The 288,358-nt window shown below is 38.5% G+C and overlaps 1 protein-coding gene across 2 annotated transcripts; it reads right to left on the reverse strand.

Annotated features, from left to right (window-relative positions):
- Positions 1-15,373: 15,373 nt before the first annotated feature.
- On the reverse strand, positions 15,374-156,530 carry LPAR1 (lysophosphatidic acid receptor 1). 2 transcript variants are annotated; one of them, XM_058523759.1, is made up of 4 exons: positions 156,490-156,530; positions 99,208-99,367; positions 71,938-72,685; positions 15,374-20,270 (listed from the first exon to the last, which is right to left on the reverse strand). In XM_058523759.1, the coding sequence occupies exons 2-4, from the start codon at positions 99,250-99,252 to the stop codon at positions 19,969-19,971; spliced, it is 1,095 nt and encodes a 364-aa protein (XP_058379742.1). In that variant the 5' UTR covers positions 99,253-99,367; positions 156,490-156,530; the 3' UTR covers positions 15,374-19,968. The 2 variants fall into 2 exon arrangements, with proteins under 2 accessions (XP_058379742.1, XP_058379740.1); XM_058523757.1 differs by lacking the exon at positions 156,490-156,530 and adding an exon at positions 156,165-156,281.
- Positions 156,531-288,358: the final 131,828 nt, after the last annotated feature.

Raw genomic sequence — 288,358 nt, forward strand, 5'->3', positions numbered from 1 at the left:
TCTCTTCCCCTGAGCCCTTCTCCCCTCTTCATGTTCCCATCCCCAGTTAGGGCTTTCTATACCTTTCACTGTTTCCAGGAGCTGGTGAGGCAGAGAGAAATGCTCCTCAGAGAGCAGTGGAGGAGGAGCAGCCAAGGTGGAAATAGAGCTTTCTCTTGGGGAAGATGGGATGCTGCAACGATTTACATAGATTAACAATTTTTGACTATGTCCTCCTGTCCCTCTGGTCAAAAATTACCCCCCCACATACACACACATATACACACACACAAGAAAATTCTTATGCTAAGTGGAGATTCCAGAAGTTCTTTTTATTTACAGTCTAGCTTTCCTACTCTCTTCTACTGGGGACATCTGAAATCCCCTTTATAATGTCTTCTGTATGTCTTCCAGGTGGGCAACCACAGCCCTCCACCTTACTAAACTTGATGCTGACAGACGGGCAAATTCCTGAGAAGCAAACACAGTCAACTCAATATTTAATAGGATGTCATTCCAGGAGCTGTGTCCCAGATTTTTGGCACCGAAGTTATATCTCTGGTAGCAATCCTCCTGGTTGCAGATGACCATTAGATGTCCCTCCTCCCCTCAACCTAAACAAACAAATTGCATCCACCTCACTTTGGGGTCTGTGCCCAGAGTGGGAAAGAGTATCTGTGTGGGCAGAGCCTCTCAGTGAACAATTAGAAACACAATTCAGAGTCAGAACTTGGCTGCCTTGGAGAGTCCCAGTGGCGTTTCTCTTTCAGGTCTTCTGTCTTTGAAGAGTGGAGGTGTGTCTGCACACTCTAACTCAGCATTAAGTTCTCAACTTCATTAAGAAATCCTGTGGCCTCAAAGCTTTAAATGTTGACTTCTTTTCCTCCTTAACTCTATTCTTCTTCATCAATAGCCAGACTTCAAGGGTCTTCAGAGTAGCAATGAAGTTCAATATTGTTTAATAATCTCTGATTGTAAATCGACACCGCATCAATTCTAGAACCTCCGTTCATTAACCATACCCAGAGAGAAGCTTGTTCTCAGCCTCCTCCAGTCAGCAGTCGGTCAGGTTGAGCCACAATGGGGTCACCAAAAAGTGACATGTGCAATGGTTGAAAGGGCTCAGATCAGCTCCAGTACTGATCAAGCTTACCCTTCATGGATAAAAAAGATATGCATCAAAAGTAGCTTGCAATAGAGAGGATCACTAGCTCAGTGCCAAAACCCCTCCTCTTGGAGAAATAGAGTTAGCAAAAACAGGAAAAACTTTAAAAAAAAATCACAACATGTATTTTCAGTGCACTTTAATAGATATACTGCAGGGATGCATAAAACTAATGTAGGGTGTTATGGGAAAAGGAGCAATCAGAGAACAAGAATCAGTTCTTATGGGAAAAAAGATGATTTATAAAATTTAAAAATAAATAATAGAGGCCAGAAATAGTAGAATTAACACTGGACTGCTGAAAACAAATTAGAACAAGCACTCCAAAGGTTCCCTCACCTATTCAATAAATATTATGTAAGTACCTTCTCTGTTCTCTGTTCTGGCTCACATCCAGACACTGGGGATACAGGAAGAAGCTAACAAACCCCTACTCCCATGGAGCTTTCACCCTAGTGGGAATTATTACAGAATTTAGGGCAAAAAGAGACATTGATATAAATAATAAGAGGAATGGTAAGTAATATGAATGATAGATGAAGATGATCCAACATCTACATAATTAGGTCTTCCAGAAGGAAATAAGAGAGCACACGAAAGAAAGAAAAGAAGAAAATTTCTTTGAGCTGATTGAGGTTTGCATCAAAAAGACGCACTGTGTCCTGAGGAGAAAAGGTAAAGAAGCATTCAATTATATTCAACAATATAATTAATAAATTAATTTAATTAATTAATAAATAAATATAAAAACACTTAAGAAACATTATTAGAGATACCAAGGACAGAAGATTTAATTCACTAGGAAGATCATTTTAAATATGAATACGCCTAATAAAATAGCCTCAAAATACATAAAGTAGAAATGCATAGACTGCCCCAAGGAAAAAATGACAAATGCGCCATCAAAGCAGATCTCAATATGCCTCTCTCAATTGTTAATAGGAAAAGCAGAAAACAGCATAATAACAAATATTTTAAAACATAGTCAACATGCTTGATGTAATGAAAACATATCGGATTTTGCTCCAACCATTAGAGAATATTTGTTCTTCACAAGCACGCAGGAGACATTTAGGAGAAAGATAGACACCAAGATAGAGACTCCTGATTTTTGAATTCCAAAATAAAGATTAAATCCTACTCTATGATAACATACCAGACTGCCATCGTTTTATCACTCCTACAACACTTAATGCAAGAGACAATTGAGCAATGTTAAAAATTTCTTAAGAAAAAGATTATAACCCAAGAACTATAAACTTGGCAAAAAAATGTTCATATAAGAGAAAAAAATGAAACGTTTTCACACATACAAGCTGTCATAAAGTACGCTTTCTGGAAGAAAAAATCAGTTGTGGAAGCCAAAAGAAAAGTGATTCAGCAAAATGAGGTAAAGAAGAAGACATGATATTAAAAAAAAACTAATGAGCGATATAACCAGCAAAGTAGAGTTATCTAAGGACTTATTGGCATGTTAGCAAAAATCCTTCAAAGAGAAACTGCATTATGACAAAAAGGATCTGAAAATAAATATACAAATATTTTTAAATAGATGAGAATTTTGGAGAAAAGGGTAGGAAGGACGTCAAACTAGTAATTTCTGAACTTGAAAAAGGCAAATACACACACACGTATTCTTTTTATTGATAGAGGTTAAAATGTTTTTGAAAAACATTTTTAAATGCGGAACTTCAAAGAAACTAAAAGAGTTATTTCAATCTGGCAAATTAGAACAAAGAAAAATAAGGATACACAAAAGCATAATAAAGAGAATCAACTTCATAACCCTATTATACAAAGCCTCATGAAATAAATAATAAAGTGAAACTAAGCTTTTTGCAGTTTATAAGCTACATGCCCCAAACAAAATAATGTAACGTTGGAAAATAAACAATGAAGACAACAGCAGGCTTGGAAATACTTACATTTGGAGAAGTCTGAATTCAAACAAACAAACAATTCTATTCCATCAAGTGAAATAAAAAAATGTTCAACAACGCCACTCTAAGCCATAAGCATTTAATTTGGCCAAAATCACAGTCATAACAGGAGACTATAGCAAAACTATCTTAAATTGATACCAAAAGTAGAAGACAGTAAATTATGATGTATTAAATTAAATACACCAATCACAAATTTTATTAGAAAGAAAATACAAAACTGTGTATCTAGCAAAGAACTTGTATACTTTTTGAGTTTTATGGGGATTTGACACGTTAATTCTAAACTAAATAGAACAAACATGTAAGAATACCTACAAAAATATTGACACAAAGGAATAGTATGGGTAAGTTTCCGTGTCATATATTAAAACATTTAACATTGTATTAATTAAAATAAATATTAAATTATAATATATAAATTGTTAAACTAAGAGTTGAGATCAACAGGCTACTTTTTCTCTTTCTAGTTCTTTCTCTTCCCCCATATGCACATACATTTATAAGACATATATGTACATATATGAACAATTCCGTAATTGCTGTTAGAAAAATTGGCTGTCTTCTTAGGAAAAATAAAGGTACATCTCCACTTCTGACCATACACTTAAATAAATTGCAGTGAGATAGAATATGTAACCACTAAAAATAATAGAAGTAGAAAATAAATGACATAAAAGATAGTCAAATACATTTATAAAATGGGGGAGGACAAAGCATTTCTAATTTTGTCATAAAATTCAAAAACTATAAATAAAAATAATATAGAATTGATTAAGGGACGATGAAAATCTTTTATGCAGCCAAAGACATTATATCCAAAGCTAGGAAAAACATTAACCATATGTAGAAAGACAAAGGGTTAATATAACAAATAATTTCCAAACTAAAATGACCAATAACTCATAAAAAATAGAAAAAGGATATGCAAAGAAAAATAATAAACTTACGAAAAACCCCTCAGTTTCACCAATAACAAAGAAATCAAAATTAAAATAAAAGTGAGAAGTAGTTAAATGCATACCAATTTGGCTCAGAATCAAAAGATTGCTCAAGACCAATATTGATAAAGGCATGGGGAAATGAGCTCTCTAACTGGAAATCTTCAAGCACGTCCAGTAAGTAGCATCAAAAATTGAATACAAATATTCAATTGTTGCATTAGCCATTTCACTTCCAGAAATTTATCTTAGGGAAGTAATTAGACAACTGCACAAAGACACAAGATTCCTATTCCAGCGTTTTTTATGAAGGAAAAATTATAAAAACCTAAATGTTCACGAAGCATTATTTTAATTACAGTACATGCTCACAATAGAATATCATGTGGCAATTTAAAAGTTGAGATACATGTGTATGCAAAACCATGAAAGTTGTCCAAAATAAGGGAAAAAAAACCAGATTAGGATGCAATATGTATGCTGTGATCCAATTTTTGTATGATTGGTTACAATTTATAGTTACATCTTTGAGGTGCAAAAATGTAACTTTATAATTGAATTCAATCCTCTGAGGTCCTATTTCCATTTAGTGGTAGAAAAAAACAATCATGCAGGGTAACTTCAAAAATTATCTTAAAACTTAGTTTATTGAAGCTTAACTCAGTTTCCTCCGGGAAACCTTTCTCCTCACTCCATTTTCTCCTTTATTTTGTCTTGGAAACTTCTCGCTTGAGTCACCTAGGTACAGGAGGAAGCTCATGGATAACGCGCCTTTGGAAAGAGGAGATGCGGTCTATCGCTGAGACTCGCGAGAATTCCAGGCTTGTCCACCTGGTGTCTGAGGACTGGACACTGGCTTCTGCCCAGGGGTAACAGCTTCTGCCTTGCTTTTGTGTGTCTGCAACGTGCTCTGCTGCTGTCTGTGGTTCTGACACGTCCTTAGGTCATGAGTTCCTGCACATTCTACCGTCTCCATCCCAGACCCTCAGCCTCTTCCCACTCACCAGGCCTCTCAGCATTTGTGCAATAACAGCATGGTTTTCGTGGGGATGATAGTGCAAAGTGGTTATGTTTTTTTTAAGAGATAAAATCATGACTCTCCTACAAAAATGAAATGAATGCATGGCAAATATTTTATTCAGTTCACTAATTAATGAGGGAACCAGTAAGATGTTACATCTAGTTCAAAGCAGAATTGAAAGTACAGGATCTGGAATTCTTCCCATCAGCACTGAGCTGGAGCAGGACAACCGCCACCAGGAGGCTCCAGACTACAGTAGGGAGGAGCCCACCAACTCCAGGAAATCTCAGAGGGCTCATTGCCCGCAATTTGCCTTAATCATTTCATTGACCTTTAAATAGTGTGACACTGCATCTAATGTGATTCAATTTGTTGGACTTCACTGATTGTATTCCTGATGGGATTTACTATATTTGGTTGAATAATGTCTTATTTCTCTTAAATCTAAACTTATTCAACATAAGCAGTGCAAAATCGGACTACCCCATTATTTCCTCTGCTGTAGTGGTTTTCTGAGCATTTACATATTGAAACACCTTTTATATGTTTCCCGCTATACTCCAGTTAGAGAATTTTTAAATTGAATGAATTTTTTAAAATAATGAATTAGGTAGATTACGTTATCTAAGAATCTCATTTCAGGATAATAATAATTTTTTAGACAAAAACTTGTTAATAAAGGTAGGCATTGGCTCTGATAGAATTGAGAGCTACTGCATTGCACCATTCTGCTTCTTCTGAGGACCTGAGCTCTGGTCATTAAGGAGAGAAAATATCTCCAGTAGCAACAGTGACATTGGCTATAGTTAGGTTCACCTTCACCATAATGGTGAGATGGTGCGCCCTGGAACTTTTTCTATTAAATAACCTGGGGTAGTGGGTCAATGCCTCATTAATATAGATGATTCTTGAAGTTAACTATTATACCATTTCTGATCCAATATACTTGCATAAATTAATGCAGTGAACAGTTAGGGTACTTCTTGATTATTATTTTCCATAGCACTTCCAAAACTAAAATATGCTTACTTAACTGATACAATAAATCTAGGTTGCATATATATATAATTATTCTGAATATATCATTCCTTTCTCTATTATTCTGTGTGAAATGGTAATTTAAGTTTTACACAATAAATTTTAAATTAAACAAAATCTAATAGATTCTTCCACATCTGAATTCAGGATTCCAGGTAAATACAAATGTTTAAAATGTTTTATACATGAATGGAGCATTCAACTCACAAGTCACAAAATAAGGCAAGGATATCAGAAGAAAAGAATTAACAGAAATAGAATTGAGAATTAATGAATTCAAATATAAGAAGATAGCGCAGGAATAACAAAACCCAAAAGCTGTTGCTTGGAAAATACTGACACATTTGACAACCTCTACCAAAGCTAGTCAAGAAATAGAGGCAAGGGCCGGCCCTGTGGCTTAGTGGTTAAGTGCGCGCACTCCGGTGCTGGCGGCCCGGGTTCGGATCCCGGGTGCGCACCAACGCACCGCTTCTCCGGCCATGCTGAGGCCGCGTCCCACATACAGCAACTAGAAGGATGTGCAGCTATGACATACAACTATCTACTGGGGCTTTGGGGGGGGAAAAAAAAGGAGGAGGATTGGCAATAGATGTTAGCTCAGAGCCAGTCTTCCTCAGCAGAAAGAGGAGGATTGGCATGGATGTTAGCTCAGGGCCGATCTTCCTCACAAAAAAAAAAAAGAAAGAAAGAAAGAAATAGAGGCACTATTAATACATTAACAGTGAGAAGGGAATGTAACCAATACAAAAGTGGTATTTTTTAATGTGAGAAACTTATTAACACGCTCTTAGTCCTGTGCGTCAGAGGTTAACAGACCTCCTCGTAGATACCCCAGAGGCAGCTACCAACAAACACATCTATAAATGAACTCATACTCTTCTCCCTCCCCTCACCCCAAGTCTGCTCCTTCTCGAAGTTTTCCTATCTTAGTAAATGGCACCACTGCCATGCAGCTGCTGAAGCCAGAGGCAAGAGAACTTTCTTATTTCATTTTCCCTTATACCATATAGCTCATAAAAATTAGTAAATCCTGCTTGGTTTTATCTCTTACATATATTTAAAATATTCCCACTTCTTTCCGTCGATACCACCAACACCCTAGACTGAGCTAATGTCATTTTTCACTTCAAATACATTAGTAGCATGCTACTGGTGTCCTTTCATCCACTCATGCTCCATCTAACTATTATCCAATAAGCAAGCTATCGACGCTGCATATCTCATCATTTCCCTCCCAGACTTGAAACCCTTGAGTGCTCATTGCCCTTAGAACAAAGGAAAAATTCCTTAGAATGAATTATAGGGTTCCGCCTAGTATAGTTCCTAATAATTAGCCCACCTCTAGCCCCCCTTTTTTCATGCTCCCTGTATATAATCTTTCAGGTACTTAAGTGCATGCTTTAAAACTTTTACACATGACATTCCATTAACCTTCCCATGCCCTCCTTAATGGAACCTTAATGTAGGGAGTCCAGAGACTGTGCAGCAGTCACAGACAAAAATTTAAGAGTTGTCAGCTTATAGATGTTTTTAAAATCATAGAACCAGATGAGAGCACCTAGTAAGAAAAGATAGGAAAAGAACAGGCACAGGACTGAACTTCGGGGGACCCCAGCAGAAGAAATTATTCAATACAGTCATGCATTGCTTAATGATGGGAATACGTGCTGAGAAATGTGTCAGGCGATTTTTCATTGTGCGAACATCATAGGGTGTGCATACACAAACCTGGATGGTATAGCCTACTACACACTTAGGCTGTATGGTACTAATGTGATGGGACTACCATCATATATGTGGTCCATCACTGACAGAAACGTCATTATGCAGCACATGACTGTAATATACTATAATACCAAAGAAGTGACAATGGGGCCAGCCCAGTGGCCTGGTGGTTAAGTTCGCATGCTCTGCTTTGGCAGCCCAGGGTTCACAGGTTCAGTGTACGGAACTACGCACCGCTCATCAAGCCATGCTGTGGCAGCATCCCACATACAAAATAGAGGAAGATGGGCGCAGATGTTAGCTCAGGGCCAATCTTCCTCAGCAAAAAGAGAAGGATTGGCAACAGATGTTAGCTCAGGGCGAGTCTTTCTCACACACACACAAAACAAGAAGAAGTGACAAGGGGGAATTTCCAAAGCTAGAGTCATAAATGTGGCCTTCAAGGCTGCTACTGGTGAAGACTTCAAAGAAAGTGAGAAAAATGGTATTGGAAGCTGGAGGAAAGGAGATCCTTTTAAAATAGTGGCAGAAAGTTTAGTAACCCTGACACCTACAGTAACACGGAAAGTAGAAAATGTACCTATGAACTGGGTGGTTTAACTAAGGAGATTTCCAGGTATAGTGTTGGAGGTTTTGCCTGTCTTCTTTTTTGCCATTTATAGTAAAATGCAACAGGAGAGAGATGAGCTAAAGAAAGGACTGTTAAATATAAAGGATCCAGAAATTGTTTGGTTTGAAAACTGTCAATTTCTGAAAACGGCAAATGACGCTAAGTAAAAAATGGCTTCAGGCAAAAAACAAATTGAGGGCACTGTCAGGAAAACATGGTCTAAAGATGAAGCTAAGTTTGTGACTGTAAAATACTTTCTTCAGATTTCAGAAAGATCTAAGTTGGTGCCTCCAAGAGCCATCCAAACAGCAGAGCTTCTAAAAATCTAAAAAGTATTGTCCCTTCTATAAGCATATGTGTGCAAGTTTTTGTGTGGACATGTTTTTGATTCCTTTGGGTAAATACGAAGGAGTGAGATTGCTGAATCATATAGTAGGAATATGTTGAGTTTTGTAAGAAACCACCAAACTGTCTTCCAAAGGGCTGTACCGTTTTGTATTCCCACCAACAATGAATGAGAGTTCCTGTTGCTCCACATCCTCACCAGCGTCTGATGTTGTCAGTGCTTTGGATTTTCGCCATTTTAATAGATGTCTAGTGGTATCTCATTGTTCTTTTAATCTGTAATTCCTTAATGACATATGATGTTGAGCATCTTTTCATATGTTTATTTGCCACTTAAATGTCTTCTTTGGTGAGACCATTTCTGGTCTTTTGCCCATTTTTTAAATTGCATTATTTGTTTATTGTTGAGTTTTAAGAGTTCTTTGTATATCTTGGATAACAGTCCTTTATCACATATGTCTTTTGCAAATACTTTCTCCCAGACTGTGGCTTGTCTTCTCCTTCTCTTGACAGTGTCTTTCACAGAGCAGACGTTTTTAATTTTAATGAAGTCTAGTTTATCAACTATTTCTTTCATGGATCATGCCTCTGGTATTGTATCTAAAAAGCTATTGCCAAAACCAAGGTCATCTAGATTTTCTGTCTTAACTTCTAGGAGTTTTATAGTTTTACGTTTTTACATTTAGGTCTTTGATCCATTGTGAGTTAGTTCTTGTGAAGGGTGTCAAGTCTGTTTCTAGATTCATTTTTGCATGTGGATGTCCAGCTGTTCCAGCACCATTTGTTGAAAAGATTATCTTTTTTCCATTGTATTGCCTTTGTTTCTTTGTCAAAGATCCATTGACTGTCTATCTCTAGGCTCTCTATTCTGTCCCATTGATCTAGTCCCCTAGTCTTTTATTACGAATACGAGACTGTCTTGATGACCGTAGCTTTATAGTGAATCTTGAATTCGGGTAGTGTCAGTTCTCCATTTTTGCTCTTCTCCTTCAATCTTGTGTTGGCTAATCTGGGTCTTTTGCCTCTCCACAAACTTTAGAATCAGCTTGTCAATATCTATAAAATATCTTGCAGGGATTTTGTTTGGGATTGCATTGAATCTATAGATCAATTTGGGAAAAACTGATGTCTTGACAATATTGAGTTACTATACACAAACACAGAATAGCTCTCCATTTATTTAGTTTTTGGATTTTTTTCATCAGAGTTTTGTAGTTTTCCTCATATAGATCTTGCACATGTTTTGTTAGGTTTATACACAAGTATTTAATTTTCTTTGGTGCTAATGTAAATGGTATTGTTTTTAATTTCAAATTCCACTTGTTCATTGCTGATATATAGGAAAGTAATTGACTTTTGCATATTAACCTTGTATCTTACAACCTTGCTATAAGCGCTTATTAATTTGTTTTTTTGTTGATTTGTTCAGATTTTCTACATAGACGATTATGTGATCTGCAAAGATAGTTTTCCTTCCTTCCTAATCTGTATACCTTTTATTTCGTTTTCTTGTCTTGTTACATTAGATAGAACTTCCAGTATCACATTGAAAAGGAGTAGTGAGAGGGGACATCCTTGCCTTGTACCTGATCTTAGTGGGAAAGCTTTGAGTTTCTCACCTTTAAGTACAATGTTGGCTATAGCTTTTTTGTAGATGTTCTTTATCAAGTTGAGGAACGTCCTCTGTATTCCTAGTTCACTGAGAGTTATGTATCATGAATGCACGCTGGCTTTTGTCAAATGCCTTTTCTACATCTATCAATAGGATCATGTGATTTTTATTTTTTTCCTTTTGGTGTGATGGATTACATTATTTTTTGAATGTTTAACAAGCCATATTTGGGATAAATTCTACTTGATCATGGTGTATAATTCTTTTTAAACATTGTTAGATTCAATTTGCTAATATTTTATGGAGAATTTTTGCATCTATGTTCATGAGAGATATTGGTCTGTAGTTTTTACTTGTAACGTCTTTGGCTGGTTTTGGCATTAGGGTAATGCTGGCCTCATAGAATTACTTAGGAAGTATTCCCTCTGTTTCTATATTCTGAAAGAGATTGTAGAGAACTGGTATAATTTCTCAGTTAAGTAGAATTCACCATTGAACCAACCTGGGCCTGAAGCTCTGTTTTGGAAGGTTATTGATTTTTTTATTCAATTTCTTTGATACCGTCCTATTCAGATGGTTTATTTCTTCTTGTGTGAGTTTTGGCAGATTGTCCTTCAAGGAATTGATCCATCTCATCTAGGTTATCAAATTTGAGAGCATAGAGTTGCTCATAGAATTCCTTTATTATCCTTTAAATGTCCATGGGATCTATACTGATGTCCCCTCTTTCATTTCTGATATTAGTAATTTGTGTCTTTTTTTAGCCTGGTTAGAGGTTTATTGATTTATTGATCTTTTCAAAGAAACAGCTTTTGGTTTTGATTTTCTCAATTGATTTGTTTTCAATTTCATTGATTTCTGCTCTTATTTTATTATTTTTCTTCCACTTACTTTGGTTTTAATTTGCTCTTCTTTTTCTAGTTTACTAAGGTGGAAGCTTAGATGATTGATTTTAGATCTTTCTTTTTTTCTAAAAATGCATTCACTGCTATAAAATTCCCTGTAAGCACTGCTTTCACTGCATCCCACAAATTTTGATAAGCTGTGTATTCCTTTTTTGTTTGTTTGTAAGAAAGATTAGCCCTGCGCTAACATCTGTTGCCAATCCTCCTGTTTTTGCTGAGGAAGATTGGCTCTGGGCTAACATCCGTGCGCATCTTCCTCCACTTCATATGTGGGACACCTGCCACAGCATGGCTTGATAGTGGTGTGTAGGTCCATGCCTGGGATCTGAACTTGCAAACCCTGGGCTGTGGAGGTGGAGCACGTGAACTTAACCACTATGCCATCAGGCTGGCCCCTATATTCACTTTTATTTGGTTCAAAATATTTTTAAATTTCTATTGAGATTTCTTCTTTTACCCATATGTTATTTAGAAGTGCTTTATCTCCAAGTATTTTGGGATTTTTCATCCAAACTCTTTTTTGACTAAAGATACCTCAAAGATTGGTAGCATCCAGTATTGGTGAAGATATGGATAAAAAATGTTCTCATACACCGTGGAACTATAAACTGGCACAATTTTTTTGGAATTTATTTTGGCATTCTCTACCAAAGTTAAAAATTTAAAGGTACATTCCCTACGATCCAGAAAAGCAAAAAATTAGAAAGAACCCTAATATTCACCAAAATTTAATACTATTTATTAGTCGATATAAACCAGGTCATGTTGCAGTAACAAATGAACCACAAAATCTCACCATAAACACAGCAAATGTTTATTTCTTCATCATGCTATGCATTCAGTATGAGTTGGCAGGGATTTTGCTTTACATGGTCACTCAGGGTCCCAGGCTGATGGGGACTTCACTCTCTTAATGTTCACATCTCTGTGCTTGGCTTTCATGGAAAAAAGATCTGGAGAGTAGTACAGGGACTTTTTACTTCCTCAGCCTAGAAACGACACTTGTCACATCCACTCACAGTCCACTGGCCATAACTAGTCACATGGACTCACCTAACAGAATTGTAATTTTTCAAGAGGCCAGGAAGGAGGGGAAAATAAGATATGGATGAGCTCTAAACATCTCTACCTCAATCACACACATACAGATTTATCAACCTTGGATATATCTCTGTAATGTATTATCAAGTAAAAAACCAACAATGTTATATACAGCTGACTTTATTTTGTTAAAAAGGAACAGCTCTGCATATTTCTGGATAATATTTTCAGACATTAAGTTCTGCTCTTTTATTTCTGTTTCCTTCCTTTTCGTTCTTCCTATTCAGAGATCAAAGGTTCTGTGCTTTCTATCTTGAGGAGAAATGTGGCAGGATTGCAGCAGAAGAAATCAGACTCCAAAATCTAGATCTTCAGTCCAGAGATGTATCTTGAGCTTTATGTATCACATAGCTACTTCCCTACTTCATTGTTCTCCTTGGATGGCTCATAGATATTTCAAACTTTACTCATTACCTTTTTCCTGTAAACTTGCTACTCATCCTATGTCCCTTCTCTCACCATATCACACCTGCATCTGTCCAGTGGCCAAGGTCATAACCAAGGTTATGACCTTATCCACACAATCACCAGGTTCCAAAAACCTCTTGAATGCATTCATATCTCCTTCTCTGCACCTCTATTACCACCTTCATCTTTCATCTCAGTTCATGTGACAGCCTCTGATCTTATTTTTTGCCTCCAGTCTTCCTTCTCTTGAATTTATACTGAAATGTAAACCAGACTGTGCCACTCCTTTACTTAAATCCTTTAATCTATCCCCCATAATTCTCGGGATAAAATTACTGTCAAAACTACTGAAGGCATCATGCCTGCCTGCCTGCCTGCCTTTCAACCCTCAATCTCACAGTCTATACTTGCCCTTCTTTCCAAAATGACATGCATTCTCTCACCAAGCATTTACACATCTTGCAGGAATTCCTATCTACCTATGCCCACTTTTCTAATGGGTTGTTTTGATGTGTACTAGTTACCAGAGTGGGTGCAAGTTAAAGAGCTTGACAGAGCCACACCTCTGTGCAATTCAGGCCCAAGGGGAGGGCTTTGAGAAGACAGTTCCTGTCCTAAGATGGAAACTTCCTAGATTATACTTTCAAAGGTGGTTCCACTCCTCATCTTCCTTATCCCTTATATTTTCCTTTAATTTCTGTCATGCCCTAGTTTCCTTATAACTCAATATAATTTGTAATTTTATTTTCAACTTATTCCTCCCTTTTTTCTCTCTCACTCCTACTAAATTCTAAGCTCCATTAAAGATCTTGCAGATCTCATTCAGAGCAGTAGCACATGGGCCTAAGGATATAGAGGGCTCTCAAAAAGTACTTGTGAATGAATAAAGAATGATAGTGATAAAAACTACAACACCAATTATGGTCTTATAGTTCAATCAAGAACCATTTAGTAAACTAAAATATTTTTAGTTTTGTTCCAGTTATTTGGATCATAAAAAGGAGGCAGAAAGTATAAGATTACTCATTCTCAAAGAATTTATAATCTAGCTTGGGGTATAGGCATGCCTGAGCACCACACAGAACAATTCATGCACCTGTTCATGACCTCATGTTATCTTCTATTACTTTTATTTTCCTAAGTTCTTTAAAGGATTAAAATAATATAATACAGCATACCTCTCAAGGAACTCAGAATGTTTGGAGATCCAAGATAGATAGATACATATGAGGAATTACAGATTGCAATATAAAGAATACGTAATTAGGTTCAAAACATTCTATAGACAACAAATATTAGGCCCCCAATTTTTCCTCTGAGACAGTTTCCTCATGTGTAACAGCATCATTGCAAAGATCAAAATACAAATTATATGAATGTCTTCTGTCAGCTACAGATCATATTTCAAACTCAACATATAGTAATATTAAAAATCCTTCCAAAGTATACCAAAATAAGTTAAACAAGACACACTCAGAAAGCACAAACTAATATTGATAAAACATTATATCAAGAGCCTTGATCTTGGTTTTCAATTGTTCCTACTTAACCTTAATATTCTTAAACATGAAGGAAAACCTTTATCAGGGTTGTGGAACTAAGGAGAATTTCTTGGTCAAGAGTGCGTTTATTTGTGGCTCACACATTTTATTTCATTTAAACAAGCAAAGATTAAGCACTACTTGGCACTATGTTATGTGAGGTGGACAATACAAAGTAAAATAAGATTCTTTTCATGAAAGAAGATGCAAGTCGAGTGATAAGATGCAAACCAATTATAAACAATGTCATACAAAGCAAAACGAAGCCCGGCTCCCCTGACGCCAGTGGGAAGACATTGCAAGTTCCACAAAACATGAACATCACTTTGTGAATGTCTGGGTTTATCAGTAACGTGTGCAACAAATATCTGTGCTCTAGCTTCCATCCTACAGGAGAGATTTTTACTTTCTACTTATTTATGTATTCCTTGAAATATTTATTAAGTTTATGTAGCTTTTGCAATCACAAAACTCGTTATATCTGGACTAAAATAATGTAAAATACATTATTTTACATTTACATTACATTTATGTTTTACAAAAACACATATTATTTTAATGTAGGAAAGTGTTCCTACATTAAAGGGAATGTAGTGAAACTCCTCTAGGGTGTATCAGCCCCACACCCCAAAATTGTTGTTATAAAGAAGTTTTTGAAGTTTCAGTATGAAAAAATTATTAAAATGTAATTGAAGAAATGGAGAACACATTAGTGGTTGCTAGGGGTCAGGATGGGGGTAAGGGAGACGAGTGTGGCTATAAAATGTAACAGGAGGGATCTTTGTGGTGATAGAACTGTTCTATACCTTGACTGTCAATATCCTGGTTGTGATGTTACACTATGGTTTTGCAAGATATCACCAATGGGGGAAACTGGGTAAAGGGAACAGGAATCTCTCTGCATTATTTCTTACAATTGCATATGAATCTAAAATTATCTTAAAAGGAAAGTTTAACTTTAAAATGATAGCATTATAACTAAGTGAATAAAACTGGAATCCATGAGCCCATACTGGTATAAATAAATGGGAGAGGACAAAGTTTTTTCTCACAGTAGAGAACTAATAAATTTTGAAGAGAAAAGAGAATTAGAAATTCATCATTAGGCAACCATCAGAGTAATGATTAATTCATCCAAGAAATACTAATGGATGCTAAGACTAGATGTTAAAATTTGATGAGGAACAGAATGTTTCCAACAAAATGCTTACTACAAAGGAAAAAAAAAAAGTAGGTTTTTTTTTCACAGTGGAGAAACTTGGCAGACATCACCTCAATCAAGAAATCAAAGTCAACATCACCAGTGATAGAACAAAACAGCGTCATGTGCTCCTTGATAGGACACAGTGAGAAGGACCACAGCAGCACTTCTGCGTTATTTTGTCAAAGTTACATAACGGGAATCTAATTATGAAGAAATATCAGACAAACCCAAACTGAGGGACATTCTATAAAATGACTGACCTGTGATCTTTAAATGATAAGGTCCTGAAGGTCAACAAAAGATTGAGAGACCGTTCAAGATGGAAGACGACTCGAGAGAGACGACAACTAAAGACAACCAGTGATCCTAGACTGGATTCTTTCACTATGAGAAATGTTATTGGAAAAATTGGTTAAACTTGAATTGGGTCTGTGAATTAAATAGTAGTTTATGTATCAGCATTAATTTCCTGACTTTAATGGTTGTATTGAGGTTATAAAAGGGAATGTCCTGGTCATTACATAGTATTCAAGGATGATGGGGCATCCTTTGGCAACTTACAAATCGTTCCGGTAAAATGTTCTGTAAATTTGCAAACTTTTCTCTAAGTTTGAAATGGTTTCAAAATAAAAGTTTATTATAAAAATGCAATTGATAATTTTCTCTGCACTCTAGAGCTCAAGAGATCATGCTGTGCCCAATTTCTCCTTCCGTTTCCAGTGAACAAATAGTCAAATGAGGATAGCAAGATTGAAAATGGAATTTTCTCTAAATCAGGGGTTGGCACACTTTTTCTGTAAAGGGTCTGATAGTAAATATTTTAGACTTGAGGGACAGGCTATTGCCACTATTCAATTCTGTTGTCGTACAAAAACAGCCATAAACAATACATAACCTAGTGAGTGTGACTATGTTCCAAGAAAACTTTACTTATGGACACTGAAATTTAAATTTCATATAATTTTCATGTGTCACAAAATATTTCTTTTTTTCCCAATCATTTAAAAATGTAAAACCCATCCTTAGGTCATAGGTCATACACAAACAGGTGGATTTGGCCAATGAGTCTTAGTCTGCCAACCTCTGCTTTAGATTTTAAAATGGCCTTCACGTGCCACATCATTAAACAAATTATTAGTAAATAATTGGTGAATGTAAGCATTATAAATTTAAGAATTAGAGAATTTTTTATGTAGACTATACAAGGTACAGGTGAATGTTACAGAATGAATGGTCCCTGCTTTGGAAGACTGATGACCCATTCTAGTCTCTAATTACACACATTTCTTCTGTTAGATGGTACCTAAATCCTAGCCCACCGCAACACAAACAAACCCCAATTCTTCCAAGGGTTTGGAATCAGGTGAAGCTCACTTGGTGTTAAAAAATAAGCAATTTGTTTCAAAAGGTCTTGACATAAAAATGTTCTGCTGACCTTGGTACAATGAAGGGACCTGATAAATTAGTATTTCTACAGCTTTTATCTAGCAAGAGCCACACTCTGGGTTTAAGGAGGGCTAGAAACAATATCACAAAACTACATTTCAGAAGTTGAGAGACTAATGGAATAAATTAGAAAGATGAACAGTGGAACCTAAAGCAATAGTTAATTGGGAAAGAGAATGGGAAAACCGATAAGTCTCACTAATTATATAATGTTAGCTGAGGTTTTCGGTCTAGGAAATTATGGTTTCACTAATGAAAAAGGATAATAGGTGAGAGGTGGCTAATTTGTGAAGAAGGGTTCTAAGACATCTGATTTCTAACCATCTCCCATCCACCTAAATGTAAAAGTTCAGAATTCTCTTCCGAATACTCATTGAGACATTCATTTGAATAAACCTTTTATCTTTTTCCAATATCTTAGCAATATATTGAAAAGAATATAATTAGCATATAACTGGAAGATACCTATCATTCTTATCTTGTTAGTTATTAAGTCTATAAGCAGAAAGACCACTATGACTTTATAAACTCCTAGTGAGAGTTTTTCATAGTCATCATAAAGTTTTTATAAAATCAAAATTTTTCCAAAAGATACTCACTCTAACGGTTACACTGCTGAAGTAAAGTATTGCCCTAAGATGTTATCTCTCCTTTCATACAACAATAACTACCATCTCTTGGACACTGGAAAGACTTATTACTTAGGTTCGAGAAAGTAGTTCTGAGCTGGGGAAGCATATGGTGGCTTCAACCCAGCTCACTAGCCCTTGTGGCAGTGAAATAAAGGAGGTCACAGCAGACAGACATCACGCAATGCAAGCCGGAAGACTCTCCAACAAGAGAAACAGCACTGACCAGAACCACACATTATCAAAACACGAATTGAGAATGATTTATTAAGATCCAATTAGTATGTTTTTAATTTCAAATAGTCCATATCTCCTTCAGAATATATGCACATGAGTAAAAGTCCAAGTTCATCGCTTTCACTTCCAACATAAAATGCTCTGTATTTTGTATAAAGTATGTGCGAACACCTTTCTGCTAACTGGTTCTCCACCTTCTTTACACTTTGGGCACTTGATAAGTCTGCCCTCTGCTCCAATGGTGACCATGCACTGAATTCCTCCTTCCTACACAACCATTTTTCTCCCAGACATCTTTCTCTTAACCATACTCCTGACTTTCCCATACTTGCTTCATGACTGTGACTTGACTGGTTTCTTATTATAACAAACTGGTGCAAATACTAGCTTACGTAGATAATGCATGGTATCCAGTCACATACCAACACACTCTACCCATTTGCTACAGAAGGGTCCAAGCTGTTTAACATGAAGATCCTTTATTCACTCGGCATGTTTGATTTCTTTGCATTTTCTCCAATTCTACACGACAGTCATGGCTACCAAGAGCTGGATAATCAGTCTCTCAAACAAAATTTGGAATTTCCAGACATATTAACTAGGGTGTCCTTGTTATTTATGACAGTTGACTGTTTCTAGGCCATCTTGTTATATTAAAAAAGTCACTCTAAAGAAACCACTGCATTTCCTTTGTAAAACGGTAATTTAACTGGCTTTCCTCACAAGTGTCACCCATGCGGTGCAAAGCAGGAAATCCCTTTTTATAAAAGGTAAGAGCATAAAAAGACATTTCACATTTTTAAAAAAATCCTTCATGGGAATATGTCCTAAGTAAATAATTATATGGACAAAGTTTTATGTACACAAAATTTTCGCATTATTATTTATAATAGTGAAAATTAGAAATAATGTAAGTAGTCAATGATACAGGAATGGTTAAATAAACCAAGTTGCGTCCATTAAATGGAATATGATATAGCCATTAAAATTATGTTTTTGTAAAATTTTTAATGCCACAGGAAAATGTGGCAATTCTGCAGTGGAAAAAAGAACTGGTTATAAAATTGCTTACAGTATGATCCCAATTATATAAAAAGGTATATAATATACACATATAGGCATACACGGGGGAAAAGCTGTTAACGGTGGTTACTTCCGAGTTGTGATACTATCAGTAATTATTTTCTGTTTTATACATTTCTGCATTTTTAAAGTTTTCTACAATGTCTATGTATTATTTTATAATACAGAAAAACACAGGCTATTAAAAAATTCCTCTGATGTACTGACAATTAGAAAGTACCGGGTATCATAAATATGTGGGAGCAATATTACTGTACTTCATCTTCTATGACTTTTTTAGAGTACATATACTTTTGGTAATAAACTTACATGCCCTCTTTGTTTTATATGTGTTACAACACTTTATAAAAAGGTAATATTGTGATTAGAGCATTGTTTGTTTCATAACCTAAACAAATACTGGCTTCGACATCTAGGTTCTTCTATTTCCTAGAAGATTTAAAATTAACACCCTTTTATCTTTTTAACTAAGGCATACTGCATACATACATTATATGCATGCTTCCTAAAAAAAGAATTCTAATTTACAGTTTTCCTACATAAGGAAAAAAATGGAGTTATGGTAGTGTAAAAACAGTCTTAGTCTTATCCATCACAAGCATGCTGATAGGCATAAACGTGTTTATTAAATGAAATGTATCCTTTAAAAATAAAAAGGGGCAGCCTGTATGTAAATGAAGTTGTGGGTTCAATTAGTCAGAATTTATACCGACTTACACCAAACCACACAAAACCTTTTGAAGTCTAGTTAGTGTAGTCCACATGGACAATCCAGAGTCTATTTATGAATTCCATTGCAAGATCTCCACTTTCTACTTTCAAAAGGAATGGGGATCAGGATGAGGGTTGTCACATAAGCTAATTTTCAATATATATCAAGTCTTGTTGGGTCTAGGAACAAATACTGCCACTGGTTAGTGTTTAAGTACGTGAGTTTATTTTTCCTCTCTCTCTCGCACTCCACCTTGTATTGGGTAGGGGGAGGCTGTTCATCCCTCAGTCGATGATGGCTCGCTTCTCATCTTAGTTTCCTTTCTAAACCACAGAGTGGTCATTGCTGTGAACTCCAGCCAAGATGGTGTGGTTGAGGGAGGAAGCTGACCGGTCTGAGCCTTCCGTGGGGCCGCTGGTGTTCTCACTGCGCTGGCAGCAGAGGATCTGTCTGAAGGTGGCACTCATCTCCTTGTCACGGTAGGAGTAGATGATGGGGTTCATGGCAGAGTTGAACTCGGCAAGCAGAAGGAAAAATTTCTCATAGGCCAAAACATCACACTGTGGACAGCACACATCGAGAAGTAACAAGACCAATCCAGGAGTCCAGCAGATAATAAAGGCACCTACAAGGAGAGGGATTGGGAGGATTTAAAAAAGAAAGAAAAAAATATATAATTATGAAAGAACCATAAAGTGAAATGATTTCAGTTCAATATGAAAATACTGAGATTCGAAGCCACCAGACCATCATGTGATACGAAATGTTCATTTTCTGAAATAACCAGAAAATTTTAATGACAAAATAATCAGTTTAATAAAATCTCATTAATTCAGATCCTACTAAAATTGAGTACTTATGAGACATTGACGATGATTACCTTGAGCAAAACACCGAGTTTGCTAAGCAATTAAGACATGAAAAACTACCTTCAGGATACATACTTCAATGCTTATAAAGATATGGTTTTTCGCAGCATGATATTGTTTTCAGGCAAAAGATAAGCACAGTGAGTGACAAATGTCCTTTAATGTTCAGCTAAGTTGCAGTTTCTGGATTCGGGTTGACTGGGCTCAAATCCTTGCTTTGCCATTTAATAAACTGGGTGAACTTAAGCAATTACTTTCTTACCTCAGTTTTCTCACGTGAAAAATAGAAATGACTATATTTATTTCATTAGGTTTGCTGTAAGGAGTAAGTGAGAGCTAAGAAAATAACCACTCAGTATATCTTAGCAGTAACAATAATAACAATAACAATAATATTGTTATTATCCGCCCAGTAGCATGGGCCTCTTGGGAAACAGCAATTTTCAACAATAAGCTATATGTTTACTTTCATTTTTATTCAACAATCATTTCAATGGTGCTTTTCTATATGCTTTGCAAATAGTAACTCATTTAATCTGCACAATAGCTATATGAGATAGAAACTATTACCACATCATACAGATAAAAGAAACTGAGACCCAGAAAAGTTAAATAACTTGCTGAAGTCCATGGTACTGGAAAGTGACAGACAGGAGACAAACCCCAGAGTTTCTGCTCTTAGAGGCTGGCTCCAGAGGCCACACTCCAGAAAATACTATGTTACACTCCCCATTCCTTGAAATTAATAAAATTAAGTATTTTAAACCAAATTTTATGCTTTAGATGTTTTACAAATTTAGATAACTTTATTCTCTTTCTTCCCCAACTGTTCTGAATCATTAAGATTTTACTATAACTGTAAAAAGAATGGAAATATAGGTTATATTCTTAATTCCAGTTTATTTAGCTCCAGAAATCACTCATTTGGCTCCGAGGGAAAAAGGAAGTTGTGAAATAGCATTAAAATCTACCACCGTGTTACTCTAGGATCTCCTGGGGATTCTTGGCTAAGAGAACATGAGCCAACAGAACTGGTGGGCACGCTCATGTCCCATTACATCTCACCCCATATGTATAATCAGGCTGCACAATGGGCAGACAGGGAATAAGGGTGATCACAGAAGAGCATGTGAATCTTTAGATGTAAATGGCACTGGCCTAGGTGGATGCAGGCTTGGACTGGGGTCATAGATTTGGACTAGCCTCAAGGAATGAGTTTCATAAAATATAAATAAATGAGATTTAGTCTCCAAACAGCCGAGTTTTGAATGTGAGCTTTCTTTTTTGAACATTTTCAGCAGGGAAATGAAAATAAAGAAAGGAGAAAAGTACCCCCATAAAGCTCTTTGTTCTAAAACACAAATGTGTATTGGTTTTAAACTGCTGTTCACTTTGAAGACTGTCCAAGGTGCTTCATTTTCTAATAAATACAATACCTTAGACTTGCCTCAGAGAGAAGAAAAAATATTTCAAGTATCAGGAGATAATAGCCAAGGAGCTATTTGAACTTTAAGTAAAAATGTTAATAAAGCATTCATTCCGACTCCTTGAATTTCCTTGCTTGAAAATCACTCAGAAAGCTAAACATAAAGGAAAATCAAAGGAATGCCTCTTGGGTTTCAGAAATAATGCATTATTCATCGAGAAGCCAGAAAGGGAATTATTCTCAGGGTGGAAAATGCTTGGATGGAAAATGCACGGTCCCATTATTCCATTTACTTGGAAACTAAAAACTCGCAGGCCCTTCATGAATGGGAGAGCATTCTTTCAAGTTTCCTTTCCCCTTTCTTTTATCAAAGCTCTAATTGAACTCAAATTCAGAGCTTGATTAGATAGCAGCAACATGCATCTCAACAGATTTATTTTAAATAAAATGATCTTTTTCTCCTTCCAGGCAGCAGAAGGAAACATCCTTATTCTCACGGACTTTCACAAGCTGCATGACTTTGTTCGAGAGGGACAGAATTCAAATACAGTCATTTGTTGTTTATATCTCCTTCTAATTTTTAAATTCTAAAACAGCAAGATCTTTTCAATAAAAGCCATGGTTTCAGCAACCAGCCCATGGGTCTTACTTTTAGACCAAAAAACGCAAGGAGCCTTGCTGGATCCGAGACAGAAACTGGGAAACATGATGGCCTGACACAGGAGGAATACATGCGGACACTTCATTGAGGAACTCGGAGTCCTGTCCCTTCTTCACTGAAAGGAACTGTTTTTAGTACTATGATTAAGCCGAACCACACAGTCCCAACACTGCGTTTGGATCTTGAAGGCTCAATTGAGTAATTCAAGGGACTCACAGTACAGGCCTCAAAAATCAACATCTAAAACCAATCAGACAGTTTTCCCTTCCTCTCCTCCCTTCCCTTCTCTTTCACAGAGGTGCCAAGGATCAAAAGAACCAAAAGATGAAGATGGACTACAGAAGCGGAAAATGGGGTCTGGAAAATTCCAAAGTGATTAGGCTTCTAAACAACAGTAAGTATTATGCAATCAACTTTGCTCAAATTATGGATTTACTTCCAAGCTTCTAAAAAACAAAAACAAACTACACCCAAGCCGCTTTGGTAATAAGTAGCCAACCGTAATTCAATCCGATTATAGGACTTGAGATGTGCATTGTGGACTCTATCAACACATAATCTGTAGAGGCTCAAGTGCACACCTATAAATCAGGTTGGTAAGAGTAAAAAGAACCTCCTCCATATCTGTAAAGTGGAGAAGTAATACCTCTCTGCCTACTCTGTAGGGTGTGGTGAGGATCAAACTGAGATATAACAGGTAAAAGCCCTCTATACACTGTGCATCTACCTGACTACACCACCTATCACCGTTGAGGGAGGCATAATGTGCAAAGGCTGGTGTAGCACAGCACCAGGGCAGATTTCCTCCAGGGCAGAATGTGAAAGCATGTTTTGGACCATCAAGACCTGGCATTTCAAAAAGCTCTGAGATGCTACCATCCTGATTTAAGAGATTACAAGGACTTGCAGTTGGATGTAAAGAGGATAAGAAAAGGGAAAAGAGAGGAAACACAGAGAAGCACAGAAGCTCCAAATCATTTTGGAGGTTCTCCTGGGTCAGCTCAATACCTTCACCAAAATGGCGAATAAAATAATATGCTACTTAGTAGGGACAGTGCTTTAGATAGTTTGTATATTTCCAGAACATCTAATGGACGAATCCCCATAGACCAGGGCATAAAACCAAGAAATGGTACACAATAGCATGAAAGTAAGAGGCACAAGTAGTTTATGGTTACATACTGTAAAGTCAGAAGCAGCAGATAAGATGTCCAAGACGTCCCAGAAGTGGCAGAAGATAAGATGTCCAAGGGCACGAACACCTGGTATATCTGGTTAAGACATTTGAAATTTCTCCAGTCCAGCACTGATTCTCAAGCCTAATCACATACTACAATAGCCTGCAGAGCTTATAAGAAATAATGATCTTCACCTGTACCTCCCCTTTGAGATTTTAATTTCATTAGCCTCATTGGTCAGAGTCTCATTTAATACACAATACTGTAACAGAGTAGAAGAAGAAAATGATCTGGATAAAAATAGAGGCAAAAATATCAGATGTTTCCAAATTCCAGAGGAGAAATAATGAAAGCCTGAATTCAGGTAGTGGCAATGGGGAAAGAGAGGTATGGAAAGATTGGGAAAGTGTTTAGGAGACAGACTGCATGAAATGAATGAGAATGATAAAAAGAGTCTCAGATGACTTCTAGATTTTTCCATTTGGATGAAGGAAGAATGGTGCTACCTTTCAGTGAAGGAGGAAACACAAGAGAAAGTGTTGGTTGGTGTTTTCAGAGTGAAGGTGAGGAGAACAGAGATAATGACTGGTTTTATACATCTTTAGTTTGAGGTACCTGCAAGACTTCAGATGGAGATGCCTTAAAGACATCATGAGAGGCTCGTGGCAATTTGAGTCCCAGGAAATTGTCTCTTAGTGTGCTGTACAAGAATGGTTACACTCTGCATGATTTGCCAATATTACAAGGAACACAGGCAGAAGGATATTCAAAAAATATCCCTGGGCTGGAATAAATAGCAGAAATTGCTCTTCCTAGAGTGAGCTTCACTCCTTATACATCTGTCAAATCAATCTGTGAGGGTCCCAATGCCCACAAAGATGGATGGAGAGGTGCTGGAATGTAGACGTAAAAAGCAGAGAGGAAGGATGCTGTTTTGGAACAACAGGTCACAGCTGCAGAACAAGATCATATTACCACACCTTCCCTCAAATCTACACAACCCCATCAGCTGAATAATGCTTACCATCTGGTCTCACAATTAGAGCCTTTTTTCTAGAGTGACTTTTCCCTAACTAGTTGAACTTTGCTTACATATGGAACATAAGAACCAAGGTTAAAGAGAAAAAGTCTTTGACAGGGAAGACCTCTAGGGAGAGAGCCCAAGATTTCTGATGAAAAAAACAGAAAGCATTTCCAGTCTGGCTGGCAAATTTGTGTTTTTACCAAAAAAATCAGACATCCCACGGATCTAAAACGAGTCAAGGTAAATTGATTCCACACCGGTGCTATGTCCAAGTGAACCTCTCCCTTGGCCTCACTCTTGTTTCTCAAATGAGGATCTCAGAAACAGATCTCCCCATTTCAGAGGCTTTTGTAGAGATCAAGGGGGAAAATAAGTGTTCAAATACATAAACTACTTTTTCTATTGCCGCTAAATTGTGCATTCCTTCAGGACAGCATCTTGGTGTCCTAGAATCCAATCCAATTTTAGTTCATTTCTGTAGTTATATTGTGATTTCTGCTAGGAAGGTGCACATAGAAGATTTGGCTAGCTAGGAAATCCTTCTAGAATACGTATCTCAAAAGAGGCTATGTTAGATAATAGACCACAGATACAAGACTTATTCCTATGTCTAGCAGTTAGGGGGTCATTGTAATGGAGATGTATGTGATTGACTTTTTGAGATTAAAGCTTTTTCTAAAAGAATAACCTAGATTAATTATAAAATCCATTTTCCAGAACATTGAGGAGATAAAATGAATGCAACTGAGATATGTCCACAATAATTGGCATTTCTATCTTGATACCAATTCTACTTCGTTTAGCTTAATGCCCAACACGGCCACCTCTTTGTGGTCATAGTAAATGTTTCATACATTTAAAGTCTCATGATTTCATTCACTGTGTGATGCAGTCCAGTGTTTCCATCACTCACGCTTGAAAGCAGCATTTATCTTTTAGAGAAGGGCATTAACAACACACAGATCTCCAAAGCAGAGTAGAACACTCATTATGTTCTCTTTTTAACATTCCTGGGTGAAAGTTTCAGTCCCCTAATACTGTCTTGATCAACACAATACTGGCTTTCCAATATACAAGAGAATGCCAACACTGCCTTCCTTCTGGCATTTTATACTCTCTTTCACATTAAGAAGTGAGTATCATACACATACATGCTCCATATCCTACAACAGACTCTAAATCTCATCCTGCAACCGTGCATTGGGAAGTACATGCTGAAGTTGCTTGCATGCTAATACCGCCTCTTATAGAAGAACATCTGTGCTTGGCAACAGCCAGTAGAAACCACGTCTCCATGGCTACAACCCTAGCCAAACAAGCAATACCTTTTAACTGCCTATTGCAACAGGTTCCTTACCAATTCCTCTTCCTCTAAAAGTCCAGCTTGCACAGAACAGCCAGAATGATCTTTCAAAAGCATAAACGAATTCACATTACATCACTTTCTTGCTTAAAATCCTGCAAAGCCTTCCTACTTGAAATCCTTACTGTGGTCCATAAGGCCCTCTAGATGACTGGCCCCTCTGCCACACCTTCACCCTCAGCCCTTTCTACTCATCCCTCGTTCACTAGATTCTAACCAGACACACCAAGTTCATTTCTGTCTCAGGACCTTTGCGTTTATGATTCCTTCACTTAGGAATAAGCTTTCTGTAGATCTTCATGTCTATTTACTTACTATTAAGGATCACTTCCTCAAAAGTTATCCCTGGTTATCCTAGCTAAAGCACCACCGTTTCCCCACTACATTTTCCCATTTTATCATCTTCATATCCCTTATCTATTCCCAAAATTATCTTTTTTATTGGTTTACATGTTTATTTTCTATCTTCCTTCAACAAGAATGTAAGCTTCATAAAAGAAGGAATGCTATCTCTCCTCTGTATCTCTGGCATCTAGAACAGTGGCTGGCATGCAGTGGACACTCAATATATCTTCTGCTGAATGAACTGGCAAGTCACAGGTAACTGCCCAATAGACACATCCAAAACAAGGAAAATTAATTAGTAGAAAAGTCCTTAAATAAGGTTTGGAAAATAAACACTAATACCTACAGTGTGAAGGTCTTTGAATGGGAGCTACAAGGCATCCAAAGGGGCATGAGGTGGACCCTAGATACAAAAGTCTCATTACATACGCATTTGTTACCGTAGTCTAAATGAGCCTATTGTTAACAATGCTGATCAGTGTAGATTATCTATGGAATCTACGTACTGAGTTCCAGAGAACCAGGTTGGGTCAGGAATGAAAGGAGACATAGCATTAGTCAAGGTACTGCCACGGGAATGGTTCAATAGGATGATGCTGCCCCATCAGACCCTGGATTCTGCAGTAGCTGCCTGGAAAAATCACTAATTGACCCAATACACCTTTGTGTTAATCCCTCAAGATTCAAAGTTCCATGCAGGGGCTTTTGGCTGGCCATGATTAAATCTCATATCCATGCTCTAGCTATCAGAGAGTGGGGAAAGAGAATATATCTACTCCTCAGCATATAATGTCCATTTTTTTAAAATACAAAGTACAGTTCTAATCATTTATCAGCATAATCAGTGTCAATCCATAATATTAAGTTTGAATACTCACAAGACTTTTTCAACTGTCATACTTGCATTTTTTGCAGGGACTCAAATTGATGAGCTGTTTTCATATATTTATGTCCTGATAATTTGTAATACAGTTTACTTAAAAAAAAACATAATTTATGAGAGGATGATAAGGATAATTCTCCTTAATCTAATTTTTCTTCCCAGAATGGTGTATTAGCTTCTTTCCTTTCAGTGATTCATGTCTAAATGGTATTAAGGTAATTCCTTGAATTATTATGTCTTTTTTTTCCTTATAGTAAGTTTGGAAAATATAGAAAAAGATAAATAGGAAATTTAAAAAGTCATTTATAGTCCTGCAGTCTAGAGATATTTTAGAATATGACCTTGTACTTATAAAATGTTGCTTAAGTCTAAATTTGTGCCTTTTTCTAATTGCACATGAAATTAATATAGGAAGATTGTCTGTTTATTAGCAATGAGGAAGACAGAGCAGACAATCAGACCTTTTATTTTCAGGAAGATATTTTTGTTCTGATTGGTGTTTTTATACAGCCATGTGTCCTAATTTGGTCAATACAATATCCTCTTGAATCTGTGAGGATATCGATTATAATTTATTGAAGTTGTTTTGTGTTTCCTACACCACCTCTGTTTTCATGTAAGATGCCTCACTACATACAATGCATGGGGGGAGGAGGGTACCACGCTTCGGGAATGTCTGCCCATTTTGCAGGAGACTTTCCCGAATAGGAGACCCCCCAAGAAGACAGGGTAGTGAACTGCCACCAAAGGCAGCTTTTTCCTCTACCTAAAACATCCAGCGATGCCATCTAATTAGTAGGCAGAATGTTATCTTAGACAATCACACAGGGAGAGGTGTGTTCCTCTGAAAGTTCTTATCTACGAACAGAGAAAATGAAGTCACAATAAGGCTCAATGATACAGAAGTAGCATGGTCATCTCCTTAGCTCCAAATTCTAAGAAATCAAGAGACAGCTAGCAAACTAAAGATGCACTGAGTTATATATCCTTACAAACACACACCCAACAGCAGCTCATGTTCTCCTGAAGTAGCACATGACCCCTGAGGCCTCTGTAAGCATACAAAACAGGAAATGCTTGAATTTACTTTCAACAAAGACATGTTAAGATGGGTCACTGCCTCTCCCCTTCCTTCCTAAACATGTTGTCTGATTTCTACCCAACTCTGTCTTGGAATGAACTAGCTGAGGGTAAGACCAGCTCACTAGAGTATTATTACCCACTAAAACTGAAAACCAGTGCAACTCAATGCCAACCAAAGAATTTTCTTGTAAGCCCTTACCATTTTCAAATGAGATACATTTTAAACTTATAAAAAATATATAACATGTATAATTTATATATATACATACACACATTATACATGCATACACTGTATAAATGCATATGTAACATATATGTATATTTGTGTGTGGATATATATATCCACACTCACACACACATTCAGAACAGTCACTGGATACTAGTGTCTTAAAAAAAGACAATGAGATTTATTTTCTTTTACATGCAGTAGACTATGAGACTCAATCAAAAAGGATAATGCCACTTACATATTCTTCACATAGAAAATAATTCACCATTCTCCGAATAGTTAAATCTGTTTTGCCTCCTAAACCTAGTAATAGATTGCAAAGTTTTTAAAAGCTAATTTTCCCCCTTATTTTAAAAAGTGATAAATCTTAAATCTCACAGAAAATCTATGTTGTCAGCTCCAGACCAACACCATCTAACTCAGAAAGTGATACTAAACTTATTGCATGACTGTGGTCCAGCTGTTACCAAGGTGATTTGAAAAATATTTACCCCTTTAAAAGGATATACGAAATCCCCCCCAATTTTTCCCTAGCAAAAGTTCAACATAAACAGGGAATTTATAATTAGTTTTGCACCATATTTAATTTTTCAGCTACAAATTAAGATTCTTCCCAAATGGCACTAGTCTAAAAGAGTACTAAAATCTGACTGAAAATGCTCACAGAATATAGCTGATGACAGAATCCTGTGGATTTTATTCTTTGCAGTTCATGAACTACTGGCACGGATCAACAAGATATCTATTGCTCAAGAGATACTTCAAGGACAAAGAAACATAATGGAAATTTCATTTATAATTCATTTTCTTATGATCAAAATGGAGGGAAAATCAAAATTCAATCCAAAAGCAACTTCAGAAAATTTTGTGAAATATTCTTGCATCTAAAAATGTTTATTAAAAGAGTTGTATGTATGCATTTTTTTTTTAATGGCTGAAAGACATGAAAAGAAGAATGGCAGAAATTGTAGATATGATCATTCTTTTCGAGATTGGCTACGCCTCCTACAGTTGTCAAATGTCCTGGACTGACATTTATGAAGCATAGATTCTTGGCAGAGCAGGAAGGAAGTACAGTCTGTTTTGCTATAATATGATAACTGTGTGCCTAAGATATCTCCTGTTATCAAAAACTTTTATTAAAATTTTTTTAAGAGTTATAAAAACAGAGCTCCAGATTCAAATCATAAACATATTTTTCTACATGAATTTCAATTATTTTAACTATGGTTCAGAGTAAAATATTGGTTGCTCAAAACTAACAAAACTAAGACTAAATATCAGAAAGCAAATTCTACCATGAATCCTGAGCGAAAATCGAAATAAACTGCAATAATATCACTTCTGGGAATTTATCCTATAGGTATATTCACACACAATACAACTGCGCATGTGCAAGGAATTCTTTGCGGCATTATTTTTAAAAATTGGAAATAATCTAAGTAACCATAAATAGAGAAAATAAATTGTTATATTCATAAAGTGGAATCCTATTCAACCTTTTAAAGTTATTAAGATATTCTATCTTTACTGGCACCAAATGATTTCCAAGATATGCTGTCAAGTAAAAAGAGAAAAATACAGAAAAATTCATAGAATATGCCACCAATTATGTTTAGCAGGAACAAAAAAAACCATGTGCACACACAGATGCCTATAAGCCCCAACTGAGGGTAATAATCAATTAATTTAAATGTTTAGAGCATGAAATTATAAAAATGATACCTTAAATATTTTATTTCAACTTAAAACACCAATTTGTATTCATTTGCCAATCCTTTAAGATGGAGCCAAGACTTTACTCTTGAATATGGGTCTGCTAACTGGGGTTCTGCATCATCTTCCAAGCAAAGCCAAACCAATAAAGCATCACATATTACTTCCAAATTGGCTCCTTCAAAGTGGAGTCAGAACTTAAAATTCTTGTAAAGCAATCTGAGTACAAAAACCGTGCAGATTTTTTACGGTTTTCTCCAAACTTACAGTTGTTCTCACCAGCAAATTTAAAGTAATTTCTTCTTGCAATTTGCCTTCCTTGAATATTAACAAAGAATTCACCTTAGTTTTCCCAGAAACATCTTCTTGTTGTACTCATTTTTATTAGATAATGTACCATTTAACTAGTTACATCATGTCCAGTATTTTCCCAGTAAGCATCTTTGCTGTAGATATCTTCGCCGCATTTTAGCCGCATAACTAATTGGCTGGATGGCAACTTTGCCATAAAAGATAAAATAATGAAAACTAAAAGAGGAACATTAAAAATGACATAATGAAACATAAAAAATGAATAACAAAATTAAAAAGACTTTATTGTGAAATACAAAATACTTGAATACATTTAAAATGTGTGTAGATTCATAGCAAAGCTGCACAAATAACTGATTTTATTTTGTGGATTGTACCTAAGCTCTTGCCCTTGAAGTCTCTCGTTCATAGTATTACACTTTTTTTCTTTTTTTTTTTTTTTTGTGAGGAGATCAGCCCTGAGCTAACATTCGCCAATCCTCCTCTTTTTTTGCTGAGGAAGACGGCCCTGGGCTAACATCCGTGCCCATCTTCCTCCACTTTATATGGGACGCCGCCACAGCATGGCTTACCAAGCAGTGCGTCGGTGCGCGCCCGGGATCCGAACCAGCGAACCCCGGGCCGCCGCAGCGGATCGCGCGCACTTAACCGCTTGCGCCACCGGGCCGGCCCCACTTTTTTTCTTTTTTTGGCTTGTTGATTTGTCTCTTTGTTCGGCATCCATAGTACTTTTCCATTTTCGCTAAAATTTCTTCCCTCATTAAGAAAGGTATCAGTTTCCAAATACTAGGATGCATATTTGTAACTGAGCTTTGAAAAGCCTTCTACACTGTTGTTTGTTCTTGGCATACTGTCACAAGTTCACTGGTAGACGTTCCAAAGTTCTATGGGAAATATGGAGCTAAGGTTTATAAAATATAAAAATCAGAGTACAAATTGTCAAACCAAACTGTCAACCAGTTATTTTCATCTTTTATGGCAAAAATTGCCTTATGGCCAATTAGTTATACAACAAAAATGTTTGTGGCAAAGATGTCTATGGCAAAGATGCTCATGGCAAATGTATCTAGAACCAGTTACATCATTATTACAACAACCTGGCACAAACAGCTTTAGGAGCAAAAACAATGGATTCTTGGTAACTGTTAGGAGCTGAATTACTTGGCCTTCAGGTTACAGTCTACTAAACTTTTAAAAAAATTATTCATCTAAATATATGAGTGTGTACTATATGTCAGGTACTCTTCTAGGTACTGGGGATATCACAGTGAATCAAACAGAAAATAGTCTCTCCCCTCATTGAGCATAGGTTCTAGGAGGTGCGTGAAAGATAACTAACAAAATAAATAAGTAAAATATCTTCTAGAAGGGGATAGTGTTTGGAAACTATGGGAGAGCAAGTGTGAAAGCAAGGAGAGCAGTTAGAGGCTCATCCAGTAATCCAGACAAGAGAAAACGGTGGCTTTGAACCTGGGAAGGTGGTACTTGCAGATGTATGTTGATGGTAAAGCTCATATGATTTGCTATTGGCTGGACGGTGGGGAGAGAGCGAGGAGTCAAGGAAACCTGTAAGCAACTGAAATAAAGGACTTAGCGACAAGGAGGTCACTGCCGACAGCTCAGTGGGTCTTGAGAATGGAAGTCTGATTGGGGTAGATTCAAGAGCAAACAGAAGAGAAATGAGATACTCCAAGTATAGACAACCCTTTTAGGTAGTTTTGCTGTGAAGGGAGTAAGAGAAAAGTGGCTATGGGCATGAATTATTATGTCTTACAAACCTTTTGTTAGCAATCAAGTTGGTTAAGAGAAAGTTAAGAATAGGTCTATACCGTGTGTGTGTATGTGTGTGTGTTACCCATACAAATACCCCCACACACATATACGTTCATATATGTAGAGAACATTTTTTGAATGCAACACCAGAAATTGATTACTGTCAATTATATGTAAATTGTATGCTTTAAATATGTGCAGTTTGTTATATGTCAATTATACTTGAATAAAGAGGCAAGGGGAGAAAGAGAGGTGAGAGGTGGAGGGAAGGAGAGGGAGAAAGGAGGGAGTGATTGATTGATTGATTGAGATTAAGAAAGAGACTGACCAAGACTAGCACCAACCTTCTTTAGTTTCTTCTTCCCATCTATTGGTAGGAAGCATATGTCCGGCTTACTCAAAACCACCCAGTAAGCTTAGAGGTGCAGGCTGTGTGCTAGGGAGGCCGATGGTTGTCCAGCAATGTCTGTGGCTGGGTGGTTGAGTCTCTTGATCCAGGAATGAAACATTAACAAGCCCTTTTGGTTTCAGAACTAAAGGTCATCAGTATTAAATATGATCTTCTCATCTTAAAAAGAATAGCTATCAGATTGGGAAAGATTTAAAATCCTCCAATTAAGGACAGAATGAGTAATAAATAAATGGACACGCCCATACACTGTTGATAGAAGAGTCATTTGACAATATTTTTGGAGGGCAATTTGGCAATGTCTAAATTTAAAATGTCCACTTCTAACAATTCCACGTTTAGAAAAGTATCAACCAGAAATACTTGAAGTAGCATATAAAATTATGAATACATTTTGTATGGTTCAATGGAGCAATATTTGTAATGGTGGGAAATTGTAAATCTAAACATTGATCGATATTATAAATAAGTAGATTAGTAAGCAGGCATCACACAGACTGACAGTGCTCTACTGTATTTACCTGCATGAGAAGATATGCACAGTATTAAGTCTGTAAAGTTACACCATGCACATCCCATTTATTATAAAATTGCTGTAGGTACTTAATGCATATAGACTCTAAGTGCATTAGAAAAAGTCTAGAAGGATACACACCAAACTGTTAACAGTAGTTATCTCGAGAGGCCAGGGGTGGTGGTGTGGACTTAAATTTGAATGTAAATATTTTTGTAATTTTCAGTTTTTTAATAAAGAGCATGTTTCTTTTTAATAATTAAGGAAGTAGATGACATTATTCAGACATCATTCCCACGAGCACTCAAGAGGCAAGTTGGTGGGGAGGAAGACGGATTGAGGTTCCTTGGCGATAAAATTTCTTTTAATGTCCCAGGCTGTGTGATTTGGAGGACTTTAAGGGCATGTACTCATCTTTCATAGGAGCAGAGAATGAGACAGACCTGAGGTCACATACTGTTTCTTTCCCTAACTAGTTCTGTGACATTGGACAAGTTATTCAATTTTGCTGAGCCTCAACTTCTTCACCTGTCAAATGGGGATACTATCTACTTTCAGCACTATCGTGAGGACTGAATGAAACACTGCAGGTAGGATATAAAGCACAGGGCCACCTAATAGGCTTCCTTCATTTTTTCTCTCTGTCCTCAACAGAAGGAATAAATCTACAAGAAATATGAATATTTGAGGTGAACTGTTACTGGTTCTCCCAACATAGAGAAAGCAAATCAGGGAGATGCATTTCCTGTTATGCCATGACCCCAGCCACAGAGGGACCATCAGGCCATCCTCCTTCGGTTTCAGAAACTTCTAAAGGTACCCATCAGTACTTCTTGATGAGTTCTCCAATTTCAGGGACATTCCCCTTTCCACTTTAATTTGAAAATAAGTATTTTCTTTTAGTGTCTTACTTTTAGATCCTCTCTCATTTGAAAAAAGATTTAAGAGACAAAAAGTTTAAATGATCCTTGATTTTACTACACTTCAGGCAGAGGGGAACAATTTCTAAAGAGTAATGGGCGTTCTGGAAAAGGATGAAATCCTTCTGGCTTTGGAGAGCCTGGGAACACAGTGAAATGGTGCCGCTCTACTCTGAGCATGCTCAGTGCTGTGGTGCAGAGGCAGCTGCCCACAGCTCAGGCATAGCCAGCGGAGTTTCTGGGCAGGTTGCTCCAAGTTTCTCTGGGGCGGACGCTGGGGCCTGGCCACTTGGCAGTGCGGGCCCCACAACCGAGAAAGGCAGGACTGAGTCCACAGGCCGAAAGCAGAGGCCAGATCTTCCCAGCTGGGAAACTGGATGAGACCGACTTGTTTTTTAATGACAGGGCCTGACCCAGCTGAGACGTTTGAGGAAAACAGATAAGGCAGGGAGGGAACTTCTTCAGGGAGTAGACACAGGCCTCATATTTCTGTTTTTCACAGGTTACAGCTTGGGAGGGGATGGTGGGGACTTATTAGGCAGCATGAGCACTGGGCACTCAGGCTGGACACACTCCGGCCACCTCTGTGGGATTGGACCCCACCCTGCTGAAACAGCTGGGCTGCTGGGAAAGGGCCAGTGCTGAGAGAATTCCATTGCAGTCTAGTTTTGGCTAAACGAAAAAAAAAAAAAAAAACAGATAAAACAAAAAATAATTTTTCTAAGACATAACAACAACACAGAACCAAATGAAGTCGAGGGGGGCTTCGTGTGTGCCTTGTAAGGCATAGGAAGGGAACTTCAGACCACCCTGGACAATTTTCTTGCTTTTCTCACCACATTTACCTCCTTAATCAAAGATCTTAATCAGATCAGGCTTAGAGAGAGACAAATTTTGCTAGGGAAGATATAAATTATGTCGATTTGTTTGCCTATTTTTGGCTCTAGGCTGTTAGTAAATGTCTGCTTCCAGTTTAGATTGAAGAGAGAAATGGGCTTTCTCAATTTAATCCAGGGATTTGATGCTAATAAAGAGCTTCAAGTCTAATTTGTAAGTAGTCTTGTTACCACTTAAGATTGTAAGCTCTGCTGATACTCTCTAGGGCTCTCATTTATCAAAAAATACAACTGATAGTTTCCTTTTAATAAATCTCGATTTTTCAGGTACCTGCTATTTCTTTCAGTCTTTTGAGGCTTTTTGATTTTAAAGTGCAATTATTTCTTTTAATGTAGTTTTACATGGTATCTTTTATAATGCCTAGTTTAATTTATCAGGGGCAACCCACATTTGGGACATTTACAAGGTATCCCAGAATGTGAAATTCAGTTGCTTAGTCTGATTACTAAATGACAACTTATTTTGTAGTTTGCACTTAAGTATCGATTTTTTTAATTCCCCATTGTGTTCCATGGTAGAATGTGGAAAGTAATCCTACATTTAAGTACGTAAGAGGAGCGAAGCAAAGGATCAGCAAGAACAGTATAATAATATGGAATAGTATAGGATTGGAAAATTTCAATAAGATGGAACTGTTATTGTTATAATAGTATAAGAGTGAGGTAGCTAGATTGAAGACTTCTGAAGAGTCAAGTACTGCATGAACATTTAATAAATACATAGTACATCTAAGCATGGCTTAAAAGTTGGGGGTGGGGAGTCAGTAACTTGTATATGAATATGCAATTTTCTGGTTTTTTTTTTTTTTTTTGGTGAGGAAGATTAGCCCTGAGCTAACATCCGTTGCCAATCCTCCTCTTTTTGCTGAGGAACATTGGCCCTGGCCTAACACTCATGCCAATCTTCCTCTATTTTATATGTGGGACGCCTGCCACAGCATGGCTTGATAAGCAGTGCATAGGTCCGCACCCGGGATCCGAACCCACGAACCCTGGGCCGCTGAAGCGGAGTGCAACAGACTTAATCACTACACCACCAAGCCAGCCCCAATATGCAATTTTTTAATCAGGCAGAAAATTCTTTTTCCTGCATCCTACCTTCCCAGCCTCCAACTCCCTTAGCATATTGGCAAAGCTCCTACGGATCAGAATTGCAAACAGATCATATAGGGAGAAATATTTGCATTAGTGCCATCTGTTTATCTGAGAATGGCATATCATTTAGCTTTCTCTTGCATAAGTTATAGGCACCTGTGTTCCTCAAATAAGAGCATCCCCATCCCACTTTCTTTGAAGACCGGAAGACATAAAAAGTAGAAGAAAAAAGACAATTGGAGAATTATTTCTAGAAAGGTAGGGAGAAACACTGAGAATAAGTAGAAAGAAAGAGAACTATGTATTGATTTTTTTTGGGAGGTGGGGTGAGGACGCCTGGCCCTGAGCCAATGTCTGCTGCCAATCTTCCTCTTTTTGCTGAGGAAGATTGTCCCTGAGCTAACATCTGTACCCATCTTCCTCTATTTTGTATGTAGGGCGCCGCCACAGCCTGGGTGATTGTCCACACCGGGATCCAAATGTTTGGACCCCTGGCCACTGAAGCAGAGTGCATGAGCTTAACCACTACGCCACCGGGCAGGGCCCACTTTAATTTTTTTTTTAACTAAGCAGATATCCACACTACTCTCATCAATGACTGTTGTCTCTATACCACTGTTGTTGAATTTTCATCATTTTGGGATTACCTCATAAAGGTTACATAAAATCCTCAATCACAAAATTTTTGGAAGAAGAAAGAAAACATTTAATGAGAAAACAGGGGATTCAAGAAATCCTACTAATTAGACTCCTAGTCTTGGACCAGTCACATTCTCACTAGCTTTCAGATCTATATTTAAGGAGTTAAAAAGACTGGTGGATCTTAATCATTTCTGTGACATTGACCCCTCTTTGAGCCCAATGAAAGCCATGGCTCTATCCTCAGGGGGAAAAAAGTATCATAAAACAACATTTTGCTTACAATTCTAGGCAATCCAAACCAGAATTTCTGGACCAAATTATTTTTCCCAGTGCTAGTTGAGCTTTCAGGAATGGAAAAAAAAAAAAAACCTGTTTGACTTTGTCTAAGTAGCTTTGGAATTACAGAAGCATGATATCAGAGAATTAATATAATTTGGCACTTTTATTCATCTATGTGTGAATTAAAAACTTTTTCATGTAGAAATATGTGCAACAAAACATGAATTTAAATCTAACTTCGCCAGAGTTTTGCAGTGAGGGCTTCCACCCCTCCACCTACTTACATATCCCTTCCCATAGCCATCACCTCCCCAGATAGAAATAGTCTACAGAGAGGCAGTGTGAAACTATAAAAAGAACATTACATTTAAAATGAGAACTAGATTAAAAATGTTTTAAAAGTTGCAAGGCACTCAAGGATCATCTGGTTTACTGCACACATGTCTGAGATGAAGATAATGAAGTCTAGAAGAAAGGTCTCCAACATTGCCCTTTCCACAAAACATAAGCAACAGGTGGTCTTTTGCCCCACACTGACTTCTCTGGGCCTCAGTTTCCTCATTTGCAAAATGAAGAAGATTGCTTACAACCCGAATAGTCTATGGCTAATTAAACTAGAATTTTTAATTTGCCCCTTTTCTATAGCAGTTAATTCTTATTTATGCTACAAGCTACAACACTCATAAAATCAAGCCTTTCATGTTGTATATCACCCTAACTCCAAAACATCCTATGAATGTTTTCCTTGCATTAGTGCAAAAAAGGAACAAGTTAATTCCTTGCAACTGTAACTATCATATAAAGTAACAGATTTTGATTGCTATCAAAAACCTAATCACCTTCTTAGGTGACTCAGACAAACATTAGGCAATTTTTTTTTAATGCAACATAAATTATTTCATTAGAACAAATGAGGATTCTAGAGATGTTTGCAATTAATATCAAGAACGAAAAGTTTTGCTCCATTTTGTTACACATAGAGAAGAATCCGAATATAGCATACTTATGATTCATTCTCTTCTTCACATCATGAAATCACTAGGAGCCTTCACTTCACTAGGAAATTTCCAAATCTTTGAAAAGGTTATATTTTTTTCATAACGGAAACTCTAGGAAATGCTCAAATTAAATTATAAAGTAAAAGATGAAAATAATAGCCATCCTTTTGGTTAAAAGGAAAATGACCTCTACTAAGATTGTTCTGAAGTTAATTCAATCCAGAAACAATAATACCAAGCAGCTATTTTGTGCAAGGCAATGTGTTAAGCGTCTCTGAGGGATACAGAGATGAAATAAGACATAGCTCTGGCTTGAAGAGCCTAGAAACTAAAGTGGGGAAGAAAGGCATTTATGTAGCTAATAGGGAAACAGAAGCAGAGGGAGCAACAGAAGGAAAGAGAAAAAAAACAAGAAGGCAAGAGAAAGTCACCTAGACGAGTGCTTTTCAAACTTGAATGTAGATATGAATCATCTAGGAATCTTATTAAAATACACATTGTGATATAGGTCTGGGGTGAGGCCTGAGTCTGCATTTCTGACAAGCTCCCAGGTGAAGTTCATTTTACTTGTCCATGTATAACATTTTGGGTAGCACAGGTCTTCTAGACCCAACAGAACCTTCTGCAATGACAGAAATGTTCTATATCAGAGCTATCCAATATGGTAGCCACTCTGACTAGTGAGCACTTGAGATATGACAAGTGTGACTGAGAAACTGCATTTTAAACTTATTTAATTTTAACGAATTTAAATTTAAATGGCCACATGTCTAATAGCCACCCTACTGGACAGTGCAAGTCTAGACTACACAGTTAATTTAGAGGAAACTGCGTGGTGGGCCTCAACCTCCTGCATGCTTTGAGTATGTAAATCATCCTAGTTCAGGATTTCTCAACCTGGGCACTAATGACATTTCGGACTAGATAATCCTTTTGTTTGGTGGGGGAGAGAGGCTGGTCTTTCACATTGTAGGATGTTTAGCAACATCCCTGGCCTCTACTCACTAAATGCTAGTAGTACCCCCTAGTCATGAAAATAAAAAATGTCTCCAGACATTGCCAAATGTCCTCGGTGCAGGGCGGGGGACAAAAATGAGTGGCGTAGCTAATGCTTTTAATACAGAAAGGTATGTGAGGTGAACAGCAACATCCTTAAAGATAACCTCGGTGTTTGTGTTAGTTTTCTATTGCTGCCATAACAAATTATTGGAAACTTAGTGACTAGAAACATCACAAATCTATTATGTTATAGTTTTAGAGGTCAGAAGTCTGAGATGGGCTAAAATCAAAGAGTTGGCAGGGCTGGATATCTTCCTGCAGGCTCTAGGGGAGAACCTGTTTCCTTGACTTTTCCAGCTTTCAGACGCCACCTGTGTTCCTTGGCTCATGGACACTTCCTCCCTCTCCAACAACCCAGCATGATCTCCCCATCTCAAGGTCCTTAACTTAATCACATCCGCAAAGGCCCTTCTGCCATATAAAGGGACAAATTCACATGTTCCATGGAGAAGGGTATGAATATCCTTGGTGGGCCATTTTTGTCACTACCACAGTATTAAAATGAAAACTTAAAGCAGTAAATAATTTCATACCTAAAATAATTTAAGATAAGGCTTTCCCCCAAAGTGCTAGAAAATTGTCATTCTATTCTGTGCTACAAGTACTTTCCTACCTGAAAATATTTTATAGCATTTTCCATTCACACATAAATTTGCTGAAGGAAGAATCAAGTTTTTCTACTCTTAATGTTACAATTCTCATGCATTGCCCCATGCCTCCCCAACCCTGTTGAGATCACATTCTTAGTGATCTCAACAATTATATAGTTGTATAGTATAGAATTACATTCTTAACACCCAACAAATGAGAAAATATCATTCATTTCTAACTCTTTGGATTTTTCCTAGAATTGGAGAATTCCATTTGTATGTATAAGTTATTGTCTAGTCCATTGGTGCTGCTATAACAAAACACAATGGAGTAGATACCTTATAAACAACAGAAATTTATTTCTTACAGTTCTGGAGGCTGGAAGTTCAAGATCAGCGTGCCAGCATGGTCAAGTTTTGGTGAGAGCTCTCTTTGGGGCTGCCAACTTCTTATTGTATCTTCACATGGCAGAAGGCGCTGGGGAGCTCTGTGGGGTCTCTTTTATAAAGGCACAAACCCCAGTCGTGGGGGATCCACCCTCATGACCACCTCCAGCGCTCCCCAAAGGCCCTGCCTCCTAATTCCATCACCTTGGGGGTTAGGTTTCAACATATAAATTTGAGAGGGATACAGTCAGATTATAGCAGTTATATTTACTGTTTCTTTAAATTTCTTTTAAATTTTTTCGTATTTCCCTTAAAAGTGAAAGGAGTATTTGGTTATCTGAACCCTCATCCAAAACCTTCATCAGCAACTTCTCTGGATTTTTTAGATTTTTGCTCATAAGTGCCAAGGGCTGGGGCATCTTCAGTTACAGAACAATTAGGGACTAAGTTAATTACATCTAATTATCATTCAAAAACTTTAAAAACAAATCCTTTCTTCAATCTGTTCCTATAAACTGCTCTTTAGAGTAAAAGCCTACATCTGCACAACTGTTGTTCAAAGAGATGGATAATGATGAGCAAACAAAGCCAGATGGCATTTACACTTAAGTTTTCTTTCTCTTTTCGAGTTTGATGTGTAAGATTTGACTAAGTGTCTTTAAAAGCCCATTTTCCCAGTCTTGGGAAGTTAAGCTTGGTGAAGTTGACAAGAGGCGATTAGGAGGAAGATAAAGGGAGAAGCGGTGGCCTAAGGATGGGGTATTTGCTGACTCACTTTCCTACCACAAAGAGTAGCAAACTGAAACTGAGGCTTTAATTTAACTCTTCTCCCACACTCTCAAAGATACGAGAACTTCCATTCATAGAAGCCTATGGTGGCAGCATGATTACAGAAGTGAAGAGAGAAGGGGGAAGAGAGAGAGAGGGTAGACTGTGTTCTAGTTTTGTTTACAAGGAGCTATGAGAGGTAGAAAGAATAGAGTACTTTCTGCTGAAATGAAGCCACTGACCAAATTCACTTTTTCTATTATAGGTAGTCTTAAGGAGTCCCCACCCCCACACCACCAAAGTCCCTGAATAAGACTTCTAGTCCGGAAAAGATGGTGTCGACTACTTTCTCCCTGCACCTCCCAGCTAAGTATAAATACAAACCCTGGAAAAAACACAAGAGGCAACCAAAGAGAACTCTAAAATGTGGAAAAAGGAAGGTAAACTAGTTAGAGACCCCAGGACTGAATGGTCTTGCAACCCCCAAGCTAACAGAAGAAGGCTAGCCAACCCCAGATTTTCCAGACGCCCAAGCTAGCAACAGAAGACAGCCCAGGTAGGCTCATTCCTCCTCCAGATCAAATGGAGTACCACCAACAGCATCAGGCTAGCCAGCAGCACTTCAAGGGGGATGGATTGGAAGCTCGACTGATAAGTGGCCAGGGAAAGCACTCTCCTTACTCATCAGGCCTAAGACTCCCTTCCTCCAATGAGAGACAGCAGGTGGCTGGCAGCACCAGTAAAGGAGATCCTGCCACAAAAAGGCCTGACTTGGGAAGTGTTCTCCTTCCCTGAAGTGTAGGAGAAGGGAGAGGAGAGGAGAAAGGAAGATGTAGCACAAGTGCCAGGAAGCTGGTTTGTCCTCATTGGCCAAAGAATTCCTCCCCCCACCCCCACCAGAGGCACTGGGAGGCCCTACCCATGGAAACTCCTCCATCCCCTCAGGAGGAACCAGCAGGGACCAGTGGATCCCTAGCAGCCCCAGAGACACAAAGCCAACCAAAATAGCACCACAAAGTCTCTGAAAAAGTAATTGTCATTGGAAGCACAGCCTACAAAATTAGTGCAGATTTGTGTGCTAAACCTAAATGGGATGACTGCCTGATAAAAGAAAAGATTTAAATAGGACCCCAAGTCTCCTAATATAATAGCCAAAACATCCAGGATATAATGAAAAATCACCCATCATACCAAAAGCTAGAAAAATCACTACTTAATTGACAAAAGAATCAATTAATGCTAACGCTGAGATGAATCAGATATGAGAATTACTGACAAGGATTTTAAAGCAGCCATCATAAAAATGCTTCAACATGCAATTGCAAATTCCTTTTTTGTGTGTGTGAGGAAGATTAGCCCTGAGCTAACATCTGTTGCCAATCCTCCTCTTTTTGCTGAGAAAGATTGGCCCCGGGCTAACATCCGTGCCCATCTCCCTCTACTTTACATGGGACACTGCCACAGCATAGCTTCTCAAGCGGTGTGTTGGTCCGCGCCCGGGATCCAAACCCGAGAACCCTGGGCCGCCAAAGTGGAGTGCATGAACTTAACTGCTACACCACAGGGCCAGCCCCTACAAATTCTTTAGAAGAAATGAAAAAATAGAAACATATTAGCAAAGAACTAGAAGTTATAAAAAAAGAACCAAATGGAAGGTATAAAACTAAAATATGCAATAACAAGAACAAACTTAAAGGGTCCAATAGTAGAGTAGAGATGACAGAGGAGAGATATCAATGAACCTCAGGACAGGTCAATAGAATCTACTCAATCTGAACATTAGAAGAAAATAGACTTTAAAAAATGGCAGGAACTGAGACAATAACAAAAGATCCAACATTCGTATATATCATTAGAGTCCCAGAAAGATAGGACAAAGAAAGTGAGTTTAAAAGAATATTAGAAGAAACAACGGTTTAAAATTCCCAAATTTGGCAAAAAATATAAACCTATAGATTCAAGAAACTGTACAAAACTCAAAGAGGATAAACCCAAAGAAATCCACACCAAGACATTTCATAATTAAAATTTAAGAACTGAAGCAAAAAAAAAAATTCTTGACAGCATTTGAAAGAAATGACACGTTATCCATAATGGAACACTAATTCAAATAAGAGCAAATTTCCCACATAAAACCATGGAGGCCAGAAGAAGTGGCACATTTTCCAAAAAAAAAAAGAACTGTCATCTTCAAATTCTACATCCAGCAAACCTATCATTCAGGAATGAAGGGAAAATAAAGACATCCTCAGATGAAGGAAAACTAAAAGAATTTGTTGCTAGCAGACCTATCTTTAAAGAATGACTATAAGAAGTTTTTCAAACAGAAAGGAAATGGTGAAGAAAGGAATCTTGGAGCATCAGAAAAGAAAGAACAACAACAAAAGGAACAGAAATCTAATCACATACAAAGACAATCCTCCTCATGAGTTTTATAAGACATATTAGATGATTGAAACAAACACTATAACACCTCCTGATGCTCAAGACAATGATATTTAAAAGTGGAGAAGGTAAAGGAACCTAAACGAAATAAAGCTTCCACACTTCCAAGTGGTAAAATGCTATCAGTAGACTGTCATAAGTTACATATGTATATTGTAATACCCAGAGCAACCATTAAGAAAACAATACAAAGAGATACACTCAAAAACAGCGTACATAAATCAAGATCCAGTCCTAAAAGCCTTGAATATCTGACTGAGATTCTGCATGTTATATGGCTAAACATATATAAAAGCATAAAGTTTTCAGGCAAAAGTCCTGGACTGGGAGCTACCTCACTCTGGGATGGATCTAGAGGAGAGCATGTTCTGAATCTAACTGGGAATGTAGATCACCAGAACTCACTGGGCCTCCGTTTCCACATCCTTGAAATAGCGGCTGAAGAGCTAGGTCTGTAAGACAACCTGGGCCATTTCCGGTGCTAAAATTTGATTATTCTATAAATTAAGGCTCTCTATTCTTCTCATCCACCTTGTGTTATTCCTTATGATTCAGATGTCTCTAAAAGTGCTCTGAAAACTGTGAGAAAGTCTACAAACCGAAAAAGGTATTTGTATGACACACTCAAAGCTCTCACAGATTCCAAGGTAGAGAGGAGAAGAAGTGAGAGGAGGAAGAGACTTCAAACGTAACATATACTCATTGGAGCACGGACCATTTCCACTTAGAGAAATTACTCATTTCTTTCCCACCGTTGGTATAGAACGGAAGTAAGCAAGGCAGAGTCCACTTACTACTGTTCATTTAGCATTGCTCTTAGATCAACCTATATCAAATCTCTGAAACTAAAGGAATTATACGAAAATTGGCTGATACCTGTCATAGCACACCAACTCACCATGCTTTCACTTCTCCTTCAGCTCACCATGTTTGTACAAGTGGTCCAAAGATAATCTACCTTTGGGAAGTGCTGGGTCACATATGGATGGTTTGGTACATTAGACAAAGAAATGCCTTTTAAACAGAAATATGCCTTCACTATGTTTTATAAATAAGTATAAACACCTCAATTTTATCAAAAAGGTAAAAAGTGCTCCGTTTTCTTATCGGTAACATGTAGAGATTAAAAAGACTATAACTTTCTTTTGATCTCTTATATTCTATGACCAGAATGAATTATTTATCCTAGACAGAATCACATAGAATCACTCAGCAAGGCAGTCTAACTTAGTGACTAAGAGCTTGGCCTCTGATGTCAGATGTACCTGGGCTAGAACACCCTGGTTTGTATACTTGTTGTCTGAGTGTCCTAGTTTAACATGCCAGACCTCAGTTTCTTCATTTGTAAAAAGAATATGGTAATATCTACTTTACAGGATTGCTTTAAGAACCAAATGAAGTTCTATACATCAAGTGCTTGGCAGAATAAGCATTCTACAGTAGAAACTTTGCAGTCAGAGGTAGACATGATTTTGGAAACAAAGTGAAGTATTCCAGGAAGTCAGATTAGTAAAAGTTATGGCAGAAAAATACATCAAGTTCTATGAACAGTAGAGATGTTACCTCTGAAGCCACAATTCTCCTGCATACATTTTTGGGACTCTAAGATCATTTACCACATAACTACAACATGAGCCTTCCTCTGTCTCCTGTGTTAGGATAGTGGTGACCCCTTCCACACTTTGTGTAGCATGTTCCACAAAATAGAGTAAAATCCTACTTCATTCATATAATATAACACCGACACTGGTGATTTTTAAAAAAGCTTATTTCAAGCCATGTGTTCTTTTAAGAGAAAATTCCTGAGTGAAGACAAGTAACCATCAAGAACTTCATCTCCGTAATTTTAGCCTGTACTAGAAATGCAAGTTCATCTTCTCTTTTTTAATATCAACCCAATATATGCCAAAATGGTCACCTCAGAAAATTATCTAATAAAAGCACACATTCCAATCATTCTGCGGTAGAATGTTTTTTCATATTTAAATATTTCCCTTGGATTTGACTCTCACAACTATTAGAGTTGATAACCAGTTATCAAAGTACTTTAAAAACAGCTAATTTTCTTCTAGGCCTCTTCTAAGACACTTTTTAAATTAAAATGCTTTACTATATAAAATGTATAAATATATTCAGCAAATATAAAATATAATGGATATATCATATGAAATACACGAATTATATGTGTAAGACCAAAAAGTTTCTATAGTGATAGTGGATACAATTTAAGGGCCAATTTAAGGATAAAAGAAGTTTCTAAGAATTATGAGAAAATCCTCTATTGATGCAAAATGGTTTCAGAGTAATATTTTAATTTTATAATTTAAAAAAACTAAAATTAAGAATAAAATGACTTCTATGAATACCTAATCACAAAAGCTAAGATGTGTTTGAAAATATTAAAAATGTATTGATCATATCACTTTACAAAGGGGAGAAAGGATAACACCATACTCTCAGAGATTAAATCTTATTTAAGAATTTAATGATAATGATGTTACAGGCAATAAATGTTCCTGATAACATACTGTCCAGTGACTAACATCATGGAACCATCAAGGGAGGCGTAGAAAGAAACTAAGACGAACAGACAAGGGTGGAGAACAACCTAGAAAGATTCATTAGAGACCTGGCAGGTCCCAAGGCACTGATGGTTCTAATCCCCTTAGCACTGTAAAAAGGTGAGGGGTAAAAGTTCCAGGCCTCCAAAGGAACAGGCTCTTTGGCAGAAGAGAGTGCAGAGAAAGGAGTATGAAGATAAAGAAAGAACCATACAACCACTCAGGCTGAAGTAAACAGGTTATTTGTAAAGGGAGAATAATCAAGACTGACCTCAGACTCTTCTAAATCAGGGTCCAGTAAAGCAACATCTATAAGGGTTTGCAGGAAATGTCTTGATCCCTATATTCTATATCCTCTCCTGTCATTCATGTGTCAGAACAACAGAAAGACCTTCTCAGATAAAGGATACGCTATTGTCTGCTTGATGGGACTATAGGTGACTATTTTCTTTCTTTCATTTTCAATATTCCCCAATTTATCTGTACTGATCATATATTATCTTTACAATGAAGGAAAATAAATATCACTAATAATAGTTTAGAGATTAAAGCAGAACAAGAAGCAAGAACTACAGAGAGTAGAAGGATGGCTTGCTTTCAAAGAATATTCGAGATTTCTGATTTATTAGATTAATTGTTCTAAAATTTTCATACCAAAAAAAGACTTATCTTTAAACACACACACACAAACACCCCTTTTCTGATTTCATAGAAAAGCTAAAATGGTGTTATAAAAAAATTATACTACGGGGGCCAGCACGGTGGCGTAGTGGTTAAGTTCGCCACTCCGCTTAGCCTGGGGTTCGCGGATTTGGATCCCAGGGACGACCTACACACTGCTCATCAAGCCATGCTGTGGTGGCGTCCTATATAGAAAGTAGAGGAAGACTGGCACAGATGTTAGTTCAGGGACCATCTTCTTCAAGCAAAAAGAGGAAGATTAGCAGCAGATGTTAGCTCAGGGTCAATCTTCTTCACCAAAAAAAATATACATATATATTATACTACAGTAGACAAAGGTTAAGCTCTTTTCCAATCCAAATAATTCAGCCTCCCATGAATTGCTCCTTGTTTATTTGTTCTTGGGAAATAACTAATCAGTGTGGTTTTTTTTTTATTTTCTTTTTTTCCCTTAAGCATATTTTAAGAACATTTTCCATTTAACCTTGGAATTAAAGTACTATTAATTTTAAATGTTTATTATTTAAATATTTAGAAATACTTAGTAGGCTATTTTTAAATATTTTTATTTTTATTATTTTAAAATATTTTAAGATATTATTTTAAATGATTTTACAATGATTTATTAATACTTAATAAAATATTGATGAACTATTACTTAGATGGATATTTTTACTATTAAAATACTTTAATTATAATAGTTTAATTTTAATTACTAAAGTTTTAAAATAGGAAACTCCTGTATAAATTAATGCCTTATCATATAATATCTTTGAAAGAAACCCAGAGGTAAATATAAAGTAGAATAATAACCGAAGAGGATAAACACATGTTTGAGGGATAGCGAGAAAGCAGAAAGGCTGGGGAGACACTATCTCGGTCTAAGAAAACCTCAGAGGCAGAAAATCCTAAGTGGACGAGGAAGTGGACAGACAGATGAAAAGCAATTTGGGTCTCTGAGGACTGTGGAAGGGACAGAGGAAAGCATAAAAGCAAAGTAGAAACAAAATAGTTAAATTTCAGGTTTTAAATACTTAAAAATAGAAAGTGGAAAGAAAAACATAACTTCTTTCCAAAAACACCCTACTTTCGACCACCCATAAGGCTAGGCCTCTTCACTGTGAGCCTCCAGCTCATGAAGATGACCAGAAGAACTTCATGTCACAGGACCTTGGAACTTGGAAACATGAACATTGCCAAGAATCTCCCTCCCTCAAAGGCAATTCTGACTTCTATACAGATGCCAATGTCTCACCCCAGACCTAGCAATAGAATATAAAACTTTGAAAAAGGAAAACTTGTCTTTTAACGACAGTTTACAAAAAAAGAGAATTAATAGAGGTCAAAGACCTTTTTGCTGACTGCAGAGTTCTCATTTAATTGTTTTTACTTCTAAAAGCAAAGAGAAAAGAGGAAAGCTCAAACGAGATTCTCCTTTTACTATAAAACCCATTTTCAGATATTCGTCATTCAGAGAGCACTGAAATTTTATTAATGGAGCTAGTGTTTGGATATTCAGGCTGTCATCAACTATAGATGAAAGTATAGTCTAAATTGGAACCAACTGTTAAAATATAGACATATGTCTCTTGCTGAAGACAACGTCTCGACATCAGTTTTCTCATTACTTAGAAACTGTGTCCAGAGGGAAAGAGTAGATGTCCACTCTAAATGTCACCAAGACACCTATACTTCCTTCTTCACCCTCCAGATGAGAAGGGCCTCTTTTGGTTCACAGGGTGCTCACCTTGCCTCTCTTGGCATTGCCCCTACAAGTAAAAGGGCTGACTTCAACTGGGCTGAACAATTGGTCACACCTGGGAAGGCCAGGTTTTCAGCCTCAGGAAGGTTTGGCACAGGAACGAGGCAAGGAGGTTAACAGGCATGGAACGAGGCCTCTGTGGCAGACATTTGCATTTACTCTTCAACACAGAGTATGAAGTAGGATCAGCTGTCCTATTTCCCTGATGAGGAACCTAAAGTTGAATCCAATTGTTTTGTCAAGCTACCATTCAAATTGAAGTTTGTATTTAAATCTAGATATTCCACTGTACTCCCAGACCTAAAAATTGGTCTGGCGTATCATAGGTGCTAACTATCTGCATATCCATCCATCCATCCATCTATCTTTCTTTCTTTATGGAATAAAGTGTTGAACTATTTGACTCAAAGGCATTTTACCACCAGACCATGCTGCTTGGAAAATATAGACTTTTAGAGCAGCCGTTATATTAAATACAGGTTGCAAAGGTAGTATTTACCACCATTACAAGTCAGTCTTAGAGCCAAATCAGAAAGGTTCATCCTAAGAGAAATGAAAATCAGCACCAACTTGTCATTACACACACACATATTTGATTCTAGAAGTCTCTAAGTCCAAGTTTTGCAAAAGTAGTGATGAAAGGTGTTTTGTATATATATTTTAAATAAGTATATCCAATTTTAGCTTCAGATATTACAAACCCATGTAATAACCAGACTAGAGCAGTAGATACATGCATGATATGCCCAAGGAGCAATAGCTCATTTTGGATAGAACAATGTAAGTGAGGGGGAATTAGGGGAAATAAGTCTGAAGAACAGGTTGCAAGAAGATTTTGGAAGAGTATGAATATTAGAGTAAAAGATTTCAGCTTTCTTTCTTAGGCAGTGGGGATCCCTTTGAATTATTGATTAGGAAGATCAAAGTGACTATTTCACCAGAAGTAGAGGAAGGGTGAGAGCTGAAAGTGGGTAAGAAATTAAATTGGGTACCTGTTATATTCCTCCATGGGAAGGCTGGTTGTTATTAGATTGTTTTAACAAGACATGTCCAAGCTTGACAAGTATCGCTTCCCTTTATCTTTGGCAGGAGATGAGGGAGGCATTTTTCCCTTGGTTCCTGCCCACAAAGGATGCCATCATCTCAAAAGGCGCCTCTTCCAGGAAGGCGAGCTCCACACCCAAGAACTTACAAACTCCCAGCCCAGGCTCCACTATTCCTATCATACTCGTCTTCATCTTCTTACATAGCTATCTCCTTAACTTTTAAGCCATTTTATCATTGAGTACACAAATGTCCTTAATAAATGTGCTTCTACCAAACATCTAGAACAATCCTGGTTAGGAGAACAACTCGTGATTTCTTTCTTTCCTAGATTAACAGTCTTACCAAAGGACGCAGAATGCTGATTTACATGGAAAAGGCCTAACATAGTACACACACAGAAAACTTCTCTCTCTTTCCACTTCCTTTCCTCATTAAAGACTGAAAAAGAAGCCTGCTTTATTTTATTTGCTGAGATGCTGTTTCTGTGTTTCACTTCTCCTTCTCCTGAAAAATGAATGTTTTATCTCTTCAGACTAAGCTAAGTGCTAATTCCATCCTCAAAAATGGAATCTGTCCTTAGTTTTAACCACCTGGCTTGCAAAGGAACTGGAGTGAAACAGATCTCACAAGTTAAAAAATAAAAGCCTGAATTCAGTGATTGGAATGATGATAAGGGCTCCATTGTGCAAACAACACTGATGTGCAGCATATGGGGCACATGTTTAAGACACACTTTGTCCTCAAGGACACTTTAAACTGTTTTTAAACTCTATATATAACTGTACTCTTAAACTACTGTGTTTAGGATTTTATAGTTTTTCTTTACCTTCTTTCATTTTAAAAAATTAATATTCATTGCTATTTTATGATCATGAGTAATAAGTATACAATGTAGAACATTTGAAAAATTAAATATATAAGATTCATCTATAATTCCATCTTTGAAATCAAACCTGTGAACATCTTATACATGAGTATATAGACACATATACATGTGTACATATACATACAACCACACACACATATAACTTTGTACACATTTTTTCCTCAGAACAAATGCCTAGAAGTACAAAGACATAAAAGGATATGAACAGTTTAAAGTCTTTAGATGGTGCCAGTCAAATGCAGGATGACTTCTGTATGCTAATTTAAATGTTTCTGTACATTAGAAAACATTGACGTTGCATGTGATTTACTTTAATAATCAAGAATAAATTAGTGAACAGTAAACAAATATCACATGCAGCCTTTGTGACTCGAGCCGTGAGGCCTAGATCCCTTGCTCTACAGGACATCCATTACTATTCCAGGAGATCCTTTGCTTGGCCCTGGGTTCTTCCTTTCCTTTCCTTGCAGTTGAGGCGGAGCAGTCTCTTAATGAGGCAGATGTCTTTCTAAGCTCCTCAGGTTTTCTCTAGAGAATGTTCATTACCCCCCACCTGCCACTCCCACTCCCACTCCAAGAACACTCTACTGACTTCAAACATTCTATACCTGACCAGAAATCTTAAAATAACAGTGTCCAGATGTTATCAGGAAATATAGTCTGGAAAAAAAAAAAAAAAACCTTGAAAAAAGAACTATAGTATAACATGCATAGCCAACTACATAATTCATTCTTCTAAATAAACTAAAATAAAGATTCTTAAAGGCTGTGGGGAGTAGATACAGCAGAATTCCTAGCGCTGTGTATGTTCATTTTCAATACTATAACACTTTTATAGTTGGAAGAGAAAACAACTTCTTTTCAAAACATAATCCAAGGTATGGAAACTAAAATTTTTAAATTTTCTTAAACTTTGGGGGGGCAGGGCAATAAGTTTTAAAAAGACTAAGAAATACTATGCTAAACTTCATCCTACATTGAGTCAACCAATATATTAGAAAGTCAAGCCCCACAGAAATGCTTTCACTGAGCCACACTTTGGCAGCAGGCCACCAGCCTTCATGGAGGAATGTTACAAGAAATGACCTTATGGGTACTGCATGTACTGAATGTTGTGACTTGTCCAGTACCACACAACACGGCCAACGAGTCCATCACAGATGAAGACCCAGAGGAGAAACGTCTTCAGACTCAGCACTCAGAAGAGCCATTTCTCCTGATTTTACCTTATGGCCACCAAATCATGAATCTAATTATGTTTATGTCTGCATTAACTGCTAGAAAGTATATCCTTGCCCAACTCCGTGTCACTGTCTTACATTTATTTTTCCCTTTCCCTCCTTTTTCTTGCTTATTTTTAATTCAACTTTGTCCTCTGAACTGTATGCATCTTTTTAAGCTGCCTTAAATCCTTTTTTTATACAAGGTTAAGTGTAAATAAACACAGGCACATACTCTGCACACGTCTGTAAGGCTGTTTATGTAATACTGCTATTTGGACATAAAAACCACCCAACATGAATAGAACCAGCATGTCTCCTACAGACCAAAAAGGAGAAAATAAATTTTCATTTCTATTTGAACAGTGAGATCCAAATAGTTGAAGGTCTGTCACCCACAGGCCATTCAGCAGACACTCAGATTACAACCTGACCCCAACACAGTTGCTGGCTTATCTGCAGGGTCACAATGACATCATGATTATGTGTTTCCGTGCCACTGTGCTCAGGAAGTAAGAGGTCAGGGTGTCAGACTTGTAGCTATCCTTGAGGTGAGTGGACAAAGGGAACTGTCAGATTAGAGATGTGACATTTCAAAAACAAACAAAGAGGGTAGATGGAGGAAGGGCAAGTGAAGGAATGACTCAAGAGATAGGAGAATCAGGAAAGAGTAACGTCTCAGCACCAAAGGAAGAGAAAAATGCAAGACGGAAGTATTAAATGAAGTTTTACATTCTTTAAGGAAAGACAAATATTTCTGGGGCAATTTTTAAAAAAAATAAATGTAGATTTAAATACATAATATTCCATCCTTTAGTCTTCCATCTAATAATGTTAATTCCCTTTAAAATGGTACTTTTCAAAAGCCAATTTTTCTTCCAACTGTACTCTTATTACAACACAAGGTACATCTATAGTGGACACACCCAAAGGTGACCCCTAATGAGTCACACCCTTGTATAGTCCCCTCCTCTTGTGTTAGGGAAGAACCTGTAACTTGCTTCTAACAAACAGAATATGGCAATGGTTATAGGACATCATTTCCCTGATTAGGTTCTGTTATATGGCAAAGGCGAAGGGATTTTGCAGATGTAATTAAATTGACTTTAAAGTGATCAAAAAGATTGATCAGTCGGACCTAGGTCAGTCGGACCTAATCAACTAAGCTCTTTTAAAAAGAATCTAGAGGCCAGAGGATTGGTGGACGTTAGCACAGGGCTGATCCCCTCACAAAAAAAAAAAAAAAAAAAAAGAATCTAGAGGCCAGAGACTCTCCCTCCATTGCTGACTTGGAAGAAGCAAGCTGCCATGAATTCTACAGCCATAAGGAAATGAATGCTGCCAACCACCTGAGGGATCTTGGAAACAGATCCTTCACTAGTCTAGCCTCCAGATGAGAATGCAGCCCAGTCAACACATTGATTTCAGCCTAGTGAGAGCCTGTACAGAGAACCCACCAAGGCGTGCCTGTAATTCTGACCTACAGAGACTGTGTGATAATAAATGGATTTTTTACCACTAAGTTTGTGGTAATGTGTTACGCAGCACAGAAAACTAATACAGCATCTAGAGATCATCAGTTTGCAAGGGAATTGCCTTATAGTATTAACTAAGAAAAAGTGCAATGGAAACTCCAGACTCCTTTTTCTTTTATTCAAGAGTTTCTAGGTATTTATCACTTATATTCCTTTTTTTGTAGCCTTAATATTTCTTTTTTAAACCACATTATTGAGGTATGACTGACATCAGACTCTTTTCTTAACTGCTCACATCATACTTAGCCAAGCTGTCTCACATCAAATGTTTCAGATACTTAAACTAAAGCTGCTGCCACTATGTCTATGATGCTTGGCTGGAGGACGACCTCACGGTGCTCTTGTGAGAATTCAGTGCTTACTTGCCCAAAGAAACCTGCCTCTAGTAGGCCAGGAAATGTTGAGCCTGGCCAGCCTGTGACTTCCACAATCTTCAAGTCAGTCAACAGAGAATCAAGCTACAGCTTTAGATTGGTACAGTGACCTGGCACACTCAAGTCAGTGCCTTCAACCCCAAAGCTACAAGACCATTTGTTCTCTCCTCACCAACCAACCAAGCATGGGACCAGCAAACTTCCTACAGACCTGAAAGGAGCCAAGATTTCATTTCCATGTTAACACTGAGATCAAAACATAGTCTAAAGCCAGGCCATTCAGCCGAGACTCAGTTCCATAATAGCATGTTCTCTCTGCAGTGAGCAAAATTATACCCTGATGATGTATTTCCATACCACTGCGCCCAGAAAGTGGTTAGGCAGCAATGACTCCAGCATGGGTGAAAGGGTTAGGCATGTGAACATTTGGAGAAAAGGCGAATAGGGGGAAGGGAAAGTTTGTCTCTCTTTTTCTGAAACAATTTTTCTGTCGATCAGAAATTGAACTTCTTGTATTATATTTTTTGAGTGATGAACACAATGTTTTTGATATGCAGTTCAAAGGCCACCAAGAATTTTCTCTTTTGAAATTATTTCTAACAAAGCATTGGCAATGTTTTTTTCAAACTGCTGTGATTCTTTTATTTTATTTTATTTTATTTGCGAGGAAGATCAGCCCTGAGCTAACATCTGCCAATTTCCCTCTTTTTGCTGAGGTAGACTGGCCCTGGGCTAACATCCATGCCCATCTTCCTCCACTTTATATGGGATGCCGCTACAGCATGGCTTGACAAGTGGTGCATCGGTGCACACCTGGGATTGGAACCAGCGAACCCCGGGCCACCGCAGCGGAGCCCACGCACTTAACCACTTGCGCCACCGGGCCGGCCCCCCTGCTGTGATTCTTATACACTCATTAAAACTATTATAACACTTAGACACAGCAGAAACAGCAAATTGTTATTGCTTACAAAAATCAAAGAGAATAACAATCATCTTTCCTTTTCTTTTCCCTTCTTTCCTTCCTTCTTCTTTTGTTTTTAACTTTTGAAATATTAAAGGCAGCAACATAGCAACTAAGAAGCAAAGAGAATAACAATTTTCTTTTCTTTACCCCTCTTCCTACCTACCTTCCTTCCCTCCTTCCTCTTTCATTTTTAACTTTTGAAATATTAAAAGGTAGCAACATAGTAAGTATGGAACACTAGCACTGAAACAGCAAATCCTGAGTTGGGGTCTGGGTTCCAGCAAATATTGAATTATCTTCAGCAATTCACATAACCTCTTGAGCCTCAGTTTTATCATCTCTAAAATGAGAAAACTATATGCACGATCTTACCTATACAGCATATACCTATAACGTTATGAAAAATCTTAAGAGATTATATGTGTCTACGAAGACACCTTAGTATATATAAACCAAATGTTATACAAATGTAAGGTGCTTTTTCATTTTAATATTGATGCTCTCTCTCATAAACTGGCAAATACAGATCCTAAATTTTAAAAATGAGTTGTTACTTTATTCCTAACAAAAATTAAAATATTTGAAAGTAAATTTCATAGCTGCTGTACAAAAAAAAAAAAAAAACAGAAAAAAATACTAACAGTTAACATTTATTAAGTGCTTTGGGCTTTAATAACATTTATTAATGTCAGGCATGTGCTAAGGGGCATCACATTTTATTTCACTTTCTCATTTGATTCTCATACAAGGTAAGACCTATTATCATCTCCATTTTGCAGATGAGGAATCTGAAGTTTCAGGAAATTAAGCAATAAGTGGTAAACCTAGGACACCAAAGCAAGCAGTCTAATCCAGGGCCCACAATTAACCACTTGACTGCTTCAGATACATTTTCCGAGTTGACATGCCAAGAACAGGGGCAATGAGATGTGGTCTGGGCAGGTCTTTGTTGCTATAAGGCAAAGAGTGCCCCTGGTGAGCTGGGAGGTCTAATATGGAGGGCATGCCCATCCACACCACAGGCAGACCGCCACAGATCGACACCTCAAGACAAGCCACATCTCTGGCATACCATTTAGGGAGCCTACGATGGATGTGATGCTCCCTGGAGCCGTGAACTGAAGAAGTGTTGTAAGATTTAGAGTACAGTGATTGACCCACAGCCAGCCACCAAAGTATATCAGGGCCTCCAGGGCTGCATCTAGGTCTGCAAAGGTCCAGGAGCAGAGACAAGAGTCTGCTGGTACTTGATGGCAACTAAGCAGAGAATGGTTCTGGGCAAAAGGAAGGAAACTAGACAGCTAGAACCAAGAAATAAATAAAAACAGGAACTAGGGAACGAGAGGAGTCAACCAGCCAGAAGAAAACAAAACAAAACAAAACTGAAGTAAAGCCAGAAACCAGAAATACAGTAGGGCCCTGGTTCCCAAACTGTGCCCCGAGGCACCTTAGGGTTCCAGAAAGAATTTAAAAGAGCACTGCCAGATATTTTAAATTTGAGAGAAACGGTGACACTCAACATCTGTCAGACACCATGTTAACTACTAGCTTCAGGTAGTTCACAGTTGCAACATTACATGGCATTACATTCCTTGCGATGACATCATTTCTTTGCAACATGATAAAATCAAGTATTGCATAAAACTCAACGTGGCACAGGAAATGAGGATAGTGGTGTCCAATCTGAGTCCAAGTTTCAAGAAACTGTGCAGTGCCCAACAGGTGCACATGTTCCTTAGTAACTGCTGTTAAGAAATAGATAAAAATGATATTCTTTCTTTCAATTTATATGTTTTTGTTTTGTTTATGAAATGGCTAATTTATTAGGACCTACATACTTATTAAGTTGATTTAACTGCTTAATAAATGAATCTGTTAGGTATTTCTTTTGGCCTAAAGGCACTGTGAAAAAATTATTGAGACAACAAGGGCATTGAGAAATTATGGGAACCACTGCCTTAGGGACTAAAGTTGTCTAGGGAAGACAGAAAAGTGGGGGATCTCAGAAGTGAGATGTGTATCTGTTTTCAGAGCTATTCAGGATCCTTTGACATGGCAGCACCAGCTAGTTCAAGGAAAACCTGTGCTACTGAGTCCCGGAAACATGATGGGTCCTGATCCTTCTGGGCTGCCCCTTCTTCTCACAATATAATGAAGACCTACCACAAAGAGGATTAATCCAAGGACTTTAGGTCTCAACACAGCAATATGATCATTCAATGAAAACACCAAGTAATCACATGCCTGGCATCTTATATAAAATAATCTTACTTAATCTTCTGCAGTTTTACTGTTTCTGTCCTGCCTCTCATTATACAGACAAGGAAACGGAAGCTTGGAGCAACTGAATACATTGCCCAAGTTGACTCTGCTGGTATGTAGTGGGGCCAGGATTAGAATCTAGGCAGTCAGTACTTCAGAGATAACTGTTATCCCCCATCCTATACTGCTCAGCTGTTAGGCCTTTAGGTTTCTAAAGAAATAAATATGCATTAGACTTCTACAGGGAACAAAGTTCTTCAGAGTAGTACATATATTTAAAAGGGACTAAATGCATTCCTATTTTTGTTTATTCTTAGTTTCTAAATCCCAGAAAAGTTTTCACCTCTTTTCTAGGTTTGCTAATGTCTGTCCTCACAAAGAAAAATAATGTAAATGGTTACAACATGGCATCATAAAAAGAAAAAAAAAAAAAGCCATCCAATATTGGCATGAAAGTAACAAAATGTTCTCATTCCTTTGTGGTAAGAGTGTAAATTGTACAAAATTTCTGGAGAACATTCAACAATAAGTAACCAAGATTCATAAAGTTTCAGTGAGGAGAGTGAAGATTCATATTAGATAATATTATCTCAGTGTTATTTACAACAGCAAAAAGAGAGAGAAAGCCTAAATGCCCAGTGATTACATAATAATTCCATTATTTGGATATACTGAACTTTGTGTAGAAAATTCTTGTTTTCAAAGATCACTTAATGGCATGGTAACACGCACAGGATATTTTAAAAATCATGCAACAAAATCCTATGCACTGTATGATCTCAATTGTAAAGTATTAATTAGAACAAAGGATTGGAAAAAACAACATATTCATTTTAATATTTTGGTTCTTCTCTGAATGGTTCAGAATTCTAAATTTTCTTAATTTTAATTTCTTCATTTTTAATTTTCTCAATTTTCTCTTGTTTTCCCCCAGTGAATATGTATTACTTTGGTAATCAAAAAAAAAGTAAAAAATATTAAAACAGGATTCTGTACTTAAAGGGGTAAATGCAGTCTAACACAATATCTCATTCCTGGAACATCACCTACACTTTAACACTTAACTTAAAACACTCATTTACATAAAGCTTTCCCAATTATGCATATATATGTTAAATTCTGCTTTTTTTTTTCCTTTTTTTTGAGGAAGATTTGCCCTGTGCTAACATCTGTTGCCAATCTTCCTTTTTTCTTTTTTCTCCCCAAAGCCCCAGTACATAGTTGTGTATTACGGTTGTAGAGCTGTAGCTCTTCTATGTGGGATGCTGCCTCAGCATGGCTTGATGAGCTGTGAGTAGGTCCGCGTCCAGCATCTGAACCGGCGAACCCGGGGCCGTCAAAGCAGAACGTGCGAACTTAACCACTACAGCACCGGGCCAGCCCCCTGATTATTCATAGGATTCTCTTCCTCCTCTAAATTCCCACGTAGCTTTATCCATACTACTCTTTTGGTATTTTTGTCTCCTTTGCCTTTTAGAATCATCATCTATGTACACGTAGCATCTTTCCTACCAGACTGCAGGCTGTCAGATGGCAGGGCCGTATTTGCTCCATAACTGTATCCTAAGGCTTACTCCCATTCTGCCTTGTAGTTGAGTCATATTTGTGAATGAGTAGGGATGATACATTTTGGTCTTTGTCATCCCAACACAAGAGGCAATATATGTCACTTGGACTGAGTTGGTTTGTACATAGTTGCAGTGTTCTTTAGGCACCAAGGGAGAAAGAACCAGATCCAGTGGGTGGTACCCTAGAAAACAGTTCTTTCCCAGATTTTGTCTCAATATCTATAATAGTCCATCTATCTGAAAACAGTCTGGCCTCTAGAGAGATAAGAGCATTCTCTGCATCCAAGATGTTTGAGCAGAGGCTGAAAGCCCATGTATCATTATAACTATACAGACAGGACTGGTTTTGGAAGAGGCTGTGAATGCCATAATCCTTCTAGTCTCATCGCACACCAAATTTCTAGGATTCTACCTTCATCAGTTAAATGAATAATTGAGGGATGAATGGATGGATGGATAAATGAACAAACTAATGGGTTGAATCCCCATCTAGGACCCTCAGTTCCATTTCTGTGGGCAGACTGTGGGAAAATGCCACTCGTGATTACATAGTACTATACAAGAGGCTAAATGGTTCCAAAGAAAACAGTTCAAATCCTGGGAAAACAGTTCAGAAGACTAATTGCAGCCAGTCACAGGTGGTGCTGTCATGACTGCAGAGCAACAGGTAAGGCATGAAAACTTCAGGTTCACTCTAACTTGTGCCAGCTGCATTCTAAGCACTTTAACACATCTCATTTTATTCTCAAAACAACCTCCCCACTTCGGGGGAAAGTAGATAAGTAACGTTCTCTCCAATCGTAGATGGGGAACAGAAGCTTAGAAAGGTCAAACACATTGCCCGAGGTCACAGGTTGTATGTCAGCAGACTTGGGGTTTTTAACCCACGTACATATAAACCCTAATCCCACGCTCTTTGGATTACGCCACGCTGCCTCCGGAAGCAAATGAAAGAAAAGGGGGCACAGGATATTCTTCATGTAGCCTATGAACAGCTAAATGATTGATTTATCCTTTTCTGTAAAGGTCCCCATGCAGACACATACAACTGTATCAGGTTAATGCAAAGACAAACATTGTTGCTTTATCGCCTCTCTTGGAGGGGATAAAACGTTTCTTCTTAGAATAACATAAAATTACATGCCTACTTTAAAAAAATCTTAGATATGCCATTGCTTCTCAAGTTACTTTTATAATAGGTCAGTTGCATTTTCAGCCATTAAAATAAAGGTGATGAATTTTCCTTGGGTGATAATAACCACTAAAGTGGATGTTTCAAATATTTTGAGAGGAAAGTCTATTTAGTTTAAAAATATCACTTTTCTTTAATAGCAAACTCTTCAAGACCCAGGAATTTTATCTCAGTAGTACTGTGTTTTCTCCCTAACTTCACCTTCCTTTACCTTTCTCCCCTCATCTTCTCCCTTGCAAAGCAGGTGTACACACACACATATGTGGGGGCAATCACCGGTCTTCACCCACTGTTTGAGTGGCACCAACAATGTGTCCATTTTGGTGGGAAAGGTGAAAACCAGACTTTAGAAATGAACAAGGATAGGCTTAATGCCAGGTGTGTATGACTGAACTATGGATGCCTGGATGCCAACACAAAGGTTCTGCTTCAGTAGGTCTGGGCTGGGGCCCAGGAATCAGCCTGTTTAACAACCCCAGGTGATTCAGATGTGGGTGGTCCTTGGACCACACTTGGAGAAACACTGACATAGTGAAACCCTTCATGGTACAGATGAGGAAATTGTTGTCAAGGTTAAGTGGATCGCCCAAAGTCACACCAACCAGTAAGTGGCAAATCTGGAGTAGACTATAGTTAATGCCTTTGCAACCACACTACATCACATTTCTTGCTTAGCATTCCAAACATTTTCTTTTCTTTTTGGTCTCTGCTCTATAAGCAGCAGCTGCAAAAACATTAATAGCTTACATTTATGTGACACTTGCTATAAAAAGAGCTTTCACAATCATTATATATGATCTTCACAAAAATATATTATCTACATTTGGCAGATGAGGGAACTGAAATTCAGAAAGATTAAGATTTTTGCTGAAAATTTTATTACTTTAATATAATAATATAGGGCAAAGGAATAGGACTTAATGAGTCTTGATGACTAGTAAGCATTCAAATGTTAACCATTATTATGATCCTCTTTATTTTTTTAAAAACTCTCAAAACCATAAATATTGACCCAGGAAAAGTTAAAATTGGTAGAAAAATTAATTAAAAACAAAATTAATGGCCAAACTGTACACAAATTTTATTACATATTAAAACCAAAACAAATCAAATATTTTTAATAAAATTTAGCTGTAAAATAAGGCCAAGGAAAAGTAAATGCGAGAGGAAAAACGAAAACTCACAATGGTAGACACTATGTTACATTCTGATATATTCAAAAAAACTAATTGATAAATTAAGTCTTCATTTTACAACGTATACAAAAGTTTGATGCTCATGAAAATTTCCGTCAAACTAAATCTGAAAAAATGTAGCAAACTAGAAATGTTTTAACTGCTCTATATATTAAATTGTTGAAGGGATTAGACTAACAATGTACACTCCAGAAAATACCTTCTCAACAAAAATTGTGTTACTCTAATTCTGATTTAAGTGTCTATGTTCCTAAAGATCATACAAAAATTTCCTTGAAGTCTAATCAAAATAATGGGTCAAAATATCCCATAACCTCAATAAGCTATCTAGTAATAAACCTACATACAACATTATTAAAGTCATAAGTCAATAATCACTGAGGGACAGAACATTGAACATATAATGCATTGTAATGTAATAACAATGTCATAGTATGTAATATATTTTAGATAGATCAATGCATATAAATGAATGTACTTTCTAATTGTTTCTAACTTTTTCTGATCCTGCTTCTAATGTCTTTTAAATTTATGCATGCTTTAGCGACAGACTTCTTGCCTTAAGTGACAGAACAAATTCAGATTGAACTAAAACATTATAAAATTTCATTCTAGAATTATATCAATCTTATTATCTTAGCAATGTAATAATCTATACTACAGTTAGACTTGCTATTCAAATTTCTACAGCATTCTCTTCCATCCTAAATAAATTGTTCTTATATGTTGGTACTTGTAAATATGCTAGAACATAACACGTGGTGCCTTAGAAACGGTGTTTTTTAATGAAAACATCTTCACTTTTTCCCCCTGAAGACATTAGAATTTGCCAAATTAAATAAAGCTAGTGCTCTAATCTCTACAACTTTTGTTTATTTGATTATTATACATGTACTGTGCAGGATGTCCAAATACAGCCTCTCCTGTTTTCGTTCAGGAACTCACTGATTGCAGCTCCTCAATTTATAGCTTGGCTTTTCCTTCTGGGCTGCGGCAATATACAAAGGAGCATTCCCAGGCGCCACGTGCTCAGCAAGGTTAGCATAGCAAATCCCTTCAATAAAACATGGTGAATCACTTGCTGGCTACAGCAAAGCTTGTCAACTTTTCACTTCATCAGTCTCCTACGCAGGTCCTGTGAGGCTGGGCTCCGAAGTGGCTATCTTCCCTCTCCCAAAAAAAAAGGAAAATAATTGGAGCAAATGAATTCATGCCTGCCACATGAAGAGAAGCTTTTTGAAGTGAAGAAAATACTCATTTAGAATGAACTCATGGAAAACCCTACTTAAAATGCAGTGTGCTTTGTGTCAACAAAAGTCTACTTGGACAGGATAAATAGGTGAAGCCATGAATTTCCAGTCTCTCGATGCCAGATTAAATCCCACTTCTTCAAAAAGACCCTGTTATTGCTGTGTCTCTCTATTAGAACTTCATATTTGCTTTGGATCATTACAATAAGTCCTCTATTGGTGGAGGAGACCTGCCAGGGTTTAAGTAAAGCCATGACCACACTCAGTCTAGACACTATCATCTTCACTAAAACACACGAATAAAAAGTAGCTTCTCAGAGGCATAAGGCTCCAGTTTAGACCTCAGAGAAAAAATATCAAAGGTAGAAAACACAAGGAAAAAAAATTATTTGTTTATATGGAAAAACAAATTTCGTTAAAATGTTTTTTTCAAAGAGCATGACAAAGAATATGCAAAAGGAGAGAATAATTCAGTTTTGAACTGGAGGTATACAACATTACCTGTTCATAAGCATACATAATTTCTGAGAAACAAATAGAAGATTCTATAAACCAGATATGTCCTTTTATTTCCAGATAACTCAAAACAAAAATAAGAAATATTAAATAAGTGAAACCCCTTGTGTATTTAAATTGATCTCCAGGATAATATGGAAACCTGTAATACAAAGAGAAAAATCTATGTATAGAGAGTTAATTGCCATCTAAAATACTTTATTTCCCAGCCAATACTTGGGGTCGGTGTGTGTGCGTGTGTGCGTGTGTGCGTGTGTGTGTGTGTGTGTGTGTGTGTGTGTGTGTGTTGGGGTTGTCAAATAAAATGCAAGATGCCCAGTTAAATTTGAATTTCGGATACACAATACTTTTGTAAGTATAAGTTTGTCCCACGCAATTATTTTTATTTGCTAAATTTGGCAATTCATGCATGTATGTGTGTGTTTATCCTATGTTCATTCTTATTACATCTGTATCAGGGAATCAGAAATGATGCTTAGAGTCCAAAAGAATATAAATCCCTGAAAACAGGATTGTATGTTTCTAGACGTAACAGCTGTCTCTGAATTATATTGCTCTAACAATAACAAAAATCAACTATAAACATTCTGAAATCTCCCTACCCACAATGCCATGAAAGACTGTGAGAAGGCATAGAAAACTGTATTCTTATCATGCTTCAGGTGTAAGTGTCCACATTTCCTGGCAATGATTTTTCAGGTCGTGAAATATCGACATGTCACTATAGAGCCCTTCTTGCTTTCCATAGGATGTTAATTTGCACGTATAGAAATTCATACCTTTCCTTATAGGTCAGTAATCATTCAAAACTCATTGACTTTATAACCATTTTGATGATGTGAACCTTCTAACTTCAGTCACTTCAAATAAATGAATTATACCAATGAAAATGCAGGCAAAAAATTTATAAGCACAATATTGTCTTAAAATTATGCAAGCTTCCCTTCCCATCTCCAGCAATTTACATGAGATGTGCAAGCCTAACAGGGGTTACTGTCATATCTAAGTGACATATTAATTGCAATATAAGGAAGTGATTGAATATTTAATTCAATTCAGAGTGCAAAGAATATCTAATAGAAATAATTCCTTTGCCTGGGCTCATGTGGCAAACTTCTACACAACGTCTAAGATGTAATTCCAATATCACCTTCATCATGTAGTCTTTCCTGACATTGCCCAATCAGGTGCCCATAGCACCTTGCATGTTTTATTTACCATATTACATTGTATTTATTTAAGTTATCTATCATGATCTACTAAAACAAGAGCTCTTTGAGAACAGAGTCCATATTTTCATTGATTTTTGTATCCCTACTCCTTAACAGAGAAACTAGTAGACATTAATATATGTTCATTGACAAAATAAACTATTTAACAAGCTCATAGTGAAACTTAGCCTAAAAAAAATGCCCTGGACAGGCAGAATGTGGAACTTCCTTATTATAACTACCTTATAACAAATATTCCTTTGAATGAGACTCATTATTAAATCACATTGAATTTAAAGCTACACAGGTATATTTCTATTGTTACTAGGGAACTTGTAAAACTCTATCCAGAATAAACGGTATACTTCATTTATTCATTCAACAAATATCTAGTTTGCTAAGTGCTGGGCCCCGTTCTAAGTGCTGGGAAGATAAGGCTCGACCATTATAGACTGTCCCTAATGATACTCCAAAGAGATTCATGAAGTAGCAGTGAGAGATTAGAAGAGAAGAAAATATCCTTTTCTTCCTAGGTGAACAGTGATGAGGCCCAGACTAAAGGAATCAGAGGTGGTCACACTGTAAAGTTGGGACAGGCTGGAGAACAGGAGCAATAAGGTCTCATGGGGTCTCACGGCCCCAACCAACCATTTGCCATTTCTTCCATTTATGGCGGATGTGGTCCTTCACTGCTGATCAAAAGGAAACAGAATGGTGCCCTAAATGATGGTTGGGCTGCCAGCTATGCCCTAAGCATTGCAGGTCCATCTGAAGAACTGAAGACCCTTTCCAATAGATATTAACAAAGTGGCCTGTTCCATTTCAAAATTCATTTTCATGGTCAACACCATTTACTCATCTCTGGAGAGTTACCAGGTCAAGACTGCCATTTCTTTGGTGTTAACAGGACTTTTCATACATAGGGCTAAGGATCAACAAATAAGTTGCAGGCAACTCTGCAGCACAGATGTATCTTTGGAAAAGCAAAGGCCACTCAGAATAAAATTTATAGCCTTTTACTAGAGCCAACAGCTGATAAAACACAACAGTATTTTGATACCATATCCTAGAAATGAAGCACCACCTCAACCACCAAATCCACTATTACGTGTATGCCGGTGTGTGGGTGTGTCAGAAAGAGAGAGAGACAAAGAGAAGGGGGAAGGAAATGCACATGTAGACAAGACCTAATAGTAATGATAATACTTGCTACCATGTAGCAAGTGTTTTCCATGAGTCAGACTCTGTGCTAAGTGTGCTTTCCATGAACCAGCTCACCTCATGCTCACAACCACTTGATGAGAAAGGGCCTACTACCTTTATTTTATTAGTTCTAAAACTGAGGCTCAGAGAGGTTAAGCTATTTACTCAGAGTTATGAACTAGTAAGTGAGGAGTGAGGATTCAAATTCCAAACTCTGGCCTGATTTTATTCCAAATTTAAGCTCTCAATCCCCAGGTAACAGTGATTCCCAGTGGTCACCATAATTCATTCAAGGAATCTTTGCATCACTTATGACCTTTAATGATAAGGGCAAATGACTGTGCAACATTCATATTGGGACTGACAGGAGGCTCAGCCAGACAAGGTCTGAATCACTCTCATCAAGACCTAAAATAAGAAAGAGCTTCATGTTCTGGCTGCTCTGCCCACACCTGAAAAGGAACTCTGTTGGGTTAATGTGGTATTTTTTGTTTGTTTGTTTCTGTTCAAAAGTTTCTTCTGAGTAAAAATATTTGAATGGAGTCAGGCAACAAAAGGGTATAAAGAGCTGTGTTTGAAAGTTGTTTTCCCTTTTGACCTGGGCCCAGGATGTGGGGCTTCTGCAGGGGTCTCTCCTGACCATACGCACAGTGCCAAGCCAGCCTCAGGGCTGGCCAAACAACCAAGGCTCTCATAAACATTCTCTCAGGTTCTTCCTCAAAGAAGCCTTCACAGGGATGCCATGGAGACCTGAGGAGACTTGGGTAGCCTTGGTTCCTCTTCAGAGCAACAGGATGTGCAGCTGGTCACCTGTGGCCAGGGAATAACAAACTCTTGTGTCCACTCCCTTCCCCTAGCAACAGGACCAACTGAGAAACCTTCCCTTCCTGTCGTGCAGCTCTCTACAGGAGAGTAAAGCAAAAAAATTCATTTCTTTGAGACTATCCTCTATGAATGGGCCACTCCCTTTAACGGAAGATAGTACATTTAAAGTTAAATATTAAAGAAGCTGATACGGAGATCAATCATAGTCCCTTGCTTTTGTTTCAATGCCATTTCTACATTTTCTACTAGAAAATTCTACACAGCTGATCCATAGTAGTTACTGCCCTTATCATTTTATTTACGGAGTAATAAATGAACACTAAATAATCTTGGAAATCAAACTGGCCAACTTCATCCTACACATGAAGGTACAGAGAAATGAATGCACAGAGAAAGTAACTTGCCCAGAATCACCCAGACAGGTAATGGCAGAGTCAAGAGTAGATCCCAGAGGCATCCTGCCTCAATGAATAAAAGTAGAGGAAGAAAACCCACCAGGTAAAACATAAACTTAATAAAAAACCATTGAAATGAAATGAATGAATGAATGAATGAAAAACTAATACAATTGCTGTTAAGATAGCTAACAGGATGCTAATACGTGTAAAAGCTATATAATGTGCCTCAACTCAGTTTCCGATGACTTTTGGAAACTCATTGGCAAGCTTTTGACCAAGCTTCATTACAGAGATTATCAGGTGGTTACACAAGGCCAAATTCAAGAGGACCCTTTCTGTGGGAGCCAGGAATCTTTATAGGACAAGGTTTACACCAAATCCCAGCTAGCCATGTAAATACTCATTGATGTTCATAGGAAAGAAAATGAGGGAAAGCCTGGATGGGACTGAACAAGGGGGAGGCATAGGCAGTAAGAGCAGCACCTCACTGGAAGTCAGCAAACCTGCATCTTGGTTTGGGCCACCAGCTAACTCAGACCTAAATTTCTCAATTAACTTGAGAGCTTCAGTCTCTTTCTTTGTAAGATTAGGGAGTTGGATGGTGCGATTTTTAAAGACCCTTTCAGCTCAAAAATTCTAAATCTAGACAGATCCTTGCTTTAAAAAAAAAAATGAAAGTCCTTCTCTATCATCTTTCCACAGTGGAACAAGTCCTGTGTCGAGCCCTGCATTTAAAAGCCAAGAGAAACTGCAGAAAGAATATAAATAGACAAACAAACAAACAGAAAGCAGAGCCTAGAAGAAGGGTGACCACCCCTCCCGGGTTGACCAGAACAGTCTTGGTGTGTGCCTATTGTCTCAGTGTCCCAACCACTTAGTGCCTGTTTTCACTATCTAAAGGGTCTCAGTTTGGATGATAAATCATGTGGTTCCCCTATAAGGAATTGGTATTCTTTATCTTGGGGAATCCTTCAGCATCGCTGATCACCTACAGGGCAGAAGCCCAAACTCCTTAGCATGAAGGCTTTGACTCGCACTCAAAATTCCATCCGGCGCACCCACCATGCTATCACACCTGACCACTTCCAGCTCCTCAAAGGTGACAACCATTGCTCCTGCTATCACCTAGCTTCTCCTCCACCCCCACCCTACAAGAAGGCAAGCTCCTCCCCATGCATCAAGACTAGCTCAATTTTGCCTCCTCTAGGAAGCCCTCTCTTCCCTCTACTCAAGATCACTTCACCCATAACTCTACTAGCACGTGGACCTGACTGTGTGTTACAGCTCTTTCTTAGTCTCCTCTACTATACCCTAAGCTCCATAAAGAATGGATTTTACCTTATTCATCCTTTTATCCCTTAGCACACAATTAGCACTCAATAACATGTTTCCTGAACTAAAGTGGAAAGAGAAGTATGTAAAGATTTGCTAACAAGATACTGACCAAATTATCATCTATAAGAGCGAACAAGAAAACAATGGGCTTAAACCATCAGGCCCCCACCACTATCATCACCACCAGGAACAGTCTCTTGTATGGTATGCGCACAGTCAGTACCTGTGATGGAAGGTCATGGTCTACAACAACTCTACAGCTGAATTCCAGTTCTGCTGCTTAAGAAAAGTGATCTTGGACAAGTTACTTATGCTATCTTAACTCAGTTCCTTCATACAAAAGTTTATAACTTGACACCAACCTTCCTCGGTGTCAAGTTATAAACAGTGCATGAAGAGTAGGGCCAAGTATTGACCGTGGGACAGAGAACATGGGAGGTAAGAGGTAATTTAGCTTCAGTGGTGATCATTTCCAGCCAGAACAGATCAAACTAGAAAATAGGGTCTCCCTCTTCTTCCCCAAAGAGAGAAGATCTACCTGAGTTTAGTTTGCTTTTTGTCCCTCACTCTCATCCTGGGCTCAGATGCAAAAACCTCCAACGGGAACGATTCTTTTCTCTTTCCAAATCCTGGCCTTCCTCTTTTCTAATCATCCCCAACAGAAGTGTCATCACAAGGAACAGAGCAGGAAAGGCAAGGACTTACAACTCAAGACAGACTGTGCTCAAATAAGGAAGAACATCTACTGCCACTCTGATTCAACCGTGGAACAGACTCAAAAGGAATTCTTGGTAAAATGTCAAGCAAGGAGAATTCAAGCCTGGGGAAGGTTACATGACTTCATGCTGGGACAATGAAGCTTCAAGTTAACTACACCTGGAACAAAACACTCCCTCAATCAGAAGCAGTCAGTTATTAGTGCTCCAACACCAAACAGTGGAAAAGGGCAGATGAAATGAGAGTCATGAGCTTCGTCATCAGAAGCAAGAGAAGAAAAGGAATGCTCCCTCGAAGCTTTCTTCTACCCAGGAAACAAAGCCCAGGTACCTAGGCAGCATCAACGGAAACAAATGGGATCACAATGTTTCAATTTAATAGCACAGTGCTGGTCAAACTTTATAACGAAACACAGCATGTGCTGGTAGTTGCTTTTATTATTGAGAGGCAAGATAGCATGGAGGTGAAAAACACATGGGCTCTGGAACCACTGCCTGAAATGAATTCCAGCTCTTGTACGTAACTAGCTGTGTGACCTTGGGCAACTTACCTAACTTTTTTGTGCCTCAGTTTTCAACTCTGGAAAACGAGGATAACAAATAGATAATGAATACACTATACGCCATAGGGTTGCTATTCTAAGGTAGAGTAGTGCTGGGCACAGGATTAATGCTGTGTAAGTGTTCGACAAATAAAAATAAATATTAAGATTCAGTACTCACTCAAAAGCAGCTTATATACAATCTTGTGCTTAAAAGCCGCTACTGGTATTGCCATCACAAATCTCAAAGACACCTTTATTTTATGTTGACTCCTAGGAATTCGACTTGCTGACCAACAAATCCTTTTGTTGATCATGAGGACTGAACAGGTCTAAAACCCAGAGGTCACTTTGACATGGTGAAATGGAAACTGAAGGTTTTCTACAGTTAATCAAACTGTCATCGTCCCCAGAATAAACAAAAATAAACATATTACCTATTGAGCATCCATTGAGGCCAGTCACTTTCCAAGCCGTTGTATCTGATTGGAAGGCACAAAACCTGATAGGAGTGTGGCTAGCTTTGGCTCCTGCCACATGGCTGAATAAAGTGGTGTGAACTTAGAGAATTCACTGTAGCTCTCTCCGGTCCTCAGTTTTGAAGGCCCAAAAACTTGGTTTTGCCACCGCATCCATTTATTCAACAATTACTTAATGAGCACCTACTTCATGTCAGACACTATGAGAGGTATTGTGGAGGAAGTGGCCAGCACATCATTACAATCCCTGCCTGCCATCACAATGTGGCAGAGAAGACAGATATTCAAAACCAAATGTGCACCAAAAAGACCCAATTGTCAATAAACTAGTTTACAATGAGAAGAGCTTCAAGTAGATTAGAATTCTTGTTCCTACAAGACCAACCCATCTCTTCCATGCAGTCATGACTACACAGAATTCAGGCGGTGGAGTACATTGTCGGAATGGCATTAGGCATCACCTTGACAAATGTCTGACTATTTAGGATTGTGAGTTCCCTATTCTAAACTTTCCAATCACCTGCCCCCTTCCCCTGCTCATTCTCCCTTTTTTGCTGCTTTTCTCACAAAGGCTACAGTCCATTTATTTAATTTCTCCTTCCTAGATTACAATCACATACACATCTTGCCTCACCAAATTTCTTCACCTGCTTATCACCCTGATTACAGTTTTCCATGTTCTAAAATGTCTTCCATCACACATCTATAGATATAACACTATTTATTCCAGAGGTAGTTACAGGTATTCAATCTTTGTAGCATCTACTAGTTTAAGCCTCAGGGGGCAACATTAGTTCTGCTATTTTCAAGTTTGGGTTTGGTGTCAAGGGGCAAAAGGGCATTCACAGCAGATGTACACTGAAACTGTTGCCCCATAAACCCTCAAAATATTTCTCATTTAACCTGCAAAGCAATCCAGTGAGGCACAACAGTTAATTTTATATGAATCGTGAAGCATACTGCACACCGGAATATGCTAGGCATTACACAAAGGTCAAAATTAAAACAAGAACTTGCCAGGTTCATAGTCCAAGTTCAGTAGTCATTTTCTGCTGATGGTTCCATGAACTATAAGCAGCACTTGGGTAACAGAAAAAGCACATCCCTATGAAAAGTTTCAACCAACATTCAGATCATCAGCAAATAAATATTTGAGTCAATACAGAAGTAAAATATCTGTTATTTAATTTCATACAAAAATAGCACCCGTGGTAAACTAAGATGTGTCCATCCATATCATGGAAAATATGTCTTTGTAGCACAGGTACGCTCAAGGTTTCTGTTGATAATTAAACATGTAGGGGGACCATTTTGTACTTCTACTAAACTTCGTTGGATGGAATAAGATAATCTCACATTGGAGGTGATGGGGGTCCAGTGGGGATACAAGCTAAGTGTGCCAGTTAGGGCTTCAGTTATGTCAGCAATCACAAGGCCTGTTGTTATTCTTATAGGTCTACAAGAGGGTCACAATCAGGATACCCAGAAATGATCTCCATGATGCATTCGCTCTAACCAAAACAGATGGCACCGTCGCATCAACTCGCATGCTAATTTATTTAGTGATATTTAGGGCCCTCTCTCTTTCCACTGACTAAAATGAACATGACTCCCAGTTTCAGAGGAGCCACACAATCCCAGGTTGCATTCACTTAACACTGCTTCACAAATTGGAGCAAAGAGAATTAGAGAAACTTTCCACTGAATCTCCATGGCAAAAGATGAAATGCTAAAAGATTTTTTAAAGGATTTTTTAAATGTGATCAAACGTTAACCTGAAAATAGTCAGTGAAGAAAATGAAATTCAATAGCGTAATTATTTAAATAAATTCTCACTGGGTGAACTTTTAAAATAAGCACTCTAAGCTCCAAAGAAATGTTGTGTCTGTGCTTTTCGTGGGTACATCTCCAGGGGTCAGCACAGGGCCCGGAGTTTACTAGGTGCTCTTTAACTATTTTCTGAGTACATAAATGAATAAATAAATATATTCCTCCTGATCATTACCATAAATTTTTCATCCAGGAAAAATAGTAGTTATTTAAAGGCAAAAGTTATTGGAGCGCACATAAAAGAATAAAATCCTGCTCTTCACCTTGAAATATGAATTAACTTCCACTACTATAAACACAAAATTAATGAAAAAAGTAAGTTTTCATAAAGATAACTCTCACAGAATGCTATTAATTTTGATTCATTTTGTGTGGGAAATATAAATCCTTAATATACTTACCTACATCTATGTAGTAACAATTACAAAATGTGAAAGATAACTTATTTAGAAATAGACTCCTAAAAATAACTTTATATGAAAGTGTCTTCATATTATATAAAAGTACTTTCTAAATGGAAATCTGTAATAAAGAGACCACAAGGCAAAAGTTCCACAATTTGGGCTGTAAGGAAACCTTTCAAAAGCTGATATTTTCAATACTTGACAGCCAAACTCATCAATGACATCTTTCAGATCATCATTTATACATCACTGAGACATGTATTTCCCTAAAGCCAATTCTGTAATTGTACAAAGACTGGTATGCTAACTTTATCACAGACATTTGATATAAAGTCTCATCCCCTTGTAATTCCTACATATATACCTGGTAAATATTTATATTGTCACTTACCACTATCATAAACTAACATGGTATATATTAAGACATTGAGAATCCATAAAGTGAATTACAGTCAAGACAAAACTTACCAAGCACAATGACCACAGTCTTCAGAAGACTCATCATGGTATCCCGATTCCGCCGGGGTCCGGAACTATGCCGAGACATTCTCATAGTCCTCTGGCGAACATAGCCAAAGATATGAGCATAGAGAACCACCATTACAACAAAGGTCACCAAGTTGAAAATGGCCCAGAAAACTAAGTACGAGTCACTGTAGAGGGGTGCCATGTTGGAACAATTTTCAATATCACAGATGCAGTTCCAGCCCACGCTGGGTATAGCACCCATGACAATGGCCATCGTCCAAATGACCACAATCACCACCACCACCCGCCGGTTGCTCATCCGCGTGTGGAGCTGCATGCGGAAAACCGTGATGTGCCTCTCGATTGCAATAGCCAGTAAGTTGGCCACAGATGCAGTCAGGCTAGTGTCAATGAGGCCCTGACGGAGGAGCCACGTGCTGACCGTCAGTCTCCGAGTGTTAGGTCCCGTGTTGAACATTAGGTAGAAGTAGGCCAACCCCGCAAAGAAGTCCGCAGCAGCCAGATTAGCCATTAAGTAATAAATAGGAAAATGGAAGCGGCGGTTGACATAGATTGCCACCATGACCAGTAGGTTGGCCAACATGATGAAGATACAGACGGTGATTCCAAGTCCCATCACCAGCTTGCTGACTGTGTTCCATTCTGTGGCAAGATACTTTCCACTCCGGTTATAAAAGAAGGCAATGGATTCATTGTAGAAGCACTGTGGTTCATTCATGGCTGTGAACTAAAGAAGGGAGGAAAGATGAGAAAAAAAAAAAAAAAGGAAGAAACCACAGATCCAAATATAAAGACATAGTATAGACAACACAAGATGTCTATGGTAAATGCGGCAAAAAAAAAAGCAAAGAATTTGAAAATCTGATCCTGCACAAGGTTCTATGATTGTTGAAACCCCAAGGTTTCTCACTGTATTACTGTCCTCAAGATTAAAGACAGTTGGAGTTAAATAAATGACAAGGTCTGTGCTTGGTGGTTGCATGTCATTGAAGTCTACTAGAAAAGCCACATGGCCCAGAAATCTTGCTTAAAATACATGAGACAGATGGGAACTGTGCAAAGCATTGCAACTGGAATATTTACTATAGTGAAATCTATTTTGACCTGTTATTTAGGGAATCTGTAAACATAGTTGGTTTATAGATAGGGTACTATTGCCCTATTATTCTGCATTTCTGTTCTCACATAGTATGTTCAACCTGTGACAGACATTTTGTACAGCAAGTCCCCACAAGGACCGTCAGTCTCGACATTTTAAAGAGGTCACTATGCATCAAAGGTTTTTTGCTCAAAGCCAGCCTTTGCTGTTCGACATTCCTGTGGTCTGCACCGTCTACCCCCACGACTCCTTATCCCCAGAATAGCATGTATCAACCAACCTATGACGTTTGAGGACTTTTTTCTTTTTCAAGGACATAAGAAATATGTTACCTAATGTAACCTCCAAAGAGCAGTTGACACTTTGATACTGCTCTACAAAAAGTGAAGCATACTTAGATCAGATAAAGTATATCTTTTAAAATGTGGAGTGATAATGTTTTATTCTGTGTTTCCTTATTTTTGGACATCACCAATTAAAATATATTTGCTTATTAATTGTTTATACTCTCACTTGAATCCAAGAAGGATTGAGGAACTTTATAATAGAATAATATAGGTAGCCAACAAAACTGTTAAAACAAAATTAGAAAATAAAACATAAAAGAGAAACTAGAAAATTACACAAATAGAATAAATCACTTTTCCTGAAGGCTTAAGTTTCTCTGAGACTCCTAGAATTAGAAAATATTTCTTGGGGCCGGCCGCGTGGCTTAGCGGTTAGGTGCGTGCACTGTGCTGCTGGCGGCCCGGGTTCGGATCCCGGGCGCGCACCGACGCACCGCTTCTCCAGCCATGCTGAGGCTGCGTCCCACATACAGCAACTAGAAGGATGTGCAGCTATGACATACAACTATCTACTGGGGCTTTGGGGGAAAAAAATAAATAAATAAAAATTAAAAAAAAAAAAAGAAAATATTTCTTGAAGACAGCTCACATCCTACCTTTTCCTTTTTATCTTGCACTGTGTTTAATAAACTACTTAGCAAATATGACAGTTTTAACCACAATTTTTGATCAAATATTCTACTGAATATCCATAGGTTGCGCACAAATGTTTACCAAACACTGAAAGCTCCAAAACAACGTGAAACGCTTATTGAACGGTCAGTCTTCTGACCTGTCCAAACCTCTAGAATCTCTTTCCTCACTTAGACTTTAACAGCTTTTAGATCATGATTTTATTGTTACACTTACCATGTTGTATAATCACTTATTGTTTTACTTGTCTGTTTCTTAAAGAGATCATGGTCCGGGGAAGAGTAGAGACCTTGTCTTAAATATTCTGGTATCTTACGGATCTTCCACAGAGCCTCATTCATTGCAGATCTGAGAACCTGGCTTGTAGTATTCCATTCCATCCCAAATCTTCCCATTACTCTGTGTAATTCATCTAATTTTCTTGCTTCTCTGTTTCTTGACCTCATCTCTAATGACCTATTCCATTACAGCTCAGCTGCCCACTCCCCATGGTCACACCCTGGACTTTGTAACCACTCAGAACTGTCTTTCTTTGGAAATAATTAATTTATACATTCTAATTACCACACTTCTGTTCTCCCAATTTTTTCATCTGATCCTGAATACATCAGTTCTTTCAAGTCATCTGTTTCCTTAAGCATCCTACTTTTTCCCAATGGACTACCCTCCCCATCTTCCCCTTTTTCCTTATCTAGCTCAGATTTCATAGTATATTGTTCAACCTCTTTACTGCTAACACAGAAACATGTTCTTTTTTAAAGACTTTGAGGTCCTTCACAATTCAAATTTTTTCCAGTTTTAAGAACAGTTACACAGTATATAATCCACATATGATGTAACATCCCCATCAAAATTTAGGGCAGCACCCCATAATTATACAAATTAATTTCTAAAGCAAAACATATGGATATATACACTAAATTTGATAAATAAAGATTATAAATAGCCTCACATCATTCAGAGCAGGTTTCCCCACTACGTGAGTTATGAAAAACTCTTCAGTTTTCAGACCCCCTTGAATTTTATAATTTCAGATAAGGAAGCAGAGACTTTTATCTTTTAATCTACTTGCCCCATTGTACTCTCATAATTTTTTAGAATAACACCAGTCTTGGATGAATACAATCAGTTGCCATTTGTACACCTACACCAAGGCTTCTGCGAAACGTTAGAGAAAATTAACATATCTGGCAGATTGATTCTGGTATACATTCATGATGTCTAACCTCAACTGAGACTTAATGCCACAGCAAATCTCATTTTCTGCCTCAGTGTTATTCTATATCTTCTCCACAGTGACTATTTTAAACTTATCTGTTGTTTTCTTTTGAGCCCCATCTTCCCTCTCCCCATCAGCAGCAGCCAAAAGAGGAAAACAGAAATCATCAGATTGGAACTCCTTCACCTTTCTCCCACCAAAAAGATAAAATTATCTACTCAAGAATCCATCCTTTCTTCCTCTTCTGTTATAATGGAAAAGGTGTACCTTCACCATCCAAGTGTTCTGAATCCCATCCATTCCTACTATTTCAAGAACCCTGTTCTATAAATTGCTTCCTTTCTCTTCCTTTTATCTTCAAATCCTCCCTCACTCCTCCTTTCCACTCCCCTGAATCTTTCCTATCCACATTCTAGTAAGTTTAGTTTCTATCATCTTCAAATAAATAAAGTCCCACGTGACCTCATGTTCGCCTTCCAGCTTTGATTGTTTTTCTCCTTCATAGCCAATTGCTTTCTAGTGTCTCCCTCCACTAATTTCTCAATTAACTATAGTATGGCTTCTACCCCATCCCCTCTGTTAAACCCACTGTAGTCAAATTTTTGAGTTCCATATAACTTCCCAAAGTTACAGCAATCTTGTGGCTATTCCAATGGCAATTTTTAAGTCCTCACCTTACTGACCTCCTCAGAGAGCATTAGATACATGACTGAGAGGCTCCTTTTAGAAAATTCTCTTTCTTTGGAATTCATGACATCATACTCTCCTGGGTTTTAATCCCTCTCTCTCGCTGGTCCTTCTCAGTCATTTCTGAGGGCTCCCTATCCTCTGCACAATATCGATGTTCCTATACTATTTATATTCTTATTCAACACAGTTTCACTGAGTTTTCTAATATGTCCTCCAAGATTTCAATTATCTTATATATCCCAAATACTCCCATGTCTATATATTTAACCCATATTTTTTTCCTGAGTTCTAGGCAAATATCATATTGCCTACTGGTATCTCTAATTGACTACCCCATAAGTACTTCAGTCTCTGTGTTCAAAACCAAACTCAAAGTCATAATCTTCCTCGTGATCCCCAACTTGCTCCTCCTATGTTCTCTATTCCAGAGGCTAGAGAGCCACTATTCAGTGGCTTGAGTGCTAAACCTGGGAATTCCCTCTTCTCTCCACATCCTCATCATTTAATCAATAACCAAATCTTGTAGATTCACCTTCCTAAGTATCTACTCAACCTGTCTACTTCATTCCATCATCGTGGCCACCAGCCTTATTACTACACTGGCTTTCTAAGTGTTCTTTCTACTCAGCACCAATCTCGTCTCTAGCAACCTTTCTAACAGACAAAGTTAACCAAGCTGTTCCCCAACTGAAATGCTTCAATGGCTACCAGGGCACTTAAGACAAAAATCGAAACTCTCTTGGGGCCGGCCCGGTGGTGCAGTGGTTAAGTGCATGCGCTCCACTGCAGCGGCCCGGGGTTCGGATCCCAGGTGCACACCAACGCACTTCTTGTCAAGCCATGCTGTGGCGGCATCCCATATAAAGTGGAGAAAGATAAGCACGGATGTTAGCCCAGGGCCAGTCTTCCTCAGCAAAAAGAGGAGGATTGGCAGATGTTAGCTCAGGGCTGATCTTCCTCACAAAAAAAAAAAAAAAATCTAAACTCTTCAACCACCTTACCAGGCCTCACTTGCCTCTCCAGCCTCCACTTGAGCTATTATTAATGACTTCAAACTCTGCTTCAGCTCTATTTGATGCGCTGTTCTCTCCTCCATACCTCTGGTTCTCAGTATCAGTGAGGACAGCGGTTTTCTGCACCAGAATCACCCAGAGGGTTTCTAAAACACATATTCCTGGCCACATCTCAAGAATTTCTGATTTTTCTACATCCTTTGCAGTCAGGAAACTTCTAAAGTATAAACATTTTTGGAATCTGATTTAGTAGATCAGAGGTGGGGCCCCAGGTGATACTGACACTGCTGGTCCAGGGACCACACTTGGAGTACCACTAGCCTAGATCAATCTTCCTCCAATTTTCACCATGCCACCTTATACTCACTCTTCATGCATCAGTAGAAATGTTATTCTTTCTAGTCTTTCTCCCTAGACCTTCCCAACTCTGGACAAGGTGTTTCCTACCACAGTTCCCTGCATTTCTCCTATAACAACACTTACCACACTGTATCATAATTGCTTAATTATCTATCGACATCTCCCTACACTAGGCTATAAACCCTATGAGGACAGAGATTCTAGCTTTCTTGTTCATTGTTGTACAGTACCCAACTGTTAGAGAGATTAGATGCTAAATATACATTGGTTGCATTAATATATTAAAGATAATTCCAAAAATGTTTATACTTTACAAGTTTCCTTTCTGCAAAGAATATGCAAAAATTGTAAATATAAATGCAAAACTCTGTTCCTTCCTTTAGCCCCGGTAATCATTTACTTTCTCTGGGCAAAGAAATCTCTCTCTCTCTCTTTTTTTTTTTTTGGTGAGGAAGATAGGCCCTGAGCTAACATCTGCCAATCCTCCTCTTTTTGCTGAGGAAGACTGGCCCTGGGCTAACATCCACGCCCATCTTCCTCCACTTTATATGGGACGCCGCCACAGCATGGCCTGACAAGCGGTGCATCGGTGCACGCCTGGGATCCGAACCGGCAAACCCCGGGCTGCCGCAGCAGAGTGCGCGCACTTAACCGCTTGCGCCACGGGGCTGGCCCCAGAAATCTTTAAATCAAATATCAAACACATAGTATTTTACAGCATCCCAACTTCTGAACACCAATTGCCAACAAAGTTAAGCAGTAATATGTGCAGGTTCTTTGCTCTTCCTACCTGAAAGTCTATATAGTTAAGGATGACAAAGTAAATTTAAATTTTTTTTAATTTAAAAAAATAAAACTTTTTAAAATTTAAATTTAAAAAAGTAAAAATTGGGAGTGACATCAGCATCATGGCAGAGTGAGCTTCCCCCATTGAACTCTCCCCCTCTAAGACACAACAAAAAGGACATTCATATTCCAATAGAAGCTATTCACACAACACAGGGGACATCTGAGGCACTCAGGCAGCTGTACAGCTGAGGACTGAGGTGCTGGAATCCCCAGAGTAAGTGGAAGGAGGTAAGAGGAGCTCCCTTCCTTTCCTAAGGACTGCAACCCTCAGACTGAGACGACTAGGCTCTCAAAGAGGGGAGGGGCAGCTCTCTGCGGGGAAAACTGGTGCTCTCCAAGACTCCTCACAGCCCCCTAGGGAGGGAGCGGAACTGTTGTGAGGGTACTTTCCACAAGCTAGCCCTTCAGGAGAGCAGAGAGCAACAGCCAGGCAAGAGCCTCTGAGATATGGAAGGCGAAAGTAAGCGCCCCTCCCGCACCTAGCCAGCCCAACCCAGTGCTTCAGCACAGCAGCCCCGCAGCCTCGGCACAGCAGTGCTTCAGCTTGGTCCCAGCCCCAGAGGCAGCAGCCCCCAGGCACCAGGGCCCCACCAGCGGCAGCAGCGTGACTGCACCCCAACCCCAGAGGCAGCAGCCCCCAGGCACCTGGGCCCTACCAGCAGCGGCAGCAGGACTGTGCCCTGCCCGCAGAGGCAGCGGCCCCGAGGCACCCAGGCCCCACCAGCAGTGGGGCTGCCCATGCCTCCGCACCAGAGGCGGCAGCAGCTCAGGCCCCAAGCCCAGGCCACAGCCCCAGCTGCTCCTGCCAGACCAGCTGTACCAGCTCCACCACATCCCAGCCCCAGCTCCTTTGACTCAACTGTGCCTGGCCCCAGCTGCATCAGCTTGATCATGCCCTGCTCCAGGCTCCTTCATCGCAACCGCCCCCCACCCTGGCTCTGGCTGCTTTGGCTTGGCCATGCTCAGGCTCCTTTTCTGACCACAAAGCCATGAAGCTAGAAATCAACTACAAGAAAAAAACCAGGAAAGTGACAAAGCTGTGGAGACTCAACAACATGCTACTAAACAACCAATGGATAATCGATGAAATTAAAGGAGAAATCAAATCATATCTGGAGACAAATGAAAACAAAAATACACCATACCAACTCACATGGGATGCAGCAAAAGCAGTCTTGAGAGGGAAACTCATAGCAATACAGGCCCACCTTAACAAACAAGAAAAAGCCCAAATGAGCAACCTCAAACTACGCCTAACAGAATTAAAAAAAGAAGAACAAACAAAGACTAAAGTCAGCAGAAGACGGGAAATAATGAAAATCAGAGCAGAAATAAATGAAAGTGAAATCAAAAAAACAGTGCAAAGGGTCAATGAAACAAAGAGCTGGTTCTTTGAGAAGATAAACAAAATTTACAAACCCTTAGCCAGACTCACCAAGAAAAAAAGAGCAAAGGCTCAAATAAATAAAATTAGAAATGAAAAAGGAGAAATTACAACAGATACCACAGAAATACAAAAGATTATAAGAGAATACTATGAAAAACTATATGCCAACAAATTGGACAATCTAGAAGAAATGGATAAATTCTTAGGCTCATATAACCTCCCAAAACTGCATCAAGAAGAAATAGAGAACCTGAATAGACCAATCACAAGTAAGAGATTGAAACAGTAATCAAAAACCTCCCAAAAAATAAAAGTCCAGGACCAGATGGCTTCTCTGGAGAATTTTACCAAACATTCAATGAAGATTTCATACCTATCCTTCTCAAACTATTCCAAAAAACAGAGGAAGATGGAACACTTTCCAACACATTCTACAAGACCAATTTCACCCTGATACCAAAGCCAGACAAAGACAAAACTAAGAAGGAAAACTACAGACCAATATATCTGATGAAAATAAATGCAAAAATCTTCAACAATATATTGGCAAACTGAACAAAGCAATACATTAAAAAGATCATACACCATGATCAAGTGGGATTTATACAAGGGACACAGGGATGGTTCAACATTCACAAATCAATCAATGTGATACACCACATTAACAAAACGAGGAATAAAAACCATATGATCATTTCAATAGATGCAGAGAAGGCATTTGACAAGATCCAACATCCATTTATGATAAAAACTCTCAACAAAATGGGTATAGAAGGAAAGTACCTTAACATAATAAAGGCCATATATGACAAACCCACAGCCAACATTATATTCAACGGGGAAAAACTGAAAGCCATCTCTCTGAAAACAGGAACAAGACAAGGATGCCCACTCTCACCACTCTTATTCACAGTACTGGAGGTTCTGGACAGAGCAATTAGGCAAGAAAAAGGAATCCAAACAGGCAACAAAGAAGTGAAACTCTCGCTGTTTGCAGATGACATGATCTTATATATAGAAAACCCTAAAGAATCCACTGGAAAACTATTAGAAATAATCAACAACTACAGCCAAGTTGCAGGGTACAAAATTAACTTACGGAAATCAGTTGCAGTTCTATATACCAACAACGAACTAACAGAAAGAGACCTCAAGAAGACAATCCCATTTACAACTGCAACAAAAAGAATAAAATATCTAGGAATAAATTTAACCAAGGAAGTGAAAGACCTATACAATGAAAACAATAATTTTTGAGTGAAATCAATTATTTCACTCAAATTATTGAGTGAAATCAATGATGACATAAAGAAATGGAAAAATATTTCACGCAAGAATAAACATAGTTAAATTGTCCGTACTACCGAAAGTAATCTACAGATTCAACACAATCCTAATCAGAATCCCAAGGACATTCTTCACAGAAATAGAACAAAGAATACTAAAATTCATATGGGGCAACAAAAGACCTCGAATAGCTAAAGCAATCCTGAGAAAAAAGAACAAAGCTGGAGGCATCACAATACATGACTTCAAAACATACTACAAAGCAATAGTAATTAAAACAGCATGGTACTGGTACAAAAACAGACACACAGATCAATGGAACAGAACTGAAAGCCCAGAAATAAAATCTCACAAAACAGACACACAGATCAATGGAACAGAACTGAAAGCCCAGAAATAAAATCTCACATCTACGGGCAGCTAATCTTTGACAAAGGAGCTAAGAACATACAATGGAGAAAGGAAAGTCTCTTCAATAAATGATGCTGGGAAAACTGGACAGCCCCTCACAAAAGAATGAAAGTAGACCATCTTCTTTCACAATACACAAAAATTAACTCAATATGGATCAAACACCTGGAGGTGAGACCTGAAACTATAAAACTCCTAGAGCAAAATATAGGTAGTACACTATTCGTCGTTGGCCATAAAGGGATCTTCTCAAATTCCATGTCTACTCAGACAAGGGAAACAAAAGAAAAAATAAACAAGTGGGACTTCATCAGATTAAAGAGCTTCTACAAGGCAAATGAAACCAGGATCAAAATGAATAGGAAATCAGATGGGAGAAAATATTTGCAAACCATATATCCGACAAGGGGTTAATCTCCGTAATATATAAAGAACTCACGCAACTGAACAACAAAAAAACAAACAACCTGTTCAAAAAATGGGCAGAGGAAATGAACAGACACTTCTCCAAAGAAGATATACAGATGGCCAATAGGCACATGAAAGATGTTCAACATCACTAATCATCAGGGAAATGCAAATCAAAACCACACTAAGATATCATCTTACACCTGTTAGAATGGCTATAATCACCAAGACAAAAAACAACAAATGCTGGAGAGGCTGTGGAGAAGCGGGAACCCTAATCCACTGCTGGTGGGAATGCAAACTGGCACAGTCTCTATGGAAAACAGTACAGAGATTTCTCAAAAAATTAAAAATAGAAATACCTTATGATCCAGCTATCCCACTACTGGGTATCTACCCAACAAACCTGAAATCAACAATCCAAAGAGGTTTATGCGCCCCTCTGTTCATCGCAGCATAATTCACTATAGCCAAGACATGGAAGCAACCCAAGTGTCCCTCGACTGAAGATTGGATAAAGAAGATGTGGTATATATACACCACGGAATACTACTCAGCCATAAAAAAAAAAGACAAAATCGTCCCATTTGCAACAACATGGATGGACCTGGAGGGTATTATGTTAAGCGAAATAAGCCTGAAAGAGCAAGACAAACACTGTATGATTTCACTCACATGTGGAAGATAAACCAACACATGGACAGATAGAACTGTTTGGTGGTTTCCAGGGGCAAGGGGGGTGGGAGGTGGGCACAAGGGGTGGAGGGATGCATTTATATGGTGACTGACAAACAATAATGTACAACAAAAATTTCACGATTAAAAAAAATAGGGAAAAAAAAGGAAAAGCCACAAAATGCTAAGATGAATAAAATTGACAGACTGTTTCTAATGGTATCGCATGCTATGAATCAGCAAATGATATGTGGTCTAGTCCTACACCACCTCTTATCTCTCAAAACCATACCATATTTAATGACATGACTTACTTGTTTTTTGAACCTCAGTTTTATCATCTGTGATATGAGGAAATTGGAATAAATTATACATACGGTGTATTTCCGATATAAAATTCTATACTAAGAGAATTCTGATTAAGAACTCTATATTTCATAAAAATTGCCTGCTAAATATTAAAACAGTAGAAAATATACCAGCAATTATAAATAGTAAGGGTACAATATACCTGAGAAAAAGTCAGAGGAATTTCAGATAGATTTAGTACAATAGGACTGAACTGAAAGAATTAAATCTCCTCTCCTATCATCTGCAAAAAGCAGCAGACCTGGAGAATAAGTGAAGGAGACCCTGGCAGAATCTCCAACAGTAGCCAGAAGGGTGGTGTGAATCAGCTTTCTTACTGCTTCAGGACCCGATGGATTTAGGCAGAAACGTACATCAAGCTCTGGGAGAATCCAAGTCAACTATAATGGGACTCTAAGCCATTAAGGTAGTCATGGCTATAATGATACAACAAACAGAAAAACATTATCAAACACAATGGGGAAAAATGCAACCTCAAAGGAAATGACCATCCAGAAGAATAATAGAAAATACCTCCCCCCCGAAGCAGATTTATGGAAAAAAGAAAAAAGGGGAAAAGAAAATGATTAAATTATATGATATTTCTGATTTGATTCTCAATATGCTTTATTAGAGTACCAGCATCGAAAACAGAACAAGTCATTATAAGGACAAAAAAAAATATCCAGTAAAAACTACATGGAGATCATATAAGTTTCCTGTTGCTACTGTAACAAATTTAGTGGTTTCAATAATAAATTTATTATCTTATAGTCCTGGAGGTCCGAAGTCCAAAGAGGGTCTCACTGGGCTAAAATCAAGGTGTTGGCAGGGCTATGTTCCTTTCTAGAGGCTCTAGAGGAGAATTTTTCTTGTCTTTTCCAAATTCTAGAGACTGCCCACACTCCTTGGCTCATAGGTCCCTTCCACTTCAAAGCCAGAAATGGCCAGTCAAGTCTTTCTCACATTGTATCATTCTAACACTGACTCCTCTTCCTCCCTCTTCCACATTTAAGAACTCTCATGATTACACTGAGCCCACTCAGATAACTTTCGATAATCTCCCCATCTCAAAATCCTTAATCACATCTGAAAAGTCCCTTTCGCCATGTAAGGTACCATATTCATCAGTTCCAGACATTAAATAATGGACATCTTTGGAAAGCCATTATTGTGCCCAACAAAGAAATGAAAACCAATTTCTCAATGAAAAACAGCAATTCAGGAAATGAAATAAAGTATAAAAATTCCAGAAAACTGAAATGGCAAGTAGACATACTTAAGAAGTTCACCCAGCACTCAGAGAAGAAGGTCAGAGATGACGAGAATAAAAGGAAAGGAGGCACGTATAGGAAAAACATCTAGTTACACTAGCAATCCAAGAAAGACTGAGACAAGGCTGAAGTAATAAAGCTTGAAACATAAGAAAAGTTATTGTTTAAGAACAAAGACCTCAGATTACTGGTTTAAGTTTAAATAAATTACAAAAGAGTTAATTAAAAGCAACTAAAACTTAGATACAGCTTCGTTAGATTTTGGAATCTCAAGGGTAAAGTTAAAAATTCTAAAAGTACAGAAAAAACAAAAACAAAAAGCAAACAAATCAAACATCTAGAGAGAGAGCAAACAGGATATCGCCAAGCTTGTGCTGCAGAATTGCAAAGGACAGAACATACGCAATCAAAATCTCCATTATATGGAGAAAATGTTTAAGATTCATAAATTCCACAGCCAACTATACTGATGTTCTCACACAGGGACAATAAAGAACAGTCCCAGAGATGCGAGAGCTCAGAAAGCACATCATCTACATTTCCTTCCTAAAGCAAATACAAATGCAAATAAGCCATGAGAAAAGTAAAAATAAAAACACAAGAAATAAAAAGACTCTCAGCAAACATCAACAACCTACAAAACATATAAATCTAATTGCTCTTCATACGTTATAAAACTTAAAGCAAATGTCAAAAATAATTCTTGAAAGTATACTTATAATTTAATAATAATCTGGAACTAAAATCATTGTATCAATAAGAACTTGAAAATGAGGAAACAGAAGTATGTAAATATCTGTTAATTTTCTCTTATCACTCAGATAAGAATCAAAACATACTACTTTAAATTGTTACAATAATTTTCAAAGATAATTTTAAATATGATGATTCAAAAACCACCAAACTGAGTAATTAATATACTCAAGTAGGATGACTACTTTCATATTACTAGAGAAAAATAGAGTGAAAAATAGGGGGAAAAGATAAACACTGTACAGAATGACAATTTTGTGAAATTTATACAGGTAAGACTATAAATGATTTTCTTCTTTAGAAAATTAATATTTATTGCAAGAAATTTAGGGGAAAACAAAAATATAATCACACAAAACTCAAACACTTTTTTTTAAAGTTTATTATTCTAAAGTTCAAATCACTATAATTAGAAATTTCTCTGTAATACGTTACAGAATTCTGCCCTGCCCAAGAAACAAAGACACAGATAAAATAGGATTATTCCAAAAATAAATTGTCCTTAAAGCTAAAAAGAGAAGTCCACATTCATGCCCTTTTCACATGCACCAATTACATCTCAGATGTTGGGGTGGAGCGAGGCAGCTTCCTTGGCTGCTCTGCAGAACAGATGTTCCAAATCTCAGAAATCTACCTCACCCTACGTGTGATCTCCAGAGAAGTCATAACAAATCTGCCAAGCCTAAACTCTAAAGAGGCACATATGGTGTTCATCTTCACTACACACTTCATTTGTTCATTTGCACATTCACAAACGTTTATGGACTGCCAGGTGTGGGCATGGCACTGCACTACACTATGCCTTCCAGGGGTACCAAAATGACACACTGGAGTGCCTGCTGTGGAGCCATGCACCGCCCATTCAATGTGTTTTTAAATCTCCTGAAAGACAATTACGTATTCATTAGCCAAGTGGAAAAGGGAACACTCATAACTCATAGACTAGTAATTAAACCTGTTAAGTATTTAGATAAGAATGTAAATATCTACTGATATTCGAAAAGAGAGATTTTAATCTATGCTGGATAAAGGACCAGTAATAAGACATACATCAAGCCAACCTGGTTGCCCACTTCTGTTCAAGTACACACTGGAACGGGTAGGGACTTCCCATTCTGACGCTCACCAGCTAATGTGGTTTTCAATAAGTCCCACAACTGCTCTGAGTGTCAATTTTCTCATTTGTAGAGTAAGGTACAAATCATCTCTAAGGTCTCTTCAATTCTAATTTTTAAGTCTAAAATAATCAAACCTTCCATACATTTCCTACCCCCCAAAAAAGATTAGAAAAGAGCACAGAATTTAATTAAATGCCATTAAGTCTCTAATAACAAGGAAAATCGTTCTCATATTTTTTAGAGCCTCAAATTAAAAAAAATTTTAAAAAGTGGAATGATTTGCCACTAGGACTAGAAAATACACAAACAATGCTGACACAAACTAAAAATGTTTTAAAGCTAGAATCCTCAAAATAGCTACAGAATATGCAACTACTAGATTTTTTAAAATTTACCTGAAAAAGTACATAAAATGCGACTTCTTAGAAAGTAACAATGTATATGAGTACGAGGTACAGGTACGTAAAAAGAAACTACGGAAAACAAATTGTAAATCAGTGAAAATACTTTGTATCTGTCACAGGCTGAGATAAAGTGGATAACATCATACTTGACAAATTTCCAAAGAGAATTTTGAGTTGGTCCTAAGAGGAAGGAATGGAAAAATTCACTAAAAACACAAAGACGTGCTGGAGAAAAATATAATAAATAGTCTTTTAGATGCGTTGCAGAGCTGCAAACTGAGGTGACTAGCAGCCCTGGCAGCAGATAGTCAGATTATGGAGACAGGGCATTAAATACTATTGGGAAAAAGAGGATGAGCCCTTGGCATTAACTGAGGCACTGAGTTAGAACTGAGACTCAGTCATTAAGCTAGGAGTCTTGAAGATCTCCACATCAGTAAAAGAAGTAGACCAGAAAAAAATAATCTTCCCAGTTGCACTGAGGAAAACAAGGAAGTCTGTCCGTTTTAGCTTAGGCTCCAGGTAGGGAAATAGATAAATTAAAAGACTCACTTCAGAAATCATGACCCCAAGCCTACAAATCACACACGGTTGGGATTTGAAATCAAACTATCTGTCAAGTCTGAGAACCCACATAAGGAGAAAGTAACACAAACTTCGGTCCTTAGCTTGTGACATCCCCATCCCCCTCCCACTCCACGTGCCTGGTACTAGCAAGCATCAAACATCTCCGGAGGGCCAGACCTCAGTGCAGCCACACAAGATTCTCTCAGATCAGCCCCACTGAAGATGAATTCATCATCCAAAAGAATAAAAACACACGACAGATACCATGTGTGGGAATTGGCAGAACAGTCCACAGCAGGATTAGACGCAGGAATATCAGATTAAAGACAAAAGTGAACTGATTAAGTTTTTGTATTCCTTTTTCCACTTCAACTGGTTCAAGAGTTACACTTTCTATTTCTATTCTTTAATGCTTATTCTTAATATTTTAACACGCATACTTCACTTGAAGCCTAAAGGTAATCCTCTTCCCTTGATAAGCTTTCACTCCAATGCCTCTGCTCCCATCTGACATGTTACTGTGGTTCAGCATTTTACTTTGACTTGTTTCGAAAACTACCTAAAATTACTTGATGTTACTGTTTTGATTTTATATTTTCAAAGTTTATTTGGTTATCTCTGTATGAAGTCAGCATAATCATGTTACAAAAACAAGAAGATTAAGAGTAAAATAAATTATCACCTATTATTAAGAACATAAATGAAGTTTCTAAATAAGACATATTATATATTTATATGTTTTATATATTTAATAATTAATATCTAATTAATTTAATAAAATTTACTAATTAATTTAATAAAATATATATAAATATATTTATATATATTATTGTATATCACGATGACTAAATAGTGTTTATTCCAAAATGCAAAGATGATTTAACATTTAAAAATCTGGTAATATAATTCATCACGTGAACAAATTCAAGGAAAGAAAAAAAGGCCAATGATCATTAGACATGCAAAATGTGTTTGCTAAATTTTAATATCCTTTCATCATAGTTTGGCAATCTAAGATTAAAAGGGAACTTCCTTAACTTGATAAAAGGTGTGTGGCAATTGTCATACTTGACGGAAGTGTTCCCTTTTAAAAGAGAAAGAAAACAAAGTTGACTCCATCACTAATTGCTTTTAGCACATGCTGAAGGTATAGCCAAAACAATAAGAAAAAAAAAAAAAAAGGAAAGATTGGAAAAGAAAAAACTTACTGTTTTTCATGAACGATATAATCAGTTACATATAAAATGCAAGATAATCTATAAACAAACTGTATTAGAGTTTAGCAAATTTGCTGAATTAACTCTCAAGCCCTGTGAATTAAGTGTGTTCCTATAGAAACACCAGAAAAAATATTTTTTAATTATTTCAAGAACAACACATTTACAACAAAAGCTCTAATGTACCTAGGAATAAGTCAAAATATTCAAAAGCTTACAATAAAACCTAAATAAATGAAAAGAGAAAATAATTCATGAGGAGAGAAAGATGTTAAGATGTCAATTTCCCCGAAATTAATATATAAATTCAATGTGATAAAATGAAAATCCCAAAAGGGTTTTTCATGAAGTTTGACAGGCTTCCTGAACATTGATATGGAAGGACAAGGGAACCAGAGTCGCCAAGATAACTTGGATGACAAAGAACTAGAGGCCTTATGGAAAAGCACATTTTATTTTAAAGTGTTAATAGTAAAGATATTGTGATATTGGCAAAGAAATACCTGGCCAGAAACACACACACAAATGGTTAACTTGACAGAAGAGACATGGCTTTACTCATCAATGGGGAAAATGGCATAATTGTTCATGTAAACGAAAAAAATCAATTGAATCTACACCACATCATACACAGAAATCAATTTCAAGTGATATAAAGACATATGTAAAAAGGAAATAAAGAATGCATTTATTCCTCATGAACAGGGAGATTTTTCTAAACAAGATTGAAACATTGAAAAAATCGGACTAATTAAAAATTCAAGACTTCTGTGCTACAAAAGACTTCATAATCAGTGAAAAGAAAAGCTGAAGACTAGTAGAAAATGTGGCAATGCACATAAAAAAAGGCTTAGTTTACAGCAAAATGTAAAGACTTCCTACAAATCAAAAAGGAAAAGCCAAACAGTCCACTAGGAAAATGGGCAACGACAGGGAAGGCAATTCACATAAGAGGAAACCTAATGGCCAATAATCACATGAAAAGAGAATGACACAGAGAATCAGAGAAAGTTAAGTACAAACCGCAGTCAGTTGCAATTTATCATTCCATCAGGTTGGCAAAAATTAACAAGTCTGAAAACATCAAGAGATAGTGAGCACTGCCATACAGGGCTGGTGGGAGTACGAGTTAGTACAACTGCTTTAAAAAACTGTTTGGCAAAACCCACCGTTCATACACATGATGGAGAGATTCTAACCCCCCAAAAAAACTCACATCCCTAAGGAGACATGTATAAGAATTTTCATTGCCACTCTTTTATAATATCCAAATATTAGAAGCAAAATAAATATGCGTCAACTGGAGAATGGATAAATTGCAATATAAACAGAAAGGTATACTATTTAGCGGTAAATGAACAAAGTAGAGCTTTATATATGCTGATGACTAAAGCAATTTGTACAGGTATACATGCAGTCCTTGTAGACAATGTTTACAAATGCAAACATCATGTAGGAATGTGAAAAACTTGCAGAAACACACTATCCATTGTTTATATTTTTCCCACATATGTATATATCCACAAACACTTGCAGGGAGATGATAAACAATTTATGGTCTGAGCTAAGACAGAGGTTAATAAAATTGGGAAGTACCAGGGACTCCAACTTTAAATTAATCACTTATTTATTAAAGCCCAAAAGATTTTAAAGCAGTTACATCAAAATGTCAAAGTTTTACAAAGCTGGGTAATAGATATGCTATTGTATTATAATCCTCTACATTTTTCCATCCACTTGACATATTTTTTAAAAAACCACCTAGTTTAGTCTGAGTCACAGCAAATGGGTTCTGTTATTAATAAAAGAGGGAGAGGAAGGAAGGAGAGGGGAAGAGAGGCAGCAGGCACTATTGCCAGACTTCCCCAGGCCCAAAGAATGATTAATAGATATAAACTGAATTACGTAATGATGCTTCACTTAAAATTTCTATTTCTTAGGAGACAGCAAAGGGCACAGGAGATAACATTATAGATTTATAGTGGCTGAAAGCTTAGGCCTTAGAATCGGTGAGACCTGGGTTCAAATTCCAGTTATTTAGTTTACTGGTGATAGGACTTCAATAAATTATGTAACACTCCCCTCTCAGGAGCCAGGTTCCTCATCTGCAAAATGGAGAAAAAAATATTACCTTCGTTTAAGGATTAAGTACCAATTACTCTTTCTGTAACATCTGTTCTCCTGAAACTTTTCAGTCAAGTAACCCAGACGGCTTGAACCTTCATAAACCAAACACCAGCTCTAAAGTGCAGCCTTCTTGAACTCACAGATCAAAGCAATTTAATTAAATAAGTAATCCTATGAAGAAAATGAAAATTATTTTCCATTAACCCATTTTTTTCATAGGCTAATGGAATATGTTTCCTTATCTTGTTCCAATTCATTTTTGATTTCTTTTTTTCAATGATGTGTGTGAGTTGGTGTCCAGGCTATCTCTTCCAATAGTTTGTCTATCCCTACACAAATATTACATTGCCTTATTTATTATGACTTTATAAGTAATTCTGATATCCGGAAGAGCAGTTTTTCCCACCAAGTCTTCTTCTTCAAGATTATATTGGCTATTTTTGAACTTTTGTATTTTTATATAATGTTAGAATCAGTTTGTGAGGTTTCAAAATTTTTTTGGAATTTTTATTCTGATTGCCTTCAACCTACAGATGCCTTTGCAGACTTGACGTCAAATCAATAAATCTTACAATCCATTGATACAGTATCTATTTAAGTTGTCCTTCAGTGTCTATTAATAAAGTTTTATAAATAATCTCAAAGAATTCTAACGCCTATTTTTAGAGTTACTCTTAGGTACTTGAATGCTTTTAATGCACTGATATATAGCTTTTGGGGTATTTTCTCATCTAACAATTGTTTACTTTTTTATTATCAAGATATAATTGACATACAACATATACAAGTTTAGGTGTTTAATTTTTTAAAAATAGGATTGTATACCTATTTCTTTGAGCTTTTGTTGTATTCTACACTTATTATACTCTTATTCTTACAAACAGTTGTCTATGCTTTCTTTTTCTGTGGCTAGCTTAGAGGAAAGGAATAAGATGTGCAATCAAAGAGGCAACATTTAATATTTTAAATATTTAAAGCAATTTATTTTTAATAATTTTAAGGGAAAAATCATGCAAAAAAGTTCTCATAAGAATAAACGTATATTCCTAAAAACACCATGGTGTAATTAGGACTGCAATCCTCACAGATTCCCCATCATTTGCCATCTTGTTCCTTTTCCCTTTTCTTGTCATAGAGTATGAATTCCCATCTGCAGATTCAGTGTTGGCCAACTTTTCCAAGCTAATCTTGAATAAGACAGTGGGCCGATCAGCAGCTGAGTCTCTCCATCTTGCCTTGTCTCACAGAGCGGGGAGCTAAGCCCGACCATGACTGGTGAGTCCTTCGTTCCCACTGGTCATCCACAGGCAATCCAGCATGTCAGAGGTAAGCCCTGAACACTCACCATAGGGCCAGGATCCTTCCTGGGTCCTCCTTCATCGTTTTAGCCAGGTTACTTCCATAACCTGATCAACCACCATTAAGGGAATGCTAAAAGGAGTTCTAGAGTATGCAAAGCCCTTAGAGTTGGGGCCCAAACCTGAATCCTGACGAATGGCTTTTCCTTCCAGGCCTGAGCTAAGGTTCTGAAACCTCCCTATGCTGGCTGGTGGAAGTTCATCTAAGTGCAAATATTTTTAAACCAGGCAGCTACCTCGTTCACCAACCACCATATCCTACCCCTCCTTCCTGCAGGACTGGAGCTCTTGCTCCCAAAGGTGGTCTGAATCTTTGAAAACTGCTTCACTGCCAACCTAGCCTTTCAGGCACTCATCTGCTCCTTGGCCCTTTCATAAACATTTTGTCTGATGCCAAGGAGCAGGTAACAACGCGCTATCACTTCTCTCCCAGCCTGAGCCTGCCTAGGATAATCATTTATGAAATGGGATAAGTTTAACTTAAGGGCAGTTCTTAAGTGATGCTATGCAATTACCAAATAGCAGTATCATCACACAGCAAATGAAGGTTGATTTTTTAAATGACAGTCTTATTACAGCAAGGTACAGTTCTTAAAAGACACAAATCCCCTGGACCCTATGATTATGAGCTCCTCGGCCGGTAAAAACAGCAGGGCGTTGTCCCACCTTAGTGTTGATTCATGGAAAAGCTGCAACTCAAGTTGAAATAAAAAGAGCTGGAGAAGCTAGGAGTGCAGAAGGAAAACAGGCAAGCCGCACCACAATGGGCAGCAAGAGGGAGAAAGCCACACCCCTTTGAAGGATAAAAAGTTAGCTCCATTCACCATTAAAGACTAAGCCAGTTAGAAAGGATGTATTAGAAAGAGAAAGAAACAAATGTGAAAAGTCTCATCTGTGGCTCATGCTAAGTATCCCGGTACAATTTTGTCTTATGAATAGAAAACTCGAAATGTACCCTCAGATTCTGAAATAAGATAGCCTCTCAAACTTGACCTGAGTTTATAAACACAAAAGGGGACACAGATGAATTTAAATTGCAATATGAGAACAAATTTAACTTCTAATAATAACATGGTTCAAGGTGGAGTAAGTCAGAAATCTCAATGTTTATCTCCACGTGCATTTATTCCTGGCAACACACTGGAGTTTTCCGTAGAGTGTTTATCTAACTTGGCTTTCCTTTGATGGACCTTCTGGCATACTACATAAGTACATCATATACACAGACCATATGTAGAGGTAACCACTTTCTCCCTGTAAAGAACTCCCAGAATAATTATGAAGGAAAAGGAAGGAATTAACATACGTCAGGAATCTATTAAGGGGATGACACAGTACAAAGCACTTAACAGATACTTTGCCATTTAAACTTGCGAGCACAGTCTGCATTATTTGAATTCTAGCGATTAAGAAAAATAAAGCTGAAAGAGACACCTATATTGGAAGATCCCCTAGCTATGGGATTTGAACCAAAATTCACCTAGATCTAAGCTCATGCATTCTCTTTTCTCAACTCCATGTTAGGTGAAGCCAGACCCCACTATGTCTTCATCGTGTGGCACTGGAAACACAACTTCATACTGCAATTAGTTGTTCACACTTAAGTCTAAAAGAAAGTGCTATCACGACATCCATGATCCCTTACCTTAGAGGCTGATAATTTAACAATTGCAACCATTCCTTTATTTGGAGCCTTCAGCGTATGTCTCATTTTTTAATTCTTCACTTGTGAAATATTCTGGTTAATATGTCAATCTATTTCCTCACTTAGAGAATAAAGGGGGAAGATGGAATTTCCTTTTTAAACCTTATAAGTCATTGAATGTTTTATGCAGAAGGGTAAACTGATCTAATCAATGTTTTTAAAAGATAACACTTGACAAACCAACTGCAAAAACCCTTTTTAGAAAAGCAGTTGGGGAATTCTGAATATGGATGAGCATAAAATGATATTAAAGAGTTGTTTTTAATTTTAAGTGTAATAATGGTATTGTGGTTATGTAAGTGAATTATTTTTTAGAGTTATATATTGATGTATAAGGGTTGAGATGAGATGACACGATGCCAAGGATTTGCTTTAAAATATTTCATTCCCCCCAGCCAGCCCCAGTGGCCTGGTGGCTAAGTTTGGTGGGCTCTGCTTCGGCGGCCCAGGTTTGATTCCTAGGTGCAGACCTACACCACTGGTCTGTCAGTGGCCGTGCTGTGGTGGCAGCTAGCATACAGAAAAAAGAGTGGGACCAGCCCAGTGGCATAGTGGTTAAGTTCGCATGCTCTACTTCAGTGGCCCAGGGTTCGTGGGTTCGTATCTCAAGCGTGGACCTATGCACCGCTCATCAAGCCATGCTGTGGCGGCATCCCATATACAAAACAGAGGAAGATGGCACAGATGTTAGCTCAGGAGAATCTTCCTCAGCAAAAAAAATAAATAAATAAAAAATTCATTCCCCCAAAATGGGAGAAAATGAAGCAAGTATAGCAAATTGTGAATAATTGTTGAATCTAGGTGATGACTATATCGGGATTCACTATATTATTCTTTTTATTCTTGTGAATGTTTGAAAACCACTATAATACAAAGTCCTAAAAAAACAGAAGTCTTTCAATCTCAAAAGACGCAACCCATTTAACATGGAATTCAATTGCTTTAATCCAAAAGTATACCTTCTCTAATAGAAATAAAGCTTCTAAGACACAGATTTTGGAAATATGATGGATTTTGTCAGGAGAACCTATTGGTAATGATGTTTAAAAACATCTGTTTTCCAACAGACAACAAGTAGAGACCTACCGGTGTACCAGAACACTGGATAAGAACTAGAACAAATGTGCTGGTTAAGACGTTAAAGAATCTACCCAAATTCATGTCTTTATTTAATGAAAGCTACAGGAAATTATTTGGAGGGATCAAAACATCTTTGTTTCCTTGGTTTAAAACCAGGATAGCCACTTAGAAAATGAGAGACAAAATGAAATACCTTGTAAAATCCTGATGGGAAAGATTCCCTACTGGAATCACAAGTGTGAGATCTGAATACCTTTAAAGTTCTCAGACACCCATTCTGGTCTCTCATATCAGTTGTGGGTTTGAGAGGGGTCAAACCACTCAATTCATGTATTGAACTATTGACCCTTCCATTCAAAAGGAAAAGAACACTTTTAATCCATACTCTACCCACAGTAACTGGATGAACCACAATTAAAGTAATGCTAAACAGAGTCCTAACAACAGAAAATGGTCATTAAGAGTGGGAAGTTTTTTTATTTCCTATTCCTTCTCCATCTCCCCACATCCACAGGGTGGGAAAGCATTCATTTAACCTAATGATGAGCATGTTTCTGTCTGCAAACACATCCCTGGAGCTTCCTTTGGGTCAGGAAGCCCTTTATCAGTGTCTGGACTAGCAGAACCATAAATCAGCTACACACGCAGTCTTCCTGCTGCTGCTAGCCCAGTTTCGCCTCAGTATTCATTTAGCCTCCGAAGAACAAGGTGCTCTCTCAGCATAAGAAAACAAAAATCCGTCTTACGGTCCAGGCGGGAGTACAGCAGGGAATGCAAACTTGTCCCACTTCAAAGCACAAGGCAGATCTTTCACTCACCAGCAATCCCAGTAGGAGTGACAATGAAAGCTCTCTTCCCTGTTATTGTTGAGACAATCACAGGCTATTTGTTCATATGAATTAGTTTATATCTAGTATTAGGCAGCCTTGATTAGAAAAATGCTCTTTGTTACCAAGTGAATAGAGTGACAAACAAAACCAAAAGCTTTTTTTTTTCACTTGTTGTTTTTGCCTTAGAAAAGGATTGTCAGGCCTTTCACGCTTGAATGTGGGTTTATCTTGACACAGGTCCCTGAACTCACCCTAAAAGAATGAAGTTGATGTGCCAGACAATGCCAGCCTAAGCTGATTGAGTGAGCTGCGTGTTATGCCTCGCCCAACGAGATGCTGTATTTAAATTACTTTTACCTTCTCTGAACCTGGGGTAGACTTGATAATAGGAGAGAATACATCAATACAGGCTTAGGGGCAAGGGTAAATCAGCCTTGGAATAAAATCTGACTGCACAAATAACATGTGAGGAGCTGACATAATCAGGAGGTCCATCATTGACCAGAGGATCCCGGGAAGTGACCCAATGGTCTGTGTCTCTCCAGAAGCGTACACTACCTCTACCTGTGACCAGTTTATAGCTGGCTCCTTCCAAGTGGGCTTGACTTCCTCCAGCTATCAGAGGCTACTACTGTTCCCAACATCTGGTAAAAATAATGGAAGTCACTAGCCTGGTTGAGATTAATGAATGAACTTGTTCAACAAAATCGTCCAAAGTCAGGGTTTGAACCCAGGTCTAAGATTCAAAAGCTACACAGGCTTCTTCATGTTTAATGTGAAATTCTTTAATGCAGCTTACAAGGTCCTGCAAAATCTTCTCCAACCTTGTCACCTAACTCATCCACCTCCTCTACAATCAGAAGTATGCCAATAAATATTTAACAATGGGCTCTTAGGAGCGAGGGACTGTGTTGGCCAATTTCCACAGTGTAAATACTCCACCCTAGCTGATTTCAAATCACAAGCATGAAGTCAATCGGCTCACTAAATTCCTGAAAACTTAATCAAATCTGTGAGCTGGCAGAGCTGGCTCTAGCACATTACTGCTTACAACCACATGCCTGACTATACTGCAATGATCCGGAACTAACATCCAAACGCTGTGCTCTCGCACATCTTGGGACATTTGACATTCACACAGTCTATTTCCTCTCCCTTACCAAAATAACTCATACTCGTGCATAAGCTCCCAGCCTGGTAGTCTTCCTTCAAGAAGCCTTCCCTGATCCTCCAAGATCTTCCTGGGTATTCCACTCTACTCCTAAGGCATTTATGCTTCCTATATCATAGCACTTGTGACAGAGCATTGTCATTTTTTGTTTCCTTATCTGCATATTTCCCACTACATTTCTAAACTCTGGCAGAGCAGAAGTCTTGCTTCTTATTTATTCTTGTATACCCAGACCTGCCACAGCACCTGCTGAACAATAACACCAACTAAGATGTATGGAGCAATATGCACCAGATACTGTTCTAAGTTTTACACATTATCACATTTCATCTTTAAAACAACCCTATGAAGTTGGCTTTATTATTATTACGCTCTTGTTGCAGATGAGGAAATGGTAGCAAGAGAGGGTGAATACCTTTCTCCACTCCCCACGCCCCGTAAGGGCTCAGTTAGTAAATGTTGGAGCCGGGATTTGAACCCAGGCAGTGAGTGAAGAGCCTTGTGGATCCTTCTAGACAAGTATTTCTCGACTTGTTTTTTTGCATCGGTGACTCTTAAGAAGAAAAATTTAATTAAATTCTCCCTGAGAGAAATTAAATACAAAGGAATAGGATTTCATCAGGTAGGGTTAAGCTCTGGAGGGATTTTTCCATCTCCAAAGATCCAGTTTTTGCCCTCTTGGGGGCAACAGCATTCCTGTTGACAATGTGTGTTCTAGACCTTTCACTATGCATTTACATTAATACACCATATGTTTATCGCTAAAAACATATGGTCTTGTTTCACAGTTTTAATGATATCCTCCTGTAAGTATTATTCTGCATCTTGCTTTCTTTTCTCTCCATAAGATATCTTGAGGAGATAGAGCTGTGTTGGGATAGATATCTATAATTTTTTAACTGCTGCGTGGTATTTAAATCATATCAACATTCCTGACTTTATTAAGTCCTTCCTCTATTGAATATTAGAAAGTTTTGTATTTCTTGGCCTTCAACTAGTGCTTCAATCTTTATGCATGTCTCCTTAGGCTCATGTATGAGTGTTTTTCTAATGTGGATACCAAGATGGGAACAGGGTATGTGCAAAGGTATATAATTTTAATAGACACTGTCAAATTACCATCCAGAGTGACTGTACCAATTTACTTTCCCACAGACAATTTACAAGAGTACACATTTCCTCAAGTGTTTAGATTAAATATGACCTCTTTCTACCTTGGGCAGTGTTAAACATTTTAATTAAATGAGTCATTTAAAAATATTTCTATTACTCACCAGCTCATAGTAGCTTGCGTAAGATGGAAGATGTTTAGATAAGATGATGCTGTTGGAAATACTGACAAATGACAGCAGTGAGACTGGGATGCTGAAATGCCTTGTCCAGAAAACCTGTACTAGGACCTAATTCACTTCACAAAAGAGTAGTCATTGGACGGGAACAGCTGCAGTGGACTTTGAAATGGTGACCTCAGGTAACAGGCATTAAACCTTTTTACCCATTCACCAAGTCTCTCGAGCACCAAAAACGCCATTGAGAGGAATGGAAACCAAACACTCAGAGTAAATGAAGTGTAGAAAAGGCAATGATCCCTTTACCAGAAAGAAATACACACGAAGGTGGGAACACTAAACATCCTGGAAAATAATACAAAAAGCTTTAAAATGTTAAGGAACAGCAAGGACTTTATCCGTATGACAAAATTCCAAGGTCTTTTAGAGGACAAAAAAAAGGATTTATAGCAAATGAAGTAACAATGCCCCTTGGCCCCTTTCTCCTTTCTCTCTCTCCTTCTTCCTTTCCCTCCCTCCCTCTCACACACATATACATACACACACACATACACATACACACATACACCCCCCTATTTCAAATACCTACAAAATTTAGTAGCTTGGAAAATGATACAGAACAAAAGTGTGGAACCACACTCTGTATCATCAAGATTCAAATTTCCACCAGTATGGCTCTTGCTCAAAGGCAGACTTTTTTCTTTAACGTTGGCCTAAAAATGACTGTCATCAACGAGACGGGAGGTCACACTCCAAAAGGAGGAAGAAAGGGTGAAGGAAGAGCGAACGGGAAACTACGCTTGTTGAGGATCTTCTAAGTGCTTCGCATATATTCTCTCATTTAAATCATCCTGTGAGGTACGACTACACGAGAAAAAGGTACGACTACACGAGAAAAAACCAAAGCTGAAAAAAAAAAACTGAAGCTGAGCGAGGTTAGCATGACTCAGGCTCCTTATCCAGCGATTGGGATGTGAATTCAGGTCTAATGACTCCAACATCTGTCTCCCCACTGTACCACGCTGCCCGCTGGGACAGAAGGAGTCTAGTTAATACCTGAATAGATCAGATTGTAAAATAATCTGAACAAAGGTAATGTCCTTGCCATACTACTATTCTTCATTGGACAGAAAAAGCAACTCATATTACTGTTGTTCAGAAGTTTCTAGAACTGCATTTCCTTTTCAAAGTTCCTAGAACAGGTCAAGGAAAAATAATCATCGTTATAGGATGAGGACAATGAGAAAGCATTCAGAAAACTTATTATAAGCTTAGAACTGTTCTGAGACATTTCGTTAAACCCTAAAAAAGCCAAGAGAGGGAGAGCAGTAGGATTTACTACCAACTGTCTTGATTTGGAGTTTGACGCCTGTAGTAACAGCCCGACATCCTAAGCATTGAAAACCAAAACAGAGGCCAGTTCAGTAAAATCACTTGCTCATTGTTCCAGTTGCTTCTTGAACTAAACAGCATCTCCCTCACAAAAGCACTATGATCCCAATACCCCCAAATGATCATTAGAATAATACACGATTCCTAGAGTAAACACACTTTCTGAATATTTGACAAATATTTAAATATTAAAAAAAACTATGATTAGCTCAAACCTAAGCTGGGTTGAATCACTTACCTGGGGCTGAGAAATTACAGGGGTGGAAGTAGAGGCAGCAGCCATGGCAGCTCTGTAGTTGTGGGCGGTGACCAGGCCCCAGCACTACGGCGCCAGACACAGGAGTCCAATTCTCGTGGTTGCTGATCAGATCGCAGTCATGCTAGGAGAAACTGTGTACCTGGAAGAGGATTGGAAAACCCACATTTAGCCTGAGAGGACTAGCATATGAGAGTGAAGTACCATTGGCCATAGGCAGCAAAAATCCCCTCTACCAAATGCCAGCTACAACCTTAATGAAAAGAAGAACCCAGTAGGGAGCATCTAACATCTCAGAGCCAGGACTTCTGTACCATTTTCCAAATCATGTTAAGTTGATGTATTTTCATAGTTTGAATTCAACTCTGCATGTTGGCTAGATGGTTTGGCGAGATAGTTTCAAGCTGTGAGGATGGGGAGAGTAGGCCAGGGGGAGAAGCCATCCCATTATTAAACAAAAAAGGAATTAAACAACCCACAACTGAGACCTGACAAGTTTATGTACAAAGGGCAAATGATACCATCAAGTGTCTTAGAGATCAGCCAGTTCAAGTCTGCCCATTTGCAGATGAAAGAACAGACTTGGAGAAGAAAAGGCACTAGAATCACACATTTCGTTAATGGCAGAACCAGGACTAGAACAACCACCGATTCCCAGTCCAGCATGAAACATAAGAAAGTGAACATGTCCTGCGTTTATATTTCCTCGGGAAACTTAGTCACCACTTGCAAGATTCAAGAAAGCCAAGACGCCCCAAAGATACAGGAGTCGGTCACAAGAACGAGTCAGGTACTTGGTGGAGGGCTTCGTAAGTCAGACATCCACACATGTGAGGAGGAGTGCATTTCTACAATCCTTTTGACATCCTTAAAGAGAGGATGCTAGATAAATACAAAGTGTAACCAAATCCTCCATTATTAATAAGTTTATTAAGAAAGTTCAAAAAGACACTAAATTCCCTGCAGTAAAGCACGGCCCAAGTTCTGTCAAAAGACTGATGTGACTGTTTCCATACTGCAATTTAGTCCAGAACGGGAGTTTTTAAGAGAATTTTTCATTTTTAGGTTTTCATACCACCTAACCATATCCTTTTCTTCAAAAGATACTTATTGAGCATCCACGGCAACTAAGGCCTTCATGAGTAATCCTGAGCCGGCCCCTGCCTTCAGGGAGCTTTTTGTTTGTAAATACACTTTCTAGTTTCACCAGCATGCAAGATGATACCTGAACACTTTTAAACTATTGGAAAATGATACTTTTCATCACAATGAAAGTAATGAACCAGGATCACAAGATCCAACTCTTGAGCAGGAGTGATGGTGGAGTTGGACGTTTAATCCAAATCTTTTGACCCAAATCCTCTATACTAGCGGGATGATGCTGGGCAAGTTACATAACCTCAGAAGACCCGTTTCCTAAGAAATAATCCAGGTTCGGCAGCAACTTACACGAACTTCAGATTTTGATTTTTATCCTGTCTTTGTGTATTATCCTTCATACTATAGTTTTAACCACTTTACATTTTAATTGTTTAGAACTGTGGCACCTTCCTATTTTCTTTCCTCTGTTAGAGTGACTATTTTTATTAACAAATAAGAAGTAAAGCTATTTTGGTATAACAGTCCACACAAAATTCCACAGCTGCTCTGAGACAATACTGATGTTCTCCTTGATTCCAGTTTTAGGGGGAAATAAAGACCTGCTGTTTATCACACTGTGAATTAAATGAACAGCCCAGGAGAGAGAGATACGTGTGTGGCAGTGCCTTTCCTCTTTCATGATGGCCGCTCGAGTGCCATATCTACCCTGAGAACATTATAGGACCCATGGTGTGCTGTTTTGTACTGAACTTATTCCTGGCATCATTTTGTGCCCACCTCTACTTTTTTATTTTTCCTTCTCACGTATTTACAATTCACATTATCTTGCTCTATCATATGTGGGGTGGACAGATCAATATATAAATAGCATAATAGCCAAAAAACAAAATAAGCAGGCAAGTGAGATTCTATTCCTAAAGACTCACACCGTGTGCTCCGGTCCGATATCATTTCTGCCAAGCTAAGTCCTTAAGCAACATAACATTAAAATAGTTTCAATATTCAGAGTACATAGTGTTGCCCGAATCGTGAATGCTGAGCACCTAGCCTGGAGCAAGGGAAGGGATATAGAAATGGATGTGACAAATAAGCCATATGGCATCACTGCCGACAAGAAAAGGGGGAAAGTGGGATTTAATGAAAGCTTACTAGCTGCTGAGCCCTGGAGCAGTCATTTCACAGACAGTTTGAGGCAGATATTGTGAACTCATTTCACAGATGAGAAACCTGAGGCTTTGAAAGGTTGTTCAACACGCCCAAAGTCACATGGCCGGGAAATGAGGGAGCTGAGACGTGATCCAGGACCCGCTCTAGGGCCCACGTCTTTCCAGAGACTACCCTCCCAGTGAACAAAATTTAAGAAGAGGTAGAAAGTGCCTGGAGTTTTGTTTTGTTTTTTTGTTTTTTGTGAGGAAGATCAGCCCTGAGCTAACATCCATGCCAATCCTCCTGTTTTTGCTGAGGAAGACTGGCCCTGAGCTAACATCCGTGCAGATCTTCCTCCACTTTATATGGGACGCCGCCACAGCATGGCCTGACAAGCGGTGCATTGGTGCGCGCCCGGGGTCCAAACCCGGGCCGCCAGCAGCGGAGCACGCGCTCTTAACCGCTATGCCACAGGGCCAGCCCCACTTGGAGGTTTTTTAAGCAAAAGTTTCACACAGTCCTGAAGGAAGCAAGATGCAAGTCAGATGTCCTGCAGAGTAACTGTTTTTCCCCAAACCCTGAAACAGAAAATCCTATGCTGCTCTCATCTATATAAAACTTGAATGATGTGTCCCTAGTTTTGATGTATGTTACATATCCTTGAGATATATAATAGATAATACAGATTGTTAGTTTCATATTTTCAAGAAGAAAATTAACTGCCTTCCCGTAAAGCATTTAAGACAGATCTAGTTTTCTAGTTTTGAGGCTTTTGTTGAACCCATTCTTACATTATAAGAGCCCTTTATAAAATGGTGTATGGTTACTTAACTCTGAAAATACAAGAGCAAAGCAAAACTACCTCAAAGGGTATAAATCTGCTCTCTCATGGGAGTGATGTCTTCAAATTACATTTATGAAATCTATTTACAAAAATGCATAAATCATGGGGGAACTAGACGACAAAAAAGAGAATATCCTAAACAATAATACCACTCAATCTCTAGCCATGTAAGCTGGTTTACTTTGACATACTAGTCTCCTGCTTTCCCAGAGCCCCAGACTGTCAACTACAGAGTTGCCCAGAATTTTTAAAGAAATACATCCCTCTTTGAACTCTTCCCAGTATGTGGATACCTGTCCTGCAGTTCAGCCTAACTCTCCATTTCCTTTGCTTGAGCTCCAATGGCTTCTCCAGCTGCAGAAAACCCCAAAGCAGTGTGGACTGGCCCCACTAACCCCAGATGCCCTTGAACTATTACTGTCTCCCCTCTTCTTCCCTTGTTGTCTCCATTTCCCATTCTAGGCATTTCTTCTAATCTATATCATTCTTCTCAAAACCACAAAACTACCTCTAATGCCCCTCACTTGCAAAAGATGAGCTTTGTCGTTTATTTACTTATTTGCCCATTCATCCATTCCCTATAGTCACCGGGTACAAATTACCTCAATATCCCCCTCTACAATTCAAAATGGATATATAAAATACAACTTACAGATAAGAAAGCTACGTAGACTCATTCTTCTGTGCCAGATTACTAGAGAAATAACCAACTAAATATAAGAATAGGAAATATCCCGAATAAGCCACAGATGGATCCCAGTTTAAGCTATTGCTTCAACTTCCAGGAATATACACTGGAAAGAATCCACAGGAGAGGCTGACAGAAGGACTTAGGCACAATATCCCCTTCACGTGAAACTGCAACTACATGGACAGAAAATAAGCAAATGAGATCCCAACAGACTCGTAATGATACCGCTAGTTCAGAGGAATGAGAGATGGAGGGAACCAAACCAGGGAGAGACGGAGTACATTTAAAATACACTCACTCCTTAAAAGCGGTTCCTGGCTCCCACTAAGCAAGTAATCATTGGCTGTATTTACTTCTCATTTACATGTGGCCATCATGATTGTCCCAGAAAATATGTGAGGGAGAAAAAAACACTACCAGCTGGCTTCTGACATGGGCAGCCATCCCAAGCGACAATGAACTTGCTAATTACTGAGTGCCATACCAAACACCTAAAAGCAAGTGTCTAGTTCTGAGGCAAACTTCCCTTTGATTCCTTCTGCAGCTGATGCTGGCTCTTTCCCGAGGCCTCATAGGAAGACGAATTTCTAGTAGCAAGTTAATCTACTATAAGTCTAACCTTTTTCCTTCATCTGGACTTGAGTCAAACAATGACTCATTTCAGTCTCTTGAAAGAACCTGATGCTGAAGATGCATAGTCTTCCCTCTCTAAGGAGAAGCAACAGAGAAAAATCCAAATCCACCAGGCAAGTGAAAAATATTATGGTTCAAGAGAAGGGAAGACTCTAGAATCAGAGCAAATATTTACTTAAGAAATAAGTGTACATTATAAAAGAGAAAACTTTTTAAAAAATATAGGCGATCAGAAATGAGTCTGCATTAACCAAAAAAAGAAAGAAAAATCTGAATTAGGAACTTGAATGAAGGCAGTTGATAAAGCAGAAAGTAGAATAAAAATGGTCTTAGCAGAAAATGGTATTAGTGAAGCAGAAGATAAACCGGAGCTTGCGTGGTTGGTGGTGGGGAGGGGAGTGCCATGTGGGTAAAGATTTCAAAGCTTCCATCCCCAAAAGAAACAGATGAACAAAAAGTACTAAAAGGGGAAAGAAGAAACCATCAGTGCTAAAACCAGGAAAGGATTTATCCTCAAAATTTATCCTCAAAATTTTAGAAAAGTGATATATATATAAATAGAGCCATTTAGATCAAATAGAAAAAATCAGACTTGAAATTGTGTATCCTTCTGCAGAGAGCTCTATAGTCTGGCAGAAATCCAGAAGAAAAAGCTCTGAACCCCAAACCTGGAAGATCAAGAAGATGAGATATAGGAAGGCCAGAGCTATCACTCGTCTTTCTTAGTATCTATTCCCCCTACCAAAGCTAAATAGCATCTGAAGCCAGCCTTATATCATCTAAGGCCTGAGCCTGGAAGAATCTTCTCTCCGGAATCCGAGCAGATGAAGAGACTTACCAACAGTAACATCAGGAAGAAGACTCTATACCCATTGAAACAAAAACAGGATGCTTAAAAACTGATAATTCAAAATGCAGTAGAGGGATTGGAACATACAGTTAAGAAACTTGCCCAAAATGTAGAGCAAAACACAAAGTGAAGAAAAATAGAACAGTAAAAACAAGAAAGCTAGAGGACTAGTCGAGGAGATCTAATAGTCAAATAAGAGCAATTCCAGAATCAAAGAATAAACGAAATACGGGGGGCGGGGGGTGTGGAATCAAATAACTAACTCAAAACATTCCCTGAAATGAAAAGTGATAAGTTTATTGACTGTAAGGGCCCACTGAGTGCCTACCTGCCCACCTCAATTGATTTTAACATGCCCACATTAAGCAGATCAGAGTGAGATTCCTTTTTTTAACGCTAGAGATTTTTTAAAATCCTATAAGCTATCAGAAAATGTGTGTGGGAGCTCATACACAAATGATTAGGAATCAGAAAGTCTTTGGACTTCTCAACAACCTGGAAGCTAGAAGATGAGGGAGCAATGAAGAAAATGATTTACAACCTACAATTCTACCGGGGGATGTACTTCTGTAAAAGGAGGAGGAAAGTAAGAAAAAGGAAGGCATGAGATCCAGGAACAGGAGTTCAATACGGGAGAAAAACAAAGGGAATTCCTGGCATAATTGTGAAACGAGATCCCTGGAGGACAGGTAAGAAGACTCACAAAGTAGCCTTAACAGAATAACTGTCCATCCGGATATATTGAAAGATTTCTAGAACTGATGGAGTTTGGGGTGGAATGAGTAACAAGTACATGGACAACTCAGCAAACATAAAAAGAATGATTAAAACTTAAAGGAGAACAAAGAATTTGCAGAAGAGGAAAAGGTTTATAGAATTCTACATAACTCAACTAGACGTTAATAACATGAATTGTGAATAACATTAACAAGGTTATTATGACATTAACACTGAATAATGGCCTAATCAAAATCACAATCTAACTATATTAGGATGATGAGGTACAGGATGGGAGTACGTGTACGGCTCACCTTCCACATGGGAAGTCTATAAATATTTAAAAGTGATGTATCAAAAAGTACAAGTAAAAATCTTAGAGATGCGATGCAAATACCAAATGAAGCAGTTAAAACAACTGAAAAAGGTAGCTATGGTGAAGGTAAAATGGTAGCGAGGGAGAAAGGAACTCCTTTCTCTTAGCAAGCCTCATACAGCTATTTGACACTTTAAATTATAAACATTTATAACTTTGATTTAAAAAAAGCAAAAGAGGAAAATAAACAAAAATAATATCATTTCCGAAACTAACAATTTAAAACTATAACAGGCAGAAGTGCCACCGCAGAAAACTAAGTTGATGCTGTGGAAGACAGACTTGAGAAAAATCACATGTGCTTATAATGAATTATTAGATTGATTAGAGACTACAGCTATGGAGCACAGAAAATAGAGATTCAGTATAAGAATAATTGGTATACTTGAGAACAAAAGGAACAGAAGTTATTGAACAATAAAAGTAAATTTTTCTTAAAAGATGCTAAATTTTTAGGTGTAAAGAGCTTACTATTGCATAGGCAACAAAAGAAAAAATAGATAAAATGCACTAAATCAAAATTTAAAACTACTGTGCATCAAAGGAAACAATCAACAGATTGAAAAGACAATTCACAGAATGGGAGAAAATATTTGCAAATCACATATCTGAAAAGGAGTTAATATCCAGAATATGTAAAGAACTCCTACACTTCAACAAACAAAAATCAAACAACCCAATTAAAAAATGAACAAAAGACTTTAATAGACAATTTCTCCAAAGAAGACATAGAAATGATCAAAAAGCACATGACAAGATAGTCAGCATCACCAATCATTAGAGAAACGGAAATCAAAACCACAATGAGACACCACCTCACACCCATTAAAATGGTTGCTTTCAAAAAACAGAAAATAAGTATTGGCAAGGATGTGGAGAAATTGGAACCTTTATGTACTACTGGTGAGAATGTAAAATGGTTCAGCAGCTATAGAAACCAAGACAGTGGTTCCCTAAAAATTAAAAATAGAATTATGTGGTCCAGCAATTCCACTTCTGGGTATATACCCAAAAGAATTGAAAGCAGGATCTCAAAGAGATATTTGTGCATCCATGCTCATAGCAGCATTACTCACAATAGCCAAAAGGTGGAAGCAACCCAAGTATCCACTGACAGATGAATGGATAGACACAATGTGATATATGCATACAATGGAATACTATTCAGCCTTGAAAGAAATTCTGACACATGCTATAACATGGATGAACCTTGAGGACACTATGCTAAGTGAAATAAGTCAGTCACAAAAAGACAAATACTTTGTGATTCTACTTATATGAAGTACTTACAGTAGTCAAATTCAGAGACAGAAAGTAGAACGGTGGTTTGCCAGAGGTTGGCGGGGGAGGAGGGAATGAGGAGTTGTTCAATGGGTGCCGAGTTTCAGTTTTGCAAGATGAAAAGAGTTCTGGAGATCTGTTTCACAACAACGTGATTATACTTAACACTAAACCACTGAAATCGAAAATGGTTAAGATAGCAAATTTTATGTTACGTGTTACCACAATTTAAAAAAAAAAAAAAAAGAGCTCACTACATTCCAGGAAAAATGAAGTACATAATGCATAACCGAAACCCAGGTTTGTTAATATCGAGAGTTGAAAGAATTCCCATAAAAAACCTAAGGGGGAAAAAATCAAATCACAAGGGAAAAAAATTGGCTGGATATAGCCATCATCCTGGCCACAACAGGTAACAAGACACAAAAACAACTTTCATGATTTTTCAGAAATATGGAATGACCCAAAAATTATACATTCAGCCAAGTTGTCATTTACTTGCAATAGTAATAACAAGGCACTTTTATTAAACATAAAACTATCAGGATATATTTCACCCTGACAAATCTACTTGATGACATAATACAACTAATTATGTGACAAATCAAAATAATGTGTTCAGGACAGCTTTGACATGAGCAGCTTGTCAACCCACGTGAACCCAGAATACCTGTGATAACAATGGTGACCAAAAAATGCAGTTATCATAACTACTAAAAGAAAAGCTATTCGATTGAAATGCATACAATAAACTAAGATAAAAACTCCAGAAAAATCACAAGAAAAAAGAATCCCTCACCTCTTGAGAGTTTTATTTCTGCTTTATTTCTAAAGTTGATAAAAATGAGAATTTCAAGCGTAAAGAACCAAAAGGCAAAGGGGAAAAAATAGGTGACAAAGGTATGGCAACATTACATTTTTCATCTGAGCTTCCCATCCTTACTCCTGCTTCCCATAAACCGGTGAGGCAAATGGTCTGGCTGGGAGGAAAAAAGCTGTGATCAACGTCAGAGTCCATTTGCTTCACATGCAGAGTCAGAACAAAGAAATTAGAAAAGCATGTAAAAAACCAAATAATTTCCTCATCTTTTGTTTTAAAATACCATCTCTACCTGTGGCTGCAGAAACTTTCCTCTCTTCTTCAAAGTATCAAAGCCAAGATCTTGCTTCAGTAGACTCACATAAGACAATAAATTTCATGTTTTAAATCTTTCCTTTTCCACATATAGGATCAGTTTTTCCATTCGCTTCTCCAGCTTTTCAATCAGACCTTTTATTCTACATTTGGCCTAAAAGTCTATCATTCTTTCCATATGGCACTCAGCTGATGCATTCAAAGGCAGGAGTACAGCTAGCCCACCCTGCCCATGCTGCCTGCAGAAAGAGAAACACAAGCACCATAACCGCACTATTTTACACGTATTTTATCAGTTCAGAGTCCAGTATTCTACAGATCGAAGAAAGTGGCCAAAAACCGTTTAAATAAATTCATTGTCCTGATTTCAAAGACTGTATTGAAAGGCATACAGTTTTCACCTTTCAACAGTGTTCCTGATGGGGAGATGCTATCCTGAAACTTGTCAAAATAACCAGGAATTGTAGAACACAATCTGCAGAAAAATCGCACAACAGTTGTCACTACTAGGGCAAAGGATGTGTTGGCCATACTCTGTTTACAGTCTCAAGCTCAAGTTAGTTTCTGTTATATTACTAAGAAAATGGGGAAAAAAATCTGTAGTTTGGGAATAACAGATCAGGAATGGGCCAGAAAGAGAAACACACCCTATGAGTTAGAGAAAAATGAACTCGAGTGAGTACGCTCAATCACAAACGGAGAGAGCAGGAAGCGAAGGGCCGGGAATGAAGGAAGAGAAGTCAACTAAGAGGATTGAGAAAATCTTCTTGAAGGTAGGACAATTAGAAGAACTACTCTTTGGACAAGAGAGAGACTTACTACTGCCCTGTTTCTTTCCATAACCCAAGGCCCACAGTGTCGAAGCTCTTGATCCTCTTAGTATTTCCATGCCATGACCCTCAGCCATTTGCGTAGGGACCCAGAGAGTGCAAAGACCAATGGTAATTTAGAGTTCTACCTAAGGGAGGAAGCACCCCGAAGCATGAGGTGGATACATTTTTATTGAAGAATGTTTAAAGAGGCAGCCTCTGAACCAACTTGGAGTGTTTGCAGTCCACAGGCTTCAGGACAAGGAGAATTACAACCTCTATAACCAAGCCTCAGGCTGAGCTAGACTCTTCCAACCAAAGCCGACAGAGGAATCTTGGGAGGTATTTCCTTCTAAGAGCAAGTGCATGTTTCTAAAATAAGAAGTAATTCCCAAATGGCCTAGAATAGAAGGAATATGAATATACATATTCATACTGGGGGAGGCGAGGGGAAGGGCAAGAGAGAAGAAGAGAGAGCAAATGGGGGTGGGGGCAAAGGGTCGAAATAGCTGGCCAGAATATAGACGTCTACAGCTGTGATAAGAGAAGTATTCAGCCCAGAACAGCAGTTTGTAACAGCAAAGAATTCTGTTGACAAAGGCATCTTCCATTATCTAAGGTTTCCAGTAGCTTCAATCTCACTTTTGAAAGAATAAGTCAAAATCAATTCTGAGTGCTTGAAATGAAGAATAGTGATTTAAAACTGTACCTCAACGTTAGAAAGTTACGCTTGAAAGATACTTTTCTGATGTGTTTGCCACAATGTAGAAAAATAGGCACTCAAATTTATTTCCAGTGTAGATGCAACTGTTACAATCTTTCTGGAATACAATACGGATGTGCGTGTGTGTGTATGTGTACGTGTGTATGGTTTGCATCAAAATCCTAAAAAGTATGCTGAATCAGAGGGTATATAACTCCACAATTAGAAACTCATACTGTGGAAAGAATTAACATTAAGGGCAAAGATTTTGCCACAAGGATGCTTAATGCAATATCATATATGACTGGAAAATTTTAGAAACAATCTAAATATCCAATAATACAGTACTTGCCAACTGAGTTTTTAAAACGTTTACATGGGGCCGGCCTGGTGGCTTAGCAGTTAAGTGCACATGCTCTGCTACTGGCGGCCCTGGTTCGGATCCCGGGCGCGCACCGACGCACTGCTTCTCCCACCATGCTGAGGCCGCGTCCCACATACAGCAACTAGAAGGATGTGCAACTATGACATACAACTATCTACTGGGGCTTTGGGGACAAAAAAGGAGGAGGATTGGCAACGGATGTTAGTTCAGAGCTGGTCTTCCTCAGCAAAAAGAGGAGGATTAGCATGGATGTTAGCTCAGGGCTGATCTTCCTCACACACAAAAAAATTTACATGCAATTCAATTTTATACAGCCAATAAAAATTAAATTGTATAGAAATTATGTATCTATGTATCTCTCCCAATGTATCTCTCCCATTGGGGGAAAACATACACACACAGAAAGATAATACATAATATGTATTATGCCCTGAGGTGGTACAGGCATTTTAATTTTCTACAGAAAAAGAATGTGTAGGACTGAGATATAGTAACAGGAACCAGATATAACTGCCTATCTAAAATAACCAAAAGAAAAAAAAAACAAAACAAGGGGCCAGCCCCATGGCCTAGTGGTTAAGTTCAGTGTGCTCTGCTTCAGTGGCCCAGGTTCAGTTCCCAGGCACAGACCTACACCACTCATCAGTGCCCATGCTGTGGGAGTAACCCACATACAAAATAGCAGTGATCCACATACAAAATAGAGGAAGATTGGCACAGCTGTTATCTCAGGGCCAATCTTCCTCAGCAAAAAAAAAAAAAAAAACAGACAAAATATACCAAATAGTGGGCATTGGACAAGAAAGGACAATGATCCCTAAGAAGTGGGAAAGTACAAGGTGAGCCCTATGATTGCCCTAGCTTCCTGCCTCAAGAGTATCCAGGCCACAGTACAGGGGAAACCAAGATGGAACCCAAGGAACTTACTGAGTTAAAAAGAGGCAGATCCAGGAACTCTAGAAGCTCCAGGAAGCTAGAGTTCACAGAACAGAGTACCACAGAGGAGAGAATTGGAAAGACAGAAAATCCCAGAGATCTGCAGTGCTCCCCTTGAGTCTTCAACAGAGAACTGATCAGAAAACGCACATGGGGAAGCTGTTACAGGCTGGAGTAATACCCTTGGAATAGTCTCTCTTCCCACCAGCAAGACTGGAAGACCTCATAATGCACGGGACATTGGGCAGAGCACTCACAAGCATCTTGCCTCAGTAGTGGAGAATAATTAGCCCTAAACACTGAGCTGATCCTATCAAATTTTAAAAGCAAGACCTGAAAAGATCAAATTGTTTCCAAGTCATTAACTGTGACTCAGAACAAAACTCGAGAATATTTATAGGAACACAGAAATATCCAGCATCCAACAAGGTAAAATTCACACAGTCTGGCATCCAATCAATGATTACACAGTCATGCAAAGAAGCAGGAAAATATGACCCATAATAAGGAGAAAAAAAATCACTCAATTGAAATAGACCCAAAACTGACACAGATATTAGAATTAACAGACAAGTACATTACAATAGTTATTACAACTATATTATAAACGTTCAAAAAGTTAAGTAGAGACAAAAGATACTTTAAAAGACCTGAATCAAATTTATAGAAATGAAAAATACAATGTAAAATGAGAAATACACTAGATGTGATTAACAGAAAAATTTGACATTGTCAAAGAAAAGATCAGTAAAGTGATAGAAATAGAAACTATCCAAAATGAAACATTGAGAGAAAAAAAGAAATAAGAAAAACTAAAAGAACATCAGTGAACTGTGGGAAAATTTCAAGAGGACTAATATACATGTAACTGGAGACCCCAAAGGAAAGAGGAGGACAGAAAAAAATATTTGAAAAATAAAGGCCTGGGCCAGCCCCGTGGCTTAGCGGTTAAGTGCGTGTGTTCTGCTGCTGGCGGCCCAGGTTCGGATCCTGGGCGCGCACTGACACACTGCTTCTCTGGCCATGCTGAGGCCGTGTCCCACGTACAGCAACTAGAAGGATGTGCAGCTATGACATACAACTATCTGCTGGGGCTTTGGGGGAAAAATTAAAAAATAAAATTATTAAAAAAAAGAAAAAGAAAGGCCAAAAATTTCCAAATTTAATAAAAACTATAAACCCATAGATTCCACAAGCTCAATGAACCATGAGCACAAGAAACAAAGAAAAATGCACAAAGGGAAATCATAATCAAATTTATCAAAATATAATGATAATGAGAAAATCCTTAAAGCTTCTAGATAAAAAAAGATGTGTGGCACAGAGAGAAACAAGGGTAAGAATGACAGATTTCTCATCAGAAACAATGCAAGCAGAGAGACAGGGATCAACATCTTTAAAGCAATGAAAAAAATATAACCCTATCAATCTAGCATTCTATACCCATCTTTCAAAAATGAAATAAAACAAAAATATTTTCAAACATAAAAAAGCTGAAAGGATTCATCATAAGCAGACCTTGGACTACAAGAAAAGTTAAAAAAGAAACCTATCAGACAGAGTAAAAATTATATCAGACGGAAATACAAATCTTTACAAAGAACCAGAGAATGCCAAAAATAGTAATTAAATGAGTAAATATAAAAAACCATTTTCTTATTATAGAAATCTTTAAATTATGATTGACAACAACTCACAGAATAGAAGAAAATATCTGCAAATCACATATCTGATAATAAACTTGTATACAGAATACATAAAGATCTCTTACAATGAAATAATAAAGACCCAAATAAGCCTATTTTAAACTGAGAAAAGATCTGACTAGATATTCTCCAAAGAAAATATATAAATGGCCAATAAGTATATGAAAGGATACTCAACATCATTAGCCATTAAGGAAGCAAAAATTATATCCACAAGATACTACTTCACACCCACTAGGATGGCTACAATCAAAAAGACATTTGTTGGTGAGGATGTGAGAAACTGGAACCCTCATACACTGTTGATGGTATGTAAAATGGTGCAGCCACTGTAGTTCCTCAAAATATTTAAAACAGCCTGGTAGTCCCTCAAAATATTAGAGAGAGTTTCCCTATGACTCAGCAATTCCACTCCTAGGCATACATACCCAAGAGAATTGAAAATGTATGTCCACACAAAAACTTGTACAAGAATGTTCATAGAAGCATTATTCATAATAGTCAAAGTGAAAACAATCCAAATGTCCATCAACTCATGAATGGATAAAAACTAAATGTGGTATTTCTAAACAATGGACTATTATTGAGCAATAAAAGAAAGAAAATAATGATAAATGCTATAGCATGCATGAACCTCGAAAACATTATGCTATGTGAAAGAAGCCAGTCACAAAAGGCCAAATATTGTATGATTCCATTTATATGAATCATTGAGGATAGGCGAATCTATGAGACAAAACTTAGATTAGTGTTTGCCAGGGGTTTGGGGGAGGACAAATGGGGAGCGATTGATAATAGATATGGGGTTTCCTTCAGAATAATGAAAATTTTCTAAAATTGAGTGTGATGATAGTTGCACAACTCTGAATATATCGAAACCAGTGGATTTTACTCCTTAAATGGTTGAATTATATCTCAATAAAGCTGTTAGAAAGAAAATCGAGGGGCCGGTCCAGTGGCATAGTGGTTAGGTTCACGCACTCCACTTCAGCAGCCTGGGGTTCACGGGTTCGGATCCCAGGTGCAGACACACACACCATTTGTCAGGTCCTGCTGTGGTGGTGTCCCATATACAAAATAGAGGAAGATGGGCATAGATGTTAGCTCAGGGCTAATCTTCCTCAGCAAAAAGAGGAGGATTGGCAATGGATGTTAGCTCAGAGCCAGTCTTCTTCACACATACAAAAAAAGAAAATCAATAAAATAATAATGATGGGGTTTATTACAAAGGTAAAAGTAAAAATAAAATGAAGAGGGAGAAATGTAACCATATTGTTGTAAAGTTCTTATACTACACATAAAGAGGTTTAACGTCACTTAAAAGTTGCTTATGGGGGCCAGACCAGTGGCATAGCAGTTAAGTACGCACCCACCGCTTCAGCGGCCAGGGGTTTGCAGGTTCAGATCCCGGGTGCGCACCGACACACTGCTTGTCAAGCCATGCTGTGGTGGTGTCCCATATAAAGTAGAGGAAGGTGGGCACAGATGTTAGCCCAGGGCCAATCTTTCTCAGCAAAAAGAAGATTAGCATCGGATGTTAGCACAGGGCTAATGTTCCTCACAAAAAAAAAAAAAAAAAAGTAGCTTACAATAAGTTAAAGCCCACTATCAACAGTGAATCAACCACTAAAAACAAAACAAGGAGTTATAGCTAATACGCCAAGAAGGACATAAAATTAAAATCATAAAATATACGAAACACAAAAAAAGAGAAGCCGAACAACACACAGTACTTACTCTATGATTCCGTTTATATAAAACTATAGAAAATACAAATTAATCTATAGTGACCAAAAGCAGATCACTGGTTGCCTGAGAATACAAGGCCTAAAACGGAAAATTTTGAGCTTCAAAATAAATGACAGTAACAGATTTATAATCCTTTGAATAAAATATGAATCCATGAGTTCATTTTAATATAAAGAAAAGCTTGACGAGAAATAGGGTATTTTCATAGATTCAAATACTTCCCCCCAAAATTCTTATGAATTACAAAAGAAAAACAGTAACTTTAGAGTGGAGAAGTCTGGAAGACACCACCTTCACCAAGTGATCAAAGTAAATATCACCAGAAATTGGGACAAATCAACCTTGTGCGCCACCTGACAGGATGCAATGAGAAGAAAACAGCATCACTTCTATGATATTCCTGCCAAAGTTTCCAAATCTGAATTTAATCAAAAGGAAACATGGAACAAACCCAAACTGAAGGACATTCTGCAAAATGACTGGCCTGTAATCTTTGAAAGATCAAGGTCATAAAAGAAAAAGGAAACTGAGAAACTGTTCCATATTAAAGGAGACTAACAAAAGCCATGACAAACTAATACAATGAGAGATGCTAAACTGGATCCTTCATGGGGCCGGCCAGGTGGCTTAGTGGTTAAATGTGCGGGCTCCGATGCTGGTGGCGTGGGTTTGGATCCCAGGCGCGCAGTGTCACACCGCTTCTCCAGCCATGCTGAGGCCGCATCCCACATACAGCAACTAGAAGGATGTGCAACTATGACATACAACTATCTACTGGGGCTTTGGGGGGAAAAAAAAACAGAGGAGGATTGGCAATAGATGTTAGCTCAGAGCCGGTCTTCCTCAGCAAAAAGAGGAGGATTAGCATGGATGTTAGCTCAGGGCTGATCTTCCTCACAAAAAATAAATAAATAAAAATAAACTGGATCCTTCGCTGTTATTGAGACAATTGGGGGAAACTTGAATGGGATCTGAAAATTAGCTGATAGTAAGATGATGCTAATTTCCTAATTCTGCTGGTTGTTTTGTGACTATGTGGAAGAATGTCCTTGTTTGTAGGAAATACATTATAAAGTACTTGAGGGTGTTAGGGCATGACGTCAGCAATTCATTCTTTATTGACTTGGTGAGATAAAATGTTCTTCACACTTTTTACTGTACTTGCAACTTGTCTGTAAATTTGAGGAAGAAGAGGTAGGGGAGGAGGAGGAGAAGCCCCGTCATCTAAAATAAAATGTGCTTAATTGGAAGAGTGTCTATGTGTCACAACTGACCATAGGAATAGACATGCCCGAGAATAAATTTAATTTTAAAATGTTTTAAATCTGGTTAGAAGTTACCGTTACAAATTACATGACCATCCCAGACGCACATGTGCCTGATTTTAGAGAAGACAGGAAAAGAGGTCTCAGACAAATCGCAGAGTATAAGAGGCGTGTTGCCAAAAGTCAAATAGGTCTTTAGAAAAGGGAGAAGTCTGGACCACAGTAAACAGCGCAGGCAGCATCATACCACCGAGTTTTGCTGTATTTTCAAAAGCTAAAGAAATATCATAGTATTACAGAAACACATTTACATTCAATGCAAAACAAAGAAAAAGGCAGATGCCCCAGCAATGTAGTCCTAAGAACAACTTCTGTTTCCAGGATATGGGGGAAATGCGACAAGGTACCAGGTTCTTTGAAGATGGTGGATTATGAAATTTCTTCTGCCTACCAGTGAGCATAATCTCTTCCAGATGTTGTTTGACCCAAGTTGTGCTATTCAAAAATATGAAAGTTTCATTTATTTTCAAAGTTCAAGAGCCAACTAAGAAACCTAGTTTCCTTCACTAATCTCTAATTAAACTGGAGATAACAGCTTGGGGGAAAAAATCAGTGTACATCCTAAGTCTAGACTTATACATCCTGCCCAAAGTTTTGAGGGGAAAAAAAATAATACCTGTTGAATACAATCCTAGTATCTACTTCACCAGGGGAAAAATAATGAGGTACTTAATTTCATTTCCTTTCCGTATACACCAGAATACACCACTCTTCCTCAGTGAAGTCTCTCTCGGCAATACCTCTTTTGAAAAGACTTTTTTTAAAAACAGTAAGTATAGAGGGAAATCTAAAGAAAACTAGTATTGTGCTAGAGGATGGATTATTCCCAGCTGAGTTGAGGATATGTATATACCATAGTTTCCTAAGAATTCACATACATGCTTTTGTCAACCTGAGGTCAGTAAGGAAAGGCTAGCCTCGTTCATTAATCTGACAACTCTATGAGTAACATTTTAAACATTATCACCCCCGTTGAGGAAATTAGGAATGTGAAGCAAAGGGAATTAAATGACTCTTCTCTGTTCCCAATGATTTCATAACTATGAAAACGAACAAACAAAAAAAGGGCCCCTCTCTAACTTACATGAATGGTATTCTAACTCCTGTTTTCCTTTTATGAGAGGTTTTGAAATGTAACAGTGGATATCTTTTGAAAATTATCGTTGAAGCTGTTTATCATGAAAGCAGCAGAAAATGAAAAGGAAAAGAAGCCTTTTTATAAACTCAAGAGATAGTAAAACCACAAAGTAGCCACAAAGCGCTGATGCCTGAGACACAACCTAAAAACCAACTGGAGACCTAAGAACAGCTGCGAGGCACCACTTGAAAGACTTCTGACCGTCAGCCCGAAAGATGTTGTCCTACATGTCCAGAAAACCCCAGGGGGAAACCCAAACACGTAGAGAATGGAGAATGTCACACAAAACACTTGTAGCTAGTGTGAAAAGGGATTATGTGGCTACTCCAAAGAGAAGATAAGGCATTATAACATTAAAAAGGAAATTCTGGTATAAAAGGAATCAGGAGAAAAAAAAAAGTTTTGCTCAACTGACATTACCTAAAAAAATCTAAAAAACAGACTCAGTGACAGCAGTTTCTACCTGACCAAGAATTTCCTAGGGCTTGAAAAGGAAGAAGTGTGCTGTAGGGTCCGGATTCGTGTGATTGCTGTTTTAAGCCAAGTCATGGAGATAAAATAAGCAGGCAACATATCTATCAATCCTTCGTGTTACTAGATTTCTGCATTTTACACTCCTGTAGTTCTGGGCTCCAAGAAACCGAATGTGGTGTGCTCAATCCACTACAGAGAAGTGGCTCCAGAGGGAAAATGTCACCTCTCTGAAGAACCACCCCAGTTTCTTCGGGTGGTGGCTATGGAGGTGACCGGGATGACAAGCAAGGACACTTCTCCCGCTGGGGCCGGATGGTTTCGTTTTGGAGCCCGATCTCAGATCCGTGTTACATGAACTCCTCTCAGCTGGAGTTCATAGCGCCACACTGATTTCTTTTGGCCCCAATCCTGCAGTGCAGCTGTTTGTACTTATTTGAGGTATGGTGTATTTTGAAACAAAATGAACCAGATTTCCCCCACTGCCTATGTCAGTGCCTGGTACCGGGAAACATTAACTCTTTCACAGCCAGGCTACAGATGATTGTAGGGCATCCATCATATGGAGGAAGACATAAGGAGACACTGACCCAGAGCTGGGAAATGTTCTCCAAACAAGAAGCTCATTTAAAATCAAAGGGTAACTATTTCTTCATTAGTTTCTGGACCTCATCTATCTCCAAACAAGTTTCATCCAGGTTGCAGAGGTTATTAAAGAACAAGAGTCATGACTGTGAACAATTAAATGCCAACAAATTGGATAATCTAGAAGAAATGGATAAATTTCTAGAAACATACAACCTACCAAGACAGAATCATGAAGAAATAGAAAATTTGAACAGACCAATAACGAGTAAGGAGATTGAAATAGTAAGCAAAAACCTCCCAACAAAGAAAAGATTAGGACTAGATGGTTTTACTGCTGAATTCTACAGAACATTTAAAGAAGAATTAATACCAACCCTTCTCAAACTCTCCCAAAAAACTGAAGAGGAGGGAACACTCCCAAACTCATTTTACAAGGCCAGCATTACCCTGATACCAAAGCCAGATAAGGACACTATAAGAAAAGAAAACTACAGGCCAATATCTTTGATGAATACAGATGCAAAAAACTTCAACAAAATTCTAGCAAACTGAATTTAACAGCACATTAAAAGGATCATACATCATGATCAAATGGGATTTATCTCTGAGATGCAAGGATGGTTCAACATATGCAAATTAATGTAATACACCACATTAATAGAACAAACGATGAAAATCATATGATCCTCCCAATAGATGCAGAAAAAGCATTTGACAAAATTCAACATATATTCATGATAAAAACTCTCAACAAATTGGGTATAGAAGGAATGTACCTCAACATAATAAAGGCCATATATGACAAGCCCACAGCAAACATTAGACTCAATGGTAAGAAGCTGAAGGCTTTCCCACTAAGATCAGGAACAAGACAAGGGAGCCCACTTTTATCACTCCTATTTAACCTTGTTCTGGAAGTCCTAGCCAGAGCAATTAGGCAACAAAAATAAATGGCATCCAAATGAAAAGGAAGATGTAAAGTTGTCTGTCTGCAGATGATATGATCTCATATACAAAAATCCTAAAGACTCCACCAAAAAACTGTTAGAACCAATAAACAAATTTAGTAAAGTTGCAGGATACAAAATCAACATACATAAATCAGTTGTGTTTCTATATTCTAACAACGAACTATCTGAAAAAGATATAAAGAAAACAATCTCATTTATAATAGCATCAAAAACAATAAAATACTTGGGAATAAACTCAATGAAGGAGGTAAAAGATCTGTATACTAAAAATTACAAGACACCGGTATGAGAGAAATTGAAGAAGACACAAATAAATGGAAAGATAGAAAGATATCCTGTACTCATGGATCAGAAGAATTAATACTGTTACAATGTCCATACTACTCAAAGCCATCTAGATTCAATGCAATACCAATCAAAATTCCAATGGCATTTTTCACAGAAATAGAAAAAACAATCCTAAAATTCATATAGAACCACAAAAGACCCTGAATAGCCAAAGCAACCCTGAGAAAGAAGAACAAAGCTAGAGGCATCAAATTCCTGATATCGAACTTTATTATAAAGCTGTAGTAATCAAAACAGTATGGTACTGGCATAAAAACAGACACACAGACCATTAGAACAGAATCAAGGTCCCAGAAATAATCCCACACATACATGGTCAACTAATAATTGACAAAGGAGCCAAGAATACTCAACGGGGAAAGAAAAGTCTTTTCAACAAATGGTTCTGGGAAAACTGGATATCCACATGCAAAAAACTGAAATCGGGCGCCTATGTTACACCACCTACAAAAATTAACTTGAAATGGATTAAAAACTTAAATTTAAGACCCAAAACCGTAAAACAACTAGAAAACACAGCAAAGGAGCTCCTAGACATCATCTTGGCAATGATTTTTTGGATATTACACCAAAAGCACAAACAACAAAAGCAAAAAATAAATGGGATTATATCAAACTAAAAAACTTCTGCACAGCAAATGAAACCATCAACAAAATGAAAAGGCAACCTATGGAATGAGAGAAAAAAATCTGCAAACCATCTATCTGATAAAGGATTAATATCCAAGATATATAAAGAACTCGTACAACTCAACAGCAGAGCAACAAACAATCCAATTAAAAAACGGGCACAGGACATGAATACACATTTTTCCAAAGAAGACATATGAATGGCCAACAGATATATGAAAAAAATGTTCAACATCACTAATCATCAGGGAAATGCAAATCAAAACCACAATGATATGTCAACTCACATCTGTTACAATGGCTATTATCAAAAAGAGACGAGTGTTGGTGACACTGTGCAGAAAAGAGAATCCTTGTGTACTATTGGCGGGAATGTAAATTTGTGCAGCCACTATGGGAGACAGTATGCAGGTTCCTCAATAAATTAAAAACAAAACTACCATGTACTCCACCAATCCCACTTCTGGGAATACATCTGAAGGAAATAAAATCACTATCTCAAAGAGATAACTACACCACTATGTTCATTGCAGCATTCTTCACAATAGCCAAGACATGGAAACAACCTGAGTGTCCATCAACCAAAGAATGGATAAACAAATATGGTGTATATATACACACACACACAAAATGGAATATTATTCAACCATAAAAGAGAAGAAAATCTTGCCATTTGCCACAACATAGATGAAACTGGAGGATATTATGCTAAATGAAATGTCAGACAGAGAAAGACAAATACACTGTATGATCTCACTTATATGTGAAATCTAAAAAAGTGAACTCATAGAAATAGAATGGTGATTGCCAGTGGCTGGGGGAGGGGGTGGGAGAAATGGGGAGATATTAGTCTAAGGGTACAAAATTCCAGCTATAAGATGAACGAGTTCTGGGAATCTAATATACAGCATGGTGACTACAATTAACATACTGTATTATACACTTAAAAGTTGTTAAGAGAGTAGATCTTAAATGTTATCACCACCAAAAAAAAGGTAATTTTGTGAGATGATAGACGTGTTAACTAACCTTATTGTGGTAATCATTTTTCAAAACATACATGTATCTAATCATCATGTTGTACACCTTAAACTTCTATCATGTGTCAGTAATAGCTCAATAAAACTGAGGGGGAAAAGAACAGGAGTCATGGATTGAAATAGGCAAGGGAACTAGGTATTTCAAAATTGAGTGCAAAATTCTACTCTGAGCTCTCTGGTAACTAAAGCAAAAGAAAAAAGAAGAGTTGTACATTAACTATCAGGAGAGAGAGAGAGACTAGTCTCTTCTACTAAATCCTACTAAGAGTTATCATACAGTACAAAACATACAGAAATATTAATATGGCCATTTCTTCTATCAACCATCAATGAAAGTTGAAGACAAAAATCCATGGTTCTCAGAAGCATTTGACCCATGAAACTTAAACACAAAACATACACAAAAACAAACACTTCTCATCACCTCTAACCAGACCATTTGATTTAGTAGAATCCAGTCACCTGTATTTTTAAAGCCTCCTCAAGTAATTCTGAACCAAACCTCTGATTACATGCCATCGTCTTAGATCAGAGTTCTATACAGACATTTATACAGGAACAAATGTATTATACTCCACATGTATAGCTATTGACTGATCTAATGTAACACAAGGCGAGAGCAGAGGTTCCCACAGCAGGCTTTGCCTCAATATAAAAACACTGATTCTTGGGCCCTACTCGAGGCTTACTGAATCAGACTCTGTGGGTGGGAATCCAGAATCTGTATTTTAACAAGTGCTCAAAGTGAGCGCAGGTTGAAAGCTAGATGTGTTAACTACTGCATCAGACCAGCAGTTCTCAAACGGCAGCACGCAGCATCCAGAATTCACTGGGGGGCTTGTTCAAACACAGATGGTTGGGCCTCACCCCACTGAGTTTCTGATTCAGCAGTTCTGGGATGGACCTGAGAATTTGCACTTACTAACAAGTTCTCAAATGATGCTGGTGCTGGTCCAGGAACCACACATCAAGAACCACTCACTAGACTGTCCGTTTAATATACCGTTGCCTCAAATGGTTGTTCATAGAACTAGAAAGTAGATAATTCAAGACTGAAGTCTCTGATATATGTCTGAAGCATACGTGTTCAGTGCTGTTGATTACCAGTTTCATGTGTTTTGATACCAGGCATAAAAAGCAAATTTGGCATTTTCTTTAAAAAAACAAAATAAATTAGATGGTAATCCAAATTGAGGGCCATTTCACCTATTCCATTACGAGAAATTTTCTTAGAAAGGAGCTTTTGAATTATTCAATAAGGACTTTAACTGAAACTCCACGGGAAAGATCTGAGGGCAGGTGTTACCATTTGTAAACCTTGGACATTTAAAAAAACATACTTTGTGAAGCTGCTAAGAACATGCTATTTTTGAGCAGGACTCAATTCCAGTGTGTGTCTGTAAGAATGAGAACTACGAAATGTGCCCACCACCTCATTCTATGAATTGATCGGTGGCATGAAGCTATTTAATGCTGTTCATCTGAATGGCGAAGGGTGTCTGCCAAAAGCAACAGCTTTAGTTTTGACCAAGTCAACAGCAAGCTGTCCTTTAAGAAAAGGACTGGCCAAGGGGCCGGCCCCGTGGCTTAGCAGTTAAGTGCGCGGGCTCTGCTACTGGCAGCCCAGGTTCGGATCCTTGGCGCGCACCGACGCACCGCTTCTCCAGCCATGCTGAGGCTGCGTCCCACATACAGCAACTAGAAGGATGTGCAACTATGACATACAACTATCTACTGGGGCTTTAGGGAGGAAAAGGGGAAAAAAAGGAGGAGGATTGGCAATAGATGTTAGCTCAGGGCCAGTCTTCCTCAGCAAAAAAAGAGAAGAGGATTGGCATGGATGTTAGCTCAGGGCTGATGTTCCTCACAAAACAAAAAAAGGTCATTTAAAAAAAAAAATGGACTGGCCAACAGGTCTGAGGCTTCTTAAATTCATTTTCTGTTCATAAGCATAAGATCATACCATAGCTCTACTGGAAGGGCAATATCTAATTCATACAAAGTTATTAAATTACAAATTTAAAAGAAGGCAAAGGGAGATGGACACAGATACACTTTTATATCATTTGGAAATAGAATTTGATCTGTCCATAGATAATTCCTATTTAGTACAGAATTCTCAGTGTGGCTGTATCAATCCTCTTCAGAAACATTAAAGTCTAAAATCTTTGAGATCAGTCAGTCCGACCCAGAGACATTTCATTTGGATCAAAAGCTACGGTTAAATCAATAAACCCTGCAGATGGTCATAAACTGACTTCTGAATAAAGATGATATCAGCCCAAATTCCTCGATGTGTCCCTATTAATTTCCAGTTAAAATACACATAAAGACAAACAAAAAGACAAAAACTCAAAATGGCTGTGAAACCAAGAACAGCCAGCCATTTATAAGAACCTGAGAATAATATCTATTAAGTACAGTGCAATACCTATTAAGCCCAGAGAAGAGGAAGCTGAATTAAAAGCAATCAATGTCCAATAAATGCTTGGCTTGCTGAAAAAGAACAGGACGAAGTAAGTGAGCAGGTTCAGACCTCCCCAATTCTACTTCATTTTCCAGAATAAAGAGTGGGGACCAAAGAGAGCAGCAGGGAGCAGCCCCTTACTATGCAGCCTTGTTTTCTGAAACAACCAGACAGCAACCGGCTATGCCCCCTTTCTCTCTCACTTTCAGAAGTTCCATGCAAAGAAGTTTTTGCATAAATCAGTAAGCACAATAAATAATCCACCAGCTGGTTCATGGCCTCCTGAATATGAAACAGAAGTCCAGTTCTAAAAGAGCTGGGTACAGGAAGAATTCTAAGACAAAGAATTTCCTTGTCACTAGCCAAGTCTCTTAGTAATGATTTGTAACTCAGGAAAAAATGAGCCCTACTTTAACTGGGGAGATATCTTTGGGGAATGGGGCCAGGGTTTTGTCCTGTTTCAGCAGTCAAGGTGTAGAGCCTTGGGGGTAGTCTGGGGGATCATCCTTGTCGATGGCGCTGGTTGCTCACTGCATGAGGGCATGTGGCTAAATGCAAGAGGCAGGGCTTGAATCCAGCAAGCGCTGCCCCAGTCGCCAGCTGTGTGCCTGAGTGTGGAGCTGTGTCTGCCCAAAAGAATAAACCATCTGAAACCACTTAGGAGCTACATAGCTAAAGATGATTTTAACTCCAAAGTCTAGGCTTGCACTGTCCAATATGATAGTCACTCACAATGGTGCAAAAATAGAACACTTCCATCATTGCAAAATTTCTATTGGATAGTGCTAGCACACTGTCCACAAAAATTGTGAGGTGGAAAAAAGCTTTGTTACTTTTCAATTAAAATGGAAGTACTCTTATTCTCTTCTACAAAATGTAGTCTCTAGAGAGGTCTGTCATTTTGGAGTCAGAATGAAAACTAAATGCACTCAGAACAACGCATACATTAAGATAGTTTGTTATAATAAGCTCACGTTTAACTTTTTGTTCACTGTGTATTTTCTAATTTTTAATACGTTAAAATCAAATACACAGAAATGCTGAGCTGTCCTAAGCAATATTCCTTAAAAAGGAACAGGGTTCTAATTACATATTCATCTATTATATTTTCCATGTAATAGATGATATATGTTTGTCTATTATACTATTCATCTATACTCATCTATTATACATAATAGATGAATCAATTCACCTATTATTATTTCCCTTGAAAAATCAATTTTCAAACTTACTTTTTTTTTTTTGAGGAAGATTGGCCCTGAGCTAACATCTGTTGCCAATCTTCCTCGTTTTTTCCTTTTTTCTCCCCAAAGCCCTAGTAGATAGTCATAACTGCACATCCTTCTAGTTGCCCTACGTGGGACGCTGCCTCAGCATGGCTTGATGAGTGGTGAGTAGGTCTATGCCCAGAATCCAAACCGGCGAACCCTGGGCCACCAAAGAGGAGCGTGCGAACTTAACCACTACGCCACCAGGCTGGCCCCTCAAACTTACTTCTAAGTCACTTCAATCTGCACACTAAACAGTAAATCACCGTGATACATATATTAAGCTACCTTAAGGCAAAATAAATTTAATTTTACCAAACAATATTCATTATGTGTCAAAGTTAATCACACGAAACCAGAGGCAAGTGGGAAAATACTGCAGAAAAAACTTTTCTTTAAAAATGAGGAAAAGTGTCACATGATGTAAACTAATAATTGGGGACGAGTGAGGATGAATGTAAAGCAATATCCGTCACCTTTTGAGAGCTAGATAAGTGGGCATTCTCTTATCCCTAATCCAAGTGGATAAACCAGAGGATCTAAAGCCATAAATCCAGATAGGCTTTTTCCTGCCAAGGTTAATAGAACAAAGCAATTAAAACTGTCACTAAAAGAGGAATACAAGAGGAATTCCAGGCTCTAGAAAGATGTATCCACCCAAAGTCTAAAAGACTAGGGTGTATGACTTTTCTTTAAAACATGAAAGTGTTGGTTACAGGAAGCCTAATTTGCATACCCAGATCAGGAACTCCGGGAATCCAGGCAGGTCATAAGGAGCCCATTTAGAATGAGAATCCCCAAGTCCTGTGGAATCAATAGGAAAGTATTTAAACCACAGAGATTCATTCTCAAACGGAGAAGGAAGGACTATGGCTGTCCCCATCCCTGGAGTTTAGTACTCAAGCCTGAACACTCCGAGGTAGGAGAAGGTTCATGGGTGCACCCTCACATCTCAAGTGCCTATTCAGATCAAGGTTGGCAAAGGGAGCCCAGCAGAGTGGCACACAAATCATTCTAGAGCCCATCCTCTGCGGAAACCTAATGTAATTAGCTTAATGGAAGGTACCAAAGATGAAAGAGAAAGGTTATCTTTGGTGCTAAAAGACTTACAAACATGTAAGTGTCTTGGAGAATGCCTTAAAGAGTTTTCCTACTTGGAAGAAAAACTTCCTTCTGGTTGTGGGGGTGGGAGGAAGGGGTAAAGTGAACTATCATTTGGGGTGCAGGGACTAAAAAGTGGCAGCAATCACAGAATGGCCAGTCATCCAGGTGCCCGTGCAACATGGCAGTGAAGGTCAGGAGCTTCTTCCTTCCCAAGAGCACCATCCCACAGACCTGGAGCATGAAAATGAAACCAGTCTTTATGAGAGTGAAGGCAAGATGCTGGAACCACACATCTTAGTAATTATCCCCCAAAACCTTTGATTGTACTTCAGGTTCTTGTGGCTCACAGAAACAAGAATGTAATGGAAACCAGAATTAGGCTAAGCAGTAATAATCCAAAAGCAACTGAATACATTTACATATGTCTTTGAACAATCTCCAACTGACATGTAACATTCTTATACTTTCAGTAGAGTCAAAGTCATGTTAATGATTCCAGTAAAGTTTATCCCAAGAATTCAGACTTAGGGAAAACACCCAACTAATTGTCCCATAATCAAGGCTCTTTCATACACCCAGTTGATAGCTGCCATAGTTCTTTGTGCCCATAAACATCTCTGAAACACTTGCTTTCAAAACCTGTATCTTCCAATGATAGTAACAGTCACCAACTTCGGCCAACACCGACTTTGCAAGACATTTCTCCCACGCGTCCTAGTCCTCAATTGGCCATGTCTAGTTTTGAACTGAAGTTTACTTCATTCAATTATTCTCTCTTCTGTACCTTCAGCTTTGTTCTCTCCTCAGTTTCCAGCCGTCAGAATAAAAAAATGCTATAATTCTTGTTTAAAAAAAGAAAACAGAAAGAAATACTCCCTTGACCCCAATTACTACTTCTTCCTCTTCCCCATCTCCTTGCCCCCTCCCCTACCCACTCTCTCTTCTCAAGGCCAAGAATATTGAAGGAACAGTCTGTGCTCATTGCTTTTGCATCCTTATATGATGCACATGGCTTCTGCCCTCACCACTCAAAATTTTGAGAAAAGATCACTTTCCTCTAGATAAAGACATTTCTCTGTCCTTATCTTACTTGACCCTTTAGTGACATTTATCCACTGTTATTCATAATCTTTTTAAACTCTCCCTACTCATAACACCAGACTTCCTTGATTCTTATCCAACTTGCTGAGAGCTCTTTCTCAGGCATCTTTGCAGGATCCTCTTCCTCCGAGTATCTGGAAATGTTGGTGCAGCCCTAAGTTCTTTGCTTAGCCCTTTTCTATTCTACTTCTGCTCACTGTCCCTAGGTCATCTTATTCATACCAATGGATCCCACAGACACTTGCAGGCTGATTATTCTTAAATATGCATCCCCATTCCAAAACATTCTCCCACACTCCAATTGACCTGTATATAATTACAGGACCTCAAATTCAAAAATTTCCCAAATCCAACTTACTTTCCTACACTGGGCATGTCACTAAATCCTATTGACCACACTTTCCAATAGATTCAAATCCATTCTCTCTCCTCCAGCCCCCAGTGTAACTTACTTAGTTCAGGTCATCTCCCTGGGACAATTGCAAGGGTCTCTATCTCTAATCTTATTTCACTTCTCTGTCTCTCTCCAATTTAACCTCCCATAATGATCTGACTGAAAAAACTGTGGAAAACCTTTCAATTGTTAAGAATTGAGAGGGAGGAGGCAAACCTCGGATTCCTTTGCACACTCCATAAGGCTTCCCATGATCTATCCGGCCTCTGCATCACACATAAGCAAGTCTTCCATTATTTACCAACCAAACTCCTTAGAGTTCCTAGAAAACACCAAGTTATTTCATTCCTTTCATATTCTGTTTTCATTGACTAAAATGCCTTCTTCCACTGCCCATCCACAAGGTGAACTCCCCTTTATCTTTCAGTCTTTCATTCTCCTTAGTCACCCAGACACACATCACCATCAGCATTGAGTTGGTTGTGCCTTCCTATATGCCATCATCTCTGCACCTTGCATGTAAAAGATAACATTCATCACATGAAACTCCATTTATGAGGCAACTACTGGACTTTGAGCTCCTTGAGGGCAAAATCAGCACCCATAATTTTTTATCCTAATGCTCAGTGGCCTAGCACATAGACAGTCCTCAAGAAAGGCTTGTTGAATAACAAAAGGAGAAATAAATGCAGACATATGGCCACTAGAAAAATGAACTAAAGGATTGGTTTACCCAAAAGTACAAAGTATTTAAACACAACTTAACTCTATTCCCTATCCAGTGAATCTCGTTTATTCATTCATTCATGCAACAAATATTTATTGCGCATCCACTGCATACAAAAAGCTGTACCACACAACAAAGTGCTGATAATATCAAGTCTTCCCAGCTTTCTCAAATCACTGCAAACCTTGACAATGCAAGAGCCTTCCTGGTCAATCTCACATATTTTATTCCTAATGGCCATTAGGAAGGCAAAGAAAAAACACATGCAAATTGGTGGGAAGATGACCCTATGACGGTTAAATATTATAGTTAACCTTCTTCTTTAACACACTCCTTAACGCGTTCGTTCTTCATTAACACACTCACCTGCTTTTTTCATCACGAATGTGGAGCTCACGATTGCCTGTATAAACATCTACATTACCAATTCCATATCATGCCAATTCCCTTTTCAAAAGTTACAGCCTACACCTGGAAAAAATCCCAAATGATTTGGCTTTATGTAAATCATATCTTCAAACAGTTACACGGGCAAACCACCTTGAAAGAGAAATTCACTGTGGTATAAAGTGAGAGACGAATCTTTACATCTCATAAACAAATACATTTCCTATGAAAAATAAAGCCTTAATAGACCTAAAAGAAAACATAATAGAACATTTATATAATCCTACAGTAAGAGGAGTCTATTTTAGCATAATGCCAAAGCAAAAACCATAAAAGACTGATAAAGGTGACATTGATAAAGGTGACTATCTAAACATTTAAAGCTTTTTTAAAAAAGGAAAATGCACACTGGAAAAATGTTTTACATCATATGAAAAGCTGTTACTATCTTTAAAAAGAAGAATTATATATATTAATTATATAGCTTAAACAAATAAAAATAAGCCTACAAGTGAGCATCCTATTAAAAAAATGATTGATAAACATGAATGGGAAATTTATGAGCAATACAAGTGTTCAATGAGCATATGAAAAAGTTATGCTTAAGCTCTTGAATGATCAAAGAAGTGTGAATGTTAAAAATAAATGCCATTTCCCCCAATACACTGATGATTTGTTTAAATTTATAACACTCAGTGTTAATGGAGTGCGGCACTTTCAAGTACTCTGATTGGGAGTTTCAATATGGAACAATCATCCTGATCCTTCAGAATGACTGTGACAACATCTATTAAAAACCAAACATATCCTTTGACCTAGCCATCTTGCTTCAAGATATTTACCCTGAGGAAATAATCAGCGATCTATGTTAAGATAGCTATATGAGGACATCCTGTGCAATGGAGAAATTGAAAGCAACCTTCGAGTTCCAAGGAAAGGGAATAAATATCCTCTAAGGATGAACTATGTTCTACTATTAAGAAGTCATACTGTAGATTTCCTTTCCAGGAATACTGAGGGCAAAATATCCTGAAAACCCACCCAGGACAAAAACATGTAAAATTGCTGGGCGTGTGTACACATAAGCATACACAAACACACACACAGAGCCCTATGTTTGTAAACACTTAGCCAAGTTGGCCAACAAGAAATCTCCTGAGAAGCCAAAATACGTCAAGAATCAATCAAGGTAAAAGAACACTGATCCTAGCAACCGGTTACATCCCAATCCCAGGTGACTTCTAGTTCTGACTTTTCCCGACAGAAATCAAGAGGAAGGTGGAAGTCAGATCAAAGACCTCTGCAAAAAGCTGGGACATTCCATCCTCAACAGGTGAGCTAGGGGGAAAAAAACCAACCCATGTCACATAGGGAAAGGGTAAGGAAACTGACTGTCTCAGACTTGGATCCAGGTAGGAAGGAGTCTCCCCTGACAATTTATATCCAGACACTTGCCCTTAATAGATTGGGGGACTGAAGTCATACAATTTGTGTGGCCACCAACAAAACTCAAGCTAAATATTCAAACTGATGAGGATATGAGTTGATGGTGCCCTTAAGGCATCAGAAGAAGCCAATACAAGTTCTTTTTGAACTGATTCAACTTAAGTTCTCAAAGAATTCCTAGAGAAAAAGTTCCTAAGAAACATGAACTCAAAAAAAAAAAATCACAAAACACATGAGGAAGCAAGCTAACACATACAAGAGTCAAATACAACAAATAGCAGAATTAGATCTACAAAGTCTACAGATAATGGAATTATCAGACAGATTATAAAATAAAAATGTTTAATATGTTTAACAATAAGAGGCTATACTAAAAGAATGATATATTTTCAAAAAACACACACACACAAACTTGGAAAAGATCCAGAGTTTGTAGAAATCTAAAGCATAGTATTTCTAATTAGAAACTCAACGTGTAAGATAAATACCTGATTAAGTGCAGCTGATGAGAAAATTAGTAAACAAGACCGTTGTTACAAAAAATTACACAGAACATAGGACAGAAGCACAGAGACAAAAATTTGGAAGTGAGGTTCAGAGGCAGGAATGATAGTAAAAAAAAAAAAAAAAAAGTCTCATAATCATCTCAATGGAAACCCAGTACCAGAGAACTGATAGAAGTAAACTGTTATTCAAAGAAATAATGGACAAAAATCCCCCAGAACTGGTGGTCAACATGAATCCTCAGATTCAGGAACCAGCAAGATCAGTAAAAAGAAATCCACACCCAAACAAGTTTAATAGAGCATTTATTGATGCAAAAAAAATGTTTGATACATTCCTAAGTTAAAAACACCAAACCACACACACACAAAAAACAAACCACAAAGCAATACATACTCTAGTATTCTTATTTTTCAAAATGTGTGAGTTTATAGACATGTGTACATACTTCAAAGAATTGGTAAAAAATGGTTAGTTTATTTATTTTTAAGTGGAAAGGTTTCTGTCAATTTTTGATTTATGCTTTTTATCTTTTCCAGGGGTTGAATTATATAAATATCACTTTTATGATAAGAAAAGTTACTAAAAATTATAAGAAAATAATATTGAACATATCAATGTATTTGAGTATATGAAGAGATATATACCAAAAATGTTAAGAGCTAATATTTTTAGTTTGTAACAACTCGGACATTTTTTACCTACATTTTCTAATCAATGACCAAACAAATTATATGTATAAATACAGGGAGAAAAAGAGTTGGTATTTTAAAACATTAATACATAGTGGTTTTATTGTGGATGCTAAGTTACATGATTTATAATTTTTATATTTTACAAATTTTCATTTGTTATTTTGCTTATATTGTTTACATTTTACACATTTTTATTTGTTGTTTCACAATTGAGAAAAAATTTTTAACATATGCATGTGGTTACACAGGTAGGTCACTCGGTCTTAGAATTCTGGGTAAACCTTTGTGCAAGAAAACCCCATTTTAAAATAATCAAAACTGAAAACAAATATGCAGCATATCCATATGTTTATATGTGATGTTTGCAGAGACTTATAACGTTACGGGAAACCTGTTGCCTTTAAATATTAAAATTTTAAAGCACAGAACAAAAATATGTGCAGATCTCATACAGAACCTGCAGGGTCATACTAGGCAGAGATAATAGAAGAATACAAACAGTGGCTGTCCCTGGTGCCACAGTTTCCTTCTCGCATTAACATCTGGGGATGGAGAGAACAAGAGGGCCAGTCAGAGTTTCCAATGTTGACACACATCTGGCCTCAATTTTAGTCTTGGGAATCAGAGCAGTGGAAGCAAGAGAACCAGGAAAATAAGATAGGGGCTAAAACCACCCATCTCAAAACACGCTAAAATTTACATTTATTGGCATTTAGAGGGGGAAAGTCAACAGTTACTATGGCCTTTCAACATTAGAGGAAAAGACCAATGCAACCAAGAAAAGGGGTCAAAGCTAATAATGCTTGGCTGCTACCACTTCTCTTCTTAATGACATCAAAATCCACATCAGATATATGATTTGTGTGTCTGTGTACAATATCCTTGAACTAGAAACCACAGATTTTAATCTCCAATTTATTCAGGATTAAAAATTCAGACCATAGGCAACATACTTTCATGTGACTTTAAATATATATTATTAGCTAACGATAGGAAAACCTCATATTGCCTAGTTGAGTTCACACGAAATGTCATGGCTTTCCCTCTCTTTCCATAAGCAGATCTCTGAAGGCAGATCGCTAGCCAAAGAAAAAGAATACAAAATATCAGGAGAAAACTTATTCATTCTATCCAGCCTTCCTCTTGAACTTTAAAGGAGTGATTTTGCAGTGCTTTCCAAATTCACAGCAGACCTGATGTATAAACATCAAATCAAAGACAGTTCAAGTGAGCACTTCACTTCTAGAAACATTACAAGCTAAAACTAAGAGCTTCTACACCTGCAGATAATAACCTTCAAAGGCAACCCCAAACTAGCCTGGCATTTATCATTCGTGTGCATGTGTGTTTCCCTAGTCTTATTTTAGTTTACCAACTATAGTTTACCTAGTCTTATTTTAACCTTGGATTCTTGTATAGTGTCCTAAAACTTTTAAGTGTGCTGTTCATAAAATTCATAGCATCTCACAATTGGAAGGAAATTTCTGAGGTCATCTAGTTCTACCTCTTATCCAGTGCTTTAATCTCATCTACATTCCCCAGGATCTGCTGGAACACTTCCAGTGACAGGAAGCTCACTATCTTCCAAGGCCATGAAGTCCTTGGGCAGGCGGCTCACTAGAAATTCTCTCACATGTAGTTCAAATCAACTGGACTAAAAAAAGCCCATCCATGGGACCCGGCTGCTCTTCTGTAATCAAACTGAATCTCATCCTTCAAACACTTGAAGGTGTATCAGGCAGATGAAGATAGAAATCAGGTCACCTGTTTCTTTCTTTCCTCTCTCATAATTCCTATTTCACAGATCCTTTACAGCTCCTTTTCACTTTCCACTGAGAACACTACCATTCTTAAAGAACAGCACCTAAAACACAATACAGTACCCTTGCTGGGTGGTTCTGACCAACCTAGAATACGAGGAAACCAACATCTCATTTGCTCTCACCTAAATTTTCAGATACGAGGTGTTTAGAGAACAGACTATAATGAAATAAGTTGTATAGTTTGTTACAACAGCCATTCCAAATGGGTCTAGCTTTGAAAAGATGCTGTTACTATGAACTGAAAATTATAAAAATTCAAGTCCCCAAATCCAGTGTTTGTCAAAGAAAATGTGGTCCACCGGTAGAGCTGGTTAGAAATGCAGAGTCCTGGATCCTTCCCAGATTGCCTGAATCAATGTGTGAGAGGGTCCAGGACTTTGCATTTTAAAAATACTCTCTGGTGATTCTGATGCAAAGTAAAAGATGAGACCCAATGACCTACCCCATGACTGCCAAATTGTTATTGCTTTACCACACACAAATTCCCTCTCTCTCTCCCAGCAGTCCACAAAGGCAGAAACAAAATAATAGTACAATCTCTGTTGGTTTCAATTCATGGTTAAACTGGGATTAGAACCAAGTTCTAGTAATCCCTTCTTTTATTTCCAGTCCAAACTTGTCCCTACAGAGGAGAATGGTATCTGGGATGTAGTAGGAGGAGGAGAGGAGCAGAGTATTAGATGGGGCTGAATTGGGGAAAATAAACAGCCTAGAGCAATTATTCACTCAGACCTCATCCCTAGAGGTAAGTGGTAAAAAGCTGAGAAACTGTCCAATTTGGAGGAAGCTGCCAAAAGAGAGGAGAGGAAAAGGAAGGCAAAGAATGAGAGAAAGAAGGAAGGAAAACCCCAAGCAACAAAGAAGGGGAATTCCTGTGACTGTACAGGACACACCAGTCTGATTCAGCCTGTACCTTTGTGCAAGTTCTGGAGTTTCACTCTTACAATTTTATTTTTCAAGTTTTCTTGTATTACTACTAGGCTTTATGCAATTCAGAAAACGTTCTTCCCCAAATAATTAAACTCAAAATCAAAGTAGTTGATATCTGCATTTGCTGCAACAAGACAACAACAAAAATTCAAGTCATTTTTCTATTTTGGGATGGGGATCAAATTTATTTCCTCAAACATCAAGAAGAAATCCTAATACTGAACACAAAATGTGTTCTTACAATTCTTTCCATTGTTTTGGGTCCTTGCTTTAAAAAACTACACTTCATTCTAGTTCCAAATACAGATGTAAGCTGCAGACAAAACATCCTACCGCAATACTAAATTTGAAAATGCCCAGGACCAACAAATCCACAATAAAGAGGCAAAACTCCAAACCCAAAATGGTAAATGTAATAAGGATGACCCTTACCATGCGGCAAAAGATGAATCCAATTAATGTTACCTTAAAAACAACTTCAGTAATGCCTCTCCTTCCTGTCATAATTGCCCATTATAGGCCTCAGAAGCCTGTTTGGGGGAGACAGACCAGTGACAAATAGGGAAGAATTTTCTGACCAGTGTACCACTTCACCCTGTGTGAACTCTGTGAAACATGCATTAATGGACTCCAAAGGCATTTAAAGAGGCCATAATCTGTCAAACATTTACAATTACAATGGGATCAATAAAAATGGAATTGTTAAATGGTTACTTTCCAGATTGCTCTACTACGCTGGTTCCAAAACAACAAAAGAAAGAAAAAAAAAAAAAAAGAAAGCAGTGACTCAAAAAATGCCATTCTGTTAAATCATGAGGCTGGAAGGGACCTTAAAGGTTACCTCGTAAATCCCCCCTACTCTCCATTCCCTCCTCCAAACAACTCAGTCATCAAGCAAGTCATTATCAAGGGCAATTTCAACATATCCGAAAGTCTGACCTCTCTGTTTAGCCCCTCATTACCCAGAGCTGCTCTGTGACCTTCAAAATTCCCCTTTCCAACTGGAACTTTACATCCACACAGCTGTTTGCACTCATATAACACTATATCTGCCCTTGGATGTCCAATCATCCAGCTTCCTGCCTCCTCTGTGCATCAGCCCTGTCCAGCCTCAGTTCTCACAATGTCCAGCCTAAATGCCACGGTCCACCCTGGGAGCTCCCCTCACACCAGCCCACCATCTACCACACTCCTTTCTGCTCTTTGACACCCCAATTCTGATTAAACTCCAAACTGCCCGTTCTGCTCCCTTTCACAGCTTCCAGAGGCCCCATGGAGAAAACTTGAAGACAAGATGAAGATGTCACCACTAATCGACGTATTCTAATCTCAGCAGAGCCCACAACAGCAGTCATTAATACTGTCATTTCTCTCTATTCTCTTCCATTTCTCACGGTATCTCTTCTAAGCCTTTAATCCTCTCAAATCAACTCCATAACTTTCACATCCATCATGGAGAAATCAGTGCACATCAGGCAAGAAGACTCTTTAAGTTCTGCCCTTCCCTTCCTTCTCTCCCCTACCACTCATCAGTTGAATGATCTGGGCCATTCTTTCTCATATCTTCTCTGGCTCACACACCACACTTACCCTAGACCACTCCTCTCAAACCTGGATGCACATTAGAATCACCAGGTGGCTGCCTTGGCTTCTCTCCCAATGACTGGGTCAATTGGTCTGAAGTGGGGCCCCTGCATGTAGTTTATTTTAAAAGCTCCCCCATGTGACTCTTAAAATAAGCCAAGGTTGGGTACCACTGGCCAAGACAACTTTATCCACTCCCATGGTTTTAACTACCAAATCTGAAGCTCTTTTCTGAACTGCATATACGCATATCTAAATGCATTCTAGAACCACCACTGCCCCCTGCATATTCACAGGCATCTCAAATTCAACATGTACCAAACTATACCCCTCATCCTTCCTGTTATGTGCTGAACTGTGTCCCCCAAAGATTTATATGTTGAAGTCCTAACCCCTAGGATCTCACAATCTGACCTTATTTGGACATAGGGTCTTTAAAGAGGTAATTAAGTTAAAACAAGGCCGTTAGGGTGGGTCCTAATTCAACATGGCTACTGTTCTTACAAGAAGGGGAAATCTGGACACAGACATGCACACCAGGCAGAGGAAGGATCATGTGAAGACATAGGGAGACAATCATCTACAAGCCAAGAAGAGATGCATCAGAACAAACTAACCCTGCTGACACCTTGATTTTGGACTTCTAGTCTACACGATTGTGAGAAAATTTTCCATTGTTTAAGCCACCCAGTCCATGGTACTTGGTTACGGCAGACCTAGCAAACTCACACACCTCCCGTGCCCTCCTTACTCTCTCCTACTTCTCCATCTTAGTCAGTGGAATCACCATCACTCACCATTACCCCTTCCTCTACCTCACCTAACCACATCTACTGAATCACTAAGTTGTGTCGATTCTTCCTCCTAAACATCTTTCACACCTGCCTCCTTCCCTCCAAACTCACTATCACTGCCTTAATTCAGGCCTTAATTATCTCCCCTAGGATATTCTAGTCCCTTCCACCTACCACCATTTCTCTCGGCTGTTTGGAGAATAATCTTCCTGAAACAGAAATCTAGCATGCCAATGCTCTGTTTTAAATCCTTCCAGAGCTCCCATTGTCTCAAGTCCAGCCTCCTCCAGCACAGCATTCTGAGTCCTCCGGCTACTTCCCACTTCAGCTATACCTTCCTCATTAAGCTCCAGCACTTAGGATCTACTCAGAACTCCCCTAACACATAATGCTGATCCATGCAATTTTCTTTGCACATGTACTTGGCTAATCCTGGAATACTCTCCCTTGTTCAAACTCTATGCCTGGCAAACATCTACTTCATACTTGCAGTCCCAGCCTTTAGAATCACCTCTCAAGGAGATCTTTTATGACCCTTCTCCCTACCCAGATTAATCACTAGCTGTTCTATGCTGCCTCTGAAATATATACATATTTCACATTATACTGTGACAATACTTTGGCAGGTGTCACAAACACAAATACCCACAGGAACCAACCAGGTATCATAAATAAATAAAGTACCTAGTGAAAACAGATCTTAAATTTGCATGATACAGAAACTATGCTTGCACTAGGACCAATCATAATGGCTGCCTGGCTATGTCACCTTTTACTGAATAAATACAATGCATATGGGGCCCAATTCATTTAGCACACAGACTGCCAGTTTTGCAAACTCTGGCCAAAGACATAAAATGTCAGAGCCTTCATTTCTCTTCCTTCTACTCCTTGAAGTGAAAAGACTACAGAACAAATACCTGTGGTTATTGGCTGATCCCTGTTCATGCCACCCTCAGTGGGGCTGACACTTGAAGCACAGAGATCCACACTTAAGTACAGGGAAAGGACCGAGTGTTGCGTTGTATAACCTTGAACTTACTCCTACTCAGTCCTCACCAAAAATATTCTTTTTTGAGAAATAACATTCATAGGCAACATCCTGAAATTGTATCTAGCCTATCATTCCACAAGGAAAGTGGAACGTCTATCCTTGGACAGAGCTGTACCAGCAAAGAGCTACTTGTCTGAATGCTCTTGCTTTGGCTCTCACAGAATTGCTTTTCTGAGATAAGCTCTGGCATCCCGCCATTGACCTATATTGAGCAACATTATGTTTTTAAACCTCACTGTTATATTCGCTATAAAGATTGTATTTGGAGACATTGCTCATTACATTAACACATCTAATGTCTAAAGAACCATAGATAAAATCCTCTCTCCTCCCAGCACCATGGAGAGTTGTGCCCCTTGTTCAGTCCTTATCCTCATAGGCTCTCTGGATCATACAGCTGATTGTGGCCCCTCTTCGTGTCAACTACTAGGAAGGACAGTGAAATATGTGGCCCTTTTCTACTCCACGGCTAGGACCCTGAGGTGGACCCTCAGTCTTGGTCTCTGCTTAAACTCACACTCTCACGTTCTCCTTCTGCATTTCCTTCCTGTGCTTCTTAAACTTCTTTATCTTCAGTAGGGAAATACACAAGTAACTAACTTCTAACACTGCGCTTATCGCACAGTATTTTCATTTAGTTCCCACTTGTACTGTTCGTGAGTTTTTTTAAGACAAGGCCTCCATCTTACTTATCTTTGTATCTCCAGAGTCTAATAAGTGACCATTAATTGAATATCAAATTGAATTATATTACATGAGATTACTTCCAGTTATGGATGAAATGGTAAATTACCTCTTTAGGAAGCTAACTTAATTTCCCCGTAAGAACAAAAGTAGTCCCTGGTCTCAATACCAACGGCATCTGGAAGAAAATAAAGCTTATGGGGACTAATATGAGGAACACACACTAAACAAGTACAAGTATAAATACTATTAAGTTTTTAACTCTTTGCTATCCATTTTTAGAGTACTTGTTCCATTTTCTATTAACCAGTTCTTTCACAGAAGCATATTAACTAGGAATATTCCATAATCAGCTGATGCAGTGAATGCAGTTAAAACCAAAATATTTTATGGCATAATAAAATCTGCACACTCAAAGGGTACAGACTTTGAGAAGCCTCAAAGAAGATGCTCTCTTGTTAGAATACGAAACTGTGGAGGAGTGAAGGATCTCACCACAGTGGAGAGAAGCACATCCTCTAGTGAGAGGAGTCAGTCCCACTCAGTGTCATCCAGGTCTATTATTAAAGCTTCCCACTGCTCTAATCATTTCCCAGGTTCTACAAATCCATATTTCTTTCATACAAATTTCCATCTTTAAAGTTTTCTCAAACTGCTGGTAGGAATATGAAGTATTTTGATTGTTTGGGGAATTTATTTAATAATTCCTCATCACTAGTCATAAAAATTCTCCCTACCTTTTGAGGCGGTAAATTCTGTAACTGGGAATCCACCCTAAAAAAATCATCTGAAATGCAGAAAAAGCCTCGCACACAAAGATGTTCAGGCAGGTAGAGCTACTGACTGGAATTCAGGTCACCTCTAGTTATGATATACCACTTAGACAAAAGACAGGATACTCATTGTGCCCAGTAGGATTTCAATCATATAAAATGTACAGAAAAAATATTAGAAGGAAATAGCCCATAAAGTTGACAACAGCAATATCTCCAGGTGGGGATTATAGCTACTTTTTTTCTTCTTTATATTTTTCTTTGTTTTCTACAATGAACACATATTACTTTAGTGATTTAAAAAGGTTTTCTTAATAACCTTTTTTAATCTACTTGGAAACCATATGATATTACTCTCAAATTAGTGATCCCATTCAGTCTCAGAAAATTACGTAGAAAGCTTTTGGGGGCAGTGTTTTTTAAAACAGCAAACAAATGAAAAATAAATCAGGCTATTAAAAATATAATGATTCAGCCTACATTGTCACATACAACAGTAGATAGAAAATGGTCAATAGAAAGAAAACACGTTTGTTACCTCTAGGTAGAAGTAAACCATAAAACTGACCATAATGGAAAGTGGCCATAAAACTAACATGATTAAATGAAAAATATATTACATTAGAGAACTGCAAATATGAGTGGATTTGTTTATTTAAATATTGCCATAAAGTGGTTTCAAAAATCATCATAAAAACATTTTAAGATTATTCTAAGCAGTGTTTTATATAAAAACAAATATTTTTAAATGAGTTCAACAGTTTTAAATACTTTAAGATGTGTTTACTGACAAATTTTTACCTGCTGAGTTATTCTACCATCAAAATAGGATGAAGAAGGAAAAAGGGACTTAGGTAGGTAAATGATTCTGTGCATTCCCCCTGTATTAGAATAAGCCCAATATTGTCCACTAACCTCTGTCATAACAGCTACTGGCCAGAGTTAATATTTTTTTTCCCCAAATTAATAGAATGTTAAATATGTTTTACAGTAAATCTCTTGCAGAAATAATACATTTAGACATAAAACCTGGACTGATTCTTGCTCCTAGAAAAGGTATTCGACAAGGTCCCAAATCCCTGAATCAGCTAAGAATCTGTGATACGTGGCCCTCCACTTTGAGGCGGTCAATGCTTGAAGAGTTGCTGGGCTGTGTTTCCCAAGGTCATAGTGACAAAGCCCTGCTTCAGTGTTGAGGTTTCCTTGAACAAGCAGAGAAGTTCAACTGATGCTCCTAACTCTGAAAACAAAATTTCTCCGGGGAGCTTTAGATTTTCTTCTACACAGCTTCTCTTAGGGCTATCCAAAATGCCTTTCCCTGGAATGCTAGGCATGCATCAGAACACTCTATACCTCTTCCTGGCTTTGTCTGCCTTGAACCTAACCTAACCCCATGACTCCAACCCCTTCTGATCCAACCTATTTCTAATACTATCCTTGAGCAACACCTGTGCCTATTACCTGCCTGGACCTCTGCCCAGCCTGATCCCAAACACTGCCTGTGCAACCTACCCCTGCCTTGTCCCAAATCAGGAGCATGAGGTCATGGCCAGGTTTCCATACAGTATCAGCTTAAGCAGAAGATATTCAACAGCAAATAAGGAAAATAAACTGATGAATCAACACCAAAACACACTAACTAAAATACCAACAGTTACCTGGACTTCCTGAATAAATATTTATTATGAATGAGGAATTAGGTAGAGCTCAGACTAACAGAAAAAGCATGCAATTTATCCTTTTTTCCTCCAATATATTTTCCACAAAAATAAGAACAAGTGTAATAAAGCACTTACGTTATAATAAGTGAACTTGAAAGACAGTTTTGAAATTACAAAAAATAATGTATTGGAATCAACTGATTTAGTACCCTGGTAAGAAAGGCTGAGTTGCCAAGTACCTTTCATTCCCTTCCACATAAAACTCCTTCCTTATCAAATATGCCTTAAACTTGGAATAGTCATTGAAGCTGAATTTGTCCTCCATATGATTCCTTAGCTCTTTAAATCTCTTTGAAATAACATCATGTTTCAATGGGTTTTTATGAAATGTGGATTATATACAACAACTTCGATACTGCACATTTTCCCCAAAACAAGCATCCATCATATAAACCTAAGATAATGATTTTTTCATCTTCACTGAATCTGAAAGGTTCAAAACAAAATTTAATTTTAAGTGTGGGCAAACTACAAACTATGATGTTAAAGTCTTAAGGATTGCTCAGGAACGTCCTAATCTTTGCCCACTCATCCATGTTTCCAGAAGAAGCGTCAGCAGTGTTGTCCACTGTGAAGGTGTTTGTGCCATTTGAGCCTTACCTTACAACACACATGAGGATGCAGGTGCCTGGAGTTCTCCCCCGCTGAGCTTGAGCTTGTCAGTCTAAATTAGCTCAATGGCATGAGACCCTCATTTCTCTGAAGATTAAATAACCAGAGCAAAGTTGAAAATAAAAAGCATAGAGTCACTGAATAATAAGACACGGAAACTGATTTGTGCATTAAACTTATTTCAAGTCCTCTATTTTAAGACAAGGACCTGAGGCCTGGAAAGGTTGGGTACTGCCAATGGCCCCATGGACAATAGTGGGAAAACTGGCACTTTAATCATGCCCTCATTAATCTCAAACTCATCTAATCATGGTCTCATTAGCCTCAAACATTAGTCTCATGTCTCATTTAGTCTTTATAGATTTCCAATTTAAAATATCTCTTTTAAAACTCTTCATGCAGCTTTTAAAAAAAAGTGGGCGAGAGGGAGGAATGAACCCTAAAATTCTACCATGGCAAAATAAGTAAATAAAAAATTAAAATCCTAACACAGCAGTAATTCCAAACCATTATTTTAAAAAATCACCAGGAAGCTATGAGATAATCACCCAATCATCTGGTCTTCACTTACCAAAACTTAACTTCGGTGTTCTATTTTCTTACAAATTATGCATAATTGTTAAATTGGTAACTACACTATATGAGTATTTTTTAATCCAACCAAAGTACTTCTACATATCCACACAGAGCTTTGTACAGTTCCTAATGCAGAGCAAGCCTTCAATAAATGCTAGCTATTATAATTTGACAATACACAAAATTGGTATAATACAAAACTGCTTCAACACACACCTACACTCACTTCCCCAAAACATATCCTTTCTATTCCTATTTGAATTTTGTCAAGTGAAAAAAAAGCCACAAACAGGAAGGCCCATTAAGTATCACAAAAAATGCCAACTCATCAAATGAAAAGGACTGCCTTCCCTGTGTCATTCAGTTCCAGTCTTCTGTTTTGCTTCCATTACTCAATTCTTCCATGACACTACAATCTCACATGCACACAGCCCACCTCAGCCCTTCAGAGTTAACCCCTTCTCATTCTGAAGATCTAACCAAACATCACTTCCCTAGGGAAATCCTGAAACACCCCAAAGTCAGATGAGTTCCCCATTTAATCTCTTTTGAAACTCCTTGTTCTTTTCCCATGTGACATTTATCACATTTTGTATGTACTGCATATATTTGGGTGAACATTTGGTCAATACCCTCCTTCCCACTAGACTCCACGCTTCATGCCTCCAGTGATGACTGCTTTATTTACCACTCTATTCCCAGCTACTAGCACAGGAACTGATACTGTACATAATCAAGATATGTTGAATAATGAACGATCCTAATTCCACATAGAATAGCAACAGACTAGATTGGTGTTTCTTGAACTGTGTAGTTTATGACCAGATCAGTGTTTCCAAAACTTCTGAGTCATGACCAGCACTTTTTTTTAATGAAAATGAATGTACTATAAAAAAAATTGGAAAAAAAATAGAGTTTACAATATGTAGTAAACTGCATGAAACTGTCATTTTATTCATATGACCATTTCTAACTACGGGTCACGGTCAAAAAAGTTTGAAAGCCACTGCACTCGATCTCCCAATACAACTCCACCCAACTTCCCATTAAAATGCTCAAGAAGGTACACAAAACAGCAAAAATTGGCAATAGTTCTAGAAAGAAGGAGGAAAAAACCAAAAATGAAGGCATTATTTCCACTAACTTCACTCTGTGAGGTATGGGTAAGAAGCACATTGTTGGAACATATGAGGCTGAAAGATGCACACTGCACCTTTTAAACCTCAAAAAGGCAGATGCCCTGATGAATGTAGGAAAAGTCCTGAGCCTAACTCAGGAATGTGGAAGTTCCAATTGGCCAGATAAATATGAGGACATCCCTCAGCTACATAGGAGGCACCTTTCAAGCCAGCCAAAGCAAGGAGCCTAAATGGCCCCAAGAGTTAGTGAGGGTCAAAACTAGTTATAGACACATACAAAATATTGCCGCAGATTTTATTACAAAATAGAATAAAAACATCTAAAGTCTATACTTGAAATTTAAGTTATAAGGTGAAATATATATATATTTATAATTATATATCAGATATATAAATATAATGGAAATTGAGAAAGGCTAACAAGGCAAGAGAAATAAAAGCATACTAAATTCTTTGTTTTGCAGAGGGGTGGGATCAAAAGTTATTTAGCTCTTTGACTTTGGGAATCAGAGAAACATGGGTTTATGAATGTATTTGGAAAACATACAGATAATCACTAGTAAAACTGAAAACTAAAATTGGCCATTTCAAAATACTACAGACGTACGAAACAAACAATACATAGAAAAGAACAGAGAAAGAAAATGCCAGGAAGTATAACATTAGATTGAATCATACAAAATTGCCACTTTTATAGGTCAAAAGCAATCAAATACCAACAATTTCATATGACTCAACATATCAACAATGATAATAATGGCAGCTAATACGTTCAGTGTACCAGGCATTTTAAAAGCATTAATTGAGGATTTGTGTGTGTTGTTTCTTTATAGATAAAGAACTGTAGGCTTGGGGCTGGCCCCGTGGCGTAGCAGTTAAGTGCGCGCGCTCCACTGCTGGCGGCCCAGGGTTTGGATCCCGGGAGCGCACCAAGGCACTGTTTGCCAGGCCATGCTGTGGCGGCGTCCCACATAACGTGGAGGAAGAGGAGCGTGGATGTTAGCCCACGGCCAGTCTTCCTCAGCAAAAAGAGGAGGATTGGCATGGATGTTAGCTCAGGGCTGATCTTCCTCACCAAAAAAAAAAAAACTGTAGGCTTAAGAGACATTCTGTCGTTTAAGGCCATGCAGCTAAATACTGGTGCAAAGAGGCCAATGCTTTTCATACAAGGCTATAGTATCTTTCGTAACAAACAGAAACTTAAGAATTAAGATCAAACACATTTGTCATAACAATAAATGTTCAAGTAGTAAGTTTCCCTTTAAGGGGTATGTTAAAACAAAATCCAATTAAATGTTGCTTTCAAGCAAAAATATATGAAACAAAATGATACCAAAAGTTTAACATCAGAAGGACGAATAAAGTCATTTCAGACAAAGACAAAAAAGAAGATTGGCCACATTAATATCAAGAAAAAAGTAGAATGTAGTTCCAAATGCATAGAGGGTTATTTTATATTGATAAACACACAAAAAAGGCCTAACAGGAACCTTTATGTATTTAATATTATGTTAATACATGGAAACCGCTATAAAGAAACTAACAAAAGCCCATTTGCAGATGGAGACTAAAGGACCATTATCAGTCTACGACAGCCCAAGCACAGAATCAGGGCACAGAGGATGTGAATAATATTATTATAGTGGCTGAATTAATAAACATATCTGTACTTGTCACCTATAGAAAATCATTCTCTTTTCAAGTACCAGGACACGGAAACAAAAATTAGCAGACAAGAAGTAAAGATTGTACAAACCTCAATTACCACCATAAATAAAACCAATTATTTATGCAAAAGTTTACATAAAGCAATATTTAGCCAAGTCATATTGAACCACTGGCAGCATTCTCAATAAAGTCAGGTATTAACAAGAATGTTTACTTTCCTTGCACTGTTTTAGATTTTTACAGTGATTTGTATCAGCACAAAACATAGAATTTAAGCTGGACGGAACACTGCTTTTCTCCCTAATTCCATCAGAGATTGGAATTACTTGGAGTTACTTGTTCAGAGGCTGTCTTCTTCACTAGATTGTAAATCTCATGCAATCAAGACTGTATCTTATTTACTATAATATGCTCAGTAGATGGTAAATATATTGATTTTTTTATTCAAAAAATTTGAGTTCTACTATGTGCAAGGTATTGTACTAAACATTGGGAAAACAGCAGTAAATAAAACAGGAATTTTAAAAAAATAACACTTTCCCTCATCTAAGAGGAATTCTTATTCCTCTTTATGGAATTCTCCATAAATACAATGGAGAAGAAAATATCAGGCAAGCCAGATAAATGGGAAAGGACATACAATTTTAAATGTAGTAATTAGAGAAGGCCTCACAAAGAGGTGACATTTGAGTTAAGACATAATAATGATGACAAAGCAAGTATACGGATACCTGGGAATAGAGTATTCTGGGCAGAGGGAACAGACAATGGCAAAGGCCTAGAAACCACAGTAGACTGTGTAGATTAGTTCATACACGGAGATTGTTTAGAGTAAGGACAGAACTCTGGGAACATCAGCACCTAAAGATGGGCAGAGAAGCACAAACCCTTAAAAGATAGAAAAGAAGCAAGCAGAGATAGGGAATGATTAATTAAATGACACGTTAAATATTGTGACTATTATGTAGTCATTGGAAATTAAAAATGAAAGATTTTAATGGCATGTGTACTTATGATACAAAGCAGAATGCCATTAAATAGTCAGCACGATCAAATACTTTAAAACTGTAAGAAATTATCCCAAAATGGAATTAAGGAAGTTATTCTTGAGTGGTGGAACTATGGGTGAGTCTCCCGCACTTTCCAGATTCTAAAACGAGCATATACTGTTTTTACTATCAAATGGAAATGAGTATAATTTTAAAGCATCATAATGGCCTAGAAAGAAAAAGATTAAGAATAGATCTATTCTATCTCACATGCAAGAACACATGCCAATATAATTATCTGAAATGGAAATACATTTTGTGTGTGTGTGTGAGGAAGACTGGCCCTGGGCTAATATCTGTGCCCATCTTCCTCTACTTTATATGGGGGGACACCGCCACAGCATGGCTTGATAAGCAGTGCGTAGGTCCACGCCTGGGATCCGAACCTGCAAACCTGGGGGCCGCCAAAGTGGAGCATGCGAACTTAACTGCTACACCACTGGGCTGGCCCCAAGATACACTTTTTTTTTTTTTTTTAACACACCAGTAGAATTTGGTCTGCCACCTGCATGAACACTCTCTTGCTTTTTCTGAACGGTAAGGATTCCCTTAGCTTTTGTACCACGTCCACTTGTGTTTGGATTTACCCTATAATCATGGGGTTTGACAGGCGCCACCTTTCTGATCTACACTGCTGAATGAACACCTATCCTCTGGTTTTTCCTAATCTGATCCATTTTGATTTCTTCACCTCTGAATCTTATTTCTATTTTTTCTATTTAAACATACACAACGTGTAGACCAATAAGTAGAGTGGAGGATGGAAAAATTGCCAAAGAACTGTGTTTAATTTTGTTCTTTTCACAAACTAGACACCATAAACACACACAAAAAATTTAGGAATGTGTGCACATTCAGTAGCCTTCAGTACAATTACATTGGTTATTCCAAAGTTTGCAGAAATCAACATTTTTCTTAAGATTCACCAGATCTGCAACGATTCATTTTATGTGTCAACTTGACTGGACCACAAAGTGTCCAAATATTCGGCCAAATATTGCTCTGGGTGTTTCTGGGAGGGTGTTTTTGGATGTTATTGATACTTAAATTGGTAGACTAAGGGAAGCAGATTGCCCTCCCTAATGTGAGTGGGCCTCATCCAATCAGTTGAAGGCCTGAATGGAACAAAAAAGCTGTCCCTCCCCCACGTAAGAGAGCATTCTTCCTGCTTGACTGCTTTTGCACTGGGCTATCAACTTTTTTCTGCCTTCAGACTCGAACTGAAACCTCAGCTCTTCCTGGTTCTCAAGTCTGCCAGCCTTCGAACTGCAACTACTCCTAGGTCTCCAGCTTCTGGACTCACCCTGCAGATCTTAGGACTTGCGAGCCTCCACAACCATGTGAGCCAATTCCTTACAACACATATTAGCAATATTAGTTCTGTTTCTTCGGAGAACCCTAATAGAAGGTCTCTCACGTAATTTCAGAATTTTGACTGGGAAATAATGAAAACATATTTCTTACAGTGTTCTTTAACCTCCTACCATTTCCTCCACGTGCGGTGTTCTGGTTTGTGCATATAGTTAGTGTCATAAGACCAGAGAGACGCAGAGGTATTTGTCATGACCTTTAAACTTTTTCTTATATACTCAATTTTCTGACCAGTTCTTGCTTTCCTTTTGCCCATCTCTGCAAGATTTGGAGGACAAGTAATAGATTAGTTCAAGGTGGCTATATTAAAGATGAATTTATCTTCAATCAGTCCAATTTTTAGAAAAGACACCAGTGAAATTATTTCAGATTATAACTTCAAAATCACTAAATGGATTACAGAGCTAGAGAACCGAGTTGGCTCTCTCCATTCTCCGATGGCTATAAGGAAAACTGTATCCACAAAAAATATAATTGAGGTAGACTCTCTTGCTGAACATCCAACAGCTATTTCCCATTCCTCATTGATAACAGACCTCTGTCATTGTTTAGGACGTGGGTCTCAACTGGCGAATCATGAAGGAGTCTGAGTCACTAATGTAATATTTCTCCTTTGCTTGTGATTGTTTCAGAGGCAGGTCTGTGATCTATTTCTGACCTCTGAGATATAAGAAATATGTTGAGGATTTCTGGGAAAGATTTTACCTCTAAAAAAAAAAAGGAGAAGGTCTTTTTTGCCCGTTTCTCTACCTTCCTACTTTGGAAAATTTCAAAAAAGCATGGGCTAGCTAGAGCTGCAGCCGCTATTTATAAGGGATGAGCCTGATGATGAAATTCAATAGTCGGAGGAAGGCAGAGTAAAAGGATGGAAAGAAACTAGATTTTTAAGAAACTGCTGAGCCACCAAACCAACCCCGGGACCAACTACCTTAAGACGTTTTGTTAAGTAAAAATCAAATGCTGCTATGTTAATAAGGTTTTCCTATTGCTTTCAACCAAGCACAACCTAACTGGGATAATCTAACGTGATTAATTGTGTATTACAGCGTACGGATTTGTCTTTATTTTGCAACAGTTGTTTCTTGTTATATTAGCTCCATATTTAATCTATCATTTCCTGAATTATAATTGTATTATGTTAATTTCTATTATGATATTTCCTATTGACATTCCCATTGATTTAATACACTATGGTATTAATAATTAATTAATAACTTAAAGAATCAAAAGGTCTTGCTGTCCTTGTTAAAACACCAAGTATGGGGCCAGCCCGGCGGCATAGCAGTTAAGTGCGCGTGCTCCGCTGTGGTGGCCCAGGGTTCAGATCCCGGGCACGAACCCAACGCACCACTTGGCAAGCCATGCTGTAGTGGCGTCCCGCATAAAGTGAAGGAAGATGGGCACAGATGTTAGCCCAGGGCCAGTCTTCCTCAGTAAAAAGAGGAGGATTGGCAACATGTTAGCTCAGGGTTGGTCTTCCTCACAAAAAAAAAAAAAAAAACACCAAGTATATCACTCTTCTCACTCTCAAGTTCTCTCCAGCTTATCACATAAATTTCACTGGTATTTACTTGGACATAACAATTATTCCTGAATACTGCCAAGCTCTGACTTCTCAGCTAAGCTTCAAACTCAAACTTCCAACTACCAGCTGAAAATCTCTGCCTACTTGGTTTTAGACATGTCTAAAACACACCTCGCTGGAACAGTCCTCATACTCTCATGTCTCTTCTCTCTGTTAATGGCAACAACATGCCCTTTTTTTTTTTTGGTCCCCAACAGCTTCGGGCACCCTTCTGTTGGCCCTTCAAGATTGACCCAAAGCATACCACCACTCTGCCACAACCCATGACCTGTCACTCACATGCAGCGCCTGGGCCTTCCGTCATTATTACTCTTCTGTGTGGAATGAGCTTCTCAGCCAACGCGTCCATTGAGGCCAGAATCCTGCTGCAAATCCTTCCTCTACTCCAAGGCAGAGGTGCTCTCTCCACCCTCCGATATTCAGATGGCACTGTGTTTACACCTCAGTTTACAATATTTAACGCCGTCTGCCTGATCTTAGGCATTTGTATCCATGGCTCTCCATGTTCATGAGCTACTTAAGAGCAGGAATCATACTTTCTTGGTGGTTGTTTTGTTTTTATTTTTTAGCGTCCTCAGACAAGCATAAGGACTTAACCACAGAAGTGCTCAAAGATCTCAGCAGCATGAAACTGAATTGACAGGGTCTCAGATAAGGCAACTCGAGAACAGACTCTGCTGAATTTGGAAAAGTCAGTCATCCTGCCCTAGGCTTTGAGCCTTTAGGCACCTGTGTCTACTTAGAAAGTAAAGCAAGCAGTTCTCTGTGGAGCTACAGTAAATACTGGGTACAGAATGAATGCCTCATTTTCTTGACAGGACAATAATCCCTCACCCAACAAATCCTAGTCCAAGATGGCAAAGCAGCCCCTTAACAAAAGGCAATTCTGTTTCAGCTGTGTTACTCCCTTAGTAAGAACATTCTATCCTTATCACCTGCTGATTACCGACTTCTAAGGGGGGCCTTGTTTAATACTCCCACAAAGACACTGCCTATAATGAGTAACTCCACCTATCTTCTCTGCTCCAGAAGTGCTTGATAGGCCTTCCCCAGATGCCCTGTTTGCCACCTAACAAAAGGTTCCCAGATGCCAAACACGTGCTCTGAAATGCCCCTCCTCCCCTCGCCCGAGACACAGATGAAGCAGACTTCTTGTAGAAATAACATTCTCTGCAATGATATTTGTTCTCTTGGTTGTCACGCAGCTGGAAATAGTTTTCTTGTTCCCCGTTCATAACAGCCAGACATTCATATCTCTCTGACAAGAACTCTTAATTGAGTCATGCCATGTTGCATGAATTCGAGAGCCACGCAGGCTCTTTGGACTCCAAATTTCCAGCCCAGGGTGGTAGCCCCAATAACACCCTCTCTAAAACCAAAGCGAATAGAGGCAGCGGCGAGTACATGTGCACACAGACAGACAGACACATGCAGAGACACACACATGCATATACAAACATATATGGGTATACATAAACATAGCCACACACACATCTAAACATATATAAACATAAACATTTTTGTAGGTTTGAATAAGCAAAAGGACAAGTATGGAAGGCTAGGTAACAAACTGATGACAAAGGGGTGACATCAGATGGGCAAGGTTGAAGTGGCAGAGGGAGATTATTACAATTACTCCAGACACGTCTATAATGTTTGAATTGTTACAAAAGCCATATATTTTTATGAATGAATGCAGCTGCCTTCTTCTGGTTGAGACACTTTCTACTGTGTTCATATCCCTGACTGACTGAAACAAGTCAAACATTAACAAAGCGAAGTATCCTGACAGCATGACCTCAGAATAGGTCCGACTTCCCATGAACGCTAGATTTGGATTATTCTAGGAAGCAAGTCATAAACTGAATATAGAAACTCAAACACAAGTTGGGTCACAATTAAGAATATCCAAAATGAAAGGGAAGCAAGCCAGGGTTACAAAAACACACAGCTATGTCTGTCTCTAGACTTGACAACTAACAGGTAAATCCGGGCAAAACATTTCAAGTTTATAAAAGGAAGATGAGAATACCAGGCTCTGTGTCTCCTTCTCCTCTCGTTTGAGAGGCAAAAGCGAACTGACCTGAAACCACGGAGACTAGTTTGAGGAAAATATTCCTGAACTCGAAGAATAACTCAACAAACATGCTCCATAAGGGCAGGCATGTCAAAAGAACGTCTGTCGTTAACACAGTATGATAGAACACAAGCTCCCTGAGAGAAGGGGCCTCATGTGTCTTGTTTTCTACTGCTCCCCAGTACATGGTAGGTGTGCAACAAATATCTGTTGAATACGGAATGAATTCATGAACAAAGAAAGATTAAATTAAGGAACAAGTAAATGAAAACTAGAATTAGCAACCAGATAATATCAGTTCCTAGTCCTATTTTACAGATGTAAAAAGAGAGGAACTTGGACTTACCCAGCAATAGCAAAACTGGAAATGGAAAACCTCCCAATTCCCTCTATCTTCATCCCTTTCTTCTCTTCTAGGTTTCTTGGTTTATCTCCTAGGATCCTTCCAGATGCTAGTCTTCCAGGAGCCTTCCCTAACCCTCACCATCACCATGCCCGAGGGTCAGATGCTCCTGCTTGGGGCTCCCAGTAATGTCATGTGCGCATCTCGCTCATCACACCTGTTACAGTGAATTGCAATCATCTCTTAATATGTCTGTACGCTCCTCCTGGAGGGTAAGAATCCTGCCTTATTCATCTCCCCTCCCTGCCCCTAGTACCCAGCACAATGCTTGGTATACAGCAGGCAGTCAATTAAGTGCTGCTACGGTTGAACAGAACTTGTTTCCTCTGCCCCTGAACCATTTCTCCTTCCAAAGAACCAGGAATATCCTTCTGTTAGGGCAGAATTTCAGAATGAAGGCAGCTTAGGGATTGGTCAAGGAGAACCACTTAAAGACAGAGAAGAAAATTGAGTATAGCAGATTAACATGAAATCAAATCCAGTCCATTGTTTTGATGTTTAAGAAAATGGATGAAGGGAAACTTGCTAAAAAGGAATGGTTCACAGTAGCACTCTCTGTAGAGTGAATCCTAAACCTTAAGAAGCATAGCACACGTGACAGCCATAAGGAACAAAATTTCCTTTAACTAACAGTTTCAACTTTGGAAAGCCCACCCCAAAGAGATCCATGACCAGGTATTACTAGTCAAACTTTCTTTTTCTCTTTTAGAGAAAGAGGCTGGTTTTGAAATCATTTTCCCTTATCTCCATATGAAATACAACAAACACAGCCTGATCTACCTCATTTAGGCTTATCCGTGTCTGTTTTAGCACTGGACTAAAGTTAAGAGTCTGCCCTGTCATTGTATCACTTTTTTAAAACAGTAACACAAAATAAAATAAATTATAACCTAAATCCACGCATGCAGTAAAATAGTCCTCTTTCCTTTCTGAAAGAAATTTGAATTTTATATGAACATCAAGGTTAAAGTTTCTATAGCACTGATCAGATGTATTAAGACAATTTTCTTTGCCCCATCGCCATAAGTCAATAACAACAACAACACTACTTTGAAATCATATTAACCTGCTGGAAAAAAAAAAAAAAAGCCAGTGAATTTAAATAAAATCACCACCACCACCACACTTCCCTTCCCTCCAAAAAAATAAAAAAACCAAAACTAACATGTATCCTCCTAAGAAATAAAGTATACTAACCTTGGGCTCCTTCAAGGTAACTAACTTAATTAATTGATTAAACATGCCAAACCCAAGTTCCCCTGCAGAAGATAAACACACTGCTGGGAGGATCATTCATTCAAATTGTATTCAGAAGATAGTTAAAAGTGGTTGCCCTAATCTCCTTTCATTATCTGTCTCCTTGGTAGGCCAGCACCTCCCGATTCAAGGGCAATTAGAAGACTTACCCATTTCAGCTCCACCTTTGACATGCAGCTGGCAAGCCATCATTCCCACCTGTGACACCTGTGCAGTATTGGGGTGTGAGAGGAAATCTACATCACTGCTGAATGTCTCTCCCAAATGGATCCCACAGAGATTCTTCCCATCTGAGAGATAATGAGCTAGACACCTTAGCTCTAGAGATTTAGGGGAAAAAAGCAGATGACCAGAAAGAAGGTTCTTAATGAAGCATCAGTCTACAGCATTGAGCAAGCTCCTTCTATTGGAGGTTAATCATAAAGGATTTTCAGGGTTGTGTCAGCCCTCACTGCAATACCCAGCGACTAGCCTCTCTCCACCTCCTCCCCTCTCATCCCCCCTACCCTTTACAAGAGCATTAACCCCATTTCTAAACTAATAATAATTCTTTCTCTTCTGTGCTACAAATAGTCAACCCTGTAGTTAAATACTATGTATAACATAAACAGGGTCAAGAATGCCAGTTGCCATTGGAGTCATGTTTAAATTAGCATTAACTAGCCGGCCCTTCCCCAAACAAAACAAAACAAAACAAAACAAAATGCTTTCTTGGTCAGCTCTGTGGCTGGAGAGTGATTTTAACCCATATGCTCAAAATCCCTCACAAGGTCCAGCTGTAACACAATAGCATTATTAATTTTTACTAAATTAAATTTCTCAAAAGACCACCATCAATTTGAGGGGAATATGGGAGAAGAAACTACATATTCATTTATTCTATAACCTTTATCTCATCTGGATAAGCTGGGAGCAGTGCCCTAAAACTCACTAGCCATGAGTTACAAGGAATGTAATGGAATAAAAGGCCAGTCATATCTCAATGATTTCACCCCTCACTATTCCCCAACGTGTTACTCAGTGTCTTCCTGCATCTTGGGGTTAAATAACACTTCCTCCTCCTCATCCCCTTATAGCACAACTCCTTAAAATAATATCCGAGGTTCCCCGTAAGTTACCGCTTTGTATCTTTCCAGCTTTCATTACCCCGGACACAGACTACATCTTCACTCTCCACCACTCATCTTTTAAGAGACACATCATTTTCATCCTTCAAGTCCCCTTTGTGAGTCTTTCCCAGAGTCAGAATTTAATTTTCCATTCTCCGGCATGCCAAGCTTCTCAGATTCTACAGCTGCCACCTAGTTATGCAATCCAGCTGCTATACATTGAAGTTAGCTGCATCTTTCCCTCTGCACTGCAGCTCTTTCTAGAGCCTCCTTTCTTTGTGTGTGTGAGGAGGACTAGCCCTGAGCTAACATCCGATGCCAATCCTCCTCTTTTTTGCTGAGGAAGATTGGCCCTGGGCTAACATCTGTGCCCATCTTCCTCCACTTTATATGGGCCGCCGCCACAGCCTGGCCCTACAAGCAGTGGGTCAGTGCGCGCCTGGGATCCGAACCTGTGAACCCCGGGCCACCAAAGCAGAGCGCGCGCACTTAACCGCTGTGCCACCGGCCGGCCCCTAGAGCCTCCTTTTTATCATCCTTGGATCTGCCCCTATAGAAGGAGTTCAATAATTGCTTATTAAAACTTCCTCCTTTTCTCCCAACTTTCTAAAACATCCATAACAGTTCTCCAAGAGAAAGTTAAATAACATGACAGGGATTTTTTGGGTAACATGATATGTAAAAATAAGAAACCAAATCGTATGATGCTGAGTTAATAAGGCCAGAACAAACTTTCAGACTCTAAACTAAGAGCTTATGTTCAAGTTTTATTACATCACACTTCACTTTTAAAATAAATCATGTTTCTCAAGTGTGTATGCATATGGGTATCCAAAAAATTAAAGAAAAGGAAGACAGGCCACACATCAAGCACAGACATTAAAATCTTGACCTCAAACTAAATTTCAAGTCTTGTTATTTGCTGAACATTTGGAGCTTCCCAGTGAAAATGATACAGTGTATTCTGCCCAGATGGCAGCTTTCCTTACTAAGCATTTGAAATAAGATTCTTGGCCCTAAAAATCACCAACTTCAGACTGAACGTCATTATGTATAAAAGGACTTAACAAGTGAGAGTTTTACTTTCTTTGAATTTTCCAATAGGTCTAACAGAAGAGATTCATTAAAACCTTGAAAAGTCTATGGCATCATTTTTTTTTAATCAAGTTACTTCTGGGAAAGTATCAGCTTCAAATGAAAATGGAAGTTTCAAAATGCAAGATGTTGAAAGGGCTGTAACTTACATTCCCGCCTCTGTTATTGTTTCCCATCATTCACAGGGATACTGAGATCGGCTGAGTGCCCAGAGGAATGGGCAGCAGCCGAGCCCCTGAGAGACAATGATGCAAATGCAAAGTTGGTCAGGCCAGACGACAGGGATCACCTTGACTCCAGGACGACATGAAGGCTAAGCAGGCTCACACACTATAAATAATAAGGGTAATGGAAGATTGATCCGAGAAGGAAAAAGTCTTATTGATGCCCTTGTGGAGGAGGAGAGAAAAAACAGAGGAAAATCAACTCCCAGCTCAAGGCTCTTCTTCCAGGCACCTCCTGCTGCTGGTTTTCTTCCACTTTCTTGGCCCTTCTGCCCTCTCACTTATCTCCCGGACTAACCCGTTCACACTTCCCTTTACTCCCTTTCTACTGTTCTAACGTGAGATAACCACCCACCAGTTTCTAGTTATTTGGGGAGCCGGAAGGAACAGCAAAGATCACCAAATCCCTCCATTTTCCAGATGAGGACGCCAAGAGGAAGGAGAACGAGCTGACCTGACTGGCTAAGGTCGCACCGCTAGGGGACGCGGCGAGCGGTCAGGCTCGGATTATGACAACCCAGACCTCCCGCCTGGCCCCTCAGCCCGTGCGTTCCCGCCACACACTACTTTCTCTCACTGCTTGGCTTCTTTATCCTCAAATTAAACGGTATCGAGAAAAACGCAGCCTTAGTAGACTTACAATGCTGATCGTTATTTACAATTTCGCATTTCGGACAAATATGCTCACTCCTACACGAATTTGGAGAATCAAGGGCAGAAACAACCAGTTGGCATTATACCTGTGTGTGTGTGTGTGTGTGTGTGTGTGTGTGTGTGTGTGTGTGTGAATGCAATTTAGTTCTGTCCAAACAGCCATAACTCCAGTATAACACCCTTTTTCCTTGGGCCTTACTCTTGTATTTGACAAGGAAATAGCTTCTTACGAGAACTCAGCAGTTTTCCCAGTGCCGAGTCTGCCTTTTAACCAGAATTGCAGGCTTTGAATCACAGACCTCTGGCTTCACAGTTATGCTTACGCTGGGCAAACGACAAATTATGCAAATAGGTGAAAAACCATGGACTGTTAGAGCCTGAAGGAATAGAGGATTTTGCTCTAATAACTGCAGTTTCATGTTTTCAATATTCATGTATGCAAATATGTATCTATTCCAATGGGAACAACGCATTCATAGTGAAACTTTAACAAGCGAGTACTCACTGGAAACCCACATTTATGAAAAATGCACAGATTTCAACAAAAAAGAAAGAAAGGAGCAGAAGTAGCAGCTGAGATCAACAATCTCAGGCCTCAGACTGAAGGCAGCAACAAGTCCTGGATGCCGTCATTCTTACACATCAAAGCCCAAATGGCAGCAAAGAAAAGCAAGAATAAATTTTAAATCCATTCACAACACACTAGCCCTACAAAAACCACATGAGCCCGTCGATTTCAAAACCACCGATTCGAAGCCAGGTCCCTCCCTTGCCTTAGATTTCCCAGTTACTTGCTAAGCGTGTTTGTTAGGCGTCTGGACAGAAACTTAAGTTTAAAGTCCTCAGCCGGAGAGAGACTCCTCAGTCGGTCGGTGAGAAGCAAACGGTGCGGGAGCTCCGCGCTGCTGGGCGCGGGGACCCCCGGAGGTCTACGTCTACTCGGACGCGGCTCTGGGGGAGTTTCGAGCGCCCCCCGCAAGCCTTCTCGTGCCCCCACCCAGACCCAGGTAACTGGAGGCCACCTACGTGTCACTTGGGCGGGTCCTGGCCGCAGACGCTGCGCAGAGCGCGGGCCCCGGGGGCGCACTGACCTGGCCAGGGGACAGAAGGGCCAGCGGCCCCGGCGGCTGCGGCAACTTTCCTCCCGGGGCTCGGTCAACTGGTTAGTTAGGGAGGCCAGGAGAGCCTCGCCTCCTGCAGGCCGGCTCGCAAGCACGCACAGCCACTCACACCCCACACAGGCGAGCGCGCGCACACACGCACACTAACTCGCACGCACGCACGGCCACAAAGCCAGTCTACCGCGGGACAGTGCGATCCGAGCGCGCCGTTTGGCGGCGGAGGCGACGCGGCGGCCACTGGCTCGGCGCCCAGGGGGCGCCGTCCCCCCGCCCCGCGCCGCGCCCGCCCCTTTACCTGCGCCCGCCGCCGCGGCGCGTCCGGCTCCCGCCGCCCCCGGGCTGGCCTCGGGCTGCGCGGTCAATCCCCGCGGCCCGCCGAGCCCGGCCCTCCGCCCGCCCCTCGGCTGTCGCCCGGAGCGGGGCCGCCCCCTGCGCCCACCCCGCGGGGTCCCGCGCACTGCCGGGAGGCGGGGGAGGGCTCCGCGGCGCCGGGGCCCAGACCGCCCAAGATCCAGGCAGGGGAACAGGAGAGTTGCGACTCGGGGAGCGTCAGCCGCCGCTCTGCTCCGACTGCTGGGGTTTGGCGCGCTGGCAGGGGCGGCGGGGGAGGGGGCGCCGAGGGAGGGCCAAAGGAGCGGCGCGGACGCCAGCCTCCTTTTTGCCTCCGCCTTCTTTCTTTTCTGCTTGCTCCACGTAGCACAAATCAGCAATTCCCGAACCCCCAGACGCCCTCCCCCTAGCTCGTTTCCTCACCTGGTGTGTAGCCCCCAAAGCCCCTACCCTCTGCGCCCTCCTCCCCCATTCATTTGCCGAACTTCCTGCCCCAGCTGCAGGGCCGGGGCGGAGGGGTAGCCTAAGCCGCCCATTCATTATCTTACCAACCCCCCCCCACCCCATCTGACACACCCACGGTTAGAGACCCGCAGCCGCCAGCTCGGGATCCCCACCCCCACCCTCTCCAGCGCTCACCTACGCGCCCGACAGCTTGCGGGACTCGGGTGGGCTCCCGCATACATTGCATTTTCATTTTGTCGCTCTTCTCTTCCCACTCGAGAAGCTCTAGAAAACATCGCAGGGCCCGCAAAACCCCTGAAGTATGGCCTCTCTCGTAGTTCAGTTTCTGAACTTTCCAGAAGGCGCCAAGTTTCTCCCAGCGCCGGCTTTAACTGGAGGCTGCAAAGAACGAAGTGTTGACTTTGCTGCTAGAAAGGTGCACACGTTTCTGCTTGTGAGTTTTCAATTGACTGGGTCTGCAAACCAAAGCAAGTGTGACAGTGCTCCCCTAGTTTTCCATATCCACGATTATAAATTTCTCTTCCGCTTCCCAGTTTGCAAGTGCAAACTATCAATTTTAGAAGAGTAATTAAGGGCGGGGAATGCACACCTGAAGGTGTGGGCGGGAGCGGCACGGGACTAAGGCCTGGGGATCGTTCTCCGGAAAGTGGCAGCCACAGAGATTCGCCTGGTCCCATAACACCCGGTGAATCTGGAGCTCTCCAGCCGCACCACCCCCGACCCATCTCCCACCCCTGGCTTCCCAGGATTTCCGGAGTGTTGGCAATTCTTTGCCTGTCGCTTCGCTGCTAAAGCCGCCACACATCAAAAGTAGCCGCTTAGGAGTCAAAGCTGAGTGAGCTCTCGCCTGAAACGGCACTTAGGAGGCCACGACAGCAGTGGGACATGGGACTCAGCCGGACTGATACCACTGCTTCTAAGAAAGAAACACAGAACAGCGAGGGAGGGCTGCAGTGGTGGTGGTCAGTCGGTAATCTTGGGCTTCGCAGAAAGGAGAGGTCACTGTAAACCGCAGTGGGCGGGGAGAGGAAGACTTCTTGGAAGGGATGGAAACTTTTCAAGCTTCCAGTGAGGTACTTCAGGGAACATGACCATCTCTGGCCAGTGACTGCTTAGAACCTTGCCTGAGTTCACCTTGTGGTTTTCACGCGATGCTCAATTATTGGCTGCTAGTCAGTTATTATCTGAAGCTGTTTCCTTTTCAAAACCATCTATCAAATCCCCTTTTCTATAAAATGACCTTTAAACGGCTCTGCTTTCTCTCCCTTCTTACCAATTTGTGACTTGTTTTACAATAATCCACTTACAATGTGAAAAAATTAGAAATTTTAATATATGCACAGGGCTATCTACGCTCATGTGTTCATGTAAATACTGTCTTATCTCACAAATAATGAGAGGAGTTGATCTTAAACTCTAAAAAAATGTTATACTGGGATGAATAGGAAAATGTCCACTATAAAATCTAAGTATAATAAAACGTCTATATTGGTAAGAAAATAAGAATATACTGAAAGGTGCTCTTTTCAAGCATAGCTCTACCCAACTGAGAAAAATCACCTAATTTCCCTGTCTCCTTCTTACTCCACACTCTTTTCATCTACTGTTAGGTCTCTCAATACCAAAACTTCTATATGTAATGAAAAGAATATTTTAAATTTTTATTTCAAATAATTAAATTATTATATCAATAAATTTTTAAAATAATTCTTTAATTAATTTAAAAATTATTTCAATGTTTAGTCCTTCCTCATAAATCAAAAGTGCAAATGAGTTTCTTATCTACCATTCAGCTTGAATATTTTCCAATATATTGATTTTATCTCTTACCATCTTAAGAAATATGGCTGTTCCTGCTTTGACTGTGTATTAACTACCTGAACTACCCTTTGGTCATTTCTAACATCAAATGGGGAGTTCTGTCCTCACAAGACATGTGTATTCAGAGTTCTAAGTTATTTGCTGTAGAACACTTTATTTCCTCTTTATTTGGTCTACCGTGGCCTAAAAGGAAATGGAGAACAAAATACAAGGTCAGCCTGGACAGACCTGTCTTCCTGACAAGTGTGGACCTGTCTGAAGGAGACTGCTCTGCAGCCAGTTTTAGGTCAACAACTTTAAAGTCAAATGTAGGTTGTACACCAAGCATAAAAAGAGAGAGAAAATGAAATCCAATACAAAATCCAGTTCAGCACAGAAATTAATCCATCAAAAGTAGTGTTGTGTTCCAAGTGAGCCAGTTTTCTCATCTGTAAAATGGGACAACTATACCAGTACAGTCTATTTCATTGGGTTCTAAGTTGTCTTTATCAAAGGAAGATAATATATTTGAACAGGCTTCTTAAAACACTCAAGTGGATGATGTTGTTGCAATGGAGATGAAGGATACCTTGATATTTTCTCTAATGTTTTTATCTGTCTGTGGCCTGCTTGCCTTTCAGACTTATTCCCTTTCTTAGATCGTCATCCTAATGCCTTCTGTCCTAGGCCTTCTCTCTTAACCTCTGCCAAGCAATGTTTATCTAGATATGTTTCTTCAGATGACTTCAGCAGAGCTGAAGACCCAAAGACAGCTGGTGCTGTCAAATGTGAGAACAAACATTTTCAGCAAAATGAAGAGAATTTTAATGAAGAATATTTCAAGCAGAGTTTACACTAATATCTTATAGGATACTGTAGACTTTGTCAGATTATTGATTTTATCTAGTGGTCCAAGGATTATAATTTGCAAAGCATTTAGGATTGAAAAATTGGCTGTCACTGCTTTGGGCTCTATTATTTTTCCAGAAGGGTTTGCTGGTCATGCCAGCTCTCTCCTCCTCCCCATATTCCCTTCTATCTGGCAAAAAAAGCCTTTGCAATTTTCTACTACAGAGTAATCAAAGCTATCAGCAAAAAGATCTGTTGGAAACTTTCCCTCCAGTCTATTAATGTAGACGGATTCAAAGACTATATTTCGGTAAAACAATACCCTGAGAGAATTCAGCGTGCTTGGAAAAGTTTTTCAGGTGCTCCTGGGCATAGGTTTCTTCCCTCTTAAAATGGAGTATTTGTGCCTCCCTGGTGTTTTTCCCCTCATTCTCCTTAGGAAACCTTTCTATTTTAAAAGGCCAGTGGCAGAGGTGAGTGAGGCAGTCCAATTTAGTAAAAAATAAAAGAACACTCTTTAGGGTAAAAGTGGCACAAGGAAACTCCAGAAGTGGGAAGTAGAAGTCAGGATTGTGTGTACAGCAGCCATGTGTGAAAACTAGACTGCAGTGAAATGAAAACCCTAAATACACTGCTCACCTTTTTCTCATCACATTTTTCTGGATGAACAATCTGGGTAATGTCTGAAGTAGATCAAGGACCAGCAAATCCTTTTCCTGGAGTCTCCCTCACCCAACCAAAAAGCCTTCGATCTAAAACAAAGGGGGAAAAAAAGAAAATGAAGAAGAAATGTGTGTTATATGTGTAAGTTTAGAGCTAAAAATAGACCTAGACACAAAGAAATCATAGAAAGGGTCACAGAACAAAAAGCTAGTTCTATAAAACAATAATAAAATTGATAAATTTCTAGTAAGATTGATAATGGAAAATAAGAGAAAAGAAATAAGATTATGAATGAGATTATAATTATAGTTTCAGTAGAGTTTTAATACTAAGAGAATATTGTGAACATTTAAAAACTTGTATAAAATAGATACTTTTTAGAAGATGTAAATTATTGATTCAAAAAAATTAAAAACATGAGATAATTAGCACTCTATATATATTAAATTAAAAAAAAAATATGGGATCCCTACCTCACACTGAAAACAAAAATAAGTTCTTAATGTTGTAAAGACCTAAATTTGGAAAGTAAAACTTCCAGATTTTTAGAATATCTTCATCATTTCAGGGTAGAGAAGAATTTCTTACACAAGGTACAAAAAGCACAAACCAAAAAAGAGTCTCCTCCTTTCTTTCAAATAAAATATGGCTGATGCTAATATGCTGGATTCTTGTGAGATCTAGTAGTTGAAATGATGTCAGCCTCGAGTACTGCAGTGAGTATTCCAAGGAATACGAACGGTATTGTACCATCCTGTGCAAAAATGGGGCAGAGGATTTTCTTAAGCCATGTATATTTTGTGTCATTCTGTTGTTTTGACTGATAGCCTATTATACCTTCTAGAGCAAGGTGGAATCAGCAGTACTAGTAGTCCCTTACTTGGAGGCTCTGAAACATTTTTGAATGTAGACCCCTTTCAGAATCTAATCAAAGCTATGAAATTGCTTTACAAATACATGTAGAGTATACATATTGTAGCAGAGGCCTCTATGTACGATATCCATTCTTGCCTTCTTGGGCACCAGCTAGACAAGATTTCCCAGCCTCTCTTACAGTTAGTTGAGGCCAGGTAACTGAGTTCTCTCCAGTGGAATGTGAGCATAAGTGACTTCTGCTGATTCTAGGACAACCTATAAAATCTTCTCACATGTGCTCCCTCACGCTCTTTGTCGTTTCGGGTTGACTGGGATGGTGATGCCCACACCAACCTTGGGAGCCGTGGACTGAAGACGACAGGCAGCCATAAGTCCTGACATCTGTGTCCATGTGAAGGCGAGCCTCTCTAATGACATGAACACCCTCCCTGGACTCTTCTATGTGAAAAAAACTTCCTTGTTCTTTTTTTTTTTTTTAAGATTTTATTTATTTATTTTTCCCCCCAAAGCCCCAGCAGATAGTTGTACGTCATAGCTGCACAACCTTCTAGTTGCCGTATGTGGGACGCGGCCTCAGCGTGGCCGGAGAAGCGGCGCGTCGGTGCGCGCCTGGGATCCGAACCCGGGCCGCCAGCAGCGGAGCGCGCGCACTTAACCGCTAAGCCACGGGGCCGGCCCTTCCTTGTTCTTTAAGCCACTAAATTTTGGGAATCTATGAGTTCCCTTAGCTTAACTAATATATATATTCAACACCTTTTGACTGTAATCTCAGGGGTTCAATGACACCCTGTAACCTAGATGGTAGATTGATCTGAGAAAAGAAGAGATTCTGAGGTACTGCCCTCTGGATTGGGCACTCACCAACAGTGGGCAAGTTAGAGATGTTACACCTTTGCACAAACTTTGCCCGACAAAGCACTGGTTACATTTAACTGAATGGCTCTGCCAACCCCTCTCGTTTCTCTGCCAACATATACTCTGCCAGAAGCAGAGGGAGAGTAAATTCCAAAGGTTAAAAAAAATTGTATATGAATGGAAGACTAGTCAGCGATATCAGAAACAAACTCCTGATATACACAACAATATGGATGAATCTCAAAAACAGGCTGAACGAAAGAAGACAGGCACAAAACAGTGCATTCTATATGACTGCATTTCTATGAAGTTCCAGAACAGGCGAAACTAATCTATGATGTTAGAAACAGAACAGTGATTGCCCAGTGCATAGGGATTGACTGAAAAGACACTTACGGGAAGTTCTCGGGGTAAGAGAGATGCCCTATGTCTTTCTTAGTGTGGTGGTAACATGAGTGTATACAATTGTCCAAACTCATTGACCTGAACATTTAAGACTGGTGAAATTTATTGTTTGTAAATTACACATAAATATTTTTTAATGCAGGTGAAATTATTTGGATCTATCCATACAATAATATTTCTGAAACAAACTATTATGGAATGATGTTCAGCCATCACATCCTCTGGGGACTACTGTTGTGATTAAACATGTATGAACACTATAACACCTAAAAGCAGAAAATAATGGCACTCCTCTGTAAAACCAAGACACACGATAAACATGTCCTAAGAAAAGTTAACTTTATAGTAAACAAGACAATGAGTTATTCCTATGTATAAAGCCTGTGATTTTCCATGGCTAGTGTCCTATTTCTATACAACCGTAAAATATATATCTATAATCAATAGTGTACAGTTTCTTCTGTCTTTAGTGAGATATAATAGTTATACGACAAGCCTATATTTTGAGATTTTTTATTCCATGTTTTCTTCTCCTTGTGTTTCCTGTCTCTCATTGTTGAATAGGCAGTCACATGCTCTGTGCTCATTGCTCAGGAAAGTATGCGGCAAAACAGAAAACAGAAGAGCCAAAAATTTCACAGAAAGCCTAAACTTTTAGGAGAAGGAGATTTACAGGCATAGAGTGGTATGTACAGATTCAAAGGAAAAACAATACTCTTGAGTGGGAGAGCGACAGAGAGGTCTGTATCCTGAGATCAGAGGGCACCTTTGCCCTGCTTCCCAGCAATGCTGTTGTGGAGACTGCAAGACCCTTGAGAAGAAAAGACTGCAAATTGTGTTTAGGTAGATGGGACCTAGAATAGCTTAGTAACAGATGCTCATATCTCATGAGTGGCATAGCAGCAGTGGACTTAGACAAAGGAAATCTTAGAAGCAACTTCTAAGGACCAATTCTAGATGGGCCCCTCCAACACAGTGACATTATATAAAACTCGGGAATGGTGACTGACCTGGATAGGTATGTGTAATTCTCCAAGAATGGAAGAAAACTCCAAAAGAACTGAGCTCATGATTCCCCACCAGCCCTGAGGAATGGGAGATCCAGAGTAAGAATTTGATCTCAAATGTAGAAAAATACTTCTTGAATATCTAAGTTTATGAACTAAGATTTACACCCACTGTATTAGTTTGCTAGAGCTGCCATACCGAAGTACTACAGACTGGGTAGCTTAAATAACAGAATTTATTGTCCCACTGTTCTGAAGGCTAGAAGTCCAAGATCAAGGTGTTGGAAGGGTTGTTTCTTCTGAGGCCTCTCTCCTAGGCTTGCACATGGCAGTTTTCTCCATATGTCTTCACTTGGTCTCCCCTCAGTCTGTTTGTGTCTATTTCCTAATCTCCTCTTCTTATAAGGACACCAATCCTTTTGATCCAGGGCCCACCCATATGACCTCATTTTTACCTTAATTACCTCTTTAAAGGCTATATCTCCAAATACAGTCACATTCTGAAGTACTGGGGGTTAGTATTTCAATATATGAATTTTAGGGAGACACAATTCAGCCCATAACATCCACTAACAGTGGAGTTCTTATCCACGATTGCTAAGAACCCTTGGCCACCTCATGTCTGCACAGTGGAAAGATTAGAAACCCTAGATTAAGAACCAATTTAATATAAGATATGGCCACAACCTTGGGAGGACTACTATGCAGACAAGTGGTGACCTTACAGAAGTCACTGCTAATTTGCAGAGTACAGATGGACTGTAAGGAGTTTGAAATAGTAACACAGGACACTTTAAAACCCCTGGGAAGATGCAGTATGATCAGAAGGAAGGAAATGATAGCAATTGAGCCTTGATAGGATTTGCTGAAGAGATTAATTTATCTCCAATTTCCAAGAAAACATCTATAAAAATCTCTCTGAAAAGTTATCTTTAAAACCCATTCCTGGGACTTTAACAAAGATTAACCACAATAACAATAACTGGACTTCTTCCCAGAGAGAGATCTGCAGTGGCTTGTAGAAATTTAGACTTAGAGAGCATGGATCTGACCCATTAGAGATAGCTTTTGGCAAGTGTAAATTACATTGAGTATCATAATCTATTCCAAGATGAACTTGAATGAACGTGATCTTCCCCCTACCATAATTCTTCCACTGGTAAAGGAGAGGGAAGAGGTAGAATTCCTGTTCATCTCTACAAGCAGGAATGCTGACATGGAGCACAGTGGACACATGAATACAGTGGCCACCATGGCAGAGAGGGAGACTATGCAGTTGCCCAACAGTATAGACTCCCACTTGATTCCTCTGTTGCTGCTTCTGAATGTCCAAACTGCCAGCAACAGAGACCAATTCAAAGCTCCAAGTATGAACATAAGCATGGACCAACTCTGAGCCCCTTGTATGGACTATTTCTTGAGGAGACCAACTGGCAATTTGGTGGCAAGTTGACTAGGTTGGGCCTCTTCCATCCTAGAGGAGTTTGTGGTTCATTTCCATAGGAATAGACACCTATTCTGAATATAGCATTGCCTAGCCTGCCCTCAGGGCCTCAGCCAGCATCACAGTCCAGGACCTTTGGAATGCCTGATCCACAGGCATGGAATCCCACACAACATTCAACCAAGGCATTTAGTTTACAGCAAAGAAGGTTCAAGAATGAATCATGTGGTCTTATCACATACTGCTCTAACCAGTAGCTTCCTGCAGAGATGGAATGTCCTGCTGAAGACGCAGCTGAAGCAACAACTTGGAGACAGCACCCTGCAAGGATGGGAAACTATCTTTCAGGATTCAGTATATGCATTGGATCAGAGACCTTCATGTGGTGTTTTGTCACCAATAGGAAAAATACATGGATCCATGAAGTTAGAGTGTAGAAGCAGTAGTGACCCCGCTTACCATCACTCTCACTGACCTACTGTGGGACTTTGTGCTTCTCTCCATGAAACTCTGGGATCTGCAAGGTAGAGGTTCTACACCCTTAACCAGGGTCAAAAGTCTTACCACAAAAATGCCATTGAACTACAAGCTATGATTGCTGCCTGGGTAGTTTGGGGTCCGTATGGTTAGAGACCAGAAGACGAGAAGTTCAGTCACCATCCTTTCAGGGATAGTTCACTCTGATAATTAGCAGGAGGAGATAAGGCTGCTCTTATTAAATGGGGACATGGAGGAAAATGTGTGGAACTCACATGCCCTAGGTTGGTGCCTCTTGGTACTCCCTTGCCCAATTGTGACTGTGAATGAACAAATACAGCCACTAACGAAGAGTGTGGTTACCAAGGACACAGACCCCTGAGGAATGAGGATTTGTGTCACGCCATGTAAGTTACCGAGACTGGCAGAGGTGTTAGCTGAGGGTGCGGGGAATTTAGAATGTATGATTGGGTGGGGAAGGAGTAGTATCAGTTGTGGCCCCGAGATGAACTGCAATGATGAAGGCTGTGGTTAATCCCACTATCCTCCCTCATCTAAGTTTTTCCTCAGGAAGAGAGGCCCATCAGATACCTGGAAGTGCTGCTTCCTCAACAAGTTTGGAGAATTGGGAGCCATATGGATCAAGGAGTAGACTGTGGCAGACATGGAGATGTGCCATTCAGATCTGTTTCGAGAAAGAACTCACTGACTAGCTGCAAAGAGTGTGGTTAGTGGATAGTCCACGGCTTTTAGCACTTTCAGCTTTTGAGGTGAGACCAGCTTCTTCTTAGGGCATCCTTTCAGCCAGTGAATGAGCAAAGTGATAGCCAAGATTCTGCTCTTCTCATGGTGAACCATGGCCAAAGACTGGGCAAGGGGGTGGTACAAGGGCTTAGCCATTTCTGTCCAATGAGAGACTTCTCTAATGGACCATCTTTGCTCCCAAGGTTCCTATTGGGCTAGCAAAAACTTTGTTGGGTCTGTATCATGGTCTGATGGCTCCCCCTGCCCTATCCTGCCTCTGCACCTTTTTCTTTCATAGATGTTACTTCCCAATAAACCCTCTGCACTCCTAACTCAGCCTCAGCATCTATTTCCCAGGGAACTCAACCTGTAACAAGTATCCTCCACAGTTACTGTCCTTTTTAAAGTATCTTACTATTTATCCTTAAATAATTGTCATGTCATAGTCATTTTGTTGAGATTTCCCAATTGCTTGAATTAGAATTGTTATGATATTTACTTCTTTGTTTATCCTAGTACTATAGATTAATATTTCATTTTTAATGCTTTGCTTTGATAAAGGTCTTTTTTTTTACTCTTTACAAAAAAACCACGAATCTAAGATGTATTTATCAATGCTATTGATTTTCTGCTATATGTATCGCATTAATTGTTTCATTTACAGTCAAATCCTTCCTATTTCCTTGGGCTTATTTTGTAATTCTCTGTAAGTTCTGGTGCTGAATGCTTAATTAATTCATTTTATTCCTTCTTTTTAATAATAATTTTTAAATGTTCTCAACTAGGTACACAACGTGGTCACTTGGACTAACCTTTACATTTCTCAACAAGGCTTTATGAGTGGTATGTATTTCAGTCTTTGCATATCTTTGAATATTTTCTGTTCTCTTCAAAAAAGAAAAAGAAAACTATGTTGTAACCTAGAAACTCCTTCAAATCTACCAAAATAGGTCTTTGTATTACAGGTTTACAAACCTTTATAGAATAGGTTCAGGAAAGTTTTCTTCTACTGTACAGTTAATTGTTGCCTTTTCTTCCTTTGTTCCGTCTTCTTCAGGAACAGCTTTTTCTAGTTATTGGCTCATTTTTCTCTGTTCTCCATTCAGTTACTCTCTTGTCATTTTTATCTCTTTGCCTTTCCCCTCTGCCTCCTAGGAGAGCTTATAAAGTGTGAAATCCACATGACTGATTCTATTATCCATAGCATTTTTTTCTCTTTAATCACTCCAATGTCGATTTTACTTACATTGAATTTTAAATTTCCTCACGTTTCCCTTTTGTGTTCCATCTTCTTTTTCCTCTTGCCCAATTATCTTTTTAAAAAAAATCTCCCATGCTTTTAACATTTTATATCAATCTGCCCTTTTCATAACACACCTGTTCCCATTTCTTAAAAACTTATCTTTTTACATTCTGTTGAATGGGTATGGCTAACTCAGTAGTATCTAGTACTTAGTATAGGCTTAGTAAATACTTGTTGGGTTAATTAATTTTAAGTAAATGAATGAACTTTCAACTATAAGTGAAGTTCCATGGAAAAGGAAAAGATAATATGCTAACAAAATTGGCAGTTCATTCAAAGAAAAATGAAATGCCATTATTTTCTGTGTTCCAAGTTTTATTCAAAATCAGTTTTTAAAGTGTAATAAGAGAATTATCCAATATTTAATTTAAACCTGTTTAGAAGAGATAACTGATTATCACGAAGACTGTATCCACAACAAAAAGAATAAAATACCTAGGAAAAAACTTAACCAAAGAGGTGAAAGATCTGTACACTGAAAACTATAAAACATTGTTGAAAGAAATTGAGAGGCCGGGCCGGTGGCACAAGCGGTTAAGTGTGCATGCTCCACTGCAGTGGCCCGGGGTTCACCGGTTCAGATCCCGGGCGCGCACCGACGCACTGCTTGTCAAGCCATGCTGTGGTGGCGTACCATATAAAGTAGAGGAAGATGGGCACAGATGTTAGCCCAGGGCCAGTCTTCCTCAGCAAAAAAGAGGAGGATTGGCAGATGTTAGCTCAGGGCTGATCTTCCTCAGGAAAAAAAAGAAATTGAAGAAGACACAAATAAATGGAAAGATATTCCATGCTCTTGGATTGGAAGAATTAACATAGTTAAGATGTCCATACTTCCTAGAGCAATCTATAGATTCAATGCAATCCCTGTCAAAGTTCCAACCACATTTTTCACAGAAATAGAAAAAAGAATCCTAAAATTTGTATGGAACAACAAGAGACCCCGAATAGCCAAAGGAATCCTGAGAAAAAAGAACAAAGCTGGAGGTATCACACTCCCTGATTTCAAAATATACTACAAAGCTATAGTAACCAAAACAGCATGGTACTGGCACAAAAACAGACACACAGAACAATGGAATAGAATCTAAAGCCCAGAAATAAACCCACACGTCTATGGACAGCTAATTTTCCACAAAAGGAGCCAAGAACATACAATGGAGAAAGGAAAGTCTCTTCAACAAATGGTGTTGGGAAAACTGGACAGCCACATGCAAAAAAATGAAAGTAGACCCTTACCTTACACCATACACAAAAATTAACTCCAAATGGATTAAAAACTTGAATGTAAGACCTGAAACCATGAAACTTCTAGAAGAAAACACAGGAAGTACACTCTTGGACATCGGTCTTAGCAACATATTTTCAAGCACCATGTCTGACTGGGCAAGACAAATAGTAGAAAAAATAAACAAATGGGACTATATCAAACTAAAAAGCTTTTGCACAGCAAAGGAAACCATCAACAAAATGAAAACACAACCTAACAATTGGGAGAAGATATTTGCAAACCATATATCTGATAAGGGGTTAATCTCCAAAGTATATAAAGAACTCATACATCTCAACAACAAAAAAACTAACAACCCAATTAAAAAATGAGCAAAAGACCTGAATAGACATTTCTCCAAAGAAGATACACAGATGGCCAACAGGCACATGAAAAGATGTTCAACATCATTAACTATTAGAGAAATGCAAATCAAAACTACTATGAGATATCATCTCACTCCCGTCTGAATGGCTATAATAAACAAGACAGGAAACAAGTGTTGGAGAGGATTTGGAGAGAAGAGAATTCACATACACTGCTGGTGGGAGTGCAAACTGGTGCAGCCACTATGGAAAACAGTATGGAGAGTCCTCAAAAAATCAAGGATAGAACTACCATACGATCCAGCTATTCCACTGCTGGGCATTTATCCAAAGAACATGAAGACACCAATGCATAAAGATACACGCACCCCTGTGTTCATTGCAGCGTTATTCACAATAGCCAAGACTTGGAAGCAACCTAAGTGCCCACCAAGGAACGAATGGATAAAGAAGATGTGGTATATATACACATTGGAATACTACTGAGCCATAAGAAACGATGAAATCCAGCCATTTGTGACAACATGGATGGACATTGAGGGTGTTATGCTAGGCAAAATAAGTCAGAGGGAGAAGGTCAAATACCATATGATCTCACTCATAAATAGAAGATAAAAACAACAACAAACGAACACATAGAGACAGAGGTTGGATTGGTGGTTACCAGAGAGGAGGGGAGAGGGAGGAGGGCTAAAGGGATGCTAAGTCACATGTGTGTGGTGATGGATTGTAATTAGTATTTGGGTGGTGAACATGATGTAATCTATGCAGAAATAGAAGTATAATGATGTACAACTGAAATTTGTTATAAACAATGTACATATACATTGTTTATATAAACAATATATAAACAGTATATAAACAATAACATATACAATGTTATAAACCAATGTGACAGCGATAAATAAAAAAAAAAAGACTGTATCCAGCCTATGTAACCAAGCACTTCTTTTTTAAAACTTGCCTTGAAGAAAAAATTTATTTCTGAGTTGTTGAAATTTCCTGCCTATTCTCTTGCACTCTACAAATATATTTGAAGCTCCTTCTTTCTGTGTTCTCTTGAAAAAAAGTCCAAATTTGAAACATTAACAGTGGAACAGTAAAAAAAAAAAATCTTCTGGTAATATTAACCAGCTACAAATGGCCGGGGTAAACTTCCCTCATGAAAGCTTCTTGCCTAGAGGTGGGATTGGGTCATTATGTCTGCACAATAACCGCCCCTGCAAACAACATATGAATGCCAGATGGTTGGAACTGTTCCATTAAGAAACTGATGTTTTCATTGTTTGGAATTTGATTTTGTAGCTTTCTCCATATAGTGATTTGATTGCAGCATTTAGAAGCCTTGAGAGCTTTCCCATAAATTATTCCACCCTTTGAATGCGAAACTAGGGTAGGCTTATTAGCCTGTTTTTCCATTAGTATGTCATTCCCACTTTCTTACTCAGATGTGGATAATTTAGGCAGGATTCATGAAAAGAAAATGTGGGTTTTGTGCTTTGGTTGTTTCTTCAAGGAACTTGCTACTGAATAACACTTCTCTCACTTTGTTCACTGAATATTTACATGAATATTCATGAAAAATTAAATAATAATAATTATTATCACATCAACTCTGTGAAGTCAATGCTGTTATTAATCCTACTTTGTAGATGAAGAAATGAAGGCATAGTGAAGTCAAGTAACTTACCTAAGGTCAAATAGGCAGTGAGTGGTAGAAGTAAGATTTCAACCCAGGGAAAAAAATTTCAGAGTCTGTGTTCTAACTATCTCACCCCACACTACATTGTTTAAGTCCCAACTAACCTAGCTTGTTCCAAGATAACAAAGGTGAAGCTAGATTCCCGGCTCCCTATTTAATCCTCATTAATGTGAATAGGGTCTTGCTATTATTGTGGCAAATGTCTTATCTATTCCAAGCCTTAGAGAATATGCTAGGGTGTATAACCACCTATCAATAGGACCAGTCTATACTGAATCTTGGAGAGGTCTATTATTCTGTTTAAGAAATAAAGGAGGATTTTCTTTCCTGAAATCCTTTACAAATTACTCTTGCTATGGATGCTTTAGTCTTGGTCATGAAATTTTTTTTTAAAAGTAATCCATTTGCATTAGAAATAGAGTGTAGCATGAGGTTACAGAAAATGGAAGTGGGCTGTAAAATCAAAACTACAAGGAGTTACAATTGCAAAATGGCAATTACTGTGATGTAACTCATGATCAATAGGTCCTGGTAAGAAGGCATATGTCTGCCCTCAAGGTAAAAGGACGTGGGGACATGATAATGACAAACATTTGGGGTATGACACTGCAAGAGGAAGACTCAGGGAAACTAAGTAGTTTAAAGGGCTTTCGAGAATATCCCTACTCGCGGGCAGGTATTTAAGAGTCATCCTAAGTCTAGTTCAGATTTGTCAACTCCATAGGCAAATGCATGGGTAATGGACATCTGTTGTAATTTTGTTGCCCAGCATCCATGCTCCCTTCTGCTAACAGCACCCTGATATTCCTTTCTAGTGTTTTATGTTGACTTAAACTTTTCTATGATGTGGTCCTGGCCATTCAAAGCATTCAATTCCACAACCATATTGATTAATTCGAAGATGAGCCAGTGATCCTATCAGAGCCAATGACGTTCAATATTGGGTACTTTTGCTTGAGCTGATGAGAAAGGGATATATTCTCTTTTCCTGCTACAATTAGAGCTGTGAAACTGAAAGCCTGAAATGTTGGAGGCCACTATGAATGAGAACTTGCCGGAGGGGTAAGCCAACACTCAGAAAGGTAGCATTGAGAGACATAGAGGTAGCTTTTGAGCTACCCAAGGAGTTCTGACAGAAGGAAAGAACTGAGTCCTTGGCCCCTTTGGAGAGAGTTTGCTTTGTTTTCCTTTGTGAGGGAAAACAATGGAGCACTTGAAGAAGGCTCTGGAGAAAAACAAAAGGGTTGGGAAGAGGATATCCCTGAGCAGAGCTAATCTTTCAGGGCATTAAAAGAGAGGGTCTAGATTGCCCCTTTTGAAAGTCAAAGAAAATATTCTATACTTTCACACAGAATCCTTGGGGATGAAGGGAAAAGAAAACGATTTCGACAATAGTTCAAGTTTTATGGTAGTAACTAAGAGCCTCCATTTGTGTTATTGTGCCAGACTTCAGAGACTTGCTTTTTGACCAGTAACCCACAAATATGCCTTTGAGCTCTTAGGGAAAGACATTATTGACCTGAGTTTCCGTACTTTTCAAGAGATTTGTTCCCTATATAGGGATTGGCTTGGTGTGGCAAATTGCTAGTGGTTACCAGAAATCCTTTCTTTTCTTCTTCCCTAATAGTGGAACTTTAGCTGGGTGCATGGATGTTCAGCTAGGGCCTTCACTTCCCAGGCTACTTTGCAGCCAGTTGTGATCATGTTCTCAGCAACGGAAGTAGAAGAGTGTGAGTGAAAGAGATGTGTGCAACTTCTGTATCATTTGCTTAAAAGGAAATTGCTTGCCCTCCATCTCTGTACTTTCTCCCTCTAGCTTGATCCAATTTCAAACAATTAGTGAGGACAACACCGTAGGGATTGGAGAAGCAACAAGATGGAAGAAACAATGTCCCTGAATGACTAACTGAAGACAGGAGAGCCTCCCCACCATCCTGGACCACTCACCACTAGACTGTTACTTGACAGAGAAATAAATTTCTATGTTATTTAAGCCCCTGTATTTTAGGGCTCTTTTTTTCTATAGAAGCTTAGCATCTATTCTAATATTCCTATTTTCTGAATTTTTCACCATAGCCTTTTGCACTTTTTCATAACGGATAATTTCCATTCCATAGTGTCTCCTTAATCGCATTCCATCTGGCCAGGGTCTTTTAGTCTCTCTTCAGCTTCTATAAGCTATTGCAGCTACCACCTTATTGCTTTCTTCTCTGACAACCAAGCTGAAACTCTTATTCAACAATATTGAGAAAATGTCACTGCTCAAATATTAAGAGGGAAGTCCCTCAGCTACCGGAACTTCATTTTGATTCATTTCTAAAAGACTTGCCTGCTTGGATTTTGTGAGGGGTATGTCTCACATGTGTCATTCTTAATCATCAGGGAGACTTCACCCACTCTGCTCATGATTCCCACTGAATATTTCAGAACAAAATGGTATATCTCTCTCTGTAATTTTAAGCGCAAATAGAGGAAAAAATGAAAGTTGAGAAATTTTTCCCATAAAATATCTGAAACTTTTCTATTTTCTCAACATCAGAAATGTGTATGGTTTGATGATTAAGAACCCAATCATCTTCCCCCAAAAGCCAGACGGTGTAATTTCGTAGACATACCTCAGTCCAGGCACACTCTGCTGCTCTGAGTGACCACATAGAGACTGGAACTGGATGTCTGAGAATAGTAGATACCCTCTTTGAAGCACACCTTTAATGTGACTCAATTACTATCTCAGTCTCGGTTCTCTCTGTATCTTCTCGTTTCTCCTACTGAATTCATCACCCTTGACTGTAAGTCTTTTATTTAAATGAAATGTTGAAATGTTGTCTGCTTCTTCATAACTTTAACTTGAACATGATCCCTGAGGGACCTCAAGACTTCTCTCTATACACTCTTTTATCATCTGTTCTTCCTGCCACTGCCTGATTCTCACCATATTTCCTCATTTGAATTCTTGAGAGTGAGAATCCAATTAGCCCAGCTTATCCCTATTTGGACAACACCTTTTTGTTCCAGGTTTCCTTAAAAGACTGGCTACCTTTGTGCTAGATGCCCTCTCCTCTCCCTGGAACTGCAATGTAGTGGGTTGGAGGGGAGGCTCACATGCTACAAAACACACCTGCCTAGGGCTATTCCCTCCGTTAGCAGGGCATAAGATGGGACAGGGCAGTTTTTCTTAGAAATAGCTATGAGAATGGTAAGCACCATGATTAACCATCATACCACAATAATGAATTTAAGTCCACTAAACTTGTACCCTTCATACCGAGTGGCCAATTCTCATGTTTATTTCCAGACTGCACTTGGTGAGGACAGCTCAAATAAATAAAACGGACAATTCTCTGTAGCAGGCTTCTGAAGTAGAGAGTGGAGTCAAATGGAAGTTTTCACCACTAAACCACATGGGGGTGGGGGTGGAAACAGCTCAGTATATCAATAAAACCCCACTCATGCTTAGTCACCATGGTAACCTCTTCCTGCTTCCCACTGGCAACTATGTTTCTACAGATGTCAATGTCCCTGGGACCCTACAAGCAAAGGTTGTGTGAGTCGGCAGGTTGAGGATCAGTCAGCCACTAGAGAGCAAACCACAAGATGTCGAAAGCCACCTTGAGTACCCCACGAACAGAATGGCTGGCATGTCATTCAGCCTGACCTTCACTTGGGGCAAGTAATAGAGTAAATTGGGTAGGGCTTTGGCACCCAAGAACTCACTAAAGGGGCAGTTCTGAGTACTTTCACAGGTCTGGCTACCTTTGTGCTAGATGCCCTTGCACATCTAGCTTGCACATCTTGAAAAGAAGAAAGCTTGCACATCTTGAAAAGAAGAAAGTTTTCTGGCCCAGCGCAGCCGACTCACCTTATCCAGGATCCTTACATTTACCTGCCCTATACAAGGTGGGAGTTGAAGGGAAGAGGATTACCAAGGAATATTAAACACACCCAACAAGACTGTTAAGGAAGCCCGTGTTGGCTACTGGTGCTGATGCTTCTAACCCTTCATTCATAAATGAGTGGGCAGTGAAAAATAACTAGATGAAAGAAAAGAACCTACCACCAGAAAGAACAGTGGTTCTCCTCTGAAAACTCAGAGAAAACGGCCTCAATTAACAGTGGTAATGGAGAAAACAAAATAGAATTTTTAAAAAAATTCTAATTAATATTCCCAATGAGATTTAAAGGAAAATGCATAGATAAAATTAAAACAGGCTTCCATTAGATTGTATTAGAAAGTAGTCATTGGAAAGCAAGAATGAATTCTTATAGATTTAAAAATACAATTGCCAAAAAATAAAAGCAAAACCAACAAGTAGAAGAATGGACATTTCTGGAAATCACATGAATGGGTCTACTGCTGGACTTGCCCTAGACTAGAGTGTAACCACAGGACAGGGTTGTGATGGGATCGTGGACGTTGTAGTTAGATGACCTGAGTTCAAATCATAGCTCCACTCCTTCTTAGCTCTTTCATCCTGAGCTGCTTTAGTTATCCTTTCTAGGTATCGATTCTGTGTCCTAAGTCCTCATCTACCACATTGAGCTAATAATAGTGCCTCCTTTATTGGATTGCCATGAGGATTAAATGAGGTAATTCACGCAAAATCTAAATGTCCTTCACGTAACATACATAACAAATGTTAGCTGTTGTTATTAATGCACAGAAAAAAAGCAAAGAAGTGCAATTTTTAATAAGGAAGATAAAGAATGTGGAAGAGAGATATGGGAGATCAAATGCTGTATGTATCCAATAGGATGTTGATATAACTTTTCCAGTTTTAGAAAAATGGTTACAAAAATGGTGGCTAGCAATTGGAAATAAAGAGATTCCCAGTATGCATTTTCTACAGAGAGACACTAATCAGTGGGGCAGACTTACGTGGTATAATAAGAGAGGGCACACCAGTCCCTAGCCATAACGGCACCCTTTCCTCCAACCCCAGGATATAACAGGAGAAAGTAGGAAGGTGAGGATTTTCAGGGAGTTTATGTAAATGGCTATATGTGATTCTCACTGATTATGTGTATTATCCAGTGAAACCACTATTAAGCTATGGACATAGCAGAAGTAGCAGGGACAGATAACCTGTTGCACCTGACTCAGTCTAGCATATTATGAAACTTGAGAAATGTAAACTAAGTGGGAGGCTACCAGGGAAGAATACCATTCATTGTTAAGTCCAAGGGTTCTCTCTCAACAAGTCAACTTGGGACAGTTTTAGGTGGAGGATTTGGCTAAAGAGTAGAAGAGTAAGAAAAAAACAGAGACAGAGGTGGAACTTGAGATTAAACAGAATCTAAGAGACATATTGACCAATTCCAATGAATGGACATTAGTTAGATCCTGATTCAAACAAATAAATTTTGTTTAAAAAAATGAGACCATTGGGAAATTTGAATTGTGACTGGATATTTGATGATATTAAGGAACTATTATTAATTTTTAGGTGTGATAATGGTATTGTGGTTATGTTTTTTAGAGTTATTTTCTTTTAGAGATATAAGAAATCTGAACTATTTAAATATAAAATCATATGATGTCTCAGAATTGTTTCTAAATAATCAGAGAACACATGTGGGTACAGGTATCAATGAAAAAAATGTTTTAAGTTGTTTTTAAAACTGTTGAGTGTTTGAAGAAAATAACAATTATCTGCTGTTTAAAAGAAGCAGACCCAAAACAAAAAGAAAATAGAAGTTTGAAAATAAGAAGAATGGGAAAATACTAGGCAAATGACAGTTTAAAAACTCATGGGGGGCCGGCGCCATGGTGTAGCAATGAAATGCACGCACTCCAGGGCTGGCAGCCTGGGTTTGGATCCCGAGCACGCACCGACGCACTGCTTGTCAGGCCATCCTGTGGCAGCATCCCATATAAAGTGGAGGAAGATCAGCACAGATGTTGGCTCAGGGCTAGTCTTCCTCAGCAAAAAGAGGAGGGTTGGCATGGATGATAGCTCAGGGCTGATCTTCCTCACAAAAAAAAAAAACAAAAAAACTCATGGATGGCATTATTAAGATCAGAATAAGTAATATTCAAGGAAAAAGTTAAATGAGATTGAGAAGGGCAGTTCATATGGATAGACAATATAAATTTATCAAAAAGATGTAATAATGAACTTTGTGGATCAAATGATATTGCATTAGTTTTCTACAGCAAAAATTACTATGGGGGTCGGCCCAGTGGTGTAGTGGTTAAGTTTGCATGCTCTGCTTTGGCGGCCCGGGGTTTGCAGGTTCGAATCCTGGGCGTGGACCTATGCACCACTCATCAAGCCATGCTGTGGTGGCATCCCACATACAAAAAACAGAGAGGATGGGCATAGATGTTAGCTCAGGGCCAATCTTCCTCAGCAAAATAAAAAAGGAAAATTGGCAACAGACATTAACTCAGGCCCAATCTTCCTCAAGAAAAAAATTTTTTTTTAATTACTAGAAGCACAAGAAGATTTTAATACAGTGAAAGAAAGTACAAACCAATTTGACTTATAAATATAGGTGAAAATATTCTAAAAGCAACATTATAAAACAGATGGTAATATTATAAGATTTCAAAATAACTACATAAAATTACTTCTAGGAGTTTAAAAAGGATTTATAATTTTATTCATAAGTCATCCCAAATTGAGGTCAAAGGAGAAAAAAATACATCTTAATAAATGCAGAAAAGTCCCATTTTAGACCTTGGGGATATGACAGTTAACAGAATATAGCTCTCCCTCAAGGAGCTTACATTCCAATGGGAGAAGGCAGAAAATCAACTCATAAACAATACCTGCTACGTCAGGTAGCAATAGTGCTATGAAGAAGATTAGGGGAAAGTGAAGGCAGAGTAATTAGGGGAGCACTTATTTTAGACAGAATGCTCAGGAAAGACCTTCTGTAAAGATGGCATTTGAACAGAGGCCTGATGAAAGCAGATAAGGGGGTACGGATGGGGTGGAGGTGAGCATTTCAGATAGAAAGGAAGGTAAGTGCAGCAGTCCAGAGATGGCAGTCTGCTCCCCTTATTCAATGAGGGAATTACATAACAATTACAAATGCCTATAAATAAAAACAAGCAACACTTAGAAAATGATAAACTGGGGAAACATTTATGTAATATGAAAAATATTTTTTGAAATATTTTAATGTGGTTTTCCTTTTTTGAGCCTCCATCTAGCTTGGATGAGGGTCAGGGGTAATTAGGACTGTTAGCAGCAGGATGGCAAGAGAAAGAAATGTTCAGCTTCTGACTGTCAAATGGCTTTGCCCAGAGAGAAAAGGAGTTTCTAAATTCCTTGAGCTCTCACTTACGTAATTACTAACTTGATCATCGAGTGCCACTACATGTATAAAGCAGAGAGAACTCAGTGAGCAGAGGATCTGTCACACAGGAAGGAATGAAAGTCCATCTTTTCTCTTTCTAGTGGAGTTTGGAGAAAAAGAAGAGATAGGATGAAGTTTGATCCCAGTGACCTCACTTTCCTCCTCGTAAAGTAGAAGTCAATAAAAAATATCTAGAAAAGATGTCAAGGAAACTGAGAACACTGGAGAGGGTGGACTGCATCCCTGGGTCTAGGGAAGCCCTATCTATACTTGCCCAATACAAGGTTTAACGATGTGTGAGAGTTATAATGCGGCATTGGCAGAGGGAGGTGGCAGGAGAGATGGCTCCCCACACTTGTGTGTGCCATGCGGGGGAACCAGATGTTCCCCTGTGCCTTCACGTGGATGACCCAAGGGCACTGAGTGGATTGGTAGACCGGTGAGTGTCTGCCGTTGAAACAAAGAGACTGCAGTGGTGGGGACGTCCCACCTTCCTTCATTTCAGGTGGTACGGCGTGCATAGGTTATTTTAAGGTCTTTGTATTCAGTCGAGTCCCCTCCCGAATACAGGCAACAGTTTATTTGTCTCTTAAAGACTCATGTTTTCATTTTTTCTGTGGTTTTATAGATATTTTAGTGAGATGTTGTGTGAGTTGCTTCAGGGAGTAGTAGCCTCATTGTTGGCACACCAAAAAAGAGATTAGGATGGCTTTAGCCACCCCCACCCAACCACCAATAATCTCCATCACCCCTTATTCTTTGAGGTGAACAGCTGACTTTCTCAAACTTCATGTACAATGCTGTGCAAACCCAACTTTGGGCTTCCTTCCAACCCTATTGCTGCCTCCAAGCCCTTCATACATAGAAATTTTGTAATCATCAGTGGCTAACCAGATGCCATTTTGAACTCTAAACTCTTAAAATAGGCACTTGAACTTTGAAGTTCTGATGTTTTCTTTTCTGAGGCAGGGAATCACGGGCTTCCATCTTTCTCTTGGATCTCATTTTAGATCTTATCTCTTCTGGATGCGATTTCCTTTCAGCTACTCTGAAATTCCATCTTCCTGTCTAACAGAAGGTAGTCACCTCAGTAGAACTTCTGGGAATAAGGGCAATGGATTCAATGAGTCGTTTATTTCTGACAGTACTTTCTTATGATTTACCTATTGTGCAATCAGTGTCTCAAAGAGAAATGTTGGGACATATGACTGACCAAGTGATAAGAGAATTTAGTCAGAAGTTTGGATTAATTTAATTAATGCCTTAATAGCAACTTGGTCATCTTCTATTTCTTCTCCTTTTCCTGTCTCCTATTTCATCTCAACAGGCAAATCTGGATGTTATAAGCTAGGAATAATCTCTGCAGTTACTCACTTCCTCTTTTCACACCCTTTCTCCCACATCTCATTAGTGTCCTTTCTGTCTTGCTCATTATGTACTTCTCTGACCACGTTCCCCTAGTTCCCTCTGAAAGGTTCATTCTTCTTTCTGCTTAGGTGACTTCATTATCTGCCGATAGCCCATTTCCAGGCAACTTCTACAGGCTCCAATACCTGGGAGAAACAGCCCTTCAACACCATTACGACTATGAATTTGTTTCTTGTTAAAATGCAGATTCCTAGGCCTCAGACAAACCAGAAACTGTCGGCAAGTCTTGGGAGTCTTCATTTTACAAGCTTTCCAGATGATTAGGATGCACACTAAAACTTAGGAAGTGAAAAAATACATAAGGCCTTCGGTCCTCTCAATTCTTGATTCTTTGGTTCCTTCCTTCCTTTTTTCCTTCTTTGCAGCTTAATGGAATACACTGGGCTCACTTTCTGGTTTCGAGTCTTTCTTCCTCCCTTCCACTCTTTCTTCATCCCTTCTTTCTCATCTCCCTTTCTCTCTCTCTCCTGTCCTGTGCTGCCTTGGCCTGGCATCTAAGTGCATGATGGCAGTATGCTGAGCATGACAAGTATCATCAGATACTCTTCATAAAAAGAAGAGAAAACTAACTTGGGCAAGAGCTGCTGTCCCGAAACCTCCCTTGAGCTTTGGACACGCAGACTACAAACTACAGAATGGTGGGGAGTCAGGAAGCCAGAAAGTGAGCACAGCTGGGATCCATAAAGTCCCCTCCCTCTTTGATTCAGGGAGAAACATTAAAACAGCTGACCTATTGCTCCAGCGTTTCTTTTCCATCATCTGGAATGTGTGATAAATGGATATTTAAAAGCTGACATTGTCCTGCCTCCTTTATCCTTCACCACAATTTCACTAATTATTTTTCGAGAAAACTTCCATCCTATAGCCCTTGCATAAAAAGGTTTGATTCTTCCATGTGGTTTTAGAGTTCTGTGTTAGGAGAATATGAAGAAATCTCTTCAAAACCTGTTGGCTGCAGAAGTGGATAATACAAAGTCTGTGGTTGTTGTTTTATTAAAAACAAAAGGTCAAAAGAAAATGGCCAGAAATTTACTGTTTTGTAGTGTAATTGATGTTACTGAAAACTTGCATATTAAATCATGGTTAATAAAACTATATTTAAACTATATTCCCTGCGTCTGTAATTTAAAGGAATTTTGTATTAATTTTTTGGTCAAACAAGGAATTCTTTTTGATGTGCAAATGTTCATTTTACTGTGTCTTATTTTGCAAATTAAGGTTGATCAAAACCCATTTTCCTTAAAGTGGAGGCATTTCTGTCTCGCTGAATGTTTTGCTTTAAATATTGGGAGAAACACAAATGCTATAACCATGTTTACCTTGCCTAAGAAACAATGCTAATTACATGTAAGTTAACTGGTGAGTATCGCAGTTTATAAAAAAACATTATGTGGAAAGTGGGCTGAAAAATGTTAGTTTGCTCTAGAATCATCTCAGATGACTGGTCTTTGTGTCCAGGAATTACAAGTGGGTAACTTCTTTCACTTGAAAAAAGATCTATTTTATTATCATCGGTTGGTTTTTAAAATAACAGATTCCATTTTATTTGCAAAAGTTCACACAGAGACGTACTTGATTTGCTGAATTTAAATAATTTATAGACAGATAGCTTTCCTAGAGATAGGAAAGGGAAGAAAAGCAACAGCAGCACCCACTGAGAATTATCTTCCAAATACCGCCTCTGAGTCTGGACTTCACATCAAGATCTGGCAAACAGACTACTGAAATTGTCAGCTCTCTGAAATAATCACAGCCTGCTGTCAGTCAGAGGTTTTGCAATTGAATTAATGCACATTTCTCCTTTACACAGCAATCCCCCTTCAATTCTTTTTCTTCTCATTTAAACTTTCATAATAACTTATTTAATTGTCACCTATACCTCCCTCAGCTGTTTAAACTCACAACAGGAAATATAGTCAAGGGACTGAGGCTGGTAGGAAAAAAACAAAGTGTGCGTATGAGAAAAAGAAGAGACAGAGAAAGAAAGCGCCAACCCCTGAATGGCTTCAATATGCCCATCCCAAGTCTGATAAACATCTCTTTCATATTAAATATTGGCTGAGAGTACTTTTACATAAAGGAAAAAGAAGACCTTTTTATGGCTTTGAAAGGTGAGCACAAGATCAAAGCAGCCTGGATCGAAGTCCCTTGACTGGAATTCCACCAACACAGATGGAAAACTCATTTTTTAAAAAATCAAATCTATTCACAAATAAAAACAAGCCACTAGGTTTTAAGAGCTCTGGCCTGTGTTATGTGGAACATCAGGAACCAATTAAATTGCTCTCCCCTTCTTGTTTATCCTAAATAATACAGTCTTTTCTCCCCTCTGATTATAGCAGCTTCACGTCCCTGTGGCAAGGGTCTGTTCTTGCACTCTCTATTAAAACTCTTTCTCCATAGCACATAAGAGTCGGTAAAAGACTGAAAGTCTGCATTTTATCATGCCAAGGAAAAATAGCTAAAGATCTGTCTCATATCATGTAGTATTTTCTTTTGCCCCCAAAAGACAGTTGGCAGTTGGTTAATGGCTGGGTGCATTTGTATGTTGAATCACGATATCCAACCATTGACAATGATTCTGTTTTTCATTTGCTTAAACTTTTCACCTCCCTCCTGAGCTTATAATGGAACATATTCTTCATGTTCTGCTTTTAGTTTTCCTTTTTTAGGCTTGTGCACGTGGTTCAGTTCTGAGAGGACAGAGAGCTAGGCTTAGTGCCTTATTGTGAAATATGGACTATAAAATGACATCAATCCTTCCAGTTACTGTCTGAGAACATACCACTCAGCATGTCTGTTTCCCGTCTGCCCACCAGGACCACAGCCCCAGTAGAGGGTACTATGTCTCATGTCCCCACATCAACAAATCTACATAGCTGCTCCTAGGGTGGATATTACACGTTGGAAAGAGCTACCAGTTAAGTTCAGAAAACCACAGGTCACATGGCTCTTGACTTGTACAATACACGGACATGATCATCCTTGTACATTTTGCCATAGAAAACAAATGGGGAAAGAGAAGGAGCTTGGGCCAGTGCCCTTTTAAATCTATCCAGAGTGACTAAGACCATGCTGCAGCCTCAGAGAGCTTAGGTAGGAGCACACAACGACCTCACAGACTTTTTGGAGCTTCTGGTCCCTGTGAATCCCAATCAGTGAGTTCAAAGTTCAGTCATGTGTCTTGTTAATGTCCAGATAAATATGCCAGGAAATGACAGAGGAAATATTATCTCTAAGTTGAAACATAGCTTTCATCTTATATCCACAATAACCCAAAAGCTTAGCTTCATCATCCCAGTGGCTCATCAAGAGACACTTTTTCCTTAATAAATGCTTTCACTGTTCCACTCAGATCTGCTGAGTGCCTGTCATTTACTACTGCACAATATCTCACAGTGCCTTTCTCTCTACCTCGACCCCTGGATTAAACTATGTACCTTCAGGGACTGTGGATTGGCTGCCTGCTTTGCTGTCTCCATGATGGTGCTACTTTTTCTGCTTTTCTAGGAAACAGAAAGGAGTAGTTGCCTTCCTAGAAACTGCCTAGTGACCTGACATCACCAGACACGTCCAGGTTGCCTAGTAGAGGTCATTCAAACTCAAGCGGTGACAAAGTGTAATGGAGGAGAAAAGCAGAAAATTAATATTCACAGAGTAGTTCACAATAATCCATGCACTTCACAGAACTTTTTTATTTTTGTTCACACAAAACCCTTGCAAAGAAAGACTTTCTCTCCCCCATGTTACACATGAGGAAACTGGAGCTCAGATAGGTTAATTAATTTGCCCAGGGTCACAAAGCGAAAAAGTGGCCGAGCCAAGATTTAAGTCTATGTCTAACTAGCTTCAGAGCCGTTGCCTTCTCTGAAAATACGCATATGGAAGCATCATGCTTGGCGCATAGCTAGTGCTTGATAAACGTTCTTTTCCCTTTCAGCTTTAAAATACAGATTCTGTTATAAATCCCAAGTTTCAGACTTATTCATTTATGCAAATCACACAGCTCACCACACGCATGTAGTCCGGCGCCTCTGCTGAATTCTCCACTCTTAATACTCACCAGGCTACTCTCTCTTATAACATCTTCATTTCTTTCAGGCTAAGTGTCTTGCTACCCTCTTATTCCAATGTTCCTACATGCCCATCTTTGACGTCTGTCAGGTTATGCCCTACCCGCCAATACCATCTGCCAACTTCTGACCCTTTTCTGTATGCTAACAGCGCTTGAAATTTCAGCCTTCATTAGAGGTCTTTTCAAATAAAGTTAAAATAAGCATATTAATTCCCTGACCCCTCACTGACTTAACTGACAATTGATTTTTCATTAAACACATTGTATTCAAGTGAAAATATACAATATACTAGTATATGTTACATACATAACATGTATAATATATATAAAATATATAATATATATTATATTATACTATGTATATATAGCCTGTGGATAACCGTGAAAACGTATACACACAATTCATAAGAATAACAAATAATTTTCAATAACAGTGCAGTCTAAGTCATATTTAGAAAAGCAGCATTTTCCTAAAAGAAATAAAATCTGCAAAGATCCAGCTCTGCCCACAATGAAGTCAACCTTTTATAGGAATAGCAGAGGATTTTAGTTCCTGGAAACCACAAAGTCTCCCTCCTCTCCAATCCAAAATAAAGTATTTGTGGTGGTCGTCTATAACAAAGGAATGCTCCCCCAACACACAAAACAAAGAACTGCTAGAAGCTTCAAACTGACAGTGTTTTCGTTAGAAATCAAGCTCCAAAACCGTGGGCTTCCCTTCCCTCAGCAGCCTTCACCAAGAAAAAACTTAACCCAAGCGCGCGGCCTGGGAAGGGGAGCCAGACCCTAGGATGAAGAGAGCAGAAGACTTCCCTCTCCTGAGGTAGCAAATCCCAGAGGTTGTGACCTTTCTTCCCTGTTAAATGTATTCTCATACCAAGACATCTATTTCTCCATAATTTTATTTTCCTATTTTTTCCCAAACCCATAGAATGTAATACAAAAGGTAACTTTCTCAAATTTGATCTTAGCTATGCTGCTATGATATTTTTGTTTTTGTATTTGAACAATTTTACTTTGAAGTTTACCACTTATTAGAACGTGGTTTAAAAGAATTGGCAGAGCGGGAGAAGGTGATCAAAGAATACTTCAAGTAGGATGGAAAAGAAATCTTACAACCACCTCTGTACTTGCCGCAAGTTGAAATTCCCCAAAAGATGTCTACTTTACATTATTTGTACTCATTTTTAAAGATTCCATCTCTATCTCCCTATGGTAATAACACTTACAGACTTTTAAAATTAGTATTATTTCCCTCCCCCCTGAGCTGAAGAAAAGAAAGAAAAACAAAGGAAATCTGGAACCTGTCACTATTTCTCTCTCCTCATCAGCTTTTTCTGTTACTCACTTCCTCTTCTTGCTCGCAAGGGATTGCAGTCCAAACCCTGCCCACAGGGACTGGTCATTGACCACCTCAGCACTACACACTCTCATAATCTCAATGCTAGTCTCATTAAATTTTTACAGTGTGTTATATAAGCCAAACACTCTCCTTAGTATAAGGGCATCCTTTTTCCTGAAAAAAAAAAAAAATGCTAAATCCCACATGAGAATGAACCTTGTCCTAAATATATTCTCAACACACTTCCACAGAGCTCCTTTGCTGTAGGGAATAAGATCCCAACTTTCTCATCCCCAACTGTATTCTCGCAGAGGCAGACTATGAGGAACTATTGCTCCAAAGTGGAAAATCAGGACATATCCAAATCCTACTGGTAGGAGACTTTGGTGGGGCAGCTGATTCTCTGAGTATTTTCCAGCTTCAGATGAGTTAGGTACCAAGGAAAAAGTTATTCAAGAATGTGACCAATAAAATCCCACTTGAAGGGAACTACAGCACTCTTTGTACCCCACACTTCCTCTTGCACTAACACCCTAGCAGAGGGTGGGATATTGTGATAATTAATACCCTTGTCCAAGGAAGAAAGGAAGAAGTGAGGACCGCAGAGAACACACAGAGCTGTCAATAACAGGAAAACCCTATTGCAGATGGCTGGTAGAGAGGGATAACTGAGAAAAATGTTGTCCATCCTGAAATACGGTGGCTGTGGAACCCATCTCAGAGGGAAATCTTTACTCTAAGAGAGCAGTTAGGTACCTGTTGGTTTAAGCATTTATAGAGAGATGTGGAAAAGCTAAAGAAATATCTGATTTAATTGGAGGATGGCTTTGGAAACTGATCCGGGCAAAGGGCAGATGCTATAGAAATGAAAAATATGAGCTTGGTTGTAGGGGAGGGTAGCTTTCAAAAGAGAGCTGATAGCACTTTGCCATGGCATCTAGCAAAACAAAGAGGCAAAGTTGACCTCATCGATAAGAATTTTGTGAGATCAAATGAAAAATGCCTACCCCAAGGGTCTCCAGAGATCTTCAGAAGGATCTATACTGCCTCTTTTCAGAGGGTGATGACTTAGAGGGCTGACTCCTGCTCTTCAGAGGATATTCTGCTGGCATCAGGCCAATTCTGAGGTCACTTTGTCAGACCTGAAGTCATTTAGAGAAGGAGCCAGTTAAAAGGAAAATCTTAGGAGTTGGGGATTCCCCCCAACTTCCTAGAGCACATGGAGGCAGGGAACCTGATTGCCCTGGCCAGATCTCTCTCATCGGGCTGGATTTGTTGAGGCAGGAGTTGATTTCAAGGCAAGCCAAATATCTGCATGGATTTTAAAAATTGGTAAATATCCTTGGCCTGCTCTTGATTAAAATGCAGAGATGAGATTGAGGTCACAGATGCCACCATATGTGATCAGCAGAAACCCCTTGGGGTTTGGTGGAAAATTCTGGGAAGTGCTCCTTGAACCATATGGTTTCCTTAAGAGTTCTAGGAAAAGAGGAGGAGAAGCCAAGATGGCAGCTCAGGCAGACTCTGAATTCACCTCCTCCCATGAACACAACCAATTTACAATTACTCTTGGAAAAATTACTCCCGAGAGAGAACTGAAAACTGGATAAGAGGAACCCCTGCAACAAACGACCATCTTAATTGAGGTGGAAGAGGCAGAAACTCCCTTCTGGAGAGAAAAAACGCCACCTTCACAAGCCGCAGCACCTCACGGCTGCCCAGAAGCAGCCCAAAGGTATGCAGCCCTCCCTGGAGGAGCCGGGCCCTGAGCCGGGGAGCGCTTCCACGTTGGGCCTTTTTTGGACCAAGCACAACCGAGATGAGTGGCACAATATCTGACTTTGCTTGCTACTAACATTGGGGAGTACCCCCAGAAAAGCTGACTTACAGAGAAATTAAAGCTGGCTCTTAAAGGGCCCATGCACAAATACACCCATTTCAGAAAGCAACCTAAAATCACCAGCAAGAAGGGGGCACAGTCCTTTGGTGAAAAGAGACTCACCTGATAGGCTCTGAGTGCATCTCGGTGAGAGAAGAGACCTCTCCAGGGACTGGGACATTGGCGGTGGCCATTGTTCTGGCCTGGTGTGGGCGTGCTGACACAGACGCTGGCAGACGCCACTGGAGTTCTCCCGGTGGCCTGCTACCCAGGGTCTGCCCCAACCACTAGAGCACCAATTTAATCCAGCCCACCCTAGGGACTGGCCCCACCAACAACAGGCCCTTCGGCAACTTGTGGGCCTGCTAAGTGAACTGCCTGGATTCTCTGCAGCCTGGGGGGTAGGTCCACCTCTGTGGGGCAGGGCATGAGCAAGGAGCAGGTGGAGAGTGTGGGGCATTGGTGGAGTGTGTGGGGCTCCTGCCTTGGAGAGACGGGGTCCACTTCAGGAGGTCAGGGCATGCGCACGGGGCAGGATTGTGTTGACTGTATGTATGAACCTGTGGGTGGTGGGGCTTGTCAGCTGCAGAAGACTTGTACTTCTCAAAGTGCCACATAAGTGTTTGGCCCCACCTCCGAAACATGAAACAATTGGGTGTTCCTGTGCCTGAGGCCAGCCCCACCCAGCTGCAACCCTCACTCAGCTGACAAGAGACATAAAGGCCAGAGACTTATGGCAATTGTAAGCCCCTGAGCCTAACAACTAGCCATGCTGGGGGCCTACTCACTTAATAGAAATACTGCAACAGGAATGTGCTATTAGACATTTCAGCCAACTGTGCTGGGGCTCCCCACACCTGATAAAGAGACTGTAGGGCCCACAACAACTACAAGCAGCTGAGCATTACAACAGCTGGCTAGGGCGACAGCTCAGCCTCCCTGGGCACCTACAGGAAGAGCTACCATGCCACAACAGAAGGACATACGGAGCCCACACAGGGGTCACTCCTGGAACATTTGGAACTGGTGAAGAGAGGGAAGCACACTACCGGACCTCATAAGGCATCACTTACATAAGGTCACCTCTCCAAGATCAGGAGACATGGCTGACCTACCTAATACATAGACACAAGCACAGGGAAAGAGGCAAAATGAAGAGGCAAAGGAATACATTCCAAGTAAAGGAACAGGACAAAATCCCAGAAGAGGAATTAAATGAAACAGAAATGAGCAACCTACCTGACAGAGAGTTCAAACAAAGAGTGTTAAGGATGATCACTGATCTTGGAAGAAGAATGGATGAACTCAGTGAGACCGTCAACAAGGAAATGGATGATATAAAAAAGAACCAATCAGAAATGAAGAATACAATACTGGAAATGAAAAATTCACTAGAGGAACTCAAAAGCAGAGTAGAGGATACAGAAGAACGGATCAGCAAGCTGGATGAAAGACTAGAGGAAATCACCCAAGCCAAACAGATAAAAGAAAAAAGAATTAAAAAGAGTGAGGACAGTCTAAGGGACCTCTGGGACAACATCAAGTGCACTAACATCCATGTTTTACGTGTCCCAGAAGGAGAAGAACGAGACAAAGGGGCAGAGAATCTATCTGAAGAAATAATAGCTGAAAACTTCCCTAACCTAAGGAAAGAAACAGACATCCAGGTACAGGAAGCACAGATAGCACCAAACAAGATAAACCCAAAGAGGCTCACACCAAGACACACCATAATTAAAATGTCCAGAATTAAAGATAAAGAGAGAATCCTAAAAGCTACAAGAGAAAGACAAGTTACATACAAAGGAAACCCCATAAGGCTATCAGCTGACTTATCAGCAGAAACCTTACAGGCTAGAAGAGAGTGGCATGATATATTTAAATTGCTAAAAGGAAAAAACCTACAGCCAAGAATACTCTACATGGCAAGGTTATCATTCAAAATAGAAGGAGAGATAGAAAGTTTCCCAGATAAGCAAAAATTAAAGGAGTTTGTCACCAAGAAACCAGTACTACAGGAAATGCTAAAGGGACTTATTCAAGGGGGAAAGAGAAGAATACAAATAGGAAAAATTACCTATTTCCCAGATAAGAGGGTAATGGATACCAATGTACAAAAAATAGGTTAGATATGATATCAAAAACATAAAATGTAGGAGGAGGGGAGTTATGCTTTCAGATAGAGGTCTGAAGACTAGAGCTTTCGGATAGAGGTCAAACTAAAGAGACCATCAACTTAATATAGATTGCTATATACGTAGATTACTGTATATGAAACCCATGGTAAACACAAACCAGAAACCTATAATAAATACACAAAAAACTAAGAGAAAGGAACCCAAACATAATACTAAAGAAAGCCATCAAAGCACAAGGGAAGAGAGAAAGAGAAGAAAGGAACAGAGAAGAACTACTAAAACACTGAGGGAAAAACGTTAAACAATGGCAGTAAGTACATACTTATCAATAGCTACTTTAAACATCAATGGACAAAGTGCTCCAATTAAAAGGCATAGAGTTGCCAATTGGATAACAAAAACAAGACCCATATGTATGCTGCATGCAAGAGACACACTTCAGACCTAAAGACAGTCACAAACTGAAAGTGAAGGGATGGAAAAAGATACTCCATGCAAATGGCAATGAAAAGAAAGCTGAGGTAGCAATACTCATATCAGACAAAATAGACTTTAAAACAAAAACTGTAACAAGAGACAAGGGCACTGCATAATGATCAAGAGAACAATCCAACAAGCGGATATAACACTTGTAAATATCTATGCACCCAATGTAGGAGCACCTAAATATATAACGCAATTATTAACAGACATAAAAGGAGAAATAGACAGTAACACAATAATAGTAGGGGGCTTTAACACTCCACTTACACAAACGAATAGATCATCCAAACACAAGATCAATAAGGAAACATTGGCCTTAAATGACACACTAGAACAGATGGACCTAGTAGATATACACAGAACATTCCATCCAAAAACTGAAGAATACACACTCTTTTCAAATGCACATGGAACATTCTGCAGGATTGATCACACAGTAGGCCACAAAACAAGTCTCCATAAATTTAAGAATATTGAAATAATACCAAGCATCTTTTCTGACCACAAAGGTATGAAATTAAAAATCAACTATAGGAAGAAAATCAGAAAAGCCACAAATATGTGGAGATTAAACAAAATGCTACTGAACAACGATTGGGTCAATGAAGAAATCAAAGGAGAAATCAAAAAATACCTGGAGACAAATGAAAATGAAAATACGACATGCCAGAATTTATGGGATACAGCAAAAGCAGTTCTAAGAGGGAAGTTTATAGCAATACAGGCCTATCTCAACAAACAACAAAAATATCAAATAAACAATCTAACAATGCACCTAAAGGAATTGGAAAACGAAGAACAAACAAAGCCCAAAATCAGTAGAAGAAGGGAAATAATAAAAATCAGAGCAGAAATAAATGAAATAATAGAGACTAAAAAAAACAGAAAAAATTAATAAAACCAAGAGCTGGTTCTTTGAAAAGATCAACAAAATTGACAAACCTTTAGCTAGACTCACCAAGAAAAAAAGAGAGAAGGCTCAAATAAGTAAAATCAGAAATGAAAGAGGAGAAATTACAATGGACACCGCAGAAATACAAAAGATTATAAGAGAATACTATGAAAAGCTATATGCCAACAAATTGGACAATGTAGAAGAAATGCATAAATTCTTAGAATTATATAACCTTCCAAAACTGAATCAAGAAGAAATAGAGAATTTGAATAGAGCAATGACCAGTAAGGAGATCAAAACAGTAATCAAAAACCTCCTCAAAAATAAAAGTCCAGGCCCAGACGGCTTCCCTGGTGAATTCTACCAAACATTCAAAGAAGACTTAATACCTATACTTCTCAAACTCTTCCAAAAAATTGAAAAGGAGGGGAAGCTCCCTAACTCATTCTATGAAGCCAACATTACCCTGATAGCAAAACCAGACAAGGACAATACAGAAAAAGGAAATTACAGAACACTATCACCAATGAACACTGATGCAAAAATCCTTAACAAAATACTAGCAAATCGCATACAACAATACATTAAAAAGATTATTCACCATGATCAGGTGAGATTTATTCCAGGGATGCAGGGATGGTTCAACATTCGCAAATCAATCAACGTGATCCACCACATTAATAAAATGAAGAATAAAAATCACATGATCATCTCAATAGATGCAGAGAAAGCATTTGACAACATACAGCACCCATTTATGATAAAAACTCTGAATAAAATGGGTATAGAAGGAAAGTACCTCAACATAATAAAGGCCATATATGACAAACCCACAGCTAATATCATCCTCAATGGTGAAAAACTGAAAGCCATTCCTCTAAGAACAGGAACCAGACAAGGATGCCCATGCTCACCACTCCTATTTAACATAGTATTGGAAGTCCTAGCCAGAGCAATCGGGGTAGAAAAAGAAATAAAAATGATCGAAATTGGAAAGGAAGAAGTGAAACTGTCACTATTTGAGGATGACATGATTTTGTATATAGAAAACCCTAAAGAATCCACCAGAAAACTTTTACAAGTAGTAAATGAATATGGTAAAGTTGCAGGATACAAAATCAACATACAAAAATCAGTTGCATTTCTATACACTAACAATGAAGTAGCAGGAAGAGAAATTAAGAATACAATCCCATTTACAATTGCAACAAAAAGAATAAAATACCTAGGAATAAACTTAACGAAAGAGGTGAAAGATCTGTACACTGAAAACTATAAAACATTGTTGAAAGAAATTGAAGAAGACACAAAGAAATGGAAAGATATTCCGTGCTCTTGGATTGGAAGAATTAACATCGTTAAGATGTCCATACTTCCTAAAGCAATCTATAGATTCAATGCAATCCCTATCAAAGTTCCAACCACATTTTTCACAGAAATAGAAAAAAGAATCCTAAAATTTATACGGAACAACAAAAGACCCCGAATAGCCAAAGGAATCCTGAGAAAAAAGAACAAAGCTGGAGGTATCGCACTCCCTGATTTCAAAATATACTACAAAGCTATAGTAACCCAAACAGCATGGTACTGGCACAAAAACAGATACAGAGATCAATGGAATAGACTCGAGAGCCCAGAAATAAACCCACACATCTATGGACAGCTAATTTTCCACAAAGGAGCCAAGAACATACAATGGAGAAAAGAAAGTCTCTTCAACAAATGGTGTTGGGAAAACTGGACAGTCACATGCAAAACATGAAAGTAGACCCTTACCTTACACCATACACAAAAATTAACTCCAAATGGACTAAAGACTTGAATGTAAGACCTGAAACCACGAAACTTCTAGAAGAAAACATAGGCAGTATGCTTTTTGACATCGGTCTTAGCAACATATTTTCAAGCACCATGTCTGACTGGGCAAGACAAATAGTAGAAAAAATAAACAAATGGGACTACATCAAACTAAAAAGCTTCTGCACAGCAAAGGAAACCATCAAGAAAATGAAAACACAACCTAACAATTTAGAGAAGATATTTGCAAGCCATACATCTGATAAGGGGTTAATCTCCAAAATATATAAAGAACTCATGCATCTCAACAACAAAAAAACTAACAACTCAATTAAAAAATGGGCAAAAGACCTGAACAGACGTTTCTCCAAAGAACATATACAGATGGCCAACAGGCACATGAAAAGATGTTCAACATCATTAATTATCAGGGAAATGCAAATCAAAACTACAATAAGATATCACCTCACTCCCGTGTGAATGGCTAAATTAACAAGACAGGAAACAAGCGTTGGAGAGGATGTGGAGAGAAGAGAATTCTCATACACTGCTGGTGGGAGTGAAAACTGGTACAGCCACTCTGGAAAACAGTATGGAGATTCCTCAAAAAATTAAGGATAGAACTACCATACAATCCAGCTATTCCACTGTTGGGTATTTATCCAAAGAACATGAAAACACCAATGTGTAAAGATACATGTACCCCTGTGTTCGCTGCAGCGTTATTCACAATAGCCAAGACTTGGAAGCAACCTAAGTGCCCATCAAGGGACGAATGGATAAAGAAGCTGTGGTATATATACACAATGGAATACTACTCAGCCATAAGAAGTGATGAAATCCAGCCATTTGTGACAACATGGATGGACATTGAGGGTATTTTGCTAAGCGAAATAAGTCAGATGGAGAAAGTCAAATACGGTATGATCTCACTCATAAGAAGTAGATAAAAACAACAACAAACAAACACATAGAGACAGAGATTGGATTGGTGGTTACCAGAGAGGAAGAGGGGAGGGAGGAGGGTGAAAGGGATGCTAAGGCACATGTGTGTGGTGATGGATTGTAATTAGTATTTGGGTGGTGAACATGAGCACATGGTGTAATCTATGCAGAAATAGAAGTATAATGATGTACACCTGAAATTTATACAGTGTTATAAACCAATGTTACCACAATGAAAAAAAATAAATAAAATGCATTAAAAAAAAAGCATTCTGGGAAAAATTCCTTCAGCCTAGACTCCTAAGAATCCAGGTACAGTAGGGAATACTCTCATGTTGGGGGTTGGGGGAGGGAGAAGGGTAAATTTTATATTAAAAACTATTTTAATGCATGTAGCCCTCATTTGAACAATCAGATAATTTTATATTGTTTCCAGGTTGGCATTTATGCATATGATTAGTGCATATGATTCCTAGTTTACCAATAATTACTTTCATTATACGAAATTTACTTTCTCCATTTCTCTTTATGAGCTGCATTTAGTCTCTTTGTGAACTGGTGTTTAATACTTAATCTACTTAATTTTTCCTTATATAAATTTGTTGCCATCTCCAGTGGAATTATTCCACAGGTTTTTCAGAAGGCAAGGTAACTATGTTAAACTGAACGATACGAAACAGCTAGTTCTAAGATTGACTAGTCAAGTGATCTTGGGAACATTACTGGACGTCTATTCAAAATGGATTTGATAATAGTACCTGTCCCACAGAGTTGCTGTGAGGATTAACTGAGGTGACATATATGTGACACTAACTGGCCTATAAGAGCTGCTCAGTGAATGGAGTTTCCTTCTGAGATCTTTGGATGGTGGGCCCTTTTGTAACTCTTCTGTTTTCCACTTGGCATCTCATTGGGTTGTCATTAGCTAAATGTATTATCTGTGCTTCTTAAGTCCCTTCACCCACTTCCACATTCTTCAACCAAGAAATATGCTGTTATTCCTTCCCTAAAACCCATAATTACCTTTACAGTTTCTTCAAATCTTTGCTCCCCACCATTGCATTGAACACCATTTCCCCAAGTTCCTTCTGGCCTCCACTCCATGCCCCTCAGCCTCCTCTACTGGCAGCATTTTCTAACTCAGTAACTTTTCTCACCCTCTTTTTGGGGGTTCACAGCCTCTGTCCAGAATCAGTCTGTCCTGCATAGCATTTACCTATTGCACATACCTATTACAACTTCAGTGGCCTTCTCTATAGTCGAGTTTCCGGAGAGAGATAGTCCAGCTCTTGAGAGATTAGGAAAAATGACAAAAAAAGATACAGAAAAAAGGTGGTATAGGCATTCAAGGGACGCTAATAAATAGCTCAACATGGTTGGGAAATCCTGCGGATTGGGAATTAAATGCAGAGTTCGTGGAGAACCAAGAAGTTGTCTCCATTCTCCACTTCACTCCACATTCTTCTCCAATCTGAGCCGTGTAAAACAGCATTTTTGGGTTCTTACCAGGTGTTACTCACTGAGTATTTTACATAGATTATCTCATTTCTTTTTTTTTTGGAAAATATTTAATGGTTTATAAACTGCTCACAATGTAACAAATGTTAAAGGAGACAAAATTGTATATAAACTATGTTTCATTTTTAACTAATTCTGTAAGTAGACAAATTTTTATCATCTGAATTTTATGATGTTGAAATTGAAGCTTAGGAAGATGTTCAAGGTCACACAGCCAGGGAGTAATTCAGAAAATCTGGCTGCAGTGCCTGTCCCCTTAATTGTTGCTCTACACTCAAGAGCTCAAGGCAACTAAGGTTTTCAGGCTAAGAGAAAGTAACCATCTCAGCCTAACCAGAACTTTGGACCCTGATTCTCCTCCTGATGCATTTTAATGAGCCTGGGAGAAAGGATCTGATAAAGATAAAAATGTTAGTACACTGCTCTCAGAGCAGCAGAATTCTCTATAGTGTTAAAGTAATAATAATAATAGCTGCTATTAGCATCAACTACAGTATGTGATGGTGCTGCACTAGGAACCTTTCTTATATTATTTCATTTAAGTCTTAAAATGACCCTTCTGAGTACTTATTATTATCCCATTTTATAACTGAGAAAGCTGAGGCTTAAGATAGTCAACTGACTAAGTAGCTGAGATGGGATATAATTCAAGTCTCCCAGACTCCAAAGTCCTTGTTCTTTCCAAGATACCGTCTTCTAATTGTTTTTTGTTTTTGGGGTTTTTTTTACTTTTAGAAGAAGCATGCATTGCAATCTTCTTGCCTGTAGTCTCTGACCTATGACCATCTTTAATTCTGCATGAAAAGATTAAAATGATAAAGAGATTAAAATGATTCAAGTAATCAATTTCTGATTATCTCAAGTGGCCAAACAAAGCTAACTTATCCCCTGAGCCAAGAACATTCACCAGGAAAAGAAATAAAACAACCACGTTATTTTATCTTTCGTTATGTGGTTTGTGACTCCCAGTGAAGGGAACTCAGCTGTAAAATTAAGAAACGAAAACCAAATGGTTCACAATGAAGTTCTGGAATCTATTCTCTTTAACAGGTAAGAGAAAGGGAAAAAGCAAAAAACTGGGCTAAATAACTAAAGGGATATTGGAATGATCATGTTCCATGGAAAGAACATGAAGGTTTGGGTTCTAGTCTCAGTTCTGCAGAGGCCATGTATTCTTGAACCAGTCACTTTATTTCCCTGAGCTACAGTTTCCTCATCTGTAAAATGGGGCCAATATCTGCCTTGCTTAACCCATTGAATTGCTGGAAGAATTAAAACAAGAGAAAGTACATGAAAGAATATTATAACTTACAAAGTCTATTTAAACATATTGGTTCCATCATCATCATTGCCTTTGGAGCCAAATGGATCAGGGTTTAAATCCTAATCTAGTGACTCACTATACCTGAGATGTTGGTCAGGTCACCTAACCTCTCTGTCCTTCCACTTATTATTTATAAAATGGATGTAGTGAATATTTGTTAGTTACCTACCCCAGAATCCAATGCCCCTTCTATCATCCTAACATTATTCGTAATTTTCATTCAGGTATCCACCCCTCCCCCATGGAGTTCAAATACTTTAGGTCACCTGACTCCTCCTTCAGTTTCAAGGATGAGTCTTGACTGGACTAAGCAAATCAGGGAGTAGTGATTGATTTATAATGAACATAATCTGACCACCAAAGAGATTGGTTCAGAAATTAGCAAATTTATTATCCCACTCTGACCAAAGAAAGGCATTGGAGGTTTGAAGATGAACTAGAGCTTTTTGGGAAAGAAGCTTTCTAGCTCTTATGAGATATTACCTGAAAAAACTTTATATTTCATTTCTAGCCATGATGAAGTAACTGGTCCCAGGCTAGCCTTCTCACTGTGAAGCACTAGAAAACTGGACAAAATGTATAAAACAACTATTTCTAGACACCATACTGTGATCCCTGAAAGAAGGGAAACACATGAGTTCCGTCCAACGATTTTCCTAGCTTTCTGCACGGGTGCATGTACCAGACATTGATACAAGGAAGAGGAATCCAAGCAGAGCACAGCAGTCTTAATAAGCTGAGGACACAGAGAACAGAGTGCAGAGAGGCCAAAGTGGCTGGAATTTTTATGGAGTACCAGAAAGGAATGAGATGTATAGATAAATTGCTCCATAAATCTGCCTGGAGGTCGCCTTGAATGTTTGACCAGATAATAGGCTATGTTTTAATAGGGTGAGACTATACAAGAGCAACTACCAGGGAAAGAAAACTTATGTGAAACTGTAAGTTGGACAACTACCAGAACTTTCACAGTGTTAAGAAACATTTCAGTCTGAACCAACCAAAGTGGAGAAACCTCACTAAGCACACAGGGCATTCATTAGAATCTGCAGAGGGCTATACCTTAGGAACAGCACTTAGTCCTGGAGTAGAGGCTACCTCTAACAGAGCTTTAGAAATGCCTTGAAATAATTAAGAAAATCTAGAAGTAAATTAATTACTTTCCAGAATAATACCCAACACTGATTAAAGGAAGGCAATGAAATCTAGACATTCAACAAGGTAATCATCATAATGTCCAGAATCCAATAAAAATTATTATACATGCTCAATGTCATTAGTCATTAGGTAAATGCAAAGAAAAACTGCAATGAGATACTCTTCTCACCCACTAGAATGGCCATAATAAGAAAATATGAAAAATCACCAGTATTGGCAAGGATGTAGAGAAATCCCCACATTGCTAATGGGAGCGTAAAATGGCACAACCACTGTGAAAAATAGTTTGGTGGTTTTTCAATAAATTAAACATAGAATTACTATACAACCCAGCAATTCCACTCCTAGATGTATATAGAAAAGAACAGAAAACAGGTATTCAAACAAAAACTTGTACACAAATGTTCACAGCAACATTATTCACAATAGCCAAAAGGTGGAAATGACCCAAATGTTCATCAACTGATATGTGGATAAACAAACTGTAGTACGTCCATCTAATGGAATATTATTCAGCCATAAAAAGGAATGAAGTACTGATACATGCTACAGCTTGAAAACATTGTACTAAGTGAAAGATTCCAGACACAAAAGATCACATGTTGTATGATTCCATTTATATGAAATATTCAGAATAAGTGAATCCATAGAGACAGAAAGGAGATTAGTGGTGGTCAGGGGGTGGGGGAAGGAGAGAGTCAGGAATGACTGCTTAATGGGTACAGGTTCCCATTCGGGGTGAAAAAAATGCTCTGTAACTAGATAGAGGTGCTGGTTGCACAACATTGTGGGTATACTTAATGCTACTGAACCATTTAAAATGACTAAAATAGTAAATTTCACATTATGTATATTTTACCACAATTTTTAAAAATTATTATTATGTGTCAAGAAGTAGGAAAATTCTTGTGTTGTTTTTTTTCTTGTTTGGAATTTTTGTTATAAAACAAGGAGAAACATCAGACAACAGAAACAGACCTAGGAATGAAAGAGACAATGGAACAAGCAAGCAGACAAGGATTTTAAAACAGTGATTATAACTATGTTCAATTATTGTATTAGTTGTCTGTTGCTGTGTCACAAAGTAACCCAAAATCTAGCAGTGTAAATAGTAAATATGAGTATATTATCTCATATTTTTCAAGAATCAGAAATTCAGGAGTACATTAGCTGGTGGTTCTGGCTGAAAATCTAACGATTCCTTGCACATTTAATATGTTAATTTGAAGTAAATACAAAAGACAATAAAATATAAAGGGCTTAGCAGTAAAATGGCAAATGTGGCAGTATATAAATGACCTTTTCTGGTTTTTTAACTTCTTTCAAAGGTTATTGGAGGATTCTTCCAGTGTGACAGACTGAGTCCCCTCCCTTCTTCAGAAAACAGCTATAAAACTTAAATATGAATGTAGTGCTGAGACCATTATCGCAAGACAGAACCCAGAGAACTCAGATGGTCAAGGAAGGCGGAAAGCTTGTGTGTCACACCCTACAGGAAACACAAAAATCACTAGGTAAGCCTTGCCTGGTTATGTCATATGCTGGAATAAACTCAGGAGAAAAACAATAGGGTTCACCTAAAGAACTTAGACGAGACCCATCTTGGCACACAATGGGAGAAAATGAAGGTCAAACCAAATAGCGCTGGTATATTAATTTATTTTTAGGACTGTTTGCAAATCAAAATTCTCTACTAGCTCACTGAGAAAAACGTGAAATATCTGTCCCAATGGAATTAAACATGGAGCGAAATTCGAAAATTCTGTGTAGCAGCTCTTACATGTCATCAAGCTGATGCGTTTCCAGCCAGTTGGGATGCTCCCAGCAACTGATAACCAAGAGCCTTTTGAGAGCTGTGGCAAGTCCTTCCAGACATCTTTCTTAGACAATGTCATTAAACTTCTTGTTTCCATGAGCACCAAATTATTTGTTTTAAAAAGATTTCCTATGACCTCACATGTTTTTAAATTTTGGGATTTCATGTCTTATTTAGAAAGTCAGCACAGCCCATGTCTGAGCAAAGTAATGTGATACAAGAGAACTGGGCATGAGGCTCACCCCAGTCATGCTGAAGACCAGGAGATTGTAGAAGCACATGAGTGCTCACCACGAGGGTGGAACAAGGAAGGTGTGTGGAGGGGAGTGTGGGAATCTTAAGAAAGAATAATGGTCCCATAAACCAAGTGAAACAAATTAAGATGCAAAAATTTAGTGCTGCTAGATTTTGACCTCGTCAATTAAGCGGTTGACCTCTTCTGCTCTTTGGGGTTTCGACATGAGTTAAACCTCCTGTCTTCTTTGGGATTCAGATGAATTTACCAACCCTCTCCAGCACTGGTCCCCAGCCCTTCCTGTACATTGGAATCACCTGAGAAATTTAAAAAACTACTCATGACTGAGTTCCATCCCCAAAAATTCTGATTTAATTGGTCTGGAGCGCAGCCTGGGCATCAACTTATTGTAAAGTTCCCCTGCTGAGTTTAACAGGCAGCGAAGTTTGAGAGCAAGGTCTCTATTGCTTTGTTACTCAAAGTGCGGTCTGAGGGCCTGGGAGCTTGTTAGAAATGCAAATCTCAGGCAACAAACATCCAGATCCATAGAATCATAATCTCCACTTTAATAAACCCCCCAGGTGACTCATACGCATATTTAGTTTGAGAAGCTTTGCTCCACTTTTCGGTATCCTCCTCTGCAGAGCAGTAGTTCTCACCCTGGCTATACATTAGAATCATCTGGAAAGCATTTAAAAAATACTGATGCCTGGGTCCTCCCTCCAGAGATTTCGATAGAGTGTGGCCCAGGCATAGTTTTTTTTTCTTTTTTTTTTTTAAAGCTCCTGGGGGATTTTAATATAAACTCAGGGCTGAGAGCCACTGCTATAGAAAGATATTTTTCTTCTTTTAATTTAACAGCCTTTGGTATAAAGTGTCCATTTCTGTTAAAAATTTAGATTCCCTGGGAGAGAGAACACTTTAGTATATTTTTCTACATTGGTTATCAAATGTGAATGTGCCAAGACAACAACTGAGTTGCTTATTAAAAATATAGATTCCCAGTGTCCCACCTTCAGAGAGTTTCCTTTGGTAAGTCTGGAATGGGGCCCAGAATCAGCAATTTTTACAAGCCCCATTTGGAATTCTGATGTGTCACATTTTGAAAATCCTTGTATCACATTTTGAAAATCACTGCTTTAATGTGATGGAAGAATCTGAGCATAGAATTTGATGGAGATAGATAGAGAAAGGAGAGTATCTAAGGGCCCAGAGTACAGGTGAGGAAGCAGAAAGAAGTGATGTAGGCAAAGCAAAAGATGGAACTCCAAAGGTCACTGAAAGAAAGATGAAACTGTAGGCACTATCCTCAGGAGCGAGGGCTAAAGATCAAGCTCTGTCTGTACCAGCCTACTTCCTGTCTGATCAACTCCAAGATGCCCAAGGAGCTGCAGAATGACTAATCTGAGTGAACACCATCTTGGAAGCCCTGAGAGAGGGAGACCGTTTAGGCTTTTAATTTCTGCTTCACAGAGTTCTCAAAGCTTTCCCTTTCCCCTGCTGACCCACCGGACTAAGAAGAAACAGAAGAACTCGACTTCAAGGAATACCATTCAAAACCCCAAATCCATCAATGCACCTTGCCTTATAGGAAAGAAGAGTGTGAAAAACTGTACATAGAATTTTTTAAATCAAATGATATTTTGAGTCACTATGCAACATCACTAATCATCAGCAAAAGCAAATCAAAACCACAATGAGATACTACCTCACACCTGTTAGGATGGCTATTATCAAAAAGACAGGAGACAACAAGTGTTGGAAAGGATGTGAAGAAAAGGAGGCCCTTGTACTCTGTTAGTGAGAATGTAAATTGGTACAGCCGTTATGGAAAATAGTATGGAGGTTCCTCAAACAATTAAAAATAGAACTATCATATGATCTAGCAATCCTACTTCTAGGTATATATCCAAAGGAAATTAAACCAATATCTCAAAGAGATATCTGTACTCCCATGTTCATTGCAGCATTATTCACAATAGCCCAGATACGGAAACAACCTCAGTTTCCGTCGATGAATAAATGGATAAAGAAAATGTGGTATATACATATACAACGGAATATTACCCAGGCATAAAAAAGAGAAACCTTGCCACTTGCGACAACATGGATGAACCTGGAGCACATTATGCTAAGTGAAATATGCCAGACACAGAAAGACAAATACTGTATGATCTCATTTATATGTAGAATCCAAAAAAATCGAACTCACACAAGCTGAGTAGAATGGTGGTTGCCAGGGGCTGGGGAGTGGGGGAAATGGGGACATGTTGGTCAAAGGTAATAAACTTCCAGTTATACGATGAATACATTCTGGGTATCTAAAGTACAGTATGGTGACTATAGTTAATAATTCTGTATTATATACTTGAAAGTGTTGCTAAGAGGGTAAATCTTCAGTGTTCTTATTGCACACACACAAAGGTAACAATGTGAAGTGATGGATGTGTTTGTTAATTAGCTTGACTGTGGTGATCATTTCACAATGTATATGTATATTAAATCATCACACTGTACACCTTAAATATATACCATTTTTATTTGTCAGTTATGCCTCAATAAAGCTGGGGAAAATGGCTTGCAGTTTAAAAGAATCCCCTGATAATTTCTGCCTGTCTGATTTTCTTGATGAAGGACATACTCACATTTAATGTTGACAGTTCATAGGATTATTACTGGATTAAATGAGAAAATGAATTTAAAATATTAGGAGAGTCCTTGGCACATAATAATATTCAAAAAATGTTAGATATTTTCACTGTGATGATGGAATTTGTGTAACCTATACTTAAGAAGGCCTATCTATACCTTTCCAGCTCAGGGGTCATAACCAGTCCTAGGAGCCTTCATGAGATTTGTGTCTATTATATAAGAGCTTGCATATGGGAACATCGTCAGACAAAGCCACAACCTGTCAATGGTTGACCAATGATTGACTCCCTAGAAAATGTAGGAGTGAATAGAACAGGGAAATCCAGACCCCAGTCTCCAGCACTGGTAGGAACAGCAGTGTTCCTTTTTTCCCTAACAAATCCATTCATAAACCATTTGGTCTCATTCAATGAGGGCTTACTGTGTAAAGACACAGGTTTAAATCTCATTTAATCCCTAATTGTTATTAGTTCCACTTTATTGATGGGAAAAGGTCTAGAAAGTGATAAAGCAACTACTAAGATCTGGGTCTGTCTGTATCCCTAGCCCAGGTTGTAACCACTCTACACATTCCCTTTCATCAGGAATTATGGTATCAACAAGCGTTCACTTTGCCACACTATCAAAATAAGCAAAGACAAGTTGTTTGTAAGATGACTTTCAGCCATGCCAAAATTGAGACCTCAACCACTTGAAACAATCTCAGATTACAGAACATAAAGCTCTTTCTCTTACAAGGCAGATTCCAAACAAGAAGTTGGAAGATATTAGCTATGCATTCGGGAGCTCAGGAGACCTCTCAATTCATGCGAGCATGATTTACCTCTTCGTTTATGAAGTAATATTGTTAATGATGATTTGGGATGTCAGGCAGAGCTAGAAGATAGTCACTTACCCTCTGAGGCCTCCATGAAGAGTCTGATCCCCTGTCCTCCCAGCTTGAACTCACACCTACCGGGTCTCTGCAGACCCGGCTTCACAGACTTCGCCCCCAGTCCTTCCTCAGTGAAAGGCACACAGCCACGGTCCGATGATTTGATATACGTATACATTGTAAAATGATCACCATGGATCAAGCTATTGAACACATCCATCACCTCACATAGTTACCTTCGTGTGTGGTGAGAACACTTAAGATTTACTTTCTCAGCAACTTTCAAGTATGTAATACAGAATTATTAACTATAGTCACCATGCTGTACATTAAATCTCCAGAACGTATTCATCTTATAACTGGAAGTTTATACCCTTTGATCAACATCGCCCCATTTCTCCCACCCTCCAGGCCCTGGCAACCACCATTCTAGTCTCTGTTTCTGGGAGCTAGGCTTTTTTAGATTCCACATATAAGTGAGATAATAAGGTCCCTCTGTTCATTCTTAGTCGGGGCGCTCTATCCGTGTTTTCTGCAGCCCCCGTTTCAGGTTGGAGGCTCTGTTACACTAGCTATCCCAGCGGGTGTTCTCAAAGGCAGGGCTGACATTCGGTGGGGCTTTTCACCCAGAGTAGGACCCCAAGACGACATCGGCTGAGCCAGGTAAACCAACCTAAGATTGTCTGGAGCACTTAAGGAAATGAAATCCCCACAGGATTCTGATTTTCCTCTTTAATTAGCTTCCTCCATTCTCTTAGGCATTTGTTGGTTTAGCAAGGTCCTCCCCCATAAACTTTCCTTTGTCCCGGCTCAAGGGTGTTAAGCAAATAGCTGAAGCAATTACCCGTAGCTTTAGAGGGCTTTTTTGCAGTCCACAGCAGGCCCCCAGCCTGACAGCTTCTGCTAACGCTAATTGGAGGGCGAGCGTCACACTTTCTGTCTGGAGGAGAGATTTCAACAGCGCTGCTCTGCCTGCCTGGAGCTCCTGCCAAAGGAGTCCTAGAGCTTCTGCTCAAAAAAACTTCTAGAAACGTGCAATTATTCCTAGCCAGTCTTCTGAGGAGTCAGCAGGTACTTATTTTACACATGTTAAAGGACTTGTTTTCCTCTGATCTCTAGGTGTTCTGAAATGGAGAGGTCAGCTGACAAACAGAATAAACCCATAACTATACTATTAATCCCATTTTTGAAACTCACATTAAGTCAACTCAAATTACGGATCAAACAGAGGCAATGTTAATTCTACAGATAAAGGTTATAAATCCCATCACCAGGTTAAAGTTAAAATCACACGCAATAAGAAACTAACACTGACGTCTAGTGATCCGTAGGGTTTCTCTGTTTCTATCACAACAGCTTCTCCCTCTCCTGAACCTTGACGGCTCCATTGCTCTGTCAGACCCAATCACTATGTTAAGTTTTTAAAGAAGAGAATAGGGAAAGTTAAGAGAGAGGAGAAGAGAATTGGGGAGAGAAGAGGAATCTTCTTACTTCTATGTTAGGGAGCCTGAATCTTTATTTCTGTGGCTGAGTTATGCTTCCAGGTAAAACACTGCTGGCCAAATTTCTGTTGGATAATATAATGCAGAGTGCTACGGCTGAAATGTTTACTTGTTTTCCTCTTGTTGGATGAAGCTAGGAATTCATTCATTTATTCATTCATTTATTCAATATGTACTGGGGTTGGGATGAGCATATGATTTATTATCCAAATGGGGATAGAGAATAAAAGAGGTGCTTTAGGGCCAGCCCCGTGGCTTAGCGGTTAAGTGCGTGCGCTCCACTGTTGGCGGCCCAGGTTCGGATCCCGGGCGTGCACCACCGCACCACTTCTCCGGCCATGATGAGGCCGCGTCCCACATACAGCAACTAGAAGGATGTGCAGCTATGACATACAACAATCTACTCAGGCTTTGGAGGGAAAAAATAAATAAATAAAATAAAAAAAAAAAAGAGGTGCTTTATTAATTCCATCAAGACAAAATGTTCATACCAAGACTGTTCTAAACAAAATGGGAGGTATGGTCACCCTAATTACTAAGCGCTTTCTAGATACCTTGTGTAAAAATAAAAAAATGTCTGTGGGAGTGGGTAGAGGAGCTATTCTTCATTTCTAGATCCAAAATCAATGCTAACTCCTGCCTGCTCTCAAAATACCAAAAGGTTTTTGTAAAACCTATTGGTTCTTTCAGGTAAAATAAAAATATGTCCTTGGGTCACTCAACCAATGGTTTTTCTGGCTTGGAACAACTCTCTCTGCCCAAATAGGATCCAGTTTCTTCCCTGTGTTTTTTGAGAACAGGTTGAATTTGAACAGGTAAATTTATATTTAATTGCATTAATATATGATGAGCATTAATATTGCATTAATGTGATTAATTGCATTAATATGTGATATAAAATACGATGAGCAAGTCATTGAGACCTAATCTTACCAAAAAATACTGCTATCTCTCAAAAGTGAGGAAATCACTCTCACCACTCCTGGTGGAAATCTATTTTAAATAGTCAAGGAAGAGAAGTACAAAAAATATATATGTTTATATATACATATATATATATATATATATATCCAGTTTTAGAAAGACTTGAGCATAGTGATGTTAATTCATGTTTTCAAGAACAGTATTTATAGTTTAGAAATAAATTTTGCCCACATTATCACAGTTGATTCTCACGACAATTGGTTTAGATAGTATCACTATCCCCATTTTACAGCCGAGGAAATTAACTACGACAGATAGACATGGATTGGCTCTTGAAGCTTCTAACTCTGAGTACTTTGCTCTTCTTACAATAAAATAACAGCTCATTATAGATATTAAGGGATAATGTTTGTAAAAAAAAATTCCCTATTCTTCCATCAAATTTAAAACTTTTCAAAGTCTTTTCACATTTATTTATTTAATATACTTAAAGGGACTACTCTATGTGGCATGCACTGACTAGATGCTGGAGGCACTAAGGTGAATAAAACTGTCCCGGAGTATAAGGAACTGGAAATCTAATGTATAAGACAGACTGGGAAACTGGTCCAGCTCAGTTGATAAGTGAAACAAAGGATGTGCATAATGTGCCACAAGCCGCAGAAATGAGCACCAAGTCTGGACTATGGGAACCAAAGAAGGCATCCCAAACATGTGATGCTTGCAAGACAAACAGGAGTTTGCCAGAAGGACAAACTGTAGATGAGTTCATGACCTTGAGTTAGGAACATCAGGCTACATTAAAGCAAGAAAAAGTGGTTTGTAAATAGCTATAGCAAAGAATATATTTCAGGATAGGATGCTGGATAAGTGGCCAGACCCAGGATGGGAGCCTGGAATGTTGGGTTAAGGAAGTTGAAATTCATCTATACGTTTAGGGTGCCAATGAACAGAGAAGGAGGTGAGACAGGAGACAGTGAGACGCCTGGAGAAGCAATTGTAATAGGCTTGGTGAAAGATGGTTGGGATCTAAATTTAAGAGAATGCAAAGGAAAGCATAGCTGGGAAATGTATTTAAGACATAGAGTTAGTCAGATTTGGGGTGTGGATGTGGGAGATGAGAAGATAGCAAGGGTAACTGTAAGTTCTTTGCTTGAGAAACTGAGTGATTAAGCTTCATTAACCAAGATGGGGCATGTAGGGGCATGAGCTGACTTCTGAAGGACACTAAGAAGTTGTTTTGCACATATTGAATTTAAGGGTCCTCGAGAGCAGTCAAGTGGCAAGACCTACAGAGAATGGGCAATAGACTCTTTTTTTTTTTTAATTTTATTTATTTATTTTTTCCCCCAAAGCCCCAGTAGATAGTTGTATGTCATAGCTGCACATCCTTCTAGTTGCTGTATGTGGGATGCGGCCTCAGCATGGCCAGAGACGCGGTGCGTCGGTGCGCGCCCGGGATCCGAACCCCGGCCGCCAGCAGTGGAGCGCGCGCACTTAACCGCTAAGCCATGGGGCCAGCCCCTGGGCAATAGACTCTTGAAGCTCAGGAGAAAATTCTAGGCAATGCATACAGATTTGAGACTCTTTCCTGTGTAGGCTACAGGTGAGGCAAAACAAGAAGGCCATTCATTGAAGAGGGGAGCATTAGGATGCTTCCATTAAGAAGAGGGGTGAAGGATTTTGAAACAATAAAAGGTTATTATAGTGTTTTGTTTTACTAGAAGGCTAATTAGTTGGAAATAAGTGTTTTAATCAAATAAAATGCAGCAACAAAAATTTCCCCCTCACTTTACTTTATTAGGAAATATACACATATCTCCACAGTATTTTCCCCTAATGAATGGACTTTGAATCATATGTAAGGAAAAACAAGATTGAAGGAAATATTTCTCCTGTAAAGTCAAATTGTCGAATGTGTGGTGACCTTTCGTAGGGAGAATTGCACTAAGGAAAAAGAACGCAGTTCTAGAAGCCCCAGAGGACTGACCTTCGAAGTTTCCTGCCAGATCCAATACACCCTCTGAGATCACACCATTTCATTCAGCCTCTCCATGTACTTGTATCTAAACAAATAGTTTCAACTTCCACCCACCCATGTTCTCATCCCTTTCAAATGTCAGATGTCGATGTCCCCATGGCCAGCAAGAAAGCCAAAGAATGACCAAAATCTCTATTTAGCCCTGGGAAACAGGCCACATAATAAGGAAGAGGGAGGTAACTTCCCTAAGTGTCCCACAGTGAAGTCACTTTTGGCTCCGTTCTGATTGTACAAATTGTCTGAGTGATTGGATCCCAATATCTCAAGAAAGGGCTTACTACAATGTGAATATGGTTCTGAGCTTTGTGACTCCGGGCCATGTTATGGGCTGACTTGTCCTCCCCCACACCCCCCGCCCCAAAATTTATATGTTGAAGTTCTAAGCCCCAGTACCTCAGAATGTAATCATATTTGGAGATCAAGTCTTTAAAGAGGTAACTAAGGTAAAATGAGGTCTTTATGGTGAGTTGTAATCCAATGCGACTGATGTCCTTATAAGAAGAGGAAAGACCATATGAGGACACTGCAGGAAGGCAGCCACCTGCAAGCCAAGAGAGGGGCCTCAGAAGAAAACAAATGTGCTGGCACCTTAATCTTGAATTTCCAGCCTCCAGATCTGTGAGAAAATAAATTTCTGTCGTTTAAGCCACCTGGTCTGTGATACTTTGTTATGGAGCCCTAGCAAACCAATACAGACAATTATTAAGTGTGGCATAAAATGTGTGCCAGGGATGTCCCAAGATGAAACTAAATAGAAAAAAAAATCAGGCTTCTTTTGCAATTAAGTGTATTGATGCACAGATGTGTTGTATAAAATGTGTTAATCTATTTACAAGTTCTATAGAAGGTTAACCATCCAGGAGAGAAGCTAGTGTGTGGCTACTCGAGTTTTATATCATCTTTGCTACAGAATTCACTGATGGTTTCATGGAATTACATCCATTCTGTGGCTCAGATAGGATCTGGCCTTTGTCTGCTGTACCTCGAGATACGGTGAACTGCTTTAGGCAGATGGCATTGAGGTGATTCTGCAAAACTCTTAATATTTGAAACACAAAATTCTGAATAGTGTATAATATTTCAAAAGCAGAAAGAAAAAATTGTGAATAAGTTCTCCGCTTGTATCCCAGGGTCTTTTTTGCCCCTCTCCTTTGTTCAATTTGTCACCAAGTCTTTTGAAATAGCCTTCACATCTGTTTCCCCCCACCCACACTGACTGCCACTGCAGTCATTCAAACCCTTATAATTTCTGGCCTATTCTATTATCAACCTAACTAAATTTTTCAGACGGAATGCAATGTTGTGTAATAGTTAAGGAGCACAGTCGCTTGAGTTAGAATCCCAGCTCTGCCACTTACTGTGTGACCTCACTCAAATCTAAGCCTCAAATTTTCATGATCAAAATAGAGATAATTTTAAATTAAAATAGAAGTACTGTTCCTCTTTCCTCACAGAGATGTTAGAGAATTAAGTGAAATAACTAGTAAAAAGCATCTGGCATAGCACATAGCAAAATACTCAGAAAACATTAGGTATACTATTATTAACCTTTTAAAATCTATCACCCTACAATGTTTTATCATGCTCTCTTCTGTATAATTCCACCAGCCAAGATTTTCTCATGTAATTTACATTATGAAATTTATATTATGTCTTATAATTTATATTATGAAAACAATAGACATGTTGAATTTTCTTTTTCAAATATCACAGGCTTCTCCTGCCCAAGTCTCCTCATTAAAGGGGCCAATGTTCCCCAGTTGAAAATCCTGGTCCTAACTGACATTTCTCAAGTCCCCATTATAATCCATTCTCCCTACTACCCCGTGCTCTCGAGTGTTTTTTCTACAGCCCAGAACTCATCTTTACAATCCTTCAGTGTCCTATTCTCGTTCTTGAGATGAAGCCCAAATGCTTTCACATGGCCCAGAGTGCCTCTGTCAGGCTGCCTCTACCTCCACATTCTCATCTCTAGCCATGAGGTCCAGCAGAGGGCCTAACAAACAGCAGGTGCTCAGCAAATGTGTGTTTAATGAGGAGAGTGTCTGAAAAACACACACTGGCTCAAACACACACACTTGCGTCTCCTCCATCAGCATGGGTCTGTTGTACTAGTTTCGTAGGGCTGCCATAACATATTATCACAAATATTGAGGCTTAAAACAACATAAATGTATTCTTTCACAGATCGGAGCCCAGAAGTCTGAAATCAAGGTGTTGGCAGGGTCTAAAATTTCTGGGGGAGAATCTTTCCTTGCCTCTCCCAGCTTATGGAGGCTCCTGGTGTTCCTTGGCTGTGGCTGCGTCACTCCAGTCTCAGCCTCGGTCTTCACATGGCCTTCTTCCCTGTGTCTCTTCAGTTTCTGTGTGTCTCAAATTTCCCTCTCTTTTCTCTTACAAGGACACCTGTCATTGGACTTAGGACTCACCCTAAAACGAGGAGTGACCTCATCTTAAGCTACTAAACTTAATAATATCTGCAAAGTCCCAACTTCCAAATAAAGTCACCAAATTGGTACTTGGGGTTAAGACTTGGACATATCTTTTTTGGGGAACACAATTCAACTCACCACCACTGTCAAGAGTAATGGAGGTCAAGGGGCGATGAGGGATTAGAACGCAGAGAGCTCTGACCATGCTCAAGAAGGAAATGAGATCTTCATTTGCGGTTCAGAGATCAAAACTGTGTGGGTGCTGAGCACGGCATCTGGCAAAAGCCCTTGAGCCTCTCTCTGCCTAGGATGGCCAGGGGAACAGTGTTTTCTGCCCGGCTCTCTTGTCTTGATACACTTGTTAATGGATTTTGTTTTTGTTTTTGTTTTCTGAAAGATTATTTATTAATAAGGCAAATTCGATGAAAAAAATCTCATAAATCCTAACCTTCTCACATCTTTAGGTTTTAGTTTGGATTTTGTTTTTCTTTTTTTTTAAATGGGTAAACTTACACTGGATATACAATTTATATTCTGCTTTTGTCTTATAAAATCAAAATTATTTCCACTATATTAATAAACTATCTATAAATATTTTGCCTTAATGTATTTTAAATTTAATTTTTGCATTTTTCAAAATTATACCTGCACATAACTTAAAGTTTATAAAGTCTGTTACAAAAAGAAAAGTTAATCACAAAATGAAAATGACAATCCTTTGTACCATAGCTCCCTCTCATTTTCTGCTACCCAAAGACACCCACGTTCAAATCTTGCAGCTGATTCTTTAAGTTTTTACTTCCATATATTTCAATAGCATGTTTATAGTAATATTTCTTGATTTGTCAGTTTTAGATGTTATTTATGAGCTGGCCAGCACCTCTGCCTGGACTGTTCTTCATCTCTCCCACACTTCCACCATCACCACCACCCTCACACTCACACACACATATACATTCACATACACACATCCATACACACACACATATGCACACTCATGCACATACACGCACACACACATAACACATACCTACGCACATATACTTATATACACACACACATATACACAGAATCACACACTTCCTATCCCCTTGTACCCTTGACGTGGTTAGATATTAATTTTAGTTAGATCAATAGTCAGTGTTTACATTATTCCCATTTGAAGCATATCTGGCATGCTAGAATTTCTTGTTTCATTGTTACACAACTTTTGCTTTCCATGGTATTAATAATTTCATTGTTTTGTTTTGTTTTCTATATATTTATCAGTAATGCATTTTCAAATTCTCCTCCATTGTCTAAATATCCTTTCAATAGTCTCTTAATTTCTTTTTTTGGAGCCCTGTCTCCTGGAACTAGCCGACCTGTTTTCATTGGTTCGGTTGCTCCCTGTGCCGGCTACACAAATGCCGTCCTCACCTTGAGGATTCCCTTCACCTCTGTCTTCCATGGGATCTCCTGTTTCCCAGGTCCCATATCTCCATTTTATTTGTTTACTCCCTTATTGTGGTAGAGCATCTCCTCCAGTAGCTTCCTGAGAAAGGATGTTGGGATAGTAAATTCCTAGAGACCCTGAATGTCTGAAAATATCTTCAGTCTATGTCATATTTAACTGATATTCTGACTGGGAATAGAATTCTAGGTTGAAAATAATTTTATAATTTTAAAATTATTATATTAAAATAAAAATTTTAATATAAATATAATAAAAAATTATATTAAAATAAAATAATATAATAAAATTATTATAATTATTCTAATTTTAAAATAATTTATAAGAATTGCTCCATTGATTTCTAACTTCCTCTGTTGTTGCTGAAAAGTCCAAAATCATTCTCTGCCAACATCTTCTTCCAACGACCCACCTCTACCTCCAGGCTTATAGGATGTTCTCTCTGTCCCCAAGGGTTCTGTAATTTCATGATGATGTACCAGCCAAGGGAAGGAAACTGACCACATTCCCAAATGGAATTTTTAAAGACTTTTAATAAAGGAACTAGTTACATAGACCATGATGATAGGAGCCCAAGGATTTGGAGGCACTTTGGGACTAGCAAGTGCGGAAAGCTAATAGCACATTTTAATGTGAAGAGGCAGGGCAGAGGAAAGAAATATCTGTATCAGATTCTGCTTGTGTGCTGCCGCTCTGGACAGAGGGTTGCCCAACAGGAACTGTAGCAGCAGCAGGAGTAGTCACTGCCAGGACTGCGCATGATCTTGTCTTAGTCATAGCCGGGGTCGTCTGGTGTGATGAGAGCAAAACCACATTTGTGTCCTCACTCACATGGTCTCCCCAGTGGGTGCTTGGTGCATGCCGGCTGTGTACTGGTCTCTGGCTTATCAGATACTCCTTCCTATATTCACGCAGAGCAAAGGCCTTCTTCTTGCTGAGGAAGATGGTGTGTGTTGGATGTGGATACAGGAAGGAGACTGCTTGGTAGAAAAACTTAGTTGGTAGAAGAAGGATTGTCCAGCTTTCCAGTGGAGAGGAAGTATAGCTCTTAGCCCATTCCTCCAGGGCCCTGTGCTGGGGCCAGTTTGGGCAAGAAAGAAATAGACAATTGGATTTGTATCTGGAAGGTTTTAAAAATAACCCTTCTAATTAGGACACAGATGGGCAGGCTGTGAAGCAAAGTCATCCTAAGGACCCAGGATGGGCTGAGGTAGGTCCTGATAGGGCCACCATTAGCCTCTATAGAAGCATCTTTGTATGAGCTAGAGAAAGTACCCCTTCTGTGGAGACGATAGAAAAAGATGCCCACTCTGGGCAGATCCAGCCCTGTGGGAGCACAGGTTGGTGAGCAGAGCAGCGCTGGAGGCCCACCCCTATTCACTCCCTGGGTCAGGCACCTTTGTCAAATGGGCAAACTTTACAATAATGTAAAGTGGCCCAGGGTCCTTTTTTAGAGATTAAATATGACAAATTTGTCAGGGTATGGACCATGACCAACAGGGCACTGTGATGCCAGGAGAAAAGAGGTCCGTTGTCACCATCCCAGAGCTGACTCACAGTAAAATAACAACAAATTTTTAGAAGCTAAAAACGCAGAAAGATGAATCATAACTAACTTATCAGACCCAAGAAACGTGATTCCTAAACCAGCAACAGGGAAAGTCAAGATGCCATCAGAACTACACCACAAACAGAATTCCCAGGACACCAGCAGAATTCCCACCCCAAAGCGGCCCAGACACAGCCTCTCTCATTTCCCCAATGTGTCCTTTACTTTGAAATAAGCTTCACTTACAGTCACAAGAGTGGTGTTCTACAAATGAGGCCACCAGAAGCCTGGAAGGGGCCCTGCTAGCCCTCTGGAGCAGTAGCTACAGAGCTGACTATAAGGATACCCTTTGATACCCTGAGCAGAGGTGGGTTGGAGGAGGAGTTGTTTTGTAGGACTAACAGATAGAGGGATGGGGTTATAATCTCCAAATGGAGCTGCAGAAGCTACAAAGTTTTGAGTGAAAGAGTTACAGGACAGAGTAACATCCCTTGTCATCCAGGTTTTCAGAAACATTGGAACAGGGTCCGCTATGCTTCCCAGGAAGCTTGTGGCTGCAGGGACTCAGGCAAACCACCAGTCCATGCCCCTTGCTGCTCCTATGCCATCCTCCCAGGCCCTGAGAAAAGGTTTTATAAGGAGCTTACTTTCCCATTCCTAACAATTTAGCTCAGCAAGGAATGAAAAATACCCAGAAAAGTAGATCATAAGTCTAGGTTCTGTGGGTAGCCCCCACTGTGGTACTGCATCTAACATCTTGTTGCAGGTCCACATGGACACTGGGGAAACTTCCAAGAACACGAAGGCCTTTACTTTCCCCAATATTGCAGCATTGGAATCCCTGAGACCCTACCAGGAGGTCCATGGGTCATAACTATTTTCATAATAAGACTAAGATGCCATGCCTCTTTCACAGCATTGACATTTGGACTGATGGTACAAAAGCAGTGGCCAGTAAAACTGCTGGCCCAAATCAAGGCAGGGACACCAGAATGTACTAGTAAACGAGTAATCTTTGTATTCTGTACTGCCACACACTCACAAGGGGAAAAGCCTGTTTCACTTTAAAATGTCTTTGATAAAGCATGAGAAAGTATTAATTTCATTAATTCTTGATTCTTTTTAATATTCTGTGTGATGAATTTGGCAGTGGGCATTAACTTAATGATACCAAGGTAACATGTTTGTTTCAAAGAAAAGCACGTGTGCAATTTTGAGTTTCAAGCTGAACTAGCTACTTTTTCTTTTCATGGAACATGATTTTTACTTGAAAAAATGGCTGAAAGACAAATATTCTTATTCAGATTTGGGCGTTTGACAGACATCTTTTTGACAATTAAAAAAGCAAATCTGTCAATTCAAGAAAGACAACTGATGGTGTTTGTTGCCAATTATAAAATCTGAGCTTTCAAGCAAAATTACAATTTTGGAAAATTTGGACCTGTACCATGAACTTGACAGCTGTCTTTAAGTTCCTTAAATTGTTTTTCTGAGATTGATGTGGATATGAATGGTTGGGATGTTTTGATGAACGGTTGGCATGTTTTAATGTTGTACAATAGAATGTGTCAACATTTGAAAGATCTACATAACTCAGTGAACCAATATTGTAACATCATGAATGGGTAAAAAATGCATTCAAAGTGCAAAATAGACCAATAGATTTTTTCCATGTAACTGAGTATGAAAGTTACTTCATATAGTTCTAGATTTCACATTGCAATTAACTTTTAAGAAACTATCACTTGTCATTTGGTATAGTGTCAAAGAAGAATAAAGTTTTCTGAAATCGCTATTAAAACACTCCTCCTTTTTCCAACTACTTATCTGTGTGAGGCTGGATTTCCCTCACATACTTCAACCAAAAGAACATATCACAACAGACTGAATGCAGAAGCATATGTGAGAATCCACTTGTCTTCTATTAAGTTAGACATTAGGAGATTTGCAAAAATGTAAAACAATTCCCCTATTCTCACTAAATTTTTTGTCTTGGAAAATATAGTTATTTTTAATTAAAATGTTACTTATATTAACATGTACAAGGTTTATTATAATTATTTTAGATAAATTAATACATAGTTTAAATGTTTTAATATGGCTAGTTTTTATAAAAATGTACTATTTATGTTAATATGTGATAAGTTTATTATAGTTATTTTTAAATGACAATAAATAATTAATAAAATTTTCTTAGTTCTACTTTCTAAATATGGTAAATTTACCCATAGAAACAAAAGCTAGTTGGGGTCCTCAATAATTTTTAAGAGTTTGAAGAGGTCCTGAAACCAAAAAAGTTGAGAATCCCTGCCCTCGAGTATGATCCACATCAGCGTGGTTGAAGCTAACTCACTGGACAGGTCCATGGGAAGAGGGCATAGAAGAAGTAGAATAACAGCCACTTTCTTTTTTTTTTTTTTTTGTGAGGAAGATCAGCCCTGAGCTAACATCCATGCTAATCCTCCTCTTTTTGCTGAGGAAGACTGGCTCTGAGCTAACATCTATTACCAATCCTCCTCCTTTTTTTTCCCCAAAGCCCCAGTAGATAGTTGTATGTCATAGTTGCACATCCTTCTAGTTGCTGTATGTGGGACGCGGCCTCAGCATGGCCGGAGAAGCGGTGCGTCAGTGCACGCCCGGGATCCGAACCTGGGCCGCCAGTAGTGGAGCGCGCGCACTTAACCGCTAAGCCACGGCCGGCCCAACAGTGACTTTCTTAAACAAAGCCAATCCCGAAGTTGCATGCACGATTCCTGCTCACATACTATTAGCTAATGCTCAGACACATGGCCACGACCAGCTGCTAGAGAGGCTGGGAAACATGGTCTCCACCTGGGCAGGCAAAAGGGAAAAATTAGAGGTCTCTACCGTACTCCCAAATGTGGACTTTGTTGGCATTCAAAGATAGACTTCTCTGAGCTGGTTTAAAGGTAGCCGTGTTACAGTGGCTGAGGCTCATGGGAACGATGTTTGGGCAATACAGGAGATTGCAAGCTAACAGTCTGCATTCCTGTGATCCAGTAGGCTCAGCTGAGGCAGGCTTGGGAAGGGGCATTAATAATTTGCACAAGGGCAGACACCCACTCAATGATCCCCTTATATAACAGCTGGACCCGAGGGCTGGCCAAGTAGACAAGGACAGGTAGATACAAACACTGATACTGTACAGTCAAAACACTCAGGCTCCCACAATCCACCAGGGCTCATGTTACTTTATCAATAGCATCAAGGGAATGTGAGTGGAGAATGGGCCCTCACCACAGATTTCAACGTGTCTACCACCGAATAGGAGACCAGCTGCTCCAGAGGATTACAGTCCTGATAAAGGACAGGCGCTATCCCTGAGAAAAACCTCTTCCTCTCTTGTTTGCTCCAGGACGACCTCCTATTAGCAGCACGTTGGACCAACCACCAGAGCCGCAGTGGAAAGTGGGTACAGAGTGGCTTCCTCAAAGCCTAAAGCACTGCAGGTGGGACCAATCATCTCGAGACTGTGTGCCCAGCCCATGTGGTTGACACAGGACAGTGACCGCCGAGCTCAGCAGCTCAGCCCAGCGGATTCCCAGCTCAATTCGCGCAAACAAACCACTGCTTTTCATGGTAGTCGCTTGGTCCTTAAAATGGAGGATAAAAAATGTGTTCCATTCATAGAGTTGCTAAGAAAATCAAGCAAGATATAATTTGCAAAACACTGTGCACCAAAAAAGAAAAAGGCGAGTTTGAGTAGCCAGTTGCCATGGCTATTACTTCCACTTGGCACAGTTAAGGGATCATTAGGTCACTTCTGATTCCTTGGGTTCATATGTTCTCTTCCTTGTCACTCAAATTTGTGTTTTATAGTTTTAATTTTTTTATTTGAAATTAACATAATTATTTTATTTGCTTTATCCTAATGTGTACAATACATCATAGTCCCAGTAAAGCAATGTCATTATTTTCTTTTTATTGAGGTCACACTGGCTTAACCATTGTGTACATTTCAGATGTACACCATTGGATTTCGACTTCTGTATAGACTGCATTGTGTTCACTACCAGAAATCTAGTTTCCATCTGTCACCATTCATATGTGCCTCTTTACCTCTTTCACCCTCCTCCCACTCCCTTCCCTTCTGGTAACTACCGATCTGTTCTCTGTATCTATATGTTTGCTGTTTATATTCCACATATGAGTGAAGTCATACATTAATTGTCTTTCTCCATCTGACTTATTTTGCTTAGCAAAATACCCTCAAGGTCCATCTATGTTGTTGCAAATGGCACGATTTTGTCTTTTTTATGGCTGAGTAGTATTCCATTGTGTATACATACCACATCTTCTTTATCCACTCATCCTTTGATGGGCACTTAGGTTGCTTCCAAGTCTTGGCTATTGTGAATAACGCTGCAATGAACACAGAGGTGCATATATCTTTTCAAATTAGTGCTTTCATGTTCTTTGGATAAATACCCAGAAGTGGGATAGCTGGATCATATGGTATTTCTATTTTTAATTTTTTGAGAACTCTCCACACTGTTTTCCCTGTTGACTGCACCAGTTTGCATTCCCACCAACAGTGTGCCAGGGTTCCCTTTTCTCCACATCGTCTCCAAAACTTGTTATTTCTTGTCGTTTTAATAATAGCCATTCTGATGAGTGTGAGGTCATATCTCATTGTAGTTTTGATTTGAATTTCCCTAATAATTAGTGATGTTGAACATCTTTCCGTGTGCCTGTTGGCCATCTGTAAATCTTCTTTGGAAAAATGTCTGTTCATATCCTCTGCCCATTTTTTGATCAGGGTTGTTCTTGTAACTCATTGAGTTTCTTCCTGACAGCTATTTTGAATTCTCTGTCTTAGATTGCAATCTTCTGTGACTTCAAGTTTGGCTGGAGAGTTGTCATTTTCTTTCTGTGCTACCGTGTTACTGTAGTTCTTCATGGTGCTTGATGAGGTGATCCTCTACTGGAGCATTTATGGTGGTAAACACCTGTCTTATTTGGGTAAGGTTTTGGATACTTTGATTCTGAGGTGTTTCTGACTGTATTTGAGAGCCTGCACTTTCTACCCTCCACTGCCTCTGCCAGAGATGTCATTAGTGCCCTCCTTGTGCTGCTTGTGCCTCCGAGGTTGCTGGTGCCTTGCCGCTTACAATGTCACTGCAGTCGCGGGTGTCGCCACTGGGGTCACCAGGCTGTGAGCACTTCTGCTGCTTCCAGGGTCACCTGGGTCTCATGTTCCCCCACTGGCTCTCCACAGGCTCGGGTGCTGCCGCCCCATGCGCCACCTGTGCTGCTGCTGCCAAGTTATCTGCGAGTCCTGGGTTCACAGGTGTCGCGGTTGCTGTCAGGGGCCTGGGATCTTGTATGCAGCCCCACTGCTGGTAGGGCTGGTGTTCGGAGGCCGACACTGAGGGCTGGGTCACGGGCTCTGCAGTGGCTCCTGAAGCCTCAGGTCTCCAGCTCTGGTGCACTTTTGGAAACCTCAGGTTAGGGTACCACCGCCCTGCTGGGGGTATCTGTGTTTTGGATACAGCTCTTGCTGCTGGAAAGACTGGGGTTGGAGTTGCCTCTGCCAGAGGAGGGCAAGGGGGCTGCTTCCCTAGTTCCACTGCCTCCCAGAGGTCCAGTCTACCCCCCTTCAGATGTATGGATGTACGGCTCTCTCAGGCATTCTGATGTGTTATGCAGGGAGTCCTTTGTTGGTCGATGGATGTCCTACTGGTTGTAACTTAGAGGGGAACAACAAAGGGAACAACTCACTCCACCATGATGTTGATGTCAATTTAGTTTTTATTTTTAATGGTGGTAAAATATACAAAACATAAAATTTACCATCTTAACCATCTTGAAGTGCACAGTTTGGTAGTGTTAAATATACTCACATTGTCGTAAAACCAATCTCTGGAACTTTTCCATCTTGCTAAACTGAAACTCTACCCATTAAATAACAATCCCCCATTCCTCTCAAAATTGGTTTTGAAGTAATCCTTCCACTCAAGCTTCCAGGGCCGTGATCAGCCAACATGATGTGCCACACAGTGGGGCCCCAGGACTTTTCGTCATTGTCTCGTTATTTACACATGAACATGTGTTACACTGAGCCTATAATAATAAGACAGGTGCTTTGCAACGTTTTGAAGCTAAAAAAAAAAAGTTATTATTCTCAAAGATCTCTTAGTGTCGTTTACAAACGCGTTAGTAATAAAGTATGATTCAATGGCCATAAATGATGCCATTAAGGTCTGTACGACAAATAGAGGTGACACAAAAGAAGAAGCCATCAATCTAGCAGGGAGAGGAGTGCAAAGGAAGTGTGTGAGGAATGCAATCAAAGCTTTCATGGATGACAAGATCCTCTAGCTGGGATTTGAAGAATGAGGAGGCAAGGCTTCATCATGAGATAACAGTGAAAAACTTTTGAAATATGAACAGGTCAGTCTAATATGAGGTATGTTTGGTCTAATGTTTTCTCATCAATTTTCTCATTCACCAAAGAGGTTTTAAATGATGATAATTTCAGGCAGGAAGTTTAATAGACCTGAGAAGGCTGGTTATGATAATGACAGACCAAGGAAGAAGATGATTTTTGCAGAGAGATGTGGAAATTCCATCTCAATAGGTGACATGTATCCCTAATATGTAAAAATTCCTCTGGGGACTAATAGTCAGGACAAAAGTAAAAATTATTCGCAAAATTTGAATTTTTAAAATTGGGTTTAAAATTTCTTCCTCTTAAGATGTCTGTCATGTCTCTGTTTCTCTTTCATGGTATAGAGCTTGGCCCGAGGACGTCTCAATTTCTGAGGCAGAACTCACCTGAGTTCCATCCTTATCTATCCTGGCTCCCAGGGGCTATAATTCAGAGGCTTTATTCCACAAAAGAATCCTAAACCCAAGTGAAATAACCCTGAAACTCGCACGTAGCACAGACCTGAGGCCAAAGTAAACACACAACCCAGGTAAACATACGAGAATTGTAGGCAAGCTTAAACTATGTCTCCTTTCACCTTGATTTTATTTTGCTGTCTATGACATAATTTTAGTAACAAATTAAAATTCCACAAAATTGTTAAGTAAAGGCAAATTTGAAATCTACCTGGAAGACTAGAGATATTGGCTTTTATGTGTAAATACACTTGGGAAAAAAAGATGGAAGTTGCACAGATGTTATGGGCCAGGGGCAAACATCCAATTGGTTTCAATTACTTGAGAGGCAGAAGAGTCTGTTTTGACAGAGCATCTCCACATATAATTAAAATTCCATGATTCCGGAAGTTTAATTAGACAAAGAAGAAATGCCCTGGACAAATTTGTTTCATCAGTAATCTCTCTAATTAGAGAGTCTTTAACTAATATGCCAGGAAATCTTATAGTCCCCAGGATACAAAGTGTATAAAAGCTTCGTTGGTTTCTTTTTATTCCATTTCCTCCTTTAATATCAATTTTTCCATACTTGATTAGTTTTAACCAAAGTAAATATTTTAACATATCTCTCTCCTCAAATATAAAGTAACACTTGTTTTTTAAAAGTGACTATTTTTCCTTTTTCATTCTGTGACTTACAACTTTCTTTTCTTTGAATCAGTTCAGATACTAGAGCATCTGTTTTAAATATAACACTTTTGGTAGATTTTCCTTCCACATTTTTGTTCAGTGATACATCTGCTTATTGGTTCATCTTGAATTGGTTCGTCTTGAATTGGTTCGTCTTGAAATGATGTCTGATTCTTTAAATATGAAAACATATAGGAGGAAATGACTATATTATTCATATTTAGATTACCATGTCTATGGATATACACATTTGTGGTAAAAGATTTAACATGTGCATGAGAACTTCAGAATACTGGCTAGTTCCCAGGAGAGAGGGAAAAGAAAAGATAGCTTTCAGCTGTATCAGTAACATTTGACTTCTTTAACAGAAAAAGATGTCTGAAGCAACTATGACATGTTATTTACATCTATTAAATCTGGTATAGGATGTAGAGGCCATTTGCAAATGTCGCAAGAACAGCCACAAAAACCTTGGGAAGAAGCTAATGCTAAACTTGCATAAACTGTAAAGGTATAAAACATGAAAAGGGGCCGGCCCCGTGGCTTAGCGGTTAAGTGCGAGCGCTCCGCTGCTGGCGGCCTGGGTTCGGATCCCGGGCGCGCACTGACGCACCGCTTCTTCAGCCATGCTGAGGCCGCGTCCCACATACAGCAACTAGAAGGATGTGCAACTATGACATACAACTATCTTCTGGGGCTTTGGGGAAAAAAAAGGAAGAGGATTGGCAGTGGATATTAGCTCAGAGCCGGTCTTCCTCAGCAAAAAAAGAGGAGGATTAGCATGGATGTCAGCTCAGGGCTGATCTTCCTCACGAAAAAAAAAAAAAACATGAAAAGGATGAATAGTATTAAGATAGCAGGTATCACAGTACAATGGGAAAACACTTGTCTTTGAATCCAAGCTCTGTCACTTCTAGATACACTCTAGGACAAGCTATTGAGGCCCGCTGAGCTTCAATTTCTCCATTTGTAAAAGGAGTACAATAACATTTACTTTGTGGGTTATGAACAGTATTATGCAGCTATATATGTTGAATACAAAACTATTGTCAGACTCTTGCATAATCTATATAGATAGTGATGATCAATTTATCAATAGATAGATATCTAAATTTATTGAATTTTATAAAAATTTCCAACAAACAAATTTCAATATTCCTCATTGAAACATTTTATAAAGTAATCAAAGCAATGGATGCTAGTGTGAAAATTGGTAATATAATAAAAGATCTGAATAAAGAGAAGAATTAAAATAGAATACAGAAAAATGAAACAAACATATATTGAAATGAAGTTACTGGGCATAACTTTCCTTAAAAAATTTTTTAATTTTTGTGGAAAAAAAAAGTTAGAGGAAATCAATGGAACTGTCTGACTACTCAGAGGAGAGAGGGAAAGGAAAATTAATAATTGCTTTCACAGATGTTATCATATTTAATACTCAATAAATCTCAGACAGAGGTTACTTACCCAAGTTTACACAGCTAGTAAGTGGGAGAACTAGACATCAAAGCTAGGTTTAATTTCATCCTCAAATCCATACTTTTCCATTATTCTACAAAATTATTCCCTTTCTGGACCTAATTCTGATCAACAAAGAAAATCTGTTGGCTTAAGGGGAGGTGATAATTACATACTAGGTTACAGAGAGAATCTACTGATGAAATCTCTAAATCACTACATCTTTGAATTTTGGAAGATCTAAGTGTGAGAAAAACATATCTCCAATATTGAAAAAGATAGTTTCTGCAAGCCCAAGACTAAGGAATTTTATTATTAGCCCTTGTTAAAACGGCAACTTTTAACCATCGAAAAACAAAACGGTGTGTCGTGGTAAACTAAGCTCATTTCTCTTTTAAGAGATTTGTAAGATAGGCTGATAAGGGAAAGGCAGTAGAAAACATTTATCTGTGCTTTGGCAGGGCACCTGACAAAATCTCATTCATTCACTCAATTAACAATTATTGAACACTATACTTGGCAGATGCCCACCTTGACATTTAAATAGCCCGGCCCATCCATGCTTCCTACAACACACTCCCCAGGATCTGTTCACATATTTCCAACAGTGCCCCTCAATGAGTCTTCTCCATCCATTTCTTTGGTTAACTGACTACTGCTCATCCTTCAAGATTCAGGAATCACTGCCTCCAGGAAGCCTTCCCTGATGCCCCTTCCCCTGAAGCAGTCCCTCCTGTGTACAACCAAAGCTTCTTGTGCACATATTTATCCAAGCACTTATCCCACTGATTTGCAATTGTTTGTTTACTTGCTGGTCTCACTATCTGGATTGTAATCATCCTACTGGCAGGAACTCTCTTCTTTCTCTGTTCCTGGCAGAAAGTAAGAGTTTCATAAATATTGCTTGAATGAAAAATGTATTAAGCAGTATTGGAAGTGGTAACAGACCTGACATATTAAACATGCATAAGCTTCCTCCCATTCAGTGGTCACCTTCCACTGTCATTCAAGAGAGTTTCTTCTGCGCTCGTCTTGTTGTGACCAACAGACAATTGCTCACTTTTGGGTGCTCCCTCCCAGTTCCCCTTCAAGGTCACCTTATCCACATAAGTTACAGACATACATGTTTCTTCTTCAGATTGCCCAACCATTAACTGTTGAATCAGAGCAGACACATACAGAGAGCAGCCACATGCATTTCCACAAAACAAACAAATAGTGAAGTCTAATCCACAGGAAGTAATTTCCTAATTGTTCCCAGAATTAGCCAAGGGCGTCCTCATCCCGAGTGTTTATCGAGCAGTCGAGGTGAGGAGGGAGTTCTAATTGCATTTAGTGAGCACCTGAGCCACAATTCCTTTCCTGGGGCAGCATCCCAGCAGGGTTCACAAGGGATTCCTATCACCCCCACGTTATATCATAACTGTTTGAAACTTCAGAGTATTTTCAAGTATTAAAGCTTTGTAGGAAGGCGTGATAAGGTGTAGCTCCTCACTCACCAACATAATGCTGCCCGTGCTGCCCCTCAATGTGACTTGTCGGCTAACATGCACACAGAGATGAGGTAGCCCAGAGAGTTGAGATGATATTTTATTTGTTTGCTTGCTTTTGCTAGAAGGAGGTTGTCTTCTCCAAGTTCCTGATGATGGGCAGCAACTGCTGCAGCTGAATCATTGCAAACCAGGCTCCCCTAGTCTGCAGACGCCGTTCCCATCCAAGGAATAACCTTTCAAATCTCAGAAGAACATGACTATTCCATGAGATACTCAGTACACCCGTGAAGGCTAAGACTTTAAAACCGTTAACCTATGACTTATATGCCACACTACCTTAAATACAAAATCTTTGTGGCAACAATTTGACTTGAGAGTACCAAGATACTTAACACCAGTTCAGGCCAGCATATCCAAGGACACAGAAGAATTAGGGAAATTATATAAAAAGCAGATTTTTTTTTCCATTCTCCTTGTTTATAGCTGATTGTTCAATATTGCAAATAGAGTTTGAGTCTCATCTAATTGGGATTCAGTGCCCTAAGCTTCTAATCTGAACCTTGAATCTCTGTAATGAAACAAATACAAGCCACGGGTCAGCTTGAGACAGTAAAGGGCACCATCATTTGTTGGTCAATAATGTCCAATTACAAGGAGAAATGGCTGTATCTTAGACATTTAACAGAGTTCAAAATAACTAAACCCTGCCCTAGTTTTTAAAAAGTCTGTTCAACACTTCTGGATTATAAGGACATCTGGCTAGCAGTTCCCCATTTAGCTTGCCCACTTCTTACTAAAAAGACTATGAAGACACCAGGAAAAAGATGAAAATGGATCAGAAACCAAAACAAAATCAGATAAGTACCTCCAATTTAGATTACTTCTTTTATCTGCCTAGAAACATGCAAGATTTTTGTCTTCATCCTTATCATTAAAAAATGTTTCCAGAGGGGCCGGCCCAGTGGCATAGTGGTTAAGTTTGTGCGCTCCACTCCGTCGGCCCGGGATTCGCAGGTTCGGATCCCAGGCATGGACCTACTCACCACTTATAAAGCCACGCTGTGGCGGCGTCCCACATATAAAGTAGAGGAAGATGGGCATGGATGTTAGCCCAGGGCCAATCTTCCCCAGCAAAAAGAGGAGGATTGGCAACAGATGTTAGCTCAGGGCTGATCTTTCTCACCAAAAAAACCAAACAAACAAACAAAATGTTTCCAGGATGTGTTTGATTGTGGATTTCTTATAATTAATTTTGCTCAGCAACATTTTCCTATCTTGCAACTGAATTGCTCCTACTGTGCCATTTGTTCTGTGTCTCATCTGTAGGATCACCAGTTTTTCTGTGAGGAATCTTTGATTCTGTCTTCCACAGCTATCATTTTCTTTTTCATCAACATCCTGTTCTTGTGCATTCTGCAGGAACACATCCATTTTGTATTCTACTTTATTGATTAGATTTTCCACAGTCCCAATTCTCCCCCTTTTTCCTCATATGTAGAATATAAGCACCATGTTTTTAGATTCTTTGTAGTCTTTCTTTATCTTATCTGATAACTTCATATATCCCACTGAAATGCCAGAAGACAATCAGTGATTACAGCCAAATGATTATAGCCGAATTGCCTGCCAGAAGTGAAGACTAGAAATTCACTCTTCCAAATATATAATGTATCATCTATGTGCACTTTTTGGAAAAATTCAGATTAATGCCTCCATATGATTTTTCTTTTTTTTTTTTTTTTTTTGTGAGGAGATCAACCCTGAGCTAACATCCGCCAATCCTCCTCTTTTTTTTTTTTGCTGAGGAAGACTGGCACTGGGCTAACATCGGTGCCTATCTTCCTCCACTTTATATGGGACGCCGCCACAGCATGGCTTACCAAGCAGTGCGTCGGTGCGCGCCCGGGATCCGAACCAGCGAACCCCGGGCCACTGCAGCGGAGCGCGCGCACTTAACCGCTTGCGCCACCGGGCCGGCCCCGCCTCCATATGATTTTTATACCAACAGCTAACATGAGGGAGAAAGTAAAATAAAATAACGGAGGCGGGGTTGGGGGGGGGACACTTTCATACTCAACTCTCTGATAACCAGAGAAATAGAGGATAAAGGATGCTTTTGAAGAATTCCAAAGCAATCACTATTAAAATTCCAAAGAGTTGCAGGCAAAGAAAACATATTCCATAAAGCAAAAGACAGAAAATGAAGCAAAAAGACAAATAGGAAAGTATAGAAAATGCCAGAAATAAGAAAAAATATATCAACTATAATAAATGTAAATTGAATCACTTTCCCTAGGAAATAAAACATCTCTCAGATGTGTCAGAAAACAAAGTCTAGCTATATTCCATCTATATTAAATAAATTCAAAGCAAAAACAACACAAAAATGGCAGTAATAAAGATAGGGTCAAAGATACCAAGCTAATACTAGCAAAAATAAAGCAATGGTCACAATATTAATATCAGATAAATTTGAATTAAAGGCAAAAAGCATGAATTGGGTCTAAGAAGGCAATTCACATTAATAAAAGGTCTATTTAAAAATGAATAAATAACATTCATGAGTGTTTATATACATTTTAATGAAACATAAAAAGAAATAGACACTAACAATAGCACAGGATTGTAACAATTGTACAGGATTTTGTCACCCAACTCCCTTCAACAGGTCATTCACCACTTCTAGGGATGAGGTACATGGTAATACTAGTGAATTTCTTGGGAACATACATTTTGACACACTTATTCTACCATTTCTTAAAAGAAATATAGTATGGAATACCATGACAGTGGATAAGGTAGTCTATAAACCCACAGAGAGTAGTGCTGTCAGGGTGAGTCACATTTGTGTCAGGAATTTGTATGTATTTCTTTGAGGATAAATTGCTGCACCCTCCATGATCGTGATGGCAGGTCACTCTGGGAAATGGTGCCATATCAGGGCTTTAGCATTGGTCTTGCTTATCGATAGAGTACACAATCATCAGAGTAACAGCCAAATTAATCTTGGTAAGGGGAAATCCATATTCCTGAGCCCATACATAATCTCCATCCCTGCCAACATGGTCACTTTGTACATAAGCTCATCAGACAAGACACCTGGGGGGAAAGAGATTGTCTGACATTCACAGGATGCATCACTTTGTCCACCTGATTGTTGAGATCCTCCTCTATCGGGGGTACCCTCTGATGAGATACAAATATCTTCATACACTTTGGCCATTCTGTGAGGTCCATCCACATATCTCGTATCACCAATTCTCTCCTTTCCAAGTCCCAGACCTGCGGGCTGAACAGTCAGAGTTTATTTCCCACCATTTGGCATGCATATATCTTACAAAGGCATGTAGGGAACATTTTGCATCCTACTTACCAAATCAGATTAGCGTAATGTCATAAGTGTAATAAACTAGCATGATGTTTTGTGATATATCAAGCTATCTAAGTTCTCCCAGGCTGTATGATCATAGAGGGCAAGAGAGTCAACATAGCACAAGTCAAGACAGTGAAGGGGGACTGTTCTCCCTACCAGGTGAATGTAAATTGCTATTAATTGTAATTACTAATTAGGATTGAACAAAAACCATTTGCTGAGTCAACAGTTTTATATCAAATACTAGGGAATGTGTTCGTTTTCTCCGGTAGAAATATCACATTTGGAAGAGCAGTGATGATAATTTTCGTAATCATGATGCCACTACAGACAGCAGCTTACCATTTTCTCATTCCCTGCCATACCCCTAAGCTGAGAGGTTACTGGCATTAAATAAGAGAGCAATCTTGCCCAAGAATTCCCATGCTGAAGAATTGATTCTGGAGCTACTTTTGGTATGAAGTACCAGCCAGAATCCTGACAACAAACAGAATTCTCCCCAGTAGCTCAAATTAAGAGACTTCAATGAAAGCACTACCTACAAATATACAGGCAGTACTAATGACTTTTGAGGTACTCTGAAATTAGCGTTAACAGGGAGCCATTACCACCCTTAGGCCTGAAGGACAAGGGGAGGAAATAGTGTTACTGGAGCCCAGTGAGAAGAGTCACCAGTAGAGAGCTATATTCATGGACAGTCACAGCTATTGCCAAAGACGTAGCATTGAAACAGGAAGGATCAAAGAATAAATATTCTGATCTCTATCTCATCCTACCTTGTGATCTCCATCAGCTAAACCCAATTGGATGTCAGGTGGCTAGGTAGCCTCCTGACAGTGGAGTGATACAGTGATACAGTGATACAGTGGAAAGAGGTCAGGCTTCTAGGGTAAACAATAATGCAGAGGAGGGTAGATAATGGGTATGAGGGTGAGGAGATGGAATAATTAGCACAGAAATGCATAAAGAAAAAAAGAGTATGTGGTCCTGCTTTCCAATAACAAGGACTAAACTAGATGATCTACCTAAAATATGTAGAGTTTATTGCATGAAGATATTTCTACAAATTATTTTAATAATAATTTGTAGCAGATAACTACTGTTTGGTCAACACAACCGTATACCTTTTCTAGGAATTCCACCCTCCTTGGTCCATGTATGTGGTCAGAAAAGCTAAGTCGGCCAGTAAAGAGTAGGATCAAGAATAAAACAGATGTGTAATAACAGCACGGGAAAAAATGGAGAAAGAATAGGTAGAGAGAAGTTCGTTCTCAGTCTGTTCCTGAAACAAGGCATCATATTACCCTTGCATCCCGTGAGACTCCCTAGAATGTTTCAAACAAATTCATCTATTTTGCCTAAGTTTAGTTAGAGTTTGGTTTCTGTTACCTAGAATCTTAATAATGGATCATTATTACGAATACGTAGTTAGAGTTAACACACCTTTATACATTGACATATCATGTCAATTTGAACTTGTGTCATTGTTTCCTGCTTGATTTCAGGTGATTGTTTTTTTTTTTTTTTTTTTGGTGAGGAAGATTAGCCCTGAACTAACATCTGTGCCCATCTTCCTCTATTTTGTATGTGGGACGCTACCACAGCATGGCTTGATGAGTGGTGCATCGGTCCGTGCCTGGGATTCGAACTGTGAACCCTGGGCCGCCAAAGCAGAGCACGGGAACTCAACCACTATGCCACCAGGCCAGCCCCAGGTGATTCCTTTTAAAAAATATGAGAGGAAGATTGACACAGATGTTAGCTCAGTGACAATCTTCCTCAAGCAAAAAGAGGAGGATTGGCAACAGATGCTAGCTCAGGGCCAATCTCCCTCATCAAAAAAATAAAGAAAGAAAAATATCAGAAATTAATGCAAAGCAGAAGAAATATTACATATATGAATGAGAAAAGCCAAAGAAAAGAAATTGAGGGCTGAGTGGGTCACAGTTTTCAACTAAAAAAGAGGAAAATCCCATTAAATCTGTATAAACAGTTCTAAGAATGGATCTCTGTGATATGTACATGAAATTTTGTGTGGAAGGTAGGTAATCTGGCATAAATGTTTTAAATGGTAGAGTATTTGACTCATAACCAGTTTGATTTGACTTTGCCAATGAACTCACATTTCAGAAATCACCAGAAACTCTTCCCTTCTCAAAACCCCATGAAGACCAGAGGCTTATAAAAGTCTACATCCTCACCACTGAGGGAACACAAATAAAATTGACATTCTTGGGCCAGCCCCGTGGCTTAGCGGTTAAGTGCGCGCGCTCCGCTGCTGGCGGCCCGGGTTCGGATCCCGGGTGTGCACCGACGCACCGCTTCTCTGGCCATGCTGAGGCCGCGTCCCACATACAGCAACTAGAAGGATGTGCAGCTATGACATACAACTATGTACTGGGGCTTTGGGGAGAAAAAAAAAAGGAGGAGGATTGGCAATAGATGTTAGCTCAGAGCCAGTCTTCCTCAGCAAAAAGAGGAGGATTAGCATGGATGTTAGCTCAGGGCGGATCTTCCTCACAAAAATAAATAAATAAATAAATAAATAAATAAATAAATAAGCTTATGGGACCACCGTCGTATATGCAGTCCACCATTGACCGAAACGTCCTTATGTGGCACATGACTATATTAGTATAAATATCCTTAAGAAAATAACACCATTCTAACGTTCTCTCCTAAATCCAAGCTTACTTCAGGAAAAGAAATTTAATTGAATGTCAGAATTGGCCAGAGAAATTCAGTTTGGGTATATGTTGAAAAACATATTTATTATATTCCAATCCTCCCCCAAGAAAGGTTAAAATGACTTGGCTTGGCTGGCTGTGTTTAGTTAGCAGGGGAATGTTTGTTTTCCCTCCATATTGCTGTCATAAGACACATTGATCATTGTCTGTAGCCATTTGGTTTTACTGTTTATATTTGAGAGATGTTGCAATACTGAGCAGGAAGGTCTTTCACAGAGGGGAAATTATTTGGACCATAAATGGTTATTTACAAATAAAGCCAGCTTATTCATCTGTTTTTTGTTTATGTTGCTAATTATCAGAGCTAAATGAGTCTTTTGATTTAGACATCTCCTGATTCCCAAGACTCCTTCAGGCAGATTTTGAATACTGGAGGATTGTTTTTCAGCAACCATCACAAGCAAATATTTAGCCTAATTTCCAAACTATTGCATTGTGATTCTTGCTCCCTTATCTTTCCCTAATCTGACAGAATCAACATAAAAAATAAGGACATTTTAAATCCAATGGAACAAACACTGGATATTTTCACGTGCTGAGCCTGTGCTAGCCATTTAGAATGAAAAAAATGAATACAGTTCCTGGTACATTAGGAGATGAAAGGAAACCAGAGTATCCACAAATGCTGGTCTCTAAAGGTCAAGACAGTTGTTAAGAGTAGAGAGCAATGGGGAAGAAATGCAGATGCAAGGTGGAGGACATAAGAAGAGGAGCACAGTTCAGGACTGGCCATTAAAACAAGGACTAGCAGAGCCTGCCCCGTGGCGTAGCGGTTAAGTGCATGCGCTCCACTGCTGGTGGCCCGGGTTCAGATCCCGGGCGCGCACCGACGCACCGCTTGTCAAGCCATGCTGTGGCGGCGTCCCATATAAAGTGGAGGAAGATGGGCACAGATGTTAGCCCAGGGCCAGTCTTCCTCAGCAAAAAGAGGAGGATTGGCAGATGTTAGCTCAGAGCTGATCTTCTTCACAAAAAAATTAAAAAATAAAAATAAAATAAGGACTAGCATGAAGTCAGTACTGTGTGCCTGGCAGCGTACAAATTGCTTTACGTATGTTGCCTTTTTAATCCTTAAAACCATCTTTTGATGTGGGTACTATTGTTCTCATTTTAGAGATTCAGTAACTGAGACTCAAGAGGTTGAATGAATCGCCCAAGGTCATACAGCCTAGTGAACTGTAGAATCAGGATACAACCCACTAACTGGAAAAGGAATTGACTAGAAAGAAGCAAAGAATTGCTGCATGGCAGTAAGGGCCATGTTCCATTTAATATCTACAAATTTACAATAATACAAATTTGCAGAACAATGCCATTTTCTCCAGCAAAGGTTGGCAACTTGAGAAAAAGAATAAAGAAAGCTAGGTGAAGTCATGTAGGATTGATGGTTGTCGTGCCTAAGGCATAGTCACGGCGAAGGAATTGCATGTGCTGAAGAGTCCTGCGGAAATGCATGTTAGATTAGGAAGGGAAGATAGTACTGCCTGTTGAGGGCTGATTTATTAGAAAAATTGAGTTGTATTGATAGACTCCGGGATTCAATAAAGACAAAGAAGAGACTGAATGGAGGTCAAGAAGTGGGAAAGATGAAAGAATAGGAAGTGCTATCAGAATTGAAACTCCAAATTAGATTTTAAATGTAGAGTTACGGAAGTCAAAATGGTTGACTCTTCTCAACTTCCAATCCATCCCAGTGATTAGACTAAGCTAAACGTGGTTTATCCCAGTCTCACTACTAAGGTTTGGTTTAGGACTATGCCTATAATCTGAGACAGAAAAATGCACACACTACAAATCATTCCCTCCCGCTCCAAATGAATATAAGTGCTACAAAAAATTATAAATAAAAATGTTTAAAAATACAGAGCCAGAGAGAGAAAGAGGGAGGTCTTGAGGTATGAGAAATGGAGAAGGAATCCAGAGTGTTTAGTGCAAGCTGAAGACGAGAAGCCCAGAGAGGATCCAGATGAGATGTAGGCCCTTGGGGCTGGGATTTTAGTGCCCTATGTTGAAGGAAACCGAAAACCATAAGATTCAAATGCTCGGTTACTCTATATGTTCGGTTGACTCTATAAAACTGAGCACTGAGAATATGTTGCTCATGTACAAACTGGGACTGGAGGATCTCCACACGATTGCCCAAGTTTGTGAACAGAAGCTAGGCGTTTGCCCCTAGCCTTGGACCAGAAGCCTCTCTCTATACTTCCGATAAGGCAGGGTCCAGACTGCCTTACTCTAGCTGTCCAAAACTTCAGGGTGAGAGGAAGGAAAGTAGGAGGTTCAACATAGCCATTGTGGAGAATGGGTGAGTAAATTACAATTTTATAACTGAACCATCGTGACCTATTGTGTGACTTCCTCCTGCGGCACTTGATGTAAACATGGAAGGAACAGATACATGGATTCATCTAGGATCAGGGATTTGCCAGACCAAGGTGATGAACAAAACAGAGGTGAAAGAGAATTTTGGCTACAGGAAGGAGTGTTTTTGAAATCATGAGCCTTAGACTCTAAACTGGAGATAAAAAGGAAAATGAAGAAAAAAGAAGCTAGACGATTATTGAATTACATGTTTTGAAGAGGTTGAATAAAATTCTGGTAGGAGTGTTGAACAAGCAACTATAAGGAAAGGAGATTGTGGTTACAGATAGTGATTTATGAAGTAGTGATTTTGTCAGTGGATCAATTAGAAGTGCTAATAATCAACATGAGAGTGCACAGCAGAAGTGGAGAGGAAGAGGCGATCATGAGTGATTAGGAGATTAAGGAGCTCAGAGTTAATGGCATAGAATAGGTCATCTATGCCATCATCATCCATGGGTAATGTGTAAACATGGGAAGAACTGAATGGAGACTAGCCAAGTGCCAGTGTTTTAGATGATGACAAGGGAAATGACTGGGAAAGTTGGTGCATGAGAGAAAGCAATAGGTTAAAGGGTAATAAAGTTTAATAGAGTAAGTCTCAGTGGAGAGGGTTTTTATAAGATGGTGGAGAAATGAAAGCAGCAATGGTAAGCCAGGAAGACACCAGTCCTACCTTCTGGTTCTAAGGTATATAGAGTTTGTGAAAGTAAACAGCCATAGCCACTTATGAGAGCTTCAGGTCTTCTCAGACAAGAGCCAGATTTCATTAAAGGCAAGGAAGTAGAGGGAGTCCTCAGGCTCCCTGAAAATATGAGGATAGGTGTCACCAGCTATGGAACAGCTGTTCTAGAGAGAACAGCAAAAGAGTTTGGGAGGTGAGGAAACATAGAACAGCTAGTTCAAGAGTAAGGAAGCAGCAAGCATGATAGGGATTTCACTTATGCTTTGACTGATTAAAAAGGAATGAGAAGCATGGAGGTTCTGGTTTCAGTAATCTCTTTGAGGAAGGTAGCCATCTGTCCCAATAGCCAGAAGACTTAACTCATTTGACTGAGATGATGGTGGATCCAGAACCTGTAGATAAAACTAACTACTGGATGAGCTTCCTTTATTGAATGAATATTATGTACCACGTATTGTTTGCATTTATTTTATTTAAACCTTACAACAGCTTTAGGAGTTAAGTGTCATTATTCTAATTTTACAAACTAGGAAACTGAAGCTTAGAGAGACTAAGATGGCAAAGCCAGAACTCAAAGTTTAACAGAGGTTGTTACCAGTGGTTCGTGAACTGTAACAGGCCAAAAAGGTACTTTGAATGTTCTTTTGGCCTGCGTGTTTTCAAAGGAAATACATACAGCTCAGCACCAAGAGGAATTATACCTAGACCTACTTGTTTTTAATGTTACTGATTACTCCTGTGGGCATCTAAATTTGCTAGCCTTGTTTAAACTAGATGTGTCTGACTCCATATTTTGCATAGTCTAAAGTATTTAACAAGAAAAGGCAGGTTTCCATTTCTGGCCATGACAGAGTAACACCCTAAACAACTCTAAAATTGGACAAAACAGGTAAGGCAACTGCTTTCAGGAATTGGACCACAAGCAATGCAGGATCACAATCCTCAAAGGAAGGAAAATACATGAGATGAATGTCACATTTTCCCTAGATTGCTGCTTGGGGGCAATTTCCAGATGATTGAGTAGGGAGGTGAAGTCCAAGCAGAGGACAGCAGTCTCACTGAGTTAATGAGCCAGGGGTCAGAGTCTGGAGCTACTGAGGCAGCTAGAATGTGTGCATCATGATTCATGAGAAGAAGCAACAGAACAGAAGAGGGGTCCTCGAGTCTTAATGGGGTGCCTGGTGGGTTAGTGGACAAAGGCTAGGCTACACATACACAGGATGAGGCTCCACAAGGCCCAGCAAAGAATAAATGATGCAGGACCAAGAGCTGACAGGAGACAAGAGAGAGATGTTGAGGTTGAGAGATGCTGAATTTCTAGTCCAGCCAGTGTTGACAGGCCTTGTTGATAACCCTGGGTATTAAGTTGAAAGTCCAGAAACCAGAAACATCATGTCTTAGGAAAAAGGACCATGACCTTAAGTAAAAGCCACACCCTAACAATAAGGAGAGCTGAAATTCCTAAAACTGGTGATAAACAGAAACCTACAGATCCAAGAAGCCCAGCAAACCCCAAGTAGCATAAACTAAAAGAAAACCAAAATCAAACCTAGGTATATTACAGTTAAACTACTAAAGAGAAAATTTTAAAAGGAGCTATATGAGAAAAAAAGACATTAAATTCAGGAAAACAAGGAAAAAAATGTCTGATTTTTCTATCATAAACAATGGAGGATAGGAGACAAGGGAATGTCATCCTAAAATGCTAAACAAACAAAAATAGTCTACCAGTCTTTAATTAGCGACTTTAAAAGTGTTTAATCAATGAATATATACTCTAAAAATGAGAATGAAATAAAGACATTTTTAGATAAAGGAAAACTAAAAGAATTTGTATCCAGCAGATCTGAACTATAAGAAATGCCACAGGAAGTTCTTTAGGCTGAAGGAAATGATATATCAGAGGAAGATATTCCAACAAAGGAATAAATAACATTGGAAATGGTAAATATTTGAGCAAATATAAAGACTAGCAGTTTTTTTCCTTTCTTAATTTCTGTGAAAGACAACTGATAATTTAAAGCAAAATAATGTCATTGTTTTGTGGGGTTTATATCATACATAGAAGCAGAATATTTGACAATAGCACAAAGTATGAGGATAAAAGGAATTATTTTACAAAAAACAATTCCATTTACAGTAGTATCAAAAATAAATAAAATCCTTAGGAATAAATTTTTTAAAAGAAATTCAAGATTTGACCACCGAAAACTACAGCACATCATTGAAATAAGTTAAAGACGTAAAGAAATGGAAAGACATTCCATGTTCATGGATTGGAAGACTTGATATTGTTAAGAGGGAAATGCTCCACAAATTGATTAATAGACTCAATGAAATCCCTATCAAAATCCCAGCTGCCTTTTATTTTTGCAGAAATTAACAAGCTGATCTAAAATTTATATGAAAATTCAAAGAATCCAAAATAGCCAAAACAATCTTATAAAAGAAGTACAAAGTTGGAGGACCCACACCTCCCAATTTTAAACTTACCACAAAGCTATAGTAACCAAGACTGTACAGCACTTGCATATGGATAGACATACAGCTCAATGGAATAGAATCGAGAGTGTAGAAATAAGCCCGTACATTTATGGACAATTGATTTTTGACAAATGCCAAGACAATTCAATATGAAAGAATAGACTTTTCAATAGATATTGCTAAGATAATTGGATATCCACATGTAAAAGAATGAATTTGTACGCTACTTCATATCATATCAAAAATTAACTCAAAACGAATCAAAAACCTAAATGTAAGAGAGAAACTATAAAACTCCTAGGAGAAAGCATAGCAAAAGTCTTCATGACTTAAATTAGGCAATGGGTTCTTACATATGACACCAAAAGCTCAAATAACAAAAGAAAAAATAGATAAACTGGGCTTCATTAAAATTAAAAACTTATGTGCTTCAAAAGATACTAGCAAGAAAGTGAAAAGACAACCCACAGAATGGGAGAAAATATTTGCAAATCAAATATCTGATAAGGGACTTGTATCCAGAATATATAAAGAACTCTTACAACTCGACGAATAACACAGTTGAAAAGTGAGCTAAGGATTTGAACAGACATTTCTCCCAAGAAAATATACAAATGTGCCAATAAGCACATGAAAATATGCTCAATGTCATTAGCCATCAGGAAAAGTAAATGAAAACCACAACGAGATATCACTTCACACCCAACAGGATGGCTATCCTTTAAAAAATAGACAATAATAAACGTTGGTGAGGATGTGGAAAAATTAGAACCCTTGTAGATTGCTGATGGGATTGTAAAATGGTGTAGCCACTTTAGAAAACATTTTGGCAGTTCTTCAAAAAGTTAAACACAGAGTAACCATATGACCCAGCAATTTCACTCTGGTACATACCAAGAAAATTGAAAATATATATTCACACAAAAACTTGTACACATGTTCATACCAGAATTATTCACAATAGACAAAAAGTGGAAATCATCCAAAGTCCATCATCTGATGAATAGATAAACAAAATGTGGTATATCCACCCAATGGAATATTATTCAGTCATAAAAAGGAAGGAAGTATTGATACCTGCTTCACATGGATGAACCTTGAAAACATTATGCTAAGTGAAAGAAGCCAGGCGTAAAAGGTCACGTATTATATGCTTCCATTTTAGGAAATTTCCAGAACAGGCAAATTCATAGAGACAGAAAGTAGATAAGTGTTTGCCAGGGGCTTGGAGGAGGGGCAGGGGAGAGTGACTGCTAATGGGTAGGGAGTTTCTTTTTAGGGAGATGAAAATGTTCCTGAATTAGATAGTGGTGATGTTTGTAGAACTCTCTGCATATATTAAAATCTGCTGAATTATATACCTTAACAGGGGTAAATCTGATGATATTTGAATTATATCTCAACTTTAAAACTTGAAGAATCTGTAGAAAGACATAAAATAAAGGCCGTCTTACTTGGGATAGGAAAATTCAATATTATAAAGATATTTTAACTTTCCCTGTGTTAATCCATAAATCCCACGCAGATCCAATCAAAATCTTAATAGGACTTTTTTTCACATGACAAAATGATTGTAAATTTCATTTGGGAAAATAAACATGAAAAAATCACATGCAAAAAATCTGGAAAATATTATAAAACTTAAAGTGGTTGAGGTTATAGAATTAGCTCTCCTGGATATTAAATTATGTATGTGTATTGAAATGCTACAATGTTTAAAAGCATATTCAGTGAGGTATTTTTTTATTTTTAATTTTTAAAATAATGCAAATATATTACTTTTATAATAACAAAACAATAAATCAAACAAAAAAGCAAATAAAAACTAAATACTTGCATCCCCTTCTCTGATGCTAGTTTATTCTATTTCAGGCTGAAAATCCCTCTTCTTTCAATGTTTGCATGATTTCATGTGCATGAATTCAAGCTGCTTTTTCAGCCTTGCTGATTTTCTCTGAATATAGATAAATTTATGGATAACCTCCCTAGAGTTTGGCACCTAACCTGAATAAATTTGATGGGGACTGATTGGCACAGAATAAAGGTCAATTTTCTTCATTATTCTGGTTACTTCATTTACATTATGCATCCTAAAATCATATTAGCTTTTGGGCAGCTAATTCACCATGTTGACTCACATTGAGTCAAAGACTACTGACTAAAACCCTATGACCTGTTAATCATCAGTGCCGCTAAGTCTAAACCATCCTTATCATCTTGTGCCTTGTGCAGTTCCTATTAGGAGTAAAGTATATGACCTTTCCTTTATTTCCATCAAATTTCATCCTGATCTAGTTGGCCTAATCCTTTGAACTTGATACAATCATTCAAGGTATTCATTAACTTGGCCAGCCCTATGATATCTGAAAATTTGTAAGGAACAATCCTTAGATCATCATCCAAGTCGCTGATGAAAATGATTATCAGAACATCTTGGGGGACACAGACTACAGATAATATGAAAATTTCCTTATGCATTAATTGGTTCCCAACGTGTTTCTGGCATCTAGCCCAAAGGTGCTCAGATCTTAGTGCATTTAAAAGTCACATGAGTAGTTTCAAAACTCACTGGACTCACCTCTAGAGATTCTGACTCAATAGGTCTAGAATGAGGTCAACAACTGGGCAGTTAAAACTAACATCCACAGAACTCTCTTTCAGATTTGTGTAAGACTGTAGTTCTCGCTATGGTTATAGGCATGTTGGAGAAGTCATGTCATACACCTTGCTGAAGGCAAGAAGATGCAATGTCTATTGAATTTACTTCACCTACCAACCTAGCTCCCTATCAAAGAAGGGAATGGTGTTAATCTGACATAAAATGCAAATTATCCTCTTGTGAACAATGTTGCCTATGTGTTCATAAGCCATTTTTTAATCATCAGTCCCAGAAGCTTACTTTCATGCATTTTTATTCAATTAACAAATATTTGGGGGGCCTAGTATATGCCAACTATTATGCTAGTCTATACTCCCACCATTAGTAAGAGTTTTTCCTTGTACCCATGTTCACATTTCATCTTATAATTCTTCACTGTACTTAGTTTGACAAGATAGGATATATATATTTGTGTAATTTTTTAATTGAGATATAATTGACATATAACATTAGTTTCAGGTATGCAACATAATGATTTGATAACGGTATATATTGTGAAATGATCACCACAATAAGTCTAGTTACATTTGTGTTATTTTAATTTGCATTTTTATATCTTCAATAATGAAGTTGAAAACTTTTTCATATTTTTCTTCACCATTGCAAATGCCCTGCTGATTCCCATTTATCAATTGCTGTATTTATTTATTTTTTCTAATAAACATGTAAGTTATCGCTAATATTTTTAATCTGTTTTATGGGTTGCAAGTAGTTTTCTCTGTTTCTGTTTGTTTTCAGTTTGTTGTCTTTTAACCTTTTAATGATTTTTTTTCTTTTATAGCAAAAGGGGTTCGGATCCCAGGCACGCACCGACGCACTGCTTCTCCAGCCACGCTGAGGCGGCGTCCCACATACAGCAACTAGAAGGACGTGCAACTATGACATACAACTATTTACTGGGGCTTTGGGGAGAAAAAGGGGAAAAAAAGGAGGAGGATTGGCAATAGATGTTAGCTCAGAGCCCGTCTTCCTCAGCACAAAAGAGGAGCATTGGCATGGATGTTAGCTCAGGGCTGATCTTCCTCACAAAAAAAAAAAAAACCTTAAAAAAAAAGAAAAAGTAAATGAATAAAGTCTTACCCTAAAATTTACTTTCATTGGGCCCACAATTAAACTATTTGATGAGCTACCAATTCAGAAGGGATGAGAAATTAAAACATTACAGTGGTTTCCTAGATTTGTAAAATTAATGCACATTTCTTATAGAAAACGTGGAAACCCAGAAAAATATTAAAGAAATAAGATTCACTAAAACCCTCAACCACAGATTGCCATTGCTAGCTTTTTCTCTTCACATACATGTGTTAACATAGTTGACACCACACAATATTAAATTTTACTTTAGTTACCTTCATTTTTCCATGTCACTAAAAATTCCAAATAAACGTTGTTTATAATGAAAAGTATTTTCTCTCTGGTTATAATATAATTTCTAAAGCCTCCCCCCTTCTGTTGGATATACAGGTTGTTTTCTGTTGTTATATATATTTTTTAAACCCTCACAAAACCCGTCAATGGCTTCCTATTGCTCTTAGAATAAAGGTCAAAATCTTTCATATGGTCAACAAGACCCCACGTGATCCAGGGCCTCCTTGTCTCTGAGCCTCCAGTTCACTCTTTCTCATTCCTTCTCTTCACTCAGTCACCATGGCCTTCTCTGAATTCCTCAAATGTGCCACTGTCTCTCATTCATGGTTTTCACATGTGTGGGTAGCCCCTACCTTACATTCTATACTTATCCCAGTTAATAAGTCATGTAATTATTGAAGTATACAGATTTTTTAGATGTATGTCTCCCATAATAGGCAGGAATCTCCATAAAGGCAGCGACTACACCTGTTTTGTTCACTGATATATTCCCAGTGCTAAATGTCATACCTGGAACATAAACATGCAAAGACATTTGTAGAATTAAAGAATAAATGCATAAATAATGGGATTTTACCTTTATGTGAATTTTTTAATCACTTCGTATATTTGATAACTTTATTCATTGGATTCCCACATTTATTAAGTTTTCATTAAGTATTTTCTTTTTGTAAAACTTTCATTTCCACATTACACCTTTTAATTATCTATTATGGTAAATAGTTAAAAACATTTAATTCTGGACATATTTTTCCTTAATTCAAGTCTTTTACTTGACTATTTTGTTAATTCTAGGAATTTTTAGATCTATTCTTTGGAGTTTTCTCTAAATCACAATGACCGTGACCTATGGTGTTTTGAGTAACACTTATATTTTATCATATATTATATTACTCTCATATTCACTTTTAGTAGTTACATTTCAACTTTGAGTAAATACTTATTTCATAGAGTACTTTTAAAAATTTCCTTGTCGATAGGTGTTTAGCTTAATATATGTTTAACAATCAATCTCTATGTCTTTTAGTATCTGCTTTTTGGAATTTATGGAGGCTTCATTATAGGTGCATCATATAAAGTGTTTACCTACAGATTTTTGTTTGTTTGCTTTTTAATTGGGATGTTGGGCTAAAACTGAGTTGGGGGGAGAGGAGATTTTTCCCTTTGCTGGGTCCTGGAGGAACCGGGAGGCCTAGACTCCCTTGCAGGGCACAAGTTCAAGGGCACTCGATTTGGGGGATGTGAACCAGTTCCAAAAACTTGGTAATAGGATGGAGATAACAAGATAGACGCCCTAGAGGGTCCTGGGCGTGGGGCCAGGTTTTGGTTTACAAATCCTGGAATTACTCCTATCTAATATCCAGTATTTTCTTTTCTATGTTGAATCTCCTCTTGTTATCTGGAGTTGTTAGTCGAGTCCAGTTGTTAAAGCCTGGGTATCAGGCAATGGGCGCACGTCCATATTTGGGTTGAAGCTGTACAGGGAGAGCTGCAGTGGCCTGAGAAGTCAGTTGAGAGATAATAATAAGTTATTATCCAAAGATCAGAGACACAGGCCAGAGGGAAGTCGCTGGCCCAAGTATGCGGTGAAATCTAGGACTGATCTGGAGACCGCTTGAGTATCCTACAGGGAGTCCCAGAGACCTTGGGGAGGGGAAAATGGGAAAAGCCTAACTTCCCTGTGGTCAAACATAATGAGGGCTCAGATCCTTTCATTTAGAATTAAAGGGAAGTGCTACTTCTGACAACTGCAGAGGTCAGCAACCTCTCGGTTACACACCAATAAATTCTTTTAATAGGCAGTCAATGAGACAGAAACCGCTTTTCCAAATGCTTTTGTGTCTTCCTGCTGTATAGTACTATGATTACTATGTTAAAGCTCTGTTTCAAAATATGTGCTATTAATAACTTTTTTTAAAAAAAACATTGAATATAGATGAAGGTACAATAAATGTGGCATCTTCATGTACGGTAATATGAATAAAAAGCCACAAAATATTTGTGTAATTAATCCTAGAAATTCTACTTAATGAAAACATCTTAAAATAAAAATTTAAAAATATAAGGGAAAGCATAAAAAGGGGTAAAAAATGAAATAAATTCAAGTTAACAAAAATGCCTTAAAATTTTGGGATGAAAAGCAAAAAGTATTGATTCATTAATAGAGATACCACTGATTAATAGTGATAAGGAGAAAGATATATTATTTAAACTAGTAACATAATATAAAAGTTTTGGAATCACATGTAAAATTAGAGAGATAAGTAAAACAGGCAGCAGCATGAATGCAAAATGGCAAATAATATTTTAAGCAATTAAAGCATTTAAATATTTAAAATATTAAATTGCAAAAGGATAGCAGTATATGCTCTGCAAAATAGGCTCCTATGGCTTCAAGTTCCCGGTAGAATGGTGAGTAGCCAACCATGGCACAGGCAGTGGGGCCTGTGCCCCACTGTACTAGCTGTACTAGCTTCACTAGCTCTCCCTCGCTCCCTGGCTCCCTCCTTCCCTCCCTCCCTTTCTTCCTTCCTTCCTTTCTTTCTTTCTTTCCTCTACACTATCTATTCTGACCTATGTTGAGGGTAGGACATACATCTTCCTCAGCGGATAGTAAAAGCTCTTAGTAGTTATACTCTCTTACAGTGCACATTTGGGGGGTTGAACCAGTTCCCGAGCTCAGCTAAGATCAGGCTGTAACAATTAACCAAACTCTACTAACAATACCAGCCCTTTCAGACTTGTACGGAAGTGCCAAAGCACGGAAATATTATGTGCAAAAAAGTGTCCTGCATAGTGTTATTTATACCAGTAAAAAATGGAGACAATCTAAAATGACCAGGAGTGGGAAAATAATTAAACATCCCATCATAAGTTAGCCTAGGGAAATACTTTGGAAACCTTAGAAAATAATGGTTTTTAAAGATGCAACCCGGGAAAATTCTTAGGATCAAATAATAAAGGCAAAAACATATAAAATATACAAATGTGATGAGCATATGTCAGATTTATAAAACAGACGGAAAGCTAAGCTAACAAAATGTTAACAGCAATTATTAAGGTGACATGTTATGGATTTTTTTCTTCTACTTTTTTTGGAATAGTGAAATTACTTTTATAGGAAAAAATCATATGTGAAAATATATATGAAATCTGTTTGCTTCCATGGTTTTTGAGTCATAACCAAAACCCCTCAAGGTGATTAGGGCTATGCGGTAGCCGGCCACTCACAGATTCCCATTTTCAGCCTTTCCAGTGGGTGCTCCCAAAGGGCTCAGAATCCCTAGACCCGGATACCATCTTGATTCAGCCATATTGAAAGTTTTTAAAGAGAATCACCAAAAAGAGGATGCTCTTGTAGAAGAGACGAATGATAAACCTTCAGAAGAAAAACGGTGGGACTCTAATACTGAGCAACCACACACAGTTTTTAACCTATTATCTCCGTTTTATTTCTCTTTTTTTACCCAACTTTATTGAGGAATAATTGACAAATATAATTTTATATATTTAAAGTGTACAATGTGATGATTTGATATTGTGATTTTCATTGTGAAATGATTACCAAGATCAAGATAATTCATGATCATCTTGATCATGTCACGTGTGATCATGTGAGGTTATCATTCTACCTCACATAGTTAACTCTTTAGTGTGTGTGTGTGTGTGTGTGTATGTGTGTGTGGTGAGAAAGCTTAAGATCTCCTCTCAGCAAATTTCAAGTATACAGTACTTAAATTATTAAGTATCCTGTAAGTATTATTAAGTATAGTCACCATGCTGTACATTAGATCCTCAGAACCTAGTCATCTTATAGCTGAAAGTTTGTACCCTTTGACCTACATCTCCCCACTTCCTCCTCCCCCCAGCCCCTGTAAGGCATCTTACAGATAATGTGATACCACAGGTAGTTAATCATTTATGTAGCTTCAAACAGATATTATTCAGATATGGGCACAACCTTTACTCAAAGGAGAGACAGACTGAACGCTGGGGCAGGAGGACCGCAGCCTCTCCTGCACTGTCCTGGAACCAGAGACCCACCGACTGTGACAACCACGTGCTTCCTACAAGCCGATTCCTCCCACCCCAACTGAGTACCTAGGCAAAACACTCTTCAATCACCTATAGACCTGTCCCCAAGAGAAGTTGTGCTAAATACAATTTTCTCCATAGAATTACATTTCCAGTAATGTTTTAGTACATCTACGACTAGAGATCTAGGCAGCTGTCTTGTTGGCTCACCTGTCTCCCCATTATAGGAAATCAGCCCCACAGTAAAAAATCAGAGTGGTTGACTTTGGAGGAAAAGGCAGGGGCAGGGGTTTTCTAGGAAGACACCCAAGGGAACTTTCTGGGGTGAAGGTAATGTTCTATATCTTAATAGAGGTTTGGGCCATACAAGTGTATGCATTCGTTAAAACTCAGGAAATTAACACTTAAGACTTGTGCGTTTCATTGTATGTAAGTTTTACATCAGAAGAAAAAACTATAAACTAATATCCAATTCTTGTTAATGATACAGTATATTGATGTCTATAGATTGAGGTCTGCAGTTTACTTTGAATTGCATCTTCAAAAATAAGATGGATTATGGGGGCCGGCCCCGTGGCCTAATGGTTAAGTGTGCACGCTCCGCTGCTGGCAGCCCGGGTTCAGATCCCAGGAGCGCACTGAGGCACCGCTTGTCAAGCCATGCTGTGGCAGCGTCCCACATAAAGTGGGGAAGATGGGTACAGATGTTAGCCCAGGGCTAGTCTTCCTCAGCAAAAAGAGGAGGATTGGCATGGATGTTAGTTCAGGGCTGATCTTCCTCACAAAAAAAAAAAGATGGATCAATAGATGGTTAGAGAGACAGACAGATATGTGACAAAGCAAGTATAGTAAAATGTTAATAATAGAACATAGTGGGCATAAGGGTGTTCACTCTAAAATTTATTCAATATTGCTATATGTTCGGAAATTTTTCATAATAAAATGCTGGAGTGAAAAAGAAATCAACTGACATTCTCGGGCCTGGCTCTAAATAAATTACGAAGTAAATATATTACTTTGCTTTATCTGCCTCCAGTGACCTCCTCCGCTCCTGATCATTTTAATTTTTTTGGAGTAACAGTTTCATTCTCCTTTCAAAAATAGAATGGCTTATATTGTTTGAGTATACTGCTAGTACTGTGAACATCACAAGGCTCAACTTTACTTTGTCTAACATGGAGTATTCGAGTATTAGTTAAAGTTCTTTGGTTATGATCACCATAAACCAACTAACTTACGCAAATTGGGAATTTAGTGGAAGGATACAGGGAAGCTCACAAGATTGAAGGAAAGTTTGGAAACCAAGCATGGAGCATACAGAAACTAGATTGCTTCAGAGAGTTTAGGCAGCAGGAAGTACAGTGTTGTCCCAGGAACTGACGCCATAATGAGTCAACTCCAAAAATTAACAGCCTTTCATCATTCTGCTCATAATTCAAATGTCAGGCAGAGAATTTCCAATTGGCCCTCCTTGACCATTAGACTGTATTTAATGGGAGAAAGATCATTTCCATATGGAAATTCGGGTGCTCTTACCAAAAGAAACTGGAATGGATGCTGAACAGCCAAAAAACAAAATGAAAAAGCAAAACAAAACCGACACTACAGTGTACTTACATTTTTCTGTCACCCTTAACAAGAAACTAGATACGGTATTATTTACTCAAACACCACTCTGTTTTTCACTTCAATCTATCTCTGCTGTTTTGGTACTTGATCTTAAAATCTCCATCAAAATTTCCTAAGTTGTATTTTTGCTCCCCTTCTCAGCCCAGAATCCAAAAATTTATAAAGAAGCATCATCTCCCTATACCCACTACCAATGCTGGCTAAGGATTTAAGATTTCTCTGGTTCGCCTTCTGGATCTCACACTAGTGTTTCTCAGCCTAGATCACCTTGTGTATTTGGATCTATTTTGTGATTAGGAAGCTCTTCTCTGAATATTGGTGCAGATGGGACATAGGTCCAACCGCTTGTCCAACACAATATATGAGAACTTGAGGAAGCCCAAGGAACTAACCTGATCCACCTGAGCGAAAGCCACTCTCTCTAGAACAGAAGCGCTCTAGGATGATTGCTTCTTAGGAGAGCTGCTACCTAGACACAGGAGAGTAATGGAAGTCTCTAAAACAGAGTAAGGCATTTTAAGCAACTGGATTTGAAATAACTAACAATTTCAACAGAAATTTGTGAGTAGGGAATGGAGTCTTGGCTCTGGAGCTGCACATTTGGGCCGTGTTTATGTGAGTCGAGAGAAAGCCTGGCTCTGAAGCTGACACACTAGCACGCTTGCCGCTGGTGCCTCTCAGGGTAATTTGGAGCACATCCAGCAAGGATTGGCCCTCCAGTATAGGAGGCTGGAGACCAGCTGGAATTGTTCTTTCCATAGATACCACACCCCTGGATTTTCAGGGTGTCCTCACCCCACTGGCTCCATTGTCAAAGAGCACACCCATCTGCAGACAGCAACCTGGGGGGTTCCCATCACGGCTTGATTGTCCAAGTTCTGACTTCATTTTCTCCAGGGCATTTTCTCCTCATTTTTCTGGTTAAAAGAGACTGCAGATGCTTTATTTGGCTATGTTTGTCCTTTAAAATGGAATATTTATCGGTTTAAGAGTCTACAGCTGCCTATTCATATTCAGAAAACTTTAATTCTAGTTCTGGCTTCATAAATTATTAATTTTTTGAAGTTGGGAAAATCACTCAAACTTCTCTAAATTGTAGTTTCGTCACATGTAAAAAAAAAAATCTGTCCTATCTACTTTAGATTATTACAAGGATCACGTCATAATTTTTTACTATTCCACTATAGGTTTCCTACGTGTTTCTGATAAAATTACACGGGTTCTTTATATATTAAATATAGTAACCATTTAAGAATGTTTAAGTCTAGCGTTTGCCTTTAATTCTCTTTAGGTTGCATTAAAAATATAAAAAAGATTAATTGCAATGATTATAAAAATAATACATAAATATTATAGTTTTTAAATAGACACTCCAAAAAATTAAAAATTACCCATAACCTCACCAGTGTACATTCTGGAATACACACTTATCTTTTGACTACACATATATTTGTGAAGACATACATATTTTATAACAAAATTAGGATCAGAGATACATGCTGTTTTGTAAATTCCATTCTTAGTTCACAATATGTTGCAAATATGGACATGTGAAAACAGTTTGTAAAATATGAAATATCTTGCAAATGTTCCCTATTACTGTCATTATAATAATTATTTTTACTATTCACCCAGCAAAAGTTATTAGTTTTCCTAGGATAGTGATTAATTTTAAAATTATATTTCCATTTTTAAAAAGAAGTATTATTTTTAAAACAAAACCAGCTAACCATACAGAAAGCTGAGAGCTAAACAAAGAGCATAATGCCTCTGAAAAGAACTTGCAGATGTGAATGTGGTGAAGTACTTTGCCCAAAGAATGGGAGCCTGGATTTTAGAGTCATATATATTGGGTTTGAATTCTAGCTCTGTCCCTTTAAGTCTCACTCTTCCTGTCTATTAACAAAACAAAATATAGTTCTTACTTTAAAATAACTTTTTAATTTAGTACTTAAAATACTTACACATAGGGAAAAAATAATAAATAGTATCTATCACTAATAATATTACTACAATTACTAATATTCAATCATATATATTTGTTATAAAAACAGGCCTTCAAAAATACTGAGGATGTTATGGCTTTCATGGTTTAATTTAGGGATATGCCCTTTCATTCAACTGCCACAAAATTGTCCTCCCCCTTTACCTGGACAGAAAATTGGACCATTAAAATCTTTGCTAACACCATCTTACTAGCAGAATAAATGGAAATACATGATCAGAGATTTCACAAAAAGACAAAGTATAATAATCATTGCTTCCAATAATGTAAACATTTAATAATTGTAAATGTTCAGCTTTCCTATTAATTAAGGAAATGTTTACAACGATAATATATAAATTTTCACCAATTATGTTATTAAGGAAAACAAACACAAGAAGCCCATTGCTGGCAACTGTCTTCTAAAATAAGCATTCTCATACACTGGTGGTGGTAGCAAAAAGTGCTGCAGTAGTTTTGAAAGTAACTAGATAGTATGTAGTAAGATAATTTAAAAACTAATAATCATTTACCAAGAATCCCAGTTGTAGGATTCTTTTCTAACAAAAAATTTTAATTACAGTAGAATCTTTATGACAGATTTGGTTGTACTATCTTTATTTATGTTAGTGAAAAATAATACAAATATCTGAGAACAGAGGAATGAACTAAGAAAATATTCATACATCCATCCAGTGTAATATACAGCCATTAAAATATGTTTAAAGTAAGTTTCAAATAACATTTTTAAATGCCTGTTATAATGGTATGAAAAGTGCAAATTTAAGAATATTTCATAGGCCTCATGTTATTTTGTTTTTCATGCTAAAACAAGGAGGTGTCTATTCAGACCTTACTTTTGTCCGCAGCCAATGTGGGTAGATTGTCTTCATTCTTCTTCCGTTCATTTGCATCCTGACCAGATCTCATCTCAAACACACTGATGTACAGAGCCTTCTAGTGTGGCTCCAGGTCTCTGACTAATTAATAGGAAATTGGATGCAGCCTGAGGTTTTATTTTGTTGAGGAATACTGCCCTGAAAGCCTTCCATTCACCCTCCACATTCTTTTCATTTGTTCCCTGACATATAACCTCTTAGTTGAAGCAAATACACATCTTGGGAAATAACACATCCCTGTAATCCTCTCCTTTAATCCATGCTGCATGAGTGAAAAAAGAGGATATCTGATGGGGGCTAGGAATTTGAGAGAGGGAGGGAAGCATATTTGGCACACTTATAAAAAAAAAATTCATATATATGAGGTGGGGAGCGGGGTTGACCTTTTTCCGGCCAGTGAATCTTCTGCCTCTCAGAGCGAACGCCAGAATGGATGTTAGTCAAAATCTCTTTCCGCCTTATTTACCCGCCCACCATCCTCAATGGCATTAGTTGGGAAGTGTGTATAGGTCATGATGTTTTAGTTTCAACCCAACTTCTGTGTGACTGTAGCTGGTGGAATTTCCTTCTGTTCTCTGGAACGTGGTCTCCTATAATTCATAGCTTCTAGGGTCTTTATTTATTTAGTTTTATATACCAGTAATACCCTAATGGAATACTGGGAAAGAGCATTTTATCCACGGAGTTTTAAAAGCAAATTTGGTAGGGCCAAATCTAAGTAGGCATTGCTAAAATAAACAATTGCCATTACCTAGGAGTGTTTAAGACGTCTTGATCACAGATTCCTGTTTTAAATTAGTGGCTGAGAGTATCTGATTGTAAATACATGTTTATATTTCTTTGGAAATTCAATGCATATAACTTTGTTTAATTACATAACTTCTTTTAATATAAACCTGTTTGGGGTTCTGCTACTCTCGTATCCATTTCTAAATTTGTCTTCCTTTCATTAGATAATGGTCCTGAGGAGAACTTAATTGAGATGAATGGAAAAACAGATAATGTAAAAAGAGATAAATAATTTTATTTTGCTTATGGACATTTTTAAATGATGGCCTCAGCTGAATTTGATTAAACTGCTTCAAGGACAAAAGTGTCCATTGAAAATATCTGAGACATCCTCTTCTGGATGTAGAGAAACGGCAATGGCAGCCAACTGTGCATTAATGAAATTTTAGGTCTATTTACTTATGGAAAGCCTAGGAGTCAGAACTACATGCAAATCTGCAAGCCACAAAAACACTGCAGAAAGAGGACACAATATGGCAGTGGCATTCCAAGAGGTTTCAATTAAACGGAAAGCCATGAATGCAATTTATTTGGAATCTCCTTCCAGAACCAGAAATGAGGCCTCTTGCTCGTCAGGGCTGCGCCTTGCTGTGGCTTATGTGTGAACAGCTACATGCTGAGGGTCTTGCAGTCCCTCTTCCCATCAAAGCTGTAAGTCAAACTTCTCCAGTGACTTTAAAGCAAGTTAAATAAACACCCACCAGGTTAAAGAGGAAAAGCTGTGGTTGAGAAAAATAGAATTCGGAACAGCAAGGAGCAGCAGATATTATAGAGAACGACCTGTCCGCCCCCATTCGCAGGGCCAAGGATGTGACTTGCCCAAGTTTCTCAGCACCAGGCTGTGGTGAACATAGCAATACACTGCCCAGATCCTCTTTCAAGACTGGGCTTGCTGCTCAGCTAAGAGGAATGTGGTCAGCAGTGAGCCTCCAGCTGACAGCAACTTCAGGGTCAGCCTCCTCTGCCTAGAACTGCTAGGTCATACCCTTCTCAGTGCAGCCTGCATCCAATGACCAAGCAAACTGGGGATATAAAAGTGCAGCCATTAACGTACACAGTATGACTCCAGCTTGCCATAAAACATCAGAACCACAATAAAATAAAAACAAATAGAAAAAAAGTATGACTAGAGAATAAAATAATACTAGATGATAAGATTAATACACAAAGCATATTCTGTCAAGTCCTGTACATTTGCTAGCAGTGGGCTGCAAATTTGAGCTTAACAAGAAATGTGCCCTCTGAATTAGTAACAAGTGAATAAGTGAATGAAGGAGTAAATAAAATATGTGAAGACGCAAAACTCACTAAAGAATGTAAAAATATTCGAAGATATGAAACGACAAATCATGCTTTAGGTTTTAAAGATAATCATGCAAATACTCTTCCCTAAATAATTCACAAATTTAACTGAAGTCTAATAAAATTTCCAAAAGGTTTAGGAAATTGACAAAAACATTCTGAAGTTCACCTGAAAAAAAAAAAACGGACAAGAATAGCTACAATATTTTGAAAACAAAGAATAAGAAGGGAAAATTGCACTACCAGATTAAAATACGTAACGAAACAATGTTAAACACAATGTGAGAGATGGGCAGGAAGAAAAACAGATGATGTCAATCACAGTAACTGATAAGAGACAGAAACAGACCCAAGTATAACATTAGAATTTAGTACAAAAATCAATTATTGCTTGTCATGATTCTGAAATTTTGGTAGGGCTCAGAACAGACAGCTTATTTCTACCCCACATTGTGTTGACTACAGCAGCTCAGCTGGGGCTAGATGTTCCAAGACGGCTGTGATCATGCGTCTGACAGTGCTTCAGCTGGAATGGCAAGTTGGACTGAGACTGGCTGGACCTCCCTCTTCCTCTGTCTCTCTTTCTCTGTCTCTCTCTCTTTCTCTCTCTCAGTGGACTCTCATCTGTCAGTAAGCTAGCATGAGTTTCTTTATATGGTGGCTGATCTCAAGAGAACAAAACAGAAGCTGCCAGTCTTTTAAGGCCCGCAACTAGCACAGCACAACTACAGCTGCATTCTAGTGGCCAAAGCAAGGCACACCAGCCCAGGTTCAAAAAAAGGTAAATAGACTCTAACTCTTGACTGGAGGAGTTTCATGTCTATACAGAGATGGGCTCCCGTTGCCCCATTGCTCATATCCCCCTCTGCAGACAACCTACCAGAATTAAAGTTTCTTATTATTACGATAACACGTATGCATACACACACGCCCAGGCCCAGCTGGTTTTGCAGACTAATTCTACCCAATATTGTCTTTCAGAGACTAGAAAAATAAGGAACGTTCCCCAACTCATTTTATAATGCTTGTATAATCTTGATTTCAAAAGCACACCGAAGTATTGCAAGAAAGGAGAATAAGCCAGTCTTACTTAAAAATATGAATCAAAAAGTACCCAAATATTATCAAATTGAAATCCAGCAGTGTATAAAATAAATACATAGTGTCCAATTTCAGATGGGTTCCCATCTGAAAACCTAATTCATGTCATTCAATCACTAACAAAATAAAAGAGAAATGAACATTTCAACAGATGAGGGAAATGATTTCTTTATTATTCACAAGTAATTCATGACTTTAAAGAACTCTAAGCAAATAGAAATAAAAGTGAACTTCCTTAACCTGATACACAGAACCTACTGAAAGCCTACAACTATCACCCCGAATGGTGAGAAGTTGGAGCATTCCTTTTGGAGACCGGAACACGATAAGGATACCCACAATCAATATGTACTTCTAGTCAACATCGTACCAGATGTCCTAGCCAGAGGGCTAAGGGAAGAAGAAAAGATAATCGGCATACAGGTTGCAGAGGAAGAAACAAAACAATAATTATTTCCTGATGATATTTTTTTCCATTTATAAACTCTTCAAATAAACTAGCAGAGTAAACCATACAGTTTAGCCAAATTGTTGTATAAAAGCTCAATATATAAAATCACTTGCATTCTTACATATGAATAATCCAATAAGGCTGGCATGGATTATTGAAAAAATAGCATAAGATTAGCTATTATAAATTAAAAACAAAACATCTTAATCCCAAATAAACTCTTGTGAATTAATGTTAGTTTTTTTAAATGAAACTATTAGACTATCAGAAATTATAGGTGAATATCTAAGTAAATAGAAAGAGATTTTCCAAGTGTGAAAGCCAGGGAAAGAGTCATAAAGCAAATAACTGATAAATGAGACTCCATAAAAATGTTAAATGATATAAAATATATTTTAACGCTTAAGTGACGAACTAGAAAAATAGCCACAAATAAGAAAAAAGATTAAGACCCTTAATACACAAAGCATACTTATAAATCTTAAAATCCATTGGAAAAATACTAATGCTCCAACAGAAATATTAGCAAAGAAAATTCATGCAAGAAAATGTCACTTATAATCATGTGACTAAGTTTAGCCTCACCATATAAAATAATTGCCTATTAAAATAACAGTGATGTGTTACTTTTCAACCAGCAAATGGAAAATAACACCAAGAAAAGGTAATTTGTGTACTATGAGACAGGTCCTTCCATTAACTGCTGTTAGGAGTTGAAGTTATACAACCATTCTCCAGGCCATATGTATCTAGCACAATATTACAGTATCTATGCTTGACCCTGGGTCTGTATCTGTTTATATATCCCAGAGAAATAATTATATATTTATATATTTTATAAATTTAAAATATATAATATATATTTTATACAATTATATTTAATATGTTTATATTACATAATTGTATGCATATATATGTACAAAATTGTCCATGGTATGATTTAAACTACAGAAAAACCGGATATGCAACAAATGCAAAATTGCTAAATAAATTATGGCTCATCAGTAATTGATTTCAAATTTTTATAACTTGGGAACCCTTCTTCAAGGAGAATTTTGTGCAGAAGCCCAATATATAAATTAGCTAAATGTGGAGCTGCTGTGTTTGAAAAGCACAAGGGGAGCCTACAGCCAGCTCGAATCAAAGGTCTCCCTCTCAATTCCTGCTTCCCTTAAGCCCTGTGGTGGCTCCCAAGACATCTCTATGAATCCCCAAGACTACAAGGAAAACTGTGAAAAAAACACTGCCATACAATATTATAAGACTACTGAATTCATACTTTGAAAAATTTGTAATGATGAGAGCAAACGCTCAGGATATAATATCACATAAAAATTAATACACAAAACTACATTCTGTATGATCTCAACTAGATAAATGCGTGTATGTAAATACCCAGGGATTCTTTCTATTTTGTTCTTTATAGTTATCTGTAATTTTCAATTTTTCTACCGAGACCATGAATTCCTTTCATAATTAGGGGGAAATGGAAAATGATTAACAAACGTGTAGTTTTCATTCAGGCCCACTAGTTCATGCTGGAATTATTATATGCATCTGTAGAAAAAAATATCTTGGAATTTTTAAGAAAATTTTATTAGAAACAGCTAAAGAGCTCTCCAATAATCTACCTCTGGGACATTTATCTTCAGTGTTATTCAGAGCACATCTGAAATCAATTACAGCCCCCCGACTGGCTTCAGGAACCTCTGTGTGCCTCCAGCCATCTCCACAGCAAATTGCCTCAGCCGTGGTCAATGTCAAAATTTCTCAGTTGCCTTGGTTGACCTAGAAAAGTTTTATGTAATTTGCCTTCATCTGGAAGGAAAACAGTTGTTAGAAAATAAATCTTTTTTGACTTTGTCTTGTTAAAGAGGTGCCAAGAAATATTCTTCATCGTTCAGACATACCAGAAGAAAAATAACAAATATTCAGTAAATAAATGGAATCTCCAAAATAAATCCAAAGAAAAATCACTGTTAATTCATCTCTAGAGACACAAGGTGAAAGGTAATTTGCTTTTTAATCTTTGAATACCAAGAATAGGACATCTATAAAGATTGTAAATGTGGAAATAAGAGGCAGAGCTTCTATTTTTCCTTCCTTCCTCCGTTCAGTAAACATTTATCTAAAAATCTGTACTATGAAGATATCATACCAGGGGCTGGGAATAGAAATTCATGCATAGTGGGGGTAAGGATGGAGACAGAAATGTAAAGAAATGATTGCAGTTTATTGAAGAGTGCCGTAATAAAGGTGTGTGCAAGCTATTCTGGAAATTCAAAAACGAAAACCACTAACTTACTTTCCTAGGGGTGGAACAACAAGGGAAAGAAATTGTGAAGGGGGGTTGTGGAGGGGAGGATGGAGGCACAAGTATCTAGTGCTTCTCAGAGGCAATGACAGTATTACAACCTTAAAAAAAGATAGAAAAATAGGGGAAATATGTTGCATAAAATAAATAAGAAATAAAAAAGAAAATAACTGATCTAGCTTTACATTGATGATCACTAATCTCAAATGGTCCCTTAGAGCCTCCCAGCAATTCAACTGTAGCTCATTCACACACCTATTCTCCAAAATGACTAGTTCGTACTTTTTCTCTCTCCTCAAACCTCCAACACTTCCTTCCCATCTTCTCTCTCAAATGATGAGCCTGCTTTCTTTTTCACTGAGAAAACGGAAGCAATCAAAAAAGTTTTTGACATATTCCCACCACCACATCTACTGATTTATCGGTATGTGTGCCCTTATTCTCCGCCATCCCTCCTGTGGCTGTGGATAAACTCTTGGCCTCTGAGCTGAGGCCAAGCCCTCCACTTGTGTGGTGGATCTCATCCCTCTTGGCAACTCAAGAACACTACTTCAACAATTGTTTCCTCTCTCCCCTGCATCTTCAATTTCTCTCTCTCTCTACTGAGTCATTCACATCAGCATACAAAAATGCTTGATCTTAAAATAAAACCCTCACTTGACCCCACATTCCCTCCCAGCTGCCATAGCACATCTCTGCCTTCCTCTACTGCAAAACTTCCTTAAAAGGTTGACTATACATGGTGTCTCAAACCCCACTCTTCCCATTCTCTCTTGAATGCATTCCTATCGGGCTTTCCTCCCAACCACTCCACTGAAACAACTTTCACCAACATCCCCAAACCTATCTCTATCGCTCACACTGTCTATCCTCCACATCCCTTGCACCACCGCCATTTGACATACTACATATTTATCTGTTTATTTGTTGCCTATCTCCCCCAACTAGGCTTTAGTCTCCAAGAATTCTATCCCAAGGGCCCAGAACATTGCCCGGCACGTAAAAGGTATTCAATAAATATTTGTCAAATGGATGGGTGAGATAAATAAATAACTGTGCCTAAGGTTATGCAATTACCAAGTTGGGGAGCAGAGATTTAAACTCAGATGTACTTACGCTCTTCAACATCGGTCTTAGCAACATATTTTCAAGCACCATGTCTGACCGGGCAAGAGAAACAATAGAAAAAATAAACAAATGGGACTACATCAAACTAAAAATCTTCTGCACAGCAAAGGAAACCATCAACAAAACGAAAAGACAACCTAACAATTGGGAGAAGATATTTGCAAACCATACGTCTGATAAGGGCTTAATCTCCAAAATATATAAAGAACTCATGCATCTCAACAACAAAAAAACTAACAACCCAATTAAAAAATGGGTAAAAGACCTGAACAGACATTTCTCCAAAGAAGATTTACAGATGGCCAACAGACACATGAAAAGATGTTCAAAATCATTAACTATCAGGGAAATGCAAATCAAAACTACAATGAGATGTCACCTCACGCCCGTCAGAATGGCTATAATTAACAAGACAGGAAACAACATGTGTTGGAGAGGATGTGGAGAGAAGGGAACTCTCATACACTGCTGGTGGGAGTGCAAACTGGTGCAGCCACTATGGAAAACAGTATGGAGATTCCTCAAAAAATCAAGGATAGAACTACCATACGATCCAGCTATTCCACTGCTGGGTATTTATCCAAAGAACTTGAAAACACCAATGCGTAAAGATACATGCAACCCTGCGTTCATTGCAGCGTTATTCACAATAGCCAAGACTTGGAAGCAACCTCAGTGCCCATCAAGGGACGAATGGATGAAGAAGATGTGGTATATATACACAATGGAATACTACTCAGCCATAAGAAATGATGAAATCCAGCCATTTGTGACAACATGGATGGACATTGAGGGTATTATGCAAAGTGAAATAAGTCAGAGGGAGAAGGTCAAATACCGTATGATTTCATTCATTAAGTAGTAGATAATAACAACAATAAACAAACACATAGAGACAGAGATTGGATTGGTGGTTACCAGAGGGGCGGGGGGAGGGAGGAGGGCGAAAGGAATAATTCAGCACATGTGTGTGGTGATGGGTTGTAATTAGTATTTGAGTGGTGAAAGTAATGTCATCTATGCAGAAATAGAAGCATAATGATGTACACCTGAAATTTATACAATGTTATAAACCAATGTTACTGCAATAAACAAAAAATTAAAAGACAAAAAATAAATAAATAGGCCTCTAATAATGGTGTTTGGAATAGATGGCAGTATCATTAGTGAAGCAAGGTCTATAACAGAAGAAAGATTTGAGATGGAGATTTGTGGAATCATTTAATAGTTTGCAAAATAAGCATAACATTAGAGAAATTGCCTGCTTACTCACGGGTGAGTAATCTGGCAGTCTTGGATATCTACTACACAATCCAGAATGAGAAATGGAACAACCACAGCCTCCAAATGACCTAAGCAGATGTCACAAAGCCCAAGCTTACACACAAGGAGTTTAGTGGGTTCTCTCAGAGCCACAAGATTAGGGTTAGGTATTCTAGCCACAGAAGCTTAAGAGCAACCAACTATGAGGACACTAGAGGAAGCACACCTCCACACATATGCACAGGCAATTGCCAAAAGCCTTTGCAAGAACTTAAATGACCTAGTGTGGTTTCATTCAGCTGTAGCACAGCCCTGCACACGTCAATAGCCCTTCACACCTTAGCAGTGAGTGTCCTACAAAACAGTCCACTACAGAGAAACATAAGACGATAATTGTTCATAAAAATGATCTGAGGCTGCGAAGATAAGACTAAGTTGTACTCAGTATCTTCTTTTTAAGAAGGCAGATAGATAACTTATACATTTTAGAAAGATATCCATCGAATCTGATTTCAAATTTTTAAAGCCTGCTTTTGAAGAGTTAAAATTTCTGGGGAAAAAAATCTATTTAATGGAAGAGTTCAACCCCTAATCATACGGGATTCATGAGACATTTGTACACTTCTCCAAAGGATAAAAAAGAGAATCAGTAAGTGGATTTGATTTTTATCTTTAATTTGTGTTTGACTCACGCCAAAGGTATATAAATATATATATCACAACTCTGGCATCACAGAAGTAACATCTGATATCAACAGTCCAACACAAGTCGGTATTCACTGGTCCAGGGAATGGGAGATTGCTTACTTTAGTAGTTCTGTGATCTTCTAAAGAGAGAAAATAGTCTTATTGTGGGTAACTAAGTATGCTTTTTCCAAGTAAGAGATTGGTTTTTCTAAGATTAGCAGTATAATATTCTTAAAACTGGAAATAAACTAGCAGTACCAAAGGAAATTCCACTAATCAGCCTGTAAACTTGCAAACCAGAAAGAAAGAGAAATGAGAGCTTACTATTAAAGTGTTTCAATTTTTTCCACCCTCGTTAGCACTTCTGGTCTCAGATTTCACTGCTGGCATTACCGATAATGTATCGAAGCTTGTCACACGTGGAGATTTATTAAACTTGCAAGTCCTTCCCAGTTCATGCAGATTGAAACCATAACTAAATACCTTGTCACATGTCTCTTATTGTGGATAGGCACACATAGCTATCCAAAGAATAATTATTATTCCAGTGTAGAGATTTTGCCCAGACTTTCAAAGTAGACTATAGATCTTGAGAAACTAAACAACTTGTTTATGATTTTTAATCAGCAAAAGACTGTGTTCAAAATTAAGACATGGAAAACAACTCATTCTCTGGAAAATAGGAAAATAAAGTTTTTGGAAACCAATTTCCCCTTTCCTTTGAGCCAGATTCTAAGGTCTATGGTAAAAAGATATTACATGAGAAAAAAACACGCTTTTTTCTATATTCAATAGTACAAATATCATATAAGATACTTTCAAGATGGAATTTTTTGCTTTTTGGAGGAATGGAATGGTTTCCTAGATGTCATTAGGACTATTATTCTGCTTTCCAGCCAAATTTTTTTAAAGTCCCTACAATCTGATATCCAAACATAAAATTCAAGGCAATATAACATGGGAGTTAAGACCATAGGGTCTCGAATCGGCAGACTTGAGTTTGAATTTTCCATTCTACCTACTCTCCTAGTAATCTTGAGCTATTTTCTTTGAGCCTCAGTTTTCTCATCTGCAAAATGGGATAAAAGAATGACCTGTTTCATACTTTCAGGATTACTGAAAGAGTTAATGAAACAATACACGTAAACCACCCAGCACAAAATAAATGCTCAAGCCCTGTTATCAGTGATTATGATTGTGAATATGACTGTGATAATGATAAGTAGCGTAGTTTGCTGTGAGTGAGTCTGATTTCTCTCCCTACCACCACTTGCCTGCCTGGACACAAGTCACTTAATAGTTCCTTCTTAAATATTTTGTAATAGCGTGATGAAGGAATGAGTTTTAACCTGGATCCATGCTCTTGAAAGTCAAGAACTTTAATGGATCCTCTTTATTCCATTTGATCTACCCTCGTTGTTCCTTCAACTTTCTTCCCAACTTTCAGAAACAACCACAGAAGGAAAGAATGAGAAAATTTGCTTATAAATCGGAGAATGTTTTCAAGGATTTGGAAATTGGGGAGCACGAGGTTTACTCTTGGGAGAGTGGAAATGGGGTAACATAAAATGAAATACGAAAGACTTTCAGCCTAAGTGAGAAGAAAACAAATCCTGATTTGTGTATATGTCAATCATTGGTGTGACACAATGAAAGCCCAGTCTAGCAGCTACTTTTTGCCCCCACATTCCAAAATTGTGCCTTCAGCCTTTTCCATTTCTTTAAGACAAACTCCTGTCCTGTGCTAGCTGTATTTAAAAAGTACCAGTGAACAAAATGCAAAATTAACCCAGTATATTATAAACCAAGAAATGATGACAATAAAGAAGGCAACATTACCGAAAGACTGAAAAGGGATGTGCAGGTAAGTTCAGTGGATCCTGAACTGCTTTGTAGTCGTCACCCAAATTCTATCAAGAAAGGAAATATCAGTCCTTTTTGTTTTCATATTGGGCTTGACAAGCGTGTTTCGTCAATTATTATCAACGACTGACTTGACATTAGAAAATATTATTTCTTCAAACTAAAAAGAACTTGTAATGGCCCTTCCCTGTTGTGCTTCCCCATCCCCCTATAATTACGCCCTTTCACCTGCGTTTTTTTCTTCTTTCTTCTTCTTATTCTTTTACTGCAGGATTTATAAAATCCTTTGAAACATGTTGTTTCCAGATGTTGGTCCCGAGTGCCCTGTCATTTACTTCCTGTCCAAGCACTGAGCAGATGGAATTACACAAGTTCGGCTGTATGATTCCACCCTCCAATGCCTTCATTAAACTCCAGGATTTTAAAGAGTCTGCCCAGTTCCTGGCAGGGACCTTTCCATACTTCCACCCCCAAAGCTGTAAATTACTACCTCATTAAACTCAATTGTAAATGATTAGGTGTCTGGAATGTACTTTCCTTTCCCTGCAGCCTCCTTGGAGTAATTACTGCATCGCAGGCCTCCCTACTTAACTTAGCACATTATTCAAGCAGGGCAGTGTTTGAGTAGCTCACCGAGGGAGGAGGTTTTATTTTTGTTAGGGTATTATAACTATCTTTTCCTTCCAACAGCGGAAGATTTGTGATCTTCCATTTCCCATTGAGCAATCTCTCTTTTAACAAGAGAAAACTGTAATCCGGGCCTTTTTCAAGAATTAATTTTTCCTTCTACCACACAGGCAGTTGGAACTACAGAACTTTTTTTCTGAGCATCAGTGAGATAATTTCACAATTTTAAAAGGCTGCTGTTGCTGCCATTAATTTCCATAGGTTAAGATCATCTGGTAAGACAGTAGAGCTTATAAGTTCTCACCCCAAGAAAAAAAATTTGTCACTGTGTGGTGGTGGAAGTTAATTAGACTTATTGTGGTGATCATTTTGCAATGTATACAAACATTGAATTATTAATGTTTTATGTCAATTGTATCTCACTTAAAAAAATATCATCTGGGAAATGTTTAAACTTTTTTCTGAGACAAAGAGAAACAAAGGTAACTCAGGTAATCAGTGTCTATTCACCTAATGCTGATTCTTTGATGAAGTTTGTTTAAAAGAACTTGAAGAGTCTGGAAAGGTCGTGGGTAAAGGGTTGGAGATGGAGAAAGAGGAGGAGTGGCTGTCACATTGAATAAATAATCTATCCAAAGTCCCCAGCCTGGTTGCCATCACATTAGCAGGAAAGGTAAAACAAATATTCCCTGGGGAACAAAAGCTCAGAAGGTCAGTCCTCTTTCTTTTTTTTTTTTTTTTTTAATAATTTTATTTATTTATTTTTTTCCCCCAAAGCCCCAGTAGATAGTTGTATGTCATAGCTGCAGTCCTTCTAGTTGCTGTCTGTGGGACGTGGCCTCAGCATGGCCGGAGAAGCGGTGCGACGGTGAGCGCCCGGGATCCGAACCCGGGCCGCCAGCAGCGGAGCACGCGCACTTAACCACTAAGCCACCGGGCCGGCCCAGTCCTCTTTCTTATGGAGGTTTCTGCCTCTTTAGTTGATTCATTGCTTTAGTCTTCAGATTTTCACTATGCCTGTCTTGGGCTTCTCTGCCACTTGTTTCACTCTAACCAATCAGTTGTACTTCACCATATCCCTGGAATATAGGTAAAGATATTGACCTAAATGGAGCAAGAAAATGAGGGCCATCAAGCAAAATGGGATAGCTGAGGTCAAACAAGTATTAGCAGTACAGTCAGTGTTGAAGCAGTGTTTCCACCATGTGTGAAGGAAAATTCAAAAATCGATAAAGGAATGGAGCATCACTCATTCCCTCCTGACACCTGTGAAGGAAAAATTCAGGAAGAGATAAGGGAATGAAGCATCATTCATTTCTAACTCAGCCTAGATGTGTTCTTTTCTTTTTTTTTTTTTTGAGGAAGATCAGCCCTGAGCTAACATCCATGCTAATCCTCCTCTTTTTGCTGAGGAAGACCGGCTCTGAGCTAACATCTATTGCCAATCATTCTCCCCTTTTTTTTTCCCCCCAAAGCCCCAGTGGATAGTTGTATGTCATAGTTGCACAGCCTTCTAGTTGCTGTATGTGGGACGGGGCCTCAGCATGGCCGGAGAAGCGGTGCGTCGGGGCGCGCCCGGGTTTCCGAACCCAGGCCGCCAGTAGCAGAGCGCACGCACTTAACCGCTAAGCCACAGGGCCGGCCCCCTAGATGTGTTCTTGTGTATTGAAGATGATCCTAAAGGACATTCATTCGTATCCTAACATGACAGATAAGAGGCAGACCAGATGTCCATTTGCCTGCATTCGTGTGTGAAGAAAGTTCAGATGAACTTTGGTTGGGAAACTGCTCTCTAATTGGGATGGAATAAGAGTATAATGTGGTCTTGGTTCCCAGCCTGGCACCTTGGAATAGACAGTAGGATTGTAGGAAAGAGGTAAAGGAGCTATTTTCCCAAGGAAGAAAAAGGAGCATAGTGTTACCCAGGTGACAAAGTGTGACACAGAGTCAGGTAGGGTGCAGGCTCCCCACTTCTGCCCACACGCAGCATAGCTTTGGTTTGGTGAAGACTGAAGGAACTGCAGTGTCACTCGGGCACCTCAAGGGCCTGAGGATTTGGGAAACCATCCTTTAGCAATGTCATCAGTGTTGTCATGGTAGACACCAGCAGCGGTGATGATACTGAGTCATAATTCTTAGGAAGTTTCATGAGCATCAGACATTTCAAAAGGGTGCAGGATGGAAAAACATGAGCTGAAGTAAGAAACCAGAGAAATAATCAAGTAAGACTTGAAAGGGCTGGAAGTCCTTTGTCAGCCTTGGGCAAGTACCAGTGGAATTTATTACTGTAGTGACCTTATCCAGACCTACGGTCTGGTGAGTTCTGGGAAAATCAATGTTCACAAAGAAACATATTAAAATTCGTACCAAAAAATGGGCACAGAAAAAATTAACTAGTGAAGTAGACTGAATAGAAGCAAAGTAGGTTTCCGAAATACTTCATGTTAACAATGTTTTAGGCAATTCACTCCCTGACTAATTTTTTATTAATTTTTAAATTATCTTTTAAAACCTATTTGAATATTCGAATTTTTCCCCCACAAGGGAAGAAGAAACAAAAAAATGGTATAAGAGGGATCTTTGACTACTAATGATGCAAATATTTTTATATATTTTAAGTCATTTGTATGTCTTTGTTTTTGAATGACCTATTAAAACATTTTCCTATCTGCTTTTTTCTTATTGATTTATAAGAGCTTTTTATATGCTAAGGGTGATAACACTCTGTTCATTTATTTTACAAATATATTTTACCTGTTTTAGAGTTGGACTTTTAAATTCGTTTATAATAACTTTCAAGGTAGAAAATTTCTATTTTTCATTTCCCTTTATTATTTTTTCTTTAATTTTATGCTTAGAAATATTTTACTAACCCCGTAAGCAGCATCTGTTCTACTGTATTTTAAAATTTTTTTATCTTGTAGTTTCATTTCTCCAATTAACTCCTATGCAATCTCTTTTTGGAGTATTGGGTGAGGAAAGGCTCCAACTTTATTTTTTACAATTATGTACTTGCTCCCTTATACTGAATAATACATTACTCTGCAAAATTTGGGGGAAAACCATCTTCATCACAAGCTAAAACCTGTCTGTTTGTTGACTTTCTATTCTGTTTTGCTAAACTACATTGGTCTACTCTTGTGCCAATACCACAATGTGAAATTATAATATGTTCTAAAATTCCATGATGCAAATGTCACCTCATGGTTCCTTTTTTTCACAATTTTATTGCAGAGTTTTGCTTCAGGTTAAAACGTGGAAGGTTGTGACAGACCATTGCTTTCACCAGAACAATTAGGAAAATATGGATAAACTAAACATTCTTATGCTCTAACACATTGGAGGGCTATGAATGAAAAGAATTTAAAGATTTTCAGAGAGGGACAGGCCTTTTCTGCGTGAGCAGAGACCCTGGACTGCTTTTTTCCTGGGAGCACTTGCTGAGTTTAGGCAGAAAGAATCTTCTGGGGTAAGGAGAAACCAGTTAAACTTTTAACTGGTGTAATGAATATGCCATGTGAGCTAGTGTAATGGAACAGAATCTCAGGAACCCCAAATGCAGAACTAGTCCTTCCTTCCAGCAATTCTTCCCACTGGGCTTCTGCTCAGTGTCTGACAGAAGCATCTGGGAATCTAGGGGCAAAGCTGGAAAGCAAATAGAGATCCCAAAGTCCACTAGAAGGAAAAAGCTGTTATATACACAGATAAGATTTCACTCTCAAAAAATTTGAAAACAAATGCAACCTGAAACTAACTAAAGCTGCAAACCAACCTGAATTCTGTTAAATTCCTGACAGGATCAAAGCAAAAAGCCTCCCCGCTCCCCTCTAGCTGCTTGATAAGGAGAAAAGATATGCCCTTCTGGGAGAAGGGAACTTTCTAGGGATATGAAAATGTTCTATATCTTGTATGGTGGTCACAAGGGGTATATACATTTGAGATGTAAAATCAAGATTTGTACTTAATTATACCTCAATAAAACACAATGTTTAAAAATGTTTATTGCATATTCTTGACTTCCTATACTTCTACCAAAAGAAAAAAATTTGCAGGCCCAAAATACTCATGTTAAGATCTCGCTTGGAGTTACAGTAAATATATAAATTAAACTGAAGAGAATTGATAATATATTAGGTCATCCTATCAGAAACGTGTGTCTCCATTTACTCGTTTTTATTTAAATACTCTCTCTTATTGTTTTAAGTTTTTTCCTCAATTAAAGACTTCATTTTGTAGAAATTTTAATTACATATTTTTCCAACAAACTTACCAATGGGTTGTTTCTCACACATAGGGAAATAATAGTATAGTTATTTTAACTGGTCTTTTTAACTTCCATTATTTTTTTCTCTCTAGGATTTTTTTTTTTTTATTTTTATTTATTTACTTTTCCCCCAAAGCCCCAGTAGATAGTTGTATGTCATAGCTGCACATCCTTCTAGTTGCTGTATGTGGGACGCGGCCTCAGCATGGCCGGAGAAGCGGTGCGTCGGTGCGCCCTCGGGATCCGAACCCAGGCAGCCAGCAGCGGAGCGCGCGCACTTAACCGCTAAGCCACGGGGCCGGCCCTCTCTAGGATTTTTTGTTGTTGTCATTTCTGTTTGTTTGTTTTAATTGAGAATACCACTAAGAAATAAGGATAATATTGCCTTGTTCTTGGTTCAAACTGCCAAAAAACTATTTTTAGAAAGTGATGAAAAAACTTATACAGTGCTATATGTCAATTACATCTCAATAAAACTGAAAGGAGGGTCGGCCTCGTGGCTTAGCGGTTAAGTGCCCACGCTCCGCTACTGGTGGCCCAGGTTCAGATCCCGGGCATGCACCGACACACTGCTTCTCTGGCCATGTTGAGGCAGAGTCCCACATACAGCAACTAGAAGGATGTGCAACTATGACATACAACTGTCTACAGGGGCTTTTGGGAGAAAAAGGAGGAGGATTGGCAATAGATGTTAGCTCAGAGCTGGTCTTCCTCAGCAAAATGGGGAGGATTGGAGTGGATGTTAGCTCAGGGCTGATCTTCCTCACACACACAAAAAAAAACCTGAAAGGAAAAAAGGTGATGAAAGCTAGAATTCCTGTCCTCTTTTTAGTCTTGATAAAATGCCATTAGCACTTACCATTAAGTATGATGGTGGCGTTAGTTTGAAAAAGAGATTTACTCTCATGTTAAGATATTATCCATCCATCCTTAGTTTTCCTTGAATTTTGTCATGGATGGGCAGAGAAATTAGGTAGGTTTTTTTGCCTCTATAATTGTAAATGTAGAACTTTTTTTCCTGTGGTAAGCATTTTAGGAAGTTTTGCCTCATTGATCACAACTGTAGAGTTTTATTTTTGTCTGTATGTTTTGTCAGATTTGGGTATGAGTGTATAGCTAGTGTTGTACAATGAATTAGGAAACTTTCCTTGCTTTTATGTACTCTAGAATATTTCATGTATTGTGCCAACTACCAGTTACTGGAAAGTTTGAAAAAACTCACACATAAAAATGACCCAGGTCTTGGGTCAGCCCCATGGCCTAGCATTAAGTTCAGCGGGCTCTGTTTCAGTGGCCTGGGTTCAGTGCCTGGGCGCAGACCTACACCATTCATCAAGCCATGCTGTGGCAGCAACCCACACACAAAATAGAGGAAGATTGGCACAGATGGTAGCTCAGGGCAAATCTTCCTCAAGCAAAAAGAGGAAGATTGGTGGCAGATGTTAGCTCAGGGAGAATCTTTCTCAGCAAAAAAAAAAAAAAGACCCATGTCTTATCCATCTTAGAGATAATTATTTTTGCAACATTTTCAGTTAATTTGAAGGTTATTGGCCTATTCAATTTTTCTTTATCCTGCCTCAATCTGAGCAATATATCTTTTCCTACAAAACTTCCAGTTTTCATACTTGTAAGTATTAAATATCATATACTCTTTTTGTGTGTGTGTGTGAGGAAGATCAGCCCTGAGCTAACATCCGTGCTAATCCTCCTCTTTTTTCTGAGGAAGACCGGCCCTGAGCTAACATCTATTGCCAATCCTCCTCCTTTTTTTTTCCCCTTCTTCTCCCCAAAGCCCCAGTGGATAGTTGTATGTCATAGTTGCACAGCCTTCTAGTTGCTGTATGTGGGACACCGCCTCAGCATGGCTGGACAAGTGGTGTGTCGGTGCGCACCCGGGATCTGAACCAGGGCCGCCGGTAGTGGAGCGTGCACACTTAACCACCAAGCCATGGGGCCAGCCCCTCATATACTCTTATAGATTTTTTATAACTCTATTATTTAGAGTAAGATCCCATTTTAATTCATAACACTGTATGTTTTGTACGTGGTGAACTTAATTGGCAGTTTCTCTGTTTTATGTCTTCATCAATTTCTGCTTTTATCTTTAATTCTTTTCTCTTGCTTCCCTTAGATTAATTTGGTTATTTTCCAACTCTCTGATGATATTAGCATATTTTCATTCTTTCTGATTTAATAGAAATGCACTGAAAGAATGCATTTTGGATATATTTTTAGCTTCCAGTACATAAGATCTTGTATCCAGTGCCTATATCATCATTTTCAGTAATCTCAGCTTCACAGTTTTTTCCTATTTAACTCAAGAAAAGAGACATATTAGTTAGAAATGAGGTTTGGCTCCTGTGAGAAGCACTAACTGACAGTGGCTAAAACAAGGTAAACGTCCATGTAGGCAGCCCAGGGCTGAGGGCAGCTCAGTCTTTTTCTATCTTGCTATACCCCACCAGTTTCCACAGTAGGCAGTTTCCACACTACGATTTCAGATCACTCTGGCAGTTCTTAGCACCATATCCACATTCTAGCCCTCAGAAGAAGCATAAGGGGGAAGGAAAGAATTTGCAAAGTGTAAGTTGCACATATCACTGCCATCCTCATTAGAATTGAGTCACATGGCTGCATCTAGAATCAAGGGATCCTGGGAAATGTAGTGGTTTCCTGGTTGGCCATGTGCCCAATTAAAAATTTTATTGCCATGTAAAATGAGAAAACAGATAAACAAGGAAAAAATATCAGTATCTGCCACAGAGAGTTTTAAAAATATTTCCAGTGAGCTGATTTATTTCAAATTTTTATTTTTAATTTCTAATATTTTTCAGTGAATCAAACAATGGGATTTGAATTATTTCTAGGTTTTAAATTTATTGATAATTTTTATACCTTAATACATGATTATATAATTTTTAAATATCCATAGATATTGAAAAAGAATATGTTTTCTTTCTCAAGTACAAAGTTTTATACCTATATATAAATCAGCCTTCCTGATTCTTCCTGCCTATTCTTAGCTAAAGCACTTTACCTGTCAGTTACTTTCCTCCCAGGATCAAGACTTCTGCTAGTTTCCTGATGCTCATTTTCCAGTTTTCTGCAAGTTCTCTCTGAATAGATGCTTAGAAATGGCAGAGTGGTCGTAGATTACAGCGTCCTGTATCCCATCGTCATAATTCTGTAAAATGTAACTTATTTTAGAAATGGCAAGCTTGCTATTTTTCACTGACATTAATAAATACCTTGCACAAATGTGCCTCTTTAATAAAATATTAGGGGCTATAATTACTTAAATAATATTAATAATAACTGCGCTACAGTTCAAGTTGTAGTTTCACTATAAATCTTGTTCCTAAAAATTTTTTAAACTAAATTCCAATAACATAATTTTGTTGTTTTTAGATTAAGATTTTAGAAACCACTGTACATGGTAACCAAAATTTTTATACAGCTTTTCTATATTTTCCAGTGGAAAGAATAAGCATCATTTCATTATTGTGGCATGTTTCCACTATTTTTAAATTTTTTTAATTATGTCACTATTCATTGTATAAATTTTTAAAATAAAATTGTATAAATTGCTTTATAAATTATGTTACCATTTCACATATATCCCTAAGAAATTATGTAATACTTTTCAGCAAATCCGAAGTTTTCCATTTTATAAAATATAACTTCTTACATGAAGACAAAATTGGAAAGTTAAAAATAAGATGTAGACCTGCAGCTGGTGAAGAAATACACTAACAACTCTGTGGAGTTAAAAATTATAAAAGTTTAATTCTTAGTCATAGGACGTGTTTTGCCAACGTCAGGTTAATAATTTTGCATGGCGGGCACTATGATTCAACTGTAAAAACAAGGGAACTCCATCAAGATGGGATTGTGGAGGGGGAGGGGATGAAGAAAACAAAGAAGGCTGAGGAGGATATGATTTTAACATCTGAAACTCAGCTTTATAATGAGAAACAGAGGAGACATGATGTCATACTGTAGAAGGTAGCTCCACTGTATTTTTTTTTCAAGCTGGCTTGACCTGAGGTTTTCAACAAAGTCCAGATGGAAAGAAAGGAGAAATTTATATATATATTCCAAGTTTGAAACAAAGACTTAAAGCAAGGGGTTTCTCACTCGTGAATTTAACATGCTTGTATTTAATGCAGACCAAGTAAAGCCACCTCATTATTCCCTCCTCTTTGCCTCCTTCCCCAAACCTTTTAACCTCCCTCTGAATCTGCAGGATGCCATCTGGCCTGGTTAGTCTCCCAACCACTAACTGAGGGAGGAGGTTCTTTAATTCCTATTGACAGGAAAGTCATCTATCGCTTTTCATCAACTCTACGACTCAGGCGTAGTTTTTTGTTTTTGTCTTGGTTTGGTTTTGTTTTCATATTTTAACATCTCTGAAATTGGGATGGGCCTCATAATCATTGATGCTTCATAGTTTAATTGGCAAAGGCTTTTTTGTTTGCTCACTTGCTTTTGTATTTTCCTTAGTGGAACATAAAATAATGCTGCATCCACTGTCAATGTTCTCCTAGAATTTACAAAATATAATAACTCTAATGGGGGTGACTGATGAGGCACAGGGATTTTATTTGCTTTGTTTTGTTTTTATTGTGGAGTGATATCTCGGTTTAAGAGACCTAGGAAGAAGTCCCCTAGGAACTGATCTGTAATCTGTGAAAGTTCACTTCTGTGGCTGCTCTTGACTATGCCAATATAAAGCCAGCAGTCACTCTTCACCCGGGGAAAGGTTGCCCCCCCTTCCTGAAAGCTCCAGGTAGAGAGTGTATCAACTTGCCTAAGAAGCCCAGAATCTTCAAAGGGGAAAGGATGGAAACTGCAGCCCCCTGTCCCCCAAAATCCAAGGCCAAGGAAATATAGGATGAACCAGGGTACCATTGAGCCAGAGATGCTGGAAGAAAGTGACAATGAGTATGCCAAAGCAGAAATCATTGAGTAAAAAAAAAGACTAGCTTTTCTTGAGTAGGTGGTGTGGCCTCAAGACTAAGCCTAGGTTTTAGGGCGAATGGCAGTAGGTGGCTGAGACAGGAAGTCCTGCAGACTCAGACACTCTGGCATCATATTGAGCTTTTTGAAGAACAGTGACCAAGCACAGAACGTGGTCGTCCAGCCAGGAACCACTGTAGCACTGGAAGGAATCCAGACCTTCAAGAGCATTTCCTCAACTGCAGACAGGCACCCCTCTGGCTGAGCAAAACCAGCCTTACAACAGCAACAACACATGCAGAAGCTAAAGCAATAGCGCCAAGGGACTGACTCAACTTGCCAGTCCTCTCTCTCCACCTGGCATTTGGAAGTAAGACTGACACCCTCTGGACTGGGTATGCCCCTGCATTCATGGAAAATTAATTGAAAATTCAGACATTTGCCAATCTTTGTGACCAGCTGCTAGAGCAGAGCATTTGCTTAACAATTACAAAGTACCTGTTACAAATCTGGCACCACAGAAGAAACTTTTAAAAACGTTTCCAACGATCAATAAGAAGTTGTGATTATGCTAAGGAAACAGAGTCACAGGGGTTAAAAAAAAAAAAGGTTGTCCAAAGACACAGAGCTAGTGAGTGGTAGATTAAAGATTCAAACCTAGGTCAACCTAACTTGAAAAGTCGTGTTCTTTTCACAACATCATGCTGGCCACCTCTAAAGAGATGAGAAATCTCACAGGATACATTGGCAAGTCAGTTCCTCGGAGATCATCCACAATGCTTAACTGATTGTTTTATGTCTGGATTAGATAATATAACCCATGTTTGTGTTTGGAGTATGAAGAGGAAATATCAGATGAGCCTAGAACCAGACATCTAGTCCAGTGATGCACAAGCCCCCAGTCAAATTTCCTTGGGTTCACTGTGAACTGGTTAATGCAAAGCTTTAAATTTAGGAGTTCCTGAAAGTCTCTAAGGAGAGGTTTCTCAACAACAAAGGAGACCTTGACTCTACCTCCTTTGGAGGAAACACTCAAATCACTATAAGGAAGCCCTGAAAATCTGTCTTTCAGAGTCTCTTTTCATATGTAAATAAGGAAAGATGGAGGGGTTTGTCACTAATCTAAAATCCATCTACTAAAGGATTGATGGGGCTCCTCTAGAACTTTCTGGATACTGAACTCCTTAAGGCAAAAGGGACAACTAACACCATTGAATTATTTTTACATTCTTTTTCTGATTATAAAATATGGTATGGCTTTGCATGAATTGTGGAATAACAACAATTTGTATGAATAAAAGACAAAATAATATTTGATTCATAATCTTCCCATGAAGTGATAAGAACTGTTAACAGTTCAAATTACTATGTTTCCAGTCATACTTATTTAAAAAATCATAATTAGTACCACACATGGAAATAGTTTTATACTCTTCTTTTACTTAACATTACATCATGAGTTTTCCCCTAGCCATTACAAATTCCCACAATGTGCCAAGCTTGTAATTTTGGGTATAGGCCAATGGGAATTCTAATCATGGAACAGAGAATAAAAGGACATAGTGCCTGCCTGCTAATATGTTCACAGAGGAAAAGGTAACCAAAAAGGCAGCATCCAACATGAGAATGTGCTTGAGAGGCAATGGGAAAGCCAAAGTATCATTTCGAAAGGCATGAGTGGAAGACAAACAAACAAAAAAATCAGAAAACATCTGCCCCAAACATTAGGGACTATGGGTTAAACTAGTTAGGGATTTAAATATCTATAGAGATTTACTGGGATAATGATACCCAGAGGGAGGGAGACTTTTGTAAACAGGGTGATTATATAATTCATCATTCAAATTGGAACACTATTGATAATTACAACAACTGTAAACCAGGACATTCCTAGAGAAACTGAGACAAATAGTAGCCTTATTTACAGATCTTTTATAGCCAATCAAGAAGATAGGAAGGTGAAGAGTTCTTGAGGGCTCCCAGATGGCTTGGATATTATTACTTTGGCAATAATTCCTCTACAATATTGTAAGCTAGTGGTGGTATCAAGAGTTCTTGTTCTGATCCTGTTTTACTGTTTTTGCCATTAAATATTATGCTATTCAAAGTCAGAAGCAATGTTTCAATATCATTAAAAAACAACACTCAAATAAATAAAATCAGAAATGAAAGAGGAGAAATTACAATGGATACCACAGAAATACAAAGGATTATAAGAGAATACTATGAAAAGCTATATGCCAACAAATTAGATAACTCAAAAGAAATGGATAAATTTCTAGAAGCATACAACCTTCCAAAACTGAATCAAGAAGAAATAGAGAATCTGAATAGATCAATCACTTGCAAGGACATTGAAACAGTAATCATAAACCTCCCCCAAAACAAAAGTCCAGGACCAGATGGCTTCTCTGGAGAATTCTACCACACATCAAAGGAGACATAATATCTATCCTTCTCAAACTTTTCCAAAAAATTGGAGAGGAAGAGACCCTTCCTAACTCATTTTATGAAGCTAACATTATCCTGATACCAAAACCAGACAAGAACAACACAAAAAAGGAAAATTATAGGCCAAATCACTGATGAACATTGATGCAGAAATCCTCAAAAAAATATTAGCAAATTGAATACAATACATTAAAAGGATCAGACAACATGATCAAGTGGGATTTATTCCAGGGATGCAAGGATGGTTCAACATCCTAAAATAAATCAATGTGATACATCACATTAACAAAATGAACAATAAAAATCACATGATAAACTCAATAGATGCAGAGAAAGCATTTGACAAGATTCAGCATCCACTTATGATAAAAACTCTCAATAAAATGGATATAGAAGGAAAATACGTCAACATAATAATGGCTGTGTATGACAAAACTCATAGCTAACATCATATTCAATGGTGAAAAACTGAACGCTATCCCCTGAAGAACAGGAACAAGACAAGAGTGCCCACTCTCACCACTCTTATTCAACATACTATTGGAAGTCCTAGCCAGAGCAATTAGGCAAGAAAAGGAAATAAAAAGTATCCAAATTGGAAAGAAAGAAGTAAAACTGTCACTATATGTGGATGACATGATTTTATATACAGAAAACCCTAAAGAATCCACCAAAAAACTATTAGAAATAATAAACAAATATAGCAGTTTCAGGGTAAGAAATCAACATATAAAATCTATTGTGTTTCTACATCCTAACAACGAACTAGCAGAAAGAGAAATCAGGAATACAATCCTATTTATAATAGCAACAAAAGGAATAAAATACCTAGGAATAAATTTAATCAAAGAGGTGAAAGACCTGTACACTGAAAACTATAAGATATCTTTGAAAGAAATCAAAGACGACACAAAGAAATGTGATGATATTCTGTGCTCGTGGATTGGAAGAATTAACATAGTTAAAATGTCCATATTACCTAAAGCAATCTACAGATTCAATGCAATCCCTGTCAAAATCCCAACAACATTTTTCATGGAAATAGAACAAAGAATCCTAAAATTTATATGGAACAACAAAAGACTCCAAATAGCCAAAGCAATCCTATGCGAAAAGATCAAAGCCAGAAGTATCACACTCTCTGAATTCAAAATATACTACAAAGCTATAGTAATCAAAACAGCATGGTGCTGGCAGGAAAACAGACACACAAATCAATAGAACAGAATCGAGAGCCCAGAAATAAACTCACACATTTACAGACAGCTAATTTTCTTTTTTTTAAATTTTATTTATTTATTTTTCCCCAAAGCCCCAGTAGATAGTTGTACGACACAGTTGCACATCCTTCTAGTTGCTGTATGTGGGATGCAGCCTCAGCATGGCCGGAGAAGCGGTGCGTTGGTGCATGCCCAGGATCCGAACCCCGGGCCGCCAGTAGCGGAGTGCCCGCACTTAACCACTAAGCCATGGGGCCAGCCCCAGACAGCTAATTTTCAACAAAGGAGCAAAGAACATACAATAGAGAAAGGACAGTCTCTTCAACAAATGGTGTTGCGAAAACTGGACAGACACTCACAAAAGAATGAAAGTAGATAACTATCTTGCACCATACACAAAAATTAACTCAAAATAGATTAAAGACTTGAATGTAAGACCTGAAACTATAAAACTTCTAGAAGAAAACATAGGCAATACACTCTTTGACATCAATCTTAGCAGTATCTTTTTGAATATGTCTCCTCAGGCAAGAGAAACAAAAGAAAAAATGAACAGAACTACATCAAACTAAAAAGCTTCTGCACAGCAAAGGAAACCATCAACTAAATGAAAAGAGAACCAACAACAACAATTGGGAGAAGATATTTGCAAACTGTATATCTGATAAGGGGTTAATATCCAAAATATATAAAGAACTCATACAATTCAAAAAAAAAAAAAAACCCCAAACAACCCAACTAAAAAATGGGCAGGGAATCTGACCAGACATTTTTCCAAAGATATACAGATGGCCAACAGGCACATGAAAAGATATTCAACATTACTAATTATTAGGAAAATGCAAATCAAAACCACAATGAGATATTATCTCACATCTGTCAGAAAGGCTATGATTAAAAAGACAAGAAATAACAAGTATCGGAGAGGATGTGGAGAAAAGGGAACCTTCATACACTGCTAGTGGGAATGCAAACTGGTGCAGTCACTATGGAAAACAGTATAGGGATTCCTCAAAAAATTAAAAATAAAACTACCCGATGATCCAGCTATTCCACTTCTGGGTATTTATCCAAAGAACATGAAAACACTAGTTAGAAAAGAGATGTGCACCCCTATGTTCATTGTAGCCTTATTCACAATAGCTGAGACTTGCAAACAGCCTAAGTGCCCATATCAATAGACCAATGGATAAAGAAGATGTGGTGTATATATATACAATGGAATACTACTCAGCCCTAAAAAAAGATGAAATCTCGCCATTTGCAACAACACAGATGGACCTTGAGGGTATTATGCTAAGCAAAATAAGTCAGAGGGAGAAAGCCAAATATCATATGATTTCACTCATATGTAAAAGATAAAACAACAACAAATAAACACGTAGATACAGAAAATGGATTGGTGGTTACTAGGGGGAAGGGGAGGTGAGGGTAGGGCAAAAGGGATAAAGGGGCACATGTGCAAGGTGACAGATGGCAACTAGACTTTTGGTGGTGAACACGATGTAGTCTATACAGAGGTGAAATATAATGATGTACACTGAAAACAACAACAACAAAACAAGAATGGTCCGGTGGGATTCATGGGGCAGAGACTAGAAAGTTCCCTAGGGCAATGGTGCACCAGTGTCCATTGATTACTTAATGCATTCATTAAAGACTGTACATTACATAAGAAATATTACTTATACAGTATTTATTCTTAAGATCTCTGGACTGTTCCATCAATCCCTGCATTCATCCTAGCACATCATCATGATTCCAAGACTTCCCTTATGCCCTTTTTCCATTCTCTGTCACAAGAATGCTAATTAGAGAATAAAATTTTGTGGATGAATGAATGAATTAGGAGTAGTGAAAGATGGGGTGAATTTGCATGGAGAAAGTCACCTAGAGCCCAAAGGTGGCAGGATTGGCAACCCCCACCACGACTCCATAGGGACACAAGTGCACATCGTTTGCTACCATAAGCAGTTAATGTGTCTGAGGCAGAGAAACATACTATTTCTCTGATGTAGATGGACTTCCCAGGGCCTGAGCTGGTTAGTGCACATTTCTGCACAGTCTTTTGCTCAGTAAAGGATATCCAGAAGATTCTCCTATTACTTCAACATTCTGAGCAATTTTAATAAAGTCTTTTTATGTTTCAGTCAGCCAGAGTCCATTTCTGTTGCATATAATTAATCCTTCTACCCGATAAAGCCATTTAGAAGTAGCAAGCCTTGGGGGCCGGCCCCGTGGCTTAGCGGTTAAGTGAGCGCGCTCCGCTACTGGCAGCCCGGGTTCGGATCCCGGGCGCACACCGACACGTCGCTTGTCCGGCCACGCTGAGGCGGCGTCCCACATACAGCAACTAGAAGGATGTGCAACTATGACATACAACTATCTACTGGGGCCTTGGGGGGTAAAAGGGAAAAAAAGGAGGAGGATTGGCAATGGATGTTAGCTCAGGGCCAGTCTTCCACAGCAAAAAGAGGAGAATTGGCATGGATGTTAGCTCAGGCCTGATCTTCCTCACAAAAAAAAAAAAAGAAGAAGTAGCAAGCCCTTCATTCCTCCAGTCCTTCTCATGGTCCAATGATTGGGTAAGTCCCTAAAACCTATATTAAATTCTCATACCCAGAACGCGTAGAGCGACTTTCTACTTTCCATATAGTTTTTATTGTGTATTATATGTAATTTTACACACAAGAAGGTGTGGAGAGGAGAGAATGGGGGTAGTCAAAGGGGACTTGTCTTTAATCTGTAATATTCTGATGTTTAATGACAACAATATATTATTATATTATGTGTGCAATAAAATTCATTTTTAAAAAATAATGCAATTTTAAGACCTAGCATAGACCTAGCACTGGTATTTATTCAATGATTACTTGCTGGGAGAAAGAGTGAAAGAAATATCAAATAATTCCAGACTGTTACTTTACAGATGAAGCAGATGACACTGCAAACATTGCACTGCTGGCTGGCATATAGTACCACTGAGCAATGGCCTGGAATGTTAGGTGTCCAAGTTTGAACAATAATATATAACAGAAGTTAGGTTGTAGAAGGGAACTAAAATGTATGAAGAGGGTCACGCTACTTTTAGATGGCTGTGTACGTTTAGAGTCATTAGTTGTAAGCAACAGAATACATTATGGCTGAATTAAGTGGTACGAGCTTTATTAAAATTGCTGGGAAGTTTGGAGAAGCAGCCTCGAGAAATGGTAGGAACTAGGGAAGGCCAAGCAGCCTAACCCCAGAGAACTAGTCTGACAGACTGTGCTGCCACCACCAAAAAAAGTTAAGCAACCTGCCCAAGATCACATAGCTAGGAAGTGGTGGAGTTGGGATTTGAAAGTAGACAGTCCTGGAAGAGTCCTGATTCCAGACTCTTCACCACTATTTTATGCTACTCAAGTCAGATACACGAAATCTGTAAAATCTATTGTACCAAGAGGTATGGAGAGAATCTTTATGGTAGTGTGAATGACTGCTTCATACTCTCTTGCTGGTGTTTTTTATGACCTCTTGTGTTTAATCTGAATGCTCTCTCTGATCTATTGGTTCTCTAAGGTCTCTTGTCACCCGTAGGGCATAGTGAAGACATGGATCAGAACAGCATTCTCCTATCACATCTTATATAATGTGTATAATAATACACTAATGGAAGGGAGAATGTACATGTGTGCAGCAACGTTCATTGGCAGTAAAAATTGATGAGAAGTCTAGGGCACAAGATGGGAAAATGGGTATATTTGTCACCAAAATAAAGCAGACAAAAATTTTGAATGACTTGATAATCAGTTCAATTAGGCATTAGATAAGTTACTATTTTAAGTCATCTACACTCTAAAATTATCCTTCTCTAAGTAGTATTTTGTATCAACAATCTCTCTCTCTCTCTCTCTCTCTCTCTCTCTCTATATATATATATATATATATACATAGCATAGCATTATTTCAAAGTAAAATATATGGTCCTTAGGCTCTATAGGGTATTTCCAGTTCCTTGATAACTCAGCTCTTTGGAAGGCACTAAAGTATAGTACAAATTCTATATTGTCTTGTTAGAGTGACATTTCAGGGGTCTACCACCTTTTTCTGTGACAAAGCTTTCTGTCTGAGCATTAATAACATTCGTTATAAAAGACAGAGACCAGGAACATGAAGAAGACCCAAGCTAAACAGTGTGTACACACTTATTAAGCACGATACAACCCAAAATATGTTTGACAGCAAAGATTAACTGCATTTGTTACATACACTCTAGCAATACATAAACCTAAAACATCAACTTCTCAAACAATTATCACTGAGAGTTGTAACAGTCACATCAACTTTCACCAAGCTACTCTGTTGTTTAGGGATGCCAGCTTAAATATTTATAGAAGTAGAAGAAATTATTCACTACCCTTGTTTATTTTTTAGGATAGAGAGTGCCTAATGGTGTGTGGAACACACATGTCTTAAGAAATAATCTATATCCTTTCAAATTCTTGAACAATTCTGGGAAAATGAGATTATTTTACACACATAGAGAACTATCTGGAAATCTCCCTTAGTCTTAAAATGTTCTCTAGACATATATTATACTTTTGAGAATTTGGACAGAATAAAATTTCATGGAAACTATGACAGCACCCAAAATGTTTGCAATTGAGAGCAATTATTACAGTCTACTGTCTCTCTGCAGATTGTAGTGGAGAGACCATACTTGTTATCAGGACAGGACTATTTAGTAATACTGAGGCAGCATGACACAGAGAAAAAACAGAATTTGAAGATAGATATGTGCTGGAAAACATAGTCAGGAATGCCCGTATGTCCATCTGTAAGCCCCCGACAATCCATTGTCTACAGAGATAGAAACACTTCCTTCCTTCCTCAAGGACTATTTCAAAATGAATGAAAAGTCTGTAAATGGCCATAAACTGCTTCAAAACAGGAGTGCAGTGTAAACATCAAATTATTAATTCTTCTATGGGTCACAGTTCATTTACTCTTGGCACAGAGTATATGACAGTGTTTACCCAGTTTGCTGAGCGGACAATTAATTTAATAATACACAGGAAGCATTCACTTTGCAACCTGGCTTGAAAATTCTGAGTATTATTAATTTTTAAAGTTATATATTAGTTTAATCTTAGTGATTTGGCTATTTTTATTAAAATAAAAATTGATTTCATGTATTCATTTATTATTTATGTCCCTCCAAATTCCAAAAAGGATTTTAAGAAACTTAAAAGAAAATGAAAGGAAAGATTGAGACATTAGGAGGATGTGGTAGAATAAGTAATTATATGAGAAAACTATGTTGAGAAAAAATACTTCAACTCAACACAAGACTTAGATATTTCTACCAAATAGAGGGAAATATAAGGCTTTGGTATAAAATGGTACCTGCTGAGCAACTTCTGTAGCAACCTTTCCTGAAAACACACTAACATTCTGATGAAGATTCAGAAAACTATGAAACCAGCAATAAGATTAATAAGACACTATAATGTAAATAGGTGCCAGGAACAGACTGTCTACTCACTAAAATGTCAATGGAGCTGGATTGAGAAAAGATAATTTAGGGATTCTCAAGCTTCATCTTGTGAAAGAAAGGGCTCTGCTGAGTTGAAAGACGACAGTAGAGACACTTCACCATTCCTCTGCTCTTTCTCTGACTTAATACAAGGAGAGAGCTATAGCAAAGGCAGAAATGACAAAAGCCTTGATAAGAATGTACAGTGCAGGCTGTGATGTTTCACACGCTCTTCAGTTCAGAGAGGAGAGCTAAAAGAAAAGCATCCCTCCTTCCAGCAAAACCTACTCTATAAATGTATGGAACACAGTGAAATTTTGGCTAAGAGGCACCCAATGAGATGGTGCAAAGACTCAAGGATAATCTGCTCATCTTGATTGAAGACATAACCACCAGGTCTGAATAGGTCTTATCATTTTTTAAAAAGAAGAAGAAAAAAACTTTTAATTTCAATTTTTTTAATTTAAATTTTTGTAAAAATTTAAATTTTCAATTTTTTTTTTAAGTAGAAGAAAAAGTGTAAATGGGGCCTATGAAAAAAAGTAATGTATCACAAGGAAAAGATAATATCACTCGATGACCTAAAAGAGACTTACCTATCTTTGAAAACGATATTTGGCAGAAAGCAAAGGAAAATTTAAAACTTGGCATCCTTAATAGAATGCAAGAGGACAGAGTGAGTAGGAAAGGAGAACAGGATCAGGTAAGATACTGCAACAGAATGAGATGCAAAGGCAATAACTAGAGATGAACAGGGGGCAGTGTGAGATAAGGAAGAACAAAAAGGAAACTAGCACCAAAATAGCAGCATTAAAATCTGCAATGGAGACATTAAAAAGAAGGAATGACATGGAAAATAACTTGAAGACCCTTCCTGAAATGTAGCTGTAAAGGACGAGGAGCTGAAAATTACGTGACAAGTTATAAATATAGAGGACTTAGACGAAAATCCAATCAAAGAATTAGTGATGGTCACGCCCACAAAATCAGAACAATTTCAGAAGTCATAACTTTTCTAAACTTAAAAACATAAACATTAGAATAGTCACATCAAAAGCAATTCACAAGTTCTAATTAAAATTACCAAAAAGAGACCCATGCCAAAATTTCTGAATTACAAGGATAAAGAAAATATCCTACCAGTTTGCAGAGGTAGAGGGAATTACCCACAAAAGCAATTCTAAAAATTAAAAAATAAAAAATAAGCAACACCACAACAACAAAAAAGACATTGGGCTGGCCTCAAAACTCTCTCCAATAAAAAATGCCAAAAGAAGACAGAGAAAAGCCTACAGAATTTTCTAGGGGTAAAGTCGTGACACAAGAATATTATTTCCACATGAGTAGTTACTCCTGTGTGAAAGAAAAAATCATTCCTGATATACAAAAACCCAGAAAATACAGAATCCAAGTGTCTTTGTTTCTTAAAGTTTTCCTTTTTAATCACAAAATGTATAACAAGTTTATTACAAAAAATATTCAAATAAGCAATATAAAAGGTTAGACTCACCAATAAATCTACCACCCAGAGATAACCTTCCAGTTTCCTTTAGCAATATGTCACAAATTGTTGTCCATCCCAACATTCTCCCCCAGCATCATTTGTAATGTTGGGGTTAGGGGTTAGAGTTTATTCCAATATGGAAAACAATAAATTATAGATGTGCCACCATTTACTTTACCAATTCTCTGTGACCCAAATGTCAGTTGGACTCACCCTTGGAAAGTCATTGGTGAGGTCTAATGCCCTCCCCCAAGATCTTGCACATTCCTAGGGGATTTAAATTCCTATGATTACCTCTGGCTTTGAGCTCTAGCTCTCCACTCAGTTCATTCTGAATATGACTGCCTTGGCATGCTGTATCTGATCCTGTCACTTCTCGACTTAAAACCTTTTAATAAATAATTTTCCATTGCCCTTGTAATAAAATATAAATTACTTGGCTTGAATTACAAGTCCTGCCTATGCCTCCAGCCTTATTTCCAGACACTGCCCCCTCCCATCCTTCTCCTCTCCTTCCCCTATGCTCCAACAATATGAACAATTGATCTTAGTTTCCCAAACGAGCCAAATTCCCTTTTACCTCCAAACCTTTAGCAAGTTGTTCCAAAAATATTTACTGATCTATATTGCTAGGCACTTTGCTAGAGACCTAAAGGGCCTGGTCCAGAACAGACAAACAGATAAGTGGAAAAGAATACGTAGCCGGAAGACAGATTTTAGTACATATAAGAATTTAATATATTATAAAGTGGCATCAAACACCAGTGGGAATGTAATAAACTATCTAATAAATATTGTTAGGAATATTGGCTTCCATTGAGGAAAAAAAGTCAAGAATAATAAAGTGAAAGCCTACTATGTATAAAAATCAACAAGCCAGATTAAAAAATTAAATGGAGATTTGAAACCATTAAAAACTGGAAGTAATTACAACTGGTTATTTAATTGATCTTGAGGTGTGAAAGGAATTTCTAAGCATACAAGCAATGGAGGAATCCTTAGAGGAAAAACTGAACAGATTTGATAACATAAAAATTAGAAACTTTGGCAATTAGGGAAAACGGAGAGCAAATAAACTCGGCAATGTATTTTCAGTTGTAATAAATGCCTTATATTTTAGGGGGTTCCCAGCTCACTCAGAGAAAACATCCAAATCCATATACTGTCAAGTTCTCTGGCCCATCTCCTGCCACTCTTACATCCTAGCCACCCGACTCACTTGACTCATGGCCTCATGGACTCCTTTCTGTTCTTCAACCGATGCTACATGCTTCCACCTCAACGCCGTAGCCCTTGTTATGCTTTCCTCTGGGTTTTCTCTTTCCCTAGTTACCTGCAAATCTTGTTTCTGCATTGCTGTGTTCATTTCCTATTGCTGCTACAACAAATTACCACAAACGTAGTGGCTTAAAACAACACAAATTTATTATGTTACAGTTCTGGAGGCCAGAAATCCTAAAATCAAAGTGCCATCAGCTGTCCATACTTCCTAAAGCAATCTATAGATTCAATGCAATCCCTATCAAAGTTCCAACAACATTTTTCACAGAAATAGAACAAAGAATCCTAAAAATTATATGGAACAACAAAAGACCCCAAATAGCTAAAAGAATCCAGAGAAAAAAGAACAAAGCTGGAGGTATCACATTCCCTGATTTCAAAATATACTACAAAGCTATAGTAACCAAAACAGCATGGTACTGGCACAAAAACAGACACACAGATCAATGGAAGAGAATCAAAAGCCCAGAAATAAACCCACACGTCTATGGACAGCTAATCTTCGACAAAGGAGCCAAGAACATAGAATGGAGACAAGAAAGTCTCTTCAACAAATGGTATTGGGAAAACTGGACAGCCACATGCAAAAAAATGAAAGTAGACCCTTACCTTACACCATACACAAAAATTAACTCAAAGTGGATTAAAGACTTGAATGTAAGACCTGAAACTATGAAACTTCTAGAAGGAAACATAGGCAGTATGCTCTTCGACATTGGTCTTAGCAACATATATTCAAGCATCATGTCTGATCAGGCAAGAGAAACAATAGAAAAAATAAACAAATGGGACTACATCAAACTAAAAAGCTTCTGCACAGCAAAGGAAACCATCAACAAAACGAAAAGACAACCTAACAATTGGGAGAAGATATTTGCAAACCATACATCTGATAAGGGCTCAATCTCTAAAATATATAAAGAACTCATGCATCTCAACAACAAAAAAAACTAACAACTCAATTAAAAAATGGGCAAAAGACCTGAACAGACATTTCTCCAAAGAAGATATACAGATGGCCAACAGACACATGAAAGATGTTCAACATCATTAACCATCAGGGAGATGCAAATCAAAACTACAATGAGATATCACCTCACGCCCATCAGAATGGCTATAATTAACAAGACAGGAAACAACAAGTGTTGGAGAGGATGTGGAGAGAAGGGAACTCTCATACACTGCTGGTGGGAGTGCAAACTGGTGCAGCCACTATGGGAAACAGTATGGAGATTCCTCAAAAAATCAAGGATAGAACTACCATATGATCCAGCTATTCCACTGCTGGGTATTTATCCAAAGAACTTGAAAACACCAATACATAAAGACACATGCACCCCTGTGTTCATTGCAGCGTTATTCACAATAGCCAAGACTTGGAAGCAACCTAAGTGCCCATCAAGGGACGAATGGATAAAGAAGCTGTGGTATATATACACGATGGAATACTAGTCAGCCATAAGAAACGATGAAATCCAGCCATTTGTGACAACATGGATGGACATTGAGGGTATCACGCAAAGTGAAATAAGTCAGAGGGAGAAGGTCAAATACCGTATGATCTCCCTCATTAAGTAGTAGATAATAACAACAACAAACAAACACATAGAGACAGAGATTGGATTGGTGGTTACCAGAGGGGAAGGGGGGAGGGAGGAGGGGGAAAGGGATAATTCAGCACATGTATGTGGTAATGGGTTGTAGTTAGTATTTGGGTGGAGAACATGATGTAATCTATGCAGAAATATAAGTAGAATGATGTACCCCTGAAATTTATACAATGGTATAAATGAATGTTACTGCAATAAACAAAAAATTAAAAAAAAAAAAGTGCCATCAGGGCTGCGTTCCTTGTGGAGGCTCTGGGGGAGAGTCTGCTTCCACTCCTTTTTCAGCTTCTAGAGGCTGTCTGCGTTCTTTGGCTCATGGCCCCTTCCTCCCTCTTCAAGCCAGCAGCATAGCATCTTCAAATCTCTCAGACTCTGCTTCCAATATAACATCTCCTCTGATTGACTCTCCTGCTCCTCTCCTATAAAGACCTTTGTGATTCCATTGGGCCTATCTGGATAATCTAGGATAATCTTCCCATCTCAACATCATTAAATTAATCGCACCCACAGGTTTCAGAGATTCGGATCTGGAAACCTTTGGAAGGGAGCATTATTCTGTCTACAGAATTTCCTTCAGATCTTTGCCCAAACATTTCTTTATCAAAAAGACTATGACACACCTAAATAAAATAGGAAGAGCTTCTGCTCCATCCCTATACCTATCCTTCTCACTTTACTTTACTCTTCTGCGTAGCACTTTACACCAACTAATTTATGCAATCTCCATTAGCCCAGGGACTTTGTATCATTTACTCATGTATTCCCATAGCTAGAATTGTGGGAAGCACATAGTACGTGCTCAATAAATGTTTGTTGAGTGAATAAATGAATAAGAAAAAGTAAAAATGACTTTCGTTTCTAGGGCAAAAAATAAAAGAAAGGAAAAATACCAGAGATGATTAATTCTCTCTCGTATCAAGAAAGAAATAACAAAAAGGAAGGAAGAAAGAGGGCAGCCCGGTGGCACAAGCAGTTAAGTGCGCGCCCTTCGCTGCGGTGGCCCGGGGTTTGTGTTTCGGATCCTGGGCGCGCACTGACATACTGCTTGTCAAGCCATGCTGTGGTGGCGTCCCATATAAAAAAAAGTGGAGGATGATGGGCATGGATGTTAGCCCAGGGCCAGTCTTCCTCAGCAAAAAGAGAAAGATTGGCAGATGTTAGCTCAGAAGGTTAGCAGCATTTGCCAACTACATGATTGAGTCACCTTGGATGTTCAGCCAGGCAAGGCTTCAGATGGCTGCAGCCTCAGTGGACATCTGAATGCAACTGCATGAGAGACTCCAAGTGAAAGCTACTTAGCAAAGCCTTTCCCACATTCTTGACCTTCAAAATTGTGAGCAAAATCAAACGATTTTTGTTTATACCACGAAATTGTGGGATAATTTTTATACAGCTAGAGTGACTGGAACAATTGTGTAGCCTCATACATTTTAAGGGAAAGTAAAAGCAAAGGTTTTAAGTGTCATTATTCTGCTACGAGAATCCCAGAGCAGGCACTTCCCTTGCCAGCATCCCGTCTTCCATTTCACACATCACTCCCCCTCCCTTGCTCTCCCTTGGTCACACCCTACAGCTCTGCACCAACCCCAAATCTTAGCAAGCCAGTGTGGTTCAGGTTTTCCTAGACTTGTTCATTACTCCAGTAGTTTCCAGCTCTATAAAATCTACTGCATTAGGAATTATTGTCCAAAACTATTAGGAGAAAAGAATATGTGTTTTGCTCAAAGCCAGTGATTGGATTTTGAATTATTTCGAGTCTCTCTGACATTCCAAGAACAAGATGCTTGTTTTTGCAAGATTCTTTCCTGCTGAATAACAGACTATAAATCATGGCCTAACAGACTTTTGTTGTGAACCGTTGTTGTGAACCGGCCACGTGTGTTCACATTCTTCTTCCTTTCTCCTTTTTTGATTTTGCTTAGACTTACGTTCCTTAGGTTACCATGGAGGCTGCAGGAGCATGTAAGAAGTAAGATTTTCTTGACAAGTGTATAGATTTTTCATATCTTGCCTCCATTACAGTGACTTATACTGCTCTGGCCAAAATCTATGGAAAATCTAGTGCATGATTAAGTGAAAATTTCATGGACTAATAATAGAGAACTTTCACAATTCAATAGCTATTTGAGGAGAGGCAATCCTTCCTTCCTTCTTTTTTTTTTTTTAAGGAAGCGATCTTCAATTAGCCCTAGAGACTGGCCCCACCCAACAAGCCCTCAGGCAACTATGGGCCTGCATAGATTGGTGACTGGATTCTCCGCAGCCTGGCAACTGAGCCAATTTCAGTGGGGCAGGACGTGCACAAGGAGCCAGTGGAGAGTATGGGGCAGTGGTGGAGTGTGTGGGGCTCCCGCCTTGGAGAGACTGGGGCCACTTCAGGAGGTTGGGGAGCGCACATGGGGCAGGACTGTGTTGACTGTGTGTGTGGACCTGAGGGCGGCAGAGCTTGTCAGCTGCAGAAGACTTGTGCTTCTCAAAGACCCACATAGGAGGTTTGCCCCACCTTCCAAAGCCTGAAACAATTGGGTGGTCCTGTGCCTGAGGCCAGCCCCACCCAGCTGCAATCCTCAGAGAGCTGACAAGAGACCTAAAGGCTGGAGGCTTATAGCAATTGTAAGCCCCTGAGCCTAACAACCTGCCATGCTGGGGGTCTACTCACTTAAAAGAAATACTGCAACATAAATGTGGTATTAGAACTTGCAGCCAACTGTGCTGGGGCTCCCCACACCTGATAAAGAGACTGAAGGGCCCACAACAACTACAAGCAGCTGAGCATTACAACAGCTGTCCAGGAGCATAACAAAGCCTCCCTGGGTGCCTACAGTGAGAGCAAACAGGCCACAACAGAAGGGCACATGTAGCCCACATAGGGGTCATCCCTGGAACATTGGGAACTGAGGGAAGCACACTGCAGGCCTCCTAAGGCATCACTTATATAAGGTCATGTATCCAAGGGCAGGAGACATTGCTGACCTACCTAATACGTAGACCCAAGCACAGGGAAAGAGGCAAAATGAGGAGGCAAAGGAATACATTCCAAGTAAGGGAACAGGACAAAACTCCAGAAAAGGAACTAAGTGAAACAGAAATGAGCAACCTACCAGACAGAGAGTTCAAACTAAGAGTGTTAAGGATGATTACTGATCTGGGGAGAAGAATAGATGAACTCAGTGAGAATGTCAACAAAGAAATGGAAGATATAAAAAAGAGCCAATCAGAAATGAAAAATACAATACTGGAAATGAAAAATTCACTAGAGGAACTCAAAAGCAGAGTAGAGGATACAGAAGAACGGATCTGCGAGCTGGACGAAAGACTAGAAGAAATAACCCAAGCTGAACAGGTAAAAGAGAAAAGAATTAAAAAGAGTGAGGACAGTCTAAGGGACCTCTGGGACAACATCAAGCTCACTAACATCCATGTTATAGGTGTCCCAGAAGGAGAAGAGCGAGACAAGGGGGCAGAGAATCTATTTCAAGAAATAATAGATGAAAACTTCCCTAACCTAAGAAAGGAAACAGACATCCAGGTACAGGAAGCACAGAGAGCCCCAAACAAGATAAACCCAAAGAGGCCCACACCAAGACACATCATAAGCAAAATGTCCAGAATTAAAGATAAAGAGAGAATCCTAAAAGCCGCAAGAGAAAGTCAAGTGACATACAAAGGAAACCCCATAAGGCTATCAGCTGACTTCTCAGCAGAAACCTTACAGGCTAGAAGAGAGTGGCACGATATATTTAAAGTGCTAAAAAGAAAAAACTTACAGCCAAGAATACTCTACCCAGCAAGGTTATCATTCAAAATGGAAGGAGAGATCAAAAATTTCCTAGACAAGCAAAAATTAAAGGAGTTTGTCAGCAAGAAACCAGTGCTACAAGAAATGTTAAAGGGACTGATTTAAGGGGAAAAAAGAGGACTGCAAATAGGAAAAATTATCTATTTCCATGATAAGAGGGTAATGGATACCAATACACAAAAAAAAGAGGTTAGATATGACATCAAAAACATAAAATGAGGGAGGAGGGGAGTTAAAGAGTAGAGCTTTCAGACAGAGGTCAAACTAAAGAGACCATCAATTCTGTATAGAAGGAGAAAGGAACAGAGAAGAACTACTAAAACACTGAGGAAAAAAAAAGTTAAAAAATGGCTGTAAGTACATACTTATCAATAGCTACTTTAAACGTCAATGGACTAAACGCTTCAATTAAAAGGCATAGGGTGGCTGATTGGATAAAACAACAAGACCCATATATATGCTGCATACAAGAGACACACTTCAGACCTAAAGACACTCACAAACTGAAAGTGAAGGGATGGAAAAAGATACTCCATGCAAATGGCAATGAAAAGAAAGCTGGGGTAACAGTACTCATATCAGACAAAACAGACTTTAAAACAAAAACTGTAAAAAGAGACAAAGAAGGACATTACATAATGATCAAGGGAACAATCCAACAAGAGGATATCACACTTGTAAATATCTACACACCTAATGTAGGTGCACCTAAATATATAAAGCAATTATTAACAGACATAAAAAGAGAAATAGACAGTAACACAATAATAGTAGGGGACTTTAACACTCCACTTACACCAATGGATAGATCATCCAAACAGAATATCAATAAGGAAACATTGGCCTTAAATGACACACTAGAACAGATGGACCTAGTAGCTATATACAGAGCATTCCATCCAAAAACCGAAGAATACACGTTCTTTTCAAATGCACATGGAACATTCTCCAGAATTGATCACATATTATCCCACAAAACAAGTCTCCATAAATTTAAGAAGATTGAAAGAATACCAAGCATCTTTTCTGACCACAAAGGTATGAAACTAGAAATCAACTATAGGAAGAAAATCAGAAAAACCACAAATACATGGAGATTAAACAAAATGCTACTGAACAACGATTGGGTCAATGAAAAAATCAAAGGAGAAATCAAAAAGTACCTGGAGACAAATGAAAATGAAAATACGACATGCCAGAATTTATGGGATACAGCAAAAGCGGTTCTAAGAGGGAAGTTTATAGCGATACAGGCCTATCTCAACAAACAAGAAAAATCTCAAATAAACAATCTAACAATGCACCTAAAGGAACTGGAAAAAGAAGAACAAACAAAGCCCAAAATCAGTAGAAGAAGGGAAATAATAAAAATCAGAGCAGAAATAAATGAAATAGAGACCAAAAAAACAATAGAAAAAATTAATAAAACCAAGAGCTGGTTCTTTGAAAAGATCAACAAAATTGACAAACCTTTCGCTAGACTCACCAAGAACAAAAGAGAGAAGGCACAAATAAGTAAAATCAGAAATGAAAGAGGAGAGGTTACAACAGACACCTCAGAAATACAAAAGATTATAAGAGAATACTATGAAAAGCTATATGCCAACCAATTCGACAATCTGGAAGAAATGGATAAATTCTTAGAATCATACAACCTTCCAAAACTGGATCAAGAAGAAATAGAGAATTTGAATAGACCAATCACCAGTAAAGAGATCGAAACAGTAATCACAAACCTCCCCAAAAATAAAAGTCCAGGACCAGACAGCTTTCCTAGTGAATTCTACCAAACATTCAAAGAAGACTTAATACCTATCCTTCTCAAATTCTTCCAAAACATTGGGGAGTGGGGGAGCTCCCTAACTCATTCTATGAAGCCGACATTACCCTGATACCAAAAGCGGGCAAGGACAACACAAAAAAAGAAAATTACAGGCCAATATCACTGATGAACATCGATGCAAAAATCCTCAACAAAATACTAGCAAATCGCATACAACAATACGTTAAAAAGATTATACACCATGATCAAGTGGGATTTATTCCAGGTATGCAGGGATGGTTCAACATTTGCAAATCAATCAACGTAATACACCACATTAATAAAATGAAGAATAAAAATCACATAATCATCTCAATAGATGCAGAGAAAGCATTTGACAAGATACAGCATCCATTTATGATAAAAACTCTGAATAAAATGGGTATAGAAGGAAAGTACCTCAACATAATAAAGGCCATATATGACAAACCCACAGCTAATATCATCCTCAATGGTGAAAGTCTGAAAGTTATCCCTCTAAGAACAGGAACCAGACAAGGATGCCCACTGTCACCACTCCTATTTAACATAGTACTGGAAGTCCTAACCTGAACATTCAGGCAAGAAAAAGAAATAAAAGGCATCCAGATTGGAAAAGAAGAAGTGAAACTGTCACTATTTGCAGATGATGTGATTTTATATATAGAAAACCATAAAGAATCCACCAGAAAACTTTTAGAATTAATAAACGAATACGGTAAAGTTGCAGGATACAAAATCAACATACAAAAATCAGTTGCATTTCTATACTCTAACAACGAAGTAGCAGGAAGAGAAATTAAGAATACAATCCCATTTACAATTGCAACAAAAAGAATAAAATACCTAGGAATAAACTTAACAAAAGAGGTGAAAGATCTGTACACCGAAAACTATAAAACATTGCTGAAAGAAATTGAAGAAGATACAAAGAAATGGAAAGATATTCCGTGCTCTTGGATTGGAAGAATTAATATAGTTAAGATGTCCATACTTCCTAAAGCAATCTATAGATTCAATGCAATCCCTATCAAAGTTCCAACAACATTTTTCACAGAAATAGAACAAAGAATCCTAAAATTTATATGGAACAACAAAAGACCCAGAATAGCTAAAGGAATCCTGAGAAAAAAGAACAAAGCTGGAGGTATCACACTCCCTGATTTCAAAATATACTACAAAGCTATAGTAACCAAAACAGCATGGTACTGGCACAAAAACAGACACACAGATCAATGGAATA

Source organism: Diceros bicornis, chromosome 28 (genome assembly GCF_020826845.1).
Source record: "Diceros bicornis minor isolate mBicDic1 chromosome 28, mDicBic1.mat.cur, whole genome shotgun sequence".
NCBI lineage: Eukaryota > Metazoa > Chordata > Mammalia > Perissodactyla > Rhinocerotidae > Diceros > Diceros bicornis.

Excerpts from the sequence above, each read along its gene's own strand:
- LPAR1 (XM_058523759.1), bottom strand. The coding sequence starts at position 99,252 with ATGGCTGCTGCCTCTACTTCCACCCCTGTAATTTCTCAGCCCCAG. Across the intron at positions 72,686-99,207 it reads CTGTAATTTCTCAGCCCCAG|TTCACAGCCATGAATGAACC; the intron begins GTAAGTGATTCA and ends TCCCTTCTTTAG. Across the intron at positions 20,271-71,937 it reads GACTGTGGTCATTGTGCTTG|GTGCCTTTATTATCTGCTGG; the intron begins GTAAGTTTTGTC and ends CTCTCCTTGTAG.